The 206303-nt window shown below is 42.8% G+C and overlaps 11 protein-coding genes across 19 annotated transcripts; 5 read left to right on the top strand and 6 right to left on the bottom strand.

Moving 5' to 3' along the window:
* The first annotated feature begins 13637 nt into the window (after nucleotides 1-13637).
* txlnba (taxilin beta a) lies at nucleotides 13638-22837 on the top strand. 2 transcript variants are annotated; one of them, XM_030110111.1, is made up of 11 exons: nucleotides 13638-13690; nucleotides 16260-16476; nucleotides 16569-16641; nucleotides 16711-16796; nucleotides 16890-17060; nucleotides 17527-17721; nucleotides 17981-18100; nucleotides 19349-19423; nucleotides 20709-20801; nucleotides 21328-21423; nucleotides 21509-22837. In XM_030110111.1, the coding sequence occupies exons 2-11, from the start codon at nucleotides 16270-16272 to the stop codon at nucleotides 22514-22516; spliced, it is 2124 nt and encodes a 707-aa protein (XP_029965971.1). In that variant the 5' UTR covers nucleotides 13638-13690; nucleotides 16260-16269; the 3' UTR covers nucleotides 22517-22837. The 2 variants fall into 2 exon arrangements, with proteins under 2 accessions (XP_029965971.1, XP_029965970.1); XM_030110110.1 differs by lacking the exon at nucleotides 19349-19423 and adding an exon at nucleotides 19227-19301 and having other exon boundaries at nucleotides 21509-22836.
* An 8569-nt stretch (nucleotides 22838-31406) lies between these two features.
* slc35d3 (solute carrier family 35 member D3) lies at nucleotides 31407-51231 on the bottom strand. Of its 2 annotated transcripts, XM_030110535.1 has the most exons (6): nucleotides 51007-51231; nucleotides 47922-48132; nucleotides 41564-41721; nucleotides 40704-41480; nucleotides 35004-35006; nucleotides 31407-31420 (listed from the first exon to the last, which is right to left on the bottom strand). In XM_030110535.1, the coding sequence occupies exons 1-4, from the start codon at nucleotides 51229-51231 to the stop codon at nucleotides 40740-40742; spliced, it is 1335 nt and encodes a 444-aa protein (XP_029966395.1). In that variant the 3' UTR covers nucleotides 31407-31420; nucleotides 35004-35006; nucleotides 40704-40739. The 2 variants fall into 2 exon arrangements, with proteins under 2 accessions (XP_029966395.1, XP_029966396.1); XM_030110536.1 differs by lacking the exons at nucleotides 31407-31420; nucleotides 35004-35006 and having other exon boundaries at nucleotides 40327-41480.
* Nucleotides 51232-54415: 3184 nt separating this feature from the next.
* On the bottom strand, nucleotides 54416-98535 carry pex7 (peroxisomal biogenesis factor 7). 2 transcript variants are annotated; one of them, XM_030110538.1, is made up of 11 exons: nucleotides 98386-98535; nucleotides 97218-97424; nucleotides 96928-96985; nucleotides 96600-96750; nucleotides 96056-96133; nucleotides 95861-95969; nucleotides 81382-81488; nucleotides 81146-81259; nucleotides 78590-78645; nucleotides 66407-66506; nucleotides 54416-56026 (listed from the first exon to the last, which is right to left on the bottom strand). In XM_030110538.1, the coding sequence occupies exons 2-11, from the start codon at nucleotides 97321-97323 to the stop codon at nucleotides 55943-55945; spliced, it is 963 nt and encodes a 320-aa protein (XP_029966398.1). In that variant the 5' UTR covers nucleotides 97324-97424; nucleotides 98386-98535; the 3' UTR covers nucleotides 54416-55942. The 2 variants fall into 2 exon arrangements, with proteins under 2 accessions (XP_029966398.1, XP_029966397.1); XM_030110537.1 differs by lacking the exon at nucleotides 98386-98535 and adding an exon at nucleotides 97981-98052.
* Nucleotides 98536-99917: 1382 nt separating this feature from the next.
* On the bottom strand, nucleotides 99918-102963 carry LOC115401922 (uncharacterized). Its single transcript, XM_030110303.1, has 3 exons — nucleotides 102787-102963; nucleotides 100826-101101; nucleotides 99918-100706 (listed from the first exon to the last, which is right to left on the bottom strand). The coding sequence occupies exons 1-3, from the start codon at nucleotides 102920-102922 to the stop codon at nucleotides 100072-100074; spliced, it is 1047 nt and encodes a 348-aa protein (XP_029966163.1). The 5' UTR covers nucleotides 102923-102963; the 3' UTR covers nucleotides 99918-100071.
* A 20179-nt stretch (nucleotides 102964-123142) lies between these two features.
* On the top strand, nucleotides 123143-129829 carry hey2 (hes-related family bHLH transcription factor with YRPW motif 2). The gene is given in 9 exon segments (XM_030110315.1): nucleotides 123143-123379; nucleotides 125422-125500; nucleotides 125593-125676; nucleotides 126413-126494; nucleotides 128226-128479; nucleotides 128482-128529; nucleotides 128531-128594; nucleotides 128597-128694; nucleotides 128696-129829. Coding segments are annotated over 9 exon segments (1023 nt in total). The 5' UTR covers nucleotides 123143-123293; the 3' UTR covers nucleotides 128924-129829.
* Nucleotides 129830-132207: 2378 nt separating this feature from the next.
* LOC115401934 (lactoylglutathione lyase-like) lies at nucleotides 132208-135845 on the bottom strand. The gene is made up of 6 exons (XM_030110322.1): nucleotides 135724-135845; nucleotides 135305-135387; nucleotides 135065-135205; nucleotides 134212-134278; nucleotides 134034-134123; nucleotides 132208-132422 (listed from the first exon to the last, which is right to left on the bottom strand). The coding sequence occupies exons 1-6, from the start codon at nucleotides 135790-135792 to the stop codon at nucleotides 132387-132389; spliced, it is 486 nt and encodes a 161-aa protein (XP_029966182.1). The 5' UTR covers nucleotides 135793-135845; the 3' UTR covers nucleotides 132208-132386.
* Nucleotides 135846-137463: 1618 nt separating this feature from the next.
* On the bottom strand, nucleotides 137464-145759 carry bub1 (BUB1 mitotic checkpoint serine/threonine kinase). Its single transcript, XM_030110790.1, is given in 30 exon segments — nucleotides 137464-137801; nucleotides 137873-137979; nucleotides 138058-138235; nucleotides 138336-138493; nucleotides 138574-138748; nucleotides 139641-139728; nucleotides 139805-140180; nucleotides 140236-140548; nucleotides 140638-140704; nucleotides 140787-140964; nucleotides 141064-141156; nucleotides 141252-141258; nucleotides 141384-141459; nucleotides 141617-141721; nucleotides 141807-141926; nucleotides 142008-142048; nucleotides 142128-142420; nucleotides 142695-142795; nucleotides 142882-142944; nucleotides 142947-143061; nucleotides 143223-143269; nucleotides 143416-143476; nucleotides 143576-143615; nucleotides 144122-144170; nucleotides 144173-144224; nucleotides 144226-144307; nucleotides 144406-144488; nucleotides 144490-144565; nucleotides 145422-145481; nucleotides 145613-145759. Coding segments are annotated over 30 exon segments (3426 nt in total). The 5' UTR covers nucleotides 145636-145759; the 3' UTR covers nucleotides 137464-137602.
* Nucleotides 145760-146121: 362 nt separating this feature from the next.
* LOC115401959 (uncharacterized) lies at nucleotides 146122-150146 on the top strand. The gene is made up of 2 exons (XM_030110360.1): nucleotides 146122-146210; nucleotides 148142-150146. Exon 2 carries the CDS (start codon nucleotides 148390-148392, stop codon nucleotides 149455-149457), a length of 1068 nt encoding a protein of 355 aa, XP_029966220.1. The 5' UTR covers nucleotides 146122-146210; nucleotides 148142-148389; the 3' UTR covers nucleotides 149458-150146.
* A 2659-nt stretch (nucleotides 150147-152805) lies between these two features.
* On the top strand, nucleotides 152806-164631 carry syncrip (synaptotagmin binding, cytoplasmic RNA interacting protein). The gene is given in 12 exon segments (XM_030109890.1): nucleotides 152806-152943; nucleotides 154634-154793; nucleotides 156320-156438; nucleotides 156524-156745; nucleotides 157584-157760; nucleotides 158170-158305; nucleotides 158403-158584; nucleotides 158586-158609; nucleotides 159677-159826; nucleotides 159914-160035; nucleotides 160318-160708; nucleotides 162440-164631. Coding segments are annotated over 12 exon segments (1728 nt in total). The 5' UTR covers nucleotides 152806-152940; the 3' UTR covers nucleotides 162482-164631.
* A 1137-nt stretch (nucleotides 164632-165768) lies between these two features.
* snx14 (sorting nexin 14) lies at nucleotides 165769-181831 on the top strand. 6 transcript variants are annotated; one of them, XM_030110128.1, is made up of 29 exons: nucleotides 165769-165940; nucleotides 166066-166182; nucleotides 167797-167917; nucleotides 168014-168087; nucleotides 168691-168769; nucleotides 168846-168889; nucleotides 168950-169037; nucleotides 169190-169274; nucleotides 169357-169513; nucleotides 169632-169707; nucleotides 169797-169841; nucleotides 170006-170086; nucleotides 170902-171016; nucleotides 171128-171283; nucleotides 171647-171771; nucleotides 172517-172575; nucleotides 173206-173232; nucleotides 174095-174227; nucleotides 174311-174524; nucleotides 174789-174875; nucleotides 174977-175077; nucleotides 175518-175629; nucleotides 176612-176652; nucleotides 177705-177824; nucleotides 177892-178342; nucleotides 178421-178516; nucleotides 178776-178867; nucleotides 179419-179475; nucleotides 181693-181831. In XM_030110128.1, exons 2-28 carry the CDS (start codon nucleotides 166070-166072, stop codon nucleotides 179473-179475), a joined length of 2949 nt encoding a protein of 982 aa, XP_029965988.1. In that variant the 5' UTR covers nucleotides 165769-165940; nucleotides 166066-166069; the 3' UTR covers nucleotides 181693-181831. The 6 variants fall into 6 exon arrangements, with proteins under 6 accessions (XP_029965988.1, XP_029965992.1, XP_029965993.1 ...); XM_030110132.1 differs by having other exon boundaries at nucleotides 165769-166182; nucleotides 177892-178006; nucleotides 178178-178342; XM_030110133.1 differs by lacking the exon at nucleotides 173206-173232 and having other exon boundaries at nucleotides 165769-166182; nucleotides 177892-178006; nucleotides 178178-178342.
* Nucleotides 181832-183712: 1881 nt separating this feature from the next.
* Nucleotides 183713-195645, bottom strand: nt5e (5'-nucleotidase, ecto (CD73)). Its single transcript, XM_030110516.1, has 9 exons — nucleotides 195098-195645; nucleotides 190661-190883; nucleotides 190279-190467; nucleotides 185764-185961; nucleotides 185191-185345; nucleotides 184882-184990; nucleotides 184647-184796; nucleotides 184280-184480; nucleotides 183713-184197 (listed from the first exon to the last, which is right to left on the bottom strand). The coding sequence occupies exons 1-9, from the start codon at nucleotides 195443-195445 to the stop codon at nucleotides 184022-184024; spliced, it is 1749 nt and encodes a 582-aa protein (XP_029966376.1). The 5' UTR covers nucleotides 195446-195645; the 3' UTR covers nucleotides 183713-184021.
* Between the last annotated feature and the right edge of the window lie 10658 nt (nucleotides 195646-206303).

Raw genomic sequence — 206303 nt, 5'->3', positions numbered from 1 at the left:
ATGCTATAGCGACATATAACGACCAAAAGTCTGAAATCTTTCTTGTTTTTTTTTTTATAACCACAGTCCGGGAACTTTTGGGTCCCCCCTCGTATGTACTCACCAAAAACACCCCCAAAGCGTTTTTTTTTTTTCCTTCGTGCCTGTGTGTTTGAGCTTTCCTCGTTTTTCTGCTGCTCAGAGAGGCAGCCCCTCCCGCACCTGTGAAAACAGTCTGTTTCCCATGTTGACGTCACATGGTAAAGATGGCTCCCCTGAGCCCCCCTCCCACAGGCCCTCGGAAATCAGCGTTGCCGCTTTTTGCAACTCCGATTACGGAGATAAACTTTAACCATCGTCTGAAAGCAACAGTCAAGCAAGAGCAAGAGTCTGAAGGGTCTGCGCTTGGGGAGTTTCTAACAGGAAAAGATGTTTTCGCGTGTCTTTGCGTGTCGAGAAGCTAGAGCTAAAGAGCTAAAGCTAGCCAGCGTATTTGTTTTGAAGCGCTGATTGGTTGAAGTACGCTGTCAGTCAAAGTCCACAGAGGGAGAGTCGGGATTTTCAGTGAAACAGAGCGTTTTCTCTTCCGGGTTTCAGAATTAGCCCCGTAAAATCTTTTATTTCACACAAAATGACTCTTCCTTAGCGCCAAAAATAAACTATTACCATGTTAATGCCATTTCTAGGGTTTGGACGAGCTAAAAAAGCATGATACAGCCCCTTTAAAAGCAGAAACTTGGACAAGGAACTATCCGTGGTTCTGAAACGTCGAAACCTCTCTCTCTGTCTCTCTCTCTCTCTGACTATCTGCAGAACCAGGCTCATGGAAAAGTTAGGTTCAAGGAAGGTAGAAACTTGGATGTGGAGCTGTCTGTGGCGCTGAAACGTGTGTCCCTCCCTCTGTCTGACTTTCTGCACAGCCAGACTCATGGAAGAGTTCAGTGTAACTTTAAAAGTAGAGACTGTTTTAGTGCTGGATCCATTCCAGTGAATATAAACAATGGTCCTGCTCTCACACACATATATTGCACTCTTTCTTCATTGTTCCTGTAACTGTGAAATAACCACGACACGCGCTTTCATTTTCAAACATCACCAGAATGCAATCATTTGCCAAACACTCTCAGATCAGTCGACTCCTTGCAAATGCTTTGAGGCTTTGTTGCACTCAAGAGTTCTCGTCTGGATTGTTCTGCCACGGCGTTTCAATGTGATGTTCATTTATTTCATGTCTTATTAGTTTTGTGCTGATAACACTTGTAGCAGCAAGGCAAGGTGAAAGAGTTCTCGTGTCTGGAGTGGATGAAGGAACAGCGCCGTGATATCCACGTCCACTTGAGACTCGGCGGCCATGCAGGAGCTCGGCTGTCACGCCGCTCCAGCTCAAGCAGTCATCAGCTGCTGATTTTCTCAGAACCGTGGAAGAACCGTCTCAGAAGTGTGGAAATACACTGACGTGTTTCTGGGACAAGTCGTTCTCTGAGTTTGTCCTTAAAGAAGAATCACATTGCTTTTGCAAGATTTCTACAACTGCTACAAAGAATGAACCTTACAAACACAGTCTATTTTCATTTCATTTTTTCAGAATTAAACAGTCCAACATTCACAAGATGTGTGGAACGTTCTTTTTTTTTTTACAACTTTTCTTACATTTTGGTTCAGATCACAGTTTCACCTGCCTTTGATTCCCGGCAGTATTTCCACACACTACTCAACGCACTGGACATGATCTCACCTGCGTCTCACTGGTCAGAACTTGTTGCCGTCATTGGTTTGAGTTGGTCGGGTTTATTCAGTAGTATTCGTCTGGAAATTCTCTCAGAAATAAGATCATTTCTGTGAAAGACGTCATATCTGCAAGCTGAAGCGTACTGCCTTTGTGGGACTTGTGACTGACGTGCAAATTGAAGACGGATGACTGTAATTTGGAAGTAACAAGCAGTTCAGAACGTCACCTTCCAGATGGAGGAAGTCAAGAAATTTCCATGTAATCACATTTGTCATTTTCACTGTGACAATCAAAACCAAACAAAAGTGGAAATAATTGACCTGTCCTGGGTTTCTGATTACAACCACGCCTCTTACTTGAAATACAATCTATTTTGTGGCCTCTGTGGAGTGAAAGCTCAACATCGCCTTCTCAGAGCCGTTGAGTGCCGGCGCTTCTTGAAGGGAACCCGATTTCTTTGATTAAGCCAAGACGTTCAGTTTCGATGCATTTTCTGAAAGTGGAACTTCTCATCAATGGCTGCATTGTAACGGATTTTATTTTGGCAGGGAGATGTGTTAAAGTGTTGTTTTCTGACCTCTTTCTGTACTTTACCATTCCGGACCAGGTTTCATATGGAGACTGGCGTCCTGGAGGGATCGGATAAAAAAAAACATCTGATTGAGGCCTTCAGTTGAGATCCATTAGAACTTATTTCCAGATCTCCCTCTTTTCTCATCCCTCTTGTATTCATAGATCACTTAGAGTCTCGGCAGTAATTATCGTGTTTCCCACTAACTCTGACGCTACAACGCAACCCTGCATGAGAGGTCACGTTTCTTTCCATACTCTTCCATCCTCCTGAATCCTCTCATCAGTTTATCCCTCTTTTAACTGCGTATCTTCATTCATTCGGCCCTAGAAAAGTTACAATAGAGTCAATATGCAAATGATTTCTACACCAAAGCATCTTTTTTCTGGTTATTATTTAATAGAAAATAGATGAGAACATGATCAACATGTAACCACCTTAAAACCTAAAAGACAAAAGCTACAACAGAAATCCAAAAGTCACAACATGATTGAAAAAAACTGCACAATGGAGATTAAAAAAAAGCCAGTGTGACTAAATATTATTTATTGATATTAATTGGAATATCTCCCATTCATATTATTTCGGACGAATGAGCACGAATCAAAAAACAAAGCCTCAGCCCAAACAAAAAGTCAAAAAAGACGAGATCTGCATACAAAATACACGACAGGGATGGCCGAGAAGATGCATTATAATTAAAAAAAAAAAAAAAAAGCACAATTCAAAAACTAAACTATACAAAGAAACGGTCACTATCAACCTCTGAAGTGATATTATTTCGGTAGGGCACACAGACAGAGCACTGGGCCGTGTTTTCAGACATCTACACACAGCTGGAACATTTTTCAAGAAGCTGCATTGTCAGTGTCTCTGAACACTGTTGCAGTATTCTTTCATTTTAAATCATCATTGGGCTTTAATCAACATGTTTATGGTTTCTGTAGTTAGTGAAATGAAGTTAATTGCCTTCTCAGCAGGGACTCTCAATTAACATTCAGAGAGCACAAGTTTTTTTTTTTTTTTCCCCCCAGACAAATGCCTGCATAATTAAGGTAAAGAGGTGGCCGTAGTTGTACGACACAACCCCTGTGAGCTGCTGCATTATTCTCTGCAGCCCTGTTTGCCCATTCTTCTACATTTAAATAACCCTCACTGTTTGCCGCCATCTTTTATTCATGGGGGCAGAACTTGCAGAACTTGCAGCCGTCTTGCAGTATGTCAGCTGGCCGGGCGCCACAAAACTCCACCCGAAGACCGAGGGAGAAGAAAGTTCCGCAGGAGTTGTTGCAACAGGAGAAGACTTTACAAAGTCTGGAGAAAGACGTGAGAACGCGGTGGCAGTTGTAAGAGAATCATGATGAAATGAGGAGCCGACACACAGAAGACAGATGACCCGACTCGCAGTCACTTCTTTAAACCCTTCAGTTTAACGAAAGTGCTTCCATTAACACTTCATTTCAGTGATGAGTCGCTGGTGTGTATAATGTTCCCCACACCTTTACAAACACTCGCAAAAACACTGTAAAATATGGCTTTCTCTAACTTAAGTCAGCAAAAAAAGAACCACTTTAAAAAAATCAATATGGGAGAAAAGTGTTGAGAGTGTGACCGGCCATGTGTCGAGGGTCTCCTCTGTCAGCCGGGACTCGCTCCAGCCTGATGCTAATCGGGATAAATTGGATATAGGAGACGAATGTATGCACAGCATGGCTGAGGTTCACCTTATCAGTCAAATCCTTCTGATGGAAAACTCGACAGCGACGCTTTCCCAAACTGGACGCTAAAGATTGCGGGGGGGGGCGGCCCGAGGGCGGCCCGGGGGTTCTGCCGGATCGGAGATTGAGCTGTCCTCATCGGAATCGACTTCACTGTCACTGTGTTGTAAACACAATTTTACAGCTGCACACATATTCAGTTTAAGAAGTAAAATTGAAATGTAATGGATGGTGCAATGCTGGAGTTATAGTCCCGGAAATATGAAACGTTATGTCAGCTGTTTACAACAACCATCAACACACGGTCATGCGCACACGAAAAGAAAACTAAAGCAATGCATTTTCGTGCGAACGGGGACCGAAGTAGTTCCCTGTCATAGGTCCTTAAAAAAAAATCCTGGTACTTGCCTTCTTCTGGTTTCCTTTAACATGAGCAAATCTCACTTTAACCACCTCAGAACAGCCTAATCCTCAGGCCCACCCACGGCGTCCTGCTGCGGATTAGCCTTCGGGGTTACGTCAGTTCGGCAAGTAAAACTGAAAGGCGCGTCAGGGAGAAGCTCTCGCTATGAATGCTACGAGCACTTCCTGGAAGTCTGGAAAACTTCACAGTTTCCCAATAACTTTCAGCAACTTTCTGAACAATGACTTCACATTTCGCCAGGTTTCTGTCACTCACAACCACTCAATTCAAAATAAAAAAAAAGGGGAAAAAAAGGCAAGTGCGAATGTAATAGTGACATTATCTATTCAACATAAGCCCCTTATTATTGCCTTTACAGCCTGGAGGAGCTGCTCCAGGCCCGTCCATTTATAATGCACTCATAATGCCGTGTTTCTGCACAGAACTGCAGGAATGCCTGATTCCTGCAGTTCTGCATGAATGATTGGATGTGATTGTCTTTAATTAAGAATCTGTTCCTGCCTGTCAAGCTTGCTGAGTTTTGCTGAATTATTTAATTGTGGCTCTCATTGTTTTTTGTTTTGTTTTGTTTTGTTTTTTCGGAGCTAAAATGTGAAAGGCAGTGAAATATGCAGGAAGCTCTTGCTCTTTCGAGTAAACCTCGGTTCTGCAGCTGCAGTGCGACACTGAGACGTGGCCTCCACTGGCCTTTCCCAGCCCGAATTAGCTTGTGAGCGTTGTTTACATCAAAGTGAGACAAACTGAATGCAGATTGCTTCATCTGCGCAGAGAGTTGCTTTTTTTCCACAGAACAAGGGCTGAAAAAGTTTCTCCAAGCACGAGTTTGCCTTTTTTTTTTCCTGGAGAGCACTCGCTGCTTCGGCTTGAAACTTTTGGAGCGGCACGTCGACGGACTAATCAAATATTGTGCGGCGAGATTTTGATAATTAATTAGGAGTTCTGGGCAACATTCTGGGACATTGGAGAAGTGGTCAGCGTTTCCTGCCAAGGCTTTTGATTACATTTCCAACACTTGTTTGATTATTATTTTGCGAGTATCCAGCAGATTTCACTGCTGTCGTGGTCGTTGATTTTTATCTGTGCACAAACAAGCAGAGCCAGAGTAAAAGATTCAGATAGGGATTTCACTTTCATCTATATGTTTCCAGGAACAACACAGCTGCCTCGCAGCCTTTAACACTGCAGTAAAACGAGAGAAAAAAATAAAACAGAAAGAAATGTGGAGAGGGAGAAACTCCTTTTTTAAAACAGGAAAAAAAGAGGAGGAAGCACAGACTTCAGGTTAGAGGCACAAAGACGATCCGATTTGGTGGCATATGCCGTTCTTGGGTATGGAGAGACGGCAGGTAAGAAGTAGAGCCTGTTTTCGCCTCCTGAACACAAGAGCTGAGGCATCTGCTACAAGGTCTACAAATCAATCAATCAACAGACTCCAGTTAGAGACACTTTCACAATAAAATCTTCTGCAGGGATCATAACCCTCGAGCAGTACTTTAACATGATGGAGTTGGTTTGTGAAGCAGTCTAAACATATAGTAGCAGCAGAAGTAAAAAGCTGTAAATAGGAAGATTTCAAGACTCATTTTCAATGTAAGGAATGCATTTGTGTCCTGGACTGTTTCTATACAACACGATCCTAAAAGCTGAATTAAAAGCAGCCTTATAAAGTATTATCACATGGTACAAAAAGTAGACTGAACACAAAAGCCTGGAGATAGTTTCAAAAAGCCTGACAGCTGAAAGCTCTGTATTCCAAACTACTTTAGAAAACTGAAAATAAGCAGCTCTATGAGAAGTGAACGTTATTCTGTGACAGTAGTTCCAAAAACATCATGAATGTATGTTAGGAAAATCTTCTTTCAGTATAAACCTAAAGCAGCGTAATCAAGAAAGAAAGCACCTGAGACCGTTTCGGAAGAATAGTCGGCAACAGCTGGAGGTTAAAGTCAACACAGAGAATCAGCAACAGCTCAAGGCTCTGCCTTAAAAATATATTACTAACTGTATTACCAATACCAATATGCTGCAGTCTGAGAACGGAGTGTTTAAAATGGAGAGAAGTAACTTGATTAGTACAGATTCAGAAGAGAAATCAATATGATCCATTGGTTCAGCACTGAAAGGAGGCGTCTGGGGACAGAGGACAGCGGACGAGTCTTTCAGAGACAAATTTTCTTCCTGCGCTTGATTAAATCCCACTGAGCTCTCCTCTCGACATATTGATTGAATCATTATATGTTCTGATGTCTTCCTTTTGTTTTAGCCCCCATTCGAGCCTTTTGTTGTTTTGGTCTGAGTTTCGTGTAAAAGCTGAGACGGTTGTTTTCTGGGCGAAGCCCACAGAGCACTTCTCCCGTCTCGAGCCTGCCTTTGATGAAGAGCGCAGCTGCATCTTTTCAAAGCATGTCACAGCCTGTCCTGTTCAGCAAGGCACTCTGGGAAACGGAAAGCAACTGGAGGAGATTCAGGGATGGACTGGACTGCATCAAAACCACTTTTCTTTCTGTCTTTTCTTCTTCTTTTTTTTTTAAACTACAAGCAAGTTAATAGCCTGTGCAGTCGGGTTTTACTGCTGCTATCATTCACCAGAGCCGCCGACCGTTTCACTTTCGCGGTGAAGCGGCCACTTTGTGAAACACTCACACTGCCGAAAACAAACTGCTGCCCATGAAGGGAAACATAAAAACTTAGTTTTTCATGAGTTTGGCAGATATGCAAATACTATGGATTGATTTTCCCTAAATAGAGTTTCCTTTCATTCTCCTGTTTCTAATTTTTTTTAAAGGTATTTCTGGGAGCTTTAAAAGAAGGCAGAAATGGAGCATGCAATATGTCAATATGTCATTGAAAACAAAATATTTTAATCATTTATTCATGGTAAAAGTGTTTTTAAAGCAATACAGTTATTAATGAAGTTGGCTGAATGAAACATCTTCTTTATTGTTTTAAACAGTTTCAGTTCTGCAAAGTTTTTTGTAAGATTGATTAAAAAAGAAACTTTTTTTTGGAGTTGAGGAGTTATATCTCTCTTGTTTGCAGATGCTCTCTCTGGTCTTTGAGGACAAATAAGAAACGTCTCCCGCCACCATCACACTTTGAAAAGCCTCCAGCTGTTCCAGAACGCTGCAGATGGATCACTGACTGGAAACCTGCAGCAACAGGTTTTTATCTCTCATCATTGGCTTCCTGGTGAAGTCCTAAAATTGAGTCTGAAGTTCTTCCCCGAAAATACAAAACTTAACGTAATTTATTGTACCAACACAAAAACTCAAATGTACCAAAAGTGAACGTGAAAAATCTACTTAAATACAAATTATTTTTTTACATCAGTGTGTCGTATCTCTCAGTCCGGGAGAATCCTGTTTATTGATGAGCGCTGAATCATCGTCACTGTGAATCATTTTATAATGCCCTGTTTAAACAACATTTTCAAGTTAAACCTGAAAAACTTCCTTGTGTTTTGAGTTTACGTGACAACGTGGCTCGAAATCACTGAAAATGCAAGTTTTCGGTGGGTTTTCTTTGGGTTCTGAGCTCTCTACTCGCCATCTTGATATCTGCTAGAAGGAAACCAGGCCTCCACTCTGTTTTTTTTGTGCTTACTTGTGTTTTTGAGTGTTTTTGTTTTTGTTTTTTCTTTTTTTTTTCTTTTTCTTCTTGTCATTTCTGGCTGTTTCACTGACTTTAATGAAAGCAGTCAGTCGTCCTGCTGTGCTGGGGTCGTGTCACAGTGCCCACATTAAACCTCATCCTCAGAAACAGATAAGATGCGTTGCACTGTTAGATTAAACTCGTTATTGGGCGGGGATGAGCTCCAGCCTCACATCTGTAGTAGATGAAACATGTTCAATTTGTCTCTCGGCACTGAGATTCGGCTGTTTACACACTTGTCTTGAAAAAAACATTCAAACACAAGGATGAAAATGTGCTTTGGTCTCATGTTCTACCTGTCCAGTGCAGAGTGAGGCAGATGAATTCATCACGTTGACCCGTCCTTCTCAGCCATGCGATATTCTTACACCGTTGGTTTGTACTTGACGAGCGCACTTTGTGTTCCAGTGTCAGAGCTGACGGCCGTTCTCCCTGATCGGTCTTCCTGGACATTTCTTCTGATGAGACTGGAGCAACGCTCTCCGTGTCTCTTTTCTCTGATTGCCTCGGCAAACGGCCCCTTAATCAAACCACTGAACGGGTCAACTGGCATGACTGCTGATGAGACGCCGCCGGCTCGGCTCTTTAGAGGCAACTTGTCCTCCATTTTATCTCACCTCTGTTTTCTCACATGTTCCTCAAGGAGAAAAAAGAAAAAAGCTGCCAAATAGCATGGAATCTTTAAGTTCGTGCAGTTTCGTCAGATTTATCCTTTCCACCGCGGCCTGCTGGATCGTGTGGATCTGTCTGGATTGTTCTCTTTAGAAGTGCCTTGAGATGCCATGTTATTATTTAAGCTGTATGTATTTCTTCACCTGAAATGGAATTGAAAGGTGAGTGTTTCCTGCCGTTTACCGCCTATACCTGCCTCACCTGTTTCTCTTCCTGCGGCGTGTTTCATCTACAGCGCGTTATTTCATCGCATTGGGTCACTGTTGCCTCACAGAAAGAAAACCGCGGCTCACTGCCAGTCTCAGGGTCCGTCAGTGTGAAGGTTGCGAGGATGTTTTGTTGAAAATTCAGTGCAGAGTTTACTTAAAGTGGTATATGAAGAAGTACTTTGACATGTGCAACCTTAAATTCTGCAACTTCCAAGCAGCCTGCAACCCCCCTGGAGACTGATCAATTTATTAATTAATGAAAAAGTACTCTCGCACTTTATTTCTGATTTATCTTCCAGCGATCGGGCCATTCGTCTCCCAGTGTTTGTTTGTAAATGAACTATGGCTTTAAAAACCTTGCAAATCATCATGCATCCAGCAGTTTGCATCAGGAACACCTCATCCAAACCTTTTTGGAGATTAGCTTGTCGACGCAAGGTGATGTCAGTCTGTTCGGCTGATCCGTTCATTTTTGAGCCTATTGCTCCTCGCGCCATCGATGTGGACGGTTTTGAAGCGAGAGGCCCACCCCGGGATTTAAACAAGGTCACGCCACCATTGGGAACTTCGGGTGGTAACGAGCGTCTCGCCGTCAGGGTTTCTGCAGAGCTTCATGGTGACGCGTCAGATTCAGGTGTGTGCAGGTGTCAGCTTAATGCTGACATTTCAACAGGCAGTGAAAGAAGCAAACGGGTTAAGAAATTGTCATTTTTTTCCTTAAAAACACTCTTTCAGGTTGTGAATCTAGATGAAAAATGGACGATGTGAACTATATTATTCAGCATTTTGTTCCATTGTGACAACCATGGATTAGTTTATTGTGCTTTTCTCAAAATGCATCATTTTTTTTTCCCTGTATTTCTCTTCATATCTCGTCTTTCTTCACTTCGACTCTCTCCACGTCCTAATCTCCGCTGCGAGGCGGCTCTCACAGGGCGTTCGGTATCTGCTGCGCTGCACCACGTCTCATTTCTCCGTCCCCGCTCCGGCAAACCGATCCATTCAGATTCCTCGCACGTATGTGCGTAAGACACACACACATGTGCCGCCAACTGATAACAGATCCTCTTATTAGTCTCTGCGAGAAGCAGCGATGCCGACAAATAGGGAAGTTTGGGTGAGAAAGAAAGAGGATGGAGAGAAAGAACGGGGCCTGAAAAAAAAAAAGGCTAATTAAAGGCACCAGAACTGAATGGAAAGACAAATTGAATATGAATACAACATGGAAATAAAGGAAAATGAGGTGATATTAAAGGAGGGATAAAGTGTAGCAGAGGTGTGTTTCTCAGCTAATTTTGCTTGAACTTCCATCATAATTTACAAAAATGAACGTTGGCTGCATTCCTAATTACATTTAGACTTTTATGCAGCCACTCATCAAATTGGAGTCTTTTGAGAGGAAAAGGGGGACGGACTGTATTTGCTTTTAAAAAAGGGAAAACCGATGTGGATGTGAGCAAATCGACTCCAATAAATCTGTCAGTGACTGAGTTTGTATCGGCTTGACAGCCGTTCTGCTGCGTCTCTCAATTAGTCTCTGATCATTTCCAGCTACATGAAAAACTCCTGTTATGAAATAATGTGTGTGTGTTTGTGTGTTATTTGTGGGTCTGTAATTGCCGTCGGCTGTGCGTCATCAGATGGAGGCATAAAGACACACACCCCTGTGTTCAACAGATCTGTAATTAGACCTTTGAATACACCAATCTGTGTCTGAATGCCTAGAATTGTGTGTGTGTGTGTGTGTGTGTGTGTGTGTTCATATATCTTGTACTAGGTCATCGCAAACACTGATTAATGTGAGCAACAACATATTTGTGTGCCCTGGTCTCTCAGTAATCGAGAATCCATAGATTAGCGGTGTGTATGTTAAGAGTTGTAAAATCTGACCTGATACGAAGAGATCAATCGACACACACACGGAGGTCTAAAATCTAAACACACACTTACAAAAGTCTTCTTGCTCACAGCCATGGCACAAAGACACATCTATTTACACACACACACACACGCCCTGCACACACAAGTCCCCTCGTGTCGGCTCAGCAGTTACATGTTGATGAAAGGAAGATGACAGAAGAGAATCAAAATAAAGAAGTTCATGAATAAAAAAACCCAGCCGGCTGACAGCGAGCGGCCGGCCCGCGGACGCCTTCATGTGGAAAGCAGCTCGCAGCGGGCCGCGGCGCTCGGCGGCCGCGGGACGCCGTCTTTGAGGCCAGATCAGAGCCGAGGGCCCCGTCGCCGAGCGGCCGACGCCTCGGTCTCGCAGCGCAGCGGGAGTCGCTCCTGCTTCAGAACGCGCGTCCCGAATCGCCCAGTCCAGGCGAACTTCCCTCATCCGGTGTCGTTTAAAGAAATCCTCTCTGGTAGAACGACTCACACGAGGAGCTGCTGTGAAGCGATGTGAGGCGCATGACGGTCGCCCACGGGCGGCGCTCTGCCCGAGACGCAGAACCTGAACCAAAGCAATGATGTTTTAAAACAAATCACCTTAAGAGCAGCCGAAAGAACACAACTAACGCATGACAGGGAGCTACCAAGCCTCTAAGCCATGTGGTCTGGGTGACTGTTCAAAAAAACAAGTATAATGCAACAAATATTGGGTTTTTTAGGACATTTTACTGTATTTTGCACTTGAGGGTATCATTGAAATTGGCTTCATGTTGAGGTTTTAGTTATTTTGGGTATTAAGTGTTGATTTTTTTGAGAATATCGACATTTCCATTACTTATTTTCCGCACCACAACAAGTAAAAACTTAAAAGTTCACATTTAAAGGTACTTAGGACACAAATTCACTGGTCCAGCCCTCTCAACGGTTGTATATTTCCCCTGAATTAAAATATTTCTGAACCCTTACCACAGAATTAATTGACTTTCCATTATACTTGTAGCCATTATATTTGTAAAACCAAGTAGATGCAGTTTTCTTGTGCTGCTGTGACACATTACATTACACATTATAACATTACTGTTGACCCATGCATTAATGAGTGAATGACAATTAGAATAAGAAGTAGCAAAACAGCACAAAAAAACCCAGAAAAAAGTGGCATAAATTCAAATTTTTATCATAAAACACCCACTTTGAGTGAAATCAGCTTACCAAGAATGTTTCTGTAGGTCAGACTGACTTTGTGCTCTTTTGGCTTCAGTGGAAATTCAGGGAAACGAGGCGTCGCGGCGCATCAGGATGAAAAGCTCCAACATCCATTCGGCTTTGTGATTCTTTCACAATCTAAATGTTTGAATTCAAAGGTCAACATGATCTCCTGCGCTCACTTTCTGCCCGACTTCCAGAGAGATTCTCCGCTGAATGCATATCAGAGTCAGTATTGATTACAGGAACAACAGTTACTAGGAGACGGGGCGGTCTCGGGGTGTCAGGGCGGCTCGCCGGGCCTCTCCTGGGTCTGTTTCTGTTAATTGATCTTATTGGAGATATTCCACTGAGCTCCTTTAATTAAGGCCTGATTGAAGGCAACACGTGAGCGCCTAATGGACATGTGACAAAGCTGTGTGTGTGTGTGTGTGTGTGTGTGTGTGTGTGTGTGTGTGTGTGTGTGTGTGTGTGTGTGTGTGTGTGTGTGTGTGTGTGTGTGTGTTAATGACATTGTGGGGACATTAATCTTCGTCTCCTTCAGCAAACAAGAAGTGAACCTCCTCATAATTTAAGTAATCATAACTCAGTATGAAGGCAGGAACACACACACACGCGTGCACACACACACACACACACACACACACACACACACACACACATACACACACACACACACACACACACACACACACACACACACACACACACACACACACACACACACTAAGCTGAGCTCTTTTGTACCTGGGTTTCTCACAGATGTTAAATTTACTGTTGGAGCCTCTGATGGCTCACTGCTGCCAGCTGCTGGTCATTCACATAAATGCACCTTCTACCATGGTTTATATTGACTTGTGTTACCATCAAATGTGTTTGTCCTGGTTTTAAACTGGTACAAATTTGGGGGTTTTTTTCTTCAAAAGATGGTAAAAAAATATAAAAAATAATTTTAAACTTTATGTATAAACCTCGAAACAGCTGCTGAACATGCCCCTGGTTATCAATTCATTCATAAAGGTCAATGTAGAAGTCTGAATTTACGTCACTTAGTGGGAATAAGATGCTCTATAATCTGGACGTTAACTGAGATTACATCAGTCAATGGAGAAAGAAGACGCTCTGTCATTCGGATTTTACTGCTAATAGCAGAGATGTTAAAAGGTTGTGTTTCTTTATACCTTTCATTTGATTGACACTGATAAAATGTGGCTTCTGTTTGGTTATTGTGAAGAGTTTCAAAAAACGTTATTGTCATAATGAAAACAAAGCATTTTATCTTTTTTATTAATTTACGTGTTATTCGTACGTATACCGAGTTGACATGTAAATACACAGGTTACGGCTGGTGGTGGTGTATCAGGATGCTTCCCCTCTGAAGTCTGACTGAATTTAGGAATTCACCAGCTGAATCAAACGGCTCTCGGGGGTTTTCTCCTCCCTCCCTGCACACACAGAGTACAAACACTCCGGTGGCCCTGAGCCGAGAGCCTCTCGGGTTATTTTGGGGGTCAGCTGTCATCTGCCCAGTCATCAGGACCCTCCTCCTCCTCCTCCTCCTCCTCCTCCTCCTCCTCTTCCTCCTCCTCTGCCTGCTGCTGCCTTCCCTTCACCTCCTCTCCTTCACTGCTTCTGGTAAGACTTCTTTCAATCTTCACCTTTTCAGAAAATACTTCCTCCACATTGCCAACCTTTGTTTCCTCATTTCACTGAGTAAAACTGCTAAAAATAGAGAATTTGATTTAATTTCTTTTTACTTAATTTACAGTCTTTTACACCTTCTGTTACCTGTTCCTGGAATGTTCTTGTCCTGGTGTGGTTTATTGTATTAAAACCTGACAATTAAAAAACCCCAAAACTAAGACACGAGGAGGGATCATCATGGCCGCCGCGGCTCCAGGACCTGACCAGTCATTGCTGCTGTTTGTCTGTAAATAACCTGCTGGAACTTCCAGTCAGCTCTGTCAGTGACATGCATTTAAAGAGCCGTCGAATCAAATCAAATCCATGACAAACATTTTATACAACAGCTAATAAAAACACGGCTAAAAAAAATTTTTTTCAATTATTTTGTCCTTAAACTGCAGGAGATCCACTAAACCACTGTAGCTTTCACAACTGAAGAAGTGAAAATATGATCACCATGAGCTGTTTATGTTGCAGTCAACAACTTATTATCCAAGCCACTGTGATTGGCTGTGGCAAAGGAGTGGGCGGAGCCTAATGTGGCATCTAATGGGGTTCAGGGGTGGTCATCAAAACAGGTGAGGGCGTGAAATAATGAAGAAGAGAAAAGTTATTGGATACAAACACAAATTCCCGTGTCACTGTATGTACAGTGAACGTGGCTTTAAGAGGAGCGGCGGCCATATTTGGAAGCTCTCAGAATAGATAACACGCTGACAGGTGTGTGTGTGTGTGTGTCTGAGTGTGTGTGTTTAAGTGTTGGACACAGTGAGGAGGGGGCTGAAACGGCTAATTTTAGCCCTGCGAGATATCATAACAGTTTCAGCCGTGATGTTGCGACAGAGCGGTGAGGATAAACAGCCACAGGACACACTGATAACATGCACACATGATTGTTTTTTAAATTTAGCCCTAAAACTACATCTTGAGTCGCTCTAAATTCGACCTCGCCTTGGGTTTACCCTAATTCCACTGTAATCTGACCTGAATGTAAAGTATGTCCTCAGCTTTTCCTGGACATCTCATTTCTGTCAACACAAGGATGGAAAGTTTCCATGGCATGATGTTAATAAACACACACACACACACACACACACACACACAGTTGAGGCAGCAGTGAGCCAAATGGAGCCCGACGACACACAAGTATCTTTAATGTTGCCTTCATCCAAACACTGATTCCCAAAACAGCAGATGGGCGTTTTTACTTCTTTGCGTCTGCCGACCGCAGCTCACTTCCAAAGGTAACCTGACCTTAGCAGAGATCCAGCAGCAGCAGCTGCGTTGGACCTTTGTAATCACAGAAACAATGAGCAGGCCTTAGCACAGATGCTGTCTGAACTGTCGGGCACTAAAAATATGTGATTTACCAACACTATGCATGCTTATTAAGTCGATGACCTCGCTTTAAAAAAAATGTGACCCTCCGCATCCGATTCAGACGCCACACATGCAAGTAGGGAACAATTTTCTATGAAACATTTTCAAAAAGTTGCATTTTCCTCCTTTTAGCCAAAGATGGATTTTTGTCAGAGGCAGGCGAGGGACTCAAAATGCCAGGGACATCAGGCATGAGACAGAAACTCTGTTAGTTGAGGAACTACAGAACATGGGCGCAACATTCCAGAGAATCACAGCATACCCAGGCAAGAACAGAGACAAACTGGCAACAACACACCAACCTGAAGCCCAACTTATGGTGCAGCCGCCAAGTGCCGACAATCCAGCAATCAGGCACAGGTGAAAGACATCAGATCAGGGAACGGTGATCAAACATCAGGAGGAAAGTCAAGAAGCCTGCGAGACAGAATATAACAAAAACCACCATGAACCCTGACAGCTGGAGCATTTTTAAACAGAGACGGAGCATTTTCAAGAAGTTTTAGTTCTCCTTGTTTCCATGGAGGCTCGCAGCATTTTCAGTGGCTCCGAGCAATGCTGTCGTGCAAACGAACTCCCTGTGAAAGCTTCCCAGAGACATTGTCGTGTAAACAGGGCCTTAGTTTTCACAGAACACCTTTCTGATGGGAGAGTTCTGTCCTTGGATGACCTCTGACCCCCTGCCACAGACTTCCAAATCCACTGTTGTCACCGTACTAAGGATTCAACACGTGGAAAGTAGCATATGCTGCAGAAAGATTGAACCATTGCTGGCATAATCCTTTCAGATGTCAAAGATTACACAGTTTGTGATCCCAAACATCTAAAAAGTTGTTCTAGATTGGTGCATCAGCAAGGAAAAAACAGCAAAATTCACATTGACTCTTTATGTTTGCCTTTGCCAAAAAACATGCAAGCATCCAGGACTTGAAGCCACGTAGTCATGTCCTCGTTTTTGTGCATTCATTAGTTCAGTATGAGATCCACGTTGAGCCAGATCTCCTCTCCTCTCCTGTATTGTCCTGGTCAACAGCAGGAGAAGGCCAAAAGCAGGCTTATGGCACCAAAGTGTGGTACAGAAATCCTTCCTGGAGCCATCGACAATGTAAAGCCCTTTTCACATTCTCCTCTCTACCAGAACACTGAGGATGGAGAAAGCGGCAAAGGTGTTGGCGCCTCCGCAGATGGACAAAGTGTCGCCTTCCCTGAGCTCGGAGGCTAACGAGGGTGAGGCGGCAACCGGCGCCGGCTCCACCTCCCCTTCTAACGCCTTCGACACCCTGGAGGCGTTCGGCCGACGGCTGGACGAAATAATCCGCACCCACGGCTCTGCGGCCGGCCTAATGGACAAACAAGTAGGTCAAGAGCACTTCAGGTCCTCGCGCACTGCGCCGAGCGTCACCTGGATGTTGTTAAGTGGCGACGGCTTTGTGTCTGGACGGAACAGGGCGCCACGGAGGCAGAGATGGAGAAGATGAAGGAGGAGCCAAAAGCTGATGTGAAAGTCTCGGCGGGTAAAGGTGAGAAACACACATTTCTACTGAGTGGAGGTGGTGACAGTCTGTAAAACGCCTTTCTTCTTTCCACAGACATCTCTGTCATCATGCAAAGTCTGAACAAACTCTCCTCCCCAGAGGAGAAGCTGGAAGGCCTGGTCAAGAAGTACACGGAACTGGTGAGAAAGTGTCTGTTTCCTGTAACAGCTGGACTACAACGATCTGTCTGATTGTTATGACACCGATAGACCACGCCGGTGTGTTTTTCCCAGGCGTCCTCGCAGCGCTCGGAGGAGCAGAAGATGAGCGTCCTGCAGCAGAGGATGGCCGTCCTGCTGGAGGAGCGGCAGCAGCTGCACGCCGAGCGGCGCAGCAGCATCGCGGCGCGCTGCAAACTGGAGACGCTGTGCAAGGAGCTGCAGTCGCACTACAGCATGCTGAGGGTGAGTCTGAGTTCCCCGTTTGTGCGATTAATAAATGGTGGTAATTTGATTAATTTCAGTATCAGTTGTTACTATTTCACTAAACTCCTGTTTACATGGAAATGCTTCAAATTAAAACACAGTTTTTTGTCTCAGTAAAGTTTCACTTTTGTACTGAAATGTGAACGACGCCACTGTTGTCGTGTAACCGGAGACCCACAATGCAAAGGAAGTTTTTGCATTTTCACTTGAAAAAGCATAAATGGAGTCTCAGACATTAAAGCTACCACACTACTTTAGCATTAGTCTGTATCTAAAATTGATAGTTTATCTCAGTTGTTTTCTGTTTATTCTAAAGTACTTATTAATCTACTATTTTTGCGTATTAATGTGAATACAATGTTTACAAAATGAAATCTTGAAGCTATAAAGTTCAGTAGAAGATTAAATCCACACACTGAGCCTTGTTGCTTTTCAATCGGTGCAGGAGGAAACCCTGCAGCGCTGCAAGGAGGAGGAGGAGAAGAGGTCGGAGATCACCTCGCACTTTCAGAGCATGCTGAAGGAGATCCAGGCTCAAATCGAGCAGCACAGCGCCCGCAACGACAAGCTGTGCCGCGAAAACGCCAACCTGACCGACAAGCTGGAGAGCCTCATGTCCCAGTGTGAGAGCAGAGAGGAGGTGAGAGGAGCTGTGTTTGGTCAACTCGCTGAACTGTGTGTGTGTGCATGTGTGTGTGTGTGTCAGTGATCATTTAAAGTCTCAGACTGCTGAAAATGTGCCATATAAGTAAAATTCATTCACAATTTAGTCCTGTTGTCATGGCAACAAATTAGCATCACAGTGTTTTTTTTTGGTTTTTTTTGCAGAACTGTGATTCTCAGACAGGATTAATCGGTAAACTTGTGATTCCAGCTGATTGTTTAAAGTTTTCTTGCAGAGTTTGGAAAAGATCAACAAGCACCGCGACCTGCAGCACAAACTGACGGAAGCCAAGCTGCAGCAGGCCAACGCTCTGCTGGCCGAGGCCGAGGAGAAGCACAAGCGAGAGAAGGAATATGTGAGTCAAAGACAACTTCTACATGCACTTAACAGAAAAATGTCAGGTTTGATCTAAAACTGTGATTTTCAGTAACACCATTCACAACACTCTCTATCGCAAATTGCAGCATCATCAGATTTGCTGGTAAGCTTTCTACGAAAATTACATTCTTCATTTCTTTTAATGATTGTTTAATATTTATGAATATGGAACATATTCTAACTTGTTTCTTTTAGTCTCCTTGATTTAACATCAAATAACTACTTTGAGAAACATTAAAAATTTGTAGTCTGAAGGAAGGAAATTGAATGGAAACATGTCAAATGACATAGTTTTATTCTCTGTTAAAATAGTGACCATCAATATTGCAACAGATGTCTGATGGTTCGCTCCACCTTTATGCAAATTCTAGTACAATATTTTTTCAAATTTAATTGGTAAAATTGTTTTTTTTTTCTTCAGTTGGATGTGAAACTTTAGCAGAAATTCCTAAAATACATATTTTTCAAGCCTTGTCTCAGTAAATGAATGAATGAATTTGTAGTCACGCAAAACATACAAAATAAGTTATTCCTAGTAAATATGTTAATGATGGAATGAGATCTTTATTGACATAGCAGACACATACTTTACCAACCCTATCATGTATCTAAATCAGGGGTGTCCACCATAAGGCCCGTGGGCCCAAACCAGGCCGCAAGAGACTCCATTCTGGGTCGTCAAACCAGCAAGCAAGAAGAAAAATGTCCAAGTTCAAACTTTCTAGTTATTATGGCACTATTTTCCAAATCCAGTGATGTCAAGATGAAAATGGATGATTTGTGGCCACTAAACCGAAATGAATTTAACGCTTCTGATCAGAGAGAAATATTCATATTATATATAATAATTCCAAATAACATCAACAAATAATAAAAACAATTTCTTTTAAAGCCAATTAAACAGTTTTTTGACGGTCATTGAGATATATCAGTTACACCTGATTCACATTTCATGTTTGTTTTATTGCTGTGCACCTGCCGTTATTCACATGTTATGTTACTGGCTCGCCGATGTTTGACAGGCCTGTACTGAGCCTACAGATGTGATGTGACTGTGAGTGCGGTCGTCTTAGATTGACCGTGTATTGTCTCTGTCGCCGTAGTTGCTTAGGGAGGCTATTGACAAAACAAAGAAATGCTTCGCTATGAAGGAGCAGGAGCTGGCCATGAAGAAGAAGGTAAAGAAACGTCTGTAATGTGTCTCTGTCTGTTCTCTTCTAACCAGTTACTGGTTCAGGCTGCTGAGTGGAAACTGCAGGCTCAAACACTCAGAGAGCAGGGGACTGTCATGCAGGCACAGGTGAATATTCACTGACAAAACTAACACCTCCGACATCAGGACAGGCGGGACGAGGCAGGAAGCAGCTGGGGAGGTCCAAAAGCCGCTCCACTCCGGAAGAGTCTGACTGCGACGACACTCATCGACGTTATTTACTGTTTCTTGCAAGTAAAAAAAAAAAATCAATGCTTTTGGGTTTCCATTTACACGACAACGGTGCTGAAAACACAATTAACGGCTCCCAAGGTGGAACTTTTTGAAAATTATCGGATTTCATCTCTGTGTAAAGCAGAGAAAACGCAACTTTTCTGAAATGCCGTCACTGTGCATGCGCACCATTCCTCATACAAACAATAGCTCCAAATTCCTAGCCAGACATGCTAACTGCACAGACCCGTCCGGGGTGTGTCTTGCCCTCGGCCACGGCAGCTGGGATTGGCTCCAGCGCCCAGTAACGCTGAGAAGGACCAAGCTGGTTAGAAAATGGATGGATGGAATCATTTATTTGGGAATAGATGGCATATTTTCCAATATACTGCAACATATTTTTGTTTCATAATGGTAAACGAGGCCTGATAGTCTGAATCGTAAGCTCCCTGAAAACATACCAAACTATTCATGCAATGAATGCAGATGATGCATTGCATGTCTTATTTGCCTTAATTGGGTGATAAAAATGTCCTTCAGATTATGTCGTAATTAGCTGTGAATAAACCACATCGTTCATTAAAGACGATAACATGGAGTCATAAACTGAACAGGACAGCAGCTATTCTCACTATTTTCGTCAAAATAGTGAGAAATGCACTTCTTTCTAATTAAGAAAATCTATTTTCAGAGGTGTTTATTTCTTGATGAAGACAAACGTCGAGTATAAAAACATTTCAGTGACAATAAGAGTGAACTATCAGGTCATGATGGACCCTTTCATTCAGTCACTGTGGCTTTGATAAAATTTTAGTGTGTTACCATATATTAACAATACTAACTGAAACAACTCAATGTTATTGTTGAAGTTTAGTGTATAATATGAAGACGGTGATAACATTTTTATTGTGTATGATTTATTGTTTTTATGTTGTCATATCAGGAGGGTTTGAGTGGAAACCTTCATCAGAATGAAACATCCTGGGATCATACATGAGGGATCTGTTTGAGAGTTTCTCTGAGGGTGTTGAGCTTGTCCTCCGATGCTGACACAGCAGCAGCAGGAAGTTAAAATGTCTCGGATGGTATTTGTATTTCTGACGTCTCCTGATAATTGAAGAGCTGCTTCACACGTGTGTCTTCTTTGGTTCGATGGCAGTTGACCCTCTACGCTCAGAAGTTCGACGAGTTCCAGGACACGCTCGCCAAAAGCAACGAAATCTACATCCGCTTCAAGAAGGACATGGACAACGTAGGTGGTGACTGTTGAGTGAGGCTGTATCGGTGTGAATGAGGCTTCTAACAGGTGAATCGAAGACAGTTCCTCTCTTCCAACCCATTGGTTGGTTGAAATGAGACTTTTTTCTTTTTTTTTTCCGTTTGTTTTGGCATAAAATCTTTTTTAAAACCACAAAAAGCTCCACTCCAGCGAAACCAAATATTAAAAAATAAGAATTCCACAGAAAACATAGATATTCATGAAGGTAGCAGTAGCAGACTCAACACGCCACTTCCTGTCTGGCTGTTTGTTGGTTGCTGTCCTGTGAGTCTGTGGCTGCCGAATTAAATTACCAATCCTTTCACAACATGAATACCTTCATGATAAAGTCAACGTCACGAAGAGTGAAAGAACTGCTCTTTTGTGCAACAATTTGTGGAGCTGGTTTGATTTTGAGGTGATATTTGTAGGAATTTGTGATTTTATTTTATTGCCGGACCATGATCTTCAAGAAGTAAATCAGGAAATGGGCAAATGTTTGTTCTTTTTCTGCTTTAAGATGTCAGAGAAGATGAAGAAAGTGGAGAAGGAGTCCAACGTGTGGAAGACGAGATTTGAGAACTGCAACAAAGCTCTGACTGATATGATTGAAGAGGTACGCTGATTTTGAAATTATTGTCTAAAACATTTCAATAATGCACAGTCTTTGCTTCGGATTATCTTCATTCCTCTTCTTCCAGAGAACCGAGAAAGGCAAAGAGTACGAACTGTTTGTGCTGAAGATTCAGAAGTTGGAGAAGCTGTGTCGGGCCTTACAGGAGGAGAGGAAAGGCCTCTACGGCAAGATCAAGGAAGTCCGCTTGTCCAACTCCGCCATACCCTCCAAGATCCTCTCTGCTTCCAACCTCGATGAGAACCTCGACTTCAGCTCCAACGACAAATCTGCCCTCTTGACTCCCAAAGAGATCCAGGCGATGCAGGACGAGGACGAAGTGCTGACGGAGGACATGAGCCGTCTGAGGACGGAGCAGACCAAGCTGCAGGAGTTCGCCGACTCCCTCCTGGCTTCACCTTTCGACAACGAGGACGAAGAGGAAGAGATTGACCTCGTAGAAGACGTGGTTGCCTCTGCGTTTGTGCAGTTCACGAGCAAGCCTCAAGTCAAGAAGGATCTGGATCCAGTCCCTGAGCACCCAGCAGAACCTGACAGCCTGCAGGCAGTCCAGGAGGCTCAGAAGGAAACCGAGTCTTCACCGGAACTTCCAACTGACATGAGCCACCAAGTCCAAAAACCAGAAGAAAACCAGACAGTCGCCGAAGTCAGAGAGGTGCAGGAAGTCCAGCCTGTCGAGGAGCGCCAGTCGACTGCTTCAGCACCAACACCGGAACCCGAGAGGCGTACCGAGCAGAACCAGTCCACCGAACCGTTACCTCCACCAGCAGCTGAGCAGGTTAACCCACCCACAAACCCCCAGGCAGCCAAGGAGATCGTGGAGGAGACCGGGGAGGTGAAACCGGTGGAGGACGAGAAACCTCAGCAGCAGCCGGCCAAAGAAACGCCAGAAGCTCCAGTTTTGGCTCCACCCACTCGGCAGCAGCCGGCCAAAGAAACGCCAGAAGCTCCGGTTTCGGTTCCACTCACTCCAAACACACCCAAAGCAGCAGCCGCCTCCTCCTCCAATCACGACGCCTCTAAGAAACAGGCTCCCAAGAAGAAGAAGAAGAGGGGCGGAAAGAGCGCCAGCTAAACTTCTGGATGTGGGTGTGTTATTCTGAGGTGTGTGTGTGTGTGTGTGTATGAAATCATGCCGTTAAGTTCAAGCTCTTTAGTTTTTCCCAGCTGAAGCTTTTCTCATCGTTTTCACAAAAACTCAGGTGAGGATGTACAAAATAAGCCGCCAATACGCCATTTCACTGATGAATTCTCTGAATGAAGTTTGAATTCAGAATGAATAAATCTCACTGAGCAGAATGATCACAAGAATTTTCACAAACCGAAAAATGTTGAATTTTGTCACGCAAAAACTCTAATAAAGTGTTTTTTGACAAAACTTTTTGTGGTCGTAACCAATTTGACTCAGTTTTCAACAAAATATTTGCATGGTTAAAGATTTAGATTTTTCCTTAATGCAATGTTTCAACTGAAAATGCCTCAATACACTAATGTTTAAATGGCAGAACTGCTGAAAATTTTGGGTGCTGTTTTTTTTGTTTTTTGTTTTTTTTTTAAATCCAACAGGCCTAGTTTCTTAAAATCAGTTTGCTTTGTTACAAAAAAAAGAAAATCAAATGTAGGGTTATCTCGCAATTTATCCTATCCTTCTCACTGTGCCCCAGCTTTTGGTGGCTGGATAATGTAGTTTCACTTCAGAGCCATAAGATGGCCACAGAGCTCTTTATTTTAAGGCCAGTTAAATTATTCCCCTTCTGCACTGTAATGTGCAAAATTACTCAACTACAGTGAAAAGTTGTGCATTTAGCTTCGCAAGTCTGAAATTGTGGAGACCAAGTATCCATGAAATATAACTGCAGATCGAAATAAAACTTTTTCCTCATGTAAAACTCTACTTTTTTACTTACTACAGGAGCACATATATGATATATAGAGGCATGTTGAATAGATTATTCTGTCTTCTGTGGGTGAAATTTACTCAACTTGTTTTTTTAATGGAATAATCCGTTATCATGAAGTCACATCTTCATTTTAAGCTTCTGCTTCGACCCAAAGTGACTCAAAAATGTGTTTCATTGTTGGATAATCTCCATATCTTTACATTAAAAGGGTGCGTGGCTCAGAGGTGACTGTAACAAGACATGTCAGAGACCTCGGAAACAGCATGCATATTAAGAAATGAAATTAGCAGACCAGATAAGAGGAGATACTGCATTTTATGAGATTGGTGCCACATTTTATGCCAGAAAATTAAAAAGAACAGCGTGAAGAACAAAGGATTTTATTGAAATTTTAAAGATAGGAGCCTAATAGAGAAGCGAGGAGAGGAGGACGCAGATACGGGAAAGGCAGGGATTTGATTAGAGGCAGAAGTGAAGCAGGTCCTCACTGAAGATTTCTGACCCAGTGACAGGCGATAAGAGCTGAATTAATGAGGTGGTGCGACTCTTTGTAAGATCTGAGGCTCTTATTATTACATTAAAGGTTAGTTAAGAAATAATCTTGTCCTCACATTGAAGTTCAACGAGCTGAGAGTCACTGCGGGAAGGAGTGTAACAAACATCAGCGGCTGATTTCACGGTGTGAAACGCTGATGGAGCTTTCAGTCCTCGCAACTGCATCAAACTCCTGAAGTCAGCTTCTCGGTGCGAGACCAGACGGTTTGTTTAATGTAAGGCTTTGATGAGCGAGTGGATTAACGTGAGGTCAGCAGGTGGAACATTAAAGTCTCCTTCTCCTCCTTCTGTCAGTGTAATTTCACACGTTTCCGTGTTTCAGGCTCACGACTCTGAAAACACAGCCCGGCTTAGTTTAATCACCCACACAGGAGAAAGTCGCCTCCTGCACGGAGGCAGGCATCTCGCATGTTTCCTAGAGATAGACAAGCCTCGTACTGTCATCCTTTGTGTGTGCGTGCGTGTGTGTGTGTGTGTGTGTGTGCCGTTTTACCTTCTCCACTTACATAATGACTTTGTTCATCTTCAAAGCTGAAAGCGTTTCTCTGATTTTGTATATTCTGAGTGAGCTGCACGTGGTTTCTTTCCACTTGGATGACAGTATGTAATAATTATAATAATCATAAAAATCTAAACATTATGGTCACCAAGTCCTTCTTTGTTGAAGCCATTGAAGTGGCGAGGTGTGTGAGGTGGAGCCCATCCCCAGCACATCCCACAAATGCTTGGTGGAATTGGGATCTGGAGGATTTGGAAGCCAATTCAACATCTTCATATAAAGCAGGGGTGTCAAACTCAATTGCACGGGGGGCCAAAACTCAAAACACATTTTATGTTTCGGGCCTTAGTCAGAGCCTGATACTTGGAATCGTTTCTTAGCAACAAGTTGGTTCATGTTTGGGGTTCGGTTCTGCGTTGTGGAGATTCTCAGGATGGTGGGACGACTCCTGTGTGACGTCTCGTCCTTTTCCATCACAGGAAACAGCTGCTCATACAGATATGTGCTGCCAGACACAGCTGGGATTCGAGTCGCATGTTGGCGGCGTCGGGGCATTGCTTCAGTGAACTGTACGGGCACCACGGCGTTGTACTTTGCCTCCAGTGTCCCGTTACACTGCAGCTCCATCAGCTCCACCTGTATTTCCACCGGCGCGGGTTCCACGCTGACACCAAATGGGTTGCGGAGCAGCTCAAAGCTGGTTCTCTGTGCCTCAAAGTCTCTGAAACACCACACAGACTCACACTGAGTTTTTCAGCATATGGGGCCAAGCTCCGCGTCTCCAGTGCCCTCTGCCCATCCCATGACACCCCTGGTCCGACATCACCTTGACTTCAGCTGTGTACAGCGAAGGCGGCCAAGGTGGAATTCTGCTGGTCAACGTCGTCCTAATCCACAGTGTACACGACTGAGTGGAATGTTGTGCTGCTTGTTTGCCAACCTCAGGAATTCATATGATTGACTCTGGAGGAAAAAAACTTGACAAAGACACTGTTGATGGAGACGACAGATTGTTTAAAGGGATTTTTTTCTTCAATGACAGGTGAGAAATCGGAATGATGATAATTATTTTATCGTAAATTTCTTAGTTATTGCACCTTCAACCTGTCAGCAGTTACGGTTTTACAGCTGATCATGTTTATATTCAAAGAAGAACGCCTGGATTATGAAACCATAAACTCAAAGCCAAACCTTTCACTGGACATAAGGTAATAGCATTATTCCATATCACATATCTTGTGATGATAGAGAGTTGTAATACATGTGATGTTATCAGCAGAAGCGCCTGGAGGCACAGACATGAGTTTGAACTGCATAGTTGACATTTTGATTTGTGCCACCTGATCACCAGAGAAGGAAAAGAGGAAAGCACTTCCTCTCCTTTTAAGACGTTTGTAACTCATTTGCAGAGCTCCCAGGGGTGGGGGAGGATGGCTGACATGAAGTTTGTTAGAACAAAAGATAAGAGCTGTGACTTATGACTGATCTCAGGTCAGCAGTTTCAGTAAAAGACAAAAAAGTCATTACCTTGATATCTCAGTTGAGGACTGCGTGATATTTTTTTGTGGATTACAATGACCACAGTGGTGATTAAAATGTGTTGCCACTGTTGATTTGTTAATGAAATGTGAAGAAAGCAATCGTGAACTCTGGGCTGAACCCACATTCTTGGAAATGTGTGAAAACAAACACGGATTATTTCTGCAGGTCTTTTTACGGAGACATTCAGCTTTGAATCATGAGCTTGTGCATGAGTGTCATCCTCACAGAGCCATGTTAGCCGCTGATCCAGACTTCAGGGTGCCTCGCTCTGCCTCTGACTGCTGTCTTTGTTTAATGCTCCTCTTCTAATGAAGTCAGCGCAAACATTTAAAACATCTTCATGACTTTCTTCACCAGAGTGAAGGTGTGTGACGAGCGGAGCCAGGGAAGTGGACTTTAAGAACTTGGGAGAGAGTGGAGCTATGGCTTTTAACTTTAATTTCTGTCCTTTTTGTTAATAATACAAGTTTTAATCCTTGATTTCAGTATGTCTACTTTTAACCCCGCTCACCCCTGATCAAAAGAACCTGTATAGTTTCAACAGAGTCCTGGGCTCTTTTACCTGGGTGGCATGGTTATCCTGTTTTATTCTTTTAACTTGAATTAACTCTTAAAACCTCGCCACGTCACACATGACCACAAATTTGCAACCACAATACAAACACACGAGTTTCATGTGGTTTCATGACCAACCCCTTCACCTTTAGCTTTGCTTCCAGGGGTCTAGGGACAGCGGAGATGCTGCGCATATCTCAGTCTTAACTGTTAGCATTAGCCACAATAGCTTTGTTGTTGTTTCACCAAACTCCTGTTTACTGTAGGTGGAGCCCCGCTCATTAACCCCTGAATAACTCAGTCATCCTGGTAGCAACATCAGCTGTGATTAGCATTAGCATCCTGACATGAGACCCCTCAGCTGTTGGTTGTAGTTCACAGTGAAGTCCCTCGTTTTTTCCTCTTTATGGTTAGCAAGCCAGCAAGCTAGGCTAAAAAGTCATGCTGTCTTCAATTTACCTACCGTTGGGCTGGTTTGTATCTGATTACCTCAGAAAGATGTTCCTCATGTGACGTTAAATTGTCTTCTTGAAGTCCTCCAAAACATCCCAGTGAACCAGCGGAGGCGGCTGCCATGCTGTGAGCTCAGTCCATCCATTTGGAGCACTTTGGCGTCTTGCCCAAGGACAATTTGACACACAGACAGATGGGGACCAAACCTGCAAAACTCCCATTGAGAGACGACCCGCTCTCCTGACTGAGCCGCCCTGTTTCTCCCCTTCCTCCTGTAGGCATCGCTATCTCAGCCGGTTTGTCGCTTCCTCCATAAATGTGTTTGTTAAATGAAGCACTGGCACACAGATTACAGAGCATCTTCCTCTCACTAGATGAACTTAATGAGCGAGTCAGTCGCTCACACTAATCGGTAATCAGTCAAATCACCACCGCTGGTCTTCATCATGGAGGTTTGACTGTTTCCGCTCGAGCTGGCGAAGTGATCTGTTTCGTCTGCCTGCGCTTCATGTTAATCTGTGCAGCGGCTCGGTGTGTGGATGAGAGCGGAGTCGAGTTGTTTGATGCTTGCGTCAACGGGGAGATTAGCTCCGGTCACCTCTGTCAGATTCATGTTTCCGTCTGGCAGATACAGCTCTGTGAGGAAATCCCCATCAGGGCCAGGAAGCTGTGAAATGACGCGCCTCCTCCTCTTTCCTCCTGTTTCTGTCTTGATGGAAGCTGATTGAAGTCCAGCCTGACAGTGAACATCGTCACTGAGGTGTGATACTGAAGACCGTTACGTGTGGATGAAGTGTTGCTTGTTATACATGATTCAGTACGGTTTCACCGCAGCGTTCATCCAGCTTCTGTCAGCCTTTTTCCAGTTCAGGGCTGCTGCGGCAGATGATCGTGGACTTTGAGTAAAAATAAGTTACGCCATAGATCAGCTTCCAGTTGATCACAGGGGAAAAAAATTATTTCAGAATCGAGAGTAACGCAAAATACTTGAATAGTGCAAAATGTGGACGTAGAGCAACAAAAGTACCACAAAAATAACTAAAAAAAAGACTTTATCGTTAAACCTGAAACTGTAAAGAAGGTGTCAAAAATAAAAGTGCACACACTAAAAAAAATTTATTTTAGAAAGAAAAAAAACCCCTAAATAAATCTAATAAATGAGCTTGGAAGTTCAATAACAAGTAGAAAAAGTTGCAAGAGACAAATAAATAGGATTTTTATTTGATTTATTGATTTTAAGTGATTGACGTTCCAAGTTTTATTTTTAAAACTCAATGCTCAAACAATGTAGTTAGCAGGCCAGGGAAAAGATTTTATTTTTTTTTTTTTTTTGCCATGCCTCTTTAGAGACTTTAGTCTAAAAAAGATGTTGAACTATTAAACAGCATGTGGGACAAAACTGTTCAAACAGGACTTGTTTTATATGGGATTCAGGAAGAATAACTTTACACAAAATATTGCGAAATAGGAAAAAGATTAGTGAGAAGCACAGAAAAAAGTGAAAATTTAAAAACAATATGGTTACAAATTCATGAATAACCAATCACAAAACATATTGAAAGCAACAAAAACAAGAAAACAAGACCCACATATTTTAACAAATTCGCAAAAACAAGATTTAAATAAAAACACTAATAAGTAAAGCTCACAGATTTCATTTCTCAGAGTTAATTTTTATGTATCGGTTCTGTTTCGAGAGGAATCGTGGACCCTGAATGCAGCACGGCGGCATTTCCTGTCAGTGGGTCTCTGTTTCAGTGTGTCCCGTCATTAAGCGTGTGATAACGTCGGTTCTATCGAGCCGCTCAGCCGATGATGTGCGTCCGCGCTGATGGAGACGCGATTCCCTCCATGCGTGTAATGAACACGGCCGGGGACGGAGACGCTCGCCCGGAGTCCGACGCCCGGGCCGCCACGCCAGCCGCCGATGTCGATAGCAGACCTCGCTGCGTGAACCGCCGGCGATGTGATCGGACAGCAGAGCGAGGTTGTAATTTCTGCCTGTCAGATCGTCGGAACAGGACAGTCTGACGTGCCGCAGAGTCGTGGTTTCCCCTCCGTGAACTGGTCTCCCACTTTGGCGTCAAACCGCTTTGGCTTCCACTAATTCCTGTCGAGGACGTCCCCCGCCGACTGATTCGTCCTTCAGCTGATAAAAACTTGAATTAAGGCAAAGCTGTCATAAAACTGTCTCATTTTCGCAGTTTGCGGTGAAGTATGTAAAGTTATTTAGTGGCTTACGAGGCCTTTAAAGCCAAGGCTTTGAGTGAACTTGATTTTACCTTCAGCGCAGTGAAGTGGGAGCAGATCTTGTGAGGTAATTGTCGTGATGAGCTGCGTTATCCTGTCAGACCGAGCAGCATCACACTGTCTCTGGGTAAACAGTAACTCATTAGCCTCCAGTGGACTGATTTTTCATCCCCCCTTTTTTCCCCTGATGAAAGTACTGACTGACCACACTGGTTTTGTGAAAGGAAACATCTCGTTTTTGTGTTTGCGTCTGAGAAAAGTTTCACATTTTCATGTCTCAGTCACACGAATTCAGTGGAAATAACAAAAAAAAAAATGACCCTTTACCAAAGATCGAACTTCCTGGTCCGTCCATTTCTCTACCTGCAGATGTGTGTGTGTGTGTGTGTGTGTGTGTGTGTGTGTGTGTGTGTGACCTGTGCAGTGTGAGGCTTTGTTCCTTGGACATGAAGATGTGTGTGAAACCGCTCAGTGTGAAGAGTGCCGCCGCAGCTCGCCGCCTGGGAGACATAAGCGCTGATGTGTTTCTTCACTTTGACTTTGAACACCTGATCAATAACTTTACTTAAGCCGCACCTGAGGAGAAACCCTGACGTTTCATTATCCAGGTAAGACCTCAGGCTCTGCTGGGTTTTCTGCTCCGTCACAACCAGTCTCCAGTCAAATCAGTGCTTTTTAGCCACAACATGAGCAGGTTTAGTTTCTTACTTGGTTTCAAGAATGTCTTTTATAGTACTTCAGTTATACTTTATTATTTATAAAGCCTAATTTTGACTCCATCCTATATAAAAATAATTGAAAGGTAGATGAACAAAGATGGATTCAACTGTGTTAAAGAGAATATCAATGAACATTAAAACATGAAAGTAGAGTTAAATGAAACATGATGCGAGCTTCTGCTGACGTATTTTCCTTCTCTCAGCATTATATTTTTAGTTTTCACTTTGCATTGTATGAATTTTTTTGGGTTACAGCTAAATATAAACCTTTCAAAAGCCACGTTGCATCAATTTCCCCATTACTGTCTTCCTTTAAGAACCCAAAGCAAACAATGCTCAAGGTCCTCTTCCTCCTGCTGCGGCGTGACGCCCGAGTCCTGCTCTGGAGTGGGACATTTCTCATTTTGGGAGGATTTTAGTTTCATCCTCTGAGAAGACGCTGTTCTGTTGTTCTTTTAAACAGACAGTAGCCTTCAGTTCACCATCTCGCTCTGAAGAGATTTTTCTGCTTACGCTCGGTTTCTTTCTCTCATGAGCGAGCGAGACCACTTGTGATATATGTTATGACAGACGGCGTTTCGAGAAGCAAAAAACGTCCATTTATTCCTTTATGAACGGGCGGAGCAGCGGCCAAAAGAGCAATCCAAAAAATGAGGCTGGGAATAAAAATCAGGGGCCGTCTGAACGTGAGCCAAAGTCAATTCAATTTCTCCCGAGAAGATAAAAGTGGCGTGTCAGACTCCTCTTCTCCTCCTCCTCCTCCTCCTTCTCTCTCTCTCTTTCTCTCTCTCTTCTCCACATCTGCTCCTTCTGCTTTCTCCTCATTCTCCTGTTGAAACTCCTCAACTGGACAAATGAGTTCTTTTTGCTGTAACTGGATCGTTATGGCTGCTGAGACATCCTGCAAATCGTGCCATTATACTCAGGTGTGTGTGTGTGTGTGTGTGTGTGTGTGTGTGTGTGTGTGTGTGTGTGTGTGTGTGTGTGTGTGTGTGTGTCCACTCGAGCGTTTTGAAGGACAGTTTTCAGATGGGTTTTCCTGCCGTAAAGTGCTGAGTGGGCCTCTCGGCTACACGCTTTCCTCTTTATTCCTCACTTGTCTTCAGCTCTTCCTCATCCTCTTCCTCCTTTTAAAGGCTGCATTATGTTTCACGCCAGCAAACCGGGGCGATCGGTGCTCGGCACGCCCGCCTCACGGCTGGAAGGTCGCGGGTTCACGATGAGTTTGCATGTTCAAGTGAAAATGAATTGCATCTTTTTAGCCTCCCGGAAACGTTTTGCATTTACATGACAACGACTTGAAACCGATGTCTGTTTCTCTTTACCCAGAAGCGGCAGGAATGGTGAAAATGATGCAGTTTTCATGTTGGGCCACTAGTGGGTGCTGTTTGACATCGTTTTCGAAACATTGTAAACTCAAGACTTTTCTGAAAGTTAAATTTAAAACAGAAAAGGCGTTTTCATTTGACCCCGAATCCTGTTTCCACTTTACTTTTCTGAGTTCCCTTTAAAGAATGATGCCAAACTTCTTCAACTTGACATTAGATGTATTCAGAAATACAGAAGTAATGTAGTGTGAAGCCTCTAGCATGTAAATGTCAGCTCAATACAAAATGAATCCTGCTCATCACATCAGCAACAGACGCATTTCAAGGAATAAACTGGTCTGTTACCCTCCCATCACTCAGACTATTTCCCAGGATTCTTCAAACTTTGAGCTGGAGTCTCGCAGAGTGATGGGATTCCACCTTGTCAGGCACAAACAGCCCATTACACCGAGCGGCGGCGAGAACGAGGAGACGCACAAAACAATTTTAACAGTCAACAGCGTGTCAAATTCAAAACTACAACTCGGCCCATGAGGCGCATTCAGGCAGCGGATTATTATTTACATAAATCCTCCGAGCTCTCTGCTCATATGGGAGCGATGCACATTCATCCAGTTCGTGATGCTTTTCCCAGTATTTAGTGGAATCGAGGAGGCAACACGCTCACATCAGCTCAACATATGAGCACATATATTAATTTACGTTTATGACTATCGGCTCAGAAATCCCTCTGTACCATCAGACAACATGATAACCAGTAACACCACTGTGAGTAATATTAGTTACTTATGCTGCGTCTCTCATCTTTATTCTAACTGAGTTTTTAATATTTTATGTTCTGTTGGACACCTTAATGGTTTTCAACTATTTTCAACTATTTTCTTTCTGAAAAACTTCTACATTTCTCCAAAAAGTCTCAAAAACATGTTCAAAGTAGCCACATATATCTTAAAAAAAAAAAAAAAAAGAAAAGAAAAATGCCCCAATTTTCTCCAATATTTACAAAATCTCTCTCAGAATAGTCAAAAAATCTTCAAAAGATTTTTCAAAATATTAGAAAAACTTGACGGCCATCCTCCAGTGAGCCAGCATTCTGTGAAATGTGTTATTTTTTCACATCTGCATTTCTAAATGGGCCAGTGTGTTCACGTAACCCTGCCCTAAAGGGGGTCCCAGACCCCAGATTGGAAACCGCTGGCTTTAAAAATAAACAACTATCGTCAACGGTAGCTTCAAAGGTTGAGAACTCGGGTTACATAAAGTGCCAACGACACCAGAAACACGGGCGAACAGACGCGTCTTGTTGTTTTCGGCCCTGCGGGATAACGCCGCTCCTGAACGCCACACTGACGACACGTTCGGCGTCAGAGACCAACAAAGCTTCCTCTTTTCTCCCACTGATGTTCATGTGACATAATGAGCCGCATCACACACACACACACACACACACACACACACACACACACACAGACTCAGCAGTCTAATGTTGTCCTGGAGCCTCGGCAGAAATACTCCACATCCGGTGTCTCCTGATGGAAAACACCATCGCGATCGCCATGGAAACACATCTGTCAACGGGGTTTCCCCCTCCCTGCCTCCGCCTGACGGACAAGGATGACAATGAACATCCCACCGCTCAGATTTTCAATTTACTTAGCTGTGAACGTGCAAATTGAGGAGCAGATGGTCCATTCACACCGTCACACGGAGACAATGCGGGCATTAACTTCACCCGCCAAAAGACAACGCAACAACTGCTTCTGAGCTCGTTTTCTCGTCAGAGGTTAATTTTACACCCAGAATGCACTGCACTAGTGTACTGTGTATTTGTGAGGACTTAAGTCTTTGTTTTAAGCTCTTTACCTCTAAATTAAACTGCGATTTATGCAAAGTTAAAGGCTCAATTATCCAAATCATCAGTTTTGTCGGTCGACATCTAGCAAAAAAAAAAATTAAAATTAGAAATTAAAAATGATCACTAAACAAGTAAACTCACTCAACTAAACAGTGCTAATCAATACTGGTCCAGTGATTCTCATAAACACAGGTCTCACAAAAAGATCCCCACACTAGGTTATGAGTACTCACTCATGCAACACACACACAGTAAAGGGACAGAGGTGTAAAGGTGGCCGCCAGCGAACAGCCAATCAGAGGTCAGGAAGCCTCCCCACCTGCCCTGCATCGATCAGCCAATCAACCAATCACACTCAAGAAGAGAGAGGCCACCTGAGGAGGCTGCTCATCAATGGTCTGAAATGTGACCAAATGTCTGCAAAATACATCAATGTCTGTCTGAAATACTTCCATTCAAAGGAGGAAATGTTTCCTACATTTATCTGAAATGTTGATAAATGAGTCAAAAAATATATGCAAACTTTGTCTGGAATATTTCCTGAATTTCAATTGAATATGTACAAAATTAGTCAAAAATATTTTCCAAATGTGTTAAAATTTTCTGAAATATTTCCAAATACATTGAAAGTTTCTCCCAAACATTTCCGTATCATTAATGTATATATAAATTAGTCAAGAACATTGTCAGACTTGAAATGTGTCCAAAGTTACTCAAAAATATTTCCAAACTTTGTCTGAAATGTCCTACATTTTTCTGTAATGCATTTCTTTCTTTATTTCTTTTTTAAATTCTGAAAGATTTCCAAAACTGTTCTACAAAATGTCCAAAATGTCAAAAAGTTCAAAATATTGCCAATATTGAAATGTCAAAAATCAGTCAAAAATTCCCTTTTTTTTTCTTCTAATATTTCCAAAGTTTCAGTGAAATTCCAAAAACAGTCAAAATTGCAAAAATGGGTCTTCTTCTTTTTTTAACCTTCCTTGACTGCCTCAAGTTTATTGATCAGTTGAAACAAAGAAACGATCTGAATCATGATTTGTCATTTATATGGATCTGCTGTATGGATGAGGTCAAACACTAAATTAACAGTTTCAGTTTCTCCAGGATGGTTAAACTCCACCAAACTCTGGTTTACCAGAGTATGTGTTTCTGCGTCAGTGAAGAATATAAGTAGATTTTCCACCATCTGATACAAGTTGAAAGTCATTAGATATACATATATCTACCCAAATCAGTACAGATGCTTGAACAGGGTACTTGCTCCCTGTTTGAAGCACTGCAGTAAAACACTGACACCAGCTTTATTTCAGTCAAACTACAAATCACGTCTTGCAGTGGAGACAGAAACGACTGTTGGTTGTTTTCCATGTTCGACTCACCTCATCTGTCTCTGTTTTAAAGACGTCGACTCACTCAGGTCACCGAGCTTTCCTCTTCTCACGACAGTGCCCATCCAGCCATCATTCATATAAATTAGAAACTTAAAGGTCCAATAAGGTAAGACTGAAGTGATTCCACTAATGCAGACTGGGTGTCAGTAGTGAGTCTAACCCAGAGTCGCTTCTATAGTGTATTTCCTGTATTTTCTGCACTATTCATCAATTTTTATTTAGTTATCAGATGTCTCTAAAGCTGCTACAGAACCACACAACGGACAACAATACTGCGACATTTCAGTGACAGCGGGAACAAAAATCTCCAAAAAGGGAAATCCACAGAGCAGAAGTGAGTTCGGAGTGAGTGAGAGACCAGTCTGGACTTCTGGACAGATAAATGTCAAATTATACATTTTTCTCCTTTTCATGGAGCATTTTTTAACAGACTTAGTTCAGACATTGTGGTGCCAGTGTAGAGACCGTTCCTCCTCCTTCCATTTTTCCACTAAAGATATGTGAAAGTGACTCACTTCACCACCTGCTGGTTCAGAGTGGTATTACACAACCTGTCCTTATTAGTTGGTTTGCTTGCTTGCTTGCAGTTATCCTTGAGGTTAAAAAAATTCATTTTAAAATGCACTGTTTATATGAGAATTGATTAAGAATGGTTTAAATAAATCATACATACTGTACCTTTTAAAGAAATCACACAGTTTAATTACGGTGTAGAGTGTTATCGTGTCTCTTCTTATGTTTCTGATGTGTTTATTTGATGTAATTTGTGTTGTTGTGTCTTATTGTGTTGTTTATGAAATTTTGTAGACAGGTTTTCACGTATCTTTGTAGTCACTCGGTTTCTGTTTATCTCGTTCATCATCATATTCTGTCCATTTGGAGTTGTTTTGTGTCACTTTGTAGATTTGTCACAATTTTACTTGTTTTGTTTTTTTTTTTTTGTTTTTTTTGCACTTTGGTGTCCCTTTGAAGCTTTGTTGCTGTTGTATGTTTTATTTCCACAAATTTTTTAACTTAAATTATAATTTTCTCTCCTGTCATGTTGCTTCTTTATGCTCAGATATGGAAATCTATTTCACTTTTTGATTTTGTCACTTCTGTATCATTCTGATTTTTTTTGTTGTCATATTCAAAAACGCTTTTTTTTTGTGATTGTATTCATTTTTTGTTGCTTTGTAGTAATGTTGTGTGTCCTTGAGGGTTTGTGTGTCTCTAATGACACTCTTTTACGTTGATGTACACTTGGAATAATTTTAACTTTCTGACTGGTTTTTTTTTCGTCTTTTTGCAAACATTTCTATTGGTTGTTATCTTTTTCAGTTGTTTTCTGTCTTTTTGAGCATTTATGGTCATATTGAGTCTTTTTGTCATTGTGTTGTCTTGTTTTGTGTTTCTTTTTTATTGTAATTTTTTTTGTGCCTTTTTTTCAGAAGCCATAGTGTTCACCTCTGAATCTCTGCAGTATGCTAAGGTTTGTTTTTTGATAGAATTTGATTTTTTTTGTGTATTTTTTTCCATATTATCTGTACTTCTTTAGTTCTTTGTGAAGTTCTGTGTCTTTTCATTATACTTTATGCCTTTTTTTCTTAGTGTTTTTCCATTCTTAGTGTGTTTTTCCATTGAGACATCCAGATGTTCAGGATCCATCCATTGCATTTATAGTTTACATACAGTACATTCACTGAAGGCCAAATGCGTTTTACATATAGAACAACGAAGACAAATAAAATAATAATAACAGGAACACACAGACGTTGCAGCTTTTCCAATATAATTTCACTTCATCTGCTCCAGCTCCAGAACAAGTCAAGTTTCCCGGAAAGACCGTCGGCCATAATCATACAGAACAGCCCATAAATACATTTTCACGATTATTTTCTCATTATTTCAGTCTTTGTTCTCCACATATGTTGAATTGTCGTTAAACAAAATTCACATTTGCACATGTTCAGATGACCTCCAATGCACTGATTGAAAAGACGAAAATCGGCTCTGGAAGCTATTAACTGGAATCAATTAGCAGTGTAGTGGCTGAGCTCTCCGCTTTCCTCACTCTGCCTGATAGAAGGGTTAATTTACACGCTGCTTTTCCTGGAAACTCACCAGGAAGCTGCTCAAACGTTGCCAGAAATATATCTTGAGTTTTTTTTTCTAATGATTAATTAATCAACACTGTGGCTGTTGCCCCAAGAAGTTATTCTGGCGACTAAATTTTCGTGATTCCAGAGGGACGATGGAGTAACGGAGGCATTTTCTGCAGATTTTCACGGTGAATCTCAGGATTCAGAGCTGAATATGTCAAGAAAAAATGTAAACATTTCAAATACATTCATGCATCTGTGGCCTTAAGCTCAGAATTACCTCACAAATAACTTGAGGAGAGAATGGGGGCCGAGGTGAAGCTGTCAGTTTCTCCAATGAAGAGCAAGTTAGAAGTCACCTGATCGATTCTGACCATGTTTAATGGAGTCTTTATGTACTCCATTGGTAGGAAGTGAATATTCATCTTTTTAATTATGAGATTAAAAAGTGTATACTTCTGCAATAAAAGTAATCTGAGTCAGGTTTATTTGTAATTAAACTGCGTTATCTGTAGCAGAGTAGAGTTTTCCTCCTGTTTTCAGTCTCTTCGTCCTGGAAGCAGAGAGACGTCTGAAACATGCAGGACAGGCGACGTCCTTCTAAACCCGTCTCTGAACCAGCTTGTTTTGTTGCGATAACATTTCCACCATGCAGCAGCACACAGATCCAACAGGTTTCTCTCAGATTCTGAAGGGGTTTTTTTTTTGGGACTTAAAACAGGTCTGAGATAAAAACAGAAATGTTGAAAACGTCGCCGCAGCCCCCGGTCTCTCCTGAATTAGTTGCGTTTTGCCTCGGAGGAGTGTTCTCGTCAGTCACGGGTTACCGCAGCCCTGCCGATTCGCCCATTATCACCCCGATAAACACATGTGAGACAGCGAGCCGGGCCCACGTCATGCTTTCACACACCGCTTTTCTCATTTCTCAGAGTGTTCGATCACGGCGGCGTGAGGCGCACCCTGCTCTCCGTGGCTCGGGGGGGTGTCACATCTCTTGTAACTGCTAAATGAAGTTTGGGGAGTGTGAGGAGGAAAATCGATACCGATCAATAACAGGGGTTGACAGCTCTCTCTCTCTCTCTCTGTGCGCATGATTCAAGAAGCCCGGAGCTCAGAAAGGAGAGATTAAAGCAGCGTGTGCGGCGCTGAATTCACAAAGACGGCGAGGAAGATGCAGGAACAGTTTAAACCTGTCAGGATTTAGAAACAATAGAAGAAAAGTGTGTTTCTATGCTTTAATTCAGTACAGTTGATCCCAGTAGGAGCCGTTCTGATCTCCGATTGACCGAAACGTTACAGTGAAGACAAACACGGGCAGACACGACGACTCACAACAAGTAATGATCACTTTCCCCGTTCGGCCGCGGATTCATGGAGGTGCTGGGAGATAAGATGACGGACAGGTGGCCAGTCCGACCCGCAGGGGTGTCAAACATAAGGCTTACGGGCCAAAACTGGCCCGAAAGAGGCTCCAATCCGGCCCCATAAATCACCAAGAAAATTATCAAAATCTTAACGAAAACTGTTTTTTCTTTGTTTTTTTTTTAAGAGCAGCGGATGTAACACAACACTGAGGCCTGAGCTGAGAGATCAGTGATGCTGCATCAGCGCCAGCTAGCTAACTAGCATTAGCCTCAAAGCCAAGCTGTGAGAGTGTGTAAAAACATGCAGAAAGCAACAGTTGTAGGAGAAGGTTTTCGCTTTTTGGACATTTCACTGGATGGATTTCATACCAGAAAGCATCATTAGAATTGGCTTCATGTTGAAATTGCCACCATTTTCCACAGTAGTAGTTGTCAATTTTGCTTGTGTGTTTGGCATTGGCCATGGGCAGTACCTTGAAACCAAAAATCTGAGACCTATATCAGAGAGAGGGGTTAAAAATAAAGCCAAATGTTTGCCTGATCCTGGGACACGGATGAAGATGAATCCGGCACAAAGCCCTCATTTCAGACGCCTGTCGGTGACGGCCGGGCCCACACACGGAGGACTTCACTCAGCCGATGTGAATAATTCCCTCAGACGTTTGGCGTGCCTGCCGGCCCACACACATCCCCCGCGAGAGGCTGATTTTGACTGATTTCATTAGAAAGTGTCGGTGCGTCGCCCGGAGGTGGACAGAGCGCCTCATCAGTCAGACAGCGGCTGAAACTCGGCTGACAGAGAAGACCTGATGTGTGTGTGTGGAGGTAGCGACAACCAGCAGCCGGCTGCCGTCCTCCTTCAGCCGTTCTTTAATATGTGGGTTCCCGCTAATGTCGCATGATATACTGCAAATATTAAATATAGTCTTATATCATATATATATACATATATTTGTTTCGATCAAGTAATGTTTATTTACTTCAATTTGATACTCCTTAATTCAGTTCCATTTGTTGGTGTTGTTTGCATTGTATTCAAATATTTCAAAGTGAAAACCAGGGATAGCATAGAATAAAATGAATATTGCTGTTATTATGATGAAAAACTATAACAATTCCCTCAGTTTTTGATGCTGATGTTTAATAACGAGTGAAAATAATCTGTGTTCCAGCACTCCTCGCTGCATGAAGGCAACGAGCGAAGAAAGTAATAACACACAAGCAGAAAATGACACCGAACTCCAGCGTGACGCCACATTATTATTATTTTCACTTCATTTGCCGTCAAAATGAATTTCCACATGAGAACCACATGAACGAAAAATCAGCAGTAAATAGGGCCCTGTGGAATCGGCGTCATTTTCTTTCGATTAAAGTGGAGCCGCACCAGTTATGTTTTAATTTTTTTAACCTCGTTTACTTGAAAAAAGTCAACGAAAGAGTGAAACCTTGAAAACATGCCATGTAGAGTTTTATTGTTTGGACATTTGACACATTCAGCAGTGAGTTTCTTAACCTTTCGGAGGCTGAAACTGTGGAGATTCGAGACATGGTTATTAGATAAAATGCTAATTTGTCGTGTTCAAGATTCTTCGTCTATTTCTGCTGTTTGAATGTTTCCCACCGTCTAAACCAGGGATGTCAAACACAAACAGCTGAATTTCACTTTGGGTGGGTCGGACTCTTTAAACAGTACCTTAAAATGTCAAGTCTGATGTTTACTACAAAAAATAATTACTGCAACTTCAAGATAAAGCCAGCTTTAAAGATAACTTCTGGTGTGAAATGTCTAAAAACTATTGAATAATGGCTGTTTTTCCAAATTCCCACTGACAGCATGGCGTTGAGGCTAATGCTAGCATGCTAGCACTGATCTCAGGGTGTCGGTATTCTGTCTGCTCCTCTGTAGAAATTTGTTTAAAAAAATCTTTTCTTTGAAATTTTATCCAATATGCTTCACGATTTGTTGAGTTGGGCGAATCTAATGTTTGACACCCCTGATTGAAACGATCAGTTTAATGCTATTTAAACATTGGCAAAATCTTTTTTTTTTTTTTAACAAATTTCACAATTTCTGTGTGTTTTCTGTCAGGCAGATATCAGCGGGCCCTGGAGGGGACGAACAAAGACCAGAGCGAACAAACGCAGCTGCTGGCCGATCAGAAACAAGAACTCAGTCAAGTTTTTAAAGACACTAAACAGAAGCGCTCGGCTGATCCCTGACTGGACGGGACATTCCACTCTGCAAGAGATGCATTCTTTTTTCTGCAAAGACCTGCTTTTCTTTGTGTTTATGGCGAGGTGCTGGCCGATCAGCGGGAGAGGGGGAGGGGGACGGGGAGCGGGTGTTGAGGGTTTCTTTTCTTTTATTTCTTTATTTATTTTTGTCTTGTAAACCAGAATCATGCTTTGCCTCGGCGGGCCGCCCCGTCCGGTCCTCCCTTCGCTCCGTCGAGCCGGAGTTTAGACGAGAAGCAGAATTTATCATCGACGGGCAGCTTCTCCCGCAAACCGCTCATCCACTCTCCTCCACCGGGAATCTCTTTCCACGCGTTAAATAAAAGAAAAAAAGACTTTCAGTCTCCGGCTTTTTGACGATTCTGTTCTTTTTAGTCGGGGCGATTAAACGGAGTCGTGAGCGCGGAGGCTTTCACTGAGGTATCGCAGCAGCAGCAGCAGTCGACGTGACCAACAAGCATTTGTTAAGCACTGCTATTGAAAGAGGTTCCCGGTGGACGCCCGGTCTGTCCTTCCACTCTTCTTCACTGCTGTGTCTTCGTCTCCAGAGTCTGTCCAGGTCCCTCACGGACTCTGCTGCTCCATGTTGTCGATTAAAGGGTCCTTCTTCATGAACTGCAGGTGTCTGATGGACCTCCACACGCCCAGGTAGCTGTCACTGGCCGACTGGCCGGAAGGGGCGCCCCCCTCTTTGTGGAGGTGCTCCCTCTGCATCTCCATCACCTCCTTCTCCGTCATGACGCGGGGATTGACTCCTCCCTCCGCGTCTCCCTGCCCGCCGTCTCCGGTCCACAACCCTCCGTTAGTCAACTGAGACGCCTCCAGGTCCTCCCCCGTCTCTTCGGCGGACCGTCCCTCGTTCTCGGAAAGTCCCGAGTCGTTCCCGGGCCCGTTGCCGTTCAGCGGCGGCTTCTCTCGGTACGGCTCCCCGGGCAGCCCGCCGTCTTTCCCCGCCTCCTCCAGGTCCTCGTACGCGCTCTTCTTCTTGGTCTCGAAGTACTTGACGACGCAGTAGGTGATGGAGCCCACGGTGTTCACCACCACCCCGCCGATGAACAGCCCCGTCGGCGCCACGTCGCTGAACGCCAGCATGCCCACCGTGATGGTGGCGATGCTCTTGACCACGCCCACGAAGCTGGTGGTGACAGCCGAGTTGATGTAGGTGCAGTGCAGCGTGGTGAAGTTCATGGCGCAGCCGATGAAGATGCAGAGGACGAAGATGACGGTGATGTGGGGGTCCTTCCAGCCCTCGTACGACCACATGTGGACGGCGTCCAAGGAGATGATGGAGCACACGAACAGCACCTGGACAGGACGGGAAAAGAGCATGAAATTAAAGGCCGAAACAGACGAGAGAGAAACAAATACGAGGAAAAAAGGAGCCCCACCGGTGTGGCCATGATGGCGATGGCGTACTGTGCTGTGAGCGGCCCGTACTCGCTGTCATGGCTGGTTTTCTGGATCAAAACCAGGTAGGAGGCGTGGATGATCACCGCCAGGACACCAGTGACGTAGCCGAAGGGATCGCCTGTGAGATCTCCGGCACCTGGAGGGAACACGAGTGAGGGGAGACGTCTGAGTCGCGTTTTTCATATAGCTCATATTTGTACAGTTCCACACCGATTCATCCCATGATGTTTTCTGATTTGCTCCACCTTTGTTCAGCTCCATCCTATCGATTGTGTAAATGTCAATGTTATTTATTCTTCCCCTGCTGGGCGAATTGCCTTCCGACTCGAGCCATAACGCTCCAGAAAAATGAGGGCAGCTTAAATTATGGACATGTTAAATCTGATTCAAATCAAACCGAGATCAATCATTTTAACGACATTTCAAACAAGAGTCGTGAAAATCAGTCACACGGAAAATATCACCGCGTCCGGATGAAGACGAGGACGTGGGCCCGGGCCGTGTTATCAATAAAACTCTGGCCGCTGCAGGATTTATGGCCATGATAACTCAACATGAAAGACTTACATACTATAAGAGGACAGGAGGTAATTTCTGTCTGAATTTGGGACAACGTTGAAATGACCTTTTAGTGACTGGTGATTATAAAGGAGACATAACTTTAATATTATTTTTTTAAAAAGTCAAGTTGGACAAAGACACTAAAATACTTCTGAAGTTGTTTTTTTCAAGGTCAGCTCTATATGAAGCCCACAACGCTTCCTTATAACATTATGACCGTCTGTCTAAGACTGTAGGTCAAACTTCTGCATGGCCCGGACTCCGCCAGACCTCTGCAGATGAGCAACTGGTGTAAAGATGTGGTGTAAAGCAGGAGGTTCTTTGAGTCTTTCAAATGTTTAATCCATTAGACCGCCTGCATCAATAAGGCTCTGTTTATGCAATATTTTCAAATTAAAACTGTGAACTTCGGTTTCGTTTTGGTGGTACTTGAGGAAACTTTTGCTACGAGACAACGCAGCCTCTTATCTCATCTTATATTACCTACTTTGTTCTATTATAATCCTGATGGCAACTAGAAATCACATCATATATGCATGAACGGCATCTGCAGTCTAATAAATCCTAATAATAGAATCTTGGTCATGAGTGAGAACAGGATCCTTTAAACACTGAAAGGCATTATTTAGGGAATAATTGCAATTGATATTGGGTTAAAATGTTATGAAATGACTCTCTATTTAAGTATTTGCATTGGTCCATAGACACCAGTTGCAAATGTTTGACATACACTGATCAGCTTTAAAAATCTGAACACATTTTTTTTTTCCATTTTTACTTTTGGATGGAATAAATATATCTTGAAATGAGCTGAACAATGATTGGTTCAGACAACGCCCAAACCTAGAGTTTATGGGAGGCGTTTCCTGTCTGCAGCGGTCAATGTTCATCAGAAATGGAAGGAAAATCAGCATCAACGTCACGCAGCGACCACAGTGTGGATCGAAAAGCAGAGGGGATCCAAAAACGGGCAGGAGCCGAAAACACAAACGCAAAGAACACAAGAGGCTGCAGGAAGACAGAGTGCAGAGAAGACGATCTGCAGAGGTAATGGAGGACACAGGTGAAGCACATGAGGGTAATTAGACACAGAGGAGGGATGATTGGAAACCCAGGGGGGGAGGCCATGGGAGCAGCAGACACACCAACACATCATGTGCACACAGAAGGGATCCTGAGACGTCATGGATGAACAAGTTGTGAAAACTGCAGTAAAGATTGGCATTTACTTGGCAGCTTCATGAAAATAATGTCTGTTTACATGGAAACTGCAGAAACGCGAACAACGATGCAGTTAGCGTGTTGAGCCACTAGTTGGTGCTGTCGTTTTTTTTCATGAAACCACACACCCGTGCACGCTTAGCAAGTGCTACAGAAGCAACAAAATACCGCTCATTGACACTCATTCTGAGCGCAGAATAATGAGAAGCCTGCTCCTCTTTCTGCAGAGAATAATGCTCTTTATTCTATACGTTCATTTCAAGGTTAAAAAGTGTGTAATGCTGCGGCGCTGCGTGCTTTTCGCTGACTCTCCATCCACGCCGACTCCCACTAAGACGCTTTGCGTGAACGCAGGTCAGAGTTTGGCGTCGCTCGCTGCAGCGCCAGCTTTCATCATCACAGCGGCTGTTTGCTGAATTTGCATATGTAAAAGCTTCAGTGTCACGGTGTTTATTCCTGTGGGGAGTGTTTTAACATCACCTGCTCAGATCAGTGATTTTAATCCGGTGATTTTTCACACCCTCCTCACAGAGCTGGAAAAACAGCTGCTTTTTTTAAAATCCCATCAGGAGCCTTGTCCTCATATTAAAGTGTTGTTTTTTTTACTTGATCTTCTTCTGCACATCACAAGCTCGCTGTGAAATCCTGCTTTTGTGCAAAGATGGAGGAAGCTTTTTTTTTTTGCTTTGTTTTTTTTTTTCCCAAACTGATGGAAACATCTTGTATTTGGCAAACCACAAAATGTTTTAAATTGAAAGAATTGGGAGAACTGCACCCAGTAAGCTCATTAATGTGCTCGATAGCCTCAGTGTGGAAACATTAAGTCGGCTCGGAGCCGTTGAATTTTCTATTAGTTTGTAATGAGTCCATGAATGTGCGGACGGTACTGTGAAAATTTCCCCAGCCGTCTCGTCAAAGACTCTTCAGGGCGACTTGAAGTCGATTACATGTTGTAATTTCATTAAAACTGAAATCCAGACTGTATGGTGAAGTTAAATCAGCAGGAAGCCGTTTATCCTCACCTCCCCAGTGAAAAGCATCCTAATCGGAACAAACAATCTCACAAACGATCCACTCTTTAAACATGCTAAATATTGACGAAGCAGCGTTATCGCACATGATTAATCCGCCTTGAAGGAACCAGTGTTCCTGCTTTCACGGGAGGGGCGGCTGCTATTGCGGGGATTAGACCCAGAATGATGAATCTGTCCATTAAACGTCTCGCTGGCCGTCTGTCAAATCCCACAAACCCCCGGGTTGGAAATCAATCATCTCCAGTATTTATTCCTCCATTTAGTTCTTCGTGACTCCGGGATCATTAAACACAATAAAACTGTTGAATTTACTGCCGAGGAAGAAGATTGAAGAAATTAATGTTGTACTTAAAATCCACCCAAATGTTTGTTTTTAGGGTTTTATTGTGTTTTAAGCCAGATTGTTGGAGGCTCATGAACAGATTTCCTCTCATTAATGGTTTCAGTCCGTTTCCCTTCCTGTGGATCAGTGGAAGTATGTTGAGGTTTGCAAACTGATCTCCAGTCAGTCGCTAATTTACAGTCGACGCCACCGATCTGAAGTCACACACACACTGTTTTGTGTATTTCCTTTGATTGATTTTTTTTTGGGGGGGAAGAGATTCAGATCATGAACATTTAACTCACTGTAAACCAGTCACTATTATTAAAGGTATTTTTGTTGAACATGTGACTCAAAATGTTATTGAATGAAGAAAAGAATGCTCTCATAGACATAGTAATTTAATCTCCAGCATCTGTGGTGTTTTCTTTCCTTGTGAAGTAAGTGTTTTTTTTTTTTGTTTTTTTTTGTTTTTTAATTTAAAGTCTTCCAATGAATCAAACTTAAATACAAAGTGTAGTTGAGTTTAAGCCATGCATTTCCCAAAAAATGCTGTTTTGTCAGCAGATGTTTTTAAATTGAAGCTTCTTTATACTAACCCAGGATGCTGGAACCAATTTATCCTCCATTGACACCACAATGTTTTCTGGTGAAAACAGAAATGTGTGTGTTTATAGGATAACAGTGTTCAAAGCCACTGAAAACTAGCCTGGTAAACCAGCCCTGCCCGCTCCACATCCACATTTGGATTTAGTCGCTGGGGTGGGTCTGGGGACAAGCCAATACAAACTTCAGGGGTGTCGGTTACTCCTTTGACTGACAGCATACTTCAGCCAATCAGCGCTTCAAAACAAATACGTCGCCAAAATGCGTTAGCTTCTCTAAAGGTTAGCTTTAGCTCTTTAGCTCTTGCTTCTCGACGAGCAACGACACGCGAAAACGTCTTTTCCTGTTAGAAACTCAACGCAGACTCTTGCTCTTGCTTGATTGTTGTAATACTTGGTATTTCGGCTATAACTTTACTTACTGAAGCGTTCAGACGATGGCTAAAGTTTATCTCCGTAATCTCCGCTACGCGCAGTGATGGCGTCACTTCCAGTTTAGCCGCCGGAATTCGCCAAAAAAAAATTGAAAACAAAAAGCGGCAATGCTGATTGGCTTCATGGCCGAGTCGCATTCTCTTTCTATTGGCTTGTCCCCAGACCCACCCCAGCTCCAAATTTCAAACGTGGACTGGGCGAGGCTGGTTTACGAGGCTAACTGAAAACACCACTTTTTAAAAACCATCTGACTCCGTCTCCATGGAAACCAGGGGAAATGTAACTAAATAACGTTTATAGCATATTGTTCTCAGCATGTGAGTGATTTTGTTAAAACAAAAAAACAAAACAAACAAACCACCTCCAGCACCCACTAGTGGCCCAAGATGCAAATTACAACATTTTCAAAATGGTGCCGTGTAAACCTGAAATTTTCTGACACCTGTGCTTCTGCACTTGGACGTGTGTTGAACTGTTTGATTGACTCGTGCTACAGCGTTCCTGTGTGTCGTAATGTTTTCATTCATACTTTAGAAGGAGGCAAGAGGTTGATAAGAAGCTGCTGAAACGTCTTTTTCCCTCGATAAAAGCAGAGGGGCGTCCTGACTCTGTGTGCGTTTCTCTGCTGCTCTGCAGGTGAAATCTGATTCTCACCTTCATTACCTCCAGAATCGACTGCAGCAGCATCTGTTCCGCCTCATCAACCCGAGTCCTCCATAAACTTCCAACACATGCAGGGAATTAGCCGCCCGTCCACTCAGCTCTTCCCATTGTTAAGATCGCATCAAGCCTGTCCTGCAGATCCTCCTCCAGCTCGCCGTCCCACACGTTTGGTTTACTACCCACAACGCACTGCAACAGCCGCTTTCATCTCCCCCGACAGCACGCTTATTTCCTCTGTTGAGCTGATTCTAACTGCTGAACTGAACAGGGGAAACTACTAACCTTTCCCACTGGGGGACACAGTTTATAACAGCTGCATTAACAGTTTTGCTCTATATAAACCGCCTCCTTGGTTGTACTCATGAAATTTCCTAACAACAGTTTAAAACAATAAATAATCTGTCGTCCTTGTTTTATCTGATGTTACAATTGTAAGTAAATTGATTCCAGCTAATGTTTGAGCTGCTTTGATTGTCTTGATTTTTATCGCAATAATAATGTTTGTTTCATTTCTTTTCTTGTCTTATTTAGTTTTTGTATTTCTCCTTTTCTTTGGCGGTTTTAGCATTTTTCACTTTTTAAGTGTTTTACAGTTGCTTTGGTGTTGTTTCAAACCGTTCTGGGGAATTGTAAGTGAAAAGCAGCGTTTTTGCATTTTCGTTTCAGAGAACTTTTGCATTTACATGGCAACGTTTTGAAAACAATGTCCGTTTACACCAAGCGCCCACCTCCGCTGGTAAAACGTGAAGATAATGCGCAAGTGCAGAAAAGCTGTAACACCAGGGAAATTCCAGCAGGGGGCGATGATGCTGGTTTCATGAAGAGCCCGGGTCTCATTGGAACCCATTCAAAAATGTCGATTTTCAGAGTGCAAATAAACATATGAAGCGCCCAGTTTCAGAACATGTTCTGGTTTCTATCTCTAGTTTCTACAGCTGTGCTGGTTTCACCAGACTCTGATTTTCACATAGATTTTAATTTATGTCTTAAAGTTTTGCAGAAATCGCCTGATCACAGCGCCTCCTCTGTCCACGTGTCACATGACAGTCATGACCAATCGTATTTACATCTGGTTTAAAATGTTCAACATGGAGACGTTCTGTTTTCATAACGCCACATCTTTATAATCAATCGATGGTTTACACAGAAACGGCAGAAACACTGATATAGTAGTTATCATGTTGGGCCACCAGTGGGTGCTGTTGTCTGTTTTCATCACGAAACCACACACAGGAACAACAGAGAACGACAAACATGTTAACAATGGCGGACAAGAACAATAAAATATATTACAGGTTATTACAGGTGACTGCACTGAAGGCAGAAAGTGAAAGGTTTAATGACGTTTGATTGCCTTTGTGATCAGTTTACATGAATTGTGTCTCTTCAGTAAGGACGGACGGATGGATGGATGGATGGATAGATGGATGTAAGGCCAGGTTTTGGTTATCCGCTCCAGTTACAATCATCCCTGTGCGTTAATGGCGAGGTTTACCGGCCAGCGCGGCTCCCCCGGTGGTGATGAGCACGGCGACGACCACGCCGATGGACGGCACGCCGTTCCGGAGCACGCACACGCCGATGCTGAGCGTGAAGAGCGGCAGGCAGCGCTTGAACACCACGTACATGGGCAGGCTGAGGCCGCGCAGCGACCACAGGGTGAGGGTGGACTGCAGCGTGGAGAGGACGCACACCGAGGCAAACTCCTGCAGGAGGAATCATGGGGAGTCAAAACAAATCTGTCAATATGCAGAATCACCATCCCAACTGCAGGGTCTTTTCTTTCCATGCAGCAGTTTTGTTTTTTTTTTTTCCACATCAAGAAGAGGACAGGATGGAGTGGGTGGAGACACGTGTCAGGGATGATGTGTGGCAGAACAATAGCAGCAAGGTTTACAAGACGACAGCGGGACCTGCTGGGATGTTTGGTGACGGGAGGCTGACTGAGCTGCAGGAGGAAGAGATGCTGAGATTCACACTGGGAGGGAAGCAGGACGGGCAAAGCTTTCAGGACAGAGACAAGACGGACAAAAGGTGCTGGAGATGGAGCTGCGAGGCGGGAGGAGTGCAGGGACGGAGGAGGTGGCGATGGTTGGGGAAGCAGTCGAAAGACGCTCATGCGTAAAACTACCGAGAAAAAATTAGAATTGGCTTCGAGAGAGATGGAAGAGCGACAAAACAGCCACAAGTGTGCTTCAAATTACTTCAAAAAAGAAGCGAACTGAGCCAAGAAACATAAAATAACCACAAAGAAACTTGCAAATTCAAAGAAAAAAGTGAAAACACGCAAAAAAGGGCTTAAAAGAAACATTAAAAAAGCACATAATGAAATGAAACATGCCAAGACAAAGCAACATGACCACAGTGAGATGTAACATCATAGAAACAGACTTCAGAGATAGAAATAAAGATGCTAGTGAAGCTCACGAAACAATGAGGGAGAATATAAATGAGTTATAACTGATAAAATTCACTTCAATCAAGAATAGTCGAAGTAAAAAAAGCATTGTTTAAAGCGTGTCCAAAACACAACTTGCAAAAAGATTCTTGACGAATTCCAAGAAATACAAAACTGATAAATCAACTTAGATGTGCAGAAAAAGCAAAGAAACAGGCACAAAGCCACTGAAGGTAGATGTCCGGAAACTACGAAAGATGTAAAAATCTTGAAAATAAAACAATCAACATGGCTGAAGATGCAAAAAGCACCAAAAACACAGTCAAAAAAACGATCAAAATGGTTTTAAAGAGACGCTAAATTGATCAGGACGCAGAAGTCAACTGAAAAACAGACTAATGCCTCATTTATGTGACATTTGAAGTGAAAATGTGTCGTTTTTGCATTTTTCTTTCAGAAAAGTTTCGTGTTTACACAGTAATGTTTTGAAAATGACGTCTGTTTCCATGGAAACCTCAGAAAGGCTATAGTTAGCATGTCAGGCCGCCAGTCGTGCTGTTGGTTGTTTTTGTAATGAAACCACACACACACACACAGAACAATGTACTGAGCATGTGCAGAACAGCTGGTGCACATGTGCAGCATTTCCGATTCCACGGAGACGGAGCGTTTTCGAAAAGTTACATTTGTCTCTGATCACCGTTCTCGTGTAAACACACACCCAAAACGCAAAGAAAGCTGAACGAGGCCTCCGGCTCACCATGGGGGGTAATTAGCTCGCTGGGACAGTTCGACACATAGAGAGGGTAGAACATTGGTGTCGAACCACCAACCTTCGTCTGACTATTGAATAAATCCTGACAGAATGCAGCCGTTTCTCTGGACGGCTGTTGGTTTCGAGACCGCCCACGCAAACATTTGCACCAATCAGAACAGAGAACCGCCCTGACCACGTTCTCTTCCACTCCAACAAGACATTAAAGATATGAGAGAAACGCAGATTGAGACTTTGTTTTTTTTTAAGGTCCACGGTGATTTTGACAAACAGTCCTGCCAATACTGTTAATGCTCCCATCAGTCAGTCCTCCGCTCCATCTGAGGCTCGCTCAATTATCCGGTCAGTCAATCAGTCAGTCAGTCAGTCAATCAGGGGCGCAGTCCGGAGGGTTTCCAGGGCTCACAGCGACCCCCCAGCACCCCACCCTCCTAAAATAAAACACTTCAGAGCACTTTTTCAATTAAAATCATTAACTTTAGAGCCTTGAACAGAAACATGAACTGTTTGTGATCATCCAATCATTCATTTGGTGGCTAAAATGATAAATGATAAACCCCCTCAGACAAACGTGTGTGATCATGTTTCATCTCAGCTGATATGACTGATGACAGTCACACAATAGAAAGATGTCATTATGAAAACATGGACTTTAATGGCCTTTTTTTTTTTTTTTTTTTGCTGATATCCCATAATAATAAACTTTGCATATTATTAATTTCCCAAACAAGAAATGTTAACTTTTATAGTTTCCATTACTACTTAAAAGAAAAAAAAGTTTAAAAAATGAATTTTAAACTTTATTGATACACTTTCTTTGTGCATCTTCAATCACTTTTATCACTTTTTTTCTCCATTCGCCTGTCACCATGAATGGATACAAGCTTAATTACTAAAAAAGAATTTAAATTGAATCATAGATTCTGTGCTGTACTTCACGTGAAACACTGAAATCCAGTTCGTGGTTCTCTGATTAAATATAGATGCCATTTAAAAACTTTCATTTGGATCAGGAAAACTTGGCATTTGGCCAGTGTTGATGCATCTTCATTACTGCAGTAACTCTGAATGTTCCCCATAGCGTTTTTTTTATTCCTCTATGGAATTAATAATGCATTTCACTTATATTCTATTAAAAAAGTTGTTTTTTTTAAAAAAGCTCATCTGAAGACTGTTACGCACGAGGAAGTACTCATTCTGTCCTGACATGGAGGGACCAAAAGTATAAAGTCATAATTAAACTCAACATATGTACTTCTCTCCACGCTTTTTCACTTTTTTCCCAGAATTATTTCATATTTTCAGGTTGGTTTCACCCGTTTAAGCACCAAGCAGTGCTGAAAATATCCAGATTCGAAGAGAAAAACACACAAAGAATGTTGTGTGTGAGTGTGTGCGCGTGTGTACCTTGGAGAGCTGGACACTGAAGGGGGGGATGTTGACCTTCCCCAGCCTCCGGAGCGTCTCCAGCGTGAGCGCCGCGGTGCTGCTGGTCAGGAACTGGATGAGCGTCAGGAAGCCGAAGTGGTAGCTGGTGATGAGGAACTTCAGCAGGATGTTCAGGGATCCGGAGAACACGCCGTGCGCCACGGCCACGGAGATCCCCAGCAGGCGGCTCTTGAACACGTCCATGGCGCCCGGCGGTGGGGGTTCGGAGGGTGGAGGACGGACTCGGGCTCCGGCGCGCGCCGCTAAATGCGCCGTTTGGAGCTGGAGGGGGAAGGCTCTGCGCTTTTACGCACGGCCGCGACGCACTGCCGCTGCGAGGAGACGCCGGAGGACGCGAGGCTGTGACAAGCCCACCGTGACAAACCCACTGTGGCGCTGAGAGGAATCTGCATTCAGGAGCTTTTTAATCAAAATCAGTGTAAAAGTAGAAGGAGACACGAGGACGCGACACCCTGCTCACCCCTCTCTTCAGCTCAAACTGCGGCTCAGGCTCATTTTTCTCTCCTCAAAGCTTTCAAAACTCTCAAAGTCTCTGGTTTTACTCCCCTCCGGCTCATGTTTCTGAGGATCTTCAGAAGTTTTTTTTTTTTTTTCCTCTCTGCGCTTCTTCACCTGCAAAAGGAAGGGAAACTCTGCTCATCAGTGGGATTGAGGAAAAGAGGAGGAGGAGGAGGAGGAGGAGGAGAAGTGGATCCCGGGATGGATGGAGGCTGCGGTGGAGTACAGTAGGAGAGGAGCAGCAGGAGGTGTACAGTAGAGGGGAGCTCGTCCTCTGAGAGCGCAGCCGGTGAAATATGACATTTTGCCGCAGCGCCTCTTGGCACAGAGGGAGAGAGGAGGGGTGGGGGTGAGAGAGGGAGGGAGGGAGAGAGCGAGAGAGAGAGAGAGAGAGAGAGAGAGAGAGAGAGAGAGAGAGAGAGAGAGAGAGAGAGAGAGAGAGAGAGGCTGACAGTGAGAAATAAATAAATAAATAAAGAGATGAGAGACAAAGTGTCAATGAGGAATAAGGGAGAAAGAAAGGAGTGAAAAAGAAAGAGAAAGACAGAGGGAGTGGGATTTAGCTTGAAGTGTCGGAGAGAGAGAGAGAGGGAGCGAGAGGAGAGTGGAGGGGCTTTAACTGCCTCTTCATTGAAACCCTTCATGTAAAACTCAGTGATTCTGCAGAGCTGTGACTTCAGGCTGTTTGCAGTTCTTTTTTCATTACTATTATTTTGCATGCGTCTTTGCAGCTTTTGCGTCCCTGTGCAGTTACTCTGCATCTCCTGGGAGCCGACACCTTCAGGAGAACTTTCAAGTTGTTTTGCATCTTTTTGCGGTTGTTTTCTATTGTTTGTTTATGTTTGTTTGAATTTCCTTTTAGTCTCTCAGAGTCTCATTTCTGAGTCTCTGGTTTGTGAACTCAGCTCAGTTTTATTTCCGGTATCTCAGGTAGATTGAGAGCGGCGGATGTGAGCTGCAGATGATTCTGTCTGTAAAAGAGGAGCTTCCCTCCTTCCTCTCATCTCCTCACTGTTTGTTCCAGTTCAGCTTGAAATCCTCTTCATCGGTGTGACGGATGAACGAAGTCGATGTTTAGAAAACTGGATACCAGATTAAATAATCAGACATTAAGCACGTTAACGGGATGGAGCGTTCAGACACACACACACACACACCCTCACATTTATCACTTATTAATCTGCCAGCCTTTGCACATTTTAATCATTAATCGTTCGAATGTGAGAAATAAAAACATGGGGTTATTTTCAGAAGTGTTTCCAGCAGTTCAATAGATGAGACTGCAGCAGGATCGGTGCCAGAAGCTGCGAACTGATGGAAAAAGCATCTTGGAGCTCCATATCTCTCTGTCAATATCAACTCACACAAGTTGCAAAATTGCTTCTGACTTGTTGAATGAGCCGTCTGAGAGCGGGGGAATAGAATAATTTGATAAATTTAGCTGCCATAACACTGATAGAATGAGGTTGTAAATATGTTCAGTCACAATTTGTTCCTCTGTTAATGAGGACGAAGTGTTTTCAGCTCTCACAGTGATGAAAAACGAGATGCAGTCACTCTAAAGAGAAACAAGAGCGTCATAAAGAGACAAAACAACCACACAAAAAAGAAAATGAAGCTTAGATATGCAAACATCAATAAAATGATGTGAAAAAGATGCTATGATTCGAAAAACCATGAAAGAGCTGAAAAAAATTAGCTGCTGTGATAGATTTATATATTTATATATTTGTTGTGGATGTGTTCAGTCACAATTTGGTCCTGTCTAAACACAGAAGCAGTTGCACTGAAAAGATTTATCGGATGCAACAAGATGCAAACAACTACAAAATCTCTGACATGATCACTGAGAGACGCAAAACGGCAGTGAGAATCAACTGTATCACTGCAAAAATGCACAAAATTAACCACGCATGGATTGAAAATGACACTGAACAGATTAAAAACAACCAGAAATCAGAATGTATTGAGGGGATTCCCATCTCAATACTCATACTCAAAGTCATCCTTTAAAAGAACAGAGCATCTCTAATGTAAATTAAAGTGTAAAAAAACAAGCAGCTTTTGTCTTCCTGACGCCTGTTGTGTTGCTGGATAAACAGTGTTTGTGTGTGTGTGTGTGTGACTCTCCGGCTGCGGGGATCGGTTCCCATCGGTTCCGGCTCACGGTTGGTTTGGGGTCTCTGTGCAGGCGCCCCACCCCCCCCACACACCCCTCCTACAGCTCAACCAGAAAATTCCTGCAGCTTCTCTCTCTGTAGATTAAAAAAAAAAAAAAAAGAAAAAGAAATATCTGGATGTTTGCCAGAGGCAGACATCTGTTAGTTTGTATTTTTATTTCTGCGCGCCTCTTCCTCCTCCTCCTCCTCCTCCTCCTCCTCCTCCTTATCAGAAACACTGAGACATCATCATCAGCCCTAACAAGTGTGGAAATGACTTGGACAATATTTTAATTGAAATATTTCATCATAAAATCAGTTTCCAGGCCGAGAGGGAGGGAGGTCCGGCCTTATCCAGCTCAGCCCATTAGCTTCCAATTAACACGCAGAGGCTGAAGGAGGAGACGCGTCCAAATGTGGGCAGATTAGGACCAGGAGGAGGATTTAGACCAGGACCCCCCCCCCCCTCTGCAGAGCGGGTGGGCGGGGGGCACGCCTCCATTGTTACCCTGACTATAGGTGATACAGATTAGGCCGAGTAATTTGACTGATGACGTCCTTCCAGATGAGCGTTCTGCACACATTAGCTGGACGGACGAGGGAGACGAGTTGCAACCTGCACTCCTGTGTCTCTTATAAGCTGCAAAATATTCACAGATCGACATGCTGGAAGAAACAGACGGGGTGGAACAGCTTCAATATGTGGCACTGTCTTATTATTATTCAAAAAAATCATGGAAAAATACAGCAGAGACATTTAATCAGCAAGAAAACACATTTTTTTGTATGTATCTGGAGCAAATAACTTTTATTATTATAAAAATCATCTCATTTTAATTTTGAAAATTGAGATCGACTGAAATATTTATTTCAGCAATCAAATTAACAGTTTCTTTAGCTTAAATAATTTGTATTTACAGATCATGTACTTTGATATCTTGGATGAAATAATCAATGTTTTTTTTCCATCATTTTAAATTTTAGGTAAATCATAACTAAACTACATAAATGCAGTTGTAGTTAACATGTCTGTTCTTTTACTGTATCTGTGTTGCTAACAGATCAATAAAATTGAATTGTGATCATAAAACGATCTCGATTTTAATTCACTGTAAATATTTGGAATTTTTTTAAACAAATCTTTGTTTATTTGGAGGCAGGACTTTGTGCTCGGGGCCAAAAGTAGAGTACAGTACAGTGTAACAGTGATATTTACTGCTTTTATTAAAGGCACTGCATCTTCATCATCGTCGTCATCATCACCATTGACCAGTACATTTACACTGATGACATTTAAAAACAACTAAAATTAGTCACAGCTGACATTTCCATTCAAGATGAAGTGAATGTCACGGAGATAACGGAGAAACGCATCTGATTACATGAATGTTACACTCACTGTAAAACACGCTGATTCACGTGTGCAGTGAACGCATCGCGTCAGACGCAAAAAAAAAACCCGAATGATTCAGTGAACAAAACCGACGAGATAAGCCGAGTCCTGAAGGCATCACAACCTAAAGATCCAGCTCTCACACTGACTGCATTCATAAGTTCCTCCTGCTGGTGAGAGCACCGGGGAACGGCCTGACCTTTGGTCACAGAAACTCACACGGGCCCACTTTATCTCTTCCAGGGAAACATGTGGTCGGGCTCTCAAGGTACCAACTCAGATGGCTCCAATCGTTCTGATGATAAATAATGAAAACTGCTGATCCTCAGGGTTCAAAGAGCAAAGGTTTAACATGTGTTCTGTACTTTCAATGTAGTTATTATTAAGAAAATACAAATAAAGAGGACTGAAAGGAGCATAAAAGATCCAAATATACAAATTTAAAGTCCAATTTAAGCCTAAAATCTGACAAAAAGCTCAAAGAGAAGCTTGGTTATTGTTTTTTTTTTCTAGAACATTCAGCTATCATCTCTTTTGAGTTTAATTGTTGAACCTGGGGTGTATCCTGTCCTCGCTCACAGTCACGGGGGATCGAACCAGCAACTCTTAGAGGAGAAACCAATGGATGGATCGGAAGAACAACGGGTCATATCTCTTCAGCAGTTTCAGTCTTTATTTCCTCTGTTTTCGTTTGTTAAAGGTTAGATTGCTGGTCAGGAGGTGAGCGGTGGAAGATCTCCGGCTACCTTCTACCGTTCGTACGACGCAGCCGGTGGTGATCGGCCGACACCGTGACGGTTTCAAGGTCCTCAGAGGTGTAGCGGTGTGAGTTTCAATGCGTTTTTCACCGCGTGGCACCGTGAAGTCCAGCCGTCAAGCAGGCGGGTGTGTAGATCTTCACCGTCTCGTCCCAGGAACAGTCGACGACCTGCAGAACACACAACCGGTCAGAGACGCACATCTCACCTCCGACGGCTTCGAGACGCATCGTTACATTTTACCGTTACACCAGAGCATCATGCTTCAGCAAACGTGGCGACCTTTCCTTTTTTTTTTCCTCCACTTTTATGCTTGAGTTCAGGTCAATTTTTCTACTTTCAGAAGAAAAATTGTAAATGTTGCATTTTATTCTGGAAGAGCGCATTGAAAAAGATGTGCTCTTCTTTCAAAATGATCAAAAAATGAAGATAAACTCTCCTGGAACCAATTGATAAAGTCACTTATCTTTACTTTATCGCGGAAAAGTTGGGGGGATTCGAGAGTCACAAAGATAAACCGAGAGAAATAAACCTCTGAACTGCAACATATATTTATCTTCCAGAGCTGGGTGCGCCGAAAAGCTGCTCTGCACTGCAGGAGAACATGAACTGACCCAGTAAAAAAAAACACGGGCCGTGATCTCGATGTCAGCTGGAATCACTGAAACCATTCTGTCTGCGACGGGTGACCGAAATGATGGAAAAGTAGCCTCTGAGTGCCTCCTCGCTCGGGATCGTTTAAATCTGAGCTGTTGCAGCTGAATTAGCTTTCATTAGCCTGTCAGGGTTGAAGGTGTGCAGAGAAACGGAGGACCGTTTGCAGGTTTCCTCTGCAGGAACTGAAATCCGTCTTCATTTCCTCCAACATAAAGAAGATCCTCCTCATCCCTCTATTAACTCTAATCCAGCCTCTTGCTTTCATCAGGATCCACTTATTTGAGAAGAAGCAGGTGAAATGAAACCTTTAATCCACTTCTTATTGATGCATTCATTCGGCCTGTATCAACAAATACACGTGAATACAAATTGTGTATTCCTGCAGCTCAGTGCTCTTGTGAGGGATCCCAGCTGCTTTTTTTTTTTTTTCCACCACAGATTGTTTTTGTGTTGCCGGCAGGGAACATTCAGTCCACATGTTCCTGAAAGCTTCTCTCATTCTGCTGTTTTTACCTCTAATTGCGGAGCATTAAAGCCTCCCCACGAGCCGCAATCAGTCCCCGGACTCGGGGGGGGGGGGGGAGACAAAGGTTTGCGTCAACTGCTGAGTTTGGGCTCAGATTGTTCCGGCAGACACACAAACGACCCTCAATGAGGAAGGGAGGCGATCACGAGAGGCACTCCGAAGTCTGGAATTGATCTCCCAAGAGGTAAACCTGAGTTTAGGCTGCCTGATTTCCATTGGAAGGATCCAATAAGTAAAAGCATTGAGGTCTTTTAATCGGATCCTGTCGCTGTCTGACAGGATTTGGTATAATCCAAACCATAACGTCGAGACCAGCGATTCTCAACTAGCCTAGATTTGGAACCAGTGTCACCATTGATATTTAAATTAGGCACTATTTGAATGTGAAATACAATATTTAAAAAAAGGAAATCTATGTAGGGAAGGAAAATATATACTTTTGTGCTCAATCACGTGTAGTTTTGAATAACATAAAAAAATGTGCTCTGCTTTAGAAATGTCAGTCTTTTTTAAGTCGCGACCAAGTTTACATGAACAAAATGGAAGAAAATTGATCCAAAACGTCACTTGACTTCATCTTTTCACCTCCCAATATGATCCATCCATAACCAGGTATCATCAGCGTAGAATTTCACCTTCTGAACCTACTGGAACTGCAGCTGAACAACTGACCGTTTACGTATCAGAAAAGTTTCAAATTCAAACGGGAAACGGTTTGATTGCCAAACGCTACAAGGAAATACTGAAAATTCTGTAGTTTAAATGTCAATCCACCTGTTGCTGCTGTATTTTTTGGAATACCACTATGCACACATGTGGGCAGAGAACAGATAAACATCCAAAGATCTCAAAATGAGCCTTCCTGATTTTCAGGATTTGAAGTCATTGCTGTGAGGAAGCCACTCCTGCAGTGAAGGAGAACTTTGTCTTCGTCTTTCAAGACTTAATCGGTCGGGACGTGGCCGTTCATTGGATACGGCGTCTCCGTGGGGACGTGGCCATCGTGTGAAATGACACGGTTCCTCTCTGTCATCTCTCCTGGCTGCAGAACACAAACCGGCTGATGAGTTTCCAGTTTCAAAGTGGTTCTGCTTCACTTTCAACCGTTCACCTCAGAAGTGGCTTCGCATGTGATTAAACAGTGAAGAGGAGCCGCGGCCTGCTCCGTCAAGAGTGGAAATATTAAACAGACGATTGAAAAAAGTGATGGACGGTCACAGCATCCATCCAGCCAGCCATCTGCAAGTAGTGTTGCTGCATTAACAGTGTGAGGGTGAGTCTAGTAATCCCACTGCAGGTCTAATTCCAGATTTATCAAGGATTTTTTTTTATGTAATAAATGTGTAAGGGTGTACACTATTTGTTGGTGCTTATTGGACGTGGCCACTGTAGTAAAATTAATATGGCACTCCTGATCTGTTAAGGGTTGCATAATTACTTCTTGTATGAAAGTTAAAAACAACTGGAAAACTGTGTTCTCACTTCCATTTTTTTTGCTATGTCTTGACTGATAATATCTTTGTGTGTTTTCACATGATGACTTCTTGCCTCGGGGCAGCCATGAACCAACTTGGCATGAACCAACTTGCGAGCTGCGTTTGTGCATCACAAACTGGAGTCACAAGAAATGTACCTATGGATGGGATTATTATCCTCATACACTGCTGTCAGGAGCCTAAAGGGAAGCTGATCCACAGTGAAAGGTCACAGAGAGCTTCTTTTATGACCTGAGACAGTAATTCTCTTTCTGGCTCCACGCGGTCACCAGCTGATCCAACGACCACAGATTAGATCATGTCTCACACTTTGGATATAACCAAAGAGCTGCACAGAGACGCTGCGACGACTGACGTAGATGAAGATCCCAAAAGAAAGGCAGAGGCTAGCAGGAAACAGTGTATAAAGCAGAAGATGGATGTCACGATTCACCATGGAACGGTTCTTTATTTGATATTCTATGCTGTTTTGTCCAACTTATGCTCAGTTGACATGAAAAGTTTCACGTTTACACTGCAACGTTTTGAAAACTACACCTGTTTACACAGAAGAAATGCAGAACATGATGGAGATAGCACGGGGCAGCGGTGATGGGAGATTTTATAATAAAATCATGCACAATCTCACAGAGAACAATAAGCTGTAAACATGAGCAATGGAAGTAAACAAACATTCATGGAGTTGGATTGGTATTCCGGTTGACTGAACTCTAAAACTGCCAAGTCCAGGAGAAGACGGACTGGAGGCCATGACACTTCGGAGGGAAGGGTTTTCTTGTGAAAACGTTGTGCAAGAATCAGGCCGTGGGAAGAAAGTGGACAAAACTCACGCACACTCAGGAAGAACCTGCAATCTCTGCACCGAACGGCGAGCCACTACACCACAGCGGCTGTGGATGACTGCATCGAACGGGTCCTCTTGAATGAAAATAAAGAGACTGAAAAAAAAGAAAGACTAATAGACTGAAGCACTTAGACTCTAATGTCCAATTTGGACGTCTGAACCCTCCTCCTCCAACATGCTCCCCACCCGTCCTCATCATCCTCCTCCTCCTTCCCCCCATTTGCCCGACTGAGTCTCCGAGTCGGTGCGTTAACAAGCCGAACGGCCTTTCAGGACAATGAGTAAGCAAAGTGGCCACGCAGTGACTCAGCCGGCGAGGAGAGGAATGCCCTCCTTTAATTAACTTTAACAGCCAGTCGGAGCACAAAGGCTGCCAAGACTGCAGCAAGGCACCAGAAAGTGGAGAGAGAGGAGCGACGCCATCGCTAATGAAGAAAAAAGGCGGCGAGACTTAAAGGAAAAGTTCAAAGTCTGGGGGTTTGTTTAATGTTTTCTCAAATGTCTTTTTGAATTTCAAGTAATGAGGAAAAGATGAGTGAGTGAAGACGCGGTAATTAAAACACGAATAAGCTGCTGGAACACTTGTCCTCTCAGAGCAAAGTCACGTTTTACAGTGCTATCACTGCTGGACTGTCAAGGTAACGGTGTTCTGCCCGAGACTTTAATTTAACAGCATCATGAAGGTGGTTTTATATTTAAATTTATTTACTGTACAAATTCCCTCGGCGTGGATGTGTGTTCTGTGATGAACTGGAGACCTGTCCAGGGCGAATCCTGCCCTTGCATGTCTTTTGCTTTGAACGCCACGGCCATGAAACCTTTGATTTTCCCATTTTCTGCAGTATTTCATGTGGAATATATCATTCAAGCCTTATCTCGTCTGCCACGCTCTGGTACGAGACTGGATTGCGACGCCACTATAACTCCCTCATGAGTCAATTCAGTGTTCCGGGTTTGGGGCAGTTGAGGCAGTTAAACCTTCATATGTTGGAATGCATCAATTTTCTGTTTCTTTTAGAAATAAAAGCAATTTTCTGTCATTTGTTGCTCTATTCACCTAATTATTATAACAAAAGCTGCAAAAATGGTGATTCTTGACCTGAACACAAACACAAAAGCACATTTTTAACATTATAATGACCAGAGCTTGGATCCATTCAGGTCTAGAAGTGATGAAAATGGACTTTCCACCCAGGAACCAAATGAGTGTTACACAGTGTTATATTTGCATTTCATCAAACTCTCTGAGTCAGATCGTCGTTTACTCCATTGCGGAAATCTCACGGTTCGTGAAATGTGGCACTTCTTTGTAGTTTGCTTTGTTTTTTCCTGGTAAAAGAAGAAACACTAACATTTTTTTGCTTCTCTGCCAGATTTCATTGACCAAGAAAAGCACCTCTACCGATCATTACAGGGACCCGGACATTAATAACGTTTTGTTCCAGCAGTAAAACTGTGAGCGTGGCATTTACAAGACGGAAGTTTTCTGCAACGACCAACCTACAGACCTACGACTCTTTGTCACCATACATCCCAGTATGATGTATCACCTCATCCTGTCTCTTTTTCTAACACACACAATACCCACCCATAGAGCGCAAAGGTCCCTGCAGCTGGTGGGTGTGTGAGCGTGTGTGTGTGTGTGTGTGTGTGAAGAAGAGAGGGTGATCCATCAGACGCTAGTGGCTACGCCTGGATAAGACCACCCCAGTGAGTAAAGGGAGGGAGATACTGAATGGGGAAAAGGAGGAAGTGATTACAAGCAAACTGATTAAAAACAAGCAGCGATAAGAGCGAGTTAGCCTCATTATTGGGAAAAGAAATTCAAACACGAGAGTAGAAACGGTCCAAGCAGGGAAATAAAAAGAGTGTGGGAGGAGAGATTTTGGAAAAAATCGAAGAAAAACAGGAGGAGCTGGGTTGTATGTCTCACAGTGGGACAGACAGTGTAGCGTTGGGGGTTTATAGTAGATTAGCCTGATGTCAGGATTACTAGACCGAGAGGGAGTGTTTATGGAAATGATGTGCCAGTTCACTTCCAGTTCTTACGCTGAAGTTTGATGCAAAACAACATTTTAAATCTCATTTTCTGTCACTGTGCAGCTTGATTCTCATCCCTCCTGCTCTGCTTTACAATACAGTAAATATTTATCTTAACTGTCTACGTGACGTTCCCTGAAATTCTCGTTTTGTAATTCTAACTATGTAGGTTCCGCCTCTGTTTTACTCAAGCTGCAGGCAGATCGTTGAGCCAGATGAATGACATTCTGCCATTTTTATCAGTCCCGTAGAGTTACACAAACCAGCTCTACCTGTCAGAAGGGAAAATTTTCGATTCATGCTGCCCTCCAGTGGTCAGAGTTAGTATTACGGCAGCAATGTGGAGAAGAGACGGAATAGAAAGAGACAACATTCAAGTCAAGCTGCAGTCGTACAATACATGCTAGAAAAGACCATTTTCAAAATGATGATAAAGTACAGGTGGTTTCAGGGTGTGAGAACCTAATACATGTGCTTGAAGCAAAGGATAAAGTCTATGGTGACCTCTAGTGGCCATAGGAAGTATGACAGCAGCAACACGAGCGGTTGTTACTCCAGCATGTCCAGACGGAGGTTGGAAATGAAGCCTAAAACTCAAGGTGCTTTCTAAACAAAAAGCACTGAAAACAGCAATGCTTTTCTGCTGCACATCACACAATAAAATTCAGCAATCTTTCTCTCAGCAATTACTGACAACATTCGACAATTGATGCTGATTCTCAGGAAAATCATTGTGTGGTGTCACTTCATCTGATCCATAGTTACGAATCAGCGGGAAGACTGGGTTTTGGTTTATTTTTGGTGGTAACGATTGTGAAAGTGACTCATTATTAAACTTTTAGTGAGCTTGTGTCTCTCTCTGATTGATTACTGAGCCCACAGCCTCCTCAGAAGTTCTGCCTCTTCCTCAGAGACACAAATGAAATTTTTGCCCTTGACCCATCTCCCTGCCTCCAACGGGGGGGGTAAAAATGGCTGAGAGGAGGGAAGAAGGCTGAACTGTAACTTCTCGCTGAGATGCGGGATGTTCTGATCGTGTTTCCACCCAACAAAAAGCTGAGTTGGCCACTCACAGTGATGAGGACCGAACTGTAGATCACAGCTGTCAGCCACAAACACTCGCTGCAGAGAGACTGAAATCGGTTTGCTGACAAAACCCAACGAACGAGGCCTGTAGATGTGGACGAAATTAATTAAAAACCGGAAATCCATCCATCCGCCTTGAACGTGGGCCGAGGTCACGAGTGGCTGCAGCTGTGGGTCCAAGCGAGACAGACCGCCGGCCGCTCCGTCACGGGAGGACACTGAGGAAGCCCACGCACGGCAGCCACCGGTCATAATAACCAAATGTTTCCGTCATTCATCACATTTATCTCCGCCATGATGGAATAATTGGAAAAGCTCTCCGTCATTTCGATAGCTCTGTTTACCCAGGGCAGATTTTTTTCATTGTTGCAAATTGACTCACTGATATGGTGGAAATTAAATCTATCAAGAATGACAAATTAGCGATAAACAACTGTCAACTGATCGGGTTTGACCTGTCAGTTATGTCAAATGTAATATAACATGTAATACCCAATGTTGGTATCGCTGCGTCCCTTGTATGTTACCATAATCTCTGTCTTTTTAGATTTTTAAAGTTGAAATATATAAAACAGTTGTGTGAAAATTTAAGTCGAATGATCATTTCTGGGCAAAAAAAAGTTGAAAAACAACATATTCTTGCCTCTTTTTTTTTTCTTGAAATGTATTCCTGGCATCCCATTAGCTTGAGTCTTTTTTTTGTAGAAGATGGACGTTAAAAATCTCATTCTCTCCTGCCAGGCTCATGAAGTGCTGAATCATTTTCTTTGACAGTCTGTTAGTTTTTCTGAACTCATTGTTTTGACAGCTGTAATTTTTTTCTTTTAACAAATTCATGTTCTGCAGCTGAAATGACAGAAGACTTTAGAAACTTGATTTAGCCTTTCTCGAGTTCAATTAAAATTAATATTACAAAACTTTCCTACAGGTTTAACTGGAGCTAACAAACGCTTTTTTAGTGACTCAGAAATAGTGAAATTTAGTGAAATCAGTTAATTTCCCCAGTGAGGACAACATCCCACCACTGGTTGATGACAAAGACTCATAAACTGTTCATGATGAGAAAAAGAAGCAACAAATCATTTGAAATAAACTACAAGGGCTTTAGTGGGACATTTGGACAACAGCTTCAAATAATGTTGAGCAATACTAAAAGATGGCTCAACGACAAATGTAGCAATACATTCAGAACAGCGATGAAGTTATATTGTATTACTCGAAAAATTTGGATAGATGTTCAGATATTCCTTCTTTTATTAAATCTTTGGTTGCAGTCACTCTTTGATGTTGGACTCTGGAGTTTCTCTGGGTTTTTCCTCCAGCCAGATGAACTGAAATGAGTCCAGCTGACCAGCCGGAAGGTAGAGAATCAATCTGAAAGCTAATGGTACGGTTTGGGAGACGCTCAGCGCTGTCTGCATTTAATGATCTGAGACTCCCTTTGTTCTTTGAAGGTGCACGATCCGATTGAAACATGGGAAATCGCACTTGCTTTAAGGGTATTTTAAGGGCTGAAACAAAGCTGAGCTTTCCTTGAAGACTCTCAGAGTGACACGGCGATGTGGTGGCGCTGATCTGGGTTGATTTTGACAGTAACGTGCCAATCGAGACGCCGACCCCAGAGGTGTTCCTGACAGCGTTTCCCACACAGTGACTCCCGGCTGAACTCTGCTTCAGATCCTTTTCTCCAGTCCGAGGCGGACCCCATCTACAACCCCGCACGCGTCTAAACGAGCTGAAAACTGCATGTGACACCGTTGGCCTTTTCGCTGTGCGGCTTCCCCTACCCCGACACGTCCGGGCGCGCGGCGGCCTGACAGCCCGCTGTTGGTGTGTGTCACTGCGAGTGAGGGTTAACCGCTCATGTGCGGACAGATTGATGGATGACCCCATTTCACAAAGTCCAGGAACCAGAGTTACAGACAGGGATCTGGACTCCCTGTACCATTCCAAGGAGGGAGGAAGATCTGCAATTTGAACGCCACACCTCCAAGATACATGTTCAAGAGAGTTCGCTCCCTCTTCTTGTGGTTAATTTTCCACCTGGTTAGTCTTCAATAATCAATAACAACACATCCACAGCTATTTCACTATCTTTTCTAACATTTTCCCTCCTTAGTGAGTATAATAGCATATACTGCAATGAACATATAAAACTACCACTTATCGCAAAAAGTTAGTCACGATCTCAACAAGGCGGAAGTCTCCTGCAGTTTAATTCTAATGGGTTTATTTACAGAGTCCCACAGTTTCACAGCAAGCATCCTGATTACAGAGCTATTCTCCCGGAGCCTAAAATCATTACAATTACCATCTCAGAGTTGTACGTCTGCGCTAGCTACCCGAGTTACAGCTCACCCCGACGCGTCTCCAGGCAATAAAAAAGTTAGCAGAGAAGAGTTTGGATGTGTTTGACGGGAACGAGCCACATCCTCGGCTCTGCTGCTCCTCTCTCAAATCCATGTTCATTACAGATGTGGATACAAGGAAATCCTCAACCAAACATTAATCTAGACTTTTTATGTTAAAGTTATTCATAGCTTAGTGTGATGTTCATGTATGAAATTACCTGGGGTCAGTCATAAGCACTTTAACTGTGTCACTGAAGCATAAAATTAACTTTAAAAATGCAAATTTCTTGTGGTAAATAAAGAAAAAATACACAATGCTTATGCCGAGCCTGCAGGTCGACGAAGCCACGCTCATCTCCAACGGCCTCTAGTTACACACTCGGCGCAGAACAGAATGCAACGTTTGGGCAAAGGTTCTGATGGCAGTGTCTTCCTCCACAACGCCATGGCACTGTGCAGGAAGGTAGCTTGTAGAAGGGGTTCAGTGCATTGCTCAAGAACACTACGACAAGTGGGGAATGGGCAATCGAATCTGAAACCTCTCAGTTCAGAGACAACCACTCTGCCGACCAAGCCACAACCCCAAATAATAAATGTTCCAGTGTTGTGTTGAAGTCTGTTTCACAGCCACAGAAAGGTACAGTTCAAGGTCAGAGAACCTCACCCTCCAATGGAAAACCAACTTCAAGACAAATCTGTGTGATTATTGAAGAACAACAAGAAAGTGGACTTTATTAATCTGGTGGAATAACCTCTACACAACTAATCCAAGTCATAGTTAGTATTAACTACTCGAACTTACAAACATTAAATCTCAAGTCCGTTTTGACAAATAACTGAAGAATGGCACAGAATTAATTCATCCTGCGATATCACTTTCAGTCATTATCTGTATATGTACATATATTCTTACTTCAATATCAAGATTCAAGAAGCTTAATTTATCCCCAAGAGGACAATTTGATTTAAAAACTGAATCCTGAAAAGGTTTTTTGTACTTGATGTAAATGACTTCCCACAGCAGACCTGCAATACCTTCAAGGATCATCAATGAGCCAATGGGGATGTATCCCCAGGCATGGCGTTGGTCTGGGGTACAGACGACTGAGGCTGAGCTCCATCCCTCATCTCGCCCTCAAGATGAATCAAAATGAGCAAACTGAACCCTGATTCGCCCTCGATGGCACGCGAGCACAGCGGCCATCACCGCTGGCATGTGAGTGTGAGAACTGTGTGTGTGAGTAAGTGAATGGGACAGATAATGTAAAGCGTGTGGGAGGTACTACAAGTCAGTTCATTTACCGTTCAGTTGAAGCCCTCTCTGTGACGCAGAACGTCAGTGTGATCACATTTTTCCTGATTTAACACAAACTGCACCTAAATGGTTCTGGCGTCTTCGCTGCCCGATGCAGATTCACAGAGATGCAGAGCCACAAGAAAATGCACAGTTCCAATTTAAATATCAGCTATTAACACTATAAGAGCGTGTGTGTGTGTGTGTGTGTGTGTGTGTGTGTGTGTGTGTGTGTGTGTGTGTGTGCGTGCGTTACCTGATTGGGGATGTGAAGGTTGAAGTCTAGTCCACAGACAAACTCCGTGTGATGCTCCACAGTGTCCAGAAGAGGCTGATTTCTACTGTAATCCCAGAACCTAAACACACACACACAAACACACGTTTTCTTACTGTCTTCCATCACATTATTTACACTCACTTAAAACTTGAAAAATATCATGAAAAGAAAGGTTAAAAAAACATCAGCTTTTTATCCAAACTTCAACCAACCCTGTGTCTGAATGGTCGCTGTCGCTTTCACTACTGTTTGGCAAATCTGGTCTTTATCAATTAAGTGATGTATAAGAACTCAAAACATGGCGATGAATACTAGAAAATGAGAGATAGGATGGTTTTAATATTTTAAATAGCTGTAAGAAGATTACAAAATGATCTCAAAATGCAGCGTGAGTGCATCAAAATGCATCAGAGTGTGCAAATTTAATATAAGATACACTGAAACAAGCTTAGAAAACAAAAAAAAGTTTCACTTAGTGTGGATAAGATTCATGCTGGTCAGGACCCATTTACATGTTTTCAACTGAAAATGGAAATCTTCTGTTGCGTTTGGAGTGTCCTTTCACATGACGACGGTGCTCAGAGCAACTGAAAACGTAACTTCCTGAAAATGCTTGAATGCTTGAAAACAATGCTACTACACATGCACACCATGGCCGGTGTGCATGGGACACTCTCCTGGCACTTGGTAGTTTTAGAGTTGACTGTCTCCCGAAATGGTATTCCAATTTTGACAAATGTCCGTGCTTTCCATTATTTATCGTAAATCCGGGGCTTTTATTTTTCTCAACAGGCTTTTAATGGAAGGAGGCATGTTTAAGGGAGAGGCTTATATTTTAAAATTTTCAAAAAGAGCAGAAAGATCTTTTGTGTCAGTTTGAACCCAGTAAAATGTACTGAGCTCATTTATTGAAAACAAGTATCAAAGAGTACTAAAACATTAATAAACAGCAGTGCAGTTTAGAGCTGGGGAATATATCAAATTAATTTGAATAATTCGATTTTATTTTTTCAATCGATGTGAAAAAAATTAAATTTCAACAATGGAGTTTAATGTTTTCTGTTCCTCCGCCATTTTTACTGGCCGCTTGTAACACAGTCGCCATACCAGGAGGACTGGCGCTGTAGCACAGACTACTGTCAGTACAGCGCCGTAACGCTTCACAGAAAAAAAGAAAGGACAAATAAAAGACAGGCTTGTATTGGGAGGCAGCTTTTAAGAGCTTTCTTTAAAGACGCACCCGGTAATTATAGGAGACGGGCTTTTAATGGAATACAGGCCATTATTAGAGGATTTATGGCATGTTTATAGCGTATAGTTCCCTGTGGTTTCGTTACAAAAATAAACAACCAAAAATGCTACAAATAACAAGGCAAAAAACAACAACAGCACCCACTTGTGGCCCAACATTTTAAAAATGAAAACATAAAGATGTGTTTTCACTTGAAGCAATGTCATGTAAACAGCCCCAGAGAGGAATAAGTATTCCCATCATGCCTTCTCTCAAGTAATACAGCTAAAAGAGAACCGGCTTTGGGTGTGTCGTGATCATGTCCGGAAAACGTCAGAACTCATTGTGGAATATTTGATGGTTGTGCGATTAAAGAGAGGAGACTCATGTCTGCGTGTGACCGGCAAAAAGTTGAGCGCTTCTTTACACGCTCACGCAAATACACACTGTGATGAGACTGGGAGGACCGGGAGTGAGAGGCGGGTGAGGTGGAAGAAGAAGAGGACGGGATGCAGGGAGGACGGCAATCTGTGAAATGAGGTTATGGAAACTAAAGAAGAGAGGGGGGGGGGGGGGGGGGGGGGGGGGTGAAGAGAGACCCAATAAAACACTGCCTCCAGACCGCAGGCAGCAGCGGCCAATCAGACTAATTGAAAGACTGTTTCTCTTCCTGGTCGTGACGGAGTGGCATTCGTGTGTGTGTGTGTGTGTGTGTGTGTGTGTGTGTGTGTGTGTGTGTGTGTGTGTGTGTGTGTGTGTGTGTGTGACCGAGCGAGTGAGAGAGAGAGAGAGAGAGAGCCCTGACGCAGCAAACACTCCCTCCAGACTCATCCACTTTGCAAATGTAATTAAATCATTTTCAGAGGGAACACTGCAGCTCCCATTGGGCTCCATTAGGTCCATATTAATACCACACACACACACACACACACACACACACACACACACACACACACACACACACACACACACACACACACACACACACAAAGAGCAATGTGCGTCCGGGGAGAGCAGGGCATTGAGAGATCTTATATATTGAGTGAGCGAGCTGTTAGCGTAAATCAGTCGTCACGCTCGGCCTCCTGCGTGTGCGTGTGTGTGCGTGTGTGTGTGCGTGTAAACTTTAATACTGCAGTGAAGGCCGATCGCTCTGAACAAGCACAGCAAGTTCATACCCGGATTGATTCTTGGCCAAAAGTTTTTCCTCGTAAAGCCGGAAAACGACAAAACGCGGCGATGAATTTGTGTTACGATGTTTTAGGGAAGAGGATTTGCCTCAGTGAAGCCAAAAAGATACAGACCAAAAGAACAACAGATCACATATAAAGTAGATTCACACAACAAATAGTAAGTATTTATCAAGTAGCAAATAGGGACAGAAAAAAAAGCATCAATCACAAAATGGCATCAAGCAACAAGACAGAACAAAAACCTGAAACCAAACAGATTAAAACCACCTGCGAGGGAGAAAGTTGAAGCAGCAACAATATCAACAACAATCCATGGATCAGTACAAACATCTGTTTGACAATATTTTTAACAAATTCTGTTTCCTTTCGTGTCATCCTTTGTCTGATTTTTCATGGAAGTTTCATAGTATTTCTATCAGTGGTAACTTTAAAGTCTGTGCTGCTGTTTTTATTGTGACCTATTTTGCCTCTTTCAGGTAATTTTCTCAGTTTTTTTTGGTGGATTCTCCTTTTATCTTTTTTACCTTGCTGTTTCTATGGAAACTTTTTCTCACAATTGTTGCACTTATGAACATATTTACTGATCTTTCATTTTGTAAAGTGCGTATAATCACAAAGACGGGGCGGTGGGGGGGTGTTTATGTGTTCACTCATTCATTCATCTCCTATAGTGCAGTGCAATATGTCTAAAACCTAATGAAGTGCTGCAGCAATAAAAAAGAAAAAAAACTCTACAGAAATGAATGCATTTCTGCCACAGAGGACTCGTTGGGTGCATTAAGACACGGCTGTAATAATTCTGCAGCTAAGAGCCGCCGCAGCCTCTGATTGGCTTCATAAACCCAACGACGGCCATGATTTACCGCCGGACTGCAGGCGGTCAGCGTCCAGGAGAAGAACAAGTGTGTTTGTGCAACAAAGAACTTACACATCACTGAAGCAACTCAAATCTTTAACTACACAGAAAAACATTTGGTAGTATTTTAGCATTCGTCCGACTTTTTAACACAGTTGTTTTCTATACATGGGAAGTTTATTTTTTATTTGAGTCTTCTCTGGAAAGGGAAAAGTTTTTTTCTGGTTTGTTTCTTGTTCCTGCTCTCTTTTTAAGTCCTTATTAATTTTATACTCTAACATACACACACATCTGCACAACACACTAGTGATATGCAGATAGCGCTTCATGAAGCTTCATGAATCGCTGTCTTTATTTTCTGAAACCACTAGATGGCACTCTTGGTTCTAAGAGACATGCACAACAACACAACACTGAACTGTCTGTGGATGATTTGGCACAGGGCCACAAAGAGAGAACAGAGTTTTAGTTTGAAAATGTGCATTTAAATTTCCATTGGTCTGTGTTTTATTTTGAAAAATGCTTCACTTCCTAGGCCCACTTGTGAACAGCTGAGACGTTGGAAAACAGCTGGAATTGATGCTCAAGGTCACATAACAAGTTATTGAGAGATTGATATTTTTAGTTGTGGTGTAGCCTGAACTGTTGCTGCTTTAATAAACTTTTTCAAATGGGGGAAGTGCGTGCCTCTACTAAAATGCCCTACATTAGTATTGTAGCATGAACTTTTTACATTTCACATAAATTTCATCTGAAAGTCAAATATTCCAGACCTGTTAGTCTTGTGAGTATATATAGTACTTTTTTTTTTTAAATAAATTCAGTACATCTTAGCTTTAACTTCTTAAGATCAAGTTTTTTTCCACAATCTTTTCATATTTGTTTCCTCTATTGAATAGACCCTGTATTCTACTATTCAACACAAATTGCGTCGATGGCCTTGATGTTGTTTCTATTTGTGTGTATTTCCCATCGCAGCAGGGTTGACGCTGCCCTGACCTCTCGACACACGTAAGCGCACGCCGTGACTCACTTTCCACGGGAAACTTGGCGTTTGCTGAAAGGTGAAAGCGGCACAGAGAGAAGCGGAAGCAGGATCGGACTTAATGTGGGTATTTTCAACCAAAGCATGTGTCACATTCAGATTACAGGTTCAGATGATGTGAGCGTGTGTGTGTGTGTGTGTGTGTGTTCTTGTATTTCTATCCTTGTCGGGGCCAAATGTCCCCACAAGGATAGCAAAATGTGGAACGACGTGCCTTGTGGGGACCTTTTTCCGGTCCTAAGTAGGAGAAACAGTGTTTTCTTGACCATGTTGTTGTTACTGAAAAAAGTAAAAGTGCAAAAACATTTCTTTAGGGTTAGGCTTTGTTGTGGTGTGGGTTAGGGTTAGGGTAAGGGTCAGGGTTAGGGGCTAGACATGAATGGGAGTCAATGGACGGTCCCCACAAGGATAGAAATACAAGACTGGGCGTGTGTGTGTGTGTGTGTGTGTGTGTGTGTGTGTGTGTGTGTGTGTGTGTGTGTGTGTGTGTGTGTGTGTGTGTGTGTGTGCAAGATGACTGTCCCGGCAAGACAAACACACCATGTTATTTGTACAAATGAGGTTCGCGCTGCCTTTTGTCCGCAGTTTCCATGGTTGGTAATTATTTAGCTTCTTTTGTGTTTCATTCTGTACAAGCGTGCATTCACCTGTCAGCTTTGTGCATTACTATGAAACTCATTAAGTCACAGGAGAGAGGCAGAAAAAGAGAGGCGGCGGGCCGGGAAAATGAGGCAAGCGTGTACACAAAGCGTTTAAGATAAGAGGATGAAGAGACAGAAGACGAGTTAAAAAAGAAAAAAAAAAAAAAAAAAGGAGGCAGAAATGTAAAGAGCGCGATCTGATGTCAGCCCGGCTTTTAATTTCAACAGGAAATTAATCTTAAGAGTCGTACAAACACAGGAAGGAACGCCTTATCTAAAGCAAACATGGGAAGTTTGAATCAGTTTCAAGCTATAAATTAAGAGTAAATTAACCCAAATAAACACTGCAGACATTACCTGGACAGAGCTGCATAAGGCAAAGAAAATATTTAATATTAACAGAATTAGAAGAACAAAAAGTTAAATGGCAGATATCAGGCCAGAGAGTCTGATTGGACCGATTAAATGAAATTGGCCACTTGTGAGGAATTGTGTCAATAACTGAAATAATTAATATTATTGAAACAAAGCCAGAAAATGAGTCCTGGTGTAAAAGATTGTAATGGTCATAAGAATTTGTATAAAGTTCTAAATGCAGCTTCATATCTGGACAGTTATGGTCACAAAAAAGAGAGAGAGAAAAAAAAAAGGTCCATGGAAACGACATCTCCGTGATCCTCAGGTTTAGATTCTTAAAGTTCGTTGGACTGAATTATAGCATATTGTGGTCCGGTTATGGCCCACGGGCCTCATATTTGACACCCCTGTTTTGTAGCATCACAAAAAGAAGGTATTTTACTCAGAAAACCTGCCTCTTATCTTGAGCTCGGGCTTTAACTGAGCCACTGTTACAGAATAAGCCCTGAAAGTAAAGAGGTTTATTTCTTTCTGCTGCATTTGCAAACAATAAATGACGACTGACGGTTGAAAAAGCCGAGGTAAAAACCCAGATGAAAACCGATTAGCAGAACGCGTGGATCTATATGTCATAGATGGGAGTATTTGCATATGAGTGCACTGTGCTGCGCGTGCATTCATGTGTGGCTCTCCTTTGTGCGTGCAGGTGGATTAGACGGGTGTCTGAGCACCACAGCGCAGGTGTGTTTGCACAGCAGGAGGTGTGACCGGCTCACTGCAGCAGCAGCAGCAGCACCGCTCAGACTGAGCATTTAATCATCCGGATGACTGACAGCCAAGTTTCAGCATCTCTGTGAGAAAAAGCGGGTGACAAAAGCTGTCAGATGTCACATTTTGCTTTTTTTTTTGTGATTTGAACCACTTTCTTCTATCTGAACCATTTAGTGAGTTACCTTGAAAACAAGTGAAACAATTAACAATAAATTACACTTTCAGACCTTTTTTTTTTTTTTTTTAAATGTACAATAACAAGAAAAGAATGATGGGAAATTCAATGTCACATTATTTTGAAACAGCAGTGAAGAAGCCACGTGGAGAATCAAGACGATTATCTCATGTCTCATGAGATTTTGTGATTTTTGTGGATTTACACCCAAGTCTCACAATATTTTATTAATTACTGATTAAAAACTTACAATGACTAGAAATTTCAATGGAAAAATGCACTTTTGTGCACACAAACACACAATGTTGTGTTTTCATGCAGTTGAAGGCCATCGAGGCCTCGTTTACACAACTTCTGGACAACGTTCCGACTCTGACACCGATTTTAAAAAGTCAATGTGTTTTGTTTTGGGGTTTTTTTTTTTTTTTCTCATTAAACAAGAGGCAACAGCAAAGAATACCTGATTTGGAAAGTTTTAGTTTTTTACTCGGTTAACCAGACACTCAGCTCATGGAACACAGTTTAAAGGGCAATACTCAGGATTTCCAGTGGGACGATGTTTTTATCCAGGAGCCGTTATTTCAACAAAATGCACATTTCCTCCCTTTATATACATAATTTAGTCTCTGCCATTCCCAGACTCGTCTCCTGAGCTCAAAACATGAATTCATTGAAAAAAAATTAGGAACCTCCAAAATGGAAACTTGTTCTTCTAACAACTCCCATCAACTCATGACAGACAAGACTGTTGGTTCTAATCGTTTGGTGCAGAAACGATTGGAACAGAGTATTTCCACGCCAGTGATCCACAGCCTCTGAAAATTGATTGGAGTTTTAAGGAGTTCTGACTGTTCTTGTAAAATCAGTCAAACATTATAAGTGAATTCTGTGGAGCAGCCAATGAGCGTCTGTTCAGGCACGTCATTGTTGCCCGACGCCTCGGTGGAATCAGTTTATCACTGGAATAACAGGAAGAAAGAAACCTTCTCAGTTCGTACTAAGAAATTGTTCAAGAGTGTAAAAATACAGCACAAATAGATGTGTTCAGTATAACATTTTTTAAAGTATTAATTAATCTTGTAAGCGTTATTTAAGCCAGCTAGCGATTATGGCACATTGCTTATTAAAAGAGAACATCAAATTGAGTCATGCAGCTGTAACGTGTCGGAGGAGCGGGGAAGTACGAAGACCTCCTCGGTAATTCGCACTTCTGGCTTCGACCTCTCTCCCATTTAAAGAGATAACATCAGATGAAGGTGAGTTATCTCTGCAGTAATAAATGGATTAAGGATTAACTCACAGGCCGGGTGGATATACGGAGAAGACTGAGCGGGAGATTACGCTGAAACCACAGAGTCACCGGGGGAAATCTCAACTTCATTTTACATTTGAATTGAATTTAAGAGAGGAAAAGTAAAACTGTGCAAATACTGAAGTCTGCTGCTGAGTCTTAATCACTGTTAATATCTTCATCTGGTCCAGAGTGGCTTCATCACCATTAGAGCTGGACTTTGGTATTAATGTTTTTTCTTTTTTCCAATTCATTTTAAGGGTGATATTAAAATAATAATAATAATAATGATAATAATTTCCGCTGCTGGGTTTAGTGTGGTTTTAAAGTGATTTTGCGGAATACTTTGTCTTTTTTAAATAAGAACTACTTAATTTACTCAGGCTCCAATTAAATCATGTTTAAAGTGAAAACTTTTGCATTTTCAGTTCAGAACAGTTTAGAAAAATAAAGAAAAACTGAAAATGATGTAGTCTTCATGTTGGGCCACTAGTGGGTGCTATTTGGTCTTGGAATGAAGAAACACACATGTTCCTGCAGAGAACAACAGGTTATAAACAATACCAATGGCGAGTCCCGCATGTGTGGCAGATATTTTGACGACGGCGTGTATTGCCATAGTAGCGTTGCAGAAAAGTTGCGTTTTCCCCCATTTACATGCGAACAGAGTCGAAACCATTTTGTAAAAAAAAAAAAAGTTGTGCTTTCAGTGGCTCCAAGCACCTTTGTGGCTCTGAACACCCAAAACACAACGAAACTTTTCAATTTTCACTTCAGAACGCTGTTGTATAAGCAGGTCTGTTTCTTCGAAGAGCTAACCGGTTCTGCAGGAAAACATCTCACTTGTAAATAAAGGCAGCCAATAATTCCTCCACATGAATTACTGTTTGTTGCATTAGTCTCATGCTGGTAGTGATTTCAGCTTCTGTGCCGCCTCGAGGCTTTCTTATTGAAAAACAAAATGATTGGGACATTTCTTATGCATTTCACTGGATTATTGCAGCAGAGGATGTTTTCTTATGGGTACAAGTTTTATAGGCTGCAAGCGAAAACAAATCTGGTCGGTGGTTACAACCCAAGAGTGTGTGTATGTGTATGGGTGTGTGTGTGTGTGTGTGTGTGTGTTTCAGGGCAGCCTATAATAAAGTCAGTACTCAGCATAGAGTATTTGAGCCAATGAAAGCCAGGATCAATACAACAATAAAACAGGGTTTGACACAGAGCCAGCTCTTACCACATCTATCTTTCAGCCTTCCTTCTTTTCCATCTGCACCCCCAAACCCCCCCACCCCCCCTCCTGCTTTCATGTTAGCGTCGTCTTTCTTCCAGCCCTCCACCAGTCAGTCTTTCATCTTTTGTTGGCTGCCTTGTGAGCTGCAGCTGGAGTTGAATCGAGTCGTGTAAAGACATCCACTGAATCAAAATGCCGGGGAAAAGCCATCGCTCAGACACAAACGGCCCAGCACGGTGAAAGAGACGTTCATCCCTGCGCTATCTCTGGCTGCACGGCGGTGATTGACTTACACAGAGGCAAAGTCGGGCTGCAAAGAAACCAATAAATCTAAAGACTTAAGGACAGTGGGAAAAAAAAAAAACTTTTAAACAACAATAACCACTTAGGTTGCTTTGATTGATGCAAGGAATCCAGTGGACGGACTGAGCGACTTGTATGGCAGCTGCCATTGGTGTGTGAGTGTGTGTGAACAGTGTAAAGCACTTTATAGGCTGTAATGCTATGAACATTAATAACGGGAGTACAGGACATTTCTATGAACAGAAGATCAAGTTGGATTGTTGTTACGGGTGACTTTCAACTATAAATGGTACAAATACACAGTGGCGGCGTTTAAAAAAAGTCGCTTTTTCTCTCAATCACGGAGAGACTGACTCGTAGTGTTTCAGAAAAGTTCCACCTTGGGAGTCATTATCAAAAAGTTGCGTTGTCAGTCGGCCCAAGCAGCGCTCTCCTGTAAACGGACACTGCAAACCAAATGAACGTCTCCCATTTTCATTTAAAAACGCCGTTGTGTGAATGGGACCTGATCCATTCATGAGCAAACGGACACGCAGACCGACGGACCAATGGACCAACAGACAGTTCGACAACAGACAGACAGATTTATGGATGGACAAACAGACAGACCAATGAATGGATGGACCAACTGATGGACAGATCAACAGAAGGAGAGACGGAGTGACGGAAAGAAGCACAGACCGATGGATGGGCGAATGGACTGACGGATCGATGGAAGAACAGATCGACCGACCAATAGACAGATCGACGGGCAGACGAATGGACAGACAGGCAGAACGACGGACAGACGGACAGACGGTTGCACCGACTGACCGACTGACCCACCAACCAACATGTTGAGGAATTAATTCATCAGCAGTTCTACAGATTTTATGTTAAATTCCAGGTTTGGGAAACGACCGGAGAACGGAGGGGATAAAGACAAAGAGGAGCAGCATATTCTCATAAGAAACACAGAGGCAGTGGAGCCTGAAATTACACATTTTATTAACTCGGCCTCAGCGGCTCAATAAAGGAACAGTCCTCCCCTCAGTGTTACACACCGGTTATCACACATTATCGCTCAGCGTCCGAGCTCATTACCTCTCGGAGGATGACACCGTCCATCCGCTTTAGCTGGTAATTGAAATGAAAAGACGCCACAAGTGTGACACTTCGGTGTTTTACCCTCCGGAAAAGTTTCACTCGAACATCAGACTTCAGATGTAGTTGTTGCACGAGAGGAGAGGGGGCGTATTTCAAGCACAGCTTCAGAGATCTTAATGTTGATCTTTTTTAAACCATCAGCTCTGAGAAATACCTGACTCTAAACTACAATTCTGACATTTTTTAAATCAGTTAAAGCTCATATTTGCACACAATACAGTAACAGTAACAGGACAGTTACAATTTCATATGGAATCATTATCAGGTGTATTGTATTTTGTGACTATCAATTACATGAATGAATTACTTGCACATTTCAAAGGTTTAACAGAATGGCATTTCACTAGTTGCTGGTCTACAGTGTTCATGGATAGGTCGGTTTATAACTTACGTAAAAGATGCTTGTAATTTCCAATAAAGGGAAATCCCTCTGTTTATTTACTAGGGTTTGCAATCTTTTTAGTACCGTAAGTTGTTGTGCACAACACTGAGACCCAAAAACATACAACTTTTTTCAGCCAAACTTTGGGAATGAGTTTGTAATAACGTGCAGGTTGAAAACTAGAAAATGATGCAAATGGAGCATGGGTGTCTCTATATTTTGCACTGGAACTAACTGTTAAAAATAACCTAATTTTGAAATTGTATATATTAGTGCATATTTATGAACACACATTCTAGGTTATTCTATAGAATTCACAGGAAAGGCATAAATCAGCCACTGGCTCCAGGCTGCTCTCTTTCTTGGTCATCTAAAGTGAACAGTACTTTGTTGGTGTCTGTATTTTCTGTTTTGAACTATGACCAGTAATAAATAATACAAAGTTACAAGTTATGAAACTGAATTTAGGCAGGTGGGTAGATAGGTTGATAGGTTGCTTGATTGGTTAGATTGAATGTGGTTGGTTGGTTGGTTGGTTGGTTGGTTGGTTGGTTGGTTGGTTGGTTGGTTTGTGATTTAAATCGGTTGGTTGGCTGGTTGGTTGGTTGGTCAGCTTGATTGTGGTTGCTTGCTTGGACTAAATTTGGATGGTTGGTTAGTTGGTCAAATTGATTTTGTTGGTTGGCTGGTTGATTAGATTGAAGTTGGTTGGTTGGTTTGTCTGCTGAAGATTTAATTTGGTTGGTTGGTTCGATGGTGGGTGGATGGGTTGGTTGGTCAGACTGTTTTTGGTTGCTTGCTTGGATTAAATTTGGATGGTTGGTAGGTCAAATTGATTTTGGTTGGTTGGTTGGTTGGTTGGGTTGCTTGGTCAGCTTGATTTTGGTTGCTTGCTTGGATTAAATTTGGTTGGTTGGTTGGTTGGTTGGTTGGTTGGTCAAACTGATTGTTGTTGGTTGGCTGGTTGATTAGATTGAAGTTGGTTGGTTGGTTCGATGGTGGGTGGATAGGTTGGTTGGTCAGACTGTTTTTGCTTGATTGCTTCCTTGGAATAAATTTGGATGGTTGGTTGGTCAAATTGATTTTTGTTGTTTGGTTGGTTGATTCTTACTTAGTCAGACTGAATTTGGTGGGTTGGTTGGTTGCTTCCTTGGTTAGACTCAATTTGTTTGTTTCGTTGATTGGTTGGTTGGTTGGTTGGTTGGTTGGTTGGTTGGTTGGTTGGCCGGAGATTTAATTTGGTTGGTTGGCTGTTGGTTGGTTGATCAGTTTTAAATTGGTTAGTCAATTGGTTGCTTCATCAGTTGAAACAATGGCAGAAAAAAACATACATACATACAAAATGGAATAAAAGCCCAAAAGGTGGGTAGTCTTCAGTTGCCTAAACGTCTTCCGCTTTTTAAGACAACTATTCCCAAACTATGAGTTTGGCAGTGACACCCAACAAAATAAAAATCTCCATTTGTTTGAAATGAGTTTGAAACTTGTGATTTTCTGGCTCTTAATCCAGTCATATAAAAACCGTTTGAGCGGCTCTTACCTGACAGTGAAGTCGTACGAGCAGGACGCCAACACAGTCTGACTGAACGGAGAGAACTGGAAGGAAAAAATGAAAGACAGGATTAGAAATAGTAAAAAAAAAAAAACAAAAAACATTTTGATCTGTTTTCATTTGATTTACAGTGAATTTCCATGGTGTTTCCAGCACATAAACAGAAATGCCGGTTTTTGAACTGGAGAGGAGATGGCGTTCTCTCAGGGTTTTTTGGGTTTAATACAAGTTGTTTTAGTTAAATCTGGCACGGCAAAACCTTTTCATCTGCTCACTTCGAGCTTTTTATTAAAAGTCTCAAGCCTGAAGCGTCTTGTGAAAGACCTCCTCGGGCGGATTTCCCATAATTCAAAGTGGAAGGACTGTGCAGGCAGCTTGAAAAGAGTCCACACAGATGCTGCAGCCACTGTCTACCAAAAAAACCTCCAAAATCTATTCATTTATTAATGTGTTCCTCTTCTCTGCTTCCGAAAGCTTCACCTTTTCTTACAAAACAGAAGTTAGCACATTTCTTTTGAACGCAGCTTTCTTTCTGTCTCCACTTCAATTTGCAAGACTCAGCAGCTGCGACGATAGAACACAGTTAAAGAGTAACACAGTTCTTTGTTTCTATTAAATCCTCATCAAACTTTTTTGTTCTCCCTGTAAAAACTTCATCCAGCAGCCGGACGGAGAGCGCCTCAGCCTGTTTATTTTCATCCCCCCCCCTCCACCCCCCTCCCCGGCTCCTGCTCAGCGAGATCGCTCGATGAGACGTGTTTGCAAACGCTGACCAGCAGTTTGTACAGAGAGACTCCTCCGGATCGATCGGTGACACCTGTCCTGGAAAAACCCAGACTGAGGCGCCCACTTCGCTGAAATCAGGAAGTTTTCACTCAGTGGAGGTACATTCACTCCTTTACTGTGAGGAGAACCGGGTGAAGTCTGATCTATAACACAAACTGGAGTGTTTTAAACATTTCTAAGGTTGAAAAAAATGTATTTTCACCTTAAATATTTAATGCATTGTGATCTTGAAATCAAAAGCGCAGTAAGAAATATCATTATTTTCAATCTTATCTCAGAAGAAAAACTAAACCATCACACAAAATGAACCCTTTGTAGATATTTTTAGGTATTGTAATGTACTTTGACCTTCAGTTCAGAAGAGAATTGATTCTATAACACAAATTTCAGGTTTCCGCTTCATCTATTTTGACTTATTATTAATTAGCAAATCAAGTATTTAACACTTTGAAGCCATTTTCAACATTTTGATGGTACTTTAACCTCATAATAACATGCGAATCAAATATAGTTTCAACCTAAATTTGTTGGAAAATTTCATCACAAACCCAAACAGGAGCAGTTTTAGATATTTTGAGGTAATTTAATGTATTTTGATCTTAAATTCAGAGGAGAATTGATCCAATAACACAAATGTAAGCTAATAAAACATATTTAAGCTTTAAATATTTATGTATTTAGACCTTAAATTAAATAGTAAATCAAATATTTTAAATATGTTAAATTCGTTTTAGATATTTCTTAAGTGTTTCACAGGATTACAAAACTTAATCCCTAATCTAAATGTTTTAAAATTTAGAAAGATGACTCTTTTAGATTTTACGCTAAGTTTGCAGCAAATTATTGTAAGCCAGTTTAAAGTCATGCAAACATGAGTGTGAATGAGAATAAAGTGTGTGTGTGTGTGTGTGTGTGTGTGTGTGTGTGTGTGTGTGTGTGTGTGTGTGTGTGTGTGTGTGTGTGTGTGTGTGTGTGTGTGTGTGTGTGTGTGTGTGTGTGGTGACGTCTGTGTGTACGTGAAGTGACGTGTGTGGCGACTAATCTGTGCAACGTGGCTGGATGAGGATTTGGGGACTCCTCTGCATCTGTCTGTTCTCACACACAATACACGATACAGTGTGCGTGTGTGTGTGTGTGTGTGTGTGTGTGTGTGTGTGTGTGTGTGTGTGTGCGTGTGTGCGTGGTATCATTAGCTCCATTTACGCAGGGCTTCTGATGCTGTCAGGTCTCACACCGTTGTGTTGGGACTGTGTGTGTCACACTGCACTTCTGTCTGTGACAGTTCTCAGTCTGGACTCTGGAGCTCCACTTGGGGAAAACACCAGAAATCACAAAGGCTTACCTGAGCTTACCTGAGAGCTTACCTGCTCTCAGTCATGAGCGCGTCAAAGAAACCCGAGATATGACTGTGTTCATAATAATGGTGTGTTCTGCGTGTTGTGTTTTTTGGCAAATCTGAGATCAGGGCAGGAAACACTGCAAATGTTGTATTTAGCATGTTGGACTGCAAGTTGGTGCTGTTGGTTGTTTTTTTTTTGTAATGAAACCACACAGACAACGGGAAGACACGGACATTCATATGGACAGACAGGTTTGGTTGTTAATAAGGTGACTGTCACATGGAGAGTTGTTTCTTTCTACTATCACCAGTGCTGGCTGATGAGGGACTTGTTTTTCCTTCCTTCTTAAATTGAAATGTAAACTTCATGAACACTATATTTTTTTTTCAAAGTGAAGTGTGTGTGTGTGTGTGCGTACTTTGACTCTTCGGATGGCGTATGTGTGTCCCAGCAGTTGACTGACAGGCTGCCGGACGTTCCTCAGGTCCCACACACAGACGCTGCAGTCCACCGAGCCGGTGGCCACGATGTTCTGCAGACAACAAGACACTCCTTTCAGTTCTGAATTCAGGCGAGAATCTGATACCGATACAAAATGTAGTTTAAATATTTTCATTTTAGGACTGAAAAACCAAACTAAAGTTGCGTGCGTACCTTGTCATATTTGCACCAGTCACAGCTGAGGATCTCGGTCTTGTGCGCCGGGATGGCCAATCGGCACGCGGCGGCCTTCACGTCCCAAACCCTGAGCGTCCCGTCACCTGCGAGCAGCGAGACAGAACCGTTTACCCAGCGTGCCCCGCCGTCTGGCGCTTCCACAGCGGGCCCAGGCTGTTTGATTAACGGAGCATCGACCCGCACAGGTTCCCTCTTCCACCATCGATCCTGTCCGGGCCCGCCGTGCGCCGGATCGAACGCGGGACATCAACAGTGTTTTACACAGAGGCTGCAGAGGAACTTCCAGTTTATTTCTAAATTTCTAAAGAGTTTCGGGGCTCACACACCTGGTGTGTGTGGAGGTGGTTTTTCCAACAATGCACAGCCTTGTCATATCGTTTGGCATTAAATAAGTATTATCCAGTAAATGTTGATTATAAACCCGATCAATTCTGAGCAGCTAGAGACCTGAATGGAAATGAAGATTTCAGATGTTGATGAAGAAGCTTCCAGGAGAAAGAACAAGGGAGAAAGAGAGGAAGGGAAGAGGAGGAAAATGACCGAAAACATAGAGGAAGGAATATATATGTGAAGGCAAAGAGAGGGCGGGACAGGAGAGAAGAGGTTAATTGAGGGGAAGGCGGCTGCTTGTGTGTCCCGTTAGAAAGTCACATCTTTTGACTTCTCATAATAGCATCAACCCAAAGTAAAGTTTGTCGTCTGATTTTCTGAGAACTTGAGGACGAAGGAGAAGAGAATGGAAGAAAAGTTTGAGGGATTCTGATCTGGTTTAAGAGCTCAGATAATAAAAAACAAACATATCCTTGTAAACGAACATCCTTTTCAAGCACAAAACTTTTCTGAGACAAACACGATGAGTTTTCGATTGAAACATCAGGGGGATGATAAAACAGACTGAAAGTTAGTGTATGCTTAGAGTAATGGAGCTTAATATTGAATTTTCCCAAGTGTGACAAGGAACAAGCTTCAGCCAAGAACCATCAGGTCTGGAATTAGACGTCATCTTGAAAGTGTTGGAGGCAGAAATATATGCGTGTGAGTGTGTTTCTGGGCAGAGGTGTGAGGGTCTGCCAACACACTGCGACACTCGACGGTCTGAACCTTCACGCTCCTCCTCCTCCTCCTCTTCATCCTCCTCAAACCCCAGGGTCCCTCCCTGCACGCCTCGCATCAGCCCGCAGCAAAGCGGCTGCCAGAGAACTTACTCATCCACCTGCTCTTATGCTAATTTTCCTCCATATCGGAGTCATAAAGAAAGTTCAGTGGAAATGGAGGGCACTGCGGAGGGACCTCTGAGAGCAGCGTCACCAGAAGACTCCCGCTCCAAAACCCTGCCTGCACAAAAAATAAAAGTCAGAAAGAGCTCTTAAGATCTCCAACGGTAAATTCCGAGACTGTAATACGAGTGCTTGAGGTCATTTCAGACATTTTCTCTCAACAATAAGATGTGACGGCCGACAATGTTCGGCACAAAGGGCCTGAAAACAAAGAAAGTGATTTTATCCACATCACCACCGGTTTTATTTAATGTCCCTTTCCTCTCTGGAAACTCCGTTCTTTTCCCCACAGACAACGCTGAGGCTGGAAATGTCACCATTCCGAGGCAGTGGAGGATATCCAGCAAATGGACTCAATTCTGGACGGACTGCGTCTCGGCACAGTGTGTGATCTTTGAGGCGAGAGCCACAACGCTTTTCTGCGATAAAAACGTTTAATTCTGTGTTCTTCTTTGGGCATTTTATTATGAGGAGTTGCAACAACAGATCATTTTAAATGCAATCTACCTCCTGTATCAAAAGTTAAACAGAAATCCGAAATGCAGCTGAAGTTTTCCGTTTTCACTTGGAAATGTGGTGCAGACGGGGTTTCAATGTGGAAAATGCTTCTCTAAAGTAAAAAAACATCAGAGGTGAAACAATAATAATTTTGACACATTAGGCTGTGATTTACTCCCTCCTCACTTAGGATTCTTCTCCTGGGATTTTTCTTTTTTGGCACAAAGTCTTGCTTTTTTCCCTCCGGGAAGCAGAAGCTACATTTTGTCTCTGCAAAGCCGGGAGGTTTATTTAAATGTTATTATGCTGTTTGTGTGAGCAGACCAACGAGTGGCACCGATCAAAATAAAGCGCCGGGGCTCCCATCTGGAAGCTGCAAACCTCAATAAATTTACTTAATAGGATTATGTGGCTGGTTGTACATTTAAAAAAGAAAAAAAAAGAAAGAAAACCCAGCGCCACCTGAAGCCCCTGTGAGGCGAGCAAACCGGCCCACATTTTTTTGGGGGTGAATCTGAACTTGTCGTCTGCACGAATTTGAATAATCGGCCTCCGACTGCTTGTTGCAGGGGAAGAGATTAAAAGAGCAACACCGAGGGAGCTTCTCCTTCCCGGCTGACCAGCACATTAATCCCTCCGCTTCTTGTACTTCCTCCCCTCTCGTCTCTCTCAGTCGCCCTCCCGACTCGCTGCGCCTCCTCTTTAATCCCAGCGATGGATGGAAGCCTTCCCTCCCTCGCAGCCTCCCGCAGCGCCCGGCCTCCTCTTGCGCTCTCCATCGATTCACGAAAAACTGTTTTAACCCCTCCGGCGCCCCCCCCCCCCCCTCCCCCTCCCCCTCCCCCGCTCCCCCTTCCTCATTTACACAGCCTCAGACGTGTGAGGAGCCTCGTCCGGCCGGCCGGGCGTGCAGCTCAGCACTGCTGCTTTCTTGCAGCAGCAGCAAAGAGCGTGCGTGCGTGTGTGTGTGTGTGTGTGTGTGTGTGTGTGCTCTGCAGTGCATTAGAGGTTGACTTCTGTAAAAGGGTCTCGCTCTATTACACCTGGTATCTCTGCTGTATCAGCAGGTCCGGCTCGCAGGCAATCTGTGACAACTTTGAAATTCGGCCACTGAGCAACGCAAAGCGGACACACACACACACATCCAAGCTCCTCCTCCTTGGACAGTGTCTGAAACATGACTTCATTGCAACCTAACGCCAACAAATTGGTCAATGGGAATGTAAGGAAAGCATAACCAAGGTTTGGGTGTTTATTTTCCAGCTTTTTATTGAGTTGATTGAGCTTCATTGAGCCTCGCTGGTTCGATTCCAGGCTTTTTGCGCCTGCCTGTTACACATCACATGGTGTAATACTTACCCAAGTCACTTCCTAAAATTGCAAGTTCTACAAAAGAAGGCTATAAGAGCCATTTCTTGGGCTAAGTATAACTGTCCATCGGACCCTCTCTTCTATAAACATCAGCTTCTGAAACTCACTGAGTGCAACTTATTTCTCAATGCCTGTACCATGTATAATGTCGTGTATAGACTCAATGTTAAACTCTGTCAGTTAATTCCTATTTCTACCCCCTCTCATGACTATAACACAAGGGGTAAATCACTGTTAAAGGGTAAAAATAGGAAGTTGAAATGCACTAGTTTTAGTGTAACATGTAAGGGTCCACAGATTTGGAATGAGCTGAGTGAAGACCTTAAAATGTCTAGGTCTTTGCCCATTTTCAAAAAGAAACTTAAACTTAATCTCCTTCAAAAATATAATGGAACCCCGATGAGCTGACGGCTTATTTATGTCCTCTGAAACCCATGAGTATTCTGTATGCAATAATATATTGATGTGTGTTGTATTGTTGCCATGTGCAGGTAGGATTAGTGTAGGGTAGGTAATAGCTTAGGTAACTGTAGGTTGTATGTGATTTTCTGTGTTTAATGCAAAATTCTCCGATCTTAATGTTATAGGGCCCCGCCAATAAGCACTAGTCTGCTTCCAACGGTGTCCCTAGTTACAAAATGATTGTTTCTCAAATTACTGTATGTCTCTATGTGACATTGTCATTTTGCAATTTGTAAATTTGTAATTTTGTAATAAACAAGATTGATTGATTGATTGATTGTCACCCACTGACGCCGGACAGAACGATATAGCTCACTATACGTAAGATCAAACTGCCTATGTTTGCTGCATCGGCAGATCCGCACCAAATCCCATGAACAGAAGCAGGAGAGGAAGACAAAGGTTGAATAAACGTAGATTCACAGTTAAACTGAACAACTGCATTTAAGGATCTTGTTTGCGGGGTCTCTGAGTTTTGATAACGGAACAGAAGGAGCATAGAGGCAACAAAAGCTGGTTGGTTTAGAAAGGAAAAAAAAAACACAAATGAACAAAACAAATGAGCACAAAACTTGTCTCATGTTTCTAAAGAATTCCTCTCTCTCCGACATTTCTCACGATAAGTATTGTAATTAGCGACTCTGACAGGCTCTGGGGAGAAAAAACACTTTCCTGATTGCCTCATATTGATTAGTGCTGATTAATCGAGCGGTACAGTCGTCGTCTACTTTGCCTCTCGGGCTGCGACACCAACAACGAAGGAACTGCAGGCGACAAAGCGTTTAAAACAACCCTGAACAAGTGAAAGAATTTAAATGTTAATTCTAAGCATCTAATGATTTAAAGACACTTCTCGTAATAACGACATGATAACTGCTCTTAAGTTAAAAATGCATAATTTATTTTATTTTTAGTAAAATCACTTTCGCTGGTTTCATTAGAAAAGCAAACAACAGCACCAAACAGTGGCTCTACATGAAAACTACGCAATTTTAAGCTTTTCTGTCATTACTGGACATCATTCCATACAGATTGTGCAAACTTTTATGAAATGAAATGCATGTTCACAGGAAAACCTGTAAACAGAGTTGGTTTTACACCTAAAGCGAGTTGCGTCACATTAAAAGCCTCTTCATTCACAGTCCAGGGTCGCATTAGTCCCTGCTGCTGATGTGGGAGGAATGGCTTCTTCTCTCGATACACCCGTATTTGCATTAAAGAACACATTCATGTGGCTTTCTATACGCTGCTCGCGCTGAGGCTGAATGTGATCACAGCGTGCGAGTGGGTGACTGCAGCTGGAAAATCCTCCGGGGAACAAAAAAAAAAAAAAAAAAAAAAAAAAAGGGAACAATTATGAAAGCCAGAGAGCTGCATACACAAAGATTTACATGATTGTTGTTACTGGCTGATGGCGGAGCCGAGATCAGCCACCTCCGGGGCTTATCGGTAACGCCACGGCCGCTGGTGCAGTATCGCAGGCCTGCAAACACGCGGCTGGATCAGCGTCCTGCGTCAGCGCCAGCTGGCACGGCCGCCGCGCCGCCAAGCACTCGTTACACGCAGACGAAAAGACGGAGGGGCGCCCGGCGGCTTTCATTCCGAGGCCAGTTTTCTGGGGTCTGCTCTATATTCTCCGAATGGGTCAAAGTAGAGGTGTCAAAAATAAGGTCTGTGGGCCAAAACCGGGCCGCAAGAGTCTCCAATCTGGACCTCTAAAATTTCAAAGAAAACACTGAGGAGTTTTTGTTTTTGCAAATTTCTGAAGAATAGCAAACACAACAAAACACTGAGACCCAGGCGGAGATATCTGTGATGCTGCCATGAAAGCTAGCAAACTAGCATTAGCCTCAAAGCTATGCTGTCAGGGGGTGTTTGTAAAATCATACAGTATGTCCGCAGGTACACAAGAGAGTACGAGCGATGTCCGCAGTTTGAGATTCTTGAATATTAATGACAAAGACAGACTGGAAATGACGTTCCGCCAAAACATCAAGAGAAGCAGAAAGCTAGCTCGAACAACAGAAACTGAATCAGCAGAGTTTGCTTGATATCGCTCATTAGTTTAACTGCTCAGTAACTCCAACCTGCTTAGCTACATGCTAAAGAGATTCAGGGCTTACACACCAGTGATGCTACATGCTACATGCTAAAGAGTTTCAGGGCTCACAAACCAGTGATATTACATGTTACATGCTAAACACTTTAAGGGCTCACACACCAGTGTCGCTACATGCTACATGCTACAAGTTAAAGAGTTTCAAGGCTCACACACTAGTGATGCTACATTCTACTGGCTAATGAGTTTCAGGGCTCACACACCAGCGTCGCTACATGCTACATGCTACATGCTAAAGAGTTTCAGGACTCACACACCAGTGATGCTACATGCTACATGCTAAAGAGTTTCAGGACTCACACACCAGTGATGCTACATGCTAAAGAGTTTCAGACTTCACGCACCAACAGGGAGCCGGAGAGTGTGGTGAACTATAAATTAGGCTTTATGACACTTAATAAGTAGTCGTACCAACAAGTAGCTAAAAATTAGCATTTTTTTCCCCCTCTTATTTAAAAGCTTCGACGCGCGTGAGGTTTGAGATGAAGGCGTTCTCCTCATCATTTCTGAGGCCAGGCGGGAGTCGTGTCATTGTGTCAGGGCCGTTTAAAGTCTTAAAGATAGATGGATGGATGGATGATCACGAGCTGAAACTGAAACCGCACAAGCTAGCGTTAGCTTGCGGTAGAAAATTGCCGGCTTATCTCTGCGCGGAGGCCTCCCCTCTGGTGGCATTTAGCGGTTAGCACGGGAGGCGGCTGCCACTTGTGACTTTGAAGCGCGGGGAAAGTGAGAAAGCCGGAGATAGGGAGGGAGGAAGCAGGAGGGCAGATGGCGTTTCATTCCGATAAGCTTATCGGGGGTTCCCACGCTCCTCGCTGCCTCTCTTCCTCGCGTCCTCGCATGTGTCTCCTCTTCCCCCCCCGTTTGGCTCGGCGCCATGTGAGATTCCCACCTCGGGTGTCAGTGGGAGACGAGTGTGTGTCACTTCTTCGACAGCGTGAGAGCTCTGCTACAAATCCACTCCATTCATCCACAGCCTCGTGTCTACGGCTCTGTTCAGTCTTTATCTTCTATATACTTGTTTCTTTTTTCACTTCAAATTTGATGAAATGGCTCAAATTGGAAACGGTTTTTATTGAGCTCTGATGGAAAACCTCCTTCAAGGATGAATCACGAGTGAATAAAAGTAATTTTCTGAAACTGGTGTTCGAGACTCAAGAGGCTTCAAATCATCACACATTTGGGATTTTCCCCGAGTTTTTCTTGTTGTTGCACAATTGTTTTTTGTTTTTTTTTGCTTGTGTATCAAAGGAAAACTTCTTCTGTGGTCACAAAGGAGCCAAAAACTAATCATGAGGTTTCTTTTTTTTTTTTTTACCTCGTGAGATCGTTTTCTGCCAAATTTCAGCCGCGTGTGAACCAAATGTTCATGCTGTGAACCAAAAGCTAGAAATCCTGCAGGGCAATGAAAAAAACAAAGGTCAACAACACAAATACAAAGAAACAGTCCCGTTTACCCATCTTTATATCTGGGAAACTTCTCCAGCTTCACACTGCAGCTCGGTGAAAACAGCCGACATTAGGAGGGAACAAAGCAATTTCGTGACGGACAAACGAAACTCCAATGTTCCTCACGAATCGTCCGATCACTGCTCGCCGAACAACACCTCCTTTTATCTCCTCTGACACACGTGGAACCAGTACGTCCTGTAATTTGTCCGTCAGACACAAGAGTGTGTGACTGTCTGGTGTTTTTACCCCAATTTCTCCAGTCCTCTTTATTTTTATTTTTTTTCACTCTTCCAAGAAAAAGTCTTGTTGCCCTCAGACTCAAACCCAATAAATAGAAAAAAAAAAATCATGGCTCTGTTTAAGTGACTTTTATAATGAAAATGCATCATTTTGGAGTTTCGTGTTTACACAGCAACATTTTGAAAACCATGTTCACTGACATGGAAACAGGAGGAACACTGAAAACAATGTAATTAGCATGTTGGGCCACTAGTTGGTGCTGCTGGTTGTTTTTTTTTCTTTTTGTTTTTAGAATAAAACTACAAATTCAGACGAAGAATAATACACTTTAAATGTTAACAAAGGGCTGCACGAGTTTGGCTCAAAACAAAACCTGATTTTCGATTAACATTTTTGTCAAGTCCTGAAGTACGGTGGCCAAGAGGGGTCAACTCAAAGCAAAGAGATGAACGTGAACGAGTGCTAAAGCTGAAATACAAAGACTACAACCTGACTGCAAAATAAATACATAAAGCAACATCAAAAAATGCCACAACAAAAATACACAAATTATCCTGATAAAGTCAGAGTGAGATCACCTGACACGTCAGCAAATAATACTGTACATTTAAGACTCAACCTCACAGAATTTCTCTGCATTCACTCATCACGCCTGCGTGTCTTTTCTACTAACCGCCTGCTAAATGTGCAAAAAGAAATACGTAGACGACGAGTGGCTCTGGCAGAAAACACCATTAATGATAACTCACTTCCTCTTTAGTGTCCCAGTGAGCCCGAGAAGTGCTGACCGAGACTGAGAGAGCGGCAAAACTAAGAGGGACGCGATCATTAACCCCAGAGAGGGACGGATCGTTAACGATCCGGCTCTTATCGGACGTCTGAAGACGGCCGTTAAAGTCCTGCAGCTCGGCCGTTCTTCTATTACTGATAACATCACGGACATTTATTGAATCGTTGTTACACATCGGAGGTTCTGTCGAGACGGTGGGGGAAGATGGAAAACTTCATTTGTGTTCTGGGGTCTGTTTACACGACAACGGCGCTCGGAGTCACTGGAAACGCAACTTTTTGAAAACGCTTGGGTTTCATCTTCGTGTAGAAGACGAAAAATCTGCTATTGCCGAGTTCTTCTATAATTCCGTTCCAATTCATGAAGTTTCAGTTAAATGTTTTTTTTGTTATACATGAAAAATGAGGAGACTTGCAGAGTTTCTCTGTTTTCACCAGTACCGATACCGTCGAAACCCAATGACAGTTTTCCTGCCTTTCTCCAGTCCTTCACGAGTTTCTACACACTCTGAACTCTTTCTGATCCCGTTTCTGATTTCTGCTTTAAATTCTGCTATGCAGATGTTTCTTTTCAGGAACATTTTTCTTGCTCCGTCAGTCAAACACAGCTGTAACACTGGTTGTCCTGTGGGACAGTAACAGCTTTCTGTTGTCACACAGTGACATCTAGTGGTCATAAATGGTACGTTCCAACGTCGTTTTATATAATGTAAGTCACATGACCATAAATAAGTTAATCCTGGGATTAATCAATTATCTACTGTAGCCCAACAACTCAAAAAATTGCAACTTACACTCTGGAAAATGAGGTATTTTTTTAGAAACTTGCGCAACTGACTGGATTATATGATGACTATGGTGACTATATTATTTTATACTGATGTCTTGATCATTAGAAAACATTAAAATATAAAAACGGCTCTGTTTTTGTCTTCGGTCTCTATTGTGTCCCATTTCTTTAAAATAAAATTGTCAAATCTAAAACGTGCGTCATTTTACCTCCTGAAGAGAACCGGCCTGTGCCGTAGCGACTCGTTACGCCTCACTGACTCAGGAAAGTGTGGTTATCACAGGACGCTTTCCTCTCCTGCCGTCTCGATCTATCGATCGCCGCTCGTCTTCTCATTACCGCCCGGACCGAGCCGGCGGCGGCGCTCCGCCAGGCGAGACGGGACCCTTCTATCAACTCCGCCCCCACAGACCGAGGAATCCTGTGTGTGTGTGTGTGTGTGTGTGTGTGTCAGTGAGCGAGTGTCCTTTCGCCTCCTCCGACTGAGAGAGGAAGGGTCAGGGAGCTCGGCGGAAAGCGGATTCCTCTGAGAAAGCGATTCTCTTGATTCATTTTGATTCCCTTTCTTCACATTTCTATAAACCTGAACAGCTGAATTTGCTCTTTTGAGTCGCTCTGACACACACACGTGCACAGAACAATACACGATCAGCAGTAACAGTGGTGAGAAGACGGACATTCATATGGACAGATGACCAATCGATGACCATAAAAGTACCAAGTTCCAATGACGATTTCTGAATTTAAAACAAAGAAATCACTTTTTAAACGGCATATTTATGGTGGGAAATGGTTCATTGACTAATCAAGCACTGCGAAAGTATGGAATATGTGTAATAATACATTAATTAACAGTATATAATTATGTTATGTGAGGAGATTTTTGAAAGTCAAACAATAGAAAGTATAACTTACTATTCCACCACTTGATGCAAACTTTAACCGTTCTGGTTTTTATGCTGCTAAAAGGTGAAATCTGCTGCTGTTTGTCAGTCGTGACTGGAAACAGAGACAGAGGAGCAGCGGCAGGTCAGGCGAGGCCAAAAAAACTTTCCCCGAGGCCACGAAAAACACGCTACCCACTCCCACTGAGGTGGACAGCAACAGACGGGTGTTAGCTGTGTGTGTGCGTGTGTGTGTGTGTGTGTGTGTGTGTGTGTGTGTGTGTGTGTGTGTGTATCAGTGTGTGTGTACTAGGCCTTTGTCTCTGGTGGATGGCTGCTATCAATTATTTAACCAGACTCTACCTGCGACCAGGGAACAAACACAAACACACATAATTAACAGAGGCTTGTGTGTGTTCGTGTGTGTGTCTGTGTGTGTGTGTGTGTGTGTGTGTGTGTGTGTGTGTGTGTGTGTGTGTGTGTGTAATAAACAGCTGTGTCCGTGGGAAGCCTGACAGACTGTGATGTTTGAAAACCAACTCTCTTATAACTCCAGTATTTGAACAACCACTGTTCCAAAAAAGTTGGGACGCTGTCAAAAAATACAGAATCTTGCATTGCTTGCATGAACTCTAGTTATTGTTGAACAATTTTGAAAGGATGGGACAAAAAAACACTAAATATTGGATAGAAAAACTAAACATTTTGATTTTTTTTCTGCTTTATAAAGACATATATACACAGCATTTTTTGTTGTTGTGTCTTTTTTAGTTGAATTAAAATATTTTATCTAAAGGTAACACTATATAATTAATCACGAGTGTTGTGTCTTATTTGAGCTGCCATTCCCTGTAACGGTTCTATTCTACTTTACTCTATTGTCATCTCGATGCTGTGTAAAGTCATTTAGTCGGGAGTTGCACTGGAAATATTAACATCAAACAAAGTTAAACGACTTTTTTCCACGTCTCCATTCATCCCGTCACCTCTACGCTCCACAGACAGAAGCTGAAACGTGAACCTTTCCCCTTCTGATCCGCCACTCAGTCCGAGCGAGCCTCCGGGGGGGGGAAGAGCAGATAAATAAAACAGGGCAAACTGTGCTCGGCCTAACTACCTGGACCTGGAGATGGACTGGCAGATAAAGCGAGGGGCTGATTTGTGGGGGTGTTGAATCAGCGGCGGTCAGGCGGAGCAGCTCCAGACCTGAACCTCAGGCTGCAGCTCGTCCTGCGCCTCACAGATTAGGAGGCTCGAAGTTTTTACTGCACAACAGAAGAGTGAATCGTGAACCTCAGACTGTTTTTTTTTTCTTTGTGGTCTGTCTGAAAAACACAGTGACAACAAGGATAAAACGAGCATGTGGCTCATGCACAGTCTCATTAATGCACTTCAATAAAAGAACATGGAGCACTTCAGCGCTTTAACATCTTTCATCCTGTTTTTTTTTTTTTCTTTTTCTGAGCATTTCTCCTCCTGCTGTTATTGTGTTTTTTCATGGAGCTGTCAAGAAAATAAGATTTTGAAAATAATAGCTGTTATAAATGAACACAAATCAAAAGTTTTGTTTGGGAGCCAGAAGCAACAAGTAGGAATCGTGAGTAAAATGTAAATTTATTTTAAAAAAAAAAATTTAAAAAATGACACAATGAAATGCGGATGAAGAAAGCCAGATATGTTGCTATTTCAAAAGAAAGTATTTCGTCCATTTTTACTCTGATTTGAACCAACAGCGAACAAAAAAGTTGGCAGACGTGGATAAGTAAAAATCATCATCTCACCAACAAACCGGTCAATTAAGAAAGTAATCACCCATCTCAGTAACTAACTGGGTGACCAAAGAAGCAACCAGGTAAATAAGTCAGTAAGTTAATAATTAAATTAAGTAAGTAGGTCTGTTGGGAAATAAATCAATAGATCAGCAAATGAACAAATAAGCAGCCTGGTAAATGAGTGAGTACAACTACTGAAGCCTCTCTGGGTTGATGGGGGTGTGGGATGGAGGTGGAGGCGTTCAGGTGGGGCTGACGGCGTTCAGCTGAGCCGACGCTCGGCGTGGACGGTAATGCCCTCATGATGGAGGCCGGCGCTCCAGTAACTGGTTTAGCAGAGCCAGACCGATCTGATCTGATCTGATCTGCATGGAGACTCTGAAACGCTGTAGGTCAGGGACTCTACTTTCAATCCAACTTTATTCATACTGTCAGGACGACGACATGCGAGTGCCTTTACGCTTTTATGTCTCCTGTGCAAATTAATATTTAAACTCTGAACAACTTATGAGCAATAAAATCTGTTGATCTCATTATTTCTGGCTCATAAATTCTCTAATCGCCATAAATGTCTCATTAATCACGTGTTATTTGCCCCCAGAAGAAACCTGAGATTGGACCAAACAGTGGATCTCTTGTTATGATTCAGTCAATAACTTTGTGATTCTTGTGATTTTTCATGGAAAAATCTGTGTTTGTATGAAAAGTTTTGAGTTGTCGGAGTTGAAGCTTCGTTTAGTTTAGTTTCACCAAGTAAGTTTAGGTTCCTTTCTTGTGTAAAGACATGTACCGGCTTCATGCTGTATCTAAACACATAACAACGGTGCTCATGTAATTCAGAGGCCCAAACTTGAAAAACATCACGCAACCGCAGAACTCTACAAATTCCACGAAACAAACCATTGTTATGTTTAGAGCGTCTTCTTCTTTATGTGTGCGTGTATGTGCGGCTTCATGACAAAAACAACCAACAGTGCCACCGTGCACCGTTCTCAGCGTTCCCGCCATTTCCGTGTGAACAGACGTCGTTTTCAAAATGCAAAACTCTCCTGAAATAAGTTGTTTCACTTGAAATGACGCCTGATCATTCACCGCGACTGTATCTGCTTGTATTTTTTTTAATTACGACTGAAGAAACCAGGAAGTTACCAAATATGGTCACGTGCAAATTAAAGGAATCAATAAAGTCATAAAATATTTGATTTAATACCAGAATGTGCCATAAATTGAAAAAGTTGGGTGGTTATAATACTGAAGCACAATTAATAAGTCATATATATAGTTTTTCAACTTTCAAAAATTCATTAAATTTGAACGTATCAAGTGCAGCCAAATATCTACTAACACAAAAGATTGATTTTGGTGCGACGCTGTCTTAATTATGGTACTTTATTACAACTTTACTCCACTGTTGGGCAGGTTATTGGGTTTTTTTTCATTTAAATGCGCAGGTTCGTGGCGTTACCGGTTGCTACAGGGTTCACGCGGCCGAACCAGGAGCTCCCCGGCGGGCAACAGGAGCTTAACGTCTTCCCGGCTTATAAAATCTGATCGGAGATTTCCGCTCGCTCTCACAAACCAATTAACCTAAAGTCATTAGGTGAGTTGTTGGCAGCGCGCTCCGCAAACCGAAGACAGCTGCTGCTGATGCTGGAGAGCCAATCTGATCGGCTCCGCCCTCCCTGATACAGTTAGGAAACTTAAAAGAAAAAAAAAAAGGGCGGAGGAGATGATTGGAGCGCTCCCTCTGGGTTCAAACTGTTTCAATCTGATTTTTTTTTTTTTTTTAATTAAAATCCCCAACGGAGCTATTGATGAGCGGCTGGTTTGTTTTCCTCCTTTGAGCTGCTGCGCTCAGATCTGCTGGAGAGGAAGTCAAATATGCCGAAGCTAATTATATGACCAATGCAAACACTTATGCAGATGATGTTGAAGTCTCTCAGCAGGGAGCAGAGCCTGGATTTAGCCATGCCATGCAGCCCGTTTTCGTTGTTTTTCATTCGTTTTTGTTTCATGTTTGAACCTCGGACTTCAGTTTTGTGGAAATATTTAGGGCTGCTGACAAGTTAACGTACAGCAATCATCTGAATTTTTGAAAACCCAAAATTGATTCATTAAAAAGTACCGAGCACGTTGCAGAAGGAAAATATAAAAATTGGCAATTTAATTATTAAATTTCAATAACTTTTCAGAAAAAAAAAAAATTGTTTCTGTCCAAAAGATTCATTTTTTAGACGGACATCGGCAGCAAACCCGAACAACAGTAAAGTTATTTATGATCACCTGAGGCTCGTTTAAAAACTCTGAATTCTGCTTTATTCTAGTCCTTTTCATTATAAAACTTCAACTGGTGGAATTTTGGGGTTTATTTTTTTCATTTGAAAGTATTTTTCTTATTCTTCTTTTTTCCTTTGAATGTATGTTACAAATAATTAAACATCAACTCATACTGTAACTTCCACAGAGCGAAGCAGCACAGTGACACTGCCACACCGCCCCCTTGTGGCAGAAGCACGTCAGTACACCAGAAGCCTGCAGCCTGCAGCTCAGCAGCCACATGTCAGTGTTTTCAATCTAATATAGGAATTTTTCACTCCTGATAAAAGTTTGGGGGCTTTTTTTTTGGTGGAAATAAATAAAAACATAGATGCAATGTTCTTATTTGTAATGTTTTATGTCATAATTTCAAAATAAACTATATTAAAAGGCACAAATATAACAACACTTTGTGAGATTAATTAATGCATAGCTAAACTAAATCACATTTTTCTTCCTCTGAGGTGCTTGTGAGGACTCACCTGAGACAGAAGCAAAGCATCCTGGGATATGTGGAGACCAGATGGTGCTGTAGACCACTCCTTCATGACCTCTGAGCGTGGCCAGCGACCGGCTGAGCGTCGGGTCCCACTGGAGACGGAGAGAAGCCAGCAGACGCCGTGAGGCGTGAAGGACGGGACACGACGGGTCAAAACGGACACAGAGAGAGAGCTGACCACTTTGGCGGTTCGATCCCACGATCCAGAGACGATGAGGTTCTCTCCTCGGGTCTGACTCCAGTCCACCGCGTACACCTGGAGGAGAACCAGCCCGAGAGGAAACGATACGGAAACAAGAGGCGGCGAGAAGCAGTGAGTGAGCAGGATCGTTAAGATTCACAAGAGATACAACAGAAATAAAGTTTCGCTCTTTTAACAAATACAGAACAGAGAACAAAAGAAGAAAAAATAAAAAAAATGGCAGGTTAAAAAAATGGTGATTTTTTTTTATTAAATGAAATTTAAATTAAAAAAGTCAGAACATTTTTCAAAAAAATTTTGAATAAGAGGAATAAAAAAAAGAGCTAATGACGGCAAAATAAAATGATTAAAAACTAAATGTAAAATATGACTAATTTAATTTAATGAACAAGACGAATGAATCAAATGAAATCAAATTAAAAGCATGATTTTTAAATTAAAAAAAAATGTTTGTGAATGACAAACAAACTTTAAAATAACATCAACTCAGATCAATCAAAAGAAATGTATTCAACTTCACCTCCTGCGTGTGCTCCTTGGCCACCCTGAGCGGCGCGTCCTGATTGGCTGTGTCCCACAGCTGCAGGCTGCCGTCGCCGCCGCCGGCCGCCAACACATGCTCGTTGACTTCGCTCCACGCCACGTCGAACAGGCCGTCGCCCCACTGCCAGCTGACACACACACACACACACACACACACACACACACACACACACACACACACACACACACACACACACACACACACACACACACACAGGGGAATAATGCTTAGATTACACCGGTCTCTCCACCAACACGTCCACCAACAAGACGTTCAATCCAGAATACTCTGCTTCTCAGTTTACCTTCTCACCAGCTGGACTTCGCTCTCCGTCTGATCGAGCACCAGCAGCGTGCCGCAGCCTACCAACACACAACAGAAGTCCTGAACCAGGAGGTTTACCGATCCGCTGGCGGTTCAAACACCTGTTGTGAATTTTGCTGTTGTGCTCCTTGTGAGAGAACAATCCAATAAAAGACAGAACTGAAGTGGAGCCTCGTGCTGACCCTTCTGGGCCGCCGTGGCTTTGCAGGTTTCTCGTCTCTCCTCCATCTGAGGAAGGAAACTGTTTCCGGCTAACGTCACGGCACTGACCTGTAATCCCGTAGTACTGCGAGGCGGCGCAGGCCAGTCTGTTCGGGAGGAACGGGGAAACCTCCACGGAATAACCGTGACGGGCCGGACTGCGAAATACCTTCATGGTGGTCAGATCAGCGGCGGCGGCGGCGCCTGCAGCCCGGCCGGTCAGCCTCTCAACGCGGGGAAGACCTGAAGCAGCAGGGTCACAGGACGGCTGTGCTTCTGTTTGAAACATACAACAAAATGAAATATACCTTGGTTCAGTCTTTTCAATGAAATCTTGAAATGGTTTAAATCAGGAGCGTCAAACATAAGGCCTGTGGACAGAAAACAAGCCCACAAGAAGCTCCAATTCGGGCCGCCAAACAACCAAGCAAAATGCACTAATTTCAAACAAAACACTGATTTCCTTTAACAAATTTGTTCATGTTAGCAGAAGCAACACAATTAAGCAACATTATTAAAACTGACTTTAAGCTGAAATTGTCATCAACATCACAACAAACAAAAACTTTTAAAAAGTTTAAAATTAAAGCTTACTAACTCTTTATTTTACCGGTCCAGCACCACTCAAGACTAAATGTGTTTTACACCCCTGTTCTAGTCGTTCACGCTACCAAAAATCTAACATATTTAAATCGCACACAGTGGTAGGAAAAACTGTATTTTTATGCAAAGAGGTTCAGTTAGGTTACTTTTTACTCTTTGCCCACTAATAATGTGGCCTCTGAACTAAAATGTGTATAAAGGCCAAACAAACAGTGTAACTGTCCCCGACCCCACTCCATCAGGACTTTGCACTTCACTCATAACCTGGACCAGGACTCATGGCTGCAGTCTTTAATAGTTTTTATCTTGTAATTTCTGGTCTATATGTGGGAGGTGAAAAAAAAAAAAGCACAAGACATCAAAAACTTCAATAAATCTGAAGGCTTTTTAGCCATTTTCACACTTAATTTCTCTCCTGTTTGCCTTTTTACTCCTAACTTGATAAATGTTTCTCTCTCTCTGGTCTTCGCCTCAATGTAAACGAACTGCATTGAATCTGAATTTGTCTGGAATCACTTTTAACACTTTTAACAGATTAATATAATCGTCTCGTAGAATATAGACGCTAAATGCATAAAACTCCATTCAAATCGTATAAATGTACTGAACAGAAATGTTAAAGGTGGAAAATTACCAATACTTCACTGGGCTGGATCAAAATGCGACGATCACAGGGAGCAGTGCACCTTTCCGAAACCCAAAAGACGCAGAGAGAGTTTTTATAAAGCCATAAAGTGGATTTTTTTATCGGAAGAAGTCTCCTGTCTCCTCACGTTGTTTTCGTTTCATGTGACTTCCGTGTTGTGATCAGCTGACGCAGTGACCCGGATGTGACAGCAGCATGGAGACTGGCCGCTAGATGGCGGCGTTTCTCAGAAACATTATTAACTGTGTGTAAAGAGGAAATATCTTGAAATCATGAAACTCTCCGGTTTACAGAAGTTTCGACTAATACATCCAGTCCCGTACAATGAATGATTAACAAATCTGTTTTTCCAGAGTTTTGATTAAAAAAAAAAAAAAATGAAACATCCTTCAAATATGTTGAAATTTTCAACCATATTTTTATTTTGTCTTTGTATTATATTCAGATGAAAAAGGAGTTTTGCTGTCATTTAGTGTTCTGGCTTTAATGACATTTTAACAGAATGTCCAAACTTTTGTGGAAATTTGTGTTTCTTCAGCTAACATTTGAGATTATTGAGCATCTTCCTTCCTCGAACTGATGTAATGTCAACTTTCATCCAAATTATAGAGCATCTTCCTCTTACTCTACACTTCACAGCATTCACTTCCCTCCTCACGGGTATATGACCATATTCCACATAATCTACTAATCACTTTAATTCTAATCATTGAATGATTCTTAAAGGGATACTTCAACATTTTGGCAAATTGGCCCATTTAGCGCAATTCCTTAGTCATTTCGAACAGCATACTTACTTTTTTTGTGAGGGCGAGCTGTTGTTTATTCAGAGGTGAGTCGGGGAAGGTTTTCAGGATGGACACAATGGAAGTGAATGGTATTTTTGGTTCCCCCCGTCAAACTCATCAAATACAAAATCCAACAACCCCAAAACACTTTGATGGACACGTTTTAATCTGCACATTCACTACGCTGTGAAATATTAACGCAAAATTACCAGATTGAGTTGTTTATGCGAAGATTGCTAAGACGGAGCTGCTTACTAAACATGGCGTCTGGGCATAGTGATTTCAAAAGAAAAAGTAGTTTCCTGTATTTGCTTCAGTGTCGTAACGCTACAATATTATTTGTTGGTGTTCCACAGCGTAGTGAATGTGCGGATTATAACGTGTCCACCACAGTGCTTTGCGGTTGTTTGATTTTATATTTGATGAGGGGAACCAAAAATACCATCCACTTCCATTGTGTCCGTCCCAAAAACCTTCCCCGACTCACCTCTGAATAAACAACAGCTCGCCCTCACAAAAAAAGTAAGTATGCTGTTTGAAATGACTAAGGAATTGAGCTAAATGGGCCAATTTGCCAAAATGTTGAAGTATCCCTTTAAATCCAGTGAGTATCGTGTTGATTTTAAATGCACTTGACTGTGTGAAAAAGGCACAAACTGGTTGTTTCCTTCATTCAATGCATGAAAACAATTAATTACAGCACCAGGATTATTTTTTTTGTTTGTTTGTTTGTTTCTTTTATTACAAAATCACAAAAACATGTCAGCACACAATATTCTCCAGGTTTGACCTAAAATATGACCCAGGTTCTTCCAGGTTGAAATTCTTCAGTCTTTTATAAAAAAAAAAAAAAAGTCATATAAACATAGAAATGTTGGAGTGGGGGTTAAACGCTGGCGGCTCCGAACTCGGCCTCGTGCAGCAGCTGCTGCATCCTGGTGCGGAGCAGCGACTGCTTCTCGGGCTCCAGCCGCCTCATGGCCGGCGCCAGGCTGAGCAGGAACAGCGTCACATCGTCCCTCTGCTCGGCGCTCTGCGCGTCCCGCGCCTCCGCCCGCCGCAGGAACTCCTCCAGCAGCGCCTCCACGCCCCGCCGCCGGGCCCAGCTCGGCCGGACCGGGGACCCCGGCCGGCGCTCCGCCTCCGCCACCTCCTCCACCTCGTCTCCGTCCTCCTCGTCCGACAGGATCGCCTGCGTCGCCGCCGGCTCCTCCTCCTGCTGCTGCTGCTGCTCCATCTTCAGTCGGAGCGCGTTCCACGACGGCGGCGGCGGCGGCGGCTGGCCGGAGGAGTGCGAGGAGGCTAACGAAGAGGCCAGGGTGGTGACGGAGTGCAGCACGGTCTCCAGCAGCTCCTTCATGCTGGCGTGCTGCTGCGCGCCGTCGTCGGCCGGTGTGCTGTCGTCTGAGTTCACCTCCAGCTTCGCCTCTTTCAGTCTGAACATGTCCAAGTGCGCCGACAACGGCCGCTTCCTGTGGATGAAGTCTGAGGACGTGGTGGTGGCGTCGGCGACCGCAAATCCTGAAAGAGCAGAGAGAAGCAACAGAACAGTTCGACCTCAGCTGGGCTCAGTTTGTGCTCGATCATCACTCTGCGCTCATCTCCTTGTAAAATCTGGGTGTCCTGCGTCGCTGACTCACCGTAGCTGTCGTCGTCGTCGCTCCTCGTGTCCGTGGTCGTGCTGCAGCCCACCAGCTCGGCGGCGTGCAGGTGGGAGGGCTGCGGGTCCAGCGCCCAGCCGTTGGTGCCGGCCGCCCGGGCGTCGATGAACGGGTTGAGGAAGGACAGGATGGACGAGTACCTCCAGGGGCGGTAGTTGGCCAGCCCGATGCCGCTCTCGCGCCTCTCCTTCTCCCGCTGCCGCTCCCTCCGGTGCTGGTCTCGGAGCGTCTTCCACTTCCTCCGGCACTCCGACTCTGAGCGCCGACAAGACACACTCATGTTATTCAGGTCATTCGAATGAATTTGTTATAAGTCATCCTGTGTCCTTCCTTTTTGTTCTGTTTGGTTGATACCTACTGACATTTTCCCTTTTAAATCTATTGTTCAATGATTGCGATAAAGCCTGGATCAGTGTTATGTCATGATCTCTCATAGATTGACAGAAGAGTAGCAGTAAAACATGAAACTTATGGGTGCTAGAGAGAGACAGAAACAGAATAAAAATGGATTGAGATTCAAAAAGAAGTTGTTGTGAGGGACAAAAGGTTCAGCCATCCCCATCAAGTTCAAATTTGGAGAACATTTTTCAATTTTTTTTTTATATAACTAACTACGTAGAAATGTGATTGAAACTGACTACAAACAAAAAAACGATCCAACTGAAACCACTAAAAGAAAATGAGGAATATAGAATATAAAAAATCAAAACGAGGAAGAAAATGAGAAAAAACAAAAGCTCAAATGTCAAAAAGTTATGGACCTGATCTGCAGAATGTGACCACAATAAATACAGAAAAGAGAGAGAGAGGCCAAACCCACACATGTGATAAATATAGTCAGAATGAAACAAGACACCAAATAAGGACAAAATTGATGAAAGACATGCAAATTCATGTAAACATTCTGCAAGAACCAACCACAGAAAACGCTCAAAACAAGAAGTTGAGGTCAAAATCAAAGAGTGGGAAGCTGAGGAGAATGTCCAACAGGACACAGAGTGACCACAAGAACGGACAGAAGGTCAAAAATAAAACTGAAAAAATCTGCATGCTCCTAAGAACAGCCAAAGTCACGGCCATAAACTACCACAAAAACACACAGGACGGTCAAAACAAGGCACAAAGTGACAGGGAAAGGGATTTAGATGGCGCCGGCTCAGACATGCAAAACAGCTGTTTTGAGGCGTAATTTACCATAAAGTGACATGAAACAACAAAAAAATAAGAAAAAAAATGAAATGAAATACTCAGTAGTGGCACATAAATAGAATTAAAAAAAATAACAAAACAACACATAAAATGAGAGAAAGTGGCATTCTTAAAAATATATATATACACAGATGAAACAAACAATAAAAAAGACTCAATCTGAGTTATGGATAGAAACATAGGGTCAGGTCACTGAGACCAAGGATTATAAAGTTAAATGTAAATCAAAACAAGGGAAAATATGATAAAACACACCGAGGTACAAAACCACCTGCAAAACAACAAATGTTCGGCCACAAAGGTAACTAGAAGGAGAGGAGAGGCCACTTGAAAAGACATAAAGTGACCATAGTGGTCTTGTAAAACATGTGTAACATTGAAACAAGCAGTCAGTTCAGTCTGTGGTGTGAATTCGGCGTGTCAGTTACGTGCTCCACAGTCTATCTGTGCATTAACATACATATAATATCATAATATTTCAATTTACACGTGTTTATAAAATAAACACCCAACCAAATAGTGTATGCGGAACCAATGAGCTTCGATTAGGAAGGGGATGATAATAAGGGACGGACTGTTTTGATGTGTCTTCTTTGTTGACAAAATGTTGGAAAAGACGTTTTAACGGATCTTTCTCCAGCCTGCTCGATGTGTGCGTGCATCGGTTCAGCTGCTGGTCGTTTCTACCACGACTGTTCAGTATTTGAGCAGTAAAATCTGTCGGGACTCACCAGGGACCCCCACCAGCTCCGCGACCTGCCTCCAAGCGTCGCTTCGCATGTTCAGGTCCCGGTAGGTCAGCGAGTTGGTGTCGTACAGGCTGGGGAAGCCGGACACGGCCATGATGAGCTTATATTCCATGTTCATGGTTGGTTCAGATTAAGCGGCGGCCGCCGGACGTCAAACAGAGGAGACAACCCGGAGTGCTGGGGAAACTTCCGGTTCCGGTGTGTCATCTTTCATTTGCATAAACAGAACCCCGCCCACATCTACGTCACAATTCATTTACATAAATTGAACCCATTCTAGAATGACGTCACAGTTCGATTGCATGAATTGAATCAGTCATACAGCTACGTCAGAGCTCATTTGCCTGAACTGAAACAATCCTACGCTCTCCTTTATGTTTTCATTTTCCTTTTATCAAAATTTAAATAATAAAAATAGCTCAATAGTGTTTCTCATAAAGCATTAATTTGCATTTTTCACAAAACAATATTTAATGATTATATTTTTCATAAAGAAAAATTAAATGTACATTCACAATGACTACTTAAAATAATGGTATTTTATTGCAACCCGGTACTGGATAAGTGGTTGAAAATCATAGGTGGGTGGCTGGATGGATGTTATTACCATTCATCTTCTTTTTGTCTGACCAAATATTCATCAAACATTCTGAAGAAACAGTTTCATTCATTCATTCATTCATTCATTCATTCATTCAGTTAGTCAGTCAGTCAGTCAGTCAGTCAGCCAGTCAGTCATTCAGTCAGCCATTCATTCATTCATTCAACAAAATAATATTGTTGTTTTTAAACATGTTTTGTCTGCACATTCTCCTTAATTTCTCACATTTAATTTTTGCTGATTTCTTTGTCGTGTAATCTGAGTACTTTAACTGAGTGAAATCCCTATCATGCATCGCTTCAGAGAAAGATTATGGAAGCTTATCTTTAATGCAACTTCATAAGAATAATGCATATACTGTTTTAATATATAACAGGGAAGTACATAATGAACACTGACGAAAGTATGACTTTTTTGCAATTCAGAATGTGTCATATATCCAGCTCATGTGCTTTTCTTTTGCCGTTTGTTTTGTGTATTTTGTGTTAATTCATGATTACTTAATTTAATTCAGTTTAAGCTTTAGAAAAAACAAATTAACTTCTTATTAAGCTATGCTCTTTGTCTGTTGTTACCTAATCAATGTGTTCAATTGTATTCTAATCAGGATAAGTGATAAGTGCAAAGAAACATGTTTTTTTTTTCTCCTTTATTTGCTTGTTTATTCATCCAAAGTCACTAAAGTCTGTATGAGTCCATTTGTGCATGCATATATTCAGCACTCATGGACACTTTCAATGAAGCAGAGCTGCAGATTGATTTGCATATCCCTCTCCCTTCAAACAGTCAGCTGCAAAGACAGAGCAGCAGAGAGGCTTGTTGACAGAAAGCAGGGTGGGGTTGCAAAATGAGACAGAAAAGATTAGTCAGTGTGGCTATGAGGGAACATCCAGGATGAGTCTGCTGTTGCTGTCTGCACACACAGCTCAGCTGACAGTTGGTTACCTGATTTTGAACCCATTGGAGTCTCACTGACCTACAAATATAATAGTTGTAAGTATGACTATGATCCTCCAGGAGGCAACAAAGAGTCAAACTGGAGCTGTACTGACTTTTGTTGGCATGTTGGTTGCTCCCCATGTTTGCTAAGAGTTTGTTAAATATACACATTATTTATTTTTACATTTATTTAGTGGATGGACAGCTACGTATGAAATAAAAGTACAAATGTACTGGCCATTCTTGTGCATCATTACTGTTATTGTGCTATTACATCAACACTAACAATGACACAGATTTGAATTCATCTTCTTCTAGGTGTGAGTTAGAAAATACATGTTTTCTATGTTAACAGAAATTCAGCTCAGTTTGGCCGGCCCTCATTTACTGCTATTATTGGCTTCATCACATCTTAAATGGTCACACTTTTCATGTTGAAAATGTGATTTCCACACAAAGGCAAGGAAAGAGAAGGTGACTCAGAGCAATGATTTGTTTTAGACACAATTTTAATCAAAAGATTGTTCATTTTCAGCAAAAATCATATCAACCAATGCCTCAGGAGTGCTAAATTTTCTTCACGTGCCTCTTTGGGAAATTTAGTTCGACACCTGTCTCGGAGGCTGAAACAGACAACTCAGAGGAGGGTATGTAGATATTTGTTTTCAGACGGAGTAAAGGTAACGAGTCCTCAGACTCATAATTACTCTGGTGAGGCACAGATTGCATTTTCCACCATTTACACAGCGGTAGAGCAATTTTAAAAAGTTTTACCTTGGGAGCCATTTTCAGAAAGATTCCTTTTCAGTTGCTCCAAGCAAAGTTATTTTATTTTTATCACAATCCCATCTGGACTGAATTAGAAAAAAGATGGATGGATACTAGTCAATGGAAGTAGGGTAAAAAGATAATTTTTCTCATGTTATAAAAACCTACATTCATTTTTAGTGATTTCCCTTCGGAATGTTTGCTGATCTATTTATTCCGACTCACAGCTTCAGCATGTGTCCTGGAGAAGCTTTCGCATCCGTAGTAATGAAATTAACGGCGAAATGCACAGAGTTGGGGAAACCCCTGTCAGGTTCCCAGACTGTTTACAGGCCTAAATGAAGCTGCCAGGGGTCAAAGGCTGCAAAAGTCTAAAAATAGACTCTTCAGAGGTCAGAGAGGAAAAGTGGGCAGCAGCAGGAAATCCTAAAAAAAACAAACTAACTGGAGATGTGGGGTGAGGAACGTCAGTCCAAGCTGGAGAGAAGTGAGGTGGAAAACTCCTGCAGGGATGAAAGGAAATACACAGAAAATCATGTTTCTGAGAGGCTGAGACGTCTGTCCATCAAATGCACCTTCAAATACACTTTAAAGATGCTGAGAAACTCATCAACCGGTAAGTTTCTGTGTTACCACTTGAAGGAACACACTACATGTTGGTAGTGTCTCCAAAACAGAGACTGCGAGGACGTGGGAGCCGACGTCGTCTCTCCACCAGTTCAGACGACGGCACATTGACTTACGTTCATTTCCTGGAGACTTAAAGTCAGTCTCCATCTTTGAAGATGTAGTAATTGACCATGAAAAGGAGGCAAATCCTCACATCTGTGAGTCTGTGGACACAACATGAGTGAGACAAGCAACACACACACACACTCACACTCACACTCACACACACTCACATGTACACACACACGCCAGATATGCAGACAGAGTCCCAGACGAGGCTGAGAAATGGGTCACAGACAGGCAGAGGAGATAAAGTTACACACTACCCTCTCAGTTCGGATTCAGACACTCAGACCTCCCTCCCCTGGACTGTTTGAAACGTCTAATTTTTAAGGTATGAATGAGCACTATGTTGCATAACCACTGTAGGTCCTGTTTTTGTTTGTATTTTTAGTTTAATCCTGTTAAAAATTCATTCTTCCTTAAAAAGAAAAAGCTTTTAATGTCAGTAAAACCGGAAAAATTGGTGAAGCTCCCTTAAAGTACTCACTCTGCCGAACTGATATGCGATCCAGAAAAATTAAAAACTCATTTCTATTAAGAGTTCCTTTCATTTATGTGCTGAAATAAAAGTTCCCACAAATTTAAGAAGACTTGAATGCATCATAGTGGGAAATTCTCAGTAAAAGACATTTGCAGGAAGTTATTGACGTCAAACAAATATTAGTGAAGAAAATCAGCATTGTGCAATTAATTGTTTAATTGTTTTTGGAAGGCCAAAAAAAATCTGGTTTTAGTGTCATCCTCAACAATTAGCACACATCTGACAATGTGGACAACACCGTGCGCTAAGCTAGCTTCTAGCTCGCCGCTACAGTCTGCTTGCTGAGCTAAAATTTGCATCGACTTTGTCAAACTTTGTGCAAAGTTGCTCATTATGACTAGAAAATAGTGTCACGGAGTTTCTTGTGGCTTCACAAATGATGGCAGTGAACTACTTTGCAGAAGGGACTCTTAGTGGATTTCATAGTTTCGCTCAGTGTGTCCTGTCACAATAATCTGACAGGACACACATAATAGTTGCTCTAAATTGTGGCTATTAGCATTTTTTTTTCTTTTTTTGGGGGGGCATATAAAGTAACGACAAGAACAAGCAGCAAGAGTACAGAAACCTTTCATCTAAGGCTGCTAATGCTAATCATCACAGCTAATAGTAGGTTGGATTCTAAACAAGAGTAATTGTAAACGTTCATGCTAAAGCCAATGCTAATGCTAACAATGGTCTTTTTGCCCTCTAAATCTTAAGCAAGTTGGACCTACGGCCAAACAGTTCAACAGGAGTTAAGTGAAATAGTAACCAGCTTGTTGGGTTGGTGAGCCGATCAGAGCGAGACAGCAGCTCTGCAGCAAGTGAAGACTCCACCCAAACTTCCGCAACTTGTTTCATGGTTGTAATCAGCCACAGATACACTGCTGCTAATGTAAAGATGTTAAAGTATTGATTAACTTTATGAGGCATCAATCACAACTCTGTCCTACAGTGAAATGACTCGCATGACTGCATGTGACATAAAAGATGGTATTTCAGCCCCGAGAGGTAATTGCAGACATTGAAGTGCACATAGAAGACATAAACCATGACATAAAGACACAGAGGCACATGACACACACATGACGAACACGCAAGTGAGTGAACATACGCGCACACACACACACACACACACACACACACTCACACACGCTCACACCCTCAGTCAGGTGTCCTGTGGAGATTAACGAGAAGGAACGCCGGGAACGTCGGGAATGTGCCAGGTGACAGTTTACAGTGGATGTGTGACGGCGTCGACACGACTGTACGTCAGAGTCAAACACTGAGCAGAAGCTACAGGAGGATAACAGTATGGACTGCAAAATTAAAAAAACACACAAACAAACAGCTAAACTTGGACATTTCTGAAGAAAAGGTTAGGGTTTCTTTGGTATCTTGTACTGCTTCTGAATTTACTTTAGCCCTTTTCACTGGTTGTCCTAGAATCACAAAAATCAGCTTTTACAGGTAACTGTATTTTCTAGTAAATGTAGACACCTCACCCTAAAAAGCAGTCAAGGAACAAGTTCAAACTAATCTGAGATGACAATCAAAACCACTAAATAGTGTTAAACAAGCAAAGAAACTGAATTAAAAACAAGTAAACACTCGATAGTCAGCACCGAGTCCAGAATCTCAACACCTGTATGGAAAGAAGTTCCAAATTGGGCCCAGTAGAGGTCTAAAAGTAGTCCTGAAAGCCTGTCCAGAAAATGACTCTAAAACCAATTCTTAAACCAGTTAAAACTGAGGTCACAAACTTCAAATCAGCCCAGAAATTCATGTTGAAAATTCCAGAGTAAAGTCAAAAACCAACCCAGAAACGGTCCTGAATCAACCTTTGGAGCTGATTTAAAACCAATCTCAATGCTTGTCTGGTCTAGAATAGCATAAGTGTAACTTGACTAAAAAGGTGAATGTATGAATGAGAGCTGTTCCTCTCAAGAAGAGTAATTTTGTGTCATCGGTTTTAATGAATGTAAAGGAAAGATAAAGGTGGATGTCATCAGCAAAGAAATTAAAGTTACCTTTATCCATAATGAAGGTTTATTATGTAGATGGACTGAAAGTGGGCCCAGTATGACTCCCTGAGGAATGCCTTTGGTCCCTGAAAACCTTTTAAGACCAACATTTCTCTGCCAAACAAGTTTCATGTGGGTCAAATGGTTCCTAGACTTTGCGATCAGATGTGATCATGTCTGTACTTCAGTGAATAAACAAAGCAATTGTTTGAATAAAACTGTTCGCCGCAGCGTGTTTGAATCTGAGCCTGAGAATCTGACTTCGGGGACCAAACCAAACAATCGGTGTCGTGCCGCTCGCCTCTTGAGTCAACAAACACACCAACAGCCACACACACACACACACACACACACACACCTCGGCTGCCGTGCACCGCTTCCTCGCTCTCTGCCCGGCGAGCTGTGGCTCGCCTCTCGTGGCCCCGCTCTGATTAATTACCACTAAATCACCGGCAGTCACGACTCGACGGGCAGCCTTTCTTTTTGAGAGTCCTTCACTCTCTTCCTCCTTTCTCCTACTTCCCTCCTTCTTCTGTGGTATTTCTGATGGCCCGCTCCTCCTCCTCCTCCTCCCCCCCCCCCCCCCCCCCCCCCATTGTTCTGGAAAGAACTGGAGGTTTGCTGGCATTCAACTTGTGTTTCTCAAAATTCACGCTGTCAATTTGAGAACATTTTTTGATCAATAATTGATAACTATAGCCGAATGGAAGAAGCAAGGCCTTCTTTTTCCAGGGCCGTCAATCACATGTCAGTTCAGTGGCCACATACAGCCCGACCAGTTACGTGAAACAATAACCTTTATGGTTAAACTTTAAAGTCTTTTTTTGTTGAGACACAAAGTGTGTGTGAGGAAAATCTCTCTATTTCTGAAATGCCAAACTATTCCTGCAGATAATTACAATAATCTCTACATAAAACCAATTTCCATGAAACCTTCCAGTGCAGTGAAAAGTCCACAAAACTCTGATAACTGTTGCATTCAATTACACGAAAAACCGACACTATCCAACAATCCCAATATTCCCTTATAATGAGAACCTTTCAAATGGTTGATGTGAGGCTGCTTTCAGGGTGTAGTTTAGGTGTGTGTGTGTGTGAGTGTGTGTGTTGAACTGCTTTTATACCGATGCATAAAATCAGTGTGCAATCAGTTCACCCCTTCAGTCACCACCAAAGCACAAGAGGAAGGGTGTGTGACTGTGCCTGCTTTATAAAAGCATCATAAATATATATGCATGTGACTCTCTGTGTGTGGTGTGTGTGTGTGTGTGTGTGTGTGTGTGTGTGTGGGTAACACTTCCTGATCTGATAATGTTTCTTCTCCACCCTTGGGTCAAACCATATCTCTGCCCTCTCATTTGTGTGTGTGTGTGTGTGTGTGTGTGTGTGTGTGTGTGTGTGTGTGTGTGTGTGTGTGTGTGTGTGTGTGTGTGTGTGCACGCGTGTGAAAGCATTGTTGCCTTTGCCTTCAACAACACTGTGAACTCTTCAGGCATTAAATCTGGAGTAAATGTACAGATCGCTGCTTTTAAACGCTCTCGGTTACGTGAAGCAGCTGCTGCAAGGAGAGGAAAGAAAATGTTTCTGATGAAGATTATTGCAGCCTCTCAATACGGTTGCAGCAAACTTTATAAAACAAGAACAGAAACAGGTACATCTGGAAAGGATTGTTTTTTTTAGTTTTTCGATATATGTCCCACAAAAAATTTTCCAAAAATGAGTATTGCTGCAAAATGTGCAGAAAAATATGAGAATAGCTGGGTGATTCTCTGAATTCGGTGCACTTTGGTGTCCCATGCTTTTACCTCAAGATTTTCATATAAAGTGAATCACAAAAGGCATTTAAATCAAGAAATTGAAGGATCCATGTGTATTTGCATTATAGCACACAAATATATTTTTAAAATTATGTTTAGAAAAATTTTATGACTTGTCGAGGCCTAGAGGTCTGCCAAATGTACATGTCCCCACTTTCCAAAGTTACTTTTTCATTGAATATAAACCAAATAAAAATATTCAGTAACTATATATTTTTTTGCTAATATAATAATTTTCTTGTCTATGATTACCTAAATTGAAGAAATATGAGAAAAATACATTAAAAATTTATACAATGGCTATATTTAACCATGTCCCTCAGTTTTGTTCAACCCCATAACACCATATCAACCCCCCCCCCCCCCCCCCCCCCCCTTTTCAAAATAATGGTTCAGCCCAAGTTCTTCAGCATCCAGAAAGTGACATCTCTCATCATTTTCTCGCACATTCTGTTAGGAGAGGAAAGTGTTAGCATACTTTTTTTGTGATATTTAATTTTTTTTTATCATCAGATTGACATCGTCAAGCTCAACCTTTCAACTCTGTTATATACATAAATGATACTTACTATTGTTTGAGTAAAAGCAAATAATTGTCTTGGTAAAATACATGAATTTCTTGTTTTCCTCATGGTATATGATGCTCTACACCCTAGCTAATGTGGATGTGTGACTACTTTTAGCTAAAATCTTCAACCCCGTAACATTCAACCCCGTAACAAAAAAGCACTTTTACATGGTTGAAGCGCTGTTACGGGGTTGAAAGGACAGCCAGTCCATTTTAAATCAATAATATTTCACATTCATTTGGATTTCATGCCTAAGGTGGGAATTCCTATTTTCACTGAGGTTCAAATATGCCTTCATCAGATGCAATTATTAGAAACACAATTTTTTGTGGAATATTTTTCAATACTCAGAGAGCTCAAAGAGCACCGAATTCAGAGAATCACCCAGTTGTGTTTTTTGGGTAGAAATTTGGCAATGCAAGTGGGAAAAGTTGCATTGTTAAAGAGGATTTTAGTGTTTCTGTGCAAATTCTGCAAACACTGACATAAAGTCAACGCGATGAATAAAACTTGAACAGAATTGTTTCGTGTTTTGATGCATTTTGCAAGAAGAGGGATATGAAAAATAGATTCAGTTTTTTCTGCTTCAATTTCTATAGAAAGAGAAGAAGAAAGCCACAGTTTTATGTTTCATATTGAGAATGTCTTTCAGCTGCTGCAAAATTTACAGAAAGAGAAGTTGAACAGCATGGCAGAAATTCTGAGCATTCTGAGAGTTTCAGCCTATCTTCTATAGAACTGATCCAAATTTGCCCGTGATGGTACTGTACCCACATTTGTCTCGGCGTCGCCGTGCATGTATTTTGTGTTGGTGTGTGTGTGTGTGACGGGTAGTGACAGGCGTAGGCTCTGCCACAATAAGGGCCTGTGTGGCTGCAGCAGGGGGCAGGAAGCACCCAGCGGGGCAGAAAGAGGGCAGAGAGGGGCATGGAGTCAGGTCAAACACCCTGGGAGAGCAGGCCTGGGAAAAACCATGGGAAAACCAGAGAAGGAGGGGGAGACCGGTCGGTCCTCCTGAATGTCTGCGGGCCGTTAAACACACCGTTATGCAACAAAGTGGCACGTAAAGCAAGATTTAGGTCTACAGTAACATCTCAGTGTTGGCCTGAATGAAACAATGTCCCTGAGTTTCAAAAGATAAAAAAAAAAAAGGAAAATACCTGCATGGATGCAGTCGCTGTGGAGGACTGCAGTATTTGTCAAAATTCTACGTATATGGAGGATTATTCATATATTTCCACTACTGAAGGTGATATTGTCACCCTGGATAGCATCACTTAGTAGCATCACTTTAGTCACGTCAACCAAAAGACAACATTTTTGTTTGTTTGTTCTCATTTCCATTCAATTGAATTCAGCTTTATTTATATAGCACCAATTACATCACAGCCATTTCAAGGCTCTTTAGCAGAGAAAACCCAACAGATCCACAAGAGCAAGCATGAGCCACTGTGGAAAGGAAAGACATGATTTGTTTTCTGATGGTTTTATTTTTGATAAAGAAAAATAAAAACATTGTACGTACATATAAATATAGATGCATGCATACACACACACGAGCATGCATGTATGTGAGGGTACATGCATGTGCATACATGCATTGTGGCTCAGTTGGTGGAGATGTTGTCGATTCCCCATCTCAACTAAGCCTCTGACATCTTCTGGATGAGCAGCTTGTTTCCCTTTTGAAAAGTCCAAACGTCCACATCCAGGTGCATCCACCCTCCACCTCCACCCGCCTCCTGTTACTTCTACTCTTCACACAGTTTCCCAGAGGAAAGGTGGAGACTCTTAATGCCACTCCTGATACATGTGGAAGGTCTGACATGGCGGCTGTCCGCCGCCGAATCGAGGAGATAATCTTGGGTAAGCCTCCTCCGGAGGCTCGAGGAGATCAGGTCCGAGGGCGACTATCATGATGTGTGATCTCTGATGACCGGTCCCACTGGTAAACTTCTCCAACACAATGACCGCCTCTCAGCAGCCACAAAGAATAACACTCTTTCACAGCGGGAACACACAGTTATCCTTTTTTCTCTCCATACAAGCGTGCTCACTGCCTCCAACGCTCCCCGTCTTCCTTTCTTTCATCGGTCAGGATGTTAATTCACTTAAAAGTACAACTTTTTTCCACACAAAGAAATCCCCTTCATTCTCTCCGCGAGTGTTAAACAGCATCAAAGCTCGTCTCATGATCTGTATTTATAGGAATGGATGGGAAAGGAAGCAATGGGACTTTAAAAGCTGTAAAAGTCCAATTATCTGTGCTTGGTGCCCTACAGTCCTTCTCAAAGGCCTTTTTTTTTTTAACCAACACCAACTAGAAATGAACCACTAATCCGTAAATTCTAATGATTCACCAGATGCGATCCCTATCTTGTCACAAGTTCTTCCGCTTCGTGGTGGAGAAGAGCAGCAGGCCCGGTCTGTGAGTCTTTCATGGAGGAATCGTTTCCCCAAGACGGATAACTAGAGTGTCAAAGAAGATGATCTGAGATGTGATTAGATCTGATGATACTATCTGAGGGGCAAATGAGCGGCTCCAGAGAGGCGTCAGCTGACGGTCGAACAGCTCCTGTGATCTTTGCAGATTCGGTTCGGTCGGCTCCTCTGAGGTAACCAGTGAAAAACTAATTTCACAAGTTCTCTGTATTGGGAAAACTGGAAGCGAAGTGATGTTTTTGAGACTATTCAGCAAATTACACATGTTTTAAATGAACTGATAACACTCTTATAACTAAGTTGTCTTCTGCTCAGACTTTAGGTGATCCCTTTAATGACCAGAAAGAATCAAAGTGAACATAAACCATTAAGTGCAGCAGCGGCTCTTGTTTTTATGAATCTGACTTCTGGTAACATTGAAATATGATTGAAGCAGAGGGGACTTTCCCAGCAGCTCTACACACACACACACACACACACACACACACACACACACAGATAAAGCGCTGGGAGAGCTGGGGGAGTCGGGGATCAGCTGACCGTGTGTGTGTGTGAGTGTGTGTCGTTCGTGGACATGGGCGAGCAGGTCTTTCCCACACCCACTTTCTCTCTTTAGAAAGTGCCACAAATGTCAACACACACACACACACACACACACACACACACACACACACACACACACACACACACACACACACACACACACACGTACACTGGCACACACGCGCATGCACGCAGGCTGCGGCCCCCGTCAGAGGAACGTGTGAGGTCGGGGGGCCACAAAGAGCCGGGTCACGTTCCTGAAGAGGCGGCTGTCTGCAGGCAGCAGAACCGGGAAGCCGTGCAGATTATTCTGAGCCGCGTCGAGGTTCTCGTCTGCTCTCTGAATACTTAACAACATGTTCAGACAGAGAACTGATTGATCGGATCAGTGTTGGTGGAGTAAAAATGCAATTAAACTTACTGATCGTACAATAATCCAGGAACTAACACAGATTTCTATACAAATCTCAGCTTTTCTTTGTCATAATTTCATGAGGTTCTCTTCTATTTTTTTAAGGAAAAAAAAATAAGCATTTCTTTATATTATGTGTTTTTTTAAAGGGCTTCTTTGGGGGGAAAAATGTGCCTTTTTTAACTTATGGCTTTAATTGTGAGTCCCTCATTAAATAATGTGATGTCCCTCATTAAATAAAGCGATTTCCATTTTTTTCATTCTCATTTCACCTTTAAAAAATGACAACTGATATTACTAGTTACAGAGTAACTTTATTAATGTAAAGCTGCTGCTTTTGGAAGAAAGATGATAGTAACCTTGTATCTCGTAGTTATCAGCTGTTTTTGATTATGCTTCTTTTTATTGTTATCAGCTAATAAATCAGTTTCTTATTAGAAAAAATATATATAAATTCTGCATTAGAGAGCATCTCACTTCCTCTCAGACTCAGAGGATGCTCTGTTTTAACATTTTTAATTTTAGTTTCTTGCAGTTGCTGAGTACCAATGCGAGTGCCTACTGAACGCCATTAAGCCGAATTCAGACCACAAACGCAAATGATAAGTGAAAGCTCTGTGTTGCTTCAACCAATCTCTGCAAGGCCTCTGAATCCACGTTAACTAAGTTGCGGCGTCATATGAACTCCCTTTAGCTTCCTCTTGATATTTTGATGGAAGATCATTCACAGTCTGTCTTACTTTTGACAAATTCAATAATATTAAAGAATCTCCAAACCTCGGACTTCACTCGTCCTCTACCTCTTTCATTTAACCATAAACAGCCACCAATGCCTTACAGTCTAATTTACAGTACTTGTGTCGTTTCACTCTCCTCGGAGCAGTAAATAAAGCCCTACGTGTTGTTCGTCATCTTCACCACCTGTCACCGAAGAAAAAATATCCCCTCTCCTCATGTCAGCATGTGTCAGAGTAGATGTTTGTAGTGAGAGGCGATCTGTTCTCCCAGACGTCCTGTTGAGCATTAGTCTCACCTCGGGAGGCTCGAACACTTCTATCAGACACACACACACATTCTTACCACGTATATAACCACACACAGTTTTTACACTCACACACAGGTCCTCATAGCTGTGATGCTTGGGAATTGATGTGTGTTGGCCGCGCCTTTGTCAGATAAATCAGGCCTTTAAGACAGATCTGGAAAAAATGCCCAACACCTTCTTAGGACTTGACCTGACTCGGGCTTTGCACAGTTGCTACAGAGCGTCAATCCATCCACAAACAATGGGCGGCCTTTCACATGCAGAAGAAGAGAAAGTGGCGGTGTCGTGTAAACTCTCTCAACTGTAAACAGCAGATTTACATTCACATAGAAAGTACAGGCTACAGTCTTGTTTTGTAAACTGGCATATCCTGCTGCTAATGCCGAGTTTACACTGTTTGCAGGGAGCTTAGATCAGTGCTGGTTTACTGAGTGATGCTGAAAACACAAGGAAATGTAAAAGAAAAGTTACACTGGCAGACAGATGCCCCAATGAAAACGAAAGTGCATTAAAAATAAAACTTGTGAAAGTTTTAGAATTATACCAACAAACTTGAGAAAAAAAATCTACACCCCCATCCAAAAACAGCAGTCACTTCCAATCACAGTATAAAAGCAATCTTTCAACAGCCAGTTTCCATCAGGTATCATACAGTAAGTATGCATGTCCTAAACACAACAGCAATCAGTGTCATCTCCAAATGCCTGAATCAGCTCAGCTGAAAAGATTTCAGGAAGCAGAAAATGCATTGTTAAAAAATTGGGCTGCTCGTGTCCAGTTAGACTGCAATGGAGATGAATGGAGCAACAAATAGGACATCAGGCCAGGATGAATGGGCTCCAACCTTTTTTTTAATGAAAAACAATGTTTAGACAAAAACTTGACTTCTGTTTTTCATCACAACGTCAACCTCAGAATAAGTGGTAGTAAGTGAGGTGTGGGCACTCTGCACCGACAACCACCTTTTGAGAAAACCAGAATATCTACTGACATGTGAGATACACTGGTTGAAAAGAGATTGAAATTGCTGCGTTTTGTTGTCAAATTTGTCTTACATTTTTAGGAGTGGACTAATTCAGAAATGGTCTGAGAATAAAAATATTCAGTACTCTGAAAGTCAACATGAGAGAGCTAAGCAGCTAAAGAATGGGTTCAAACAGTCATAAAATGTAAAGGATGATTGTTTTTAAGTGGTTGAAGACAATTAAGTGAAAGTGTCTTAAAGTTTTGGCAAGGACTGTTGAATTATGTTTCTTTGAGTGGTTGAAGTTTGTGGAAGGTAGGGTTGAGTCAGTAGCAATGTGGAAAGTAGGTCGATCAATCAGTCGGTCAGAAGGAAGGACGGAAGGTAGCTACTGTAAGTAGGGATGTTGGATTGAGGGTAGTAGGTTGAATGTGAGGTAGCCAAGATAAGTGGTAAGTAAGAATGTAGGTAGATAGATAAGTGTAGATGGGGAGGTAGCTCGTTGGGTAGGTAGCAATGTTGGATGTAGGTTGGTCGGTTGGAAGGAAGGAAGGTAGTAGGTAGGTGGGTAGGTAGGTAGGTCAAAGGGAAGGAAGAAAGGAAGGTTGGTCAGTATGTTGGATGCAGGGTAGTGGGTTGAATGGTAGGTTTAAAAGTTAAGGAAGGAAGATGGAAGTTAGTTTGGAAGGTAGGTCGGTAGAAAGTTGGATATAAAGAGGAAGCGAGTTGGGTAAGTTGCAATGCTGGACTAGGTCCACCGGTTGGATGGAAGGAAGGAAGGCAGTAAGTAGGTAGGTAGGTATGGTAGATAAGTCAGTCGGTCAGTCGGTTAGAAGGAAGAAAGAAAGGTAATAGGTATGTTGGATGTAGTTGTTTGAACAGTAGGTACGGAGATCAATGCACCAAGGTGGTAGGTAGTTGGGAAGGTAGGTCAGATAGCAATGTTGGATGTAAGTTGGGAGGTTGGTAGGTCAGAAGGAAGGATTTGATGATGGATGGAAGGAAAGTTAGTAGGTCAGTTAGGTAGATAGGTAAGTAGGTAGGTAAAAGTAACAGAGGGTGCAAGGTTCATACTCGGCAGGTCGGTAAGAGGAGGATTTCAGTGGACGCTGGAAGTTGGGTAGTTAGATAAGTTGGTTGATCAGTCGGGCAGTCCTGCTTGTACTGACAGGTTAATTTCTGAACTTCTCTGGATTTTTAATGAGGACAGAACCATTAGATTCAGCTGTACTGAATCAGAGAGAGTTAAAACAAAAATCTTTTGAGCTCCTTGGTGTTTGGCTTATCTTTGCTGGATGGGGTCTCTCTGGGAACAGGGTTGGAGACCACTGCATTAGAGATATTAAACGAAGTTTCTTGAAGATTTGTTCTCTGTCACATTTTGTGGCTACTTTGGCATGTAAAGAAACACTCTCACTGCGCCAATTCGGCCTCAGCCTCCACTATTGGTAATTATCCATGCATGAGACTCTCTGTGTGTTTGTGTGTGCATCAGTGTTTGCTGGTGATGACAGGATCTGGTTTTCTGAGTGCGATGGTGACGGTGCAGCCGACGACAGGTATTTTCCACAAGCTGGTCTTCAACATTCACATCTCTCTCACATACGCTGCATATTTTGAAGGGTTCCTTTCAGCTCTGAAGTGTGTGCTGACGTGTTTGGAGATTAGAGGTTCAAGACTCTCCGGCACTTCTCCACTTTCACCACTGCTGGGAACTCCTCATCTTCTGCTGCCGCCACACCCTCACCACTGATAAAATACACAACTCTTAAGACTTATATTTAATACAATGATCACTAAAACAAGGTGAACTAGCAACAATGAAAGAAAACCAACAAACTAAACCAACTAGAATAAACTGAACTCATTTCTCCAACCCTAGAAAATATCTATCCCTTCTCAAATTGAAAAACCTTCTTGTGACGCTGTATTCAAGCTACTTTCCTTAACAGTGGTCTGCCTTCAGCGGCTTTTCTTCGGTATCTACTTCAGATAAGGAGACGATTTTAACTTAACCTTTAATTAGAGGACGGTTTTGAGGTCAAGTGAGAGCTTAAATGGCACCGAGCCATCGATAACCTTCAGTGTTTGTCTCTGTGAGGCCCCCCTACTGTGAAGGCCGGAGTCTGAAATATCAACATTTCCGATGTTAAATTCATAATTTGTTCATAAAAAGTCTTTCTATACCTTCCATGCCATTCCCCAATTTACAATGACAAGAAGAAAATCTGCATTCACTGACTCAAACTGAACAAAGCAGAATTCAATTTGCCACAAAGAAAAATCTGAATCCTCTAAAAACCTTTCTAGAAAAATTTACAACCACTCCTAAAACATACCTCTAACAAAAATTGCAAATTACAAACGAAAGAAAATTACAAAAAAGATATAATTCAACATATAAAGTTTGAAAGATCAGCCCCAAGATCCTCCTCCAATTTAAATTCACAACACAGAGACCGAAAACATGGCAAAGTAACTCACAAACCACCATACAATGACTCTTAATGATCTCTGAACCACAAAAAAAAATCGACTAGAATAAAACAGACTCAAAGTCACCTGAAGAAAATACCACAAAATGACCAAAAACTCATAATAAAGTAAACAACTGCGCTTCGATCTACTGAGGACGCCACTTTCTGAGGTGGAACTTTTTAAAAAACGCTTCAAATCCCCTCTGTGGAAATAGGTGAGAACGTAACTTTCTAAAAAACTATCACAAAGAGATGCAAACTCTCCCTTACAGAGAAAAAAAACACAACATACCTTCTAAAATTGCCACAAAAGAAAAAATCATTTAAGGATTCAAGGATCATCTGAACAACAGTCTGGAAGCCTTTGAAGGGGACAATAATGCCATAATGAAGTCTTTTTTCTGGGCGACGTTGTCCTGATAGGAAGCTCGGGTCCGTTGACAGGAAGGAAGTGGAGTAGCGCTGCACCTGCAGGTTGGGTAGTCGGACGCTCCCAGAGGACACGTCTGCAGGTTTCCTTCGCCGCAACATGGCCTATTATGTCCTGGAACAACAGACATTCATGCAGTCTGTGGGAGTGCATTAAAGACCGTCAATAAGCTTCTCACAGGGACCACGCTCGAGTCCTTCTCAGGTAAAAACAGGGCACTTTAGGTGATTTTAGAGAATCTAAACTTCATTGATTGCCAGATTTAAATCATGTTAGACGTCAGATGTTACATTCTGCAGCTCATCAGCTGGAAGTCAGAAGACATTGACTGACTTTAAGTTACATTAGGTTACATTCCAAATCCCATTGAATTAAGTGAAGCTAATGTCTAATTGATAATGTCAACTTAATCTAAGTGTAGTGTGTAATTGATTGAAGTTAACTGAAGTCAAGTTGATTTAAGTTTTTGTTATTTGGAGTTAAAGTGATGCTGTAGCATTTTGATGAGTGAAATCAAATAGAAGAGCAATACTCCGCCATAAATGTGTTTAATTACAGCCTTTTGGCAGCGAGTGGAAGTGAATGAAGAGAATGATTCAGCTTAAATAAAGATACTCCAGGTTATGTGCGCAGGCGGTCATGGTGCTTATAGAACAGCAAGAGACTGGAAGCATGAGTATGCGTGTGTGGGCACGAGCGTGGTGTGTGTGTGGTGTGTGTGTGTGTGTGGGTCATGCTATACGTCCTGTGGGAACAAGGGGTCGGCTGGTGTGAGCGCCGAGGCGTCGTAGCGACGGACAGGCGCGAACACCGTCTCACAGAGAATAATACACCACACTTCCTCCCATTCTCTTTGCCCACACGCGCACACACACACACACACACACCACACACACACACACATAAACACACGCAGCTTCCAGTCTTGTTCTCTTGTTCCAAAAGGATTTCCGACTTGCGGCCCTGCTCTCCGTTTCGGCACTCCCTGAATATTACCCTGCGCGCGCGCGCACACACACACACACACACACACACACCACACACACACAACACAACACACACAACACACACACAGATATTCCTCTCTCCACACTCGGTGTTTCCTGCTATAGGATGGCCCTGCTTGTCCTCTGCGACCTCCGACACCAATAAACCTCAGATATCGTCAACACTCACCAAACACACACCGACCGCTGCGTGGAGTCAAAGCCATCTGCAGTCCATTTAGAATCACAGCAGACAAACTCAAAACTCCAAAACACAAATAAAACTCTTGACAAAGATGCTTTGTATTTTCTACATTTTCACAATATTCATATATTTGATCGTACTTCAGGGAAGCTGATCATGCGTCGGGCTGGTGAGACGCGGGAACTGAAATGATCCCAGGAGGATAAGAAACACTAGAGGTTTTCATTTCTCTCTCAATAACTCTACCTTAGTGTTTAGAGTCGAAGACGTTCCAGTTCCAGTTTTAATGAAGTGCTAATGGTGCGGCTGGACCCGCCGCTGATTACGGCCATAATCTGAGACTCCAGTGTGTTTTAGTGAAGCGTCTCGTCCAATGGACGGTGCTGACAAGTCCAACGGAGGCCATCAGCTGGAAGAAAGAGGCAGCTTAATTGTGGACTGTGTGTGTGTGTGTGTGTGTGTGTGTGTGTGTGTGTGTGTGTGTGTGTGTGTGTGTGTGTGTGATGTGTGTGTGTGTGGTGTGTGTGTCTGTGTCCATGAGGATCAATTGCTTTTTTTTTTTTTCAACAGATGTGGCATATAAAAAGTACTGTTTTCTGAGTTCTGGTTTGGTCTCAGACTTAAAATGAAGAAGAAAAAGCTACAAAACAGAGGCATAAACCTTGGACAGTCAGATCACTAAATGAATAAAGGCAAAAAAAGCAGCAAATGGATGGAAAAAAGAAATAAATCACAGAAGTAAAGCCTTTGGGAGGGCACATAACCACAAAAATATTAACAAATGAGGCAATGGACAGCATAAAAACAAAAGAAAAAATATTTATTGAAATATAAGCTGCGAATTTAATAATGCACAAAACAAAACAAACTATTTGAAGAAACTCATAAAAAAGACAAAGGCAGTACAAAAGGCGGTGTGTGTGTGTGTGTGTGTGTGGTGTTGTGTGTGTGTGTGTGTGTGTGTGTGTGTGTGTGGTGTGTGTGTGTGTGTGTCCGTACATTATACTTCCAGCATTATTCGTATCTCTACAAGATTAGCAGGTACGAAAAGACAGACATTTGTGTGTGCGTGTGCGTGTGCGTGTGCGTGTGTGTGGTGTGTGTGTGTGGCCGCTCACACGATGATTGGGTTTCAGTTTCAGTGAACACGCCAGGAGCTGTGGGAAAGTCTGACACACAGACACACACCAGCCTCTTTCTCAGTGTAGAAACCATTTCTGCTCATTTCAGCTCCAGGTGTAATCAGTAATACATTTACTATAAAAATAATTAAAGTTATTCCCATTTTTCTCTTGTCATTGCAGAAACAGTCCCTTTAAACAATCTGTCATCTCAGTCAACATTTGACAAGTTTTTTTTCCTTCAAAATGAGTTGTTTAACTGCAACTTCAGTGGGCGGGGCTAGACATCACACTTCCTGGTTTCAGAGGCCAATCGTGCATGAGTTACTGAGGTTGCCAAACATGCAGCACAATAGTCTGTATTTTTATGACCGCAATGTCGACCATGCACAGAGGGCCACCTGCTGTGCGCATGCACGGAAGACGCCGGTTGTGGTGCAGTTGTGTGTGTGTAACACCGGAAGCACGCGTGAGCGCTGTGCGCTGCTCGGAAAATGGTCCTGAACTGTCTGAATTCACTTAAAGTCTCCAACGGCAACCCGTGCTATGCTCCCTGAAGGGGAGGAGGGAGGGGGGACCATGTTATGTGAAATAATATTACTTTTGGACATTTAAACTGGAGCAACATGTTCAAAGCCACAAAAACAGCTTGAAATGGACAAATGTTTCTGAAACCATAAAGAGAACTGAAAATGGGACAAAAGTGTCCAGATAAAAATGAACATTTAAAAAGCTCAAACAACCCCCCCCCCAAAAAAAAACAAAACTGGTTGAGTGAATTCCAAAAACTGTGAGAATGATTGGAAATGGGGGAGAGCCTTCTTAAAAACAGTTCAAATGAAATAAAAACTGCTGAAATAAAACCTGAAAATCGACTAAAAACCGTTCAAAACACATTTTAAATTGAAGAGTCGTTGTGGAAACGGAGCACACCTTTCCTCATGATTTATGTCGAAAACCCAAAAACAGTCTAAACATAATTGGTGCTGCTTGATAATAAATATATTCACATCATATTCAATAAATTTGTATTACATGAAGTGTATTTTTCCCCTGTTCACATGCACGTTCACGCATACATCACTTCTCCCTGAAACCAGACAGTCAGTACTATCAGAACAGCAGCACTGCGTGTGCGTGTGTATTTTTTGTGTGTGTTCGCGCGAACGTGGGTGGGTCCAGTCTGCATGTGCACGCGTGTCGGTGCACGTGCACGGCGCCCAGGCTCCGTGGGAAAGCTCCACCAGCAGAGGAGGAGGAGGAGGAGGAGGGGGGAGGGAGAAGGGGAGGGAGAAGGCGCGCACACCGGACCCAGTCCACTCTGCAGCCGACGCACGAGCCACCTGTCCCGGACTGATTCCCCGCCACACACCGCTGGAAGCAGAACTCTTGGAGAAATTTTTTTTTTTTTTTTTTTTTTAATTTGTTTATTTCACGGACTTCAGATGGAAAATGCGTGAAGTGCTTGACTTTTCTGATGTTGGAAAACTTCTGAACTTGTTCATGCATGACATCCATCCCGGAATTACATGCAAATTTGACATTTAAGCAAAGGAACAAAGTCTTATGGGAAGGAGTCAGAAACTCTGACAACGCTTGGAATAAAGAAATTTCCTCAAAAGTACTCCTTACATCGCATCTGAATTACTTTAAAGTGACTTTTGACTTCTGATCTCTGGACAACCAAGTGCACCTGTGCTGCTCCATAATAATCTTATTAAGAAGTTTTGAGATCAATCAAAATCAGGCGACAGGAATTAAGCACAGGACTGTTTTGTTTTGTTTCTTTTTGAGAGGAAGCAGGTTTTTTGGTTTTTTTTCAATCTTGATCCTCCACATCTCCACGTCTCCCCCGGGGACGCGCTGCAGTCCTGCCCGCCGTGCATGCGGCATGAAGCGGCCATGTGAGGACAGCAGCTCCGCTGAGAGCGACATGGAGGAGAGCATCGATGTGGGCAGAGAGAGCATCTATTTAGGGTGAGAGCTCCTCAATAATCCCCCTGCTTTTTTAGTTTTTAGATAGAAAGATGAATTCAATGATTGGTGTCTTTGTTTCTGTAAATATCCTTAAAAAGATGCACAATTTTTTTTAGCATCATTATGGGAAATGCGTTTGAAGTACTGTAAGATCTAAATATTATACAAAATAACCAATTTGTATGTTTTTTTTTTCTTATTAACACTCTTGAACAGCCTCCAGAATAATCCAAAGATTATCAACCAATCGATCTGAGGATGACTTTCTTGAATCACATGTTTATAAAAATAAGGAAACAGTCTCACGCATCTAAAAAGTCACATTATGTGTTGTCAAAAAATGGAATTTGACACAAAGCAGCATTTGAAGGTACTAACAAAATGAGCCACATGCAGCCCAGTTTTATATTGAATGGGTCAGACTGGTAAAATAACTTCAAAGTTTTTCTTTGTTGTTGTGCAGAGTACATGTGGTGCAGATGTCAATATTCCATAAAACAAGCAATTGCTACCTAAAATTACTGAACATAATTTTAATTTAACTTTCTGGTGCAAAATGCATTGAAAAAAATCTTACACCTGTGCATTGTAGGTGTTTTCATAAGCTCACCCTGACAGCAGTGCGGTTTTATTGGGCCAGATCGGAGCCCCCTGCAGGCCGGTTTTGGCCCACAGGCCTTATGTTTGACCTCCCATGATGCGGAGCTAAACTTTGGATGGAGAGGAAAGCCATGCTTCCTGTGGTGCTTAAACTGCACCATGTTGGTCTATTAAGGAGATAGAATCAAACATTGTTGCCCCTCAGCTGAGGAACTGTGTTAAAAGTATTCAGGCAGTAAGGACCTTTAAAACATTTCTGTAAAACTTCTCTAGCGGGAAACATCCAATGCAGGCTTTTCTCTCATGAGCTACAATTCTGTTCTCACAACTGTTGGTTCACATGTGGACATCAGCAACTAAACTGTACTGACGGATTCCTAATTTATAATGCATTCTCTCATAATAATTTGCCCCAGTTCAACTAATTAGGTGTTTTCCAACAGGAAAGGTGACATTAAGAGCCCAGATCCTTCATATAGACTTCTACAATCCAGTGTTTTAAATACAGCTGCTACTTTATGAAAGTCTATGATAATGACTCTCAGGTGAGCTGGAAGCCTGCAGGAAAATATGGCATTTCATATAAAATCCAAAATGTGCCTTTCAAGTCATCCATTGGTAAAGTGAGATGCAGTTAGATAACTGCGGGCCGCACGTGGAACAGTGATTAGTGCTCTTGCCTCACAGCAAGAAAGTCCTGGGTTCAAGTAGCGGCCGGGACTCGGGTCCTTTCTGTGTGGAGTTTGCATGTTCTCCCCGTGTGTGAGCGTGGGTTCCCTCCGGGTACTCCGGCTTCCTCGCACGCTCCAAAAGCATGCATGTTAGGTTGATTGGTCACCATGCTCAGGGACTACAGATGAAAATTAGCCTATAATAATGTGATGCAGTAAAATGTGTAATATTAGATATGAGGTTTATGTTTACACGGATTGCTGACATTCGAAAACCAGCTTTTTAATTTGCTGTAATTATCTCCATACTAAATGTGTAAATACATTTTCCTAATTTCTGAGCATGAAAGATCGTGTCGAGCGTAGCAGGGGATTATAGGACACGAAGAGGTGTCAGTAAATGTAGAATTTCGGCACTAGTCAGCAAAACTGGCTGAAGGGAAGACATTGGTTTGATTTTTCAACGTGAGAAATGGCTATTTCTGACTGATTCCCGTGGGATTGTACTGGTTTAGTAAGAGCTGCGGACTTAGGCCTTGTTTACACGACATCGATTCCAAGTGAAAACTCATTGTTTCACAAAATTTTCGCATTTAGACAGCAACATTATGGAAACGATATAGTTACCCTGTTGGACCACTAGTGGCTGCTGTTATTTGTTTTTATGTTAAGCAGTTCTGGCACAGCTGGAACACCTGAAGTGCAAAGGTTGCATGTTTTACCTATGCGCCGGCGGCTCTGTGTTGATTTAACACTCCGTTCGTCTTTCAGGCACATGAAGGCGTCCTTCATCACCTGCGGCTCTCCGACCACGACCACACAAGTGATGGCGAGGAAGAAGCGCAGAGGGGTAAAGCCGTCCTCTGAGAGAAGAGCGTGGACGCTGCTGTTATGTCTGAAAACTCACGAGAAGCTTTTGTTATTTCCTCTTTTCTCTGTCAGATTATCGAGAAGAGGCGCCGGGATAGAATCAACAACAGTCTGCTGGAGCTGAGGAGGCTGGTACCGACAGCCTTCGAGAAGCAGGTGAGACTGAAAAAAACAGTTATTGTGAACATTTAAATCTGTTTCAGTCACCAAAACAAAGCTACAGCAAGGCAAAGATCAACTCTTTTGATTACATATGTGCCTTAATTCAGTTTTATTGAATTTTAGGATTCATTTTATTCATTTTTTTTCACTCAAATTGAGACAGCAGGACATCAAAGACCATTTTCTATTTAATTGAAATGAAGCTCAATTGAATTTTATCAAGGTATTCACTGAAGAATATAAAGATATTGTATCTTTCTAATAACTGATGTTGTTTTTCCTCATTCAAACTGGTAATGATACAATTACAGTATATCAATAAATTTATATTTTATCCTGGATTATTTTACATTTATATATTTTAAAATAGACAGTTAAAGTAAGTTTTAGTCTGATTGTTTGTTCTCTTATATATTTAAATTGCTCTCACTACATTTCATTAATGTTTCTTTTTTTGCTGTTGAATTCTTTTTGTTGAAAAAGTTTTTTCAGATTAAAGAGAAAACCGTCTTTAATATTTACGTTTATAACTATTTCATATTCTGGTGCCTTTAAAGTGAGTTAAAATTATTTTAGTGACTGATTTTTTTTAATGGAGGCTACAGCAAAAGATCATTTATTTAGCTTAATTTAATTCTGAACTGTGGTTTGAAATTTAATTCAAATTTATTAGCATGATTTATTTTTACACAATAAGCATTTAGTTGATTTTGAACCTTTTTGTCATCAGGGTTCCGCAAAACTGGAGAAGGCAGAAATCCTCCAGATGACCGTGGACCATCTGAAGATGCTTCAGGCTACTGGTGGAAAAGGTAACTGAATATTCTGCTACGACTGACCAGCAGGAGTGTTTGCGAATCCACACTGTGATATTGTGCCTGATGGCAATGAGTGTTTGCCGACGATGTTATATTCTTCAGTTCATGTGCGTCAAAAGAGCATTATGTTTAAAACATGCAGTTTTCTAGGAACTTAGAAGCACAGACACTCAAGCCCTTTCCTAAATTGCCATTGCCAGGCAAATTGTACATGTGGAACCACTTTTTCTTTCAAGTCTTGTGTTGTTCACCTGTGGGAAATGTTCCCATTTCCAATGTCCAAGCTGGGAATTTCGCTCTGAGAAAGTGGGAATTCTGGGAATTGTCAATTAGACTCAGATGGTGAATTAAATAGGCCAGATGTCAACAACTGTCTCAATATTGAAAAATACACCATCCCTTGAAAGCCTCCATGTAATACCTTGTTATTACATTCCTGAACAGTCTGCATAATTCACCCACCAGACAGCAAAAGTTTAGTTTTTCAGTGTGAAACAGATGGAAACCCCTCCCTGTCCTAAAATAAATAAAATAAATATTCCTCTCAAATACAGCCATTAAATCCATCTGATGGCAATGTTTTCTTTTTCTGTGATAGGATGAAGCCTTCCAGCAGTAGCTTGTGTTAGTTGCTGGTTCAGTCTAGGTCATATTAACTGACTGTAAGTGTGTGTGTGTGTGCTGTCCTCTGAAGAGCGGGAAACCGGACTGTGAGTGTGAGATGGAGAGTCCGTGGGAAAACGCTGCAGGGATGAAAGCGGCACTTGACCCCAAGGACCGGCGTTTGCTTTTAAAAGCGGGACTGGACGGGCGGGTTGAGCAGCAGACTGAAGAAGAGGCTGTCAGGGTCACAGAGATGAAGCACACGTATTTCTTTACACTCATCGTTTGTGGTCCAGACTTTTTGAAAACGCTTCGTCGTTGGGTAGAAACAAGAACTGCACGTGTGGAGAGCTGCGCAAGTATATCATCGGCAATAATGAAGGAATCCAGAGTGTTTGTGTCGTTCACTCTTTTGAATTGAACAGGACTTCTCCAGTAAAGTCTTAATTTGCTAACATTCACCACACCATCGTCTGCATACGTGGAGACACATTTCCTCCATAAGGAAGATACAGAGCGGACCTTTAGCACAAAGAAAGACAAGACAATATTGTGAATGTTTGCAGTGTACTGTTGCCCACTAGTGGTGTGACGTGCAAACTACGTCACTTTCATTGCTTCTGGCAAAAAGTTTTCAAAATGTCACCATCTACATGTGAAACAGGAAAAGTAAAAATGCCTTGATGTGTCTTTTCTGTACGTACGTAATTGGTCCATGTGTTTCAAACGTTGTCATGTGTCCCTTCTGATCTACACAATAAAACAGGTTAAAGTCTGCTGAAATAAGTATGGGATGACTTGGTAGTGTAGAGAATTTTTCACCAGTGAACACGTTTCTAAAATGTCGACGCATCTGCAGCGTCTGTCTCGATGTCGGGGTGACCTGATGTTGTAAATTTACCCGTATTGATGCACACGTTCATAACCTCCCTCGAAGGCATTGCTGTTGTTTCTTTCGCTGCCCCCACAGGTCATGAGTGGTATTACTCTGTTTGTTCACATCCGGAAACCAATCAATCTGGCAGAAGTCGTTGTTTGTGTAACGTTTAGCATTTTTGTGCCTTCTGAAGTTCTTTTCAGAGTTTATTTATGTGGGCCGCTCTTTCCTTCCTCCCCCTCGCAGGTACTTGGACGCTCACGCTCTGGCGCTGGACTTCCTGTCTCTGGGCTTCAGGGAGAGTCTGATGGAGGTTTCCCGCTACCTGAGCGCCGTGGAGGGGATGGACTCCGGGGAGCTGCTGCGCGCCCGCCTCCTCTCTCACCTGGCCTCCTGCGCCTCCCAGCGCGACGCCGCCGCCCTCACGGCGGCCTCCCCAGATGCCGCATCCCACCACGTGCTCCTGCACCACCAGCAGCAGCAGCAGCAGCAGCAGCAGCATCTCTACCTCACCCCTTCCACCCTCATCACTGGGCGGCCACCGTGGCCAGCGCTGCGCCCTCTTTCCTACGGACCGCTCCTAGAGGCCGGAGGAGGAAGTGGAGCCCCCCAGCGCTCATGGTTGCCTCTTCCTCCTTTTCCTCCCCTGCAGACTCGGCCTCGTCCTCCCCTTCCTCCTCCTCCTCCTCCTCTTCATCTCTCGTGCTGCCCTGCAACCCCACCCCCTCTCTCTGCCTCCCTGCTCTCCCTCTCGGCGTCGTTCCCTCTCGCCTTTCCCATCCTCCATCCCTCCGCCTCCGCCTTCACCTCCTCCCGCTGCCACCAGCAGTTCCGCCGTCTCCTCCACCACGTCCTCCTCCTCCTCCTCCTCGTCTCCTCGCAGACTCCTCACTGCAGCAGCAGACCCTACAGGCCGTGGGGAACGGAGGTCGGAGCTTTCTGACCGCGGCGTTTCTCACTAACCTACTGACAACCTGGAAAGAACACGTTTCTTTAACGCTTCGCCCAAACAAGGACTGGGATGACGGTGTTACTCTCGTGAGAACTCTGTTTTGAGGTTCATGGGGAATTTTGATGCAGATAGAAATTTTCAACCCTCTTTGCTCAAAATTGTAACAAAAACATTGTTCGCCACCTCAGCTAGCTGACGCTAACAGTTAGCTAACACGTTTTCTTAAGCTAACTACATTTGCAGGTGGAAATTTTAAATGAAATGACACAACAGAGCTATTTTACACAAAAATACCTTTTTTATATGCCACAGTTATCATTGCGCTAGTGCAGGTTAACCACTAGTTAGCGTTAAGTTAACATTAGCTAGCTGGTGTGTGGGCGAGTGTAAGTAAATGCTTAGCTAGCAAACTTTTGGGAAGATTTTAACACTGAAATGCCAACGTCCTCTGACAGAGAATAGTTCATCACCTGTCAGTCATGTCAAATAATATCAACTGAAAAGTTACAAGTACTTTATCTACATTTTAATTTGTGATAATCCAGGGAACAAGTTTAAAAAAATACCCCAAAACATCCGATTTAAATAAATATTCTGACATATTGAGATTCTTTGCTTTTAATTTTCATGATTTCTGAGATAAATTGTTTAAAATAAAGAAAAACAAGGTTAAGACTATGGATGTTTAGCAAATGAATTAAGAACAGACCAGATGTTAGCTGCTGAGGTGGAAATGAACTAAATATCATGTTAAATGTTACTTTTTTTAATGTGTTTTGCATGTGACTTGTCACCAAAATGATCTGTGATGTTGTGTGTGCCTTCTTCTAAATAAAACAGACTAAATAGTGTGGCTGCTGTTACAAAGAAAGAGTTTGTAGAGCTTTTCTCTGTTGTTCAATGGACTGTCCTTTAAAAAAACAAACTAAATAAATCAGTTTTGAGCCTTTATTGTTCATTTTGAATTTAATTTTAAGTACATTTCTTTGGTTTGGATTGGTTTTCTCATGTAGCCTATTACTTTTGCGCCTCTTTATGAATAATGAAGTATTTTTAAATATTTTAAACATTTCATTCATTTTTAGGGCAGCAGTAATACATTATAGGTTGGGTTTTGCATCTTCATGTAAGTTTTAAATGCTTGTTGTATACATTTCATGGTTATTTTTAAACAATTTTTGATGACTTTTAAGCCTTATTGAGGTTACTTGGTCATTTGTGAGGGTTTTCCAACTGCTTCACGAAGCCTTTCTACTGTAGTTGCAGTTTATGACTTTTAAAAATCAAATTTAAACACTTTCAGTGTTTTTGTCTCGTACTGCTTTCTAGACCATGTTTTGTAAGTTTCATTCAGCTTTTTGGTGATTTTGTGCTACTTTCTTTGATTTATTTCAGGTTGTATTTCTACATTCTGCTATTGCTTGTCATGAATTTTGAAGCTCTTTTGGCTGGTTTTTATGTTCTTTGCTCTAGTTATTGTAGTTTTAAGTGGAGACAGAATCTGATTTCTAACTTTGTGGTAGTTTTGTCGTGATTTTGTGTTAGTTTCTGGTCGATTCAATCTCCTTTTCTAGTATTTTGTGCTACTTTTTAGTAACAGTCCTTGATTCCATGATCATCTTGCTCATCTTTCAGGGGATGTTTTTATTTTTTTAATTGCTGTGAGGATTTTATAGACACTGCATGTGTACTTCAGTGCTACTTTGGGTATTTATAGGTGCCTTTTGGTGTTTTTGTGCCTAATATGTGGACTTTTGTGTTTGTATAAAGAGGTTGGGTGGCATTTTCCATCTTTATTTTATTTATTTTTAGCTTGCAGCTTAGTTTTTTCATTACTTCTTTGTGAACATTTGACCATTTGGTTCAGTTTTTGGTCAGAGCTTCCTTGTTTTTGTCAACTTCAAGAATCTTTTGCTGAAAGGTGGACTCAAGACACCCGGTCAGACATTTTATCGAAGCAAAACAAACCAAAACTCCAAAAACACAAGATCCCAGGAGACCGACACTGAAGCACCAACAACAGGCGCCAACTTATACCACAGCCACCAGGTGAAGACAATCACACGCTCATGAGCAGGTGAAACACATCAAGTCACAGCGAGCAATCAGACGCGAGGAGCAGAAAATCAAGGAGGCTGAAATGAGAGTCAAGAAATGCAACGTGACACCCAAAACTCAATGACAGTTCAGCATTTTCACCTGAAAACATCGTCTAAACGGGAACTGACTCCCTTTCTGGTGCGTTGCGCTTTGAAATCTTTGCTTTGGTGGCTTTTGAGAAAACTTGATGCTGTTTTGATTTCGAATGAATAAAAAACTGTGTTTCTTTTATTACACTGCGAAAAAAAGTGGAAGTTCACAAACCGTGTTAATCCACTCCTCCTCGCTTTGCGCCTCACTCTGATTTACGGGCTGAACTGTGTGGTGTTAAATCCCGGCGGGCAGAAAGCGGCGTCACTTCCAGCTGAATGGAGGATCAGAGGCTGACAGGCCTGGGAAAAGGCCCCGCCGGCCCGCAATCTGCACACACCGTTCTCACGCCGGGACGCCGCTTTGAAGTGTCCCACGGTAAATTAGGTGGCATGAGCCGGCCGGAGCTCGGACACACAGAAACAGACAAAGACAAAAAAAAAAAAAAAAAAAAAAGAGGTGGTGGACACACTGAGCTCGGCTCCAGCAGACACACACAGTCAAACAAGACAGAGACAGAGACTCACACACAACTTTTCTCAGCAACTTAAATCACTCAAGTCGACACTGATCGAAAACGCTTCATGTTTTTAAATCTCTCAGGGTTATTTCACTGTCTCCTGAGCAACTTGGGCCCCGTTTACATAAAGTTTCAAGTGAAAATGCACCTTCATTTGAAACTTTTACACACAAACATTTTAAAAAGGATGTATTTTTTCATATTGGGCCACTAGTGGGTGCTGTTGGTTGTTCATGTCATGAAACCACACACGTGAGGACAAATTCACTCAGATGAAAAAGAAAAAAGATTAATAACTACCCAAGTAATAACATTTTAATAAAAATCGCAATGCAGATTACCAGAGTGACTAGAAAGGATAAAAATACACACAAAATACAGGAGGAAATGACCAGAAAGACTCTAATAAAAGACCCCCAAAACATGTAATAAAGAGACACAAAAACCCCAAAGTTCTAAATCAACAAATACACAGAAATAATTAGAAAAAAATGACTCCAAGCTTTTCCTGTGTAAAAAAAAAACAAAAAAACTAACAGAACAAAATGCCACATACTCAAATAAAGCCTGTATTATTTTTTTAATAGCAAATGTTCAATAAGAGGACAGATAAGAGAAAGGAGGTGAAAATCAGTCGTCTTTAGTTTCAACCGCGTCCTCAAGAGGTCACTTCACCACAAAAATCTCTACGGCAACATCAAGGACACCATGTTACAAGGACTTAAGATCTCAATCCAGTAACCGTCAGGATCCTGAATGAAGGCCAGATCCTTCATTTACCTGTGAGGCAGACGACAGGGACAGAAAAAAACAAAAAACTTAGGCATGACTTCACACGCTTTACAAATATTTCAAGACATTATATGAGGAAAAAAATGTAATTAGATAGCCTATAGAGACAACAAAAATAGCAGAAGCCCTCAGGAAAAAGGTGGAAAAAGAGAAAGACATGTCTGTTATTAAAACTGGCATAATAATACAACAGCTGAAGCAAAAAGACCAAAATCACTTCAAAAATATTCTAAATCCACTACAAAAACAACTTAAACCATTCCAAAAAGACATCTACAGAGGTTACAATCAGCATAAAGACTGAATCTGAGCACAGAAATGTAAAAATGAAGACAAACACACAATATACACCACTTTTTAGGCGCAAGACAGACTTAAAAAAAAAAATAAAGTTTGGCATCTCGGTGTGTTATGCATTAAAAAGAAGCCAAAAATAGAGATATAAAGCAATCAGTAGAGAAAACATCAAAAAATATCAGAAATCTTTTTTGAATGGTTACAAAAAAAAATCACAATCCAACTAAAGTGAACAAAAAGGTTAAAAAATGACCACAGATAGAAAGAATTTTAATAGAAAATACAAGATAAAAGGAATAAAAATCCTCACAAAAATGCAATAAATTTGTAAAATTGCCATAAAGACAAGATCTAGATGGAGGAAAAAGTCCAAAATCACCACCAAAAAACAGACAAAACACTATTAAGTGGTTAAATACCCAATTAGATCTCACAGAGATTAGCAATTACACCACAGAAGAGGTTAGTGATGAGTAAAATTGACATAAAATCACACAAAAAAGTTCAAAAAGTCAAAATATTGGTAGAACTATCCAATTTGCCATGACATACACATGTAAAAACACCAGAAACTCAAATTTAAAACAGGTTAAGAAAACACCTTTAACAGTTATAACATACAAAAAGAAGAGAGCTGCCTGAAAATATAAGGACTTATTAAAAAAGCAACTGAAGAGACATTCCCATATAGTCGGTTAAACACTATATAAAAAAAAAATTCATAAACACACACAAATTTTTACATTTTCAAAAGATTTATAGACAAAAATGTAATGATGTAATCATTTCAAAACGTAAACAAAAATGAGACCGATGGTGAAATGTTTGTATGAATATAAAATAAAATACCACAAAAAGATAGATACACTCAAAGGATGTTCAAAATGGCAAAAAATGTCAAAAAGACATCAAAACTCGACAAAAGATGAAATATGAACACCGAAACTTCCAAAATCACACCAGAGACCAACTTTCAATATAAAGAGGATCTCAAACGCAGCAGAAACGAACACGACTACTGAAAAAACATCACGAAAAGGTGATTAGAAACACTCAAAATACCAGAAAAGCTCATAAAAAAAGTAAAAAAGACAACTGAGAAAGTTGTAATCTGCACAAAGAGGTTGAATCTGGAGAAAAAAACACTCAACTTGAGCAGCAGAGGTTCATCAGAAGCTTATTTATCAGAGCGGACGGCAAGCGCCCCCTGCAGGCGGACGTTTGAACTGCAGGACGAAAGAGCGTTCCCAGACAAGTGGAGATGTCTGATTGTTTGTTTGTTTGTGTTAAAGATAAACCCACCTGAGTCTGGCCTCTTGACAAACGTGACTCCTTGTTCCTCAAACACTTTGCAGGCGGCTTCGAGGTCGGGGACGGCGATGCCGATGTGACCTGGAACAGGAAGAGACGGCGGCTCAAACCAAAACCCCAGAGAGAGAAATCCACCAACATCTCAGACTAAAGCTGAAAAGCTGCTCACCAATCCTCGCGGTTCAGAGTTCCCACTGTTGTAGGACAGGTTTTCATCTTTCTCCGAGCCCCAGTTACTGTCAGACAAAAGCAGCTGGACGTCAGAGGGCTTCGATTCAAGGACAGTAGTTTTTGTTCCTCTTTGCATCTTGAAACTAATTTTGTCCATATCTGCAACATTTTTGTCTTTTTAAAGTACTTTTTGCCCCTCTTTGCAGACATTCTGCATCTTTGAGAAATGTTTCCTCTTTGCCATGATTTTGCCTGTTTTAAAAGCCATTGTTATTCCTTTTTGCAGACATTTTGCATCTTTTTAAGTTATTCTTGTTACTCTTTGTTGGTATTTTGCGTGTTTTGAAACCATTTTTGTCCTGTTTGCTGACATTTTTCATGTTTTAAAATCTTTCTGTACATCTTTGCAGACATTTTGCATCTTTTTAAAGTATTCTTGCCCCTCTTTGCTGGCATTCTGCATGTTTTAAAACCATGTATTTCATTTTGCATCTACTTTTTGCATCTTTCAGAAGTATTTGCTGTCATTTTTCATGTTTTAAAACAAATTTTGATCCTTTTTGCTGACATTTTAACACTTTTTTGTCTATCTTTGCAGACCCTTTTGCATCTTCTTAAATATTTTGTTCACCTTTGCAGATATTTTGCATATTTTTGAAGTACTTTTTTCATTATTACTATTACATCCTTTATTTAACCAGGATAAATCAAAAAAAAAAAAATTGATATAAAATATCTTTTCCAAGAGGGGTCTGGCCTGGCAGCAGCAGCCAGTTGCAAATACATTCATACGTCCAACATTAAAAACCAGATAGTTGTGGAGTATTTTCGGTCGGCTCTCTCGTACGCACTGTGTGAGCTCGACGGTGGCCCGGCGAGAGAAGGTCCACGCCGTCCTCTCCCTCACGTCCTCGGGGATGTCGGCCTTCTCCTCGTAGCCCAGGAAGTAGTTGGTGAAGCGCATGGAGGAGAAGTCGATCTTCTGCAGCAGCCTGGAAGCAGCAGGGGGGGGAAAGCGGCGGTCAGAGGGAGGGGGACGGGGTCAGGGAGCTGGGGTCAGGGGTCAGGGGTCAGGGTCAGACAGGACTCACGTCATGCCCAGGACTCCCGTGTAGAAGGCCAGAGATCGAGCCGGGTCCTTGACCCTGAGCATGGTCTGCTGCATCATGAAGTCCTGCACACACACAGATACACACACCCCATCAACAGAAGAGAAGATTAGCATTTATTTTATTTTTTATTTTTTTAAAGGGAACAAACTTTATCTCCTGGTGGGGGTCAATACCTCTAGCTGCTGGGGGAGCTTAGAGATTCAAAGTCACTTTGTGAAGTTTTACAAACATTTTCTCAGCATGCTGTGCCTGTGCAGGCTGCAGGGTTCCACTGGGCAACAGGTTAGACTGCATTCACACACACTCACACACACAATCAGACAAACTCATACAGACAGGAATATCACACACACACGCAGGGATATCAAATATACAGACACACACCCACACTCCCGTACCTTGGTGATGGGGTCGCCCTCCTTGCAGATGGCAGACACGGCCTCCTCCGTCAGCCCTCTGCTCGCCATGGTCCGATCCCTGCGTCCAACACGGCGCCTGCTGCTTTCAGGTGCGGCTCGGATATTCCAACTCTCAGGTGTGCCAACCCTCTCACGTGTTTTCCAGGAAAACTTCTTATCCTGAGGGTAAAAATTACAATTTATGGGGAAAAAATTGCACGATTATAGAAATAAGTTTGGGGACAGAGAATGATGAAGTTGCCTCATGGAAAAAAATTTTGACTTGGAATCTTATAAATTTCTGATCATATTTTTGTCTTTAATTATAAAATTGTGAAAATAGATTACATCCACATCCAAACTTTTATGAAAACCAGAAGACAAAAAGTGAAAAAAAAAGTTTTTGTTTTAACAAATGCATCACTAAATATTTTGTAAATGAAAAATAGAAAATAATTTATTCAAAAAAAACAATTTTTTTTTGAAAACTTCAGCTTTTTTCATGGCTTGTTAGTTTAAAGCTATCCAGATAAAGAAAAAAAGAAGAATCTATAACTGTACAAGTTCAGACTTAAAAATAAATGAAATACTATATAGTGTTCCCATTGGGATTCTGACTGTCTTTGAACGCATCAGCCTTGCTCTCGCTTCGGGAAGAAGCTCAGATGTTTCTGAAAGTTAAATGTCTGGCATGACGGTTCATCTGCTCAAAATGTGCTTTTTTAAAGGCTGTGTTTTTTGTACTGAAAACAGACAAAAAGGAGAAAAAGAATATAATGTTGCAGAGCAGCAGGAGGGATGCAGGGGGGCGTAGGAGGAGGAACGGGGGGAGGTGAATGCAGCCAGAGCTCCTGGACAGATTCAGCTGCAGGTTTGGACAGGTTCACTGTAACACACCCTGCAGTTTTCAAGAGCCACTAATTCCACTGGCAGCAACACACCACCAACCGGTGGTGGGTGGAGGCCTCTGAACTCACAAAGACTTCAAAACCAGGGAAAAAAAAACCAAAACCCCACACACTGCTCAGAAAAGAGGGGGCAAAAACGTTGGGATTAATATAAAACTGCAGTTCATCAAACAATCATGGTGTTTCAGTTTATGATTTTAGCTGTCCTACTTATTCACATTTCCCTATTGCAATTGAAGGCAGCACGAGTTGGGAAATTTAATGTATAACTTATTAAGACGAGTGTGCTAATATTTGGTACTTAACTCTGCATTCTAGGCTGATGAAATTGTTGAGGTCAAATTCTACTCTCAGTGCCGTCTAAGATTTAGAGTCAGAGGGAGGAACTTTTCAATTTCCCATTTTAATTTAGGAACAATTGCGCTGCAGTGTCAATGTAAAATGGATAATAGTTAAATAGTCTTTCTGTGGTTGAAGTTGTCCTGTTGCAGTCATACGAAGCTCCACAAATGTTTCGCACTCCAAAACAGGAACGCTCCCACTTCCCAGTTGCTCTTGAATGCACCATAAGAATGGCGAATTGAAGATATGACAGAAGAAATTCAATTAATCATGTATGCTGAGCAAATGGTTTTTTCTGAAACACATTTGTTTGAAGCCATTCAATCTGATACACTGGATGAACTTGTGTAAATCGAAACAGAGTCGCCACATCAGGTCATTTCAAAACAGTAGCCTTTATTAAAAATGTGAAATTTGAACAATAAAGAAAACAAAAAATCTTTCCTTTTTTTTTCCCCCTCAAATTTCCAAGAGAGAACAGAGTGTCGGTGCTGAAGTGCAGCACTTTGAGGGCCACGGGGTGCGTGAAGAGTCCCGTGGTCGGAGTGGAGAAGATGTTACCAGATAAATTTGATTTTGAGAGTTTTCCACCTGCAGCCCAGCTTCCTGGGCTGCAGGGTGTCCAAATTTCAGCGGCTGGCTGCCTTGTGGCTCTCCAGCAGCTGCACCACCATGCGGTTCTTCAGCGCGGGCAGCTTGTTCCCGTACTCCTGCCGCAGGACGGCCGTCAGCCGGAGGCGGAGGCCCTGCAGGCTGGGCCGGGCGCCGCAGTGCGGCACGTTGAGCAGCGTGCCGAAGAAGTCCTGCCACAGCTCGCTGTGGGGCTTCCTGGGAGGGGGGGGGGAGAGCCGGTTACAGAGGTCGGGTCACATGTTTACCCAGGCGGCGCCGTGTCTCACCTTCTGAACACGCCGTTGGTCTTCCACACGCCGCCTTCCTTCGACACCTGCATGTACGTTCCAAACAGCATGCAGTGGACCGTCCCCGCCACGCCAAAGTAGTCGGTCTGCCAACAGATGAGGGTCGGTCTGAGTTGAAATCTGAGTTGAACCTTCACTAAAACCTTCTGGCAGCTCTTCCTCACCTGGTAGTTCCAGGGTTTCCCGGACAGCATCTCCGTGCACTGGAAGCCCGACGTGAGACACCTGGTGGTGAAGGCGGTGCCCGGCGGGAAGAGCTCCATGTCGATGCTCTGGCCGAGGTCGATCAGCACCAGGCCGTTGTCGCCGCCGTCCGGCTCGAAGCTCCGGTCCTCCAGGAACCTGGAGGAACAGCAACGGCTCGGTTAACAGAGAGGCGGAGGAGTTTGCGGGTTTATGTTGACGGATGTGATGTGGAATCCGCCCGCCGCGGCGCTGCTACCTGTCTCCCAGCAGGAAGTTGTCGGGCTTGACGTCGCCGTGGACGATCCCGATGCTGTGCAGCTGCTCCACCATGTGGAGGATGCAGGCGGCGAAGTACATGACCAGAGGCTGGGGCATCACTTTGTCGCTCAGCAGTCTGTAGATGTTCACCGCGTCCTGGAAGCATCGTGAGGGGAAGTTAAAACGCGTCGCCTCGGGGGAGCGTGGGTGTGAAGTGGGCGGCGTCCGGCGCGTACCAGCAGGGTGCCGTACTTGTGCAGCTCGCCCAGCAGAACGCTGCCGTTGCGGAAGAGGTGAGCGGAGCGGAGGCTGCTGAAGAGGTGCCGGACGCCGGGCTGCAGCCGGGCATCCAGCCGGCTGTTGATGTAGAACTCCCAGGGATTGGCCGGTTTCTGAACCTGCAGGAGAAACGGGAGACATGCGGAAATATGACCAAGTGTGATGGTTTCATCTGCCGTCCTCAACAGACCAGGAAAGGGTGTCAGATCAGTCCTATTGAAGAGGCCAAAAACAGTCCAGACTGGTAAAGTAAAGCCATAATAAACTTTACATTTAAACTTTCAAGTCTTTGTTTTGTTGTAGTTCATCGTATACCTGATGAAAACATCTCAATTTATCCAAATCTGAATGCTTAGCACCAACAAATAGCTGCAATCTTAACATAAAGTCAATTTTCATGATGCAAAATACAGTAAAATGTAGCCTGTTGTCTTCTGCATATTTTTACAAACCTGCCCTGACAGCGTGGCCTTCAGGCTAATGCTAGTTAGCGAGATTTCCCGGCAGCATCACTGACGTCTCGGCTCGTGTCTCTGCTGTTTTGTGTCGCTGCTCTTAAGAAATGTTTTCAAGATAGAAAGTCTTTTATTTGAAATTTTAAAAATTTACTTGGTGGTTTGGCGGGCCGCACTGGAACTTCATGTGGGCCAGTTTTGGCTCACAGGCCTTATGTTTGACACTGCTGGTTTCAGAACAGCAGCAGATTCTCCAAACAGAGATCCATCCAGACATGCACCTAAGCAACTGACATTTTTCTGTTTTCCAAAGAAAGTTCTAAAACTTGCAGTTCTTAAGCTTTTTTCCACATTCAGGCGATTTTATTATACACAGATTGCAAAAATGCAGTTTTATCACTTTAAAAGTCCTGAATATTCTTAAAGTTCTCCCAGATTTGAATTTCTCGCTCCCATCATCACTGAACTGGATGAATCAAAGCCTGATAATCGGTTAAGTTTTCTTTATGGATGAGTTAAAAAAGTCAAATCAAAGGATTCGTGTCTTGATCTCACCTTGAAAAATCATCTTGTCGGAGGTCAGGGGGTCGGTCACCTGGTAAACCGTGGCGAAGGCGCCTTGCCCGATGACCCTGTCGACTCGGAGGGACACCTTCCCTGTCGGGGGAGGAAGACGGCTGGTTAGAGCGGTTAACCCCTTCGCGGCGAGGCAGGGTGGGCGCCGGCTCCTCACCCATGCTGATGGTGGTCCTGGGGGTGATGTTGGGGACGTCGCACTGCCAGGTGAAGCAGTCGGGGTGTTCGGTGAGCGGCGGGCGCAGGCTGGACAGCAGGTAGGAGATCAGCCGGCTGTCCCAGGGGTCCGACACCAGCCGCGGCACCGGGGGCCCGCCGGGCCCGGGCTCCCTGTCCGGACTCGCCATGGGGGCGTCTGTCGCGCTGGCCGGCGCCGGGCTCATGGGCACGTCGGCACAGAGGCGCGGCTGCTCTGGACTCATGGGGACGTCGGGGCGGCGGGGGCCGCCGAAGGCGTCCGGGCTTTTCGACAACATCCAGTTGGGGTTCAGCTGTCGCTCCGGGCTCATGGGCACGTCGGCACAGAGCCGTGGCTGCTCCGGGCTCATGGGAACGTCGGTGCCAGCGGGCTGGGGCTGCCGGGCTGGCGGGCTGCTCCGGATCCTCCAGGATCTCAAAGAGCTGGCTCCGGGGCCGGGCCGAGGCCGGGAAGGCGGGGATGGGGGGCCGCTCGGGGCTGGCGTAGACCTCCCAGCCCTCGGCCGGGCAGACAGTGTGGTCCCTGAAGGAGAGCACGGCCGGGGGCGGCGGCTGCACCATGGTGGAGGAGGAGGCGAGGCAGGGCGGGGCCGGGGGCAGCGCCTCCCCCACGATGGTGCCCTGCCCGGCGGAGCCGGACGGCAGCAGGCGGCTGGAGGTCTCCGACAGCTTGTCATCGCTCGGACTCTGTTCAATGATCGGGCTGGAAGTGGGGAGAAACGGCAGAGGAGCAACCTTACTGCTTTATTACTGACTACACACACACACACACACACAGTCACAATTTGGTACCTGAGTTTTTCGTCTGACGTCTGAAGCCGGCGTCTTCTTCGGCAATTGTCGCCGTCACAGTTGTTCTCTGAGGGCAGAATTTGGGTGAAAACATCAGGAAAAGTAAAAAAGAAGAAGAAGAAAAGAAAAAATTCCCCGCGTCTCTCCACCTTGGTCGCGGTAAACGATGCCGCCTGCAGAACTCCTGTGTGCGAACGGCGTGGAGACGCAGTGGGCCAGCATGGCGAAGTCCGTGGTGCTGTTGGGACAGGCGGCCAGCGAGTGGAGGGAGTTGTAGCGGGCGCCCCACATGGTGCTCTCGTCCGGCATCAGGTCCGGAGGCGTGTCCTGACGCCGAGAGGACGGAACATTGAAAACCACCAAACACTCCCAGGGGAGGTGCTCTGTTACGCAGTGATCGGTTGCCATGGTTTCGGCTGTACTCACGTTGGGTTGTCCGGCTTCGGCGCCGTGATGTCGCACAGCACTCGGGCCGGTTTCGACTTCTCTGCCGCAGGAGGCTCGGCGGCTGCGGCGGCGCTGGACACACGGACAGAGGAAAACAGGTCAATCAGCTGTTTGGTCAAATGGTTCACAGGATGATTTTAAAGCGAGACGCTCTGCAGGAACCTTACAGTCAGTCTTCAGTCAGTTTGTAATCAATATACTGCTTTCCAGAATACAGACCGGTCATGGATGATGAGTTCGAGCTTTGCAGGAGCTCATAACGCACTGGCTGATCAGAGGGAGTGATTTTCCGTATTTACCTGCAGTTTTCTTTGTTGTCCTGGAAGATGGTGAACGCAGCTTTAGCGGGAGGCGCCGCCGCTGCACAGACACTTCCTGCCATTCACAGAAAACAGGACGAGAGGTTTTAATATTCTGATCAATCGGGATTTGACGCGCTGGATTCACTGTGACAACAGCTACTGATCGGCTGATGATTAGACTCCTTTTGCACAGAAATTCGGAGTCAGCTGTGAGTGAAATTCCTATTTACCGTTCGGAACGTCGAACTCCTCCCTGTGCGTGGCGTGCAGCATCGACGAGCGGCTGAAGGGTTCGTCCAGGAACGTCGGGGCCTGGAACATGTCCATGATCACACCTGGACAGAGATCGGGTCAACAATGAATGTGAGCAGCGACAAGTTCCCCGTTTTCCCTCCCGTGGGGGGGCGGAGTCGCACTCACCCAGCGCCTCCCGGGTGTTGACGGTGGGCGAGGGCAGCGCCCGCGAGGGCGTGGCCTGGACGAAGCCCAGCGAGGTGTTAGGGGTGAGGTGGGAGAGGTTGGCCGTGCCCGTGTGTGACGCTGAGGGGGGGGGGACAACAGACGGGTCGGCGCTGGACGTCAAATACTTCCAATGTGTGCACAAAAACCTCTCAAACTCACCGTCCAGCTTCTCCTCCGCTTCCTGAGGCTGAGCGGCAGACCTGAGAGCAGAAAACCGGATTATTCTGTTTCTGTTGCTGAATCTGGAAGACGAAGGGGAATGGAAATGTTTCCGCTCACTGCTGCGTCACGCTGTGGTCCTGTGGGTGAAAGCCGGCGGCGTCCGGATGGAAAACATCCCCAAAGTCCAGGCGGAAGGTCTGCGGCTGTTCAGGCTGTCCGTCCATCCTGCTGTCAGCCGGCTCGGGGCTGGGGGGGCCCGGCGAGGGAGGCTGAGGAACGGCGGCGGCGATGGCGGCCTGCTGACGGAGGGGGGCTCGGTGAGCAGTCTCAGGCCGACGGAGCGCCGGTCCGCTCGGTCGGGGACGCTGGGAGGGATTCGGGTCGGAGGTCGTCACCCCGGCGGAGACGGGCTGCGATGAAGGGAGACGAGGCAAAAGCGGCGTGGAAATAAATCCAACTTCTAACGGAAATCACGGCACACACACTTTTTCGACCACATTTTTCATTTACAAACACAAACAGTCAGTTTACACAGAGAAAGTGTTGGAAGCTTGGATCATCATTTCTGTTTTCTATCAGTATTAATTAGAATCAACTGCATTTTATCACTACAGCCCATTATTGACCTGGTTGTCAGTGACGAGGCAAAGTCCGTGAAAAAGGAGAAGAGGAAGAGGAACTCACTCTCTGAGACAAGCTCTGACTGCCAGAACCTTGGAGGAAGTTCGTCAGTGTCTCCATTACTTGTTGTGCGGCCTTGCCTATTTTCCTTGGCGTGCTGGCAACTGGAAGCAAAACAGAACCAGGTTTTATCAGGATTTTTCTCCTTAACCCTCCATACACACAGATTTAAAGGCTGAGGTGAACTTACTGAGCTTCCTCTGCTCCTCCTCCTGTTGCTCCTGGAGCTTTTGGAAGTACCTGGCGGCTCGGACTCCTCGAAGCAGAGCTCCGACCCCTCGCAGCGGAGCGCGTCCGCCTTGTACGCCGACACCGACCTGGGCAGCGCTGGCGGCCTTGCTGGAGGGGACAATCTCAGAGCGGGACACCCCTGCAGGGGGGGGGAACCGCAACACCAGAGGTCAGTTTACCAAACCTCAAACATCTGAGGTCACACTGGAGAGGTCTGCAAACTCTGGAGACGCACCCTGCAGAGAAACCGACAGAACCAAACAGGACCCGACAGAAATAACTGACTGACTTTCCACTTACGTTATCGTCATACTGTGTGGTGGCTTGGAAGGACAATCCACTGACGCCTGGAAGAAAGAGCAGCAGCGTTTCAGCAGATTTGAAAAACAGGAGGTGGAGAATCTTTTTTTTAATGATCATGGAGATGGATATCATGATGGAAATTCAGAACACACACCACACACACACAACACACACACACACACACACACACCTTGCTCTGAGCCACAGGCTGATTGATCAGATCCAAGTTCTTCAGTGGATTCGACTTCCTGCTAACAAAAAAAAGAAGAATAAAAAGAAAAAAAAACACGTCATGTTTCATATTGATTAAGGGACAAAATCAAATCAGAAACATGTCAAAAGCGTCTTACCTGGTCCTGATGCCGGGGCTGTGGTTCTGGCTTGAAACTGCTGCAGACGAGAGTGTCAGTGGGTTAACTTCAGTCTTTCGATTTAAAAACACCCCTGGGATCACAGGCCTCCGCTTGGTGACCCTCCCCTTTTTCCATCTGCCTCCCTCTGGTTGGAAATCTCTTTCACACATTCAGAATCGATTTCCTCTCTACTCATTGTCCAAACCGCATTCCCAACCTCTTCTCTCTCATCCGAAGCTTCGCTTCCTCCCCTGCAGGGCGTCATCCTTGATAGATCACCCTCACCTCTACATCACTTCACGGCTCCATTTTCACAACGATTCAAGCAAAAAACGCATTTTGTTTGCATTTGACTTTCAGAAAACTTTCACATTAGACAGCAACATTTTGAAAACAATGTCCACATGGACACAAAAAGCCCAATGGAAGTTTCCATTTTCACTTGAAAACCTTGCAGTGTAAACACCCTCTTTAGCTGCCAGACAGCTTCTCTGTGGCTTCATCACTCAACTTCAATGATTCAGTATCCGTCTGCGCCGTCACCTGTATTCATGGAGGACTGTGTCCGCCGGCTGGGCTTGGTTCTCCAGGCTTTCTGGTACACCGCGTCAGCCTGTTCATTCATCCCTGTCCGTTCAAGCTGCCTGCGCCCAGGCCACGTAGAGGGCAGCGGTCCGAGTCCCGATGCCCTGGTCGAAGATGTAGCCGTACACCCGACGCCGGGTTGGACTGATAGCCCGCCTGGAAGATGGACGCAGGAGGGGGGAACGGTCATGTCGCTGACAACAAGGCCGACTCTGATCGTGTCACTTTCACAGAACGAAGACACAGCAGTCACACTTACACATTTGATGCAGTAGTTCACGTATCTGACGTCGTCGGCATATCGCTCGGCTTTGATATATCGTTGGGACCACAGCTTCAAACACCAGCGACATCTCACCGCGCCTGTCTGCAGGCAGCCTCTGCTCCAGGTGCTGCACGAACCTGGACAGGAACACAGGCCGATCAAAACCGAGTCAGCTCTGCTTCAGGCATGTCAGGCACAAGAATGGAAACGCAGCCTCTGGATCGCAAATGGGTCACCCACAATTTTTCTGATATTTTCTTCAGGCACAACAGTTTTTGTTTTGTTCTTTTAAATTAATTTCTTTCTCAATCACATGCGATCTGTAGTTCCCCCACCAGCAGCATTGAAAGAGCAAAACTAAGTGTTTGATGAAATGCTGAATTCCATCTAAAGCAGGAGGATTTCATCTCACCTGCCAAATACGCTGACATGCAGGACTTGAAGACAGTGTGTGAAAGCGCAACATATGCTGTTATTCCTCTGGAATTTCTAGATGATGAATGTATGAAAATCTTCAATCTCTGCGCCGGCTGCCTCTGTGTCAAAGCATCAACTTCAAATCTGACTTCTTCTCTCTAAAGCTTAAAATAGTCTAAATGTCTCTCAGATTTACTTGTAAATCTGGAACATCCAGATCAACGAAGTTCTCAGGAAGAAGTTTACTCAGTGCTCCAGAAACCAAAAAATGATTTGCTCAGAATTTCCAGTCGTTTTATTTGTTTAGACCTTTCTTAATCACATTGTTTTAATTCATTCCCTTGCAAAGCAATGTGTCCTTTCGTCAGAATTACTTTGGTATGCCTAAATACAAATATACTGTACAAACCCATGCAAGAGATGAAATTCAGTCGAGAATGAAATTACAGATCAGAAACTACATGTATAACGAGATTTTGTGTCATATTTCTGATTGAGTTGTTGCTAGAATTTGCCTCTTTTGGAATCGAACTGTTAGCACTTTAACTTGCATACAAGTAATCTGAAATGACTTACTGATCCCACTGCTCCAGAGGATCGTCCCCGGTGTATGATGACAAGGTACTCTCGAAACGCCTAAAAGGAAAGCGGATTTACGATATATTGAAACCTTGGAATGCATACCGTTTCTAAAGTGCTCTTGTGAGCCTTGAAGCTAAAAACATGCTAACGCCACGGACTGTTGTGATGTTCAAAATGTGACTTACTGTAAGAAAAGGGCAACATCCATTTGAATTCCAGTTAAATAAAATGTTACCAAAGATATTAAAACAATGCCTTGACTCGTGTACGACAAATAAGGTTACTTTTTGTTACTAAGAGGATCATCAGTAGGTTTTTGTTTCGTCGGTTTCTTCGAGTCGCTGTGGCTCCGCTGAAGTTTGAAATTTCGGACTCAGCCAATCATGTGCACGCTGCCTAAAGACCACGCCCCCAAACTGACGGAACGAGCCGAAGAAATCCGAAGATGAGGTGGGTTTCTGTCCAAAAAGCGCTTCTACACGCTGGGCTGGAAAAATAGTGTTGGGAGGGTTAATATAAGTTTTTTTACAATATTTGGTGGGTTTTTAAAAATTTTATACCCACTTTTAAATCCCCCCAATGTGCCTCTCAGCGTGAGCCAGGCGGACCATTTCTACTCTGCCTCTGATTGGCTAGAATTCATGACATTCGCTGATTTGATTGGTCAACGTACGTGTTGCGTGCGTGTACATGAGCGCGAGCGAGGGAAAGACAGCTGCAGCTTACTGGCTTTCAATGTGGAGGATACCCAGATGAACGACAGACCTACCAGGGAGACTAAAGGTAAATGAACCCGGTTTATACCTCTGAGAGAAATATTAACTTTATGTTATTAGCAGTAGCTGGCAGCTAGATGATCACAAGGCTAACCGTGAGCTGCTAATGTTTATAACACTAGAAAGCCAGCAACATTTCATCCTATTATTATTTGCTAACACGTGGTGGATTCCTCTGTTTTGTTTGATACAGATAAAAAAGCCAAGGAACATAACGTCCTATTTCTACTCATTGAATTAAATAATGGCGAGGCAGCTCAGACAGAGCCAGATGTTTCTAGCAAGTGAGCTGAAGAGAGGCGGCACATGTTGGTTGAGTGGCATAACAGAAAGAGAGACACAGTGGCCGTTGAAGAAAGTGGTTTTCAAAGTCAGGACAGAGAAACAAACTAAGGTCTTGAAAGTGAAGAAGGGACGTACAAGCAGAGGACACAGAATCCACGTGCATCAACAAGCACTGGGCCATCTGGTGTGTGTGCCTGCAGTTAATGAATGTTCTGCACAATGACTCTATGCACAACTTCACCACTTCCTGAACTTCAGGAGGCTCCTTGTTTCATGTCTTTCATGATAGGACGAGGTGATTAATCCAGGTGTCCCAACCTCTGTAACAACAGACACACCTGCATTAATCAGCTCATCCTATCATGAAAGACAGGAAACAAGGAGCCTCCTGAAGTTCAGGAAGTTGGTTGAGTTTTTTTTTTTTTTCTCTCTCTGTTGTTTCTGTTGTCATTGTTGCCTCGACTCTGTTGTAGTTCTATTTTGTCATTATAAGAAAATTAATCCCCGATTGGATGTTGTATCATTGTTGTTACCAATAAGTATTAAAAAAAAAAAAAAAAAAAAAGAGTGGTTGAGTTTGCATAGAGCCCATAGGGCTCGAAAGGAGACGTGATATCTTGCAATGCATTGTGGGCAATCGGTCCTTTGCAGTTGACGTCACGCTGTTGCATTGTGGGATTGAACCGCCATATTCCCGGGCCAGGTCTCGCTTGCGAGCAACTATCTGTGATTCACGTTTTTGAATGCAGCATTATTTTGTCCAAAATGGGAAGATCATGTTGCAAGAAAGGCTGACATAATAGCTCATGTCGATGGAATAGGACAAGGACAGACGGCAATTTACATTTTTTACAGTTTCCCACGTAGAAAAGAAATTACGGAGAGCAGACTGAGGAAATTATAAAGAGATGTCGGATGGTGTGGGTCGGAGCAGTGAGACGAAAGAGCATCACTTTCGACTCCATATCTGACAACATGCTTGTTTGCTCTCGCCATTTTCATAAAGGCAAGTAAGCAAGTTTATTTGTTTCGATGTTACTGAAAATGCAGTTTCTTTCTGAATGAAGTTACATTAGTGCAGCTGCAGCTAGCCTCACCCAGCTGCGAGCCAACTTCACATGTACACTCCAGTCAGAGGGCAGTAGAAATGGGATAATCTCTACATGCTAAATCTGTTAATTTTATTTCTTCATCTTAAATTTAAACATTATCGAGGGAGTGACTTTAAAGATCCAGTCAGGCCTGCTGTCCAAAAGAGAACACGTCATGTCAGTTCTGTCCTCACAGACAAGTAGAGACAAACACACACTGCCTGGTACACTGCAACAAACATCAACACATCAGCTCTGATTCCCTTTTGAAAATAAACATACAGTCGTTGATTTGTTTGTTATAACTGATTTACAACACATCCTAGAGGACATCAGAGTCGGCAGCAAAATATGTCAGATGATGGTAACATCATCTGACATATTTTGCTGCCTGAGAAACAATCAGCACAACAACAAATCCATCTGCGCTTGTCTATAGTTACAGTCCTTGTAACTCACAATCTGACCTGGCAGCATGTGTGATTAACCTACCAGTATGCAATGTCATGCAAGCATCCAGTGTTTATTAGCTTTCTCAATAAAACCTAACCTGTGTTTGCAGGTCAACCAGCCTATGAAATGATGGAGACTGATCCAGACTGGGCTCCATCCCTACATCCGGGACACACATCGGTCACACCGACCAATGCAGCGCGCTCTGTAGGCGACGTAGGCAGAAGCAGCTACGGAAAGTGTCACCGCAAGCACCAGAGACGGGAGTCCGCCGGGATGCAGAGACTGGAGAGCTGCAGACCGAGGAGGGGACGTCGGAGCCTGGACAAAATCAACAGAGTGAGGACGTGACACCTGATGCTGAGGAAGAAAGCAGTCAGCTGGTCACAGAAGATGACACACACACACACACACAGCACCAGTCAGGATGCCACACAGACTGAATGTGACCTCTGTGAGTTGAGGCGTGCAGAAGTAAACCGCCTGTTGAAAGAAAACGCTGAGCTGCGGCACGAACTTGATCAGCGCCGAATGGGTGATGGCTTCTTTGAAGAGGATGATGACAAAGTACAGTACAACACAGGTCTCCCAAACCTGGCAGCTTTTATGGCCTTATTCCGTTTTTTGATGCCTCTCATGCCCACTCAAAGGAAAATTCTCACTCCCTTTCACATGGTTCTATTAACCTTCATGCTTCTGCGGTTGGATCTGCCTGTGCAACACCTTGCTCATCTTTTTCGTGTTTCCCCAAATACGGTGTACAGAACATTTAATGAAATGGTGTCGTTCATGCATGCGAACTTGAGGCGTGCCATTACATGGCCTGACAGAGACACTCTGCACAAAACGATGCCTCACCAGTTTGCGGAAGCCTTTGGGCACAGAGTTGCAGTGATTATAGATTGTTTTGAAGTTTTCACTGAGAAACCCTCCAATCTGAAAGCACGTGCCCAAATTTTTTCCAGCTACAAGCAAAACCACTCGATGAAGTATTTAATGGGTATTACACCCCGGGGAGCCATTTGTTTCTTATCGAAAGGCTGGGGAGGTCGCACCAGTGACAAACATATCACATTCAACAGTGGTTTTCTGGACAATTTGTTACCTGGAGACATCGTCTTGGCTGACACAGGTTTTGACATCCAGGAATGTGCGGGTATGATGTGGGCGGAGGTCAAACTCCCAGCATTTACAAAAGGCTGCTGTCAGTTAGCAGCCAGAGATGAGGAGGAAACGAGGAAAATAGCACATTTGAGGATTCATGTTGAAAAGGTCATTGGAAACATCTGTCAGAAATATAGAATCTTGTCAGGGACCATACCCGTACACATGATTCTTCCATGTGAAGGTGAAGAAGTAACACTGCTGGATAAGATTGTAACTGTGTGCTGTGCCCTGACAAACCATTGCCCATCAGTAGTGTAGTGACATGGACAGTGAGTGAAGACTGGATGTAATATATATGTATATAGTTTGACCACGTAGGAGTGAATGAATGTGTGCATTAATAGAAAAACCATATAAAAGATTATTTTTCTTGTATCTGTTTGAGCCTGTGAGTATGTGTGTGTGCATGTTATGCAGTGTCGTGCAGTTTCTATAACGTGGTCCTGTAGAATACGTGTTATTTACATATAGTCAGACATTATTCTTCTCCACAGATATCAGCAGATGTTAAGACCCACCAATGCAGCCAAAATTAACATTCCCAAGGAGTTTGATGGTGACAGGAGGAGGAGGAGGAGGAGCTTTAAGGCAGCCTGGTACCACATCCACCCATGGCTTGTGTATTGAACAAACCCAGACTCTGCGTCTTGTTACGCATGTAGACATTTTAGCTACAAGTCAGTTCCGGGCTATTTTGTTGCTCTACTAATTGTTCGCTTGAAATTGTTGTGTTGTGGTGTACAGCATTCCTCCCATGTCATTAGGGCAAATATTTAAAACTTCATGAAGTTCTTTCTTATGAATTTCCACTTTACAAAAATTATTTTAATGTGATTTTCCAATGGATTTCATCTTTTGTTCTTTTGTTGTAGCTGTTAAAAGTGACAATTTTTTTATAAGTTATAATCGATGTGTTTTTGTGAATAAAAAAGTTTGTTCAATTTTGATCTCTCTTTCCCTGTCAATGACATTTTTCAATTACCTCAGTCCAGCAGGAAGTATCTGTTTGGGCTTGACTGCAGCTTTGTAGTTGGTGGTCTGTTTTGTCAGTTCTGGGCCAGTGAGGGACAGAAGTTCCTCCATCTGCTCAGCACTCATGCGGAAATACTGCTGATGGCGCCGGCTGTCGAACCTCAGTCCAGCGACGAGATGAGTTGAGTGGGTGAACCCAAAACCGTCATCTTCTGCTGGTGCCTGTCAAGGAGAAGCAGCAGTGCAAGTGTTCTCCTCGTCCTGATACGCAATGTATCTGGAATATAAACCAAGACAGACTGCTGAAGAAGTATATACTTGAAACAAACATCGTGGTCTTTGGCAAATACAGTTTTTTTAGAGAAGGATTGAAGTCCCAAAAGTATTACAGATGATTAAGCATACAGTAAACCCTGAAATGAGGGCCTCCACGGTCCTTTGACATTCATCATAATGGACCTTTAGTCCACAAGTTCACAAAAGACACCGTGTTTCCAGGGGATGTATTTCGGTCTGTGAAAGAGCCACGGTCGCAAATGAAGGACTCATTGGAACGAGACGGCTGTTAGCTTCAGTTAAAACAAACCAACTTGCGATTTAAGATACTGAAGCTTGGTGTCCGCTCTTTTAGGTGTGTCAACAGTAGAAAACATGTTCTTGCACACAAATTTCTCTCAACAATTTTCCGTTTCAAAAACTTCTCCATCACTATCCCGCCGTCTCACGAGCCTCAATGCTCCTGGTCACTGTCACCTGTTGCATCAAGTACAAACTAGTTAAAAACCTACTGCCACCTACTGATGTGAAAGGGTATTGCATACATGCTTTTTTTTGGAATTGTTTCATTGTTATATATATATGGCTACCAATGCACCCATAAAACAAAGTAATTACTCTCCCTTACCTTTAGGTATAGACCAATAAAAACTGACATGATTATTACTTATTACATAAATCTGTGATTGATTACTGGACTCACACACAGCTCCTGTTACTGCTTAGTGTTTCTCGCTAGTGAGTTGTGCCTGATAAGCCTAGTTACACATACAGTATTTACTGTATGACTATTACTGTGCGGACATATGTCTTAATTGTTTCTGCCAATAACTCAAAGACATGGAAATAAGTGTTGAACCACTTCAGAATGATTTGAGCAGGTCTTTCAACAGATTCATGAGGACTGCGTTGGTGTTAACACTGTTCATTTTCTGAAAGCTGTGATAGCTGCAACCTGAAAATTGTAAATGCTGTTTAATATTTAAAATTACTTTAATTCACCTGAGTTTATTGATTTATGACTACGTGGGCAGTCACCCTTCTTTATTGTACAGTAAAAGAGGCAGCGTTAGTGTTTATGGCGAATTTCCAGCTATAGTTCCTGGCCAGTTGGCAACCTAAAAAAAAATGATTGTTAAAATTTAACTAATGAAAAAAACTATAATTATAACAACAGCAGGCCACAAGGAAAAGAAACATATGGCACATAACCAGAGCACGTCAAAGCAGTTCATGCAATACAGGCAATGGAAAAACAAAACCGGGGACTAGGACCTTAAGTCCTTTCTCAAGATATTCCGACAAACCAGTAAAAGTCAGATATTTTGGGGGTGAATCAATATTTTATCAAGTTTTCGGATTTTGCACACATTGCAAACCCTCTCCTAAAATTATACAACATCAAAAAATGTATAGACTAACAAAATCATATCTTAGAGGCCACATTTCAAGCACATGCAAAACATAAAACAAAGACATACAGTTGAGGCAGGCTGCAGCAATGACCATGTCACATCAAACACAAATAGGCGTCAATGAGTATAGCTGTTGTTGTCAATAAGCCTTTTTTGTCTGTGTTGTAACGGTGGACTATCTGTGTAATTTTTACAATCTAATCTTACAAATTAGAAATTGTATTGATATTAATCAAATTTAATGTGGTTACTACCAGCAGTGATCAATACATTCGTTTTTGTCATTCAAAATCATGGTACATGATATTCTTAAAAATAAAGATGTTTTACAAACCACAAATAAGGTAAATGCAATAATAATAATTATGTAAATACAGGTCTAAGGCATGAAAGTGGCTCAGTGACCTCTTACATGATCCCATAATATTTCCCATGGTGACACACTGTATCATCTCTCTTTGAAACATCACTGTCTTCTTAGCATCACCAGTAGACAACAGCAGATCAATGTTCAACATTACATTATTCATCCATTAAACTACAATAACAGATTAAGCAAGCAAACTTTCAGCGCGAATAATTGACCTGTAATTTGTACAAAGAATCATCGAGCAGATGTTTTATACTTATATGATAATATGACTGTCAATAACTGGGAGCAGTGTTCCTCTAAAAGCATTAATACTATCTCTCCCTATACTTAAGAATGATCAGTAAGGAATTGAGGCCAAATGACAAAAAAGTTTAACACTTTTGCGTAGTTATTACAATTAAAATTAAGTGAATTTTATACAAGTCAACTGTGTTATGTGAAATTGTATTAATAAAGTTATTTTAAGATTGAACAGAAAAAAAACAGTGGATCCCAGAGTGGAGCCAGCGGCCCGTGGGATACCGTTCAGGAAGCCCCGTGCCTGCAAGAGCGGAGCAGAGCTCGCGACGTTACGTAGTCGCCATTTTGTTTCACCGGGAGTAAAGAAACTGAGCCGAAAAGCGGCGGTGTGAATATTTCCCTTTTTTTTTTTAGTTCCACCTGGATTACGGCGGAGAGGCATCGTGCACCCGAGTTTAAATTCGCATGGTAGGTACGCGCCGAGTCCCCCGCGAAGCCGCTGTGTGGGTTCCCTCCGTTTCCCCGCTCCCTCCTTTGCACGCCGGGCAGCTCGCTAGCATCACGGCGGCTCCTTCGCTCGGCTACCCGGCATTTTGAAAAACAGGCCCGCTCCGACTTGACGTCCGGTTCACGGTATGCACATTACTCAAGTAAACAGAAGTAACGCGAATTAGTAGAAAACTCCAGTGCAAGGCTGTATACGCGTTGATATGAAGCCGCGGAGCCGCGGTTCCACGCGACACGTCGGGCCCGCACGAGCCAGCGATGAGAGCTAAAGCTAGCATCCAGAGGCGTGGTGGATGTGAATGAAACCATTCACACAAACGTCTTGCTAAGCTGTTATGATAACAGCACAGGATGGTGTTTTGTATGTAATTATACCTGGCTGTTCGTGGTTCAGGCGCTCTCACGTGGTCTTGACCGGTTTGTAGTTGTTATAGTCGCTACAGTGAATCAGCTTCAATGTAATGAGTCTTTATTGTCAACTCTTTATTTACATCATTTCAGATGATTGTAATAGTTTGCACATGTTGGGAGAGTTGTTGTTTACATACATGTCAATATGTAATGAATACAACTTTCTTTAAACTGTCTTTTATAATATATTCACCGTCGTTCGCATACAAATATACATTAGCGTTGTTTTGATATTAAATCAAATTCATTAGACTGTCTTAATTGTTTAAGTTGCGTGAGAAAGGTTTCAATTGCGAGTTTGTTGTGATTTGGATTTCTCCATCAGTGTGGCTGTATGACTGTATGAGCTTTTACTTGTTTAATGTCACATCAGCAAAGTGTTATTTGACTTGATATTAGACAATGTGAAGGCGTCGTTGCAGCATTTAAAGGGTGTCTTGTCTTGAATGATGGCGCCAAACTGTACACGTAATCTGTTGTCCCTATTCTACCCAGTAACCACAGAGATGGTGGAGCAGTGCGTGTGTGTACACACAGATCAGATAGAGGAAAGCATGACAGTGAGGCCCAATACAGAAGTGCTGTGAAGCTGCAGTACTAATTCCTACAAGCCACATTTACTAGCACATACATGTGTAATTAGTGTGGTAATCTTCAGTCTCCACACTTCTTCAACAACCTGGTCTGTAATGTAAAAAGCTCATTAATATCCATGTGTCACTTGTCTTCGGCTGTGTGCTTCTCAAGTCCATGTCAAAGTGAACTTTGTTGTCAATCCTGCTGTACATTCAAAACACTGGAATGAAAATTGTTGTCCCGCTTGCTCTCCTGTAGTGTAAACTAATCGTCTGCAGCCTGCGGCTCTTCAGCACCTCTGTTTTGGCTCCATAAAACCTTCAGCAAAGACTATATAAACAAACTTTTCATGTAAAGTGTTTGATCATGTGTGATCACGTGAAATATGCAGTATACACAACAAAATGTGTTCAATGCAATCCAGTGTAGCCTCAGAAAAGCTGTAATTGTCCATGGACATGGAATGTACATAAGGCCTGACTGAGCTCAGATGATCAGTGGGACTTTAACCTTTTCACGCTTGAAAGCGCAAAGTGTTGATAATATTGTGTGTCTTCAATATTCTGACTTGATGAGAACTGTAAAAAAAATGATAAATGATCTGCTTTATTTTGTGCATGGAAACATTGCAATACCTGATTGTGCTTTAATCCCTTGTGCACAGATGTCTGAAGACATGGCCACAGATCATGTAAACGGGAACGGCACAGAGGAACCCATGGACACTACGGCAGCGGTCACCCACTCAGAACACTTCCCGGCTTTACTGGAGGCTGGTTTACCTCAGAAAGTCGCTGAGAAGTTAGATGAACTTTATGTAGCAGGTGAGATGAAGCCTCAGCACCGGGTCTCTGTTCAGACATCACAGTCCTGTAGACAATGCACAATGTGTTAAGTTTTTTGTAAACATGTTTGCTTTTGTGTGACTCCGTACTGTTGGTACACAGCTTACATGAATTGAATCTACTGTAAATAAATGCCCTTTGTGCTGGTGTCATAAATTATTAATAGAATCTTTCAGGTGATTTTCCCTGGACACAGCCATCTATACATTTTTTCCACATTTGAATGACACGAAGTATTGAGTTGCTTCTATTTTAAGTACAAGCCAGTTTCCACAGCACTTCACCGGGAATCTGAGCCGATACTGTTTCACCCTGCTATCAAATTATTTTCAATTTTTTAACCCTTTGTTTACGGTATTGTCCACAAGAGAGGATCATAAAAGCTTGCCGACATGCCGTGTTCTTGAGTAGCAATATTAAAAAAAGGACTAACGTCCTTTTAGTGTGTCTTCGTGTTGGGAGGGAATACTGACAATGAAAAGAAAACTGAGTTTATGCTACATTTTGATCATACCTGGAATTTGACCCGGTCTCTTAACGTTTACAAATTAGAGTAATATCCTCTTCTGTGAGCTGTTGACAATTGTTTTGGTCCTCTCAGCAAGAAACAATCATGTCCTGATAACAAAAATGAAGAAACATGGAACAATATTGTAAAATGAGATTTTATATTAAATAAAGTTGAACTCCGGGACATTTTTAAATAATTATTTGATTTACAGTTAACTCTGAATTTAACTGTAAGACACATCTAAGCATTTTCAATGTTGCATTTTATTTATTGTACATTTGTAATTTGCATTTATTTTAATATTGTCTCACATTAACTTTGAAGAGCTCATGATTCACCAGCAAATTAGCTAAAATTGAGGGTTTCGTTACATCTTAATGACAAGGAAAACTCAACAAAGCTATTTTTAGAAATTGAGTTTAAACGTAGATCCACCAGGGAAATAAGCCTGAAAGTTGAGTTAAATCCTGCATTGTAATCAAAATTCATCCCACCAGCCTCACATTGGCTTTTTAATTCGCACTAATCCGTCCTCGGTTGGCGTTAATTTGGCAGTAATTCTGGCCCAGTGGGCAGAAACAAAACAGCAGGTAAAATGAAGGCAGCAAAAGATGTTCATCAGGTTCGGGATTGATGAGAGGACTTATTTTATTGATTTTTGGGGGGGAAATAGCATAATTGGGCTTCACGTCTGTGTGAGAAACATCAGCTTACGTCAGTGTTTCTGGTAGACGTCAAACTGAAAGTTGGCCTTTGGAAAAAGAGTTTGAAATAAACTGTATACAGCGGAGCTGTGGCATAAGGGTGTATTTATTACTCAACTGTGTATATGGATACGTATATTTAAATTCATGTTCTGCATCTCTGATACAAATATGTATAGCATATTTTTACTTTTTTCTTGAACTTGATAATTATGAATGATCAATGATGCAAATCCTCAAACAGACAAATCTCTTATGATTTACCTTAAATGTTTATTGTTGTTTTTCAGGCCTGGTAGCACACAGTGACCTCGATGAGAGGGCGATTGAAGCTCTGAAAGAATTCAACGAGGAGGGAGCCCTGCAGGTGCTGGTCCAGTTCAAAGAGAGTGATCTGTCACACGTGCAGGTAAATTGAAGCGTCTTTGAGAGTATTTACCACCAGCTGTTGGTATTAAAAGAAGCTGTGTCATTGTATAACCTTGACCTTCCAGAACAAAAGTGCCTTTCTCTGCGGGGTGATGAAGACTTACAGGCAGAGAGAGAAACAAGGGACAAAAGTTTCAGATTCCACTAAAGGACCCGATGAGGCCAAAATCAAAGAGCTGCTGGATAGAACCAACTACACGCTCGACGTGACGACCGGCCAGCGAAAGTATGGCGGGCCCCCGCCTGAGGAGGTCTACTCCGGGTCCCAGCCCACTGTGGGAACAGAGGTACATACAGGAAAAGTATAAAATATTCAAATGGCATTAGAATTATTTCACGTGACTCTCAGGCTCTCTACTGGGTTGTAAACAAACCATGGAAACCAGGGGTGTTCAACATGTTACAGTTCAGGGGCCGCATAAAGAGCAGTTTCATCTGGAGTAGGCCATACTGGTAGAATAGTTCCAAAATAACCTTTCATTTTAAACTGTTCAACAGTATGTCTTTGTTGTGGTGCAGAGCATATATGATTAAAATGTCTATATTGGACGATACTACAATTTCAAATTTAAACCTAATTTTAATGATACTTCGAGGAGCAAAATACAGTGCAATGTCTCCAACAAATCCTGTATCTGCTGCATTCATGTTTTTATAAAGTCACCCTGACAACGTGGCTTTGAGGCTTGTTTGACAGTAATGAGTTAGCTTTCATACCGATGTCTGTGTTGTGTCATGCCCAATGTTTCAAAGAAGAAAAAAAAAAGGTTTTCTTTGAAATGTTTGCTATAAGCTTGCTGGTTTGACAGATCAGATTTGGCACTCCTGTTGTAGGGGATCACAAAATATTCAAATGACCTCGATAATTTAAGGCTGTATTATTTCACATGTTTCAGGCGTCACCAGATTGTCAACAAACCAAGGAAACACATGAACCTTTTCAATGAAATGAGTTTCTCTGAGAAACTTCAGCAGCTTGTGCATTTTAAAACAGTGAGAGGTTTTTGATGATATGATCTGGTGCTTCTCTGATTTGTTGCAACAGGACTGTGTGTCTTCAGAGATGTGGCTTTACATTGTTATCCTGTAATCCTAACGTGTGTCTGTAAATCTTCTATTCCCCAGATATTTGTTGGCAAGATTCCCCGTGACCTTTTCGAGGACGAGTTGGTTCCTCTCTTCGAGAAGGCCGGACCCATCTGGGACCTCAGGCTGATGATGGACCCCCTCAGCGGCCTTAACAGGGGCTACGCCTTCGTCACGTTCTGCACGAAAGAAGCGGCGCAGGAAGCGGTGAAGCTGGTAAGTCGAGTCAGGAATGCTGCAGGCCAGCTTCCACAATGGACACGTTTATTCAGGGACTGTTGGTGCTGTCTGCCAGTTTTACAACTTGACAAGCTTCACATGATTAACATTGAGCTCTTTGTACTTGCAGTGTAAATATTACTTCCTGGCTCTTTGCATCGATTCTTTTGAAGCTGTTGAGAACAGTCTAGTGCTTGCTTTTACTTTTTAATCAAGATTCTTTGGATATTTTTTTCCCCATTTTCTATGACGAACACAATTCGAAGTGGTCAAATGTCATATGATGTGTTTGAAGTGTGATAAAATGAAGAAGTATTGTCACAATTGATTGGTAGTAATGATTTGTGATCGCAGCAGTTTTGACTGGCTTTTTTTTTTTTTTTTTTTTTTTTTTGTGTTCTTCCAGTGTAACAATCATGAGATTCGCCCGGGCAAACACATCGGCGTGTGTATATCTGTCGCTAACAACAGGCTATTTGTTGGCTCCATTCCCAAGAGTAAAACAAAGGAGCAGATTGTTGAAGAGTTTGCTAAAGTCACAGGTACCAATTCTCCATCAGCGACTGTTCTCTGTGCTTTTGACGGTGTAGCAGCTGATCACTAATCAATCTCAACGTGTGTGTGTGTGTGTTGATCCAGAGGGGCTCAGTGACGTCATACTGTACCATCAACCCGACGACAAGAAGAAGAACCGCGGCTTCTGCTTCCTCGAGTACGAAGACCACAAGACGGCAGCTCAGGCCCGCCGCCGGCTAATGAGCGGCAAGGTGAAGGTGTGGGGAAACGTCGTGACGGTGGAGTGGGCCGACCCCATCGAGGACCCCCGATCCAGAAGTGATGGCCAAGGTGAACCTCACAGATAACAAAAATTTCGTAGACGTAGACACCGTTATGTTTTCAGGTGAAAACGGAGAACTTCTGTTGTGTTTTGGATGTCAGTTTACACAAGAAATGTGCTCGGAGCCAATGAAAATACAATTAGCCTTGTCCAACCTAAACAATTTCAGGAAGTTCTTATGTCCCGTACACACAAAGAAATTGGTTTTCAAAATGTTTCTCAGTTTTAAACTTGCATAGAAATGTTATCAAACAACAAAAATATGACACATTCTGGTCAAATCTTAATTGTTCACAGTCACTGAAGCAATTGTTTTGGTCAAGGGTGTCAAACTTGTTTTAGTTCAGGAGCCACATACAGTCCACTTTCATCCTGAGTGGGCCGGGCCAGTAAAGATGTTCCATCTAATTAGGGCTGAACAATATGGGCAAAATTTCATATCTCGATATCCATGCCAGATATCTCGATATCGATACGATATATTACAATGGATTCAGTGAAAGTTAAGCATTTTTCAGAAAAATAAAAACATCACAATACAAAAGGATGTAAAAACAATGCAGTTTTATTTATGAGAACTCACTGCCACTACCACCAAACTCGTTTGTGCAGATTCTGCAACCGTCCTCTGCTATCAGCTGTCAACCAGTAAACGAGGTTTGTGGTTGGCTGGCCTTACCTGTGCATGGGCAAGCTTACACGCAGAGCAAGCAAGGGAAATCTTGACATCGTTGATTTTGAGAAACTAATGTCCTGAATGTTCATATCGTGATATCGATATGATAACAATATATCGTTCAGCTCTACATCTAATCTCTTAAATTGAAATTTTCAAGTTTTTCTTTGTTGTGGCGCAGAGTGTACTTGATGGAATCTCCCCAGATGAAAAAAATTAAAAACAAAAAAACTGAACCATATGCATCCTGTATTCCTCCACCTGCCAACGTTTTCTGTTGTTGAAGGTTAAAATTTATTTGAAATGAATTAAATTGGGTACATTCACTGACAGAATGAAGGCATGGTATCAAAGGGGACCTGTTGTGGGACTGATGTGAGATGTTGTTTTGTGTCACAGGTGAAGGTTTTATTTGTGAGGAACCTGGCCAACAGTGTTACAGAGGAAATCCTGGAGAAGTCCTTCAGTCAGTTTGGAAAACTGGAGCGAGTCAAGAAGCTGAAAGACTACGCCTTCATTCACTTTGAGGAGCGGGACGGTGCAGTGAAGGTTTGCCTTTATTTTGGAGCATCGTTTTGGAAGAGTGAGCATTTCCTGGTTGTGAGACGCTGACCTGCGTCTTGTGTCTCTTCTCAGGCATTAGAGGAGATGAACGGGAAGGAGCTGGAGGGAGAGCCCATCGAGATCGTTTTCGCTAAGCCACCAGATCAGAAGAGGAAGGAGCGCAAGGCCCAGAGACAAGCCGCCAAAACACAAATGTAAGAAACTCTTCCTCCTACGAAACCACATCAGATACTAGATTATCAACGTTGGGTCTGAAAAGCAGCTGTGAAAAAGCGAACCTCAGTTTAAAACACAGTAATGCGGGAAAACCTGCCACTCGTTGCATTTTTTGACAATTCCACAGCAAATGAATTAAATCATTATTTGAAGCAAAAATGGAAAAAGTTTGTTGCGTTGTGGATTTCTATTTCCTTACTTAAGAGTTCCAGCGTTCTCTCCTCGGCTCTGTTTTTTTAATCTCTGCTCTGTTCTGTCAGGTATGATGACTATTACTACTACCCTCCCCCTCCCCACATGCCCCCGCCGGTGAGAAGCCGGGGCCGAGGCGGCAGCCGGGGCGGCTACTCCTACCCCCCGGATTACTACGGTTACGAGGACTACTATGACTACTACAGCTACGACTATCACAACTACCGCGGCGGCTACGACGACCCCTACTACGGCTACGACGACTTCCAGGCGCCCAGCCGGGGGCGGGGCGGCAGCAGGGGCGCCCGGGGCGGAGCCTCGCCGGCCAGGGGACGCGGCGGCGCCGGGGCACCCAGGGGCAGGGCCGGCTTCTCCCAGCGCGGCGGGCCCGGACCAGGCCGCGGCGGCGGCGGCGGGCGGGGAGCAAGAGGAGGCGTGCAGCCGAGAGGGCGAAGAGGGGTACGTGGTGCGCGGGGTGGCCGCGGTGGAAATGTAGGAGGAAAGCGCAAAGCTGACGGGTACAACCAGCCAGATTCCAAGCGTCGCCAGACCAATAATCAGAACTGGGGCTCTCAACCCATTGCTCAGCAACCGCTCCAAGGTGGTGACCATTCTGGTAACTATTCCGGTTACAAATCTGACAACCAGGAATTTTATCAGGATTCTTTTGGGCAACAGTGGAAGTAAACCAAGTAGGGATTTGATAACAAAATACGTGTTTGGTTCCTTTTTTTTTTTTTTTTTTGTTTTTGTCTTTTTATTTAGAGACTTGATCTGATTGGCCCTCAATCCCATACGGTTGCCTGCATTTTTTTGTTTTTGTTTTTTTTTCCCCTCAATTGGTGACATCTGGCAAGAAAACAACTTTTTGTACATATTTTAATAATCCGCTTGGACTCAAACCGTAGTCACACTCCCACCTGTTTCTGGCGAACTGGTTTTTCCTCCTTTTTTTTTGTTTTTGTTTTTGTTTTTTTTTTAAAGAAAAAAAAAAGATGGTCGTTTAAAGATTTTCCATAACAAATTTTTAGATGCAAATATGTGCTCGAGCTGTCTATTTGGCTATAGCTTTATGTCTGTTTTTAGAACTTCTGGTTTCCATGTTTTAAGTAGCTAACAGCGACAAAGCATATGTCTCCTAAACATGTATTTAAAACAAATGAAAATACAATTTGTATTGTCACAGAGTAACGCGTGTCTTGTTATTGAGAAGAAGAAGAAGAAAAAAAAAAAAGGACCGTTGCAGTCCTATTTTTTGGCTTTACATTTTGGCTTGTATTCTTTGCTGTTTGTCTGCTTTAATAAACATACACGCACACGTGTACAAAACTTCAAATTGTGTTGCAAATTCATGTTTCGGCAAATTCTCTCTTCAAATTGCCTTCAAATTTTTAAAGGCTCCTTGTGGAAGAAAATGGACTAAAAAAAGGTTTGCCAATGTTGGCCACATGCTACAGTGTCACCTCTGCATGCCATCAAATTCCAAATCACCTACTTCTTCTAGTCGGCATCTCTCAAGTGCTCTGTATGTGTAGTGACATACTCCATCCTTATGAGTTCCTCTCATGTCCAAACAAAAAAAATGAAATAAATGTCTCACGAATTGGTTTGTTAAAGAGTTAAGCCCCGCCCCCCCTCCCCTCCAGTCTGTCCCGTTTGTCACCTCCTCCCGAGGCGGGGTGGTGGGAGGACAGAAAGCACAATTTGATTTCTTCTCAAAGTGAAGCTTTTCCTTGTCCCAGAAGGATCTACCTAGCTGTTGAAGGCCTGGATACTAATCTTTGCATGTTTATCTGGAGGTTTTTTTTTTTTGTTTTTGTTTTTTTGTGCTACCGTGGGAGAACTGCCATGCATGCTTCGCTTTTTTTTTTTTAATGTTGCTTTCCGACACGTGGGCTGCCGTTAACCCTCACCTCCTCCTCCTCCTCCTCCTCCCCCCCGCCTCGCCTCAGTTTAACGATCAGAACCTGCTTGGCGTCCTCACTGACATGTTGCATGTTTTAACGTCGGAGGGCGTGAGAGTCTTGTTCTGCATACTCATGCGTTCACACAGTTCTCCCTCTGCACTTCTTAGTGTGTGTGTGTGTGTGTGTGTGTGGGTCTGTGTGTGTGAGGCTCAGCAGTGCATTTAAGTGTGTGGTCGTATCCTGTTGTCCATCCTCTAATTGCTTCCTTTTGTTACCTGACTAGCAGGAAAAAGGGGTCGAGGCCGGTCCTGACGCATCGCTATGAAGACTTGGCCAGCGTCGGTTCGGTGCTGCAGGCTGCCAGTGGATGGGAGTGGTAAGGTCAACAGACTGACTCAGAGGTCCAATGGTATTCCAGACTTTTCTTTTCTTTTCTTTTCTTTTTCCGTTTTGTTTTGATACCACAATTGAAGATGATCAGATATTTTTTTTTTGTAAAGAGTTTATAAGCCCCGCCCCCTCCCTCCCTCCCCTGTACCATCCCACATCTGCCATTTGAGACTTTCTGAGTTGGATTTCAAGTTCATGATGGACATCCTGGAAAAGGCTTTGCACTTTTTTTTTTCTTTTTTTTTTTAATTGTAAAAGTTTGAAGTGGTTTAGCAAAAATTTTTTACATTTTTTTTTTTTTTTTTTTAAATTTTCTTTTTGAGTGCTTTATTGAACTACATCCTCACGATGGATTGATAATCTATGATTATCTGAGGTGGCGTTGAGGTGCGATCCCCCTTCCTGGCCGTTGAAGGTCGGGCATTCCAGGAAAAAAAAAAAAAAGAAGGTTCGTTTACTACCTCGGTTTCGCGCCTGCTCTGTCTCGTCGTTTTTGGAAACGGAGGCAGGGTCCGATACCTCGGAGGTTTGCACAGGAAACAACGGAGCACTTATCGAAGGCCGCGTTCTCGCCGGCGGTGCAGCTCACGCCAGAGGAGTTGAAATCACGTCAAATTATGTCAACACAAGGCACTTAGCTCAGGCTTGTCGGAGGACTTTTTGGTTTCTACGAGCTGAGAACTCTTCAAATCAATCAAAGTTTGGAAAAATCATCAGATCTGCTGCGACGCCACGACACGAGAAGTTCAACATCGGCGTTAAATGTAGAAGAAATACCACTGGGATTTGTTCGCAAAGGCACGAAAGCACTTGGTATGGAGAAGCGGAGCGTGTGTGAGGGTACTTCAGTTCCAGAGAGATCATTTTTAAAAGAATCTTTCATTACATGTGATGACAAGTACCTGTAATCGCGGTTTATAGCGATGAAACAAGATGAAATAAAAGTGAAGAATTGCACCGTGAAAACCAGCGTGCACGCACCAATCTGATTATAACGCATTCACAAGCCTCAACACTAAAGTTCCACGTGTTTCTTCGCGAGTGACCGGCTCGGGGCCGTGAGCTGCACCGGTGTGTGTGTGTGTGTGTGCGTGCGTGTGTGTGTGTGTATGCGTGTGTGTGTGTGCGTGTGTGTGTGAACGCAGCCCGAGACGTGGTCGTAAGACTTGACTGAGCCTGAAAGAGCCTCGCTGTCTGGACGGAAAGCGATCAAAGATGTAGTGGGCGGGACAGAAAGTTTTGGGTTTTTTTTTTTTTTTTTTTAGAGCCGTTATTTTTTAACGCGACGAGCGCGGCGGCCATCCTGCGTCTTCCACAACGGGACAGCTGTCTTAACATTTCTGTTGTGGCTTGGCGGGATGTTTCAGGCCTCCACACTCCGGTGATGTACGTTGCAGTTTTTTTTTTTTTTTTTTTTAAAACAAAAAACCCCTCCAGGAGGTTTTGGATTATTTCAGTTTGAAGTCGGTGCCATTACGCCCTGCATATGAACCCTGGTCAAATCATGCCTGTATCGTGGAAATTATTGACGGAGCTCAACTTCTTCAAGGCTGTTTTCAACAGTTTTTCTCATGTCCGAGCACTTTAAGTGGAAATATCCCCTCTTTCAATTGTATTCTCCCCCCTTCTCCTCCACTCTAAAACTTGAACTTCTTCCCAGCGACTCATGAACTCAGAATTAGAATGAAACTAGAGTTCAATCAAATATGTGACTTTTAGTCTCACCCGTTGATTCAAATAATCCAGAACGCGGAGTAGAGTTTGGACGTGCAGCGTACATCACCAGCTTTTTATTCTCCTCCTCCGTTGGGTTGGTTTCTGCCTTCTTGTGATGTTTTGCCATTAAAGTCGGAGCTCTTCCACTTCAGAGATGACTGTGCAGCTTCCTCCACGTTAGGTTTTTATTTTTATTATTATTATTTTTTTTTTACTTCAAACTAGATTTGACTCTTGGAACTCCGGTTTAATGAGTCAAGTTTTTTTTTTTGTGCTAACAAGTGTGTTTGCAGTCTTGCAAATGAAATGTTTTATACTGTACAGTGAGGTGAGTTAAACCTATTTTTCTAATAAAGTTATTGACTTTGATTGTGGTTTTGTGTTTTTTTTTTGTTGCTGTTGTTGTTTTTTTGTCAACTTTATGCCCAAAGAGGACTTTGTTTGCATTAGACTAAAAGGTAAATAAATAAACAACCTCTTTCAATGAACTGGAATGTTTTTAAGTGATAGATGACTTTTCCACAGTAATTTTAGGCTATTTGTTCAAAACAAATGGATCCCCAACACGGAAGTGACGCACGTTAAAACCAGGGTTGCCATGTTGGTAAAAGCTTTTCCGTTTTCCAGCTTTGTGCAGCAACCTGTTGAAGGTGCTTTTCGTTTACTTCAGCGTCACCACTTCAAAAGTGAGATTTTGCGTGTCCAGGAAGAAGTAAGGAGGAAAATCTCTACATGCAGAATAGAATATGTCAATAAATGTTTCATAAATTACCTGGAATCTTTCTACAAGAAGTATCCACAGAGAAGTGCTTATGTTCAATATTTGTGGCAAGCACTTTAAATATGTTTTAAATATTTTGAAAAGAAATTGAATAAATATATTAAACTTGGATATTTGTGTGTAAATTTAACAGTTTAAATTCTCTCCAGACATGAAAACTTTTACAAAATACAGTTACATATTTTTATTATTTTACACATGTAGTCACAGTGATATGAATTAATGTATGGCTATATATTTCCCTTTTGAATAAATATCGAACTCAGTTTCTCATTCTGAAATGTTGAAGACAAGCCAGATTTTTAACAATCTGCTAAATGTGTTCCTCTATGCACAGCATAAAATTATTTTTTTCAGTCGCCTATTCCAATCAGTGAAGCCACATTCTCAAATAACAGATCAAATTATATTTCGACCCTTCTAATGAATGGATGTATATTGATCATGAACATGATCAACCTCAACCAGTTTGTCCACGATGTGCTTCACATTAGATCCTAAAAGGAGTGGAAATGCTGTTCTTTGCATTGAACACATCAGTTTAACATTGAAAATAAACATTAAATAATATTTGACTTAATGATTGAAAGTTGGAGATTCAAAATGTTCCACACCGAGTCTGTAAAATGTAAAACCTGAAGTCTGACATTTTTTAACTAAAAAAAATAATCCACTTTTAGACAACATCGGTATGGAAATACGTACTTGACTGGAGCGGACCTGGCAACCCACAGCGGGATTAGCGGCAGTTCTTCTAAGGAGGAAGTCTGTCGGGACTTTTCCAGCGGATTAAAACATGAAGAAACAACTTTATTCCCGGATTAATAACGCGGAATAACGTCGGTAGCGGTGGGAAAGACAACCGCGGAGGTAGCGAGACGCGACAGAAGTGCGCGCGTAAGTTTCTGGAGCTAGCCGTTAGCTTAGCATGGAGTGACCCGACGGAGCCGTCCCGTTGAAGCCGATCGGGAGGCTCCGCGAGCGGGGAAAGCGAGCTGACGGCCGCCGGTTTCACCTTCCAGGAGGATGGCCGGGCTGCTGGGCGACCTGAAGCGGGAGCTGTGGGAAACCGGGAGGCAGTACCCGGTGTCCTGCTGCCTGCTGGTGTCCATGATGTCCCTGACGGTGCTGCTCCACAGGTGGGAAACATCCAGAACTCTGATCGGACTCGTGAAAACAGCCACAACTCTGATCAGACGCAAAGAAAATGCAAAAAATATGAAATATACATCCACACATGACATGACTTGAAGTGGGAGAAAGAAAAGTCAACATAGTGCTAAAAAACAAACAAACTTGAATTGCTCGTCCATAAATAAATAAATGATGCAGGAAAAACAACCTTTATTTTTCAGAATTCCAGTAAGAACTTAGCGTTAGATTCTGCACGAAAAGCACCTTGATTTTGCACGAAGTATTGATGAAGTTGGAGGAATCGATGATTATAACAACATTTAGCCTGGTTTTGCAGGGACATTTAAAAAAGCAAATGATAATTTTCATGCACAAAACTTGAAACTGCACGAATTGAGACGTCAACCTCACAGGAATGAAACCTTGAATGTGCAAAGAAACAAATAGGTTTTTCGTTAAAAAAAAGTAGGTTGTTTTGTTGGATAACGGTCATGTATTGATAAATTACTCCCTTTTAGCCGGCTGGTAAAAGGGTTACACTTAATTTTCTAGGTACAGTATTCTTAATTTCTCTTGACAAAGCATTTGATTTTGCAGACAAAGATCATTGACAGCCAAAAAAAACAACAGATTTTGCCTGCAAAAAAGCAGGACTTTCTGGGGACTGATTTTGCAATCAGAAGATTTTGCAGGTGAAAAAGAAAAGCCAACCTAATGTTGCTGGCAAAATCCTGTAATTCCACCACAGTAATAGAACAGTTTCCTCCTAAGTTGCAACATTTTCTGACTCAATACTCAGTTTGATTTTCATCAGACTTACATGCAAACACTGAGTTCTTGATACGTGACTGAGTTCTTGAATAGTTAGACAGCTGTTATTGATAAAGTGACAGAGGAGCCTGAGATCTGAATGTTCACATTACGAGGTCTTTAAATGAAAGTTCATTATATTTGAATGTCATCTTTATGTCCATTTGCCAGCTTTATTTGTATAGTACATTTGAACAAACCTTTGGAATATATAAGTAACTTCAGATGACAGCTGAGAGCGTTTTTGCAGGAGCTGTGATTGGAAAGTGGTGTTTTTGGATCCGTCCGGATTGTAAATGCTCCCATCGCTTCTCATCACGAGTCTTTTACGGTTTCCACACGGTTCACGAGTGTCAGATTATCCGAGCGTCACGTGACGCAGCAGCAACAGCGTGACCCGCTTCTCCATCCTCACTGTCACTTCACGGCTGCTTTTTTAAAACATCTCATTCAGCTGATTTGATTTTCTGTTCAATTAAATATATTTTATTTTCTTAACTTAGTTTAAATTTTTTATTTAATTTTCATATTTAATTTGGATTTTTTTTAAAAACTGTTTAATTAAAAAAATTGTAATTACATATTTGTATTTAATTGTATTTATTTATTTAATATTTATTTATTTATTTATTTTTGTTTCTTCACCTTACTATCCATGATAAATGAATGGAGTTGAACATACATTCTATCAGATCCCAGCTGAAGCTTTCTAAGACAACTGGAGTGTTTTTATTGTGATAAATAAATGTTTATTGTAAGGATGATACAGTTTTTAGGAATCCATATTGATCTGACAATGCTCCCTGCAGGTTCACCTTCCTGCTGATGGGGTTCTGGTCCGTGCTGGCCGGCGCCGTCACCTCCCACTGCATCCTGGGCCCCGAGTCGCTCCTTCCAAACATGCTCTTCACCGTCAAGCCCCGGACCAGGGTGAGTCTCGCACGACGGCGTTGGAAAGACGTGAACTAAAAGGAGCATCAGCGTTTCCTGAACGTCTGACGCCGTTCATGCTGTTGCGTGTTTCAGCGGCAGGAGCAGGAGCTGTTCCCGCTCGGCCACAGCTGCGCCGTGTGCGGGAAGGTCAAGTGCAAACGGCACCGGTACGTCCAGAAGATCTGTCAGCCGATCAGATACCCAGAATGCTAGATATAACCAGAGATTCATTATGAAGTACGACAGCATCGGATGAGGAATGCACCAATGTGTCTGATATTCATCTCGTGCTGAACGATTTATCTTTTTCTGATCAAAATTGTGATTTCAGACAGCGCGAGCATGTGATGCAAAAGCTGTTTTTTCAGCTCTCATGACTCCTGACTGACCCAGGATCTGTTGGGTCGACATAAACCTCCCAGCTACTCTAACTGATGAGACGCGGCTGCTGTCTGACGCGATGGCATGCAGACTCGGTGAAAACAAACCGGTGTCTGTTAAAGAAAAAGGAAAGTGTCTGGAAATGGCCTCAGCAGAACCAGAAGCAGAGTTCAGGGATTTAGTCCCAGAGAGAAGCAGCGCATCATGCTTCGGCTTTGTAACAAGACTGCTAACCACTACACAGTCCCAGCCCCTGTTTGAGGTTATATATCCAAATAGTAGTGAATCTCAACACACACTCTTTATCTGTTCAGTCTGTGTGTGAATATTTTGTACCCTGAGTGTCCTCCAGAGGGCGATGTGGTGCTAGAGGTCGGTTCTCTCTGCAGGCCCACGCTGCTGCTGGAGAACTACCAGCCATGGCTGGACCTGAAGGTCCACTCCAAGGTGGACGCGTCCATAGCGGAGGTACCTCAGCTGACCTTCAGAACCGGCTCCCTGAGGCCGTCGGCGCCGCTTCACCCTCCCTCTGCTCCTCCCGCAGGTGTTCGAGTTGGTCCTGGAGAACTTCGTCTTCCCCTGGTACAGGTAAGAGGAACGGTCTTCCACCGACGGAGGCGGGCTTCACAGTCCCTCCTCTGGCCGCAGGGACATCACCGAAGACGAGGCGTGCGTTGATGAGATGAGGATGACCTTTCGCTTCTTCGCCTCGGTGCTCGTCCGCCGAGTTCAGAAGGTGACGCTCCGAACCGGAAAACTGTTCCTCAAACCAAAATCCTCTTGGATCTGCATTGAGTTTTGAATTATCCCAGAAGTATTTTGTTTTATTGAGCACACATAATCATTGAATCACTTGATGTTTATTATTTCTCTCTGATCCGTCGGCAGGTGGACATCCCCCGGGTGTTTGCAGACAAGGTGATGAAAGCCGCCATGAAGCACATCGAAATCATGGCCGAGGCTCGAAAGAAAGGTCTGAATGCTGACCGGATGCTTCTTTGTAAAGTCTGAACTGCCCACTGGGTCTGACGGCCTCTCCCGTGTTCGGTTTGCAGTAAACGGCGTGGAGGGCCTGGAGCAGGCCGCTCTGGAGCTGTACGGCGCCGACCTCCACGTCGCCCTGCGCAGCCGCAAACACGAGCTGCTCTACCTGAGGAAGGTGACCGAGATGCTGTTTCCCTTCGTCATGCCGCCCAAAGCCACCGACTGCAGGTAGATGGAAGACCTCCGTGACGATGAGGAACCAGAGAGAACCTCTTCTCTGCCTTCTGACACACCGGCAGGAGGTTGGAAGTGAGCTCAGGCCTGGTTTTGTTCCTTGGCGCCGCAGGTCTCTGGCTCTCCTGATGAGGGAGGTGATGGCCGGATCGGTCATCCTGCCCACCATGGACTTCATGGCGGACCCCGTGAGTGACCACATGTTTCTGCTCTGAATCATTTCCAGTTGTAGCAACATTTTTCTCTGAATCAGTCCTCCCTCCTTCTGCTCTTCCAGGATACTGTGAACCTCATGGTGCTGATCTTTGTCGACGACACTCCGGTGAGTTTAAGCGCGACTCCGGTGCAGCAGAGCAGTGTGGCAGTGGTTAGCACTGCCACGTCACAACCAGACGACCATTGTTTGACTGCAGGCTTTTCAGATCTCCTTGGTCGTGCATTCTTTCATCTGATCTCGACTGAGTGTGTTTTGCTTTGGTTTTGCAGCCTGAAGAAGCCACCGAGCCGCCGTCGGCCCTGGTTCCATTTTTACAGAAATACGCCGGCATCTGCAACAAGAAGCCTTCTGTGAGTGTGCGGCGCAAAGCTTTGTTTTCCTCTCTTATGTCTGTATCAGGGAGTTATTTTTCAGTAATAATCACAGTTTTATGTTATATCAGCCCTTTATTTACATCGGGGGTATCAAACACAGTTTTAGTTCAGTGACCAAATGATGACAATCTCAACATGAAGCCAATTCTAATGAAACCTCCTGGTGTCAAATACAGTGACAAACTTCTCCTATAAGTTGTTTCATAGTTGTTTTTATAAAATCTCCCTGCCAGCATGGCTCTGAGGCTAATGCTAGTTAGCTAGCTTTCATGGCAGCATCTCTATCTCAGCTCAGGTCTCAGTGTTTTATCAGCTACTCTTAAGAAATTTATTTAAAAAAAAATAAAAGTTTTCATGGAAATGTTTTTCATTTGCTTTGTCGTTTGTTGGGCCAGATTGGAGCCTCTTGGAGGCCCGCGGGCCTTATGTTTGACACTTTTCATTTATTTTTAGATTCTTTTCTTGATGTGTTTTTCTTTATCTTTCTTCTTTTCTTTTTGCACTTTTTCTCCCTTATTATTTTGGATTTTTCATTCTTCATTTGGTTTCCTTCTTTTTTTTTTTTAATAATTTTCCTCTTTTTCATCTTCTTTCATCATTTCTTCATCTCTGTCTTCCTTGTTTACTTGATACATTCTTCATTTTTCTTTTCCCTCTTCATCCTTTTGGTCTCTTTTTGTTTTTAAACACCTTTTTTCTCATGTTTCGTTGTCGTTTATTCTCTCTGTTCTTCACTCTCTCACTCTGACGTGTGATTGTTTTTCTCTGCTCGTGTCTTTTGCGATGAGCAGGTGTTGAAGCTGGAGCTGAAGGAGATCCGGGAGGAGCAGGACCTCCTCTTCCGCTTCATGAACTTCCTGAAGCAGGAAGGCGCCGTGCACGTGCTGCAGTTCTGCCTCGCCGTGGGTAAGAGAAGCGCTCCCGAGTTTGCATGTTCTCCACTGCGTGACGCTCCGGGATCCGCCGGAGCGTTGAAATCCCCAGACTGAGGGGAAACGCTGTGCCGTTTGCCTCCAGAGGAGTTCAACGACAAGATCCTGCGCCCGGAGCTGAGCGACTCGGAGCTGCAGCGTCTGCACGGCGAGGTGGTGCACATCTACCAGACCTACTGCCTGGACGAGAGCATCGACAAGATCAGCTTCGACCCCTTCATCGTGGAGGAGATCAAGAACAGTGAGACGCTCAGACTCTTATTTTACACACGAAGAACAGAAGATCGTCAGCATATTGCAATTATGTGTTTCAGAAAACACATGGATGGAATCATTTTTTGCTCTAATTCCCAAAACGTTTGGTTGATTTTATAAAGAACCAATGCAAATCTTATATTGTCATTCATAGAAAAAGTTAAACAATTGAGATATTTTAGAAAAAAAATGTGTTTAAACAGTAAAGGGCGATAAAAACATTTTAAGATAATAGAAACAATGAAAACTTAAATTGTCACTTCTTTCATGATTAACCAGCCCGTGCAGCAGTTTCCCCGTTAGTCTGTAACCCGAGGATGAAACAGGAAGCTTTCTTTCTGCCGTCCAGTCGCTGACGGGCCGTACGGCGGCGTGGTGAAGCTGCAGACGATGACCTGCCTGTTCGAGGCGTACGAACACGTCCTGTCGCTGCTGGAGAAGGTCTTCACCCCCATGTTCTGCCACAGCGACGAGGTCAGACCAGAAAACCACCTCACATCACTTTCAAAGTTTAGTCAGATCTGCAAGTGAGACGTATTTCAAAATAAAAGACTTCTTTGGACTCAAAACTGAAATTTTAGATGATGATATAAAATTTGTTAAATGTGAAAAATTCCAGAAAATATTGAAGTTTAGGCATTAAAATATAAGTCTTTGTAATTTTTTTTTTTTTTTTAATTTTTAAGTTATTTCAATGTCAGTTTAGTGATCAGAGAGGGCCGCATGTTGTCCCTGAACCACGAGTTTGACATCCAGACATTTTACTCTTCATGTCATGCTTTTGTGAGACTACTTTTTTAGTCTTCTTTATTTACTGAAAAACTGAAATGAAGTTATCAATCATGAAGGAAATAGTCGAGAAAATAATGAAAATATATCTTTATTTCAGTTCACACTTCCCCCACCTTTTATTGGTTTAATCATCTCAACTTGTTTCCCAACAAACGTGTTTATTTAAGTCTTTTGATTTGTAAATATTCCTTTTTTTTTACACCACGGAGATGCCACACATTTGAATTTTAGACCTCATAATTAGCATTTCTCTGTGAATGATTGTTTTTTATTGTTATTTCAGGGCGTTTAATGGTATGCTTTTTTTTTTCTTTTTTTTTTTTTTGGTTGTTGTTGTTTATTTATTTGTTTTTTTAAGAAGTTTAGTTTATGTTTGAATACATATAAATCATTTATTCATCTTGATCGGACTTTTTTTTTTCCCCAGTACTTCAGACACCTGCTGAGAGGAGCCGAGTTCACAGCGAGAAACTCCAGAACCAGCAGGTTGGTCAGATTTACCGGTTCTCGTTTGCACGTTGGTCTCTTCTGATCGATTCAAATCAGACCGAAATCCAACCCATCAAGCCCCATTTCAGAAAAGATGTGTTTTCCTCCGTTTCCATGGAGATGGAATCAAGTGCATTTTTTTTAAATGAAATTTCCACATTTACAGTCGTTTTCAAAAACTCCGAGCACCGTTGTCATGGAAACGGACAACCAAGGCGTTCCCTCTTTTAAACTTCAAAATGTTGTGGTGTAAATGCAGCAATAATCCAGTCAGACACACACCGCAGGAGAAACATCAAGATGTTTTCACATCTTAATAATATTAATAATAAAAGAAGGCCGAACAGCGGAAGTCCAAGAACTTACTAATTACTACTTCAGTTCTTTATTTATTCAGGCGAGTAATAACCACAATGTTTTAGAGATGATCTTTATTGAGAAGATTAAAACAAGATTTAACTTATTGTTATCAAGGTTGCTCTCTTATTTGGACCGATGTGGTAAAAATGACATAATTGACCTGACAGAGTGTGTGAATTCTGAACCATCTCAGGATAAAAAAAAACCAGACTGATGCTGACTGAGCCCAGAAACAAGAGATAAAGCTGAAGGTGTGTCTTATTTCAGAAATAGCTTCAGTTTGGAGGAGAACAGGTGAGTGAATCCTCAGCATGTGTGCAGAGTGCATGAACGTGGCGAGTGTCTCTGCTGGCTGCACGGCGGATCAGGGTCCAGTCTGGAGGAGGACCGGCTGGTTCTACTTCCTGGATCCTCACACCACTGCTGCTCTCTGTCCGCTGCCTGAATGTCTGAGGCCCACGGCACAGCGCTCCAGCCGTTTCCTCTGAACGATCAAAACCTGGTTGACCTTTAGAAATGCACCGCTGCTCAAAGCTTTTTTTTTTCCTTTCCATCAACTTGCTCTATTTTCAACAAGGTTTTGTTTGAAAAAACAACACTGTATTAAACAGGTGTAACAATAACTGTAAAATTCCAGGTCTGTTTGCCTGTGAGCAGCTCTTGTTATTTTTTTTTAATGGCATTTCTAATGGTTATATTAATGCGCATGTTTGGCTCCTTTCCTTTAACAGCTTTTCTTCCCAGTGAGTTCTGAGCACTGAGAACTGCAGAGTATTTTTATCAGTAGAAGTGATGAAATAAATATAATTTCCTTCAGGTTTTCCACTTTGTAACAGATTAGTAAACATGAACAGTTTCGTCTTCAGGCTGATTTAAAATCCGTTGTGATGGATTCATCCTTCGAGATCATTTTTAGGGTTAAAATTCAGAATTTACACGTATTTTAGTGATCGTCCCGTGAAGATAAGCTCATTCAGAGTGTTTAGCATTTGCCTAGCAGTGCAGCTCCAGGAGTTCAGAAGGAAGCATGTCTGCAAGCCTCCCGCACAAATTACACCTTCATAGCTTCAGAGACGGTGTGTGTGTGTGTGTGTGTGTGACCGATTTTTAAAAACCAGACTGATAAGGTGAGCTCTCTCTCCTCTGCCTGCACCAGAAACTTCTCCAAGCGCGGCGAGTCGTTCGGCATCAGCAGGATCGGCAGCAAAATCAAAGGCGTGTTCAAGAGCACGACGATGGAGGGCGCCCTGCTGCCGCCCAGCGCCATGAGCGACCTGGACGACGACACGGTCAGCGAGCGGCTCTCTGAGACGCATTCTATCCTGAGAATGAGGATTGTGAGCCAGAGACCCGGTGTGATGTGTGGCGTCAGGTGGAGGAGGCCACCATGGTGATGGAGGACGACCCCGTCCCCGCCGCTGCCGCCGCCGCAGCCGCCGCCGAGCTGGCCGGCGTGCCGGGCAGCCAGAGGAACCTGCTGGCGTGGAGCATCACCATCCCGTACATCGACCTGTGCGAGGACGAGGTGAAGAAGGAGAGGGTCCCCGTCTTCTGCATCGACGTGGTGCGCAACGACCGGAAGGAGGGTGAGCGGAGGAGAGCCACGCCGGCGAATCGGCGCCTGAGCTCGTCCGGAATGTTTCATGACCGGAATGCCAAACTGTGGTCAGAGTTTACCCTCAAGAAACTTTTTACCAAGCTCCAAACCTCATTCCTCAGGGAGGAGATCAAGTTTTTTGCTTTTAAGTCGTAAAACAAAGTTTAAATGCTCTGCTGTCATCTTACGCTGCAAAAAAGGTCCTGCGTTTGTCCCTGATCCTGATCTGAGCTCTGTTGCTTCTGTCTTCCAGCGGTCGGCCATGAAACCGAGAAGTGGTCGGTCTTCAGAAGATACCTGGAGTTCTACGTCCTGGACTCCAAACTCACCGAATTTCACGGTAACATGAAGCCTTGGGCACGCGCGGAATAAATATCTTCTATTTGTGATTTTATGTTTTATTTTCAACTCCTCTTTCTTTTTTCCTTTCTTTCTTCTCAGGCACGTTTGCAGACGCACAGCTCCCATCCAAAAGAATCATCGGACCAAAGAATTACGAGTTCCTCTCCTCGAAAAGAGAAGAATTTGAGGAATATTTACAAGTAAATCATTTTGAATGTTACAGACTTTTAGAGAAAGGGATTAGCTGGAATTCATCTAAACACTTACGGCTTTTAAATAACATTTAGAAAATCTGACATATATCGAACATTTCTTGTTAATTTGTTACTCTACTGACTAAATCATAATGAAGACAATTTATAGAGGCTATAATTTTACAGTCAGTGACTTTTAGCTTTAACTTTAAGCCAGAATAGATTCACATATTTGCATGTTTTCAAGAGATATGAGGAGAAGAAAGTCTGTTTCAGAGGATAATTCAGCATTGGCCAGTGAGTAATATAGAGAAGTAAAGTGACAGTAAATGTAGAGATCGGACTCCTGGTGGGTTCAGTTTCATCCCGCGGGCCTCATGTTGAACCCCCTGCCGTGCACACACGACATGCACTAATAACACAGGTGGTTTGTTGCGTCTGCGCAGAGACTCCTGCAGCATCCGGAGCTGAGAAACAGCCAGCTGCTGGCGGACTTCCTGTCTCCTCACAGCATGGAGTCCCAGTTCCTGGAGCGGATGCTGCCCGACGTCAACCTGGGTACGGCCCCCGCCACCTCCTCCTCATCCTCCTCATCCTCATCCTCCTCCTCATCCTCCTCCTCCTCATCCTCCTCAGAGATTCACAGAATTGTTTCTCCCATTTAATATAGTTTGACACATTTCGGTGGGACATTCACAGCTGATACTGTCATGGTTTCTCATTCAGGCCTAAACATTTCACCTTTAGCAGGGTTGAGCATCCTGGTCCTGGAGGGTTGAACAGTCCTGCATGTTTTCAGTGTTTCTCACACACCTGAGTGTAATGAGTGGATCAGGAGAAACCAGCAGAAAGCCTGATAACCAGCCGGTCATTAGTATCAGGTGTGTTTCCCTCCAGGGCCACAGCTGCCTCACCCTGGTTGTTTTTAATTTAAAAAAATAAATGTTACAAATTATTTTAAAAGCACAAAAAGAAACAAGCGCGTAAATCACAATGTTTTATGTTCAGTGGTCAGCTGCATGCCGTCCGCTGGAGTGGACGTTGAAGTAACTTTATGAAGAAGAAAAAATCATGTTTGTGAAGGTATTTTTTTTCATGTCCTCAGAAGACTATGAATACTTTATAGAAAACTCTCGGCCAAAGCTTTCATGATTCACGCAGCAGAGGGCCGGAACTCTGACACCTTCCACAGCTTTCACATGTTCTAAAACTTTCTCAAGTTCTAAAACTTTCACACATTTCAGCACTTCCACACATTCTTAAACTCCCACACATTGTGTAACTTACTTACTTGGTCGTTGCCGAAACTCCGTGGAGTTCAGGGGAACGTCTTGTCCCACCATGAGTTTTTCTATTCAGTTTTTGAAAATAAATTTATTTATTTGAAAATCAATAAAAGAATATATAAACAAAATGAAATAAGTGCGACATAGAACCATTGATTGTTTTACTGAAACTGATATTAGTGAATCTGTTTTTCTTTTTTACATTTTTGTGATCGCCCTGTCATTTAAAGTGTTTTTCTTTTTTTATTTTGCAGGAAAAATATTCAAGTCTGTTCCAGGAAAGCTGATGAAAGAGGTGAGTTCTGTCCTGAGGGCTGTAAACCTGACGGATGAGCTCTGCTGTTTGACTCCTGACTTTAAATACGTGACTTTAAAAGAAAAACCCTGCAACAACGAAAAGCAGGGTGGAGGACAGGATGGGTTTTATTGGCACCTCTTCATCAGCAAGCTGCTCCTTCTTCTCAGTAAATGAGAGATTTCAGTCCAGCATCGTTCTGAAAAGAATCGAAGGATTTCCTGTGATTGGACAGTGATTAACTCTCAGGAAGCAAACTAACGCTCAGTCAGTAAGAGGGGAGAAATGTGGAGGTGGTGCAGTTCAGAGGAAACGACAAAGGAAAAAAATCAGAAATGGAAAGTTTTTTAAATTGATAAAATATTAAAAAATATTTTCTTGTCAAAAATATGCTAATGAGTCAAATGGGGAAAAAAAGTCGAGCTGAAATTTATAATGAATAAAATGTGCTATATTTGATTGTTTCGTTTAATCAAATTGGTTTTTATAATCAAGGTTGAAGAAATAAGACTTTTATTTTATAAAAACAAGTATGGGTTTGGAATAAGTAAAAAAAAAAAATGAAAAAAAATTTAATTTGAAAAAATGATGGTGCGAAATGTGAATGAAGTTGTATAGAACATCGAATATTATTAAATAAGCAATTTAAATTAAGACAAATAAAATGTTAAGGGCATTTTAAAGCTGTATGATAAATTAAAAAATAAGCAATATATAAAGAAATTTTAACCCCAGGGTTCTTATGTTTGACACCCCTAATTTAAATACATTAAAATAAATTATACTAAACCTTCAAAACGTTGAGACTGAAGTTTAAAATGTTAATCTACTCTATTTTAAACCATAAAGGAGGTTTGAAAGTGTCTATTTTGCTGAAATATCATGGATAAGCTATACAAACTGAGAAAACCAGTTTGGAATATCCATTAAAAAAACGGAGTGGAAGAGAACCTCGTCTGGTCTTCGGCTTCTGACGTCTTTGTGCTTCAGATGAAGAGATTCAGCGGCTGACAGACTTCATGCTGAGTCCTCGGTGTGACTGTTTTTCACAGAAAGGCCAGAACCTGGACCCGTTCATTCAGTCCTTCTTCAACTCCTGCGAGTCGCCCAAACCCAAGCCGAGCCGCCCCGAGCTGACCATCCTCAGCCCGTCGGCCGAGAACAACAAGAAGGTACGACTCGGCGCTCCGGGCATCCCTGAGTCAGTAAATAAGCTTTAATTCTTCGTTTGCCCTGCAGCTTTTCAACGACCTGTTCAGGGACAACGCCGGGGAGCCCGAGGGTCCGGGCCGGAGACGCGACCAGGCCGACGTGATGAAGGTGGACGGCATGTACGACTACATGATGTATGTGGGTAAGCGAACGCACCGCCGCTTCTCCGTGTCGGCCCGCGACTGGAATCCACCTCCGAGTGAAAGAACCGCAGCGCCCGCTTCCTCTTCGCACAACTTTAACGGGTCAGCTGTGGAGGGTGTTTGGGTGTGTTTGAGTGTGTGTGTGTGTAAAGTCCCGCTCTGCGCTCCAGGCCACGTGGTCTTCCACGTGTCGGACTGGCTGCACCACATGCTGGTCGCCGGCCGGATCCTGTTCAAGAGCACGTTTGAAGCCTACATGGACCAGTACATGCAGTCCAAGCTGGACCAGATCCTCCAGGAGCACCGCGTGGTTTCCCTCATCACGCAGCTCCGAGGTACGGCCCGGTCCAGACCGGTTCAGACGATCGCCTCGTCGTCTCGCTGGTTTGTTAAAGTGCGGTTTCCTCCCGCAGACGCCATCTTCTGCGAGAACAGCGAGGAGCGGACGGCGGAAGCCAAGCAGACCCGGGCCAAGCAGACGTTCGAGGAGATGATGAAGTATCTGCCGGGTGGGTCGGTCGGCCGCTCCTCCGTCCTCACAGCCGCTCATGGTTCATTCAAACAAACAGCTCTCAGCACGTCCACATCGAATACAACTAAAACCATGAACTCCTGAAGCCTGGCAAACTCACTGCTAATAAAACTCTCGACTCTCGTTGGTCTTTGATGACTTGAAAAACGTCACTTTCTGCCTCTCAGAATTTTTCTGAAGGAAAGTTTGTTGTGATGCCGCCGCAGCGCTCTAAGAACCTTCTCTTTTGATTCCAGACTTTGTGGGCAGGTGTATCGGTGAAGACGCCAAGTATGAAGGCATCCAGCTTCTGTTCGAGGCGCTGCAGCAGCCGCTGCTCAACAAACAGGTAGAGAGGAGTTCATAGTCCAACTTCAACTGGAGATTTTTTTATCCTGAGTGTCGTCCAAAGTGACGTTAATTCAACAGAAAGAATAAGTCAGTCTGTTCAAACAAAAACCATCTCAGTGTTGCAATAACTGGAAGAGAGAGAAAATCCTTAGTAACAGCAGTGATGATGATAAATAGAGCAGCTTGAATCACTCATTCTGATTCTATTAAGCTCGTATTTTTTATCGAGCAAATCTTTATGTTATCAAACAAAATAATAAAAAGAACGTCACATGAGAATAAACGGCTCGTGTTCGCGAAAATACGGACCAATCAGGTGTCTCCAGACCACAGCCGGCATGTTTCGTCTTGCTTCTGTTCTTCTGGCCTCAGAGAGCTGATTATCAAACCTCTTCCCCCGTTATCATTTATTCCCTCCGCTCTCATATTTGGACCAATAACACTCAGGATATTTTTCCATCAACATCTGTGTGTGTGTGTGTGTGTGTGTGTGTCGTTACGATGGACGTGCCTCTGAAGGCTCTCCGCCTCTCGTCTCCCCCCACACAGATGACGTACGTCCTGCTGGACATCGCCGTGCTGGAGCTCTTCCCTGAACTCAGCTAGGTAAACAGCCGTCAGCGGGGAATGCGAAGCCCGGCCGGAGGAGCAGGCTCTGTTTGGAAAAGAGTCCCGTCAGAAGCTGAGCAGCGGGGGGGGGGGGGGGGGGGGGGGAGGAAGCTTCACCTCCGCTCTGTTTACGCTCCCGGAGAGGCTTTTACACTCACAGAAACATTTACTGGACGACATTTTAGCTTCTGTAACTCGGCTTCTTAATCCTCCTCCAAACTGAAACCAAATAAGGCAGACGTGCCGAAAAAGGAGAAGCGATGATTAAATTCGAAGTTTCTGCAGAATCATGTTGCATATTTAGCGTCGTAGCAGCTGCTGCGCTGCTATTACTGAACCTGCAAGAGATTCAGTGACGTCCCATGATGCACCTGCAGAGCTGACGCATTCAGAAGACTGTTAGACACAGAACAGTAGTGAAAAAGCTCACGAAAGTTCAAGATAAATAAAGTAACGAAAATAAAATAGCCGAGAAATTCTATTAGTACAAATAAAGCGTTCAGGCTGTAGTAACGACTTTTAGTTTTAAATGTTCAAACTGTCACGTTTTCAGACTCTGAAGCCACAACGGAGAAAAGCCTGAAAGTTTAAATGTAAAGGTTGTTTTTTTTCACTGAACATGGAACGGAGCTGAACGTGGCCCCCGGACTGAATGTCCTTGACAGCCTCTGATTTAAGCTCTCCAGAGATTAACAGTGCCGCGTAGAAGCAGCTCTGCAGGGCTTTTATCAACAAATTATCCAGTGTTGCAGCGCGTCCTGCACTCCAGCAGACCCCTGGACTCCGGCCAGACGGGCCTCTCTTCCTCTCGCCTCCCTTTTTGTTTCAGGACGTTCTGGAGCAAAACGCTCCGATAACAGATCTGTCTTCACTCTTCATTAACAAAGAAACGTGTTTCCACAAATCCACCTTCAGTCAACTCAACCAATCGCTTTTGAAGGATTTTTTTTTTTATTATTTTCATGTATCACTGAAAAAAAGCAGGAATAAAATAGAAAGAGGAAAAAATAAAAAAAAAAACCTCAGAATATCCCAACATAACCTCCAGCTTAAAACTTCGTCTGTACCAAAAATCTTCAAAGATTTCAAACATTTATGAGATGAAAGAAGCAGCAATAGAGAAGGAAAAAAGATCTAAATAAAAGAAACAACTTCACAGGCACGAAATGAAATAGGATGCAAAGAAAGATGACAAATAACTTCAAAAATACGAAAAAACTACAGAGAACAAACGTCTACAAAGACACAAAAATGGCTTCAGAGAAACAAAATGACAAGATTGAAAATTCCAAAAAATAAACAGCCAAAGATAAAAAACTGAGAACCAGACTCTCCTAAGACCAAAAACTACAGAAAGAAAGATACACAATGATGGTTAAAGTAAGAACAATGGCTATAAAAAGTAAATCTACTGGGTGGAAAAAAAAGTGACTTTGAAGATACAAAAACTTTAGAGAGATCATTTCTTCAAAGACATAAAACTACAGGAATAAACTGCTTCAAAGCTGCTGAACTACAGAAAAAATGGATTTTAAGATGCTAAACTGCAAAAAATGTCTGTAAAGGTACAAGGAAATGAAAACATTAAAAGATCAGGCCAAGACAAAACTGATACCAAATCGGAAATATTTATAAAAAAAATCCAAAGAATATGTACGATGATTAAAAAATCAGCTACAAAGATGTCAACTCGACTTCTTAGATTATATAAAGCAGCAACATAAGAGCTGCAAAGATGCAAAACATTGCAACAAATAAATTCAGAAGAGTGATCATAAATAATACGATTGTGTTTCAAAAGACATTAATAATTATACAATATAAAAAAAATAAAAGAAAATTGTCTACAAACACAACTGCAGCGAAACTCAGTGATAGTGACGTGAATCTTTATGAAAATGAAGTTACTGAATTACTGAAAGTACAGAAAAACCAAAATACAGGCAGAGCGGGAAGTTTCAGTTCAAGCTTTAAAAACCTCGGAGTCTCACTTCCTCCCCGTCGCTCTGAGAACAGACGTCCTTCTTCTCCGCCGCTCTTGGCCGTGAACCAAAACGCCTCTCTGGGAATGTAAGATGTGAAAATGTCAGGGATACGGGGGTTCGATTCCAGCTGGCCTCAGACTCTCCGCCTGTGTCCGTCTGCAGCGGGACAGCGGCGTCTCGCCGCGAGACGCGACCTTTTGGCCCGTTTGACGCTGCCGTTTCCTCCCAGCAGGGGGCCGAGGAGCCGCTGGTCCTGGCAACCAAGTGCAATACTCTCAACTGTTTCCAAAGCTCGGGGACCATCATTCCTCTGTACACTAAAAGCACTAATAAAGGAATCTATTTATTCACTTTTAAGTCCGTCGTCTTCTTTTTTTTTTTGTTGCTTTCTGTAAATTTTCACTGATTTCTGTTTGCTTGTTGTGACGTCAAAAGGCCTCAGGTCAGGTTTTGTATCGGCTCTGCTGGACCCAGCTGGGATGCTCCGGAACACACACACACCTCTCCTGTGGCTTCACTGCTCTCTGTTTCCCACCTAAACAACCGGTTTCATCTTGAACGCTGAATCCCAAAAATCTGGCGTCACTTCTAAAGAGCCCACAGAGATGTGATCTCTGCTCCAGTAACAAAAAAAAATCATCTGTTCACACCCTCGCTGATGGACGAGGCCTTGAACATCTGGTTACAGTCCGGGTGACGGTCCGGAGATGACAGGGACTCTCAGCCACAGACGCAATGAGTCATATTCATTTAGAAAACATTAAGTTTACTATCACAGGGGGTGTTGAGAAATTCTATGCTTCCTGGCAGCCGGAGTAATGTTGATGTAAATCTCCAGTTGACCCGCTGAGCTACGTGTGTAAAGTCTTAGACATACAGCACTATTTGTTAATTTTCAATTGTTTTCTTTTGTTTTTATCAGTATTTCCAAACGTTGAGATACAGACAACAATAGAGGCTATAAAACTTGAAAAAAGAGGAAAATCCCTAAAAACCACAGAGACTCTTCGTTCCTCTTTAAATCAAAGCCGCCGTGCGTTGATGTCCCGTCCTCGTTTTCGCCAGAAACCTAAAAACGAAACCGAAATCAACGACTTCGATGCCTCAGCAATTGAAGTCGTGCGTGTGACGCCATTCCTAACCTCTTCACCGCTTCACATGGGAGCTTTTGGCTTTTAGCTGTAGAGAACAAACGGATCCCCGTAACGCCGAAAACATTCAGCGATTACTCAGAATTACTCAGAAAGCTGAAGATCAGAGCCTGAATCTGTCCTCTCTAATTGAAAGCAGGCGGAGAGAGAGAAGCCCTCGGACGGGACTCCCCGGTTTTTGTTTTCCTGCAGGAGTTGGCAGGCCGTCCCGGGGCAGGTGGGCCCCGGTGCAGGCGGCCGGTCAGTGCAGCGACTAATAAGGAGTTCCTGAGCATCAGCAGGCAGCGAGCGTCTGTTTGTCGGATCCCTCGCACAGAACAGGCCTTGTTCGCTCGACCCGCGGAGCAACAGAGGCAATGAATAACAATATGGCTCTGGCAGCTGCTGGGAGAAAAGGATTAGAGCGCAGCGTCAGGATTTGGATTTTTTTTTCTTTTTTTGGACCTGAATCATCTCTGGTTCACACCAATTTTAGAAATTGTACGTTCAATAGTTGCACAAGTATTTTACCTTCAACTGTGAATGTGGACAAGAAAGAGGCAGTTAGGCTATAGAAATGATGATAAATATGTCCAAGAATTAAGATAAATCCTCTAGAATCACCAGAAATCAGTGTGCTGCCAAAGAGGAGCATTAAAAGATCATCGGTTTATCCTCAAGGAATCACACATGTCAGAATGAAATTCTTAAAATAAAAAAAGTTTCAACATTGAACTCAAAGCCACAAACTTCAAAAAGGACTTGAACGAACACCAGAGATGATGAAAGTTTATCCTCTGGGAACCATGAACTATTTACTTGATATTTGTTCAGATTTTCAAATTAAAACCAGGTATATTTCACAATGACTGAACATCAGTGGACCACCAGGGTAACTAGGCTTCAATTCTGACAAAGCTAATTCCTGGAAGACCAACCAAGATGCTTTATTTATTGCAAAACCTTTTAAAACATATATGAATTCTTATTAAAAGCAGCCATTTGTCCAGCTGCTGTAATTTCAGATCTGGAAAAACCCCTAAATTTCTGAAAAAAAACTGACGGCCCACTAATTTTTCCTATTTATTAGCGTTCGAACAATGTTGGAGATAGCCAAGAAGTTTCTTCACAAGTGTATTTATTTAGTTTTATCTCAAAACAAAATATTTATTTCCATAAATTCACTCTGTAGTGGTCATTAAAAAAAACTGCAACATTCACATTTATACGTGTTGCAGTTCTGTTGAAACCTGATTCATGTGAGGCTTAAAGACAAAGAGCGTCTCTGAAACGTCTCCTAAAAAAACGTTCCAAGCAGACTTCATTAAAACGAGGTCTTCGGTCCTTCGGGATTACATCCAGCCGATCTGTCGATTCTTCACATGCGGTTTATAAAAACAGAGTCTTCCCGAGTGCTTTGGGATATCGTTAGAGCCCTCCATACAGAGTGTAGAGCAGTCCCACTAAGACCAGTAAAACCAGTGGAGAGGTTTCCCCCCGAAGTCCAGACGCTGAGTTGTAGATCCTGATACGTCCTTCGACAGCAGGATAAACCGTCCGTCTTTGTTTGATGTATTCTGCTACAACTGAAATGTCTAAATCCCCTAAAAAAGAAGAAGAGGAAACAGTAAGATGATGAATTTAAAGCAAAGACATGTTGGTTCTGTGGCTGTCGGCGAGTCCCACCGCTGTTGTGTTTGAGCATCTCCTTCGGGATCATGGAGAACCCGTCTCCACCGGTCACCAGGTAGGACGGCAGCACCACCTTGTAAACCGAGTCGTCCTCGACCGGTTCGTAGCGAGGAACGCGGCACTTTGAGCAGAGGATGTTGAGGCTCTTGACTCGGCTCCCCGCGGGTTTGGAGAGATCGAACTCGACCTGAAATCCTGCCGACGCACAACGGAACATGATGGTCACCCCTTTGGTCGGGACTAAAATATATCGTTTAAAAGTCCATCATCTGCAAAAAGTAGTTACACCACCTTCCGCCCGAGGAGCTTCGTCTGATCCCTGTGGAAACAGAGTATAAAAATTGAGTCAGAGTGAAGGTACCTGAAACTTGGAGGAACTCCCCCGTGCTCTGGCCGTATCGGTGCACCGAGTGTTCGAAAGCACTCCTCAACGTCGAACCTTTCAGCTGCACGAGGTCAAAGGTTCCTCCGAAGGGCAGGACAGAGATCAAGTCCTCCATCGTGACTGAACCTACAAATGGCACGTCGGCATTGTTTAACCAAGCTCCTCGGGCCGGGATTAACGAATGGAACAACTCAAGTGTCTCTGGCCTCACCGTTTCTTGTGCGTTCGTCGATGGATGTCCGGACGCCGCCTCCGTTGGCGATGCAGGCAGTGACGTGGTTCCACTGGAGGCCGTCCGAGAACTTGATGTTGTTGTCAATCTGGAAACAAAGAAAACTCCTTTCAGCTTCTACAAAGAACCCCAAGTTCTGAAAAAACCTTAAGCTCAATTTTTCATTTTGACAGGTGCTGTAAAACTAAACTATCATCCAGTTTATTTCTACTTGTGGAAAAACACAGCAGTCTGTCAAACATCCATCAGTAGACAGCCTAAAGCTGTCTGGGAGAAATAAAGTTTTACCATGGCATCACAGATCAGGTTTCCAAGGTTGCACTCTCGAAACCGGCACTCCCCGGTTGTACCGTTGAGAAAAACAAGGGTCGATCCCACCACCTGGGCGGAGAAGTTAGCCAGATTCTTTTTCCATTCCTCCACATCCGCAAGAACATCTGGATCTGCACGAGAGACGAGGAGCGACTGAGTGAAAAACTATTTCATCAGAATAATGCTGTTTCCTGTTTTCATTCGGACTCCACCAGCCGAACTCCTCACGGAATATCAAGTTGTCTCTTTGCTACGATTTCCTGTAGCTGCTGTTTACCGAAAGATGTCCCATTGTATGTAGCATTTAGCATGAATCTTCATTAGCTCTGATTAGCATTAGCAGGCTTGAATACATGTTAGCTTGTGAGTGTGTGCCTGCCTGCATTTGATTCATGCCTAAAACATTGAATAACTCACACCCACAACACAATCAGAGGAACCAAGCACAGATAAGAACTGTAATGTAGACACTGTTGAACAAAAACAAGGTCAAACGCTGTCCAGGCTGATGACAGTGGAGGTTGGGGGCAGATATTCTGAGGTTTTTACCCTGCGAGACGCTGCTGTCCAACAGGATGGGGTTCCCGGTCGCCTTCACCACGTTTCCGGCATCGTCAAAGGTCACCTTGAGTTGACCCAGATACTTTCCGAAGGCGTAGGCCTGCACGACGGGAACCTCCCGCCCATCGTCTGATCTCACCATGAAGGGATACGGACCGGCCGGGACTTCAGTGGAAGGAGGGGTTCCTGGAAAAACAGGAGGGAAGACAGAAAGCAGAAAGTGAAATCTTGGGTGTCTCAGATTGAACAACAGTCTTTTGATCGTGACTCAAAACCTTTTGTCCTAAGGCGACAAGGCTTCATACGTTGTCACAGGCGTATGACCGCAGACAAACCTATCAGCTTTTTTTTGCACTTAATTACACTAGCATAGCAACCCGATTATATGTCAAATTCAGGCTCAAACATGCTACATGGTAAATATGTGGAAGGAAATGGACGGAGCCTTCCGCCCGTCTTCTGCATTTAATATGTTCACTTGCTTCATTACGTTCACGCTTGGTTATTTTGTGTTATTTTGAGATTCTAGCTCTTTTTAAATTCAAGCTCCTTGACTTTCCCCCCCTCGTGTCTGATTCCCATTCCCTGCCTGAGTTTACCTACGCCTGATTGTCTGATCGTCGTCACCTGGTGTCTTTTGTTTATACTGCTGCTTTTCTGCTGCCTCTTGTTTGACGGTTCGTCTGAGTTAGTTGTGTTCCTGTTATTTCTACGTTCATTGTGCTCCAGGTTTTCCTCAGTTTGGATTTTTTGGGTGTTTTGGATTTTTCTCTTAAGGACAAGGGGAAGCGTCAGGGAAAAAGAGAAATTTGACAAAAAACAAAATACCAAGAGAGTAAGAAGCAGTGGAGAAACTGCACCAGCCAAACCAGTGTCACTCAAAAAAGCAAAAACAAAAAGAGAAGCCATTGGTCTAAAATACGATAAAGAAACTGTATTTCACATATCGAGTACTATGAAGTTACTTCACTTTTTTTTGTAACTGAGTGGGGTGTGGTGGAGCCACCAAGTGAGTCCTTCCCCAATCAGGGATCTTTGACATTTGGTCTGTTTCCAAGAAGCTCAGTAATACCACCGATGACCTGTGGAGGCAGTGTGGTTCAGTATAGCTCATGTGCGACTGGATGACTCTTGAAAACAGTTCATCGTTGTCTTCACAAGCAAAGTTGAAAACTTAAAACAATAAATGACCTAATTTAAGATACTGAGAACCTCAAAGAAAATATAATCTATCTATAAAATCAAAAAACTACAAATAAATTAATGTAAAATCACCCAAAATGCACAAGCGTAACCATTTTAAAGCTGTTCTGACTGACGATGTTTGGTACAGTTGAATCACACGACCACAAGCGACTGGAATCAGGCTTCCAGATGTGGTCGAGACACATCTGACCGATCAGCATTTCAACACATGTGCAGAACAACACAACTCTGAGACTTTTCATTCCCACATGGACGAACTGCCATGCAAGCAAACTGTCAAACGGGAAGAGAAAAAGTGACAAATCAAAACAGACTGAAATGCTCTCATGAAACTGGAAACAAATAAATGACTAAATACAAATCTGCAGACAAAGTTGGGTCTTGTGGTCCGTGAGGTGCAGGGTTGAAACTTTTCTTGGTAAAACTGGCTGTACATCAGCATTTTTCATTGTTCCAGAAAATGGTCTCATCGTGATCGATGGGAACAATAAGTCACTGAGAAGGACTGAGTCACCGGGTCAGTTCCAGTTCAGCCGTATTGATTTTATCTGATACTCAATCCTCTGCAATCTGAATGAACTACTAACAAAAAGAACCAGCAACTCCCGCATGACGCCATGTTGCTTGAGTTCAAGATTACTGAGGCGCTCATCCATCTCGCTGAAATCCTGCCAAAACCTGCCGAATACATAACATGTTTTACCCACAACCAACGATCCACGAAGAAACTCTGGGCGGTTTGGAAATACAAGACATGCGTGATAAACTTTTTTTTTTGGGGCAAACAAGAAGCGTACCTATCAAACAAATACATGTTTTACACATACAAAGAAACAAATTTCTTCAATTACAAAAGAAATGTCCTTAGTGCAAACTAAACAGAACAACCTTCAAGTACATAAAAAATAATCCTTAAAATACAAACAAGTCTACAACTGTCATGTTACTGTGAGGACAAATGTTTCCGCCTTGCAGATCCACACACACATTCCAGTAAACTTTCTCATAAATGTCCTGTAATTCCCAGCAGCAGGTGGCACTGTTGAGTCAATTCAAGGCCGCGATGGCTGGTCCCTGTGTTTTTTAATCTCCAAAATAAGCGTTTGTCCTTCTTTCTCCTTGTCCAGGCCAGTCAAAGATGGCAAGTGAGTGGCTCGTTGTTGGCGACCTGAAATTAAGATCTTTGAGGAAAAAAATCATCCTGGTGGCCGAGGCTAATGATGTATGTCAACGTGGGAGATCCTTCAATTCCCACAGATCTACCGGAAAGGCCGTGGCACAAGCTGGGAGCTGATTTGTTGACTTTGAAAGATAAAAACTATCTGTCACCAGCAGACTGCTTCTCTGGGTATGTAGAGATTGCACGGCTCGGCCCAACTCGCTCTGCCGATCTGCATTTAAGGTCAATATTTGCATGTCACGGAATACCAGAGATACTGATCGCAGACAATGGACCACAGTTCACACATGAAGGACTCTGCATATGAATCCTGTTTTGAGCATGAGAAAAGTAGCAGTGGTCAGGTGGAGAGAGCTGTCCCTACATTCAAAACCTCCACAAGAGAGCCAGACGGAGAGAAAGATGAGAACAGTTACGAGGGTGAGAAGGACAGAGAGAGACAGCGGCTCTGCAACACTTTTCACCTACATTTGATTGTCACTGTGGTTTTTTTTTTTTGTTTCCTTAGTTGATCAATTTTAGTTGCTAAATTTCCTCTGTTGTACAATCCTGTGTTGAAACAGTGTCTCAGCTCATCTTCAGTTCAGAGAGGGAACTGCACCTCAGGTCTGAGCCTCCAGACACCCACAACAGCTTCAGATAGTTAATTATATAACTGACTGCTGCAGCAGCTGTTTTCAGTTAAACATGTGAAGTAGCAGCTCCCACAGATGTTTCCCTGATTGACCTCCTCTTCCTCCACTTACAGTTCTGTTGAGTGTTTGTCCAATGTGTGTTTTATGAGCCCTTGAATGCGTCACTGTCACATTTAGTGTTTTTCTTAGGATTCGAAGGCCGACACGTTTTCGGTAGATTTAGCTGGTTTCTCTTTTCAAGTTGTTTCTGGCCTCATTTACACACGTTTTCGAGGAGGAACTTTTCAGAAGCGTGCAGACTCTGTCTCCATGGAAACGGGGGAAAACGCTTCTTTTCAGAAATGCTGCCACTGCATGTGCGTGTAGATGGACAAAGAACACGTTGACCCTCTGGAGACTTGAGCCATGGGAGTACAGTTCCATAAGGTTCATCACATGTTGTCTTTGGCTGCGAGACCAGGACAGCGGTTGTCGGACAGTTTGACGGAGGACCACCGAGTCAGACCGAACATATCTCCACCATCCTCCCATGGCTGCTGTCGTTCATCTGGGACCCGAAAATCTCGCAGGGAAACACAGAAATATCACTGACGGGACAAATATTGTTAAAGTGATTTTGGAATGGATCACCCAAATTAAGTCAGAAATCTTAATGTTCTGATGGTTTGTCGGTTTTTCTAATCAATGCACGGATTTGAGTGAATGATAATGAGCCAAATTGTTACATGTTCTTAAAGAAAAGTGATAGACAACTATTTTGTACTGACTGCTGCAATATATAGGAAGTTATTCCAAAATGTATTGAAGACTTTTATTCCAACATGTGTCATGATTACATAATGAGTTGAAAATGCATTGCATCGTTACACAGTGCTCCAATATTACATAATTTGGCACTCCAAGCTTTTTCGGCCGGTGTTTCTGTGTGTGGAGTTCAACAATGCATCAGTCTCTATTTCTCCTGCTTTCACACACCCCAGGAATTATTTCCTTATGATCTCCAGAGATTTGTCGTTTTTGCCATTTGGATTTTTGCCTCTTTCTTTTCCCTGATCAGCAGCGGCCTGCGGCGTCCTGAGTCCCCCTCCCAGCCAAACGCGACATTCGGGACTTTTAAGGAATCCGGAGCGCCTGTGAGTGCCGTCTGCTGAGGTTTAAACCAGGAGGTGGCTCACTTCCTCAGTTTGTGCTATTTAAAAACACTCCAGAGACGTTCGTATAAACCAGACGTGTGTGTGGACGGCGTGGTCACTCTGGAATGAGCCAGCGCTGCCAGTCATACCACTTTCCTCCAGGATGTCTCAGGGGGAAGTACATGGAAAGTTTACAGTTAGAAAAGACTTCTTTTTTTTTTTTTTAACCTGACTATTTACTTGGCATATTACATATTTAGTTGTGTAACTGGACACCCAAAACACAAAGAAACTTTTGCATTTTCACTTGGATTCTCAGCGTGGTGAGATGTTGGACGGCGTCCCTCACCCGTGTAGAGGAAAGTGTTGGTGTGTCCGCCGATCACCACGTCGACTCCCCGCACTCTCCTGGCGATCTCCTGGTCGACGGTGAAGCCGGAGTGGCCCAGCGCCACGATCTTGTTGACGCCCAGCGTCAGCAGCTTGTCCACCTGCGGCTGGAGGGCGCTCACCTCGTCCTGGAACTCCACGTCTGGTCCTGAGAGCAGACGAGGAAGAGAGCTGTTGAAAACCAGCATCTTTGTTTCTGTTTTGTCTTCCTGACAGCATTTTACTTTTGCCTAAACTTGTTTTCTTTAATTTAGCTATTTTCTTGTCTTTGCGTATTTTGTCCTTTAAACAGTTGTCATATCTTTAGACTTTAAAAGACCCTGAGGTATTCCTGGTCTTACCTGGCTTGGACAGGGCGGGGGTCTCCCGGGAGGTGTACCCCACCACTCCCACCCTCTGATCGCCGACGGTGAAGATCTTGTACGGTAAGAACGAGTTTCCAAACGTGGAGGCCAGCGACGGTCCGGCTCTGATGTTGGCGCTGAGAACAGGACACCGAATGTTCTCCATGAACGGCTTCATCAGTCCCTCCACGCCGTTGTCAAACTCGTGGTTCCCAAAAACCTGTTAAAATACAAAAAAAGAAAAACTTATCAGAATACTCAGAAGAGTTTTTTTCACCTTAAATATAATCCTGATGTTAAAAAGTGAAGCACGTCGTCAGATGCGTCCTGTAATTCTACTTTGTGCCACAGGGTGGTGCAGTGAGTCTCTCTATTTGTTTTCCGCCTCTCCAAAAGAACAGACAACAAAAACACAACTTGTTCATGAGCGCTGTGTCTCCGTCTGAGCATCAGGGCTCCGCCCGGTGTGTCTGGAAGCTGAATGACCGGCAGAGTGTGGCGGTTCTTTCCAACCACAACCTGAAAACTTGACTGTTTTCCCTCCGGCTTGAGCTGCAGGGATTTACCCAGGTGTGGACGGTCCTGCAGCGCTCTGCGGTTTTGACTTTTCCATTAAGCTAATTAAGCGGCTGACGTCCCTCTGAAGGTCGTCCTCGGCTCTCTGGTCGCTCCCTGCTGATCGTTTCCCAAACAACCTGTTTACTTGTGCGTGTGAGGATTTGCTCTCCAGTGTCCAGTTTTAATGGATTTAAGATATTCGTATCTATTCAGGCAATCTCTTCTGGACATTTTCTCACAATTTATGTTGATCTTAATCCTCTGTTTGTGGATCTGTTCAGTCAATCACTTACATTGAACTGGACTGTAAATTTGACTGTCCACAGCATAAAAACCCATAAATGATCTTCTGGAAAATACATTTTTTAATTGTCTTTTTTTTTTCTGTATTGTTGCAAGTTAGTAAATCAAACTCTCCTGAAAAGCCTACTGTATTTCTATTTTTATTATTTTTACTACAGCACAATGTGCTGATCTTCAAGAGTATTGGTGAAGTTTAACTTGATTAACAACCAACATAAAACTCATCTGTCATCTGCATAGAATGAAACAATGTCTTCTTCTTTTCAACTGGTAGCATAATTTATAAATATTTCATATATTTCAAAACTCCCAAACATGAAGAAAGGGTCATTTTTTTATATAGAAGTGTAATCTGAACATTTTATCTTTTAACAAAATTTTGAATTGATCAGATGGAAAACAAAGCTTTTTGTCAGGTTTTTTTTGGTAACTTCACCAGCTTTGATCGTACTGACTGGTAGATTATGAATGAATACTTTAGTTTGTATTTAAGGTAAATATAAATCCGCCTGTTGTCAACATAGGAAGCAATAAAGTTTTTTCAGATGTTGTGCTGGCAGATACTTTTATTTTGGTAAAATTAACCTTTTCCAGAAAACTTCTGAAGTTAATGTTATGTCTGGTTGTTTTTAATGTTCCCTCCTGCTCTAGCTGGATGGATGTTCAGGAATCAGCATGTTTTTTTTAATGTCTCCTTTCAGTTTTGAAGAGAAACTTTGATTTAAAGCTTCCAGTTGATCCATGAAGTCATTTTTCATCGACCTGCTGCTTTTCAGCTAATTAAACCTTCAGAGCTGAAATATAAATCAGCTTCACTGAGCTCATGGTGCAATGATTTCAATCATTTCTCCTGCTAGAAAAAAAAAATCATCCTGCTGACTCAGTCTCTCTGTGAAATACTATTCATGTTTATCAGTCGTTACTTTGATGTTTTCCTTTTACGATGCTTTAAAGGGTTCTTCTTTGGTTTCAGTTTTTTACTGAAAATATTCACTTCAACAGACCCTAAAGAACATGATTAGATTTTAATAAAGAGATAATCTCATTGCTATAAATAGAAATGCGACTTATTTAAGTTTGTACAACTTAAAGCATCAGTTTTTTTTTCCACAATTTCATGTTACAAAATAACTTCTATATTTGGTTCATTGATTGTCTAAACAATCTGATATGAATTTCTATTGTTACTTAAGCACTTTCTTATTTTTTTGTATGTATTAATAATTTGTTATTCCTTGATCATTACTCAGTTATTATGTGACGATTGTATTTACTCCAAATCATATAGAATTTAACCATTAGGATGGCATTTTAAACAGCTCAACTAGAAAAACAAAAGTTCTGCATTTATTTTATTTCATTTTGAACAGACTTCTTTATCATATCATAATTATATTATATCATTATTATATCTTAATACATTCATTTGTGAAAATTCTTATCATCTCCACCATTCTTTAACATGGAATTGTGTTTTGTTCCTTATTAATTATTTGTCTGCAAAATTGTGAAGTAAGTCTTTGGATATTTCAGTTCAATTTTAAATTTGTTTGCTTTATTATCATTGTCATAATATTTTATATCGTTATTAATTTTATATCTTAATGTTCATATTACAACAACAACAACATCAATTTATTCAGATTTTTGTTGCATGTAATGTAATTTTGATGTAACAAACAAACTATTTTTTGGAGCGATTCTTTCAGGAACAGCATTTTCACTTTTACTTGAGCATTAATATGTGGTCCTCTTTCCTCCCCGGCTTAAAGCCTCTGACTAGATCCTGGTGCTCTGGTCATTTCCATCATATCATAATAGTGGAAGACAGTTACTGCAGTAAAAGAATTGGAGCTACTTAACTGGTTCACCATAAAAACACTTGGTCATTTTGTAGAAAGACTTGGATGTGGAGAATTATTCTGAATGAGTATCATAGACATATTTATCTAATTTTGCTTCATTTTGGTCATTTGTAGTCGGGGTTGGTTGTTATGTCTCATTTTACATTAATTTTGGAAGAATTGTTATCTGATTCTTGTCATGTTTTTGTTCCTTTGTACTTTTTTTTGTGGTCGGGGATGATTGTTGTCTGTCATTTTGGTCATTTTGTGTCACGTTTGGACCTAATGATTTCACCATTGAATGTTTCTGTGCTTCAGTTGATGTTTTTTCTTTTGTAAGCACTCGACTTGAATTTGAGGGAAAAATGTTGAATACCCTTGAATCTCAGCTCCCTTTAGGACCATTCACAAATAATGGAACCAAAGTTTGGCTCAACTTTCCAGCTCACAAAGTCAAAAAACTCCCAACAAGGCAACATTCACTATGATTCAAACACACAAACTACAGCAGTGACTAAAAAGTGGATTACAGAGGTGCAGATTGTCCACTGTAATACTGGACCTTTTCACTTTGTCCCACCTCAAAGTGTAACCTGAAAGAAAGGCCACTTCTGGAACAGCGGTGGCTCTGTGCAGTGAAAATCCGTCACATAATTCCTGCTGCATGATGTCTGACACCTTCACTGAGGACAAAGCAGCTTATATCTCAACAATGAAAAACACGTTGTTCTGCTTTTCAGGCCAGATGCTTCAATTTCATTCAGAAAAACAAAAAAAAAACAAAAAAACAAAAAAAAAACCTGGAGGTATCTGGGTGGTGCATCAGGGAGGTCTGGAGATTTGTCTCCAGCTGCATAAACAGTTCATTCACTGTAATAAAGGAAAAACATAAAAAATAATGCTATAAATTTAAGGTTGCACTGACACATATTGTCATAGGTACAATTTGTATAGAATTTATTACACTTTAAGCTTTCGTGGACATTTTTAAAATATGGATTTCTTCATGGATTTTCCCACTTGAGCCATACATCTTGGCTATATCGCCTCTTTAGCTCTTTATGGCCGCTGTGGGTTTTCCCAGAGCAGTTTTAACCACACAAGCCTCTTTTTCTTTATTTTTCTTCCTTTTTTTCCTCCTCTGATTTGTTTTTCTTTCCCTCTCTCTTTTTTCTTTTCTCTTCTTTTTTCCCATTCTTTTCCTTTTTTCTCCTTTCCTGTGGCTGACTCAGCTGTTTCACCTCATTTAGCTGGAAATTACATCTTTAGAATAATAGTGTGGAATGCCAGTAAAGAAAAAAAAAAGAAAAAAGTTGATTTAAATTACAGATAAACAGAAAGTAATCTGGAAGCACAAAGTATTTGAGCGCAAATTTCTAAACTTGACTCAATACTGAGTTTGAGCCTCAGTGTTGCAGCAGGTGGTTCACTATGCCGATCAAATAACACGCAAACACTGCTGCGTGTTGTCACAGGGAACAGGAAACGCGAATCCGTATTTTTGTGCTGCGCTGCGCAAATAATGGATCCGTTATTTGCATAAAGATTCGTCAGTGCGCACTTTCACCGACACAAAAGTAGGACGCAACGATTGAAACCTTGCGCATTTTGATAGCTCTAGGAAAAACATTAGTAAGACTGTGAGCATGTTTCAAGACAACGGCCACCTCCGCTGATCATTTGCGTTAATTAAGCGCGTGGCACCATCTCTCCGTGGAGTCCGTCCTACCATGGCGTCGTAGCGCAGCTCGTTCATGAAGTGCGCCGCCTCGGCTCCCTTGTAGTAGTTGAACCACACGGTTCCCTGGAACTGGTCCCCGGCGTCCAGCAGCAGCACGTTGCCCCCGGAGGCGCGGATCTTCCGGATCATCGTGGCTCTGCGCGCCACGCCGGCGTAACAACCGCCGCCGCCGCACTTCCCGGAGTGCACGCTGGTCTCCTCCACCCGCGCGTGCACGTCGTTGGTGTGCAGGAGCACCAGGTCCCAGGTCGCCGCTGAGGGGGACACTGAGAATCCGAGGATGAGGATGAGGAGGAGCAGGGGGAGAGAGCTGCGCTCCGCGCGCACCGCTTCCATCGCTCCGTGCGCTGCGCGTAAAGAGACTGGAGGCGAGCAGCGAGGAGCGCGGATATTTCCCCTTACATGACTCGGAGGAGGCTCCCTCTCTCCTCCTCCTCCCTCCTGCTTCTATTGCTCCATACAGGTCTGCTTATTAACTGAACTCTTCCCCACGGAAAACACGCGCAGGGAGCAGGAGCGCGTCAGGAGGCGAGCCGGGACTCCGAGGAGGAGGAGGAGGAGGTTCTGACCAGCCTTTTGTTCTTTTATATCTTTTCTCTTCACACTTGTTTAAACGGCGCCCTTTCCGTGTAGGAGGCGCCTGAGAAGGAGTTTCTTTGGTTGGAGTCGCTTCTCATCCAGTTTTACGCGCAGACGTCTGCTGCTTCCTCCGTCATGTAAACACTTTAGGAAGATTTAAAACCTTGCTGGATATTTCCAGTCGTCTTTGTGTTTCACAGTCTCTCTGACAGCAACGCAAACTCAACACACCACTAAACGCAGCCCCGCACACACAGCACGAAGTGCGCGTTGCCCGGGCTGCTCAGACAGATTGGAGGCCTGCAGAGTGTCCAGTGGGAGTCAGGCCCTCATTCGTGTCACTTCCTTCACTTTAATTACATCTGACACCCACCAGTCCTCCTCAGGGTCACCTATTTAGCTCATTCCTCTCAGTTCAAGGAGGGACTGACACAAAATAAACACGAGAAATGCTCATTTTAAACCCACACAAGGTTTGCCTTTAAATAGAAAGAAAATCACCTGAATTCCTACAATTTAACTCAAAAGCTTTTCAGGAGTTTAATAGTTTGACTTCAAACATCTGGAACCTCAACTACTTTTTTTTCATTATTTGTATCAATTTATTTTAATCTTTATTCTTATTTTTTTTTCCTGTATGTACATCTTTCTTTCAGGAAGATGAAATAATGCTTCTGTGAGTGAAATCTTATTACGCGTTGGGATTTTATGCCTAATTGATTGTTTTGAATCACTTTTTTCTCACATTTGGGTAAAAAATCTGGTCTAAAAAACTGCTCAAAGGCTGACTCGTTGAGGCAGCTAAAATACTCTTAAAAAGTTAAGAAAATAATACCAAGACCATCAAAAATAACAGAAAATGCGTAAAATGACCCCCAAAAAAGTAAAAATAACTGATACTAGTCACAACAGCATAAACAAAAACTGCTAAGCCAGCTAAAACAGCTAAACGTGGCACCAAAACAGAATTGAAACTGCTACAACATCTGAAATTACGACAACTTGAGCATCCTGGACACCTAAAATGTCCAAACAAGCTAAAAATGACGAGACAGACAAAGAGAGGTTTGTTGTTTTCCTTCACACAACTGCTTTCTGCAGCCTTGAGCTCAGCAGAGGGCAGCAGAGCTCAAGGAATGAACGTTACAGGGAGAAATACTCAAATTCAGGTTGTTTCCACACAAAGAAATAAAGCTGTCAAAACTATTTGGGACGAAATAAACCAGTAAAAGCCTTTAACCATTTTCAAAGTAGATCAGAATCACATTGAAAGTCATTCCAAAATCATTCAGAAAGCAATAAAATAAATCCAGAAGATTTTAAAGCAGCAGGGAGAGTCAATAAAACAGGTTGAAATCTAGATCAAACCCAGGATCATTGAATTGAGGGAGTTTCTCTTCCTGTAATTGTGTTTCTAGTGTCTGGATCCTGTTCCGCCTTCCCTTCACTTCAGTGTGACTCAGCCTGCTTTTTTTTTTTTTTTTTTGTTTTTTTTTAGTAGCTTTCCCCCCTCTGGTCTTCCATCTCCTCGCCATCTTTAATAAGAGCTCATTAGAAGACATTAAAACACAGCGACGTTCCGCCAGCGCCTGATGAAAAGACACGACTGTCCGGGGGCCTTGAACGCACCGCGGCCGGCGGCCTAACGAGGCTCCGGGCGGCCCTGCTAATTGGACCAGACTGTCCGACCACATTCGGACGAGTCCCGTGGCGGCCAATAGAGCCTCTGTCAATGCAGACCGCTTTAAATACCCCCCCCCCCCAGTGGCACCCAGTTAACCTTTGACCCCTCCGAGGGAATCATTCACGAAGCTCTCAAACAGTACATGAGTCACCTCAGATGTGGAAACCCTTTCTAAATGTTTGAAACGCAATCCTGCTGCCAGCTCACAGCCTGAAACGTCCTCAAAACGGGAGGAAACGTGTCTTTAGTGGACCGCTTCACTGTAAATGTTCCAGATTTGTGAAGAATGAGAATTTAAAGGAGGAGCGGAAGAGCTGAGGATCTGGATGGAAAATGGGCAAATGGACAATTTTCAAAAATTGTCCTGCATCACTTCACAATTGAGTCCCATTTATAAGATGCTCCAAGTGAAAAGATGTCGTTTTTGTTTCAGAAAAGCTTAATTTATTGGACAAACTTAGCTTACTAACTAAACCTGTTGTTTCAGTTATCTTAGCTTCAGTCAGCTTAACGTGAGTTTTTTTGTTTGTTTGTTTTTTCCAAATTAAACTTCACACGAGAACAATTTTCGGATATTTTTCAAGATTTATATGTACATTTAAAAAAGTATTACATTTAATGAAAAGAAAACTATATGAACAGCAGAATTTCAACACAAATTCCCTTCAATTAAAGTCCGCCCACAGAATTCCTCCATCCCCCGGACTGACAGCAGTATAACACCGTCAGGAAATGACTCTCTATAAAGCTGGGTACTCTGCCTCCAGGCAGGGCCGGTGACGGTCACAGGCGTGCGCCGACAGGTCCACCACCCTCGTAAAAAGTTGAGACTGAAGAAGAAAAGATACTAGTCAACACGATCAGCTCATCTGATGAAACCCTCAGACTCCGTCCTGGAAATATTCTGTTTCCTGGATGCATGTAGAGACGTTTCACTTTGGACGATGGACGTGAACCTCTGGATGGGAGCGAGAAAGGTCAGAGGGTCATCTCACCGACGGGTAAGCCGGCGCTGTTCTCGCAGTACATACTGGACAAGACAAACGAGCCTCCTCTGGTGATGGATTTCTTCTTCTGTGGTGACGCCACCATGAAGGAAAAGCTCTAATGTGACTGTGAAGTGATGAGGAGGACGGGGCTTCTGTCGGGAACTCAACGAAACGCATCCCTCATCCATCACCTTCGCCTACTTTGTCCGCTGCAGTCCGGGGTCAGGGGTCAGGGGTCAGGGGGGAGGGGACTAAGTGACTACGTTAGTCAACTAGTCAACACGTGGTGGGAGTTAAAGTGAAACCTGGAGAAGTCTTTGCTCCACTGTGGGACAATAAAAAACAAAGATGAACGGTTTTCTATTCAGATTTTTATGTTATATTGATTGATTCATTGTAATTCAATGGTTTGCCTCTCAATTAATTTCATGATTTCCTGTCAATGTCATGCCCAATCTGAGAATACTTTAAAACATGGCGCAAAACCAGACTCACGCTTTACTGAATTACAGTTTCAAACCAGTCTAAGACCATCAGAAACAGTGTAAAGCAGCCCTGAAATACTCTGAAGCACTGTCTGAAACCAGCTGTGAATCACTACAAGACTTGTTCAATATCACTAAAAAAAGAAAACACTCCTGGAAGTCAGCAGTGTTCTGGAATGACATAATCTAGTACACCCGACACATTATGAAATGCTCAAAACATCCTAGATTCTAGGACCGAGAACTTCTGACACATTCTAGAACTCTCGATGTATTGGAGAACTCAGTTCACATTCTAGACACTTTTACTAATATATCAGATTCCCAGACAGCTGAGATCTCTTGACACACTGTAAAATCCCTGAACCTTCTGGAATACTCATAAAGGACGCCTCAAAACCTGAGAGACTCCAACTCGGTGTTCATCACACCAACGGTTCTTCCTCCTGTAGTTTGTGACCGTCGATAACTCATCAGTGTGAGTTTGACAGAAACACGATCAAATGCCAACGGGATCAATTCCTCCTCCTGCTGAGGAAACCAAATGCTGATATATGCTGGATTTCTGAGTCCACTGAAGGGTTGGATCTACCTCTCGCAGCAGAGGGCAGTAGAGTGACAGAAATGACTCCCTCCTGGTGGTGGAGGGGTTTGGGAAACAGAACGCTCTCTGTATGTAAAACGGCTGCACTTGTTTGATATAGAAAGTGAAATGTCAGCAGCGTTTTGGGCGAGAGATGTTTGCCTGCAGTGGCAAGCCGCTCGGGGACGATAGAGGGGGACGGGCAGAGTGACGCAGCCCTATTTTACACCACCACCACCACCCCCCCCCCCCCCCCCCCCCCCCCCCCCCCCCCCCCGACTTACAGCTGATGGATAATAGCCGCTCTCCAGAGACGATCTGGACAATGAAGATGCAGCAGGCGTACGCAGAACAATAACCCCCCCCGCCCGGCACCTTTACACCACCCCCGTCCTGCTTCATGCATCCACTGCGTTATTATCCCTCACTGTCACTGCTCCTCTTCCTCCATCCAGAGCCGAAATCAGCCGAGCGAGAGCGACAGAGGATCGGCCATGATCTCCCTGAACCCGTCTTATCTTTTTTTTTTCTTCTTTTTTGCCTCTCAAAAAGGAGATTTTCACGGAGCCACCAAATGAGAGAAACGGTGACGAATCAATAGATGAATGAGGCCACGACAGGCGGACTGAATCGCTTGCAAAAAGCCCTTTCACTGACTTTCAAGGCCACCGTAGGAGAACCTACGGCTTGGCGCCGCTGGTTGTTTTCGTAATGAAGCCACACACACATGAACAAAGAGATCAATACGCCTGATCTCTGCATGTCAGCTCTAAAGCTATCAATCCTACGGACCTGCGGTGAAAAAACAAGGAACTGAATGGGATCGTTTTCAAAAAGTTGCGTTTTCAGCGACCCTGTTGTCGTGTAAACGGACACCGAAAACACAACTTTTCTGTTTTCGCTCGTAAAATGTACCTCACACTGCTTCCTCTATTTCAGGCTGTTTCCACAGATAGACCCCCTCCCTCCTCCTCCCCTCCTCCTCCTCCATCAGGATGGGTTTGATGGATGGACGAGCGCGTAGATGGACGGTGGGGCCGCCACCTCTCAGCCGTCGCCCTCCGATTTTCGCCATCAATCACTCGACCCGCTCTCTCGGGTTTCACTCTCTCCGTCCGCCGAGCGTTTTCACACTGCGGCGTTCCATCGATCCCGGCGCCGATCCGAACCCCCGGCGGCCAAACCTTCAGACCCCGCACTGCATGAGATGAGAGTTCTCTGGGGGTGGGGGGCATGTCCAATCCTGCAGGACCGCTGCATCATCCCTACTCTTACAGTCATTTTTTGCATTTCTGCGGCAGTCTCATGTCTGATTATCAGCATTTTATTTCTGTTTTCAGTCATTCACAAGTTTTTTTCTGCAGATTTTCTACATGTGTTTGATGTTACATTGTTCAGGACTTTTCATGGGTCTTTATGGTTGTTTTATTGAATTTTATGCAATTTTTTATACAATCTTCTTTAGATTTTGAGTCATTTTGCATGTTTTTTGTCCAGTTTATTAGGTTATTTTGGCAATTTTTTCATATTGTTGTGTCTTATGTCTCTTACTTTTTGCTTTTATTTTCTATTTTAAGTCAGTTTGTTGTCTTCTTGTGTCTTTAAAGGTTTATTTTATGAATCTCTGTGGCTTATGTGCTTTTTATTGACCATTTTATTTCCAGTCAGAGTCATTTTGAACATATTTTTTGACACTTTGCATGTTTTTTCCTTGTATTTCTGACTGTTTGACATCATGTTTGCATTTTTGAAGGTGTTTTGTGTATTTTTGTGGCTTTTCCTCCTCATTTTTTACATGTATTTTTATTCATCCGTGTGTTTGTATTCATGTTGTGACTTTGTAGAATTACTTTGTGCATCTCTGTGGCTCATGGGCTTCGTTATAACTATTTTATTTGTATTTTCAGTAATTTTACATGTTATATTGTCAGCTTGTATGTTTCTTCTCTTTCATTTAGGAGTGTTTTAAGTCATATTTGCATTTTTCAGGTCTTTTCATGTACCTTTATGGATATTTTATTGAAATTTATGCTAATTTCATGCCTGCTTATGACCACCTTGTCATGTTACATCTCTTGGTGCATCTCTCCTTGTTCCATACCTGGCTGTGATCATTTTAGCATCATGAAGTAAAAAGTTAATGCAGGAGAAACGCTTTCATTCTTCAACCATTCATCAAGTTAAAGAGGTTTCTGCAATCAGGATTGTTTAAATGTGTATAAATTGGTGCGAACATGTTGCTAAAATGACAGTCACATGTTGGATCAGATAAACCAGTGGCAGATAGCACGTGCTGTTCGGGATGTTCGCTGTCTGTTTATCCTTCCTTTCTTCACTGTTCTCAGTCTCACTCTATTGTGAACCGTTAAGTCTTTGTGTCTCGAAGAAAACACTTCAACAATTCACTCATTGTTGTCTCGTCTGTTTGATTTCCCATTATTTCTTTCATTTTAGACATGATTTTCAAGCAGATGCACTTGAAATGATCTCTAGTTAACGTCACGTGTTGTAAAAGTGAAATATATAGTAATGGAGTTGAAGTTGAGTCACTGCACTTTCTTGAAAACCTCTTTAAAAAAAAAAAAAAAACCCTAACAACCCACATTTGGGATTAAAATGCAGACAAATACGGTTTTAACTCAGTCTAAAGTCCACAATGATTTCTGCACTGATCAAAGCAAACAAAACGCAGCATTGAGAGAAGCTGAGTGATTTCCAGGGCTCAGATACAGGCGGCGGCGCCTGCTGCTGCTGCAGATAATGAGAGAACGATTTGGTCGTTGAAACATTCAGTGGCGTTTCGTCGACGCTCCCTCGTATCGAGGACGCTCGAAAATGTCAGTCAGGAACCTTTCACAAAGGTTAATGCGGCCGTGTGCACATTTCAGTGGGTTCGCAGTGAATTAGACCACAGCGAGTTTAACTCCGAGAGGAAATGATACGAGTCGAACCACGAGTGTCCTCGTACATGTGAGCAGACGAGCTTCAGGTCTGCTCTCACGACTCCTCTCCTTCACAACACATGACTGTGCTGCGTATTGGAAATCTGCTAATACCTGCCACTTCGATTAAAATAGTTAATCTTCCAGTAGCTGTACAGTTGAGGTCAAAATGACTGGACCCCCTATGAAATTTAAAGTTGTTTCTTTCTCACAGCTTTTGCAAACATCCTGCTTCAAATTTGAAGGATTGAAGGATGAACATTAACTCACAGTCTTTGGGTGGAAATTGGTCAGTTTTATTTTTAAAAAACTATCCTAAAGTTTAACAATTTATAAGAAAAAAATAGATGATGAACTCTATGGTGCTATCTGTTCAAGAAATTTTAGAGAGTGCCATCTAGTGGCTTCAGAAAATAAAGGCAGCGGTTCATGAAGCTTCATGAAGTTTCATCTGCACATCCTTGTGGGCACAGGAAAGAACATAGAAAAAGAAAACAGTATGGATCATGATGTGCCTCAATATCCCCAGAAAACAGGTGCAGGAACTCCCACAGTACTAAGGAATTATGTTCAGTCTGCCAATCAGTTTAATCAATTAACTGTAATTTTGTTGATGTTTAAATTAATTTTTAATTAAAATATACACGATGATTTGGTTAAAGTATAAACATTTCAGACGTTTTAATAATTTTAGCTAAAAAATAATCGATTTTAGAGATATTGTATCTCAAAACGTCTAAATATTAGGACATAATCATTATAATGAATGTACATTTAAAAAGTGGCCTGACACATATTATTTAGATATTTCTGCGCATTATTTTATTTTATTTATTTAAAAGGCAGCAGGTGGGGACACTAAATAATCCGCTTACATATGTTCTCGTAACGCCGACGCGCATTTGCCAAAAAAGAAAAGCAAGACTGACTTTTTCCCTCTTTTGAGAAGATCCGTGAGCCCAGGATGGAGTGTGAGGAGGGCACCTCAAGAGGTATTTCCACATTTGTTTACTCCATTAATGGTTTGTGTGATCAGCAGTTCGCGACCGGGTAGCGTCATGTTTAGCTAGCATGTAGCTAGCTGCTAGCAGCCTCAACTCGGTCCGTTAAAATGTCACATTTTATATACATTTTGTCTCAATCTTGAATAAAACAGCACAACTTACTAAGGACTCACATATACACCGGCGAACACGTGAAGTTTCTGCTCTCGAAATAAAGCTGTTGCTCTTTGCTATGATTTTCCCCCATCATTAACTCAAGTTTTATAGAAATGTTCCATAATTTAGTGTAGTTTAGTGGAAAGTGTAGATTTCTCATGCAAATCAACTGAAAAAAACTTCCAGTGCATCAGTATTTATTAGTTTAGTTAGTAGTCCGATAATGGACGCATAGTAAATTGAATAGAAAACAATTGATTTGGCGAGGCTGTTTTCGTTGACTGTCGATGTTATTGAATTAATAAAATAATAAAAATACAATAGAGCATTAAATGCAAAATACGGTTTTACTTTAAGTTCTTGAAAGGAAATTCTGGCTGTTTCCATTCATCTTTAAAAATTAGTGCCACTTAAATAAAAAAAAAGGTTATAATTCCATGAAACTACTACGTTTCTGCATAATATGCAAATATTATATCAATATATCAAATATTATTTGACAAAAGAATATGATCCCAGTAGAGACCAGGGGAGTTGAAATTTATGTTCTGTTACAAAAATTTCATCTTTTTATCTTGATAGTGTCTTTTAGACTCATCAAATGATAGAAATTAGTGTTGCTTCACTGTTAAACCTCCTGTTACTCTTTTGATTTATCAGTTTGTCAATTGTACAGCACAAATTAATCTGTTTCTCCTGAGATGGAATCAGAGGGTTTTGAAAAAGTTGTTTTCATGGAGATGGTGTCAGTGTTTTGAAAAGTTGTGTCCTCCCCCATTTCCTAGGTGTTGGACTGTTTTGAAGAAGTGGTGTTGTCTCCCATTTCTATGGAAATGGGTTTGGAGTGTTCAGGAAAAAAAAAATAAATCAATTTCGACCCGTTTCCATGGATATGGATTTGGAACATTTTGGAAAAGTTGTTTTTTTTCTCCTGTTTCCATGGGGATGGAATCAGTGCGTGTAGAGAGAGTTGTGGTTCTTCCCGTTTCCGCGGAGACGGAGTGGGAATGTTTTGTTAGAGTTGCGTTTTCAGTGGCTCTGAACACTGTTGTCGTGTAAATGGTCCGTTTCACTCTAAGTCGGCTTCTCACACTGAAGGCCACTACTGACCAATCAAACTGAATCTGCCCCAAACCTTTGCTGAAAGCCCGTTTTCCTGTCTGTTTGCTCCGCTTCAGGAACAAGTCAGACCGGGCAGCTTTTCATGAGAGCCAAACTGGCCCTGGCGTTGGCCATAATCAGAAGCAAGCCTCCTGGTATGAGCGGCGGACGGTACGCCGAGGCTCTGGGCCGCCAGCTGCGGGCCCGCGATGAGCGCAGGAAGGAGAAGGCCCAGAGGCTGAGGCTGAGGCAGGACGAGCTCATCGCTCAGCTCACGTCGCTCATGGAGGCTGCAGGTAGACCGAAATGTGCAAACATTAAGGAGCGGCATCAAATCTCTGAGAATTATTCATCCTGCACGATGAGCAGACAGTTTTTCGAGATATGCAGAAAACACAGAGAGCGTCTTTGCTGATGCCTTTAGTCTGTGAGGATATCTCAAGGACGGCAGACACAGAGCCGTCCTCCGTCCGGAGGTTATCAAAACACATGGCTTCTTTATCTTCCAACACCGTACACTCACCATGTCTGCAGTATCAAAACGTTCAGTTATTATTATTTGATTTGACTTGCAGCCTTAAAAGAGACACGTAAATAAGAATAATGATATAATTGTGGGATAAACTACATAATTACGGTGAGTTCGAGAGTGAAAGTCCTCAAGTGCCTCATGTGATTACACATCGTGTTTTACAGCTGAGTCACAGCTCGCTCTTTTCTTGAAAACCTAAATGTTTTTTCCCTTTATTTTACTCTAAATTGTAAATTGTAAACATGGGAAAGTGGAAGAGCACAATTTGTAGTTTGCAGGTAAATTGTGCTAAATTACGCTTTCACAGTCTCTCTGTGAGGTTTTTTTTTTTTTTTTTTTTTTTTTGTCTGGAGGAAGATTGTTGTTGCCATGGTGTCACATAATTATCGGAGAAGTATAAAAGATGAGACCGAGGCCGGATACTGAGCAGAGACTCGGCCTGGGAAGCAGACCCATTTACTGGCAATATAAATGTGTTTTAATGCTTTTCATTCTGGCACAATGTGAAGATGAAAGAACAACATTACGTTTGATTGTTTGAGTCTCTTGAAACCAATCGATGAGCTTCTACAATGACAGAAATCAAACCTCATTACCTCTCATCCCCTCCTCGGTCCGCACAGTTTCACATGTAGTGCTGCAGAGCTTTTTCTCTGAGACAAACGTCTTCATAAGAGCTTCACTCTTAACAACTGTGTTTTTGTGAGGCTTTTTATTGAGAGTCTTACCTACTTGGAGAAAACTGAATCTTATATCTGAGTGATGGCATCCACTGGAACCCAGATCAGACGGAACTGGATCAAACAGGATCACAGCTAGATGGACAGATGAATGACCGATGTATTTTTCCTAATTATATTGTGATCTGGTTCCTGCTTTATCATCTACTTTGCCAATAACCATAAAATAATCCAATGTCACTGTTTTAGGCCACATTTACATGATGTTGTCAAAACAGTGTTCATATACATGGAAACGGCAGAAATGCTGAAAACGATGTAGTTTTCCTGTTGGGCCGCCAGTGGGCGCTGTTGATTATTTTTGTCATAAAATCACACACCTGGGCACTCTATTAACATTATGGTCATTCGTTGATGTTGGATTACTATCAGGAGTGACTCCAGGTGAAAATGCACCGG

The sequence above is a fragment of the Salarias fasciatus genome, chromosome 15, assembly GCF_902148845.1.
Source record: "Salarias fasciatus chromosome 15, fSalaFa1.1, whole genome shotgun sequence".
Classification (NCBI taxonomy): Eukaryota; Metazoa; Chordata; class Actinopteri; order Blenniiformes; family Blenniidae; genus Salarias; species Salarias fasciatus.
Note: the sequence above shows the minus strand (reverse complement) of the source record. Positions and strands in the feature narration are given on the sequence as shown.

Bases quoted from the DNA above. Each gene is read 5' to 3' on its own strand.
- LOC115401959 (XM_030110360.1), top strand. From the start codon at position 148,390: ATGCTGAGGAAGAAAGCAGTCAGCTGGTCACAGAAGATGACACACACA.
- txlnba (XM_030110111.1), top strand. From the start codon at position 16,270: ATGGAGAAAGCGGCAAAGGTGTTGGCGCCTCCGCAGATGGACAAAGTG. The intron at 16,642-16,710 runs GTGAGAAACACA...TTCTTTCCACAG, and splicing joins GAAAGTCTCGGCGGGTAAAG to ACATCTCTGTCATCATGCAA. The intron at 17,722-17,980 runs GTGAGAGGAGCT...GTTTTCTTGCAG, and splicing joins AGTGTGAGAGCAGAGAGGAG to AGTTTGGAAAAGATCAACAA.
- snx14 (XM_030110128.1), top strand. From the start codon at position 166,070: ATGGCCGGGCTGCTGGGCGACCTGAAGCGGGAGCTGTGGGAAACCGGG. The intron at 167,918-168,013 runs GTGAGTCTCGCA...TGCGTGTTTCAG, and splicing joins CCGTCAAGCCCCGGACCAGG to CGGCAGGAGCAGGAGCTGTT. The intron at 174,228-174,310 runs GTCAGCGAGCGG...GTGTGGCGTCAG, and splicing joins GCGACCTGGACGACGACACG to GTGGAGGAGGCCACCATGGT.
- LOC115401922 (XM_030110303.1), bottom strand. From the start codon at position 102,922: ATGAACATGGAATATAAGCTCATCATGGCCGTGTCCGGCTTCCCCAGC. The intron at 101,102-102,786 runs GTGAGTCCCGAC...GTCGGCGCTCAG, and splicing joins GGAGCTGGTGGGGGTCCCTG to AGTCGGAGTGCCGGAGGAAG. The intron at 100,707-100,825 runs GTGAGTCAGCGA...CTGCTCTTTCAG, and splicing joins CGACGACGACGACAGCTACG to GATTTGCGGTCGCCGACGCC.
- nt5e (XM_030110516.1), bottom strand. From the start codon at position 195,445: ATGGAAGCGGTGCGCGCGGAGCGCAGCTCTCTCCCCCTGCTCCTCCTC. The intron at 185,962-190,278 runs GTGAGGGACGCC...CTGTTTTTCCAG, and splicing joins CAACACTTTCCTCTACACGG to GAACCCCTCCTTCCACTGAA. The intron at 184,797-184,881 runs GTGAGGCCAGAG...TGCCATTTGTAG, and splicing joins CGACGAACGCACAAGAAACG to GTTCAGTCACGATGGAGGAC.
- LOC115401934 (XM_030110322.1), bottom strand. From the start codon at position 135,792: ATGGCGAGCAGAGGGCTGACGGAGGAGGCCGTGTCTGCCATCTGCAAG. The intron at 135,388-135,723 runs GTACGGGAGTGT...GTGTGTGTGCAG, and splicing joins AGGGCGACCCCATCACCAAG to GACTTCATGATGCAGCAGAC. The intron at 132,423-134,033 runs GTGGGTTTATCT...TCTGCCTCACAG, and splicing joins TGTCAAGAGGCCAGACTCAG to GTAAATGAAGGATCTGGCCT.
- slc35d3 (XM_030110535.1), bottom strand. From the start codon at position 51,231: ATGGACGTGTTCAAGAGCCGCCTGCTGGGGATCTCCGTGGCCGTGGCG. The intron at 41,722-47,921 runs GTAAACCTCGCC...TGTTCCCTCCAG, and splicing joins CGGGGGAGCCGCGCTGGCCG to GTGCCGGAGATCTCACAGGC. The intron at 41,481-41,563 runs GTGGGGCTCCTT...CGTCCTGTCCAG, and splicing joins TCGCCATCATGGCCACACCG to GTGCTGTTCGTGTGCTCCAT.
- pex7 (XM_030110537.1), bottom strand. The intron at 96,986-97,217 runs GTCAGTGCCGTG...GTGTGTTGGTAG, and splicing joins GCAGTACTACGGGATTACAG to GCTGCGGCACGCTGCTGGTG. The intron at 66,507-78,589 runs GTAAGAGCCGCT...GTGTGTGTTTAG, and splicing joins TCGTACGACTTCACTGTCAG to GTTCTGGGATTACAGTAGAA.